The following is a 265,389-nucleotide window of genomic DNA, read 5'->3' as shown; positions in this document are numbered from 1 at the left end:
GGTGCCTGGGTGGGGCCGTGCCTGGTGATAGAGAGAGTGGGGGAGGTGACGTACCGGGTGGAGGTTCCCCCACTGAGCAGGAAGGTGGTGGTCCACCGGGACCGATTGGCGCCCTACAAAGGGAGGAAAACGGTAGGGAATGGAAGTGAGGACTCTGATGTGAGCACACGGGGACAGTCTAGCGAAGAGACTCTAGCGCAACCTGAGCCTGGGACGGGGGCTGCCTCTTCGGAGGGCGCTGGAAATGACATTGGGGCAGATGAGTGTTCTGGGGGTCCACCAGTGAGAGTCAAGGGGAGGCACAAGAGACTGATGCGACCTCCGGGTCGTTTTAAGGATTTTGTTTTGTAACCCTAGGGGCTAGGGTTTAGAAAGGGGGGGCTATGTAACGACCCGGTATTGTGTTCTGTGTTCGTGGGTGTGTTATCGTTCTCATGGGTGCTAGCAGGGGTTAAATATGCCAGGACAGATGGAAAGGTTGGGGGGGTATGATGGGTAATCCCGCGGGGTTTTGGAATGCTTAAATAGGGGTTACGGTCTCATCTCTCTCTCTTCTGTTCGGGACCCTTAACTTGACATGTTATATTTGTGTACGTTCGAGGTTTAGCGGCGTGGGCTGTGGCCTGAACAATAGCCCATTCAGGAATAAACCTGTGTTCTGCCTGTACACCTGGTGCCCGTCTCTCTTTTACTTTATGACCCAGCTGGGTCATTACAATATTATATTATAACGATGCTTAGGGGACGATATGATATGTGTTGCGACTCTCACAATTCTCACGATTCTATATGGATTGTGATTCAAACTGTGATTTTATTCCTATTTTGATGTTCCAAACATATTTCCAGTGGTGGAAAAAGTACCAAATTGTCATACTTGAGTAAAAGTAAAGATAGCTTAATAGAAAATGACTCAAGTAAAAGTCACCCAGTAAAATACTGCTTGAGTAAAAATCTAAAAGTATTTGGTTTAAAATATACTTAAGTATCAAAAGTAAATGTAATTGCAAAAATATAGTTAAGTATCAAAAGTAAAAGTATAAATCATTTCAAATTGCTTATATTAAGCAAACCAGATGCCCACTTTTCTTGTTTTTATTTATTTAAGGATAGCTAGGGGCACACCAACACTCAAGACATAATTTACAAACGAAGCATTTGTATTTCGTGAGTCTGCCAGATCAGAGGCAGTAGGGTAGACCAGGGACGATCTCTTGATAAGTGCTTGAATTAGACAATTTTCCTGTCCTGCTAAGCATTCAAAAAGTACTTTTGGGTGTCAGGGAAAATGTATGGAGTAAAAAGTACATTATTTTCTTTAGGAATTTAGTGAAGTAAAAGTAAAAGTTGTCAAAATTAAGTAGTACTTGAAAGTATTTTTACTTAAGTACTGTACACCACTGCATATTGCTCACTATTTCTGCTGCAGAGTGACAAGAGAGAGCATGAGAGAATTAGTTTTGATCAGTCATGAAAATAAAAGTGCCGGTTTGTGTGGCCGTTTAAGGTCCTCCGGCAGATAATGAGGTATCGTACCGGCTGCTCCTTCCCCCTGACTACTGTGTCTGACCCACTTTTCATGTGTCTCTCCTCAGGCCGGTGGTTCCTGGTCCTCTGGCGGATGCCGTCCCCCGGGGTTCGCCTCCTCCGCCCCTGGACATTGACGGGAGTCCGGCGTATACGGTGAGGGACCTGCTGGACTCCAGGTTCCATGGGGGATGGCTCCGTTACCTGGTGGACTGGGAAGGGTATGGTCCTGAGGAGAGGAGCTGGGTTCCAACTGGGGACGTTCTGGACCCCAACCTAATTCGGGACTTCCACCGTCGCCACCCTGACGCTCCCCTCCGGCGAATCTTCGCCGGTCTACTGAGCCACCGGTCTGAGCGCACCACCTCGGCAACACTGGAATGGAAACCCAACGCACCCTAATCACCTCCAGCGCACCTGCATCTCATCATCTCATCACCACCCCTATTTAGCCCTGGACTGTTCTGTAATATGTTGTGTGTGATTGTTTTTTGCCTCAGGTCATGTACTCTCTCTTTGTTATTTCTCTTTGTCATTGTTTGAGTAAACCTTGATCTTGTTAATACTTACGTCTGTGTCCTGCCTCTTCGTATCCTCAGTACTCGTCACATTAAGGGCTTGTAAGTAAGCATTTCATGGTAAGGTCTACACCTGTTGTATTCGGCGCGTGTGACAAATACAGTTTAATTTGATTTGATCAATTTAGAGCAGGGTGCTCAACTACATTCAACCGTGGGCAATTTTTTTCTTGAGTGGATGGTCGGGGAGCATGAATATAGTTATAAATAATATGTACACTGCAAATTGACTGCAAGAATCCTAAACAGATATAGTATTTGACAAAAACAGAATAATTTCAAACCTTGATTACATTGGGAAACGATCACATATGCCTCTCTTTTAATGCGTGGGAATACTTGGGAACAGATTTCCTAAATTAAAATCACTTGAACTGATTTCCTGGTGATTTTACAGTCTTATGTCCAACAACAAAACTGATAAACTTTAAATAAATAAACTCAAAAGACTTGGGGACCAAATAAAATCGCCTATTGGAGAACCCTATTCAATTATTGCCTATTGGGGAACCCTGGTCTAGAGAGATTAGCAGCTCTTAGAAGACATTGGAAGTTGATGAAAGCGCATAAAATCTCCAATTTTGTTAAGGTTTTACAGATTAAGAAACAAATTAGCCTTTAATATATTTCAGAATGGCCTCCTAGGGCTTCCATTGGTCAGATTTTGTACAACTCATCTACCAATCACATCAGGTTTTGTTTTTTAGGACCCTGAACCCAGGAGGCCATTTTGAACTATATAAAGCCTCATTTGTCAATCAAGCTGTGAAACCCTATCGGGCAGATGGGTCTTCACGGTTAACAATAAAGAAGAAGCACTGGCTTTAAAACTCTCACAGTCCTCCAAGAGTTGCCGAATTTCCTCTTCACTTCAGTTCGCTCATGGTGCTTAGTTGGAGAGCGAGGTCTTGGCAGAGTTCCCTTCCCTTTGCAAAGTTGTCAGAATGAGGCCTATTTGTGACTCGTTTCAGGAAACTAGGTGTATTTGGTGTGTCACTACTTCACAGGAGAGGCATTTGAACGTAAACATTTATTTTTTTATCAAAATGCGTATTTGTTTTTGCAGAAATGCTTCTGGAACATGTGCCTTAATAACAAACGTGTATGCCATCTGTAAAAACAAATAAAAATTTTAAAATTTCGAGCCTAGTTGGGTTAGCCACGGAAAGAGACAGGAACCTTCCAGTTAGACATGATTGGCTGAGATAATGGATGGGCTGGACATGCCTGTCTATAACATGAGCTGCTCAGTATGTGTAGGTAATCCTTTCTAATGCGGCATTTTTGAAAGATATCACGAAGATCTGCAAAAGTGTTTCATTGCAAATATGCGGAGGGAGTTGAAAAGAGAACAGGTATAAAACACCTGTCTCCGGATTACATCTTCAAACTAAGGGCAACCATGGCATCCGTTAAAGAGAGGGAGAAGCATTCATCCATGTATACGGGTAAGAGGGTCCAGCTAGCTACATTTTCAGATAGTATACATGTCTAATTTTGTCAGAAAGTTGTTTTCCTTGCAAGTTAAAGCGTACTGTTAGCTAGCTAGCTAACGTTAGCTGGCTGGCTCGCTAGCTAACATTACGTGTATGATCTGTGTAGTAATATTATTCGTATCTCAGAGCCATTTGCATTGCTAGGTATAGCCCAATGTTAGCTAGCTAGCTAACATTGAACCTAGTTGGTTAGCTTTAGCTACAGATTCATGCAGGGTAGTAACGTTATATGTTGGGATTATGGTTCATTGTTTAGCTAGCTAGCTAGCTTCATGTCTAAGCAATAGACTCCACTATGCAAGTAACCAATTCACTGTACCGTTTACACCTTCTGTATCCTGTGCATGTGTGAAATAAAATTTATTTGATATAGTGTGTGTTTACCAGAGACGGAAATGTTAAGAACAACAGGACCTGCACAAAAGTCAAATTAGGATATAATGTTAGTCCAACGAGACAGTGTCCAAATTCTAAAATTCTCAGGTAGAATGCCCTTCTTTTATTTCGTCACACTCACAACCGTAAGCTATTTTCTGTAATTAGCTCACCATTAACTTGTAAAATCAGGATCTTGTTGTGAGTTTATTCTCCTGTAATAATTCATACAAATTAGCTAAAGTTAAGATGTTGTCAGCTATATGATATGGTCATTATTTGAACTGGCTAGCCAGCTAACTTAACATTAACTAGCTAGCTAACAAGCTAGAAACTAACCAAAACATTGTTTAGAAGGTTGTGTTTAGTTGCCTTGTTTGCTAGATTGACATATACTAAATTCATTTTTTTAAATGGATGGGTTTATTGGTGTTAAAATACACCAGTTATGCTATTTTGGACCACCAGGCTGCTTTCATAACGACAATGACAAGTTTGATGTCGGGCGACAATAGAATGTTCATGATGTCACTGCGACAAATGTCTACTAGCCTTTAGTCTTAAAATCTTTGGTTGTTTAGTACACTACCGTACTCACTCTGTTTAACACAAGGCCTCACATGTGAATCCTTAAAGAGATGGGTGGGGCTAAGGCTTAAGAGGGTGTGAATGATGCTGAATGGGTGTAGACAAAGAAGAGCTCTCCAGTAGGTGTACCAAAACATTCAAGGGCCATTTTCTCAAAAGTGGGGTTACAAGTTCATCAACTTTCAAAGCAGAATTACTTTCCCATTGTTCCTCAACTGTAGCGTGTGATATACAATTTTCTAGCTCTGAGTCTCTACTTTCATTCAATGTAAAAAACATAATTTCAAATGTTGCTACATAAGACCGAATCGAGCCGGTTGGTCACATTTAGACCAATATAATATGGCTTTGCTTATGCCTATTGTACACAGTATGTAGGGAACAGACTAGAAAATCCATGACATTTTACAGGGCTAGTAGGCCGTTTCATCTCTATGGGATCGAAAAGATCCTGAAAGAGATGGAGGAAGAGGTTGAGGTCGGCCAGCACCTCCATCCCGACCGATCCACTGGCCTAAATCAAGATCAAGGTCATGGACGAGAACGATTTCGCATCAGGTAAGAAATATTTAATTTCATCCTTGAAAGTCATGAATGTTTTCAGAACAATGTGGTCTTTTTGGACACTGTCAGACTATTCTTCAGTTTACAACGCACCATGACACAAGCAAACTAGTAGTTTATTTCCCACAACAGTTAGGCTATGTAGCCTAACCTACTAAGGCTGCGTTTAGACAGGAAGCCCAATTCTAATATTTGTTTCACTAACAGGTCTTTTAACCAATCAAATTAGCTCTGATGTGATTGGTATTGATATTTAGTTACAAAATGTAAATGCACAGGCTTTACATACTGTATGCATTCACAAACAACCTGAGAGGGTAGGCCTACAATAAAAGTATCAAAGGGATAATTATTTTAGCCCTCTATGAGGTCTAAAAATAAAGAATGGCACATTTCAAACAGAGCACACAGACACTCTGCATGTATATGGCAATGATTCCAGATAGCTCTGATTTGCCAATTGCTCCTATTCACAGAGGTCAAATCTGTGTGGTCACAAGATTGTAGTGTGTGTGTGTGTATGGGCCATCTGTTTTTCAGACGTGCACACTTCCAGCAGCAAAGCGTCATCAAGGGTTGCCCAGTCAAATATCCAGACACATGGAAAGAAAAACAGAATATATGGCAAAGAGGAGCACTATGAGGTTCCTGGCTTGGGAATTGCAGGTCAGACACCAAATATAGGCATAAAGTAGGATAGATTTAAGGTTGAATGGCGGGAACCCGGATACCGAGTTTTACCGCCCAAAACCACTCCCCTTTCTCGGGATAAATAACTGCGAGAAACCGGTAAATTATAACACATTATTTATATGAACAGCATGGCGTTAAATGGAACTGTTAAATTATATGCTATGTCTAAATCTGGCTTCTCTACGGCCTCTGCATGATGAATCATCAACGCTCAGGGTGGGGACAGACAGCCCATCTCAGTATGGAGCGCAGTTCACAATGCATGTAGACCTATCATCTCATCATGGTAACTGTTTTTCTTGTGACAGGTAGGCCTACATTTCCTGCAGCATAGCATATGCTACAGTAATATGAAGACCGAATGCGCATCTAATTTACCCATCTCCATCTGGCTTTCGAGGGTCACCTTGTTTTTCACTTGTACAGATTTATTAATTTATTGCAGCTACAGAGTTTTAAAACAGCCTTTTACTCAAATATCATTGCTTTAAATCAGTGCACGTGCAAGCACTCACAGTCTTTCTCTCTCTCAATCAACGGCATTCAAATTGCATCCAAAATAGATAATCCTGCCCTGTCACGCCCTGACTCAGGGGACTCTTATATGTTGAGTCAGGGTGTGAATATTCTATGTTGGGTTTTCTATGTTTCAGTCTAGGTGTTGTAGATCTATGTTTGGCCGGGTGTGATTCCCAATCAGAGACAGCTGTCGCTTGTTGTCTCTGATTGGGGATCATACTTAGGCAGCCTGTTGGCATGCGTTAGTTGTGGGATCTTGTTCCGTGTTTAGGCTTGTTTTGTGTTCAGCCTTAGGACTTCACTTTTCGTTTGGTTTGTTGTTTTGTCGTGTGTTTATCAGTGTAATAAACATGTATGCATTTCACGCTGCGCCTTGGTCTGACCCGTCCTTCAACGTACGTGACAGCCCTTTATATACACATTTGATGTCTTAGCCTACCTCTTTCAGGTAATACATTCAATGCAGTGTTAGCCTTATATTTAGCTAATTAAAGATGGGTTATGCATAATAAGCTTCTAACTTATAGCCTCTGGCTCTTGCGCAATACGCACGCACCTGTCCTCCGCTGGCTTCTCCTTAAAAACCGACCCTTAGCTCTTGGAGTCCCATGCAGGAAAAGCTAGACTAGAATAGCTTGCTGGAAATATTTTTTTTTTGCATTTCTTAGACTAATCAAAGAGGGATGCAAGCTCTTTTTTGCAGATTGTTACTCACGGGTAGTTTGAAAGAAGAGTGAATGCGCGATGGCGGTAGGCTATAGCAGTTATTTATTCACACCCATAACCATTCAATCTTCGTGAATAGAAGTGAAAGCCTTCTGCATCTAACTCTAGTCCTATATTATTCAAGGTTGTCATTAGAATGATGAAGATAAGGACAACGAAACGCATTTCATTTAACTGTTGACCGCAAGGAAGGAATGAAGTAACAATAGAGAGAAAGAGGTAGTCTAATAACATTAGGGGGAAAATTATGAAAGGTACACTACATGACCAAAGGCATGTGGACACCTGCTCGTCGAACATCTCATTCCAAAATCATGCGCATTAATATCGAGTTGGTCCCCCCTTTGCTCCTATAACAGCCTCCACTCTTCTGGGAAGGCTTTCCACTAGATGTTGGAACAACTTGCTTCCATTCAGCCACAAGAGCATTAGTGAAGTCGGGCACTGATATTGAGCGATTAGGCCTGGATTGCAGTCGGCATTCCAATTCATCCCAAAGGTGTTTGATGGGGTTGAGGTCAGGGCTCTGTGCAGGCCAGTCAAGTTCTTCCACACTGATCTCGACAAACCATTTCTGTATGAACCTCGCTTTGTGCACGGGGGCATTGTCATGCTGAAACAGGAAAGGGCCTACCCCAAACTGTTGCCACAAAGATGGAAGCACAGAATCGTCTAGAATTTCATTGTATGCTATAAAGTTACGATTTCTCTTCACCGGAACTAAGGGGCCTAGCCCGAACCATGAAAAACAGCCCCACACCATTATTCCTCCTCCACCAAACTTTACAGTTGGCACAATGCATTCGGGTAGGTAGCGTTTTCCTGGCATCCGCCAAACCCAGATTCATCCGTCGGACTGCCAAATGGTGAAGCTTGATTCATCACTCCAGGGAACGTGTTTACACTGCTCCAGATTCCAATGGCGGCAAACTTTACACCACTCCAGCCGACGCTTGGCATTGCATATGGTGATCTTAGGCTTGTGCTGACGCTGCTTCCAGAGGCAGTTTAGAACTCGATAGTGAGTGTTGTAACTGAGGACAGACGCTTTTTACAGGCTACGCGCTTCAGCACTCGGTGGTCCCGTTCTGTGAGCTTGTGTGGCCTACCACTACGCGGCTGAGCAGTTATTGCTCCTAGACGTTTACACTTCACAATAACAGCATACAGTTGACCGTGGCAGCTCTAGCAGGGCAGAAATTTGACGAACTGACTTGTTGGAAAGGTGGCATCTTATGACGGTGCCACGTTGAAAGTGACTGAGCTCTTCAGTAAGGCCATTCTACTGCCAATGTTTGTCTATGGAGATTGCATGGCTGTGTACTCGATTTTATACACCTGTCAGCAACAGGTGTGGCTGAAATAGCCAAATCCACTAATTTGAAGGGGTGTCCACATACTTTTGTATATATATTGTATATACATTTGTTACGTTACAGCCTTATTCAAAAATGTATTAAATAGTTATTTTCCCTCATCAATCTACACACAATACCCCATAATGACAAAGCAAAAACAGGTTTTATAAATCTTTGCAAATCCCCCCCCGAAATATTACATTTACATAAGTGGGGGGGGGGTTCATCAATAATAATAATACCCTTTACTCAGTACTTTGCTTAAACACCTTTGGCAGCAATTACAGCCTTGAGTCTTCTTGGGTATGATGCTACAAGCTTGGCACACCTGTATTTGGGGAGTTTCTCCCATTCTTCTCTTCAGATCCTCTCAAGCTCTGTCAGGTTGGATGGGAAGTGTCGCTGCACAGCTATTTTCAGGTCTCTCCAGAGATGTTCGATCGGGTTCAAGTCCGGGCTCTGACTGGGCCACTCAAGGACATTCAGAGACTTGTCCCGAAGCCACTCCTGTGTTGTCTTGGCTGTGTGCTTAGGGTCGTTGTCCTTTTGGAAGGTGAATGTAGCTCTCTTCACGACAACAGACACAGGTTGGTTCCTTGAAACTGGCATTCATTGCCTTGCACGTCTTTTTCTCCAATGGATCCACGTCACGCCGTGAGAACTATATATTTGAATGAACACAGTAACGTTGATAAATTATACAGTACTGAAACAAAATAATACAAATGGCGCTCGGCGCGACAATAAAAAAATGGCACTTGGCGCCAATATAAACAAAGTTCTACAGGTTGAACAAAATACATTTACCAGACGCTCTTATCCAGAGCGACTTACAGTTAGTGCATACATTATTCTTTTTTATTTTCATACTGGCCCCCCGTGGGAATCTAACCCACAACCCTGGCGTTGCAAACGCCATGCTCTACCAACTGAGCTACCTCCCTGCCGGCCATTCCCTCCCCTACCCTGGACGACTTGTGCGCCGCCCCATTGGTCTCCCGGTTGCGGCCGGCTACAGCAGAGCCTGGATTCGAACCAGGATCTCTAGTGGCACAGCTAGCACTGCGATGCAGTGCCTTAGACCACTGCGCCACTCGGGAGAGTGTTGGCTGCTTGTCCTGAAAAGAGGTTACTGAATCCTTAAAGTCCCTTGAAAGTCCCTTTACTGTCTTTCTTGGCCTCTGCCATCAACAATTATAACTCAGACTAAGATCTGCTTAAGTTAGATTGCACACAGTCAATTAACAAATTCCGTAGCAGTAACACAACAGAGAACGTTAGTTCCGGGATGGAACATAAAAACACAAACAATGGCCTAACGTTAATTTTACCTGTTACATCACATTTAAATTCTTACCTATACATCAATAAATCATTTATTTATTTAATACATCAAATAAACCATGAATTATGTATTAATCATGCATCGTGAACACAGCATCTATGTAACACCACTTACACTCCCACCAAATCACTCATTAACTTAGAATGTGGGATTTTCTTTTAAACAAAAATTATGAAAATAATTAATAAAATGTTTTAAGTCTGAATGAACGTGATGAACGTATGTGATTTAGTTAGCCTCTAGTAAGGTAACTACCTTGTGAATAGGCCTTTCAAGGTGGACTGATCTAGTGTGTGGTTTTCCTTTACCAAGTGTAGTGTCACTGACTAGTAGCTTCAGCTTTCGCACCATGCTGTCTGCACTAGGATGAGCTTCTACAACCCTGGCAAGCTTCCACTCGTTTCTTGGTGAGCTGTCATCTTGTAGAATCACAATATCATCTACTTGTGAGTTGTGTGATTTTCTTTGCCATTTCTGTCGTTGTTGGAGGTTTAGCAGGTATTCTCGTTTCCATCTTCGCCAGAATTCATTAGCTAGGAACTGCACTCTTCTCCACCTTTTGCACAGATAGAGGTCTTCTTTGCAGAATTGTCCAGGAGGGGGCAGAATAATTGTAGATTTCATCGTTAGTATGTGGTTAGGAGTGAGAGGTTCTGGACCGGTGGGATCGTGAAGATGTTCAACACTTAGTGGCCTGCTGTTGGTTATAGCCATTGTTTCGTAAAGGAATGATCTCAGAGTTGTGGTGTCGAGTCTGATTACTGACTTTTCGAGCATGGTAGTCAGAATGCTCTGAATCGTTTGAATTTGGCGCTCCCAGACTCCACCCATGTGAATTGCTGATGGGACGTTCATAACGAATTCACAACCGATTGCTCGTTGACGTTCTTGATCCATTCCCTTGAGCAACTCAAAAAACACTATTTTAGCACCCATGAAATTTGTTCCCTGACAGCATCTCAATTGGCGTACAGGTCCTCTGATAGCTACAAACATTCGAAGTGCATTTATGAATGCGTCTGTTGTCAAGTCGTCTAGTGTTACAATATGCACTGCTCTGGAGCATAGGCAGGTAAACAACAATCCATTTAGTTTAATTCCTTTCTTCCTTCCTTTACGATGAAGGGGCCAAAACAATCAAGACCGCAGTAAGTAAAGGGAGGGGTTGTCTCTGTTCTCTCACCCGGCAGATCCGCCATTTGTTGAACTTCTGTAGTTCTTCTGTATCTCCTACATTGTACGCACTTGTAAATGTGTGAGGAGACCACATTTCCGCATCCCAAGATCGATATTCCGTTTGCAAGCAACTCGTTCATAGTCATGCCTCTTCCTTGGTGGTGTACACGCACATGATGATGTTTGACGAGCAGGGCTGACACATGAGATTTCTTCGGAAGTATTGCGGGATGTTTTACGTCATGGTGCAATGCTGATTGGGATAGCCGTCCTCCCACCCTGAGGACATTGTTCTTGTCCAAGAAGGCATTCAACTGGTGTAACTTGTTGCGCTTGTTCATGGTGTGTTCTTTCTGGAGCTTGATTTTATGGATGTCTTCAGCGAAGGCTTCTTCTTGCACCAGCTTGATAATGAAGATTTCCGCTTTTCTTCTTTCTTCAAGGCTAGTTGCTTCATTCGTTCTTGGTTGAAGTCCTTTGAATTCCCTGACAAATTTCTGGATCCTGGCGATGGCTCTCACTGCTCTGGACCAGTCAGAAAACTTAATGAAGCGATTCGATATTTAATTCACTTCTTTCATCTTGACTGTGTGGACATGGGCCTTGCGAAGCTCAGGGTTGGTTGCCAAAGAAAGTCGGGTCCTTTCAGCCAGTTAGACTCTTTCAGCTGAACTGCACTCAGCCCTCTTGAGGCGTAGTTGGCTGGGTTATTTTCAGAGCTGACATATCGCCATTGTTCAGGGTTTGTGCTTGATCTTATGCGTTGGATCCGGTTTGCTACAAATGTGTGAAACCTCTCGGTGTCGTTGTTCACGTAGCCAAGGACCACCTTTGAGTTCGTCTTGAAAGGAAGTGGGAGTTCATAGTGGCCGTCTTCCTTCTGCCTTATACTTTCTTTCACTTTAAACAAGAAGAGAAGGTCTTCCTGAGAAACTGGGTTGTCATCTGCAGTGTGATCTGTGAAATCAGATTCGAGGACCTTGATTATGTCTGTTGGATTGATCTCTTTGACTTGAGTTTTGCACACAAAGTGTACTCTCTTCAGCTCAACTGATGGCTGTACGGCAGGTGTCACTTGTCGCACTATGATTCTGTGATTGGTTCCTATTGCATCATCGTAGTCACTTGCTTGAGTCGAGCAGCCAACAATGCTCCAGCCGAGATCAGTTCGCTGTGCATATGCATGATTTTCTTCACCGGACAGGATCTCCCTTGGAAGAAGGGCTTGTTGACAGTTATAGCCGATCAGAAGGCCTACTTTGCAATCCAGTGGTGGTGGGATCTTGTCTGCCAATTGTTCCAGATGAGGCCATTTTAGAGCTGTTTCAGCAGTTGGAATGTGCGACCTGTCTGCTGGAATGAATTCTCGTGTGAAAAGTGGTGGCAATGGGATCCTTTTCTCTAAGTTGTACCCTCTCACTTGTAGACTTGTCAGTTTCTGGCAGGGTATGACTGTTGACCTTGTAGACATTGTGGAGAGCCGCAAACTGACATTCCCTTTGTTTGTGTTGAGGTCTTGGGCCACTTCATCTAGGATGAAAGTCATATCGCTTTGCGTGTCTAAGAGCTCGTAGACGAGAACTTCTTGATCTGGCTGTTTTGTGGACGAGACCCAGACTGGTATGATTGAGGACGTTTGTGTGCTTAGGCCTTCTTGTATGACTCTGTTGGTAATTGCTGCTGCAGCTATTTATTTGGTGTCTGCTCTGTGCTTTGAGTAGTAGTCTACCTTTGGAGGTGTTGACCTTTGATGTTCCTTGAACTTGTCATCATGCAAACATGTCGGGTGTCTCTTCTGACATCTTTCACATGTACTCTTGTTATCACACATTCTTGAGTGATGACCAGTCTTCAAACATCCAAAGCAAAGCTTTTCTGCTTGCACAAACTTGACATGATCTTGAACCGTCTGTTCACTGAACTTTCTTCACTTGACGAGGACATGTCCTGTTCTTTTGCAAAAAATGCATGATGGGATGTTGCTCTGTGTTGTGTTTGTGGACAGTGTCTTTGCTTGAATGGTTTGACTTCGTGGATGCTTTGGTTTCTCGCTTTCCACACTCTTGAGCGCTTGTATTGAGGATATAGGATTGCAAGCGAGATCTGCTTCCTTCGATAGAAAGTCTACAAACACTTTGAATGGTGGGAACCCAGCGTTTGCTTGTCTGACTTCCATCGTTTTGCGGTTCCAACTGGATACCAGCCAATCTGGCAACTTCAGCAGAATCTTTTGACTCTCATTGCAGTCATTGAGAACTTCCAATGTCTTAATGTGGGGCATTGCAGCCTCGCAGCTCTTGAGGAAGTCTGCAAAGTCTCTTAGTTCACAACCATCCTTAGAGCTTATCTTTGGCCATCCATGCAGCTTGTCTCTGAAGGACTTCCCAATTATGAATGGGTCTCCGAAACGTTTTTGCAACAGCTGCCAGGCTGAGTCGTATGCTGCTTCAGTGCCTAGTAGGAAAAATCCTTCAACAGCTTTCTTTGCGGCACCATCTAAGTACTTTCTTAGGTAATACAGTTTTTCATTCTTTGGAATGTTTTTCCTGTCTATTAATGTTTTGAAAGATAGCTGCCAGTCTTTGAATTTCAAAGGATCTCCAGTGAATAATGCAGGCTCTGGTGTTGGGAGATGATTGGCACTTATAGCTTCTGCTAGCATGTTTACCAGATCAGCGCTGTTCTGCACTTGATACATGGACACTGAAGTTGGTGGAGCTTGAGGTACCAATTGTGGACTTTGGGGACTAGGAGCTTGACTTGTAACTGGTAGAGGTTGAGGAATGAATGAGGGACTTGAGGCATAGAGGGCTTGCGTTGTGACTGGTAGAGATTGAGGGCGGTCTGGAGGAACTGTGAGGTTAAGAACTTGAAGTTCTCCTGCTGGTTCAACATCATGCAGAAAGTCAGTTGTCTCAAAATTGTCTTCGACTTGATCGTAGACCTTTACTCGAGCTCTTGCAGCGTTCAACTTCTTCACTTCCTCTAGACGTTCAAGCTTTCTACGCTTGTCTTGCATTGCCTGTTGTCTGGCTAGGTTCTCAGATTCAAATTGTGTCAGCCAGGTTTTCATCAAGGATCTCAGTCAGGTTTTCATCAAGCATCTCTCTGTACTTTGCTCCGTTCAACTTTCCTTCGATCCTGACTAGTCTCCAAGTCCCTGCCGCTGAAAAACATCCCCACAGCATGATGCTGCCACCAATATGCTTCACCTTAGGGATGGTGCCAGGTTTCCTCCAGAAGCTTGGCATTCAGGCCAAAGAGTTCAATCTTGGTTTCATCAGACCAGAGAATCTTGTTTCTTTAGGTGCCTTTTGGCAAACTCCAAGCGGGCTGTCATGTTTTTACATCCTTTTACTGAGGAGTGGCTTCCGTCTGGCCACTCTACCGTAAAGGCCTGATTGGTGGAGTGCCGCAGAGATGGCTGTCCTTCTGGAAGGTTCTCCCATCTCCACAGAGGAACCCTGGAGCTCTGTCAGAGTGACCATCGGGTTCTTGGTCACCTCCCTGACCAAGGCCCTTTTCCCTCGATTGCTCAGTTTGGCCGGGCAGCCAGCTCTTAGAAGAGTCTTGGTGGTTCCAAACTTCTTCTATTCAAGAATGATGGAGGCTACTGTGTTCTTGGGGACCTTCAATGCTGCAGACATTTTTGGGTACCCTTCCCCAGATCTGTACCTCAACACAATCCTGTCATGGCCTGGTTTTTGCTCTGACATGCATTGTCAACTGTGGGACCTTATATAGACAGGTGTGTGCCTTTCCAAATCATGTCCAATCAATTGAATTTACCACAGGTGGACTCTAATCAAGTTGTAGAAACATCTCAAGGATTATCAATGGAAACAGGATGCACCTGAGCTCAATTTCGAGTCTCATAGCAAAGGGTCTGAAAACTTTATTTTATTTTATAAATTTGGTAAAATTTCTAAAAACCTGTTTTCACTTCATTATGGGGTATTGTGTGTAGGTTGATGAGGATGGAAAACGTCAAGGGGTCTGAATACTTTCTGAATGTGCTGTATGCGTCAGCCATATAATTATACAAGTAGGCCCTATTATATTTCAAGATTAAAATCAAATTTGCTAGCCTATACTTGTAACTTTGTAGGCCCATGTGCTGCACCAGAATCACATGTTCTTGTGTGCTTTATCATGGTAATTCCAGTCCATAAAATACATTATAATACAGTACAGTCTAATAATACAGTTCACACTCAAAAATATTAGCCTGCTGGAGCTAGATTCACTTATTTACCCAAGAGAGCATATAGCTATGGGCTCTTATGTTTTTCTGTCGTGCTTAATGTGCCTATATCATATAAAGTATGTAGCCTATTGGATAACAGCACAATCATTTGGGCTTTTAAGGGCTTGGGCTCATTAAATGTCGTTAATGTAGGGCTCATAAAATGTATTTAATATATGGCTCATCAGGCTCAGGTAGCATCAGATTTTCATGCTGATCAAAGCTCTAATCAAATCCAGACATTTACAGTATATGTTTTATAATGCTTTTGAATGACACTTCTGGTTTTGGCGGGAAATACCGGGTTACCAGGGAGAAAATTGATTTATTCTTGGGATGGTACATTTGTAAAATACCGGAAAAATATTCAACCCTAGATAGGTTAAATGAGCATTCAGGCACAGTATACTTATCAGAAATGATTATGACTATTGCTGTTAGTCATAGCATGTTGGTGTCAGAAGGTGATGTGTATGCGGCGAGAGAAGTCAGACGCAGGACACAGAGAATCAGGTTGACTACTTTACTAAATGTAAAGCACAAAAACAAACGTCTCCACAACTGGAGGGAAAACACCATATGCGTAATATGGAAAAATAGCCAGGCCGAACATCGACATGACATACAACAATAACACACAAATGCCCAAACGTGAGACAAGGGAAATTATAGGCTAAACAATCAAACATAATAGACAACAGGTGTACTACTCAAGACAAAACAAGACAAACACCGAAACATCGATCGGCAGTAGCTAGTACTCCGGGGACGACGAACGCCGAAGCCTGCCCGAGCAAGGAGGAGGAGCAGCCTCGGCAGAATCCGTGACAGTACCCCCCCCTTGACGCGCGCCACCAGCCGTGCGCCGACCCCGGCCTCGGGGACGGCCAGGAGGACGCGGAGCAGGGCGAGTGGGATGACTCCGGTGGAACTCCGTCAAGAGGGAGGGATCTAAGATGTCCCTCCTAGGCACCCAGCACCGTTCCTCCGGACCGTACCCCTCCCACTCCACGAGATACTGCAGACCCCCCATCCAACGTCTCGAATCCACGATGGACCGGACTGAGTACGCCGGAGCCCCCTCGATGTCCAGTGGGGGCGGAGGAGCCTCTCGTATCTCATTCTCCTGGAGTGGACCAGCTACCACCGGCCTGAGGAGAGACACATGGAACGAGGGGTTAATGCGATAATCATTGGGCAGTTGTAACCTGTAACATACCTCGTTCAATCTCCTCAGGACTTTAAATGGCCCCACAAACCGCCGACCCAGCTTCCGGCAGGGCAGGTGAAGGGGCAGGTCTCGAGTCGAGAGCCAGACTCGATCTCCAGGTGCATAAACTGGACCCTCACTGCAGATGGACATGCGCAGCGTTCCATGTTTCCTCCGAGCGCCGAAACCATTCATCCACCGCAGGAGCCTCGATCTGGCTCTGATGCCAGGGTGCCAGAACCGGCTGATACCCCAACACACACTGAAAAGAAGTCAGATTAGTGGAGGAGTGGCGAAGTGAGTTCTGGGAAATCTCTGCCCAGGGGATATACCCCGACCACTCCTCCTGCCGGTCCTGGCAATAGGACCTCAGAAACCTACCCACATCCTGGTTTACTCTCTCCACCTGCCCATTACTCTCAGGGTGGAAACCCGAGGTAAGGCTAATCGAGACCCCCAAGCTTTCCATAAACGCCCTCCAGACTCTAGAGGTGAACTGGGGACCCCGATCAGACACTATATCCTCAGGTACCCCGTAGTGCCGGAAGACGTGGGTAAACAGGGCCTCAGCAGTTTGTAGGGCAGTAGGGAGACCCGGCATTGGAATGAGACGGGGGGAAGGGGGAAGGTCCGTGACAAAGTCCACGATAGGTGAGACCACGGCCGTTGTGGAACGGGTAGGGGTTGTAACTTCCCCCTGGGCAGGTGTCTAGGTGCCTTACACTGGGCGCACACCAAGCAGGAGGAGACATAAACCCTCACGTCCTTAGCCAAGGTTGGCCACCAGTACTTCTCACTAAGGCAGTGCACTGTCCGGCCAATACCAGAATGACCAGAGGAGGGTGACGTGTGAGCCCAATAAATCAGTCGATCACGGATCTCGAGCGGCACGTACTTCCGCCCCTCCGGACACTCTGGAGGAGTAGGGTCGGTACATAACGCCCGCTCGATCTCCGCATCGACCTCCCACACCACCGGTGCCACCAGACAAGACTCCGGAAGTATGGGAGTGGGCTCAATGGACCTCTCCTCTGTGTCATATCGCCGGGACAGGGCGTCTGCCTTAATGTTCTGTGACCCTGGTATATACGTGAGCTTAAAGACAAACCGGGCCAGAAACATGGCCCACCTAGCCTGACGAGGGTTCAGTCTCCTAGCTGCCCGGATGTACTCCAGGTTAAGATGGTCAGTCAGAATGAGAAAAGGGTGTTTAGCCCCCTCAAGCCAATGCCTCCACACCTTTAGGGCTTGAACCACCGCTAGCAGCTCCCTGTCCCCCACGTCATAATTACGTTCCGCCGGGCTGAGCTTCTTAGAGTAAAAAGCACAGGGACGGAGTTTAGGAGGCGTGCCCGAGCGTTGAGACAGTACAGCCCCAATTCCCGCCTCTGACGCGTCCACCTCCACTTGGAACGCCAAAGAGGGGTCCGGATGTGCCAGCACCGGAACCGAGGTGAACAGGTCCTTCAGATGTCTAAACGCCCTGTCCGCCTCAGCCGACCACTGCAAACGCACCGGGCCCCCCTTTAGCAGGGAGGTGATGGGAACTGCTACCTGTCCAAAACCCCGGATAAACCTCCGGTAGTAGTTGGCAAAACCCAAAAACCACTGCATCTCCTTAACCGTGGTAGGAGTCTGCCAATTACGCATGGCTGAAACGCGGTCAATCTCCATCTCCACCCCTGACGCGGACAACCGATGTCCCAGGAAGGAGATGGACTCCTGGAAAAACAGGCATTTCTCCGCCTTCACATACAAGTCATGCTCCAACAGCCTACCCAACACCCGACGCACCAGGGCCACATGCTCAGCTCGTGTAGCAGAGTATATTAGAATGTCGTCAATATACACCACTACACCCTGCCCATGCAAATCCCGGAAAATCTCGTCCACAAATGATTGGAAGACTGAAGGAGCATTCATTAACCCGTATGGCAAGACGAGATACTCATAGTGACCCGAGGTGGTACTAAATGCTGTTTTCCATTCATCTCCTTCCCTAATGCGCACCAGGTTGTAAGCGCTCCTGAGATCCAATTTTGTGAAGAATCGCGCTCCGTGTAATGACTCCGTCATACTCGCAATCAGAGGGAGAGGATAACTGTATTTAATAGTAATCTGATTGAGACTACAATAATCAATACACGGGCGCAAACCTCCATCTTTCTTCTTCACAAAAAAGAAACTTGAGGACGCAGGAGAAGTGGAGGGCCGTATGTATCCCTGTCCCAGAGATTCGGCGATGTATGTCTCCATAGCCGCCGTCTCCTCTTGAGACAGAGGATACACATGACTACACGGAAGTGCAGCGCCTGCCTGGAGGTCTATCGCACAATCCCCCTGTCTATGAGGTGGTAATTGAGTCGCCCTCTTCTTACTGAAGACGAGTGCCAAATCATTATACTCAGGAGGAATGTGCAGTGCGGGCATTTGGTTCGGACTTTCCACCGTTGTCGCCCCTACGGAAACACCTATATACCGCCCAACACACTGATCAGACCACTCCCTGAGAGCCCTCTGTTGCCACGAAATGTTGGGGTCATGAGATATTAACCAAGAAAGCCCCAACACCACGGGAAACGCAGGAGAGTCGATCAGATACAACTGTATAACTTCCTCATGACCCCCCTGCGTTTTCATCTTAAGTGGCGCCGTGACCTCCCTAATCAATCCTGACCCCAAAGGGCAGCTATCTAGGGCATGGATAGGGAAGGGCACATATACTGGTATGAGGGGAATCCCTAACTTATAACAGAAACTACGATCAATAAAATTCCCAGCTGCGCCTGAATCGACTAGCACCTTATGCTGGGAGTGAGATGCAACCTGGGGAAACTCAACTTGGATACACAAGTGGACAACAGAGAGCTCTGGGTGAGTTGGGCGCTTACTCACCTGGAATGACTCATCAGTGCGTGACCTGCTGCCTCGATCCCTAGGAGACCCTCCCCAGCACCGAACCGCAGTGTGTCCTCTACGGCCACAGTTGGTGCAGGGGACGGCCTCTCTCCGGGTCTCTCTCCTCCTCTCTCTAGCACCAGCACCCCCGAGCTCCATAGGGCTCGGCTCGGAGGTGCTGGGGGATGGAATGGACGGCCCCAGCTCCGGACGTCCGCGGGTAACCAGCAGGGTATCCAGACGGATCGACATGTCCACCAACTGATCGAAGCTTAAGTTGGTGTCCCTGCAGGCCAACTCTCGTCAAACGTCCTCCCGTAGGCTGCACCTATAGTGATCGATGAGGGCCCTCTCATTCCATCCCGCATTGGCCGCCAGAGTCCGGAAATCCAGTGCGAATTCCTGCGCGCTCCTCTTGCCCTGTCTGAGGTGGAACAGACGCTCCCCCGCCACTTTCCCCTCTGGGGGATGATCGAAAACCGCCCTGAAGCGGCGGGAAAACTACGCATAACTGACGGTGGCGGCGTCTATTCCCCTCCATTCGGCATTGGCCCACTCCAATGCCTTGCCGGACAGACAGGAGATGAGGGCGGAAATGCTCTCGTATCCCGAGGGCGCCGGGTGAATGGTTGCCAGGTAGAGTTCTACTTGGAGCAGGAAACCCTGACACCCGGCCGCGGTGCCATCATAAGCCCTCGGGAGCGAGAGCCTAATCCCACTGGACTCCGGAGATGGAACGATGGGTCTGGCCGATGGTGGTGGTATTGTTGGAGGAGGTGTGGGCAAAACTCCTCTTTCCCATCGGCTCAAAGTGTCCATTACATCCTGCATGGCGGTGCCGAGTCTTTGGATCATGGCGTCTTGGCTGCTTACGCGCTCCTCCAATGATGCCGTCGGTACCGCTGATCCTGCTGACTCCATGGTGGTGTGTTATTCTGTCAGAAGGTGATGTGTACGCGGCGAGAGAAGTCAGACGCAGGACACAGAGAATCAGGTTGACTACTTTACTAAATGTAAAGCACAAAAACAAACGTCTCCACAACTGGAGGGAAAACACCATATGCGTAATATGAAAAAATAGCCAGGCCGAACATCGACATGACATACAACAATAACACACAAATGCCCAAACGTGAGACAAGGGAAATTATAGGCTAAACAATCAAACATAATAGACAACAGGTGTACTACTCAAGACAAAACAAGACAAACCCCTTGATGTCTGGGCGGCACTGACTCCATGGTAGGAGCATCCAATATGCAGTGTGCATGGGCACAAAACAGCTGTCCAAAGGGAGACCTTTCCATGCCTTGTCAGACACTATTTTCCACAAACACTGGCACATAATCATTACGTTCTGCAGCACACATTAATGGAAGAGTAAATCAGGTTGCTATCGAGCTCTGAGCATGGACAACTGTGGGCCGTATATCATCCCCTTTAACATATACTGTAGTACACACCTTGCTGTGATCTAACAGAGCTGCTGCTAAACAAACATTGATCATAAAGGATAAATTAACAAACCAGTGCATGTCAAGTGAGGTTTGAATGTTGTTGTTTTTTATGTAGTTGTAGGAACAATGGCATATACACACATTAACACAATTTGTGTACATGTTATTGTGGAACTGTAGTGTTGTAGTATGAAGGAATAGCACTGTGAGGAACAGTATGATATTGTACAGTAGCTCTTAACAAGAACACATTAGAAAACCTGTTAGGAGAGACTGCTGAATGTGTCCCTGGGGGGTATCCTGCCACATATTCCTGGCCACTTCCATTGTGGTTTCTCTCTGTAATAGGCTACTTGTTGATCCAAGTGACGCACTTCATAACACACACTGCTCCTTTGGCTGATGTACACTTAAATTTTTTCCATGTTGTTCTAAATCAAATCAAATTATATTTGCCACATGCGCCGAATACAACAGGTGTAGACCTTACAGTGAAATGCTTACTTACAAGCCCTTAACCAACAATGCAGTTTTAAGAAAAATAAGTTAAGAAAAAAATAGATAAGTAAAAAATAGTCAAAGTAATTGAGGTAATATGTACATGTAGGTAGAGTTAAAGTGACTATGCATACATAATAAACAGAGAGTAGGAGCAGCGTAAAAGAGGGGGTGGGGTGGGGGTACAATGCAAATAGTCCGGGTAACCATGATTAGCTGTTCAGGAGTCTTATGGCTTGGGGGTAGAAGCTGTTAAGAAGCCTTTTGGACCTAGACTTGGCGCTCCGGTACCGCTTGCGGTAGTAGAGAGAACAGTCTATGACTATGGTGGCTGGAGTCTTTGACAATTTTTAGGGCCTTCATCTGACACCACCTTGTATAGAGATCCTGGATGGCAGGAAGCTTGGCCCCAGTGATGTACTGGGCCGTACGCACTACCCTCTTTAGGCCGAGCAGTTGCCATACCAGGCATTGATGCAACCAGTCAGGATGCTCTCGATGGTGCAGCTGTATAACTTTTTGAGGATCTGAGGACCCATGCCAAATCCTTTCAGTCTCCTGAGGGGGAATAGGCATTGTCGTGCCCTCTTCACGACTGTCTTGGTGTGTTTGGACCATGATAGTTTGTTGGTGATGTGGACACCAAGGAACTTGAAGCTCTCAACCTGTTCCAATACAGCCCTGTCAATGTTAATGGGGGCGTGCTCAGTCCTCTTTTTTTTCTTTTTCCTGTAGTCCTCAATCATCTCCTTTGTCTTGATCACGTTGAGGGACAGGTTGTTATCCTGGCACCACATGGCCAGGTCTCTGACCTCCTCCCTGGCCATGCAGTCATGGGTGAACAGGGAGTACAGGAGGGGACTAAGCACGCACCCCTGACGGGCCCCTGTGTTGAGGATCAGCATGGCAGATGTGTTGTTACCTACCCTTACCACCTGGGGGCGGCCCGTCAAGAAGTCCAGGATCTAGTTGCAGAGGGAGGTGTTTAGTCCCAGGGTCCTTAGCTTAATGATGAGCTTAGAGGGCACTATGGTATTGAATGCTGAGCTGTAGTCAATGAACAGCATTCTCACATAGGTGTTCCTCTTGTCCAGGTGTGAAAGGGCAGTGTGGAGTGCAATAGAGATTGCATCATCTGTGGATCTGTTGGGGCGGTATGCAAATTGGAGTGGGTCTAGGTTTTCTGGGATAATGGTGTTGATGTGAGCCATGACCAGCCTTTCAAAACACTTCATGGCTACAGATGTGAGTGCTACGGGTCGGTAGTCATTTAGGCAGGTTCTTAGTGTTCTTGGGCACAGGGACTATGGTGGTCTGCTTGAAACATGTTGGTATTACATACTCAATCAGGGACATGTCAGTGAAGACACTTGCCAGTTGGTCAGTGCATGCTCGGAGTACGTGTCCTGGTAATCCGTCTGGCCCTGCGGCCTTGTGAATGTTGACCTTCTTAAAAGTCTTACTCACATTGGCTACGGAGAGCGTGATCACATAGTAATCCGGAACAGCTGATGCTCTCATGCATGCTTCAGTGTTGCTTGCCTCAAAGCGAGCATATAAGTGATTTAGCTCTTCTGGTACGCTCGTATCACTGGGCAGCTCGCGGCTGTGCTTCCCTTTGTAGTCTGTAATAGTTTGCAAGCCCTGCCACATCCGACGAGCATCGGAGCCGGTGTAGTACGATACAATCTTAGTCTTGTACTGACTCTTTGCCTGTTTGATGGTTCGTCGGAGGGCATTGCGGGATTTCTTATAAGCGTCCGGGTTAGAATCCCGCTCCTTGAAAGCGGCAGCTCTATCCTTTAGCTCAGTGTGGATGTTGCCTGTAATTCATGGCTTCTGGTTGGGGTCTGTACGTACGGTCACTGTGGGGACGACGTCATCGATGCACTTATTGATGAAGCCAGTGACTGATGTGGTGTACTCCTCAATGCCATCGTAAGAATCCTGGAACATATTCCAGTCTGTGCTAGCAAAACAGTCCTGTAGCTTAGCATCTGCGTCATCTTCCTTATTAACCAAGTTAAATAGTCTAAGACCATTTAATAAAAAATGGTCCTCGAATTGGCATGACTGTAATCTGTAATATAAAAAAATAAATACATTGAGGTAAATGATAATTGAGAAATGAATAATTCCACCACCCAGTATGCACTACTGGTCAAAACTTTTAGAACACCTACTCATTCAAGGGTTTTTCTTTATTTTTACTATTTTCTACATTGTAGAATAATAATGAAGACATCAAAACTATGAAATAACACATATGGAATCATGTAGTAACCAAAAAAGGGTTAAACAAATCAAAATATATTTGAGATTCTTCAAATAGCTACCCTTTGCCTTGATGACAGCTTTGCACACTCTTGGCATTATCTCAACCAGCTTCATGAGGTAGTCACCTGGAATGCATTTCAATTAACAGGTGTGCCTTGTTAAAAGTTAATTTGTGGAATTTATTTCCTTCTTAATGCGTTTGAGCCAATCAGTTGTTGTCACGCCCTGGCTCTGGGACTCTGTTATGTTGAGCCAGGGTGTGTAGTTTCTATGTATTTGTGTTCTAGGTTCGTTATCTAGCTCATGTGTTTCTGTGTTGGCCGGGGTGGTTCTCAATCAGAGGCAACGAGTGTCAGCTGTTGCTTGTTGTCTCTGATTGGGAACCATACTTAGGCAACCTGTTTTCCACAGTGTTTTGTGGGATCTTGTTCCGTGTATGGTTTGTGTCTGTTACCTAGGACTTCACGTATCGTTTTGTTGTTTTGTTTCGTGTGGTGAATCAAATTAAAAGTATGTTCACTCATCACGCTGCGCATTGGTCCACTTCCTCCAACGATCGTGACAGAAGATCCCACCATAACTGGACCAAGCAGCGTGTCCAGGAGCCAACGCCAGAGGTGACTCTGATGGATGTCCACCTCGACTGGGTCAAGCAGCATGTCCAGGAGCCAACGCCAGAGAGGACTCTAATGGATATCAACCTCGACTGGGTCAAGCAGGGTGTCCAGGAGCCAACGCCAGAGAGGACTCTAATGGATATCAACCTCGACTGGGTCAAGCCGCGTGAGGAGGAGAGAGGTTGGACTTGGGAGCAGAAGAGGGAGAGTCTGGCGAGAGCCATGGAGGCCATAGCCACGGGGGAGAGACAAACCCAATAAATTTTTAGGGGGGGGCTCACACCATGGACGACGGGGCTGCTGGAGGCAGATAAGGGGCGAGTTAGTGGACGAGGAGAGAAGGCCACCGGGTTACGGGAGCCATTGGCGAGTAGAGGGAAGGAAAATGTAGAGGCACAGCGAGAGGTACTGAGGTGTGTTGCCAGTCCGGTCCGGCCCGTTCCTGATCCCCGGGTAAGGCCAGTGGTGTGTGTTCCCAGTGCGGTCCGGCCTGTTCCTGTCCCTCGCACCAAGCCTGTGATGCGCGTCGCCAGCCCGGCCCGGCCTGTTCCTGCTCCCCGCACCAAGCCAATGGTGTGCGTCGCCAGCCCGGCCCGGCCTGTTCCTGATCCCCGCACCAAGCCAATGGTGCGCGTCGCCAGCCCGGCCCGGCCTGTTCCTGCTCCCCGCACCAAGCCTATGGTGCACGTCGCCAGCCCGGCCCGGCCTGTTCCTGCTCCCCGCACCAAGCCTGTGGTGCGCGTCGTAAGCCTGGTCCGGCCCGTCCCTGCTCCCCGCACCAAGCCTGTGGTGCGCTTCGTCAGCCCGGTTCGGCCCGTCCCTGCTCCCCGCACCAAGCCTGTGGTGCGCGTCGTCAGCCCGGTCCGGCCTGTTCCTGCTCCCCGCACCAAGCCTGTAGTGCGCTTCGTCAGCCCGGTTCGGCCCGTCCCTGCTCCCCGCATCAAGCCTGTGGTGTGCGTCGTCAGCCCGGTCCGGCCCGTTCCTGCTCCCCGCACCAAGCCTGTGGTGCACGTCGTCAGTCCGGCACAGCCCGTGCCTGGGTCACCGGTGCCTGGTCAGGTACCGGTCAGCTGCTCCACATCGGAGCCTAAGCAATCCGCTCCACCGATGTCCAGTCCAGCTCCAGCCAGCGGGGCCAGACCGGACCAGGGGCGCTACGGAGGGTGGTGGTCAAGCCCGGAGCCGGAACCGCCTCCGAGGAGGAATGCCCACCCGGCCCTCCCCTGTTCAGTTTATGTTTGGCGCGGTCGCAGTCCACACCTTTGGGGGGGGGTTACTGTCACGCCCTGGCTCTGGGACTCTGTTATGTTGAGCCAGGGTGTGTTGTTTCTATGTGTTTTGTGTTCTAGGTTGATTATCTAGCTCATGTGTTTCTGTGTTGGCCGGGGTGGTTCTCAATCAGAGGCAACGAGTATCAGCTGTTGCTTGTTGTCTCTGATTGGGAACCATACTTAGGCAGCCTGTTTTCCACAGTGTTTTGTGGGATCTTGTTCCGTGTTGGTTTTGTATTGTAACCAAGGACTTCACGTTATCGTTTTGTTGTTTTGTTCGTGTGGTGAATCTAATTAAAAGTATGTTCACTCATCACGCTGCGCATTGGTCCACTTCCTCCAACGATCGTGACAGTTGTGTTGTGACAAAGTAGTGGGGGTATACAGAAGATAGCCCTATTTGCTAAAAGACCAAATCCATATTATGGCAAGAACAGCTAAAATAAGCAAAGAGAAATGACAGTCCATCATTACTTTAAGACATGAAGGTCAGTCAATTTGGAAAATGTCAAGTTTCTTCAAGTGCAGTCGCAAAAATCATCAAGCGCTATGAGGAAACTGGCTCTCATGAGGACCGCCACAGGAAAGGAAGACCCAGAGTTACCGCTGCTGCAGAGGATAAGTTCATTAGAGTTAACTGCACCTCAGATTACAGCCCAAATAAATGCTTCACAGAGTTCAAGTAACAGACACATCTCAACATCAACTGTTCAGAGGAGACTGTGTGAATCAGGCCTTCATGGTCGAATTGCTGCAAAGAAACCACTACTAAAGGACACCAATAAGAAGAAGACACTTGCTTGGGTCAAGAAACACGAGCAATGGACATTAAACCGGTGGAAATCTGTCCTTTGATCTGATGAGTCCAAATTTGAGAGTTTTGGTTCCAACCGCTGTGTCTTTGTGAGATGCAGAGTAGGTGAACGGATGATCTCTGCATGTGTATTTCCCACCGTAAAGCATGGATGAGGATTTGTGATGGTGTGGGGGTGCTTTGCTGGTGACACTGTCTGTGATTTATTTACAATTCAAGGCACACTTAACCAGCATGGCTACCACAGCATTCTGCAGCGATACTCCATCCCATCTGGTTTGCGCTTAGTGGGACTATAATTTGTTTTTCAACAGGACAATGACCCAACACACCTCCAGTCTGTGGAAGGGCTATTTGAACAAGAAGGAGAGTGATGGAGTGCTGCATCAGATGACCTGGCCTCCACAATCACCCGACCTCAACCCAATTGAGATGGTTTGGGATGAGTTGGACCGCAGAGTGAAGGAAAAGCAGCCAACAAGTGCTCAGCATATGTGGGAACTCCTTCAAGACTGTTGGAAAAGCATTCAAGGTAAAGCTGGTTGAGAGAATGCTAAGAGTATGCAAAGCTATCATCAAGGCAAAGGGTGGCTACTTTGAAGAAAATATACAATATATTTGAGTTGTTTAACACCTCTTTGGTTACTATATGATTCCATAGTTTTGATGTCTTCACTATTATTCTACAATGTAGAAAATAGTCAAAATAAAGAAAAACCTTGAATGAGTAGGTGTGTCCAAACTTTTGACTGGTAATGTATATAAAGCAAAAATCTGTTCTTATGGAGTGGGCACCTTTTGGGGCATCTGTTTCTCTTTTCCACAGTTTTAGTTTTTCTGTACACCCATCATATGGCCAGTATCAAAGCAAACTTTATAGTTGTGTTTGCCCTGCAGAGAGATGGACATTTTCGCACATGTGAATGAAGGGGAAGAGTGGGGTAGAGGAGGACAGCCAGGGCAGATTCCCCGTTTGTACAGAGTATTCTGGGAGGCAGGCAGTAAAGGTCTGAGAAATTAGGAACCAGCTGATCATTCACACAGAGGAGCTGTGATGTCAGGTTGCCAGGCAACAGGCGAGGAGCGAGGATAATCTGCAGCATAACTCCTAATTTAATTGACTCCAATAAGAGCTCCCCAGCCCAGAGCTGCCATCAGGGGGCCTATCTGCTCTTTTTAGTCACAGAACAGATTTAGTAACACAGTAACCCCATGTTGCTATCTCATTGACAGTGGATAATGCAGTTTTAACTAAGGACATACTGTACATGGGTCACAGCAATACATTTGAATTTGAACAATTCCTAAATTATTCATCCTGTCCACTACAGTGACAACATAGCTACAGTAGGTGTTGGGTTGACCCAGGGTTTATTTGGAGAGCATCAATAACATTAAGCGGGGCACAACTTTCACTGAGGACAGGGGGGTCATGCCCCCCCCCCCAGTTTTATCATTGTACTGTGATACAAAAAAATAGGCATCAGTGTGTGTTAGGACCATGCGGACGCCTCAGAGCAGAGCGATCGGGTAGGCTGTTTGGCTGTGTCAGCCGGCTAGATTTAGGACCACAAGGACACCACCACAGAGCGTTCGGACAGTCTGTGGGAAGGCAAGGCTTCTGAAAGGCTGGTTTAGAACTGGCAAGGGAGAGTTGAACAGAGGCAGCTGATGATGGTGTGGATTTGTTGCGCTCTTTCCCTGAGTTGAAAAAGCAAGCAGTGCAGATACTGGCTACTCTTTAGTTGACTGATGTCATCTAATGTTTAATCCCCTCTCAAATGAGGTGAATGAATTTAGCCAGTTCAGCTAAAATAATAGCCACCTCATATTGCTATTTAACAGCTGTTGGGTGTATGGAAATGTTGTTTTGTAACCTTTGTTTTGTTCTGTTTTAACAGAAGTAAATTAATTTGGCTAACTTTCGCTAGCCTAATTCGAGAGAGAGCTAACCAAAAGTATTATTTTTGCCTCAATTACACTAGATCTGAATCAAACAAGATGAAACTAGCAACCAAACAATTGAAGCGCAATATGAGATTTTATTAATCAGTATAGCAATGTAACGTTATTGATCTGTCACATCTAATTCCCTACTTTTCACACTGACACGGTAATAAACAGCTCTACAGGCTTCACTGGCATGGTGCACAGTCAGTTCACAACACTATGCTCATCATGTCAGGATCAGATGGTGACAGGTGTCCCAGCATGGTCAGACAGCCAGGGAAGACCAGTCTACAGAGCTCAGGTGAATTTTGTAGTATATTATAACAACATCAGTGAATAGATAGAAAGTTCCATCTTGAGTTGATGGGTAGGTCTACAGTACCTTCTCTCTGGGATCTGGGAATAATGGGAATTTCAATTATTGAACCATTGATTCTATTTTTGGATAATATAATGTATTCATGTGTACACCAAGGTCATTCTTTGTCATGCCTGCCTCATGTTAGCAGGATCAGAGGGTGACAGGGGTCTGTACATATGTGCCAATGAGAGAGGGTGTGGTAGACATGTTGGTCCTCAATGGCGTGTGGTAAAATACATAACATTAACAATTATGGAAAAGGCAGGGCAAGTATATTACAACTGCAGAAGATGATCTTCTACAGTTGTATGCTTTCCATAATTGTTAATTGTATGTATTTTACCACTAGCCATTGAGGACCAACATGTCTACCACACCCTACCCAACCCATTCACTCTAACTTTTATACAACGGGTTACCAACATTTCAGCAAACTAGGCGTATGTCGCACGTCACTACTTCACAGGAGAGGCATTTGAACGTAAACATGTCTTTTTTTTAATAAAATGTGTTTTTTGGCAGATGCTTTCTGGAACAAGCAAACTTTAATTTGCCTTAATAACAAACTTGTATTCCATCCATAAATACGAATAAAATCGTTAAATTACGAGCCTAGTTGGTTTAGCCACAGAAAAAGACAGGAACCTTCCCACTAGCCATGATTGGCTGAGATAATGGATGGGCTGGACATGCCGGGAGATGAGTTTGGATTGGTCTGCCATGTAGCATGCTTCTGTCTGTAATGTGAGCTGTTTAGTATGTGTTGATAGTCCTTTCTACCGCACAATTTTTGAAAGATATAACGTTAGCCATCGAGAACTACAAAAGTTGTGCTACTTTTCTCAACAACATTGATGCCCTGAATTTAGCAGGCGCTTTCGACAGATCAATTGGAAAAAAGTGATGGGCTACTTTCTGCACAGGTCACGGTCAGTGTGAACTGGAGTGACTTGACACAATGCTGGCTAAACAAGATATAGCTACCAACAAACTGAGTTAAATGGTTCCAGTCTGCTGTAGAGCGTTCATCCATGTATACGGGTAAGAGTCTAGCTAAAATTTCAGAATTTTGTCAGAATGTCGTTTTTTTATTGCAAGTTAAAGTGTACTGTTAGTTAGCTAGCGAACGTTAGCTTGTTGGCTCGCTAGCTAACGTTACGTGTATGATCTGTGTAGTAATATTATTTGAACCAGAAATCCATTTGCATTGCTAGTTATAGCCTAATGTTAGCTAGCTAACATTGAACCTAGTTTATTAGCTTTAGCTACCTGCAGATTCAAACTACAGCTATGACAATGTGTAGCTCAGTTGGTAGAGCATGGCGCTTGCAATGCCAGGGTTGTGGGTTTGATTCCCACGGGGCGCCAGTATAAAAAACTAACAAAACAAAAAAATTTATGCACTAACTGTATGTTGCTCTGGATAAGAGTGTCTGCTAAATGACTAAAATGTAAAAAATGTAGTAGTATGAGTTGGGATTATGCCAGTTCATTATTTAGCTAGCTAGCTACCTAGCTAGCTACATGTCTAAACAAAAGACTCCACTTCGGCCAGATTATTACATGACCCATCAAATTAGCCAGGTGATTACTGCCATCTATTGTATTTAATGAACATGTGTACATGTCTAGACAATAGCTAGATGTGGCTTGGGGGTGGTTATAGCATTTCCTTCGTATGACCCATCAATTTAGACAAGTGTGTCGGGTAAGCGTCATCTAATAATTATAAAATATTTATAAAATATTTTTATCTGGACACTTTCTGTTTTTTATATTGCTACTATGGAAGTAACCATTTACACATTCTGTATCCTGTGCATGTGACAAATAAACTTAGATTTTATTTGATATAGCATGTGTTTACCACATGGCCTCACATGTGAATCCTTAAAGAGATGGGTGGGGCTAAGGCTTAAGTGGGTGTGAACGATACTGAATGGGTGTAGACAAAGAAGAGCTCTCCAGTAGGTATACCAAAACATTCAAGGGCCATTTTCTCAAAAGTGGGGTTACAAGTGTAGTGTCGAGAAAACGATGCTAATTATGCTGTGAGAACAAGGAGTCTGCTTACACGGTACTTTGATTATAAAGGTTTATTATTTCAAAGTATTTCAGCGTAAATTTACAGACATCTGCAGGCATCTGGAGAACAACGGACCCAAAATAATATGTTGTTCTGTCCTCCTTTGTCCCAACCAAGTATTTATAATCTTTAACATGATATGGGTGGTTTCCCCTACAGACCAATCCCATGACTCCACACAACTGACTTCCTCTGTTTTAGGGTGCCCCTATAGAACTGCTCCCCAGATGCTTCCCTAAGCTGAATCAACATCCTCTAAGATACCATTTGCAAACGTTAGCAAAGTCATAAATTGTCCAGATACCACATATTTCCCCCCTTCGAGACTAACTAAGTCTCGAAAACAAAAAGAATAGGATTATGACAAATAACAATTTCTCTCTTATTGAGTAACTTTAACAATAAACCAAATGTTATGGAGAGTAAACACCTTTTTCTATGGAGTGTAAATACATTTCTATGAAATATGAACAAATCTTTATGGAGTGTGAGAGCGAAAAACCTGTCTGGCAGCTTTCTTTCCAAATATCCCTCAATCAATCAAGACAGTAAAATTCTCTCACGGCCCCTCTGCCCCAGGCAACCACTTAAGTACTCCAGATCAATTCATAAATCTTTATCAATGCATTTTAAACTATGATGCAATTTGAATACACAAGAAAGCCTCAGCAAACAAAATACAATAAAAAATGTCCACATTCAGGCTGGTCAACTCATCGGACCCTCCTGTGGATTCTCTCTATCCCTGCCTAGACCCAATATCCCTAAGCATCCACAAAATAAACAAAAACATCTGAGATCCCCACATGTACCCAATAACAGCAAATATAATTCTTCAAAAATTAATACAGAAAGAATATGACAGAAATTATGTATTACACATGCAAATATGTCTATATATCATTGCAGACACTGGAATGTAGTCCACTACACTTCATCTCCTCAGCAGTGTCGACTTCCAATGCAACGTCGATGATGGAATCTGAACATTTCCACACCTTCCTTGTTCCACTTCCTCCAGTCCATTCATATTGTCCCTTCATATTGTCCCTTCTACACATTCCCCCATATGCTTCTGGAAGAAAAGAAAAGACCAAACAGTATCTTTTGCAAAACAACACATTCAAATTAAAACATCAATCTCAACTAAAAATGATATATAAAATGATATATAAAATGAATCACATTCCATTTCCCCCCTTTGATTCATCACAGAATACTAAAATCACCATAATATTTAAAAACATGTTAAAAATTCAAAATTGATATCTATCCATCAATACTCCTTTGAGTCTTGACAGAAGGTTAAACCCTCTTATCGTTTCATTTGCAAAACCCTTCAAATTATAGGTAATATTATCTATGTGATCTTCCCAAAATTTTACACCATACCATGGAAAAATTCCCCACTTCTCTCCTAGACTTATCCTCCAATGGTAGGCTTCCAGACTATTAAACTTATCTCTTTCAGAATCAGATGTATCTCTTTCCCCGTGCTTCCCCTCTTTTAATTTTAAAACCTCATATGGAAGCTTCAACTTCAACATGTAACAACATCCTTTCCATCCATAGGGTAAGAATATATTCTTTCTCACCACAAACCCCAGATGTTTCCATATTATATTATTATTATATGTTTCTCTAAAATTCCCAATAGTCACATTACCATGCAAAAACTTCTCTTTCCTTCAAAGTCCTTCTCTTCTTACTAAATGAAACATCAAAAGTTACATTATATTTCTCATTACTAACCTTATGTTCATGCTTACCCAAGTCATCATATAATCATCACCATCTGATATTCCCCTAAACATCCCCTTTCCATCATATGTTTGATTTTAACAAAAACAGCTTTGAGCCCTCACGGGTTTCACCTCCAATGCTTCATGAAGCGCTGTTAACTGATTTTCCTTCCTATCTAACAAATTCACACAGGTTAATTCATTTAACCAATAACACTTAAACCTAGGCCTAAACAAATGCTTCCACAACTACATTATTTTATCTCTTTTAATGATTGTTGCTGATACAACAGCCCTTATAAAGCATAAGATTTACACATACTTGATAGAGGTTGAGCTACCTTCTCTAAGATTCAACCCCATGTTCCTAGTGCTGGAATTCTCAACAGACATGGACCCTCAAGATTCCTCACTGATCTTACAGAATGAGGTAACTGTTGAACTAAAGATTCCTACCTGCCCATCCATCTTTAATTTCCAAACAGAAGAATCAAATCCATATGCCTTCCATTTAGTTTCTCTCTTCCCTAACGAGCAGTATTGATCAGATATATCTTCTTGTCTTCCATCAAAATCAAAGAACTCATCCTGTACCTCCATGATAGTATTCTCCCTAATCTTTCCCTCTAACATTACTCAAAATAAGTGAGCAATCACTCATAACCCTCTTCCACTTCATATCGTTGTACAAAATATACTTCCTTTCACTAGGTGAAACAGCTTCTACTTCTTGTCCTGATAACAACACTTCTTCTCCATAATTATCTCTCCACATGAGAGGAATGTCACCTTTACACATTCCTTCTCTCACATCTACAAGGAAGATGAGCTGTACCACCCCATCCTAACCCTAATGACAGTCTTTTCCTCTAAAATTGGTACTGGAGCGATTGGCTCCCTTGTAATCAAATGTGATACATTTATAGCTTTAATAACTGTCAATGTTGAAAGAGTTGAATTGCTTCTCACTGTTATTTTAATAGGCTGAAGTGTTGATGTCATTGTTGTTGATTCATCTATTTTCCCTAAAGCTTTGAACTCTTTATTTGTATTTCCATCTATCACCACTAGTGTCACTACATTAACTCTCAGTCCCAACTCTAATCCCTCACTTTCAACCTGTGGATTATAATTTTTTTTTTATTATCACCTTGATCTTCCTGCTGGGAATTGTACACATAGAGACTACAATCACCCTCAATCTTCTCTCATCATTCAGCAACGCATACTTTCTCAATGCAACTGCTCCTAACAGATCTAAACTCCTGCCATATCTATCTTCCCACTGAACTCTAAATTTCCCTTCACCACTGTTCTCTCTCCATTCCTACTAACATTGAAGCTGAGCTGACTGTCCTAGAGTTCCTTCAATTCTAGTTTTCATAACTTTTTTAGTCTGACTTTTCCCCTAATTATTCCCAAAAACCATTTCACTGATTTATCCACAAATTCCTTTCCCTCTAATTTTTTCAAAGACCATTTCACTGATTTATCCACAAATTCCCTTCCTACTAATTTTAGGATATTTGATCGGGAAGTCCCCACCTGCTTATGACTTCTTTACACAAAAACTTGGCAAACGATTGAGCATATTTTAGCTTAGTTTCACATCTTATTCCCCTCTTGGTGTAGGAATGTAACCAAGAATAACAGTCAGCCCCTGTAAACATTATTTTTCAGACAGATTGTCCACCTGCCTATGACATAGTCAACCTATTCAAGCAAATATGATTCCCAAAAACCCTACTCCTTTGTGATCTTTCTCCTAATCTCCCCCCTTGCAACATTAGCTAACCCCTAGCTTCCTAAATCATCAGACCTAATAGGTCTAGAGGCGCTACTATCAACCCCTCATAGTTTCTCCCAAGACAACAATTGATTGCTACTCTAAGGATTTTTTCATTGTCTTCAAAACACCTGCTTTTGAAAGTCCTTCAATTTATGGTTCAATACCTTGGATTGCTTCATCTTTCAATGGATACTGATTCTTCCAAGGAGGTCTGCCTCCTCGTCGAAGTTCAACTTTCACCTTAATTGGGCTGATTTCACAAGTCCAATATCAGTACTACTTTGATATCACAAACATTCTTGAACTTTTTGCAACATCTCCTCTTTAATAAATTCTTAATTCATCTTCACACTGCAAATAGATTCATGTCTCATCCTTACAGCTTATGACTCTCCTTGTCCTTGAGCCAAAATCATCATTTTGAGAAATCGCTGATCTTCACTCCTCCAAATCCCCCAATTCTCTTCCATCTGTACAAAAACAGCTTTCTCTGCTTCTGTCTTCATTTCTCCTATTTACTTCTGCTCATAGCCTTCATAAACCAACTAGGTTACATGTTGCACACTCTTCTCAATCTCCAATTCTTTATCCAGATAATCATCTGTGTTTATCTTCATAATTGCTCCTTGTGGTCCTAAATTATTCAACATAAGCTGAGTTGAACTTTCTTTAGTTGATGACTCAACCATTCCTCTGAGTTCAATTCGGCAGCATTCTTGAAATACTTGAGCTGAATTGAAATAGATATTCCAGAAGCCTCGCATCTGGCCTATTTTCCCCCTTAAATTTCTTCCATATCTTAGCCTGCTTCAAAAAATCTTCACTGAGATTTCCAATCCAGAATACTATAGACTAATCCATCTCTGTCATCATCAACAATTGGTCAACCTTTTCCTTTGGCACTTCTACCAGACAGCCGTCTGGTGTACATCTTATTGTACAGTTCAACTTCCACAATGCATCTCTTCCCAACAATGCAATAGGTATATGTTCTGATACTAGTATGGGTATTGTAATTTTCTAATTTTCATAGCAGAGCTCAATTGGTTCCTTAAGAGTAATCAACTGTTTCACTCCCTCAAATCCCTATCCTAATTAGTTGATTTGACATAGTGAGATGTGTAACCTCTTCAGGCTGAACACAGATAAAAGCAGTTCCGCTATCCATCATCACTTCCAATGGTCAGTTGTTTATTTTCACCTCAATTGTTGGATCTTTTTCCCCTAACTGGTGCTACCAGCTGACACCCCCCTTTCGGATCTTCTGGCACCCCTAGAATCCTTGCTCCTTGTCCCTATAAGGGTTCACCTGTCCTCCAGATGATCTTCACTTGCTCCTGTATCTTCCTCTGAAATTCCCTCTTATGTTTCCTTCTGGCCCATTACACTCACAGCAAAGTCACCAACCTGTCCACAACTATAACACACTTCTCAAGATTGCTGGAAGTATGGCTTAAATCTTCCTCCTCTTCCTAAGCCTTCTCTTCCTCTTCCTCTCCAATTCTGTGTCTGTCCAGAGACTATCTATGGAAATGAAACAACTTGTACCACTAGTTGTGGCTGGTACAATTGCATTTGACCTTGTTCAGTTGAAGCTGTGGAAGTGATTGTTGATTTGGCGCACACTGATTCTTCATAACCAAAGCTTTTCTTCTCCTTCTTATTCTCCCCCCGTTGTATTTCATTGAGTTTTCTGAGAGTTTCTTGGTCCTGTTCTTTCTTGTTGTGTTCCTTTTTCCTGTACAGATCCACTTGATGGGCTATATGATCTCTATAGACACCTTTTGTCATGCTTCCAAGTCCAACCACCTCTGCCAGTTTGCTCCTTACTTGTGAGGGCAGTCCCCTCTGCAGTTTAGCTCTCAAAATTGACTTCTCAATTTGACTCACATCTGGATCATTTCCAGCAATATTTCTCCACACTTGATGAAGTCTTGACACATAGGCTCTCAGATTTTCTTTTTGTCCTAGTGGGTCAATCAGAATGTTGTCAGGATGCACATTTGTTGGAAACGTATCTTTCAGTGCTCTCCACAGCCTATTTCTACTTGCAGCCAACAATTCAGGGTCATTCACTGCAGTCCCCACATATCTATTAAGTCTAGCTCTCTGAAATATTTCTTCCATATCTGGAATCCCAAGGAGATTAGCCAAAAGTCTCTTAATGTCTCCTATGGCAGACTATGTTCCCACCATAATTTCTTCCAATTTTGAAATCCAAGGATATGCTCCATCTTGAAGAGTAGACAGCTTCTCAAGTATATCTGACATATCGGTATTCTTCAAAGGCTTATATTCTAGGTTCTGTCCTCGAAATATCATCTTGCATCATCTTCTTACTTGTGCTCTCTTTCCTTGCCTCAATCTTCTTCTTCTCCAATTCTTGGGATCCTTTTCTCAGCAGTTTTTTCTCATCTGTATCTTCAGCTTCTTGAGTTGTTCTTCCAGTTCTCTTACTTCTTCTAAATTATTCCCTTTACCCAGGCATGATACGCATCGGTCTATATCTCTTTCTATTTCTTCTGTGCTAATCATTGTAGGATAAAATCCTCTTGAAGATAAAGCACCTTTAATCTCCAAATCTTCATCGCTTTCTCCATCTTCACTTTCATCAGAGATCGAATCTCTAGTATCCTTCTTCTTCCTTCAACTTCCATCACCCCTTCTTTCCTCTCTTGCCAACTTCCTTCTGATCACAGAGTCATATCCACCCATGATCTCTTCTCAATCACTCTGATCATCATCATCATCTTCAATTTCCATCCTCCTGAACCTCACTCCACCCTTAGTTTCCAGACATCTCGTTTTCTTCTTACTTCTGGAGTTTTGGATTCATCTTTATGGTCGTTTCTGCTTCTCCTCTCTCTATTATTCAAGCACTTTCATCATGTTGATGACGTCAGGGTTAAGAGTCCCCTCCACTAGCCATGGTTGTTCAATGTCAGGCCAACGTTTATTCCCTTTTCCAGATAGTCTTGCAATACCATTAACTAGAGGATTACTATTTTGTACTACATCAACAGGAGTAATTACTTTCATAGTTTTGATGTCCTTTTTCCCCATTGTAACAACTCTTTTATATTCCTTTATTGTGAATTATTTTATTATTTTAGACTATGTAGCCTATGGTTCCCTCTTTTTTTTTCTCTCTTTTTTTTCTCCTAATTAATTAATAAATTAATCAATCTATTAATTTACTTATTTGTATCAATTTATTTTATTTTATTTTATTTTACCAAATTATTGATTAGTGCCAATCTTACCACATCCGATCAGGAAAAGTAAATGAAAGTAGTCACCTTAGAGCAATCCAAAAAATAAAGACCTCTAATCCTGCAACACTACAGCACTCACAAACCCATTGCTTAATAAGCACCCAATTACCTTAATTTTACAGAATAATGTCAGTGCTCGATTTCCCACTCAACTCTAATCAAACCCACTCAAAAACTCCAAAATGCAATTCTTAATTACATCAATTGATCAGTCTGTTGCCAAGTCCTTGTTAAATTGTCATAACATCAAATATGCTAGGCACCCAAAATATCCTCTATGGGAAGGTAAGTTTTGTGAATAGAACAGTACTAGCCTTGATTTGACTTGATCCGTTGCAGTACACTCTGTCGCATGATGCACTCGTCAGCACCTCCTCTCTCTCTCTGTCTCCTCCTTCTTATCGTCTCTCATATCACAGAAGAACAAAGAACAGACAAGAATTTAGTATTTTATGCACTCACTGGGTATTTCAACCATTCAATATTCCTCTGTTCACATTCGCTCTAAAAAATAAGCAAACAGCTTAACTCAGGAATATTATAAATAGCTCAATAACATGTTTTTTTTATTTTATTTTTTTTTATTTTTTAATCCGTCAACATATCTCTCATTTATCAATTCAATAGATCTCAATCAAATAGTTTCATTGTTAAGCAACAGCCGATTCAACAAACAGAACACTCCATTCGTGTTTAAATCTCCCCCTCCCTCTCTGTCTGCTCTGAGTCTGCGTCTCCCAGCAGCTCAGTGCAGGCAGAGGAGTGGCACATTTGCTCTACGTAACTCTAAACTCATAAAATCACACGCATGCGTAATTCATTCACCAGTGCGATTTCAGAGAGGAAGGAGCTCTCAAGCAGCTCTCTCCCAGCCTAAACAACAGAAAGTAGACAGACCAGCTGTACCTCCGTTCTTTCCCCCCATAGACGAACAGTAACACTTAACAGAACTCACAAACCAACACAAAACATAGAACACAAATCCTACTCTCTTCCACACACACACACATACAGTTTAAGAGGCTTATTTCCGTTCCTACGGACCTCTAAGCATGCTACTACCATCGCGCCATTTTTCCTTTGTTCCTAAATTTTTGCTACCTCGAGTTCGCGGATATCCAATGAGCGGTTACATCAAACATATACTTCGTCAACTATAAGTCGAGCGGTAACTTGCAATCGAATGTATATACCACAACCACCAGTCCCCGGGACTGACCTAAACCCACCTAATGCGCTTTTAGGATTTTCGGCCCATCCTAATGATCGCCTCGTTGGAGGGCTTGCCATAGATTCGCAATGACCTAATTTGTATAAATTTTTCCTTAGTTCCTGGCCTTTCCTTCATTGTATTATTTTTGAATTTTATTCAAGCAAAATATCCCTATAGACACCTGTTTGCGTTGTTACCAGCGCAAACAAATGTTGAAATTTAGAACGGACTCTTATCCCACAGCAAATAACAGCAAAGCACACACACAAGTTCTTAACGGTGCATTCATTCAACGCACACACACACAGACACACGAACTAACCAGTGCCCAAAGTGGTGAGAAAACTCACCCTTATCTGCAGGACTCTGGAGCGAGAGTCAGCTCAGCGCCCATGAATGGAACGCTGAGAAAAGACGCAACACGACCAATACCTCGTCGCCATTATGTAGTGTCGAGAAAACGATGCTAATTATGCTGTGAGAACAAGGAGTCCGCTTACACGGTACTTTGATTATAAAGGTTTATTATTTCAAAGTATTTCAGCGTAAATTTACAGACATCTGCAGGCATCTGGAGAACAACAGACCCAAAATAATATGTTGTACTGTCCTCCTTTGTCCCAACCAAGTATTTATAATCTTTAACATGATATGGGTGGTTTCCCCTACAGACCAATCCCATGACTCCACACAACAGACTTCCTTTGTTTTAGGGTGCCCCTATAGAACTGCTCCCCAGATGCTTCCCTAAGCTGAATCAACATCCTCTAAGATACCATTTGCAAACGTTAGCAAAGTCATAAATTGTCCAGATACCACACAAGTTTATCAACTTTCAAAGCAGGATTACATTTCCATTGTTCCTCAACTGCAGTGTATGATATACCATTTTCTAGTTCTGAGTCTCTACTTTTATCCAATGTAAAAAACTATTTTGAATGTTGCTACAAATAATGATTGACATATTTTCATTCTTTTTGGATGAATTTATTCATACTATGTCATCCTTCCACAACATATAGTCCCGACCAGTGTTGCCAACATAGCGACTTTGTCGCTATATTTAGCGAGTATTCAGACCCCTCTAGCAACAAATTTTTTTTAAAGCGACTAGCGACAAATCTAGCGACTTTTTCTGGTGTTATTGGAGACTTTTGGAGACTCTGACGTAAAAGCACCTATCGTTCTTACTCTTCTCAACGAGCAGCGGGTGCTGCCGTGGGCCCCACCCCTGTCCCAAAGCTCCCAGCTGCAGTCAGAGCAGGAGATGTTCACCCCTCCGCGTCCAGACTGCAAATGAATCGCGCATGCGGGAAGCCGCTGCTGGCTGATCCCGCCCTGGCTCAGGGCGGGATGTAAATGTAAAATGTAAAAAGAAGAAGAAAGTTCATTTGTAGTTCTAAACATATTTAGGGAGTTTTTTTACTCCGTTTTTGTCTCTCCCACTACGTTATTCCTCTCTCCTACAGCGTCCATCACAATTACATGCACATGGCCAATTATGCAAATTATGTGATGACGTCATTTAGCGACTTTTAGGACAGCCAATAGCTACTTTCCTTACTGAGGAGTTGGCAACACTGGTCCCGACACAAATCTTGGGTTGCTACCCAAGCCGACTGGTCGTTCATTCTGTCGGTTCGGTTGCCATACTAGCTGGCAACGTTCTTATCCGTTGCTTGCTAGCCAACTATGGCTAACTTACAGTCACGTCAAACAGTGCAGCCAGAATAACAGCAAAGTAGTTGTGTTTGTTTAAGCTGTTTTCTAGTGACATTTATTTGGATACATCCATAACAATAAGCTAATGATGCGCCATTTCGCCTGGCATAGAAAATGTGCTCTCTCGTCAGGACACTGTTGTTCAGAGGAGCTAGCCAACAACACAGCTAACATGCTACCCAGACCTCATCGTGCGCATGTTGATTTTGTCCCCCCACACCAGACACGATCAGGACACGCAGGTTGAAATATCAAATTAAACTCTGAACCAATTATATTAATTTGGGGACAGGTGTGGGGATCTAGATGTGATGACTAGCTTAGAAAGAATGCATTAATGATTAAACATAAAAGGTTTGTACTGTACTGATATAAATTGTTTCACATAACAAGCTGTGATTCATGTGAGGAACGTTAGGGGGTAGGATGAGATAAGACTTGTATTTCTCACAAACACATACACACTGCCTCTTTGTTAAACCATCATACTCAAGGACATGTGTACTGCAAAAAGTGCTGACTTTCTGGATAAGTTGCAAAACAACTAGAAACCTGGCAACAGTGGAGCGCCAAGGGGCTGGGACCAGCCTGTGCGCCAACGATTGGCTGAGTAAGTCTAAACCACGCTCAGTCTCTACTCTGATAGGCCCAGCAGGGAGCAGGAACTATCTCTGTCAGAGTATTTTAAGAAGAACTCATAACAATGGCTTAGTTCTCTGAATGCCCTGCGTGGTATTTCAGTGGACCCGTATATACGAACATCATATTTACCATTGAAGCGGTTTGCATTAATTAAAATATTAGTCTATTTTAGAAGACATGTATTGACCTCTTTTGTTCCTAATACCAGATTTGAATTGACGCAACTTAACACAGGTCAAAAAGCATTAAACATTTATGGCAATTTAGCTAGCTAGCTTGCTGTTGCTAGCTAATTTGTCCTGGGATATAAACACTGGGTTGTTATTTTACCTGAAATGACAAGGTCCTCTATTCCGACAATTATTCCACAGATAAAACAGTAAAAGTTAGTTTTCTAGTAATCTCTCCTCCTTCAGGCTTCTTCTTCTTCTTTGGACTTTATATGGCGGTTGGCAACCAACTTTATGGTGCATTACCACAACCAAAACGACTGGAGCGTAGACCTCAGTTGATCTTTCAATCACCCACATGAGTAGATGCTCCTAAAAACCAATGAGGAGATGGGAGAGGCATGACTTGAAATGTGTTGAGCTACACAAATAGAACAGAGTTCTATATTAGCGCCTGGCCACGCAGACGCGTGCGAGCAGTGTGGGTGCAATGATTGAGTAACATGTATGTGTACATTTATTTTGACAGAGTTTATTGCCAAGATCAAAATCCAGACCATTCAGATGCCCCACATCCGTAATCCACCAAAGCACTTCACTGGAAATGCTGCTTCATACTCACCCACATCCCCAGAGGATTTCTATAGGGCTGAGTTCTTCAATGTGCTCGACACAGTTGACGTGCAGCAAACAGAGAGGTTCAAACAGGGTGGCCTGGAAACTCTGGCTAAGCTGGAGAAAGTTATTCTCTCTGCAGTGGTGGACCAGTATCCAGAGTTGAACAGGAGATCACTTAAGGTGCAGCTGGCCATGTTCAAGATTCAATACCAGTACAAAACAAGTACAGAAGCTGCATCTGTTCTCAGGAATCAGCTGCTTGAGGTCCACGGTCTCTTTGACCAGGTAGAAGCCCTCATTTGCATACTAATGGTTGTCCCTGCATCTTCTGCTGAAGCCGAGAGGAGTTTCAGCGGTCTAAGAAGGCTAGAGACCTGGCTCAGAAGCGGATTGGTGCAAAGCCGCTTGAACCATGTGGCAGTCTATCACATTCATCGAGACAGACTGGATGAAATAGACATGAAAAAAGTCTGCCAGCTGTTTCTCTCGTAAATGACCACAGGAAACATGTGTTTGGAGCTTTTGATTAGGTTTGGAAAGACAGAAGTAAGAAAAACACGTTTTTTTTCATTTGTATTATCTTTTACCAGATCTAATGTGTTATATTCTCCTACATTCATTTCACATTTCCACAAACTTCAAAGTGTTTCCTTTCAAATGGTATCAAGAATATGCATATCCTTGCTATCCTGAGCTACAGGTAGTTAGATTTGGGTATGTCATTTTAGGCGAAAATTGAAAAAAAGGGTCAGATCCTTAAGAGGTTAATGGAGGAAGGAAAATAGATATGGTGTGTTGGCTATGACTATGTGTGCTGATTTAGAAATGTTATATAAAGGATCTTAATAAAGACAATCAAAAGTTGTCTTTGTACTTAATTTTTTTAAGAGTTGTTAATTTGTTAGGCTATTGGTTAAAGGTGCAACACAATATTGATTATTGAATTACCTTTGATCTAGTTCAGTCTTATCAATCACTTAAAGATATTTAATGATGATCTCTTACCTAGCTTGATGACTGTGCATGAGAATTTCTGCTTACTTTTTGTTGTTCTAAAAAAAAAGACAGCTAGAAGGGCCATGAGTCATATTAAATTGTGTAGAAATGCAGAAAATGTGCTTTAGATGCCACAAAAATGCCCCAGACCCCCAGCCAGGTTATGTCCCCCCCACTTCTAAAACCATAGTTGCGCCCCTGACATTAAACAACAGAATGCCACCTGATAGAAATGCAAGCATCATTTTTGCTTTTATGACAAAGCTGGTCAGAGAAATACAACACAGCACAATCACTTGGATTGGGTGTGGTGCAATAATTTAAATGTGAAAAGGATTGATAGTACTAATCAGCCCAGTGCCATCTTCCTCCTCCTGTTCATTGTGCTCCAGACAGAGTAGCACAAAAGTTGCCCCAGGTAAAAGCCATGCAGTGTTTGGGCTATGATGAATTAAGTACCAAATATTTTACCCACTCAAGATGTTTATGCCCTCCAACAGCAGCCACTGCTGAACCACTCAGAAACAACATTACTTCATCTTGACAAACATCAGTTTGTGTATCCATTGTTAGTTTACACAAGACTACAATATCAGTTATATTTGTTTGTTTTGTTACCATAGACCCCCTCGATAACCCTTTCAGGCTCAGACGTTATAATTCTGTGTCAATTCATGACAATTTACTATGTAAGCCTGTGGAAGGCACTGAGTGCCAAAACGTTGGTTGTACATACATTATTGGGAGCATTTTTAGTGTCTTTCTTTATTTTTATACAGTTAACCTTCTGTTATTCAGCACCGTCCTCTACAAAAAATGTTGGGTGTGCGTCAGCTCATGGTTTTTACTAAATTCATGATGACCAAACATCTCTCAAATAATCCAATATGCAAAGTCTTTGATCACATACTGTACCATTAGGTGTTTGTAGTTAAGGCACATTTTGTGGAGAGAAGAGACATTTGTCTGCGACACTTCCTCACTGTAACCAAAAGAGAAAACGAGTGAGTTTTCTCCTATCAAACAAAGATAATTCACCGTAAAGTGCTCATTACAATTTGGCACATGATAAATCAACCCTTTAAGATCCTGTCTGGATCTGATTGCGGTTTTGGTGCAATAATGGGGGTCAAAGTCTTAAATTGGGTGACTGGAAAATCTTTATGTCTAATGCATTTGTAATTATGTGGTGAGTTACTTGAGACAGGTCCGGTCCAATTAGTGGTCCTCTCTTACCAAGAGAAAATTATATTGTTTAGGAGGATGAACACAATGCTTAAATGTGTGTCTACAATATCCTGCTACATTTCCTGTTCAAAACAGTAATACAATAAAACACACAATGCAGGAACTTCTCACAAATGATAGTGTGCTAATGTCAGTCTGTCTTTATGAGACATAATTGAAAAATGTAGCTACTGTGACAAGGATTTGGGCACACTGACGAATCCCCAGTAACTTGATCAGGATTCAGACACAGATTCAACCTTAAAATGGCACAGAGAGGAATACTTGTTGTAGCAACAGATCGTTCCCTTGTAGATTGAAGTCACTATGGTACACGTTATATAGTATAGCTGAACTGTTGAGCATCTATCGTCATTCAGTTGTAACACTGCAGGTAGCTTAGTGGTTAAGAGCGTTGTGCCAGTAACCGAAAGGTTGCTGGTTCTAATCCCCGAGCCGACTAGGTGAAAAATCTGTCGATGTGCCCTTGAGCAAGGCACTTAACCCTAATTGCTCCTGTAAGTCGCTCTGTATAAGAGCGTCTGCTAAATGACATAAAATAAAATATGTTGTAATGATAGTCACCAGACAATACCACCTGAAAACAGTCATGTTTTGTAAAATAGTGGCCAGTGTTAATGTTAATTGAAAACACAGACTGAGTCACATCTCTGGAATTGAGAGTGAATATTGCATCATAGAAATTAATGTTAATTTGTCCACATTTCCAACCATTCTAGAATGTAGATGATGCAGGTTTCACTCTGCCCTGTCATTAGCTAGTAGCTACAGTATATACACCCAGTAGGGCCATGCAAAGCAGTGACTAAGGCTGAGCTGAGTAGAAAACATGAGCTGGCATTGACTGTCTCTAGAGACAGAAGCTCAGCTGCCACTCCTAGTCCGGTTCCTGCATGGACCACCATTAATTCACCCAGAAGCCTCAAGTTAATTAACAGGACCAGGCAGCCCTGACCTCTCAGCATAGACGTCAGCTGCTACTGCATCTCTGATGAACTGTGTCAAACACACAGGCGTTGACATATAGCTCTGATTTAAGTAGAAGAGTTGGTATAGGCCTAAAACAATTCCCCCTGTCTTGAAACACGTGTGCATACCAATTCATATCCAGCATTGCACAAAGACAGGTACAAGGTATTGACACATCAGCAAATAGTTAAACATGAAAATGTATTGCAGGCAGCTGAATATTGTTGTGTTCATATTTTGTTTGGAATAGATTTGAAATGAAAAGGTATGTTGTAAAGCAGGGGTGTCAAACGTATGGCCCGCGGGCCGGATCAGGCCCGCAAACGGGTTTAATCCGGCCCGCGAGATGATTTTGAAAAAATAAAAAAATAAAACGTTTTTTTTTTTTTTTTTTAAATATAAAAATGCGCTGCAATTTTTCAATAAAATAAACTGCTGTTCCAATTGCGTCCACTGGATGGCGCAATAGCAATTGTGTTAAGCAAGCAAACTGTTTATACCGGGGCAGAGCAAGTAGGTCAAGCACGTGCAGCCAATGAGCTACTTTGTTTTGCCCGCGATATTTATTACGGCTTCTACTTTTAACATTATGTGCTTTGGCACCCTCATTGCCCCAATATGTCTCTGTCAAAAAAGAGAAAAGTGGACGCAGAGTGCAGAGTGTTCCAAGAAAAATTGTCATCCTATTTAATCACGGAATTGAATGGGAAAGCTGTATGTTTGGTGTGTTCAGAGCATGTTGCAGTGCTGAAAGAATATAACCTTCGTCGCCACTATGTGAGTCTTCATGCCGACAAATATGACAACTTTCAAGGACAGCGGAGATGAGAGAAGGTGAATGAACTGTTGGCGGGTCTGAAGAAACAGCAGTCTGTGTTTACTCACAGCCGAAACATCAGTGACGCTGCAGTGAAAGCTAGCTACCTCATTGCTAATGAAATCGCAGTGGCTTCAAAACCATTTAGTGAGGGTGAATTTGTAAAAACATGCATGATGAAGGCAGCGGAGATTGTGTGCCCTGAAAAGCGGCAGGCTTTTGCAAATATCAGCCTGACAAGAAACACAGTTGCAGACAGGATTTCCAATCTTTCAGTGGATTTGGACAGCCAGTTGAAGCAAAAAGTAAAGTCATTTATTGCGTTTTCGGTTGCAATTGATGAAAGCACGGACATTACAGATGTTGCAAAACTGGCCATTTTTTAATCCGCGGAGTTGATGACACATTGACCGTCACCGAGGAGTTCGTGGAGTTGGTGCCGATGACAGATACAACGACAGCAGCTGATATTTTTACCGCACTGGTCGGCGCGCTGGACAGGGTCGGAGTGGACTGGTCCCGCGCTGTCAGCCTGGCTACAGATGGTGCGCCCTCAATGATCAGGAAAAAAGCAGGCGTTGTGACAAAGTTCAGAGAGAAAGTGCAATCTGCAAATGGAGGACGTGATTTTTTGACTTTTCACTGTATTTTGCACCAGGAGGCTTTGTGTTGCAAGTCATTAAAGATGGATAACGTCATGAAGGTGGTCATCCAAACTGTTAATTTCATCCGATCCAGAAGCCTGAATCACCGTCAGTTTGACAGCCTTCTCAGAGAGAAAGACCACATCTATGGCCTGCCATACCACACTGAGGTAAGATGGTTAAGCCGAGGTGCTGTGCTGAGGCGTTTCTTTGATTTACGAGAAGAAATTGAACAGTTCATGGAAGAAAAGGGCAAACCAGTGTTAGAATTTCATTCCGCAGAATGGATGCCGGACCTTGCATTTATGGTGGATGTTACAGAGCACCTGAATAACTTGAACAAACAGCTGCAAGGGCGCAACAAAGTTGTCACGCAGTATTATGACAGCATACGTTCTTTCAAGTTGAAGCTGTCATTGTGGGAGACGCAACTTGCCGGTGGTGATGCAGCTCACTTCCCCTGTCTGAAAAATGTGTGCGCGACCCAACATGTGGCAGACATGAAGCGGTTCAAAGATAAAATAACTGGACTGTTACGGGAGTTTGAGCAACGCTTTCAGATTTATGTTTATATGTTTTTATGTTGATGTGCTATTGTTTTTAATTGATTTTATTTTATTTGTATATTTAACCTATTCTTGACTCTGTGGTTCTTGCACTTGTTTGGGGAACAGGATTTCATTATTTGTATCTACATTTCTGCCTGAGAAATGACACCCTGATATAGTTCTGTGATCTGTGATATACTTCTGTGAATCACTGAGGCATTGTGTGTTTGTGTGTTCTTTGTCCTCAGAACTTTCAAATAACTTGAGGTGTTTTATGATTAATAGTGATGTTGTGCTTTGGGACACTGTCCTCAGGCTCCAGCTTTATGTTTATATGTTTTTATGTTGATGTGCTATTGTTTTTAATTGATTTTATTTTATTTGTATATTTAACCTATTCTTGACTCTGTGGTTCTTGCACTTGTTTGGGGAACAGGATTTCATTATTTGTATCTACATTTCTGCCTGAGAAATGACACCCTGATATAGTTCTGTGATCTGTGATATACTTCTGTGAATCACTGAGGCATTGTGTGTTTGTGTGTTCTTTGTCCTCAGAACTTTCAAATAACTTGAGGTGTTTTATGATTAATAGTGATGTTGTGCTTTGGGACACTGTCCTCAGGCTCCAGCTTTATGTTTATATGTTTTTATGTTGATGTGCTATTGTTTTTAATTGATTTTATTTTATTTGTATATTTAACCTATTCTTGACTCTGTGGTTCTTGCACTTGTTTGGGGAACAGGATTTCATTATTTTTATCTACATTTCTGCCTGAGAAATGACACCCTGATATAGTTCTGTGATCTGTGAAACAGTTCTGTTAATCACTGAGGCATTGTGTGTTTGTGTGTTCTTTTTCTTTAGAATTTTCAAATAAACTTGACGTGTTTTATAATTAATAGTGATGTTGTGCTTGTACTATTTTGGACACACTGTCCTCAGGCTCCAGCTTTATGTTGTATGTTGATCGTATTAAAACAAAGAAAACAATCTGAAGTTGTTGTTTTTAAGTTATATATACCATGATTTTTCCGGTCCGGCCCACTTAGGAATAGATTTTCCTCCATGTGGCCCCTGAGCTAAAATGAGTTTGACACCCCTGTTGTAAAGCATATTAAGAGGCACATCAAAGTACTATCCTGTGTAAATACAGCAAAGTGGAATGTTAATACTTTTTTAAGGTAGCTGAAACACTGCAGATGGAAGATAACAACCAAAAACAAACACATTTCTCCTCCGAAATACAGAGGGGGGAAATATGCAGACCAGAGACAGTACAGAAAAATTATAAAATCATGAAATAAAGGTGACCTACGTATATTAATGTTTGTTCTTACTCTTATAGATAATTCAAAGCTTTGGGATTTAGGTTCAGCTCTCAATCGCCATACTAACATACTGTACAATACAGCAGTACCATTTTTTATGCATACTGTAATACTGTACACACATTTAACTTTCTTGGGTTATTCATGTCAGGTGTAGAGTCAGTAATCATGTGCCTTTGGTGACGTTCATGGGAAGAGGTAACAGCCCATGGTGCAGCAACACTCACAACAATGCATGCAGATGGAGGATGATTGTGAGAGATGGTTGCTGTTTGTTGTAGTTCTCGTTCCATATAAAAAATAGATGGCTGGATTGGTACTGTGCAACTGTCTATAGTCCACATACTGTTATTTATTCCAATGCACATGTTATGTCCAGTGAAATCAAGCCATGATTAAAGTTGCACTCCAGTCTCCTTTTCACTTCATTTATCACCTGACTTACTTAACAAAAGGCACATCTCAATAGGTGGTCCAGGTAAGTCATGACATGGCACAAGTGGGGGGGCTTTCCTCTTTTGTTCTCTATTGCTCCTCTGTTGTTCCCACAAGCAAGGGGGGAGGTCGATGACATCACATCAGACCAACTCCTCCAATGGCCTACTTCATGAAGTTTGCAGTTATGTCTAAGAAACACTATTTTGCTCAAAACATATTTTTTTACGCTTAAGTGTGTGTACATTACTGTACTTACACTTGGGGTATTCTTTCTCAACAGGAAAAATAGCTGGAGTGCGTCTTTAATATATTCTGAAGTATTTAGTGGTGTGAAATGCAGTGTAATGATCTGGATTTACAGTATACAGTACATATCTCCAAACAAATGCTTATAAATCATGTTAGACTTCTGTTCAGCAACATGTGAGGCTATACTTCTGGAACTCCATGGGCCACTACATTGTAACATTATTGTTTTATAGTGTTTTATGTATTAAATTAATAACCCACATTTATCCCATTAAAACATTTTATAATTGGGGCCACAGGTTTTTACTGGTCAGGTCACATGATCAAGAAAAAAGTGTTTCCTGAGCATGTTACCTGACACAGAAAAAACTCCAGGACCTTAGAAGAATCCATTTAACTCACTGGCCACTGCTTTGCAAACATTGGTTAAGCATGCAAAACCACAACAGTAACTTGGATAACAATGTATTTATAGAGTATGTTGATGTCCTATATGGATTGCAAAGTCATAAATGAATAGTCATAAATACGTGCGATGGAATAAATGACCTGAGGTACATGTTTTCTTTATTCTTTTGGCTTTTCAATGAGATGGGTTATAGCAACATCTTGCATTCAGTTTACTCATACACTGCAAGCAAAATGCATATAAAAGATGGGATCTATTAAATGTTATGTAATCAAAACATTCATTGTGTATGTATGTATAGTATATACATATTAGTGTTTTTATTACATGCAACATATAGTCATATAAATGTATACTTTATAACATTTTAATTACAGATACCTGTGACACTTTATACAAAGGGAACAGCTGACAAAAGTAACATCCTGAAGAATTGGATAACTATAAAAATGTAAACAAATCTAGGAAACAATCGAAGACTTGGGCTGTCACACTAGCCTTAAGACAATCATATTCAGAATTCTCTGAACCATATTAGATATTTATTATAATAAAGCATGTGAGGTAAACTGTGACCACAGTTTACAAATGACACAAAATAAAAGATGCAAGAATCAAAAGTCCACTTCCCCTTCACTAGCTCACATGAGGAGTTTCCGAATGAAAAAGTGCAGTTAAGCTTAAATAACTAAAGTGGCTATAGTGCAGACAGTGCGGCCATTTTGTATAGCAAACCATTTACAAAAGGGTTGTACAGTACAAAGAAAAATGATTATATTACAATATTTACATAGACATTGAGTGCAATCTAACCATAAAATCTTCCCACAGCCTCAACTGAATGCTTCACACTCTGGTCTGTCTGCCATATAGAGCAGAGAATGCAGAATATCATAGATATATGTATTACATAACATTAACAACTTCATATATTCCATTATATATGAAATATCACATAATATATCAAATATATTTGTATATTTTATATATTATAGAATATGTACATACAGATACATCAACAACAATGGAACATTATTTGGGAAGTGAGTAGGAAAGGTGCACTCAAAGCAATTTAGATTTGGTAAATGACAAGGAAGTTTTATCGCACTGACTAATGATGTTGCAGTACCAAAACGGCAGAGTACACAAGATAAATGCTGTTAGAATGCCTGTTAAGTGAGCATATATGACACAGAATACAGTGTTTCACCTGTCAGAGTAGGCTTGGAGATTATTTAAGGTGATTTACACCTGATGGTCACAACCATACTGTGCAGAAGACATTGGCTCGTTTTAACATTCACCACTGTGAAGAGAATAGACAGTCTTTGATGCCATTGAGGTACAAGCTGGACAGAGGAGCTGGACTACGAATACTATGTGTATCAACACTGTGAACCAGCACTAAAGATGAATGTATTCTGTATTTTACTGTAGTTTCTGATGAATGAAAGCAGGAAAACTATGTCATTGTAGCCCATGTTATTGTTCTGAAACTGATTATAGACAACAGTTGTTGGTAATGGTATTTGGACTGTATGCTCAGGATAAATGCTCTCTGTTGATTTGTAATAGTGTGAGTAAACATTTAATAACGTTACAGATTCATAAAAGTATGAGCACCTCAGACATCAAGGAGAAATCAAGCTCATTTTGGTGATGGTGCGTAATGCGACACTGTAATCATGGGTAAGCATTCAAGCAAGTCTACATTTCGATTGAACTGCAGCAATCTCCCTAACTGCACTGCAGCAATAATGGTTGTCATGAGTAGTCAAGTCTTATGGTAGAAATAAAGCATGTACCTTTATTAAAAAATGTTTTATGAGTGTGCGGGCACTATTTCTTTTATACCAACTTTCTTCGGTCCTGCACCCCATAAGGATGTGTGTTTGATCACACTTGACTAGTCAAGTTGTATGAATATTTAAAGTGAACAAGACTACCTTTAAAGCAATACATGAAACCCCTATTTTTACAGAAAAAAAATATGTTTACAAAAATAGTCACACAATCAACCTATGAGTTTTAAAAACAAGATTCTGTAAGAAAAAAAAGTTAGTAAATAAAAATAAGTTAGTTATAATGCAAGACACTGGATGCAGCCCTGGAAGTACTAGCTGCAAGATAAGTTACTGTATAACTAAATGTTTCTGATTGTAACATCACATATCAAAATGTTTTACCTGTCCCTATAAAGCGGGCAAACATTTGTTTTTGTCCCCACAGAAATTATCATCCGAACAACTGGTCTCCCTACAGCCTAAGAATGTGAATCACTACCTAATTTTAGGCACCAACCTTACATTTAGACTCAAGTAAGCATAGTCAGTTTGGCATAGATATCCACACCAATGAAGGGGTTAACTTGACACATTGGTCACCTTCAAAGGCTGTAAACAATTTGTCGCAGAATGAAACATCTACGTTACATCTTCCCAACATCCATTTACTTTTTTTTCTCCTTCACCTCCTTCTTTCTCTTGTCTTTTTCATATTTGTTTTTTTCTGGTTTTGTAACACTGTCATATGATGGGGGAGAGGCTGTGGAAGGAGTCATGTCAGTTCTGTCTGAAGTAGAGATCTCGTTAAATTTGTCTATGACGAGAACCTCTTTATCAAGGAGCATGCCTCCACTTTGCATCTTCTCCTTGTACATGGCAGATGCCCGCTTAACAATACGCCTGAGAAGATACCGTCTGAAAGCTCTCTGGATGACCAGGGCAGACATGTCCTCTAGCTTGCGGCGCAGTGTGGTGGTGATTGGTTCGTAGGACACCTTGGAGGGGTTGGAGGCCATAAAGCGTTCCTCCATTTGACCCCGGAGGATGTCCAAGCCTTCGCCCTCGCCCAGGACACGTTTGGTGAAGGCAAACAGGATGTCCAGGCAGTGGATACGCTCCCCACTCACCATGGGTAAATCCATGGAGATCAACTGGATCTTGTTGGGCTTAGAGATGCGTAGCGGGGGGTCTAGGGCATCAGCAAAGTCCGACAGCTTGTCATACTCCATGAACTGGGTGGCCCGTGCATCAAACTTCTCCCAGACCTCGTAGAACATCTCAAAGTCATCCTCGCTCAGGGGCTCAGCGCTCTCCTCAGTGGCCACACTGAAGTTCTCTAGGATGACAGCAATGTACATGTTGACCACAATGAGGAAACAGATGATGATGTAGCTCACAAAGAAGATAATGGCCACAGGGGGGTTCCCACAGTCTCCCCCCTTGTACTTGCTTCCTGGGTGCTCTTTCTGGCTGTCGCAGTCTGGATCTCCCTTGTTGAGGATGGGGGCCAGCAGGAGGTCCCAGCCCCCTGATGTGGTGATCTGGAACAGGCAGATCATGCTGTTGCCGAACGTCTCAAAGTTGAACATGTCGTCAATCCCAGACTCCTTCTTGACGTATGCAAAGTTTGACATGCCAAAGATGGCATAGATAAACATCACTAAGAAGAGCAGAAGACCAATGTTGAACAATGCAGGAAGAGACATCATCAACGCAAACAAGAGTGTACGGATTCCCTTGGCACTCTTGATGAGGCGAAGGATACGGCCAATTCGGGCCAGTCGAATGACTCGGAATAAGGTTGGTGAAACAATGTACTTCCCTATCAGTTCCGAGAGAAACATACCTGAAAGGACAGAGAAGAATTACACATAATAATCTCCAAAGCATAATGTCACATTGCAGTATTACAATTATGAAAATAGGTGAAAAATCGTACCAATTATCGACAGGATAACAACGATAAAGTCAAATACATTCCAACCAATGGTAAAGTAGTATTGTCGGAGTGAGATCATCTTCAGAATACATTCTCCAGTGAACATGACAATAAACACCAGGTTGATCTTGTAGAGAATGTTAGCCATGTCTTTTGTCTGGTCATCCGTCTCCACCATCATGGTGACCATATTAAGGCATATAAGAATCATGATGACAATGTCGAAGGCTTGCTTTGTAATGAAATCAAAGACATATCCTTGAAACTTGTTCTGGAGGAAACATAAGAAAGAAGCATTTTGAGACAATAAGATGTAGAAATAGAGGTTCATGAATTGAGGAGTTATTTGTTGAGAAACAGAGTGGTACAGTATGACCTTACCGCTGGCCTAGGGATAGGCTTTTGGGGTTTCTTTGAGCCAAGCTTCTTCATAGCATTGTAGTATTTCTTCTGTTCCTCTGTCATGAAGATGTCTTGACCTCCAAAGTAAAGAGGCAAGACAAGCCTAGTTAAATTCCTGCAGCTCTTACACATATTTAGTTGGCCATTATTGGAGGGAAAGATCCTCATTACGTTAAATCAGAGAAAATTGATGCATGCAAAATTGATGCATGATTACCACAACATGAAATACTTATCTTTTTCTTTTGCTGATTGAAGTTGTCTATAATGACACCAATGAAGAGGTTGAGTGTAAAGAAGGATCCAAATATGATGAATACCACAAAGTACAGATACATGTACAGATTCACTTCATAGTCGGGTTGATCATCCATCTGTAATAGAATAGCATAGTATTACCATACATTAACATCATAAAACCAAAACATTATCATATATAAATAGACAATGTGCCAACACAATCAACCATTAGTCTAAAATACCTTGTGAAAGGTATTACTGAAAATACTTACATTGCGAGAGTCCACAGCTGCATACATGATGTCCATCCAGCCTTTGAATGTAGCCTTAGAGAGAAAGTAAGGAACATTTTACTACCTAATAGTTAAGATACTAGTTCAGAAGGACATCGCCCTCACACAATTCGTCTGCCCACACGGAATTGATACAAAACTTTTGACATGTGTCCACTCTCTTTAGAAAATGTCAATAAAATATTTCTGGTGAATGGAGAGAGCCGCTCACCACTTGTAACAGTGCCAGATAGCCTGCTCCCACGTTATCAAAGTTGATCTTGACATTTTTCCAGTGGGCACCTTTCAAAGCCAAACATTCTGTCATGTTAGCCACATCTCTGACTTCGAAGCGCTCACTCGTGGTCATGTTGATACAATGGTAGTATTTTCCTGCAAACAGGTTGACGCCCATGATGCTGAAGATGAGCCAGAAGATGAGGCACACCAGCAGCACATTGAAGATGGAGGGGATGGCTCCGAGCAGAGCGTTGACGACCACCTGCAAGGATTCACACAGACAGCCTCAGTCTCAGATATAGGACCATAGGCAATATTGCATTGGATAATGATGATCATTTTCAGCACTGACAATATATACAGATGTAGGATCTTAATTTGATCACCCTGTTGCAGGAGAACTTTCCTGCATCGCAGGAAATGTACAATTTGTAGTATATTTAAGGTTTAAAAAGGCTTCTGAAGTTTGTAATTTCCACTTTGAAATTTCAGACCTGATTTTCCCTTCAAAAGTGTCCATTCATTATAATCAGAATAATAATTCCCATTTCCTGTTGATGCATGATTATTTTCCAGCCGTAGCAAACTGGCTCAAATTAAGATCCTACATCTGTACTGTAGGCTACATGTTGACTTTGATTGGTGATGGTGAAAATCGAAAAACACAAGAGTAAAGTGTTTAAATGCCAGTGTAAAGCTCAACACAAGTATCACTAACACCACAGCTTATTAACGACAATGACAACAACAAGGAAATAAGTAAAGGAAAGGACAAGGGGGGAAATGTATTTGTAAAGGAGAGACTGTGATGCTATGTTTACTTGTTATAGTGAATTACAATTAGGCTACAGTGTGAAAAAACGAAACAGAAAAAACCTTGTAGATGCAGGATGAAGTCACATAATTTGTTTACTGTAAATGAAAAGCACAAACACATAAATTAAGAAAGTGTTCACGTTAAAGGCAGTACCCAGCAGCAAGCAACATCCAAACACAGTACAGTTTCAGAGAGCATAACCACGTGAGGAGAGACCTTCGTCACAGCACTGGCATCTGATCGATAAGAGCTACATTGGTTATACCAGTCGACACCCATCCCCCACAAATTACATAAGCACCCAAAACCCTGGCTAGAGCATGTTGCTGTGAGAGTACCGTAAAAGTTATGATGGTTAAGTGCAGTAGCCTCCAAGACTTAAGATGGTTTACATGTAGTTTAATTAACTGAAGTCAAGTTAATGCAATTTCCACATCTCTTATTGATTCGTGTATATGACCTGCCGGTGGGACTGACGGAAACTCTTGTGTTATAACATCCTGAAAACAGGTGGAAAAGGAGGAATAGAAGAGGAAAGGTATCTCTAAATATACACTGAACAAAAATATAAACGCAACATGTAAAGTGTTCGTCCCATGTTTCATGAGCTGAAATAAAAGATCCCAGAAATGTTCCATATGCACAAAAAGCTTATTTCTCACACATTTGTTTACATTCCTGTTAGTGAGCATTTCTCCTTTGTCAAGATAATCCATCCACCTGACAGGTGTGGCATATCAAGAAGCTGATTAAACAGCATGATCATTATACAGGTGCACCTTGTGCTGGGGACAATAAAAGGCCACCCTAAAATGTGCAGATTTGTCACACACACAATGCCACAGATGTCTTAAGTTTTGAGGGAGTGTGGAATTGGCATGCTGACTGCAGGAATGTCCACCAGAGCTTTTGCCAGATAATTTAATGTTCATTTCTCTACCATAAACTGCCTCCAACGTCGTTTTAAAGAATTTGGCAGTATGTCCAACCGGCCTCACAACAGCAGATCATGTGTAACCACGCTGGCCCAAGACCTCCACATCCGGTTTCTTCACCGGCTCGATCGTCTGAGACCAGCCACCCGGACAGCCTGATGAAACTGTGGGTTTGCACAACCGAAGGATTTTTGCACAAACTGTCAGAAACCGTCTCAGGGAAGCTCATCTGCATGCTCGTCGTCCTCACCAGGGTCTTGACCTGACTGCAGTTCGGCATTGTAACCGACTTCAGTGGGCAAATGCTCACCTTCAATGGCCACTGACACGTTGGAGAAGTGTTTTCTTCACGGATGGCAGACAGTGTGTATAGCGTTGCATGGGCGAGCAGTTTGCTGACATTGTGAACAGAGTTCCCCTTGGTGGCGGTGGGGTTATGGTATGGGCAGGCATAAGCTACTGACAACGAACACAATTGCATTTTTCCGGGAAGCTGAAAATGTCCCAGTTCTTCCATGACCTGCATACTCACCAGACATGTCACACATTGAGCACGTTTGGGATGCTCTGGATTGACGTGTACGACGGCGTGTTCCAGTTCCCACCAATATCGAACAACTTCGTACAGTCATTAAAGAGGAGTGGGACAACATTCCACAGACCACAATCAACAGCCTGATCAATACTATGCGAAGGAGATGTGTCGCGCTGCATGAGGCAAATGGTGGTCACACTAGATACTGACTGGTTTTCTGATCCACGTCCCTATATATATATATATAAAAAATGTTATCTGTGACCAACAGATGCATACTGTATCTGTATTTCCAGTCATGTGAAATCCATAGTTTAGGGCCTAATGAATGTATTTCAATAGTCTGACTTCCTTATATAAACTGTAACTCAGTAAAATCTTTGACAATTTTGCATGTTGTGTTTATATTTTTGTTCAGCAATTATGTTACTGTGGGCCTTAGTTTGACTACAGAGCTTTGTATCCGCGCAGGGAGCTTATGTGACGTTGATAAGAGGCTGTGATCAGAAACATGTAGAGTATTTAGAGAGTTGTGCCAATGTGGGCCAATGCTACAAAAAGTCAATTCTGACAAAAGCTGTATCCCATCTAGCCAAAACCTGTTAGTTACCCATTAATGTTTCATGGGGATATTTAAACAATGCTATATAACTGAATGTCTAGAATTAGAAGAAAAAAATCTAAATTCTAAAAGTTGGCTCTTTAAATATGTGATGATATGCACTATGAGGCAACAGCACTGTAAAAATAATCTAGTTGTTTCAACTACAGTGCCTTGCAAAAGTATTCAGCCCCCTTGGCGTTTTTCCTATTTTGTTGCATTACAGCCTGTAATTTAACCCTCCCGTTGTCCTAGGGTCAAAATGACCCGCCACTGTGTTGAACCAACTTTATTTAATTTGTATATTTGTGGGATCATTTGTGAGAAGGAGGCAGTGAGACTTTAAAGAAAGTATCACTGCCTCCTTCTCACAAATTATCCAAAAAATATAAAAATTAAATAAAGTTGGTTCAACACAGTGGCGGGTCATTTTGACCCTAGGACAACGGGAGGGTTAAATTGATTTTTATTTGGATTTCATGTAATGGACATACACAAAATAGTCCAAATTGGTGAAGTGAAATGCAAAAAATAACTTGTTTCAAAACATTCTAAAAAATAAATAACGGAAAAGAGGTGCGTGCATATGTATTTACCCCCTTTGCTATGAAGCCCCTAAATAAGATTGGGAGCAACCAATTACCTTCAGAAGTCACATAATTCGTTAAATAAAGTCCACCTGTGTGCAATCTAAGTGTCACATGATCTCAGTATATATACACCTGTTCTGAAAGGCCTCAGAGTCTGCAACACCACTAAGCAAGTGGCAACACCAAGCAAGTGGCACCATGAAGACCAATGAGCTCTCCAAACAGGTCAGGGACAACGTTGTGGAGAAGTACAGATCAGGGTTGGGTTATAAAAGAATATCCGAAACTTTGTACATCCCACGAAGCACCATTAAATCCATTATTAACAAATGGAAAGAATATGGCACCACAACAAACCTGCCAAGAGAGGGCCGCCCACCAAAACTCACGGACCAGGCAAGGAGGGCATTAATCAGAGAGGCAACAAAGAGACCAAAGCTAACCTTGAAGGAGCTGCAAAGCTCCACAGCGGAGATTGGAGTACACTCAACAGAGCTGGGCTTTATGGAAGAGTGGCCAAAAAAAAGCCATTGCTTAAAGAAAAAAATAAGCAAACACGTTTTGTGTTCACCAAAAGACATATGGGAGACTCCCCAAACATATGGAATAAGGTATTCTGGTCAGATGAGAATAAAATTGAGCTTTTTGGCCATCAAGGAAAACGTTATGTCTGGTGCAAACCCAACACCTCTCATCACCCGAGAACACCATCCCCACAGTGAAGCATGGTGGCGGCAGCATCATGCCGTGGGGATGTTTTTCATCAGGGACTGGGAAACTGGTCAGAATTGAAGGAATGATGGATGGCGCTAAATACAGGGACATTTTTGAGGGAAACCTGTTTCAGTCTTCCAGAGATTTGAGACTGGGACGGAGGTTCACCTTCTAGCAGGACAATGACACTTAGCATACTGCTAAAGCAACACTTGAGTGGTTTAAGTGGAAACATTTAAATATCTTGGAATGGCCTAGTCAAAGCCCAGACCTCAATCCAATTGAGAATCTGTGGTATGACTTAAGGATTGCTGTACACCAGCGGAACCTGTCAGGGGTGCTGAAGGTGGGTGTGGTGCAGGAATCAAGCGCAGGACGCAGAAGCTAAGTCCAAAAGACTTTAGTGAATTATTCACGTAGTACACGAGAACAATAAGCCCGGAGGCGAAATAAAGGCGCACACAGGCGTCAAACAAAAGGCGCACTAACATGTGCGAAAACCTCTCCAAACAACGGAGGGAAGATACGTAGCTCAGAACATCAAACAGAGGAGCAATCACACACAACACCATACACACACAACGAGAACTAAATAGGACACTAATGAGGACTAACTAGACACAGGTGTACAACATCAAGACAAAACCAAACGAACATGAAACATAGATCGGTGGCAGCTAGTACTCCGGGGACGACGACCGCCGAAACCTGCCCGAACAAGGAGGAGGAGCAGCCTCGGCCGAAACCGTGACAGAACCCATCCAACTTGAAGGAGCTGGAGCAGTTTTGCCTTGAAGAATGGGCAAAAATCCCAGTGGCTAGATGTGCCAAACTTATAGAGACATAGCCCAAGAGACTTGCAGCTGTAATTGCTGCAAAAGGTGGCTCTACAAAGTATTGACTTTGGGGGGGTGAATAGTTATGCACGCTCAAGTTCTGTTTTTTTTGTCTTATTTCTTGTTTGTTTCACAAAAAATCTTCAAAGTGGTAGGCATGTTGTGTAAATCAAATGATACAACCCCCCCCAAAATCAATTTTAATTCCAGGTTGTAAGGCAACAAAAGAGGAAAAATGCCAAGGGGGGGTGAATACTTTTGCAAGCCACTGTAATTATTATTAAGTAACTGGTTCTACAGCCTTTTTTTGGTCAAAGTGTTACCTGAATTTAACATTTTTAGTTGGCCCAAACTTAGCTCCAACATGAGAAAATGTGTTTGATCAATTTGTCTCATATGTTAATTCAAACAGAAATTATTATTTTACCACACAAAAAAAATGCTGTGGAACTAGTCACACTAGTTACACACACACACACACACACACACACACACACACACGCACACACGCACACACGCACACACGCACACACGCACACACACACACACACACACACACACACACACACACACACACACACACACACACACTGCCCACTTGGCCAGATCTTCAGACAGCACAGTGTCCAATTCCACTGCTACGCAGACGACACACAAATGTTCATTAAAACCAAGCCTGACACAACATCTGCTCTGTCAACCTTGTCCAACTGTCTGGAAGAGGTTAAGTCTTGAATGCAGAACAACTTCCTCCAACTCAACAGCAGCAAGATAAAGGCAATGCTGATAGGCCAGCAGATCCACCGCAAATCACCAACTCATGCAGCATCTGCTCTGCCATAGATGGCCACATCATCCCCCATCTCCTCAGTCATCACCAACCTGTGTGTGAAATTCTACCCTGCACTCTCCTTCAATGCAAACATTAGTCACGTCTGTAAATCATCATTCTTTCACCTGAAGAACATCTCCCGCCTAAGACCCTCTCTCAACACTTCTGATACAGAAAAGCTTACCATGCATTCGTTTTCTCCAGAATTGATTATGGGAATGTAGTACTTGCCTCCAAACTCGATTAATAAATTACAGCTAATTCAAAACAGTGCTGCAAAGGATTACGACACTTCACAAAATAGATGGCATCATGAGGAAGGAAAATTATGTGAATATAATGTGGTCCTCTGTAGCTCAATTGGTAGAGCATGGCGCTTGTAATGCCAGGGTAGTGGGTTTGATCCCCGGGACCACCCATACGTAAAAATTTATGCACACATGACTGTAAGTCGCTTTGGATAAAAGCGTCTGCTAAATGGCATATTATTATTTTATATTATTGAAGCAACATCTCAAGACATCAGTCAGGAAGTTAAAGCTTGGTCGCAAATGGGTCTTCCAAATGGACAATGACCCAAGCATACTTCCAGTGCGATAAAAACAACACCAACACAGAGTTACACATGGAATAAACAAAAAGTACAGTCAATAACACAATAGAAAATCTATATACAGTTTGTGCAAATGTAGTAAGTTATGGAGGTAAGGCAATAAATAGGCCATAGTGCAAAATAATTAAAATGTAGTATTAACACTGGTGTGATAGATGTGATAGTGTAGAAGATGATGTGCAAATAGAGATACTGGGGTGCAAATGAGCAAAATAAATAACAATATGGGGATGAGGTAGTTGGGTGGGCTAATTACAGATGGGCTGTGTACAGGTGCAGTGATCGGTAAGTTGCTCTGACAACTGATGCTTAAAGTTAGTGAGGGAGATAAGTGTCTCCAGCTTCAGAGATTTTTGCAGTTCGTTCCAGTCATTTGCAGCAGAGAACTGGAAGGAATGGCGGCCAAAGGAGGTGTTGGCTTTGGGGATGACCAGTGAGATATACCTGCTGGAACGCATACTACGGGTGGGTGTTGCTATGGTGACCAATGAGCTAAGATAAGGCGGGGATTTGCCTAGAAGTGATTTAGAGATGACCTGGAGCCAGTGGGTTTGGCGACGAATATGCACTGAGGGCCAGCCAACGAGAGCGTACAGGTCACAATGGTGGGTAGTATATGGGGCTTTGGTGACAAAACAGATGGCACTGTGATAGACTACATCCAATTTGCTGAGTAGAGTGTTGGAAGCTATTTTGTAAATGACATCGCAGAAGTCAAGGATCTGTAGGATAGTCAGTTTTACGAGGGCATGTTTAGCAGCATGAGTGAAGGAGGCTTTGTTGCGAAATAGGAAGCCGATTCTAGATTAAACTTTGGATTGGAGATGCTTAATGTGAGTCTGCAAGGAGAGTTTACGGTCTAACCAGACACCTAGGTATTTGTAGTTGTCCACATATTCTAATTCAGACCCGCCGAGAGTAGTGATTCTAGTCGGGCGGGCGGGTGCAAGTAGCGTTCGATTGAAGAGCATGCATTTAGTTTTACTAGTGTTTAAGAGCAGTTGGAGGCCACGGAAGGAGTTTTGTATGGCATTGAAGCTTGTTTGGAGGTTTCTTAACACAGTGTCCAATGAAGGGCCAAATGTATACAAAATGGTGTCGTCTGCATAGAGGTGGATCAGAGAGTCACCAGCAGCAAGAGCGACATCATTGATATACACAGAGAATAGAGTCAGCCCGAGAATTGAACCCTGTGGCACCCCCATTGAGACTGCCAGAGGTACAGACAACAGGCCCTCCGATTTGCATGGGCAAGTTGCAGCGGAGGGTGCAGAGTTGGTGGCCGGGGTAGGGGTAGCCAGGTGTAAAGCATGGCCAGCCGTAGCAAAATGCTTATTGAAATTCTCGATTATCGTCGATTTATCAGTTGTGACAGTGTTTCCTAGCCTCAGTGCCGTGGGTAGCTGGGAGGAGGTGTTCTTATTCTCCATGGACTTTACAGTGTCCCAAATCCTTTTGGAGTTAGTGCTACAGGATGCAAATATCTGTTTGAAAAAGCTAGCCTTTGCTTTCCTAACTGATTGTGTATGTTGGTTCCTGACTTCCCTGAAAAGCTGCATATGGCGGGGGCTGTTCGGTGCTAAAGCAGTACGCCACAGGATGTTTTTGTGCTGGTCAAGGGCAGTTAAGTCTGGGGTGAACCAGGGGCTATATCTGTTCTTAGTTCTGATTTTTTTGAATGGGGCATGCTTATTTAAGATGGAGAGGAAAGCACTTTGAAGAACATCCAGGCATCCTCTACTGACGGAATGAGGTCAATATCCATCCAGGATACCCGGGCCAGGTCAATTAGAAAAGCCTGCTCGCTGAAGTGTTTTAGGGAGCGTTTGACAGTGATGAGGGGTGGTCGTTTGACTGCGGACCCATTACGGACACAGGCAATGAGGCAGTGATCGCTGAGATCCTGGTTGAAGACAGCAGAGGTGTATTTAGAGGGTAAATTAGTCAGGATGATATCTATGAGGGTGCCCTTGTTTACGGATTTAGGGTTGTACCTGGTAGGTTCCTTGATAATTTGTGTGAGATTGAGGGCATCTAGTTTAGATTGTAGGACGGCCGGGGTGTTAAGCATATCCCAGTTTAGGTCACCAAGCAGTATGAACTCTGAGGATAGATGGGGGGCAAGCAATTCACATATGGTGTCCAGGGCACAGCTCGGGGCTGAGGGGGGTCTGTAGCAAGCGGCAACTACTTTTTAGAAGTAGAAGTTCAAACTGTTTGGGCACAGACCTGGATAGTATGATAGAGCTCTGCAGGCTATCTCTACAGTAGATTGCAACTCTGCCCCCTTTGGCAGTTCTATCTAGACGGAAAATGGTGTAGTTCGGGATGGACATTTCTGAATTTTTGGTGGCCTTCCTATGCCAGGATTCAGACACTGCTAGAACATCAGGGTTGGCAGAGTGTGCTAACACAGTGAATAACTCAACCTTGGGGAGGAGGCTTCTGATTTTAACATGCAAGAAACCAAGGCTTTTATGGTTACAGAAGTCAACAAATGATAGCGCCTGGGGAGTAGGAGTGATACTGGGGGCTACAGGGCCTGGGTTGTCGACAGTAGGAGGACCCGTCCGGTTGACAGAGAGGTAGATACCTGGGAGATGGGCCTGGCTCGAGGCTAGCTCAAGGCTAACTGGTGCGTCGGGACAGTGGTGATTAGCTAACAACAGCCATTCGGTTGCAGCTAGCTAGTTGCGTTGATCCGGTGTTAAGGTCCAGTGATTCAGTGATTCCGGCAGAAAATTCAATATGCTCTGGGTCGATAGCACGCTGTGCAGACTGGCCGATAATTGTCCAGGCTAGAGCTGACTGGAAGGTAGTGCAGGCCACGGACAGTGGTGAAGACCGCTAACGGTGGCTAATAGCAAGTAGCTAGTTAGCTGGTTAGCTGGCTAGTTTCAGCCGTAGGTTCTTGATAAAAATAAAGAAATAATAGAATCTGTTCCACATTGGTGTCACAGTTTCGGCCGAGGCTGCTCCTCCTCCTGGTTCGGGCAGGCTTCGGCGGTCGTCGTCTCCGGAGTACTAGCTGCCACCGATCTATGTTTCATGTTCGTTTGGTTTGATCTTGATGTTGTACACCTGTGTCTAGTTAGTCCTCGTTAGTGTTCTATTTAGTTCTCGTTGTGTGTGTCTGTGTTTGTGTGTTATTGTTTCGCTGTCGTGTTTTGTGCGCTACTGTTTGCCTTGTGCATTTCATATTTTCCTCCTCTGTGTTCGGAGGTTATTTACGCACTGTTTTGTGCGCCATTTGGTTTTCGCCTGTGTGCGGACTTTCTCGCCTCCGGGCGTTTGAATCGTGAATTTGAGTGTGCTGTTCACTAAAGTCTATTGGACTTATTTTTCTGCGTCCTGCATCTGATTCCTGCACCACACCCACCTACAGCACCCACTGACAGAATAACACACCATTATGGAATCAGCAGGATCGGCTGTGACACCTGTGTCGCTCGAGGAGCATATCCATTGGCAGGAGGGCCAGATAAGACAACTGGAGACCGCTCTACAGGACGTGATCAACACCCTGCACCGATGGGAAGCCAGCAGGGTACCCACACCTCCACCTACCCTGTCCACCCCATCGGCCGGTCCACCAGCCCCAGGTCCGGAACCCAGGAGGATTCGGCTCTCGCTCCCGAGGGCGTATGACGGAACAGCTGCCGGGTGTCAGGGGTTCCTCCTGCAGGTGGAGCTCTACCTGGCCACTGTACACCCGGTGCCCTCTGGACACGAGAGCGTTTCCGCCCTCATCTCCTGTCTCTCGGGAAAGGCGTTGGAGTGGGCTAACGCTGAGTGGAGGAAGATGGACGCCAACACCATCTCCTACGCCGAGTTCTCCCGCCGCTTCAAGGCCGTGTTTGACCATCCACCTGAGGGCAAAGCGGCGGGGGAGCGGCTAGTCCACTTGAGACAGGGGAGGAGGAGCGCACAGGCGTTTGCTTTGGAGTACCGGACTCTAGCGGCGGATGCAGGGTGGAATGAACGGGCTCTCATTGACCATTTTCGGTGTAGCCTCCGGGAGGACGTTCAACGAGAGTTGGCCTGCAGGGATACCCATCTGACTTTCGACCAGTTGGTTGATATGTCCATCCGTTTAGACACCCTGCTGGCCACCCGTGGACGTCCCCGAGGGGGGTCCGTCCATTCCGCCCTCCGGCACCTCCGAGCCGAGCCCTATGGAGCTCGGGGGTGCCGGCGCTAGAGAACGGAGTAGGAGGAGCCCGAGGGGGCCTGTCTCCTGCACCAAGTGCGGTCGTGGAGGGCACACTGCGGCCAGGTGCTGGGGAGGGTTCTCCGGGGAGAAGACAACAGGCCACGCACTGGGGGGCCTCCCAGGTGAGTAGACGCCCCACCTACCCAGAGCTTTCTGTTGCGCACTTTTGTATACCTGTTGGTTTTCCACAGGTTGCACCTCATTCCCAGCATAAGGCGCTAGTAGATTCAGACGCAGCTGGGAATTTTGTTGATCGAAAGTTTTGTTTAGAGTTAGGGATCCCTCTCCTACCCGTTGACAAACCATTCCCGTTCATGCCTTAGATAGCCGTCCGTTGGGGTCGGGGTTGATCAGGGAAGTCACAGCGCCACTTAGGATGTGTGCGCAGGGGGGTCATGAAGAGACTATACAGCTGTATCTGATCGACTCTCCTGCGTACCCAGAGGGGCTGGGGATTCCCTGGTTAAGCACCCATAACCCTGCTATTTCGTGGCAACAGAGGGCTCTCGATGGGTGGTCTGTTCAGTGTGAGGGGCGATGTCTGGGTGTTTCCGTGGGGGCGACTTCGGTGGAAAGTCCAAACCAAGTGCCCGCACTGCACATTCCGCCTGAATATGGGGATTTAGCTCTTGTGTTTAGCAAAACTAGGGCGACGCAGTTGCCTCCCCCATAGACAGGGGGATTGTGCGATTGATCTCCAGGCAGGAGCAGCGCTCCCACGGAGCCATGTGTATCCTTTGTCTCAAGAGTAGAGAAAAGCTATGGAGACCTACATAGCCGAATCTTTGAGACAGGGATACATTCGGCCTTCCACTTCCCCCGCCTCTTCGAGTTTCTTTTTTTGTGAAAAAGAAAGATGGAGGGTTGCGCCCATGCATTGATTACCGTGGTCTCAATCAGATTACTGTGAAATACAGTTATCCACTCCCTCTGATTGCGACCATGACAGAGTCATTGCATGGGGCGCGGTTTTTCACAAAATTGGATCTCAGGAGCGCGTATAACTTGGTGCGCATTAGGGAGGGCGATGAATGGAAAACAGCGTTTAGTACCACGTCAGGTCATTTCGAATATCTTGTCATGCCATATGGGTTGATGAATGCTCCATCAGTCTTTCAATCCTTCGTAGATGACATTTTCCGGGATATGCAGGGACAAGGGGTGGTCGTGTACATTGATGATATTCTGGTATACTCGTCTACCCGAGCCGAGCATGTAACCCTGGTGCGACGTGTATTGAGGAGGCTGTTGGAGCACGACCTATATGTCAAGGCAGAGAAATGTCTGTTTTTCCAGGAGTCGGTCTCCTTTTTGGGTTATCGGTTGTCCGCGTCAGGGGTGAGTATGGAGGTGGATCGTGTGTCCGCTGTGCGTAATTGGCAAACTCCAACCACTGTAAAAGAGGTGCAGCAGTTCTTGGGCTTTGCGAATTACTACCGGAGGTTTATCCGGGGGTTTTGGACAGGTGGCAGCTCCCATCACGTCCCTTCTGAAGGGGGGTCCGGTGCGCCTGCAGTGGTCAGCTGATGCGGACAGGGCCTTTGGGAGACTGAAGGACCTGTTTACGTCGGCTCCGGTACTGGCGCATCCGGATCCCACGATTCCCTTTCAGGTTGAGGTGGACGCGTCTGAGGCTGGTATAGGGGCCGTGCTCTCTCAACGGTCCGGCTCGCCACCTAAACTCCGCCCCTGTGCTTTTTACTCCAAAAAGCTCAGCCCGGCGGAGCGTAACTATGACGTTGGGGACAGGGAGCTGTTAGCTGTAGTTCAGGCCCTTAAGGTGTGGAGGCATTGGCTTGAGGGGGCTCAACACCCTTTCCTCATTTTGACTGACCATCGGAACCTGGAGTACATCAGGGCAGCGAGGAGACTGAACCCTCGCCAGGCTCGATGGAGTATGTTTCTCGCCCACGTCCACCTGCAGCGGGCCGTCCTTCGTCACAAGGCGAGCGCCGATCTCCACCGCAGTGAGGGGCCGGTGTACGCACCCGGAGATCGAGTCTGGCTCTCTACCAGAAACCTGCCCCTCCGCCTGCCCTGCCGGAAGCTGGGTCGGCGGTTTGTGGGGCCCTTTAAAGTCCTGAGAAGATTGAACGAGGTGTGTTATAGGTTACATCTACCTGTTGAATATAAGAATATTAACCCCTCGTTCCATGTGTCTCTTCTCAGGCCGGTGGTAGCTGGTCCACTCCAGGACAATGAGATAGGAGAGACTCCTCCGCCCCCATTGGACATCGAGGGGGCTCCGGCGTACACCGTTCGGTCCATCTTGGACTCCAGACGCCGGATGGGGGTCTCCAGTATCTCGTGGAGTGGGAGGGGTACGGCCCGGAGGAGCGGTGCTGGGTGCCGCGGAGGGACATCCTAGACCCATCTCTCCTGTCGGAGTTCCACCGGGACCATCCCGCGCGCCCTGCTCCGCGTCCTCCTGGTCGTCCCCGAGGCCGGGGTCGGCGCACGGCTGGAGCCGCGCGTCAAGGGGGGGGTACTGTCACGGTTACGGCCGAGGCTGCTCCTCCTCCTGGTTCGGGCAGGCTTCGGCGGTCGTCGTCTCCGGAGTACTAGCTGCCACCGATCTATGTTTCATGTTCGTTTGGTTTGGTCTTGATGTTGTACACCTGTGTCTAGTTAGTCCTCGTTAGTGTTCTATTTAGTTCTCGTTGTGTGTGTCTGTGTTTGTGTGTTATTGTTTCGCTGTCGTGTTTTGTGCGCTACTGTTTGCCTTGTGCATTTCATATTTTCCTCCTCTGTGTTCGGAGGTTATTTACGCACTGTTTTGTGCGCCGTTTGGTTTTCGCCTGTGTGCGGACTTTCTCGCCTCCGGGCGTTTGAATCGTGAATTTGAGTGTGCTGTTCACTAAAGTCTATTGGACTTATTTTTCTGCGTCCTGCATCTGATTCCTGCACCACACCCACCTACAGCACCCACTGACAATTGGGTGAGGCGGGTTGCAGGAAAGTATATTTAGTTAAAGGATGGAAAGTGAGATAGAGAAATATATACGAAAAAATACACACAAAAAAAAATAATGGCTATTTACACGAGGACACAACAGAATACACGACCGCACCGCTACGCCATCTTGGTTATGCACAATGTAATCATGTCTGTCAAATATGTAAGTTGAATACATTGTTGGTTAAAAGCCCTGTGTGTAACTAGTTCCACAGCCTTTTTTTAGTTAAGATACCAAAAATAATAATTTCTAGTTGAATGAACATACTGTATGAGACAAATTGAGCAAACACATCATTTTAAGCTGACTGAATTTTTGCCTATGTTTTTTATCACGTTGGAGCTAAGTTTGGGCCAACTAAAAATGTTAAGTCCAGGTAACAAATTGACCAAAAAGTTTACTAAACAAAAAAAAAGATTTATGGGTGTTTTTTTTACAGTGAGGACTCTGGGGCCTAGTAGTAGCCTTGTGCAGGAATATATGATGAAACACTTATTCATAACTGGTATCTAAACATAATAACAAGAGGCAATCATTTCTTGTTATTGAGAAGAGCGAAAATCTATTTACAGTGGGGAAAAAAGGATTTAGTCAGCCACCAATTGTGCAAGTTCTCCCACTTAAAAATACGAGAGAGGCCTGTAATTTTCATCATAGGTACACATCAACTATGACAGACAAATTGAGAAAAAATTATCCAGAAAATCACATTGTAGAATTTTTAATGAATTTATTTGCAAATTATGTTGGAAAATAAGTATTTGGTCACCTACAAACAAGCAAGATGTCTGGCTCTCACAGACCTGTAATTTCTTCTTTAAGAGGCTCCTCTGTCCTCCACTCGTTACCAGTATTAATGGCACCTGTTTTAACTTGTTATCAGTATAAAAGACACCTGTCCACAACCTCAAACAGTCACACTCCAAACTCCACTATGGCCAAGACCAAAGAGCTGTCAAAGGACACCAGAAACAAAATTGTAGACCTGCACCAGGCTGGGAAGACTGCATCTGCAATAGGTAAGCAGCTTGGTTTGAATAAATCAACTGTGGGAGCATTTATTAGGAAATGGAAGACATACAAGACCACTGATAATCTCCCTCGATCTGGGGCTCCACGCAAGATCTCACCCCGTGGGGTCAAAATGATCACAAGAACGGTGAGCAAAAATCCCAGAACCACACGGGGGGACCTAGTGAATGACCTGCAGAGAGCTGGGACCAAAGTAACAAAGCCTACCATCAGTAACACACTACGCCGCCAGGGACTCAAATCCTGCAGTGCCAGACGTGTCCCCCCTGCTTAAGCCAGTACATGTCCAGGCCCGTCTGAAGTTTGCTAGAGTGCATTTGGATGATCCAGAAGAGGATTGGGAGAATGTCATATGGTCAGATGAAACCAAAATAGAACTTTTTGGTAAAAACTCAACTCGTCGTGTTTGGAGGACAAAGAATGCTGAGTTGCATCCAAAGAACACCATACCTACTGTGAAGCATGGGGGGTGGAAACATCATGCTTTGGGGCTGTTTTTTCTGCAAAGGGACCAGGACGACTGATCCGTGTAAAGGAAAGAATGAATGGGGCCATGTATCGTGAGATTTTGAGTGAAAACCTCCTTCCATCAGCAAGGGCATTGAAGATGAAACGTGGCTGGGTCTTTCAGCATGACAATGATCCCAAACACACCGCCCAGGCAACGAAGGAGTGGCTTCGTAAGAAGCATTTCAAGGTCCTGGAGTGGCCTAGCCAGTCTCCAGATCTCAACCCCATAGAAAATCTTTGGAGGGACTTGAAAGTCCGTGTTGCCCAGTGACAGCCCCAAAACATCACTGCTCTAGAGGAGATCTGCATGGAGGAATGGGCCAAAATACCAGCAACAGTGTGTGAAAACCTTGTGAAGACTTACAGAAAACGTTTGACCTGTGTCATTGCCAACAAAGGGTATATAACAAAGTATTGAGAAACTTTTGTTATTGACCAAATACTTATTTTCCACCTTAATTTGCAAATAAATTCATAAAAAATCCTACAATGTGATTTTCTGGATTTCTTTTTCTCATTTTGTCTGTCATAGTTGACGTGTACCTATGATGAAAATTACAGGCCTCTCTCATCTTTTTAAGTGGGAGAACTTGCACAATTGGTGGCTGACTAAATACTTTTTTTCCCCACTGTATTTGATTGTTGCTTTCTAAAATAATTAGAAATAGGCATCTATTTCCTATTATTTATATAATTTCAATGATCATTGCAGAAAAAAATCATCACCTTTTCTGACTGTGATGGTTTCATATTCGTGAAATAGCCTATAGGCCTACAACAAGTTAGGATAGGCTACCATTTGTCCCATCTCTCATTTAATTGGACCCACTTCACAATAGTAAATAAAGGCATCCCTCAACGAGACCAAGACAAAGGAGATGATTGTGGACTACAGGAAAAAAAAGAGGACTGAGCACGCCCCCATTCTCATCGACGGGGCTGTAGTGGAACAGGTTGAGAGCTTCAAGTTCCTTGGTGTCCACATCACCAACGAACTATCATGGTCCAAACACACCAAGACAGTCATGAAGAGGGCACGACAAAGCCTATTCCCCCTAAGGAGACTGAAAAGATTCGGCATGGGTCCTCAGATCCTCAAAAAATTCTATAGCTGCACCATCGAGAGCATCCTGACTGGTTGCATCACCGCCTGGTATGCAACTGCTTGGCCTCCGACCGCAAGGCACTACAGAGGGTAGTGCGTACGGCCCAGTACATCACTGGGGCCAAGCTTCCTGCCATCCAGGACCTCTATACCAGGCGGTGTCAGAGGAAGGCCCTCAAAATTGTCAAAGACTCCAGCCATCCTAGTCATAGACTGTTCTCTCTGCTACCGCACGGCAAGCGGTACCGGAGTGCCAAGTCTAGGTCCAAAAGACTTCTCAACAGCTTCTACCCCCAAGCCATAAGACTCCTGAACAGCTAATCATGGCTACCCAGACTATTTGCACTGCCCCCCCACCCCATCTTTTTACACTGCTGCTACTCTGTTAATTATTAATGCATAGTCACTTTAACTCTACCCATATGTACATATTACTTCAACTACCTCAACTAGCCGGTGCCCCCGCACATTGACTCTGCACCGGTACCCCCCTGTATATACAGTATAGCCTCCCTACTGTTATTTTATTTTACTTCTGCTCTTTTTTTCTCAACACTTTTCTGTTGTTGTTTTATTTTACTTTTTTATTTAAAATAAATGCACTGTTGGTTAAGGGCTGTAAGCAAGCATTTCACTGTAATGTCTGCACCTGTTGTATTCGGCGCATGTGGCCAATAACATTTGATTTGATTTGATTTGATAAATAAGCTATTTCAAGTATTTTGCTCTATTTGATCCGATCCGAAGCGCAGTTTAATGGTAGAACAGACGGTTCACCTTTTCCATTGATGTTTGTAGGCTATTACATCTGAATACTGTAATATCAAATTTCTCGAGTAGACAATATTTAATGTATTAACATAATACATAATACATGTATCATATACATTGCAGAATAAATTCCTCACCTTTTCTGGCCATGATGAGTTCATATTCCCAAAGTAGCCATGCAACAAATTATCATTGTGCCTATTAGATAGCCTATTATAATTTCAAGTTTTTGCATCTGAAAGGGAGCGCGGTTTATAACATACAGTAAAAAGTGAACAGACAGTTGATATTTTGCATTGAAGTGTGCAGGCTACCACTGTAAGTAGGCCTCCTGTAGTTTTAATTTTTTCCCAAGTACACAATGTTTCAGAATTCGCGAGCAGTACAGCATAGCCTATTTAGGTTCGGGAAAAAGTACATCCAAAACATTCTTGAATTCAAACGATCTGTTTGCAGGTCCACAACATTGTGCAATTGTTTTTGTCTTTCAGACACGTTTAGATACAGCAAATGTCACTGCAAAAAATAACATTCTGCTAACCCCTCCAAAAACATTGGTCAAGTACGCCATGCATTGCTATTTCGTTAGATATTGTCTTGGCCAAATTCCAATACTTCCAAAGTATACAGCAAATAGAAAAAAAATTGGCACCATAAAAAGTGAATTATGGGCATTTTTTCAGGTGGAGTTATAATGTTCGTTCACGCGCTCACAATTTCACGACATGTCTGATTTATAGCGTGCCCCAAGTTTATACAGTGAGGGAAAAAAGTATTTGATCCCCTGCTGATTTTGTACGTTTGCCCACTGATAAAGACATGATCAGTCTATCATTTTAATGGTAGGTTTATTTGAACAGTGAGAGACAGAATAACAACAAAAAAATCCAGAAAAATGCATGTGAAAAATTTTAGAAATTGATTTGCATTTTAATGAGGGAAATAAGTATTTGACCCCTCTGCAAAACATGACTTAGTACTTGGTGGCAAAACCCTTGTTGGCAATCACAGAGGTCAGACGTTTCTTGTAGTTGGCCACCAGGTTTGCACACATCTCAGGAGGGATTTTGTCCCACTCCTCTTTGCAGATCTTCTCCAAGTCATTAAGGTTTCGAGGCTGACGTTTGGCAACTCGAACCTTCAGCTCCCTCCACAGATTTTCTATGGGATTAAGGTCTGGAGACTGGCTAGGCCACTCCACGACCTTAATGTGCCTCTTCTTGAGCCACTCCTTTGTTGCCTTGGCCGTGTGTTTTGGGTCATTGTCATGCTGGAATACCCATCCACGACCCATTTTCAATGCCCTGGCTGAGGGTAGGTGGTTCTCACCCAAGATTTGACGGTACATGACCCCGTCCATCGTCCCTTTGATGCGGTGAAGTTGTACTGTCCCCTTAGCAGAAAAACACCCCCAAAGCATAATGTTTCCACCTCCATGTTTGACGGTGGGGATGGTGTTCTTGGGGTCATAGGCAGCATTCCTCCTCCTCCAAACACGGCGAGTTGAGTTGATGCCAAAGAGCTCAATTTTGGTCTCATCTGACCACAACACTTTCACCCAGTTCTCCTCTGAATCATTCAGATGTTCATTGGCAAACTTCAGACGGCCCTGTATATGTGCTTTCTTGAGCAGGGGGACCTTGCGGGTGCTGCAGGATTTCAGTCCTTCACGGCGTAATGTGTTACCAATTGTTTTCTTGGTGACTATGGTCCCAGCTGCCTTGAGATCATTGAAAAGGTCCTCCCCTGTAGTTCTGGGCTGATTCCTTACCGTTCTCATTATCAACTCCACGAGGTGAGATCTTGCATGGAGCCCCAGGCCGAGTGAGATTGACAGTTATTTTGTGTTTCTTCCATTTGCGAATGATCACACCAACTGTTGTCACCTTCTCACCAAGCTGCTTGGTGATGGTCTTGTAGCCCATTCCAGCCTTGTGTAGGTCTACAATCTTGCCCCTGACATCCTTAGAGAGCTCTTTGGTCTTGGCCATGGTGGAGAGTTTGGAATCTGATTGATTGATTGCTTCTGTGGACAGGTGTTTTTTATACAGGTAACAAGCTGAGATTAGGAGCACTCCCTTTAAGAGTGTGCTCCTAATCTCAGCTCGTTACCTGTATAAAAGACACCTGAGAGCCAGAAATCTTTCTGATTGAGAGGGGGTCAAATACTTATTTCCCTCATTAAAATGCAAATCAATTTATAACATTTTTGACATGCGTTTTTCTGTATTTTTGTTGTTGTTATTCTGTCTCTCACTGTTCAAATAAACCTACCATTAAAATTATAGACTGATCATGTCCTTGTCAGTGGGCAAACGTACAAAATCAGCAGGGGATCAAATACTTTTTTCCCTCACTGTAAATCTCAATATCTTTTCAGAAATGGCACACACATATATTTAGTGTTAAATTTACACAATGGTTATAAATGAGGCCCCAGGTCTGCTGACTCTTACCCTCATGCCCTCGAAGCGGGACAGCGCTCTCAGGGGCCTCAGCGCTCGCAGAGTCCTCAGGGACTTGATGGCACTCAGCTCAGCGTAGCCCAGGGCGTTGGCCACAAGACTGACCAAAGAGACCTGTAAACACAATGATGTCATCATGAGACACGCGACTACCTGATTGACACTCAGTGGAGGCTAGCCTCTGTCTCAAAGATATGTTTTAAACCAGGCAATGGTTCACTGTCTCGCCTTAACTACATTACATTATCATTTCAGCAATGAAACGACATTACAATGATTTTGCAATTACAAGGTGATTTTGACTTTACTCTGGCTATATATATACACACTACTGGTCAAAGGTTTTAGAACACCTACTCATTCAACAATTTTTCTTTATTTTTACTATTTTCTACATTGTAGAATAATAGTGAAGACATCAAAACTATGAAATAACACATATGGAATCATGTAGTAACCAGAAAAGTGTTAAACAAATCCAAATATATTTTATATTTGATATTCTTCAAATAGCCCCCCTTTGCCTTGATGACAGCTTTGCACACTATTGGTATTCTCTCAACCAGCTTCACCTGGAATGCTTTTCCAACAGTCTTGAAGGAGTTCCCACATATGCTGAGCACTTGTTGGCTGCTTTTCCTTGACTCTGCCGTCAGACTCATCCCAAACCATCTCAATTTGGTTGAGGTCGGGGGATTGTGGAGGCCAGGTCATCTGATGCAGCACTCCATCACTCTCCTTCTTGGTCAAATAGCCCTTACACAGCCTGGAGGTGTGTTGGGTCATTGTCCTGTTGAACAACAAATTATAGTCCCACTAAGCCCAAACCAGATGGGATGGCGTATCGCTGCAGAATGCTGTGGTAGCCATGCTGGTTAAGTTGAATTCTAAATAAATCACAGACAGTGTCACCAGCAAAGCACCCCCACACCATAACACCTCCTCCATGCTTTACGGTGGGAAATACACATGCGGAGATCATCCGTTCACCCACACATAGTCTCACAAAAACACGGCGGTTGGAACAAAAAATCTCAAATTTGGACTCATCAGACCAAAGGACAAATTTCCACCAGTCTAATGTCCATTGCTCATGTTTCTTGGCCCAAGTAAGTCTCTTCTTCTTATTGGTGTCCTTTAGTAGTGATTTCTTTGCAGCAATTCGACCATGAAGGCCTGATTAACACAGTCTCCTCTGAACATGTTGAGATGTGTCTGTTACTGGAACTCTGTGAAGCATTTATTTGGGCTGCAATTTCTGAGGCTGGTAACTCTAATGAACTGCTGGTTGAAAGAATGCCAAGAGTGTGCAAAGCTGTTATCAAGGCAAAGGGTGGCTATTTGAAGAATCTCAAACATTAAATATATTTTGATCTGTTAAATACTTTTTTGGTTACTACATGATTCCATATGTGTTATTTCATAGTTTTGATGTCTTCACTATTATTCTACAATGTAGAAAATAGTACAAATAAAGAAAAGCCCTTGAAGGAGTAGGTGTTCTAAAACTTTTGACCGGTAGTGTATATATATATACACACAGTTGAAGTCGGAAGTTTACATGCACCTTAGCCAAATACATTTAAACTCAGTTTTTCACAATTCCTGACATATAATCCTAGTAAAAATTCCTTGTCTTAGGTCAGTTAGGATCACCACTTTATTTTAAGAATATGAAAGGTCAGAATAATAGTAGAGAGAATTATTTATTTCATATTTTATTTCTTTCATCACATTCCCAGTGGGTCAGAAGTTTACATACACTCAATTAGTATTTGGTAGCATTGCCTTTAAATTGTTTAACTTGGGTCAAACGTTTTGTGTAGCCTTCCAAAAGCAACTAAGTGTAACTGAGTCAGGTTTGTAGGCCTCCTTGCTCGCACACACTTGTTCAGTTCTGCCCACAAATGTTCTATAGGATTGAGGTCAGGGCTTTGTGATGGCCACTCCAATACGTTGACTTTGTTGTCCTTAAGACATTTTGCCAGACATTTGGGGTCATTGTCCATTTGGAAGACCCATTTGCGACCAAGCTTTAACTTCCTGACTGATGTCTTGAGATGTTGCTACAATATATTCACATAATTTTCCTTCCTCATGATGCCATCTATTTGGTGAAGTGCACCAGTCCATCCTGCAGCAAAGCACCCCCACAGCATGATGCTGCCACCCCGTGCTTCATGGTTGGGATGGTGTTCTTCGGCTTGCAAGCTACCACCTTTTTCCTCCAAACATAACGATGGTCATTATGGCCAAACAATTATATTTTTGTTTCATCAGACCAGAGGACATTTCTCCAAAAAGTACAATCTTTGTCCCCATGTGCAGTTGCAAACTGTAGTCTGGCTTTTTTTGGCGGTTTTGGAGCAGTGGCTTCGTCGTTGCTGAGCGGCCTTTCAGGTTATGTGGATATAGGACTCGTTTTACTGTGGACATAGATACTTTTGTACCTGTTTCCTCTAGCGATGTCCTTTGCTGTTGTTCTGGGATTGATTGACACTTTTCGCACCAAAGTACGTCCATCTCTAGGAGACAGAACGCGTCTCCTTCCTGAGCGGTATGACGGCTGCGTGGTCCCATGGTGTTTATACTTGCGTACTATTGTTTGTACAGATGAACGTGGTACCTTCAGGCGTTTGGAAATTGCTCCCAAGGAAGAACCAGACTTGTGGAGGTCTAAAAAAAGAAATTGGGAGGTTTTGGCTGATTTCTTTTGATTTTCCCATGATGTCAAGCAAAGAGGCACTGAGTTTGAAGGTAGGCCTTGAAATACATCCCCAGTTACACCTCCAATTTACTCAAATTATGTCAATTAGCCTATCAGAAGCTTCTAAAGCAATGACATCATTTTCTGGAATTTTCCAAGCTGTTTAAAAGCACAGTCAACTTAGTGTATGTAAACTTCTGAGTCACTTGAATTGTGATACAGTGAATTATAAGTGAAATAATTTGTCTGTAAACAATTGTTGGAAAAATTACTTGTGTCATGCACACAGTAGACTGACTTGCCAAAACTATAGTTTGTTAACAAGAAATTTGTGGAGTGGTTGAAAAATGAGTTTTAATGACTCCAACCTAAGTGTATGTAAACTTCCGACTTCAACTGTATATATTTATTGTGCAAGTGAAGACATAGTTTTAAAAAAGACCTACGTCAACAATAAGGAAGTCCAACCAGCACCAGGTGTTGGTGAAGTATTTGGCGAATCCATAGGCCACCCACTTCAGCAACATCTCCAGGATAAAGATGTAGGTGAAGACTTTGTCTGCAAACTCCAACACAGTCTTAATGGTCTTCCTCTGTTCGATGTAGATGTCCTCAAATGCCTTGGTGTAAACACAACCAAATCACTTCCTATAACCCACACTAATCTCATACACCAGAGCAGCTGCTGCTGCCTCATCAGATCTGTTACCAGTTAATTCTGTGTCAAGGATCACAGAATGGTCAATTACACAGTACTAAGCACAGAACAACCCTCACAGCATTTCTACTCCATTGTTTCTCATAAGGGTACTACTGTAAGTCAGACAATGGAGGATAATCTGCCTGCCCTCTCTCTCATAGCCTCAGATCCTTCCCCAAATCATTACTTCCCCACTCACCAGCGCTCCACTGCTGAGCAGGATCATGAAGATGATAAAGCTCTCGAACCAGTTGTGCTCCACTATCCTGAAGCAGGTCTTCCTCAATGTCCACCACATCTTCCACTTGCCCTCATCGACGTTCACTTGGCAGCATTGGAATCTACGGACACAGTCTGAAAGCAGACAACATTGGTTAACAGATAATACTTCTGTTATATTTGTGTCTTATGATTCTATTATAAAGATCACCTCATTCCTAGAGAAATGCCCATGACGAATGTCTAACTATTTTCTGATCAGACCCATTCTATTTCTGGGTTCCAGCTTGTTATGCCTGAAGCCATTCACAAAAAAACAATACCCACATCCTGAGATGTAGCCTATTGTATCTCTCACCATCAGTGAAGCATCCTTCAGCTTCCATGGACTCCTCAGGCTCCATGTCCACCAAGCCCTCTCTCTCTCCTGGGGGCCTGATGTCCACTGTACTGCCCTCTGATGAGCTCAGTGGACGGTCTTTAGCTAGCTGCTGCAAGGGGAGCGAAGCCAGAGCAACATTAGCATAACACACCCGTGACAGGGCCTGGGAATCCAGCATTTGCCCGGGAGCTGACATACTGAGCCTCATTACAATGGGTCACCCAGTGATGCAAGGGTGCTTGCCATATGTAAGCTCACAGGGTCTTTGTCTTTGTTTAGAGTTGTAACATTTCATGCAGAATCAATCAAAGTACCTACAGACTTAGGAGATGAGACACGTATAGTTTGGAAAGTCAAATTGTAGGCTAACAGATGCTGGTATACTGTTGGAAAATATATTTGTATCTCGATAAAGGCTGTAGGTAAAAATGATTTCACTTTAGTCATATGGCATGCTTTCTCTAAAAGTGTGTGTTTGAACCAAGCCTGTGTGCGCCAGTATTTTCATGTCCAGGACTTTTTGACCCAAACAAACTGTTTTTTCCCCCTTTACATTTCCCTCATTGACATGAAAACACATATGTCCAGTTGCTAAGCAGTAGACAAGCCTCATTCATTTAAAAAGAGGGTAGCCTGCATTAGCTTAACAGCAGATATAACAGTGTTGTGCACTTTAACCAAGACAGGCATTAAGGAGTCTGCATTCCAGGCTGGCTAGTGTCAGATTAGGACCGCCTAATCACTCAAACCTTCCCTGGAGACAGGGCATTAAACACCTGAGACAAGATAAGTTGAGAGAGTAATGTGGTTTTATTGGGGAAACAATGTAGTTATAGATCCTATATGGTTTTACAAAGGCCTTTGTGATTTTTGGACCAATGTGGATCACACAATAAACCAGCAGCATACCACCCTGCATCCCACTGCTGGCTTGCCTCTAAAAGTGCTGGCTTGCCTCTAAAAGCTAAGCAGGGTTGGTACTGGTCGGTCCCTGGATGGGAGACCAGATGCTGCTGGAAGTGGTTTTGGGCCAGTAGGAGGCACTCTTTCCTCTGCCCCCCCACTCTTTCCAATGTCTGACAATAGAAAATAGTGCTTAGAAAATGTCCTAAATACAGTGCAATAACTAGAGGAAAGCTGCTTTTAGAAGAGGTTTGCTGGATTACAAAATATATCAACTTCACCATGCAATGATGTCAAACATCTAATACACTTGACAATATTCAAACATGGGCCAATTGTATGAGGTTTGTCAATAATTAGCTTATTCACCGTGTCTCCTCAAGCACTTGGTGTCTTTCTACTGGGTGTGTCTTCCAACAGCCTTGAACTGAGAGCAGCCTTAATGCCTTTCTGGAGAGTGCAACAGCACTGAGCTGTCATGGGACCTAGCTAATGCAGAATGGGGAATGATGTGCATGCTACAATGATATATGCGCTGAATACTCAATTTGACTATGCTACTGCAATCATAGAGATGTTTGACCTTCAATTTAGGTACTATTGTAGGCACTACGATGTCTTCTCATTTCCATATGCTGTACAATATACTCTACTATCTGTTATTAGTAGTAACCAAAGAAGTTGCACCTCTTTTGGACTTGAGCTTATTCAGCTACCTAAGTAAATTATAATTAGTCATTACTATATAAAAGTAGTATTTATGCTCTGTATTCTTACCTGCACTATCATTAATAACGGTATGCCTACTAGCAACAACATTTATTTTGGAAACCCAGCTGATTGAAATAATTATGTTCTTCTTAAAAACAAGCATTTGTAATCATCTGCTTTCATCATTCCATTATGGATAATATTTGTCCTCCAATGAATTTTGATCTTCAAAATCCATTACTCTACAGCATTTCAGTCAGATTTGTTAAGCTCCAGGTGCTCTCTGGCTGCTGAGCAATCCAGTCCCCAAGACAAAACCAAACCAAAGGAACAAAACAAAAGAATAACCATGGGCTGAACTGTTGATGGAAACAGTGGTGTTGATCATTCATTAAAAAAGGAAGTATTGCAAAGAAGCCTTATATCAAAAATGGAAGAAAAAAACATCAGGGTTGGCAGCATCAGAACGGCTGCTGAATGAATATAAATGAAGTAGGGAGTAAAGTATGATCAAGCAGAAACAAACATAGATGAGCAATCCAATAAAAAGGTTGTTCCTTTTTGGTAAATGGAATAGGCAACCTCCATGGTTAGTGTTATGTACAATAAAGTGGTCTTACAAGTCTCCTCTCATTGAAAACCTTGAGAGCGTCTGTGAAACAGCTGCAATAACAAATGGGGTTAAGTGTGGTAAGTTACTGTCCCACATGCTACCTGGTCTGGAAGCAAAGCATGTTAGTCACATATTAACCTCTCAGAAAGTACACTTACAAGTGAAGGAAATACAATCTCACCAAATTTACAACAGTCATTATTGTTAAATAATAAATAGTAATTACAGTATCATAACAACATGAACAGCACCGTAAAACAACATCAGCTAAATTACACTGTAACAGTGACATTTTATGATTGTCTGACTGCAATGTTACCATAGATACTAATTCACAGTAGGCCCTCAGTTTATACCATATTCTGAGAGAGAGAGCGAGAGCGAGAGCGAGAGCGAGAGCGAGAGAGAGAGAGAGAGGGGGGGGGGGGCTGGCTATCTACAACACAAGGCATTAAAGCTCCCTAAAGAGGAGGATGTCGCTGCATAGCACTCAGACTTAAATGGCACATAATGTAATTTGAAGAAAAGTATTTTCCTGTCTCTCAGGCTTCTCCTCGTTAAAGGGTCATGGTATACAGGGACTCCAGGGGATCCATAATGTCACATGCTCATACTTTGCTTGCCATGCACCATAGGTTAAGTGCACCAGCATGACCACTGCAATGGAAGTTCCTACTTATCTGAAACAACAAATGCATCCGCAGAGGACCACACAACAGCCAATATCTGAATCGGTCTTCATCCATCGTTCATATTCTATTTGCCTCTCGCTCTATTTTGTCAGCCTAGGCCATAAAATTAGGAGCCATTGATAGATGAGACATCGGAAGTTATACAGAAACGTAGTGATCACTAACGGCCCAAGCCTAACATGAGATCTGAGAAATTACCCCGACTTGCATATCTCTCATTGACATCAATACTGTACATGATCTAAAACTGTGATAAGGGAACTGGAGTGACTAAATGTTATTGTTCCCTGGATAAAATATAATGACAGTATTTTCATAATTGTGCATAATTTTGGGGAATTCTTTGAGTGTGGTCATTACATGTTGGCAACCTTGTACATATGCAGCTGTTCTACGTCCATAACTTACAACTGATTAACACCCGAATGAACAGCGAGTGAAAGGCCAGCAATTCCCTCTTTCTAAGCTCTAATGTGCCAAACACGCACAATATTACATTATAATATTTGAGCATCACCTGGCTCTGGCTGTCACAATTTGCAGATACTGCATCACTTGGAAAAAGTGCAATCATCTCTAATGAGTCATTCCAATGTAATTATGTTAGATAATGTGGACAAACAAGAGCAAACAAGCAGATATTTGCATAATATCACTGTCTTTTTGAAGCTCATAACGTCACTGTCTTTTTTTTCAAATCGTAAACCTAGATCAACAGTTGATTTCAAACTATGTACAAGAATTTCAGACTGTGTACTACTTCCACATAGAATCATGCCAGACCAAACCAAGTGAACATGCTCACCTCTTTGCTTCCCTCTATGTCCGAGGAATCGCTGCTGAAGTCCTCAGTGTTGAGGTTCTCAAAGTCCGACTCCCCCACAGCGATGGGCACTGTGACAGTCAGACTGGGGTTGTGGATGAACTGCATGTAGTCAGTGTTGTCGTTGACTATGTACTTCCCTGCTGCATTGCTGCCCACTCCAACCCCACCGGTGGTGCCGTTGTCATCCTTCACGTATTCAGGGTCTTTCATGATCTCCACAGTGGTGTGGTTGGAGTTGTAGTTGGTTTTATGGAGGTCATCCAGGGGCTTGTCCTCATTCAGGCTCCCCTTCTTTTTCCTCAGACATATGCTGTGGAAGGAGCGGCGCACCAAGGCCTTGACGAAGGCGATACCCTGGTGGATGCGGCCTATGGCCACCGTCAGATTGTTCATCTCGCTGTCATCATCCGTGGCCGCCAGGTTATCAGCACTGAACGAGCTCAGCAGCAAGGCCAGGAACAGATTCAGGACCTGTCACACACACACACAAACACACACACATTATGTTTCAAAGTTACTGTAATTGATAAAAACTTACAGTGGATTAACAGTAATACAGATACAGCATAGAGCTGAAAACTTACCACCAGGTTCCCAATGACCATGACCATCATAAAGACGATGAGACACATGCTCTGGCCAGCCACCTCCATGCAGTCCCACATGGTCTCGATCCACTCCCCGCACAGCACCCGAAACACAATCAGGAAGGAGTGGAAGAAGTCATGCATGTGCCAGCGGGGCAGTGTACAGTCTGTAGAGATCTTACACACACAGTCTCTGTAGCTCTTCCCAAACAGCTGCATGCCCACCACGGCGAAGATGAAGACGATGATGGCCAGGACCAGGGTGAGGTTACCCAGAGCCCCCACTGAGTTACCAATGATCTTGATCAGCATGTTCAGTGTGGGCCAAGACTTGGCCAGTTTGAATACTCTCAGCTGCATACAAAAATGAGAATAGGATTAATATTCATTGCTATTCCAATATGTTCACAGTCTACTTTTTACCAGTGATTATTGACTGAACATGCAGCATATTGGATGCTGTGCTGGAGTGTCAATGCTCTGCTCTTACCAATCGGAATGATCTGAGGACAGACATTCCAGGCACGTTGGCCAAGCCAAGCTCCATCAAGCTCAAACTGACAATGATACCATCAAATATATTCCAGCCTTCCTTAAAATAACAGTACGGATCCAAAGCAATAATCTTGAAACACATCTCAGCTGTGAAGATACCCGTGAACACCTGAGTAAAACAACACACAAAACAGTGACAACAGTAATTAACATGTCATGGTGGGTCTAAAATGGCCGATTCAAAGTGATATGGCAAAAAAGAATGACGTACCAGGTTTCCCATAGAAAGCATTTTGTTGAAATCCCCAGACATTGGGTGGTGCTCCATAGCCATGAACACTGTGTTCATAACAATGCAAATGGTGATAGTCAGGTCTACAAACGGGTCCATCACGATCATCTTGACTATCTTCTTGATCCTCAGCCACGCTGGACAACAGTCCCAGATGAGGAAGGTGTTGGAGAACTTGTACCAGCAAGGAGGGCACTTCTGTCTCGACTCTTCAAGTTCTGATACATATAGAGGAGAAATAACAGAAAAACATTTGTTTTATGAATGTGTCCTCATTTTGTCTATTCATGCTATTTGTTTTAGGGGGTGTCTAGGGTATGGCATAGTCGTACACACCTTCCATAGTGTTAGTTAGAACACTAGCTACACTGAAGGCCCTCTGCCTGGCCCCTGGGTCCTCCAGGAAGTCCATAGAGGCCTGGTACGATCCACTTTGGGCCTTCCTGTACTCTGTCTCCGTGGTGTTGCCCTGGACGTACATAGATTCATCTGTTACATAAAGTTACATCATTTGGAAGCATCTTCAATGGATTGATAAGTCATCACAAACCAATTGCATCAGCAGTTAGCACAAAGTTACCGACAAAAGATGGCTATGTTTAAGAGGCTTAATAATCGCTTAACCAGGATGTTATCTGTTAAACCCAAAAAATACTGTATTTGCAATCACATCAATAGAAATATTGAAATAGGTTCGTACAAATATGGAATATTACACAATCTATATGAAAACTAGATATGTTTATACTGCCTTCTATTACATTTTTTAAAACAAATGTTATTTTTTTGTGTGTACATGTCGTGTATACAGTATAAGACCAAGGAAAACACATCTAGTCAGAAAGAGAGAAGGGAAACCAACAAGAGACACACTACAACACCACAGCAGAACTACAGTAGAGGCTCGGTAGGTGGAGACAGCACAGAGCTGGTCTAGGCCATCCAGGCTAAACCACACTTCCTTACGTTGTCATCGGTAGAGGCCTTATCTACCGTCACCTCTGGCAGAAGGAGTCCCTCAGGTGATGTGGGAAGTGAAGCCCTGCCCACCAGGGACACCACCCCGTTGCAGTCCACGGAGCTGTGCTTCTTCCCATTGGCCGGCAGCAGGACGTGTGACGACATGCTGTTCTGGCTCAGGTTGCTGGAGCGCCGGTCACTCCGCCGGGGGACAAACAGAGAGCCCCGGCGACTGTCGTTGTCCTCGAAAGTGCTGTTCTCGTCGTCGGCAAAGTCATTCTCCGAGCCCATGTCTTGCGCTCGGTCCCGGAAGCTGAAGAGGCTAGCCTGGCTGTTCCGTCTGGATGACAACAGGGGTCCACGGATACTCAGGAAGGACTGGGAGAGAAAGATATTCCTCAGTGCCTATCACTGGTATAAGCATGGGTTAAGAAGTGGAGTAATTTAAGATGGAAGAGTGGGTCCTGTAGATGATGATGATTTTGATGAAGATGATGCAATGATGTTGATTATCTAGAGGATGACCTCATGGATAATATAAAAGGAAATGTGCAAGAGCATGATGAAGAGGATAATGATGATTATGATGATAAGCACAATGCTGCTGCTTCTGCTGCTTCTGCTGCTGCTGCTGATGATAGTGATTACGATGATAAGGAAATTGTGGAATTGAAAGATGATGGTGCTGCTGAAAATGGAGATGATAGCGTAGCGATGATATTGATAATGAAGACGATATTGATGACGAAAATAATGATGATGATGATGATGAGGACAAAATTAATCAAAAAGAAAATAAATAATGTTGATGATGATGCAAGTAATCCTTACACCAATCAGGGGTAGATTCACTATGGAGTGTGTAGCATGCACAACAATACAGCAATACAGGGAACACACAGAGTTTTAATAGCGAAAGGTAAAGATAGGGGAAAGAAGCAGGTAAAACCAATAAGAGTAGCCTGACCTGGTGTGGTGTGGAACATCTCACGTCGTAGCTGAGCAGGTTGGAGGCATCCATGGAGAAGCGGAAATGACTCTTTTGCATACTGCCCTCAGACTCAGACCTGTGAAACTTGTCATTTTCCCCTCTCTCCTCCTCCTCCTCTCTCTGCTTCCTCTTCTTGCGCCTGTTGCGTCTCTCTTTGGCGCTCTTGGAGCTGAGTTTGGAGGCCTCTGAGGAGGTCTCAGAGAGCCCCCCTCTCTCACTGAACTCCCCGCTCTCAGCTGCTATCACCGCTGCTGCCGCCTGTAAGCCAATCAACACACAGAAACCACTGTCGTCAAGGGCAACACAAGACTCAGCAGCAGCAGCACATCAGAAATAGACACAATAAGCTATTAAATGTCCGTTAAATTTAGATTGCCACCTTTGTGCCTTTAAATACCTTTGAACCTTTGAATACATACACTACCGTTCAAAAGTTTGGGGTCACTTAGAAATGTCCTTGTTTTCGAAAGAAAGCGGTGACTCCGGGATGCTGACCTTCTAGGCAGAGTTGCAAAGAAAAAGCCATAACTCAGACTGCCCATCTTAATCTTTTATTTTTATTGGCCAGTCTGAGATATGGCTTTTTCTTTGCAACTCTGCCTAGAAGGTCAGCATCCGAGAGTCGCCTCTTCACTGTTGACATTGAGACTGGTGTTTTGAGAGTACTATTTAATGAAGCTGCCAGTTGAGGACCTGTGAGGCGTCTGTTTCTCAAACTAGACATTCTAATGTATTTGTCCTCTTGCTCAGTTGTGCACCTGGGCCTCCCACTCCTCTTTCTATTCTGGTTAGAGCCAGTTTGCGCTGTTCTGTGAAGGGAGTTGTACACAGCGTTGTACAAGATCTTCAGTTTCTTGGCAATTTCTCGCATGGAATAGCCTTCATTTCTCAGAACAAGAATAGACTGACAAGTTTCAGAAGAAAGTTAAGTTATTTGTTTCTGGCCATTTTAAGCCTGTAATCGGATCCACAATTGCTGATGCTCCAGATACTCAACTAGTCTCAAGATGGCCAGTTTCATTGCTTCTTTAATCAGCACAACAGTTTTCAGCTGTGCTAACATAATTGCAAAAGGGTTTTCTAATGATCAATTAGCCTTTTAAAATGATAAACTTGGATTAGCAAACAAAACGTGTCATTGGAACACAGGACATGGTTGCTGATAATGGGCCTCTGTACGCCTACAGTGGGGAAAAAAAGTATTTAGTCAGCCACCAATTGTGCAAGTTCTCCCACTTAAAAATATGAGAGAGGCCTGTAATTTTCATCATAGGTACACGTCAACTATGACAGACAAAATGAGAAAAAGAAATCCAGAAAATCACATTGTAGGATTTTTAATGAATTTATTTGCAAATTATGGTGGAAAATAAGTATTTGGTCAATAACAAAAGTTTCTCAATACTTTGTTATATACCCTTTGTTGGCAATGACACAGGTCAAAAGTTTTCTGTAAGTCTTCACAAGGTTTTCACACACTGTTGCTGGTATTTTGGCCCATTCCTCCATGCAGATCTCCTCTAGAGCAGTGATGTTTTGGGGCTGTCGCTGGGCAACACGGACTTTCAACTCCCTCCAAAGATTTTCTATGGGGTTGAGATCTGGAGACTGGCTAGGCCACTCCAGGACCTTGAAATGCTTCTTACGAAGCCACTCCTTCGTTGCCGGGGCGGTGTGTTTGGGATCATTGTCATGCTGAAAGACCCAGCCACGTTTCATCTTCAATGCCCTTGCTGATGGAAGGAGGTTTTCACTCAAAATCTCACAATACATGGCCCCATTCATTCTTTCCTTTACACGGATCAGTTGTCCTGGTCCCTTTGCAGAAAAAACAGCCCCAAAGCATGATGTTTCCACCCCCCATGCTTCACAGTAGGTATGGTGTTCTTTGGATGCAACTCAGCATTCTTTGTCCTCCAAACACGACAAGTTGAGTTTTTACCAAAAGGTTCTATTTTGGTTTCATCTGACCATATGACATTCTCCCAATCCTCTTCTGGATCATCCAAATGCACTCTAGCAAACTTCAGACGGGCCTGGACATGTACTGGCTTAAGCAGGGGGACACGTCTTGCACTGCAGGATTTGAGTCCCTGGCGGCATAGTGTGTTACTGATGGTAGGCTTTGTTACTTTGGTCCCAGCTCTCTGCAGGTCATTCACTAGGTCCCCCCGTGTGGTTCTGGGATTTTTGCTCACCGTTCTTGTGATCATTTTGACCCCACAGGGTGAGATCTTGTGTGGAGCCCCAGATCGAGGGAGATTATCAGTGGTCTTGTATGTCTTCCATTTCCTAATAATTGCTCCCACAGTTGATTTCTTCAAACCAAGCTGCTTACCTATTGCAGATTCAGTCTTCCCAGCCTGGTGCAGGTCTACAATTTTGTTTCTGGTGTCCTTTGACAGCTCTTTGGTCTTGGCCATAGTGGAGTTTGGAGTGTGACTGTTTGAGGTTGTGGACAGGTGTCTTTTATACTGATAACAAGTTCAAACAGGTGCCATTAATACAGGTAACGAGTGGAGGACAGAGGAGCCTCTTAAAGAAGAAGTTACAGGTCTGTGAGAGCCAGAAATCTTGCTTGTTTGTAGGTGACCAAATACTTATTTTCCACCATAATTTGCAAATAAATTCATAAAAAATCCTACAATGTGATTTTCTGGAAATAAAATGCTCAATTTGTCTGTCATAGTTGACGTGTACCTATGATGAAAATTACAGGCCTCTCTCATCTTTTTAAGTGGGAGAACTTGCACAATTGGTGGCTGACTAAATACTTTTTTTCCCCACTGTATGTATGTATCCATTTACAACATGAACAATGTCTACACTGTATTTCTGATCAATTTGATGTTATTTTAATGGACAAAAAAATTGCTTTTCTTTCGAAAACAAGGAAATGTCTAAGTGACCCCAAACTTTTGAACAGTAGTGTATACAAATATTGGAAGCTTATGCAGGGCATTTTCATTTCATGGTAAAAATCAGATAACACTAACAGTATCAATGACTGAACATTTTTTACTGTTAACGGCATTCCAAGGTTGTTGAAATGGGTGTGCTATAATTAAGCAATAAGGCCCGAGGGGGTGTGGTATATGGCCAATATACTATGGCTAAGGGCAGTTCTTATGCAAGACGCATCGCGGAGTGCCTTGATATAGCCCTTAGCCGTGGTATATTGGCCATATACGACAAACCCGAGGTGCCTTATTGCTATTATTACCAACGTAATTAGAAGAGTCAAAATAAATGTTTGGTCATACCTGTGGTATACGATCTGATATACCATAGCTTTCAGCCAATCAGCATTCAGGGCTCAAACCACCTAATTTATGATGGGATTTAGATGGGTGACATCTTGTACCTGTGCGTCCTCCTGCTGTCTCTTCAGCTGCTGAAACTCCTCCTCCTTCTGCTGAGCCTCCTCAATGGTGGCCTGGTTCTGCTCGTCGTAGGCCATGGCAACCACAGCCAGGATCAGGTTGATCAGGTAGAAGGAGCCCAGGAAGATGACCAACACAAAGAAGATCATGTATGGCTTCCCAGCAGCCCTCAGGGTCTGGAAGAGAGACAGTATGTAACAACACCTCTTATAACAGTCCCGTGTAGCTCAGTTGGTAGAGCATGGCGTTTGCAACGCCAGAGTTGTGGGTTCGTTTCCCACGGGGGACCAGTATGAAAAAAAAATGTATGCACTCACTACCTGTAAGTCGCTCTGGATAAGAGCGTCTGCTAAATGACTGCAAAATGACTAAAATGTAAATAACACATCTCTATTTCTAACAAGTCACTCAGTGATACCCAAGAGCTTCACTGCATATACTCTCAGAGCACAGAAGCTGTCACAAATAGGTCTGTCCAATGACAACACAAGGAGTTCCTTCCACAATAAAAAGCCTCCAGTATCACATGGCATGAAGCAGACAAACCATAGAGTTGGATAGAGGGCCCAAAGCCTGTTTTAGCCAGGGCAGCGCCATTGAGGTAACCTTGTGGAACCAGCCTGATCGCTGTGTTCACCATTCTGTAAATAGAATGGCAATCAGGCTGGTTCCACCAGGCTACCATTGAGGGCTTTCACGGATTTTGAAGTTGTCAATTCGGTGGCAAACATTCCATAACTGCAAGTGGCAGTTAATGACCAACCTTGGCTTTATACTGTTCCTGATTAGATTATAAACTCCAGCAAAGTGGGGGGTGGTATGCACATTTTCAGTCTATTTAAGAACTGCCAGTACACTCAAATAAGTAAAATGGACTACTTTAAAATTGAGATATTCCTCATGGTGCTGCGCATGCTGTCACAAAAGGGGCCATTGCAAAGACAGGAGATGAGCTCTCTAGTACCTGCTGGTACAGGTTCTCCCAGTAGTCCTGAGTCATCAGTCTAAACAGAGACAGGAAGGCCCAACTGAACGTGTCAAAGCTGGTGTAGCCGTAGTCTGGGTTCCGGCCCGCTTTGACGCACGAGAATCCCTCTGGGCACAGCCTACAACAAACGACAAGCCAATCATAATCACTATCTCTACATTCACAATATCCTGTTTTCACAATACGTTTATTTTGATGTTAAAGCACAAAGACATGCACGAGAACAAGCACGTACACACCCGCATGCATACACACAAACAAGAACAATTAATAGTGCATCCTGATGATCAGACACAAAGACAGTAATGTGGGCTCGATCTTACCCAGCACCACTGTTATTTCCACAAAGCAAAGCATCCCTTTTACCTGGGAGGTAGTAATAGTTTTCTACAGGAAAAAGAGACAAAGTCAATCTTTCACCAACTGCAAAAAGGATAAATGATTTCCGTCCTCAATACCATCACAGCATTGTAACAAGAGAACAGTTCAAAGCTTTAATCACAAGAAGCACTTTCTCTGGTCATTAGAAATGCTCTATCAATTTTCTCCCCTCTTATCCCATGGCTGCCCAGGCCTTAGTGTCATGGCCATCAGGGTGCCACTGCCATTTTCCCCACTTGGGTGGTGACTCAATACCCTCCGTGTTGACAAGTTAAACATTCCACTAGTATCATCCACCAACAGCCAGTCTTATGATTAACCGCCACACTACTTCCCACCAGAAGCTCTTACAAACCCCTCTCAGCCATTCCTGTCATTTTACATTACGCTCTTCAGCCGGGGTCTGCTTGTTTGGCTATTAGCAATGAGCTGTGACTCACACACTGTAGTCCGAGGCTACTAGCAGGGCCTTCACTAACCCTCCAATGACCGTCTGAATCCAAAGAAACATGCTTACTGGGATCATTCATGTAATAGGTCCAGTTGAACGAGCTGGTCTTGTTGAAGTCCGTCCCATTAAAGTCGAATGTATCATTCAAGAGGTTGGTTGAGTTAAGAGGGATCCTTAAACATTTGTTTCTTAAATTGCCCATAAACAGCTGCAGCCCTACTAGGGCAAATACACTTAGGCAGAATACAGTGAGGATCATCACGTCTGACAGTTTCTTCACTGACTGGATCAGCGCTCCCACAATGGTCTTCAGGCCTGCAGTACACGACAGAACCTCACTGTTATTCGCATAGGAGTATTATACAGTGTATGGAAAGAAGACGCCGTCATTTGTATACAATGCAAACATCACAGCATGTCTGTTGCTTCATATGTTTAAAAGAAAACAGTGTGAATGTATCCAAAAGAAGCTGCTCATATAATTCTCAGAGATTTAAATGCTGGCAGTGCAGTGTCACATTCTATTGTCTCAGTGTCACATTCTACATTCTATTGTTATAATGTCCAGGTAGTTCTGGCCACAAATCGACATATGTCATAGTAGATTATTATACCTGTGTGTAATAAACCCTACTAAAAGCTTGGATCCGAAAAGATGACTTAGAGTACTATAACAAAAACATGCATGTCTGTGAGGGTGGGCCTGTGTCACAATCAGCTCTGACATATGACACACCCTTACATGTCTGTTGCTTCATATGTTTAAAAGAAAACAGTGTGAATGTGTCCAAAAGAAGCTGCTCATATAACTGTCAAAGATTGGTTTGCTGGCAGTGCAGTGGCACATTCTACTGTCTCAATGGGTCGTACACCATGAGAATGTTTCATCTGTTACTCCTAGGGTTGCAAAGTGAGGGTATATTACTGGAAACGTTAGAAGTTTACCAGTAAACTACCAGGATTTTGGTATTTTTCAAGAATTTAATGTAATCTATTACAAGACATCTGGTCAGCCCTTTTGGGTACTTCAGATTAACAAAGGTGTCTGTAATTATCTCTGACCCTCTGTGTGGCCTTATCACATGTAAAATATATGACATAATTAAATAAGATTATTTAAAAATAAAACATATAATGACAAAGCTGTAAAACATTATCCTAAATATAAATCATCAACTTAGTGAATACCATTGGTGTTTAATATGAGCGTTTCAGCATAATATCCTTTATATTTTTTTTTACAAACGTTATATTTATTTTACTATGTCAGTATTTGTTTGTTGTCAATGTTTTGGTGTCAAATTGGTGGCAGTTGTGAAGAAAAGTCCTCCTGTAGCTCAGTTGGTAGAGCATGGCGCTTGCAACGCCAGGGTTGTGGGTTTGATTCCCACGGGGGGCCAGTTTGAAAAATGTATGCACTCACTAACTGTAAGTCGCTCTGGATAAGAGCGTCTGTTAAATGACTATTAAAACAAATTTTAAAAAGTCAATAGTTGGAGTTATTTGAAAATAATGCCATTGTTGATTAGATGTTTTTTTCATTAATTAGGCTACTTTCTCTTGAACCATATGGTCTATTTACTAGAAACTCATAGACAATACGGACACAGATATACAAAATTAATACTATATATATTCAATTATGAATTACCAAATTTACGATAGATTGCAATAGATTTTCTGTTAATTACCCCAATTACTGAAGATTCCGGTAACTTTGGTAAATTACCAATATCTTTGCAACCCTAGTTATACCATGTTATTTTCTCCACTAGAATTATATGAGCCATGATAAGCACATTATCTTTTATGACTAATCCAAATCCCAGTAATATGTTTATAGCACACATTCATACATGACAATGTAGCTTAAAATTAATTCCCTTATTGCTCTAAGGGTGATTATAAAAAAACAATAAGCTAAGGAAGTCCTACTCATAGTTCTTATAATGTCCAGGCAGTTCTGGCCAAAATTGACATACAGTGCATTCGGAAAGTATTCAGACCCTACCCTTTTTCCACGTGTTGTTACGTTACAGTCTTATTCTAAAATGGATTAAATAAATAAAAATACTCATCAATCTACGCACAATACCCCATAATGACAAATCGATTTTAGCAAATGTATCAACAAAAAAAAACGGAAATATCACATTTACTTAAGTATTCAGACCCTTTGCTTTGAGACTCGAAATTGTGCACAGGTGCATCCTATTTCCATTGATCATCCTTGAGATGTTTCTACAACTTGATTGGAATCCACCTGTGGTAAACTCAATTGATTGGACATGATTTGGAAAGGCACACACCTGTCTATATAAGGTCCCACAATTGACAGTGCAGATCAGAGCAAAAACCAAGCCATGAGGTCGAAAGAATTGTCCGTAGAGCTCCGAGACAGGATTGTGTCAAGGCACAGATCTGGGGAAGGGTACCAAAAAATTTCTGCAGCATTGAAGGTCTCCAAGAACACAGTGGCCTCCATCATTCTTAAATGAAAGAAGTTTGGAACCACCAAGACTCTTCCTAGAGCTGGCCGCCCAGCCAAACTGAGCAATCGGGGGAGAAGGGCCTTGGTCAGGGAGGTGACCAAGAACCCGATGGTCAATCTGACAGAGCTCCAGAGTTCCTCTGTGGAGATGGGAGAACCTTCCAGAAGGACAACCATCTCTGCAGCACTCCACCAATCAGGCCTTTATGATAGAGTGGCCAGATGGAAGCCACTCTTCAGTAAAAGGCACATGACAGCCCGCTTGGAGTTTGCCAAAAGGCACCTAAACGACTCTCAGACCATGAGAAACAAGATTCTCTAGTCTGATGAAACCAAGATTGAACTCTTTGGCCTGAAAGCCAAGCATCACGTCTGGAGGAAACCTGGCACCATCCTTATGGTGAAGCATAGTGGTGGCAGCATCATGCTGTGGGGATGTTTTTCAGTGGCAGGGACTGGGAGACTAGTCAGGATCGAGGGAAAGATGAACAGAGCAAAGTACAGAGAGATCCTTGATGAAAACCTGCTCCAGAGCGCTCAGGACCTCAGACTGGGGTGAAGGTTCACCTTCCAACAGGACAATGACCCTAAGCACACAGCCAAGACAACGCAGGAGTGTCTTCGGGACAAGTCTCTGAATGTCCTTGAGTGGCCTAGCCAGAGCCTGGACTTGAACCCGATCAAACATCTCTGGAGAGACCAGAAAATATCTGTGCAGCGACACTCCCCATCCAAACTGACAGAGCTTGAGAGGATCTGCAGAGAAGAATGGGAGAAATTCCCCAAACAGGTGTGCCAAGCTTGTCGCATCATACCAAAGAAGACTCGAAGCTGTAATCACTGCCAAAGGTGCTTCAATAAAGTACTGAGTAAAGGGTCTGAATACTTACGTAAATTTGATATTTGAAATTTGAATTTGCAAAAAAAAACTGTTTTTGCTTTGTCATTATGGGGTATTGTGTGTAGATTGATGAGGGAAAAAAACAATTGAATCCATTTTAGAATAAGGCTGTAACGTAACAACATGAGGAAAAAGTCAAGGGGTCTGAATACTTTCCAAATGCACTGCATGTATGTTGTACTGTAGATATACCAGTGTGTTATAAACCTTACTAAGAGCTTGGATCAGAAAATATGTCTTAGAGTACAATAACAAAAGCATGCATGTCTGTGAGCATGTCTGTGAGGGTGGACATGCATCACGATCAGCTCTGACATATGACACACCTTTACTAGACCAACAGCACAGTCAGGAGCAGTTGAACGAAGGCAGACACCCCAGTCAGGGAGGACACTGACAAGCAACCATCTCAAACAGCAAAGGAAGGAGAGGAGAGCTGGACAGCACCACACACGTAATTACACAAGCTGGATTTAAACAGAGTCTCATGCAAACAAAATCGACTAGCCCCCCAAGGCTGTTCTGGAGAAATAAACAAATCAAGAAATAAAATAGTATGTCTAAAAGCAAGGAATCCTTTCCATTTCAATGAACTGCTTCAGATTCCTGCTTTTACTGGCCATATTGCAGCATGAGAGGCAAACCATCAGACCTAAAGAAAAGCGTAAAGGTGAAGTGACCCTTAACTTTGATGGAGGGAGTAGTACAGTACCACCCTTTGGCCCCTAAACCTTAACCCTTAACCTTGCTCTCACCTGGGATGACCGATATAGTTTTCAAAGCTCGGAGAACCCTGAACGTTCTCAGTGCTGAGACATTGCCCAGGTCCACAAACTCTGTGACATATCTGTAATAAGGGGTAGGTCACAAACAGACGCCATGACAGGACAACAAAGAGCAGTCGGAGGAAACATGACACAAGGAAGGGGCTGGCTGACACCTGGCAGCAGGCACTTCTTACCTGGGATAACTGAAATAGTTTTCAAAGCTCTTAGTACTCTGAAAGTGCGAAGAGCTGAAACATTGCCTAGGTTTACAAACTCTGTTACATACCTGCAGGAAAATTCACAATTACAATAGAGCTTGTGTAGTTCAGGAGAAAATACATTAATGTAACATGGCAAGGGACCTAAACCCCTCAAACAGTATTACATGGTGGGATAGACAATAGGTGTGAGGAGTCTGAGGACATTAAACAAGGAATAACACTATCAAAGTTCAGGTTAGACTGAGGAGTGTGAGTGCCTCAATATTCATCATGTCTACATAGTATTGTAATTACAAGGACTTGCAACCATCCTAATGCAGTATTGCAATACGACTGTTCTCTTGTGTAAGCCACCAACAATTAATGCACTAACAACACAAAGAATAAACCAAGGTGGCATGTTTGCCCCTGAACAACAAACAGAATCAATGTACTAATCTAAATCGACATTTACCCTATACTTGTTGTAACTCATCTGCCTCATGCAGCAAAAACAAATGTTAGTGAAGTCTGGTAGGTGTTAGTAGAAATATGTAAGTGAAATTACTAGTAGTGTAGAAGTGGGTTTGTCGTGAGAATTTTTAAGCGTGAACATTAGTGAGTGTACAGTAGGGGTCCCCAATCACATTCAGCCGTGGGCCAAGTTTTCCTTGAGCGGATGGTCGGGGGGCCAGGACATAGTTATAAATAATTTGTGAACTGCAAATTGACCGCAAGAATTCCAAACAGACTTACTATTTGACAAAAACAGAATCATTTCAAACCTTGATTACATTGGGATACGATCACTGAATTTGGACCGCAGGCTGCCTATTGGGGAACCCCGGTGTACAGTGTTGCCAATAGTTATGTCATATACAGTTGAAGTCGGAAGTTTACATACACCTTAGCAAAATACATTTAAACTCAGTTTTTCACAATTCCTGACATTTAATCCTAGTAAAAATTCCCTGTCTTAGATCAGTTAGGATCACCACTTTATTTTAAGAATGTGAAATGTCAGAATATTAGTAGAGAGAATGATTTATTTCAGCTTTTATTTATTTCATCACATTCCCAGTGGGTCAGAAGTTTACATACACTCAATTAGTATTTGGTAGCATTGCCTTTAAATTGTTTAACTTGGGTCAAACGTTTTGGGTAGCCTTCCACAAGCTTCCCACAATAAGTTGGGTGAATTTTGACCCATTCCTCCTGACAGAGCTGGTGTAACTGAGTCAGGTTTGTAGGCCTCCTTGCTCGCACACACTTTTTCAGTTCTGCCCACACATGTTCTATAGGATTGAGGTCAGGTCTTTGTGATGGCCACTCCAATACCTTGACTTTGTTGTCCTTAAGACATTTTGCCACAACTTTGGAAGTACGCTTGGGGTCATTGTCCATTTGGAAGACCCATTTGCGACCAAGCTTTAACTTCCTGACTGATGTCTTGAGATGTTGCTTCAATATATCCACATAATTTTCCTTCCTCATGATGCCATCTATTTTGTGAAGTGCACCAGTCCCTCCTGCAGCAAAGCACCCCCACAAGCATGATGCTGCCACCCGTGCTTCATGGTAAGGATGGTGTTCTTCGGCTTGCAAGCACCCACTTTTTCCTCCAAACATAACGATGGTCATTATGGCCAAACAATTCTATTTTTGTTTCATCAGACCAGAGGACATTTCTCCAAAAAGTAAGATCTTTGTCCCCATGTGCAGTTGCAACCCGTAGTCTGGCTTTTTAATGGCGGTTTTGGAGCAGTGGCTTCTTCCTTGCTGAGCGGCCTTTCAGGTTATGTCGATATAGGACTTGTTTTACTGTGGATATAGATAATTTTGTACTTGTTTCCTCCAGCATCTTCACAAGGTCCTTTGCTGTTGTTCTGGGATTGATTTGCACTTTTCACACCAAAGTACGTTCATCTCTAGGAGACAGAACGCGTCTCCTTCCTGAGCGGTATGACGGCTGCGTGGTCCCATGGTGTTTATGCTTACATTTACATTTTAGTCATTTAGCAGACGCTCTTATCCAGAGTGACTTACAGTTAGTGAGTGCATACATTTAATTTTTTTCATACTGGCCCCCCGTGGGAATCGAACCCACAACCCAGGCGTTGCAAGCGCCATGCTCTACCAACTGAGCTCCACGGGACTAGTACTTGCGTACTATTGTTTGTACAGATGAACGTGGTACCTTCAGGCATTTGGAAATTGCTCCCAAGGATGAACCAGACTTGTGGAGGTCAAAAAAAATGATCTGAGGTCTTGGCTGATTTCTTTTGACTTTCCCATGATGTCAAGCAAAGAGGCACTGAGTTTGAAGGTAGGCCTTGAAATACATCCACATGTACACCTCCAATTGACTCAAATTATGTCAATTAGCCTATCAGAAGCTTCTAAAGCCATGACATCATTTTCTGGAATTTTCCAAGCTGTTTAAAGGCACAGTCAACTTAGTGTATGTAAACTTGTGATACAGTGAATTATAAGTGAAATAATCTGTCTGTAAACAATTGTTGGAAAAATGACTTGTGTCATGCACAAAGTAGATGTCCTAACCGACTTGCCAAACTATAGTTTGTTAACAAGAAATGTGTGGAGTGGTTGAAAAACAAGTTTTAATGACTCCAACCTAAGTGTATGTAAACTTCCGACTTCAACTGTAGGTAAGTCATAATATCAGAAGCTAATATTAGTCCTTAATAAAGCTACAGTATCCTTTTACTGATCATAACAGGAAAATGAGAGAATACTTACGCCATGACAATAACACAGAAATCCAACCAGTTCCATGGGTCTCGTAGAAAGGTAAACTTCCCTACACAGAAGCCCCTTGCCAGAATTTTTATAAGAGATTCAAATGTATAGATTCCAGTGAATGTGTACCTGTTGGAAACAAAGGGGACTGGTTAGTCTACATAGATTACTGTGTGTGTGTATTGTGGAAGTATGTAGATTTTGGGGTAAGAGGATGACTTACTCTACATTCTTTGCCCAGTCGGGGGGCTGACTCAGGGTCATAAACGCACAGTTGGTAAGGATAGTGAACATGATTACCATGCTAAACAATGTGGAGGCAGTTGTCAAGGAAACTGAACTGTCCAGACCTATTGATTCAAAATTCATTACACAAGACATACAATACAACACCTGACTCAGGTATAGAACGTATCATGTGACCATATGTTTAGTACACTTGGCCAGTGTGTTACAACTCACAACTTGGTGATAATGCCTGAGAAGCCGGTGTTTGGAGGATATATTGGCACGGGTGCAAACCGTGCCAATATATCCTCCAAACACCGTCATCGAGGGCATTATCACTTTTATACAATGGGTTACCAACATATTCATATAATGATTGACATATTTTCATAAAAAACGTTATTTGATGAATTTATTCATACTATTTAATCATTCCACAAGATATAGTCCCGACACAAATCTAGCGTTGCTACCCAAGCCGGCTGGTCGTTCTGTCTATCGGTTCGGTTGCCAGAGACGCGACCTAGTCGTTCAATCTTTTTGTTCTGTATCTAGGGACGCGACCCAGTCGTTCGTTCTAAATGTTCCATTGCCATACTGGCTGGCAACGTTCTTATCCCTTGCTTGCTAGCTAGCCAACTACGGCTAACTGTCACGGATTCAGCCGAGGCTGCTCCTCCTCCTTGCCCGGGCAGGCTTCGGCGTTCGTCGTCCCCGGAGTACTAGCTGCTGCCGATCGATGTTTCGGTGTTTGTCTTGATTGGTCTTTATTGTTTACACCTGTTTCCCATTATGTTGGATTGTATTCCCTATATTACCCCGTCTCTCATTGGTTATTTTGTGTGTGATTGTTCATTGTCATTTCGGCAGTTGCTTTGTGTTACGGGTCTTTGTGTTTTCCTCCCTGTTTGGAGGTTTGTTGTTTTGTACGTTTTACTGTGTTCAGTAAAGTACGTTGCCAGCCGCTCTGTGTCCTGCGTTTGACTTCGCTGACCGCATACACGTCGCGTGACACTAACTTACAGTCACGTCAAAAAGTGCAGCCAGAATAACAGCAAAGTAGCTGCATTTGCATTTGTTTAAGTTGTTTTCTGGAGAGATTTATTTGGATACATCCATAACAATGAGCTAATGAGGCGCGATTTCGCCTGGCATAGAAAATGTGCTCACTTGTCAGGACACTGTTGTTCAGATGACCTAACCAACAACACAGCTAACACAATCACTTCAAACTGAAGCTGGAAAGACAGCAAACTAGCTGCACTTCGTTTCGTTGTACCTTTTTTCAATTGACATTTCTTTGTATATATCCACAAAAATGATGCCAGCTGATCCATGATTTCGACTGGTTGAGAAACGCTGCCTGCCTGTCTGTCTCGCCCCGACTCCCGACACGTTCATTACTATGGGACAGCTGGAGATGGAATTTGAATATTGAAACAATGTTGGAAATGTTGAAGAGATAGACAGCAAGGTTAATACAAATCTCTGCTGTTGAAAACAAAATGTTAGTCTAAAAGAAATGTGAGATAATGTCTAGATGCTTTTAATAGTGGAGATCAAGTTTATACATTACTTGGCTGGGTTGAAGAGACAGTGGATTGCGCAGTCAAATGGAACAGAGTAAAACAGCCATTTTAACATCATAGATTTAGCCGATGGTAACTTGTGGAATAGACACCGGCTGGAATGCGGTTTTAACCAATCAGCATTCAGGATTAGACCCACCCATTGTATAAAGTGCAATAATTATCTGTACAATACAGACATAGGATATAGGACACATATTTAATTTGACCTCAAAAACATTCAATGCGGTTAATCTTTTTTTTATCAAAGGATATGAGTGTACCAAAACCTTAATTGATATTCTTCTAAGAGGGTTGAAGGGGCTTAAGACATACAAGGCAGGAGTGGCATTGAAGCGGAAGATGGCCTTCCCTCGGTTCAATACTATAAAGGTCTGTGAGAGAGAGAGAGAGAGGGAGAGAGAGAGAGAGAGAGAGAGAGAGAGAGAGAGAGAGAGAGAGAGAGAGAGAGAGAGAGAGACTGTCAACACATATTCCTGGTCACTTAGGAGTGATGGAAATGATTCACTAAACAAAGGACAACAACACAACACCAACTTCTGTTGTTGCTATAGCACACATTGTAGAGCTCAGTGATACTCTGTGGTGTCGTGATATGTCTCCCCTAAAATGGTCAGACGGGAGCCCTATCAATCATAGCTTTTCTGTCACCTTGGATACAAAGGCTCTGGATGGATGACAGCGTGCTTCATCACTTGTCCTACACAATAACAACTGAACTTGGATCTGACAACAGAGAAAGCCGGTGCTACTGCAACTCTGGGTAATCACAGTGCCTGACACATAGAGATCTCTCACTGCACAGCATACACATGACTGGATAGACACTACTAGTATGCATAAACATAAACTCTCTGCTCAAAATAGGACATGGATCCAGAATTGAGGGCTACTGTATCCAAACATAATACTGTATCTATTATGCAACGCAACAGACAACTATGTGTTATGCATTAATGCAAGCCTTTGCTTTACAAGACTGCCTTAACCTTTCACAACTCATCCAAACATCTATGCTTGGTTTCAAAGCCCAGCTCTTTGGGATGACCAATCCAACTCACTTTCTGGTTGCTGTAGAAGGTGTCCAGGTCTTCCAGTGGTGTGGACACCAATCCTTTGGGAATGTCCCCGTATATGAGTGGCAATGATTTGCCCGCCTCCAGGTCACTGCTGGGCTTGGGCCCGTCGTCGTCATCGTCGTTGCGCTTTGCCTTGGGCTTCTTGGCGTTCTCGTCAGCGATCCGTCTCTCGATGGCATCGAGGGACTCACGACAAAACGGGCGGAAGCTGTCTGGTCCTGGCGGTACAAGCAGCTGGGCCATCCTGCACTTTCAGAGTGAACAGCTAGCCTCCTGCATTAGAAAGGGATGAAGAAACAAGGGGGAGAAGCTCCAGTTAGAGGCAAGTGTAGTGACTGAGCATCGACTACTGAGGCATTGATATCCTAAAAACTACATTAAACCTGCAAAATATTTATATTGAAGGAAATGTGCAACCAGTATAACACACTGACTGACTTGGACAATATTATTCCATTATAATCTTACACTTACAATCATCCAATTTCACACAGGTACCAGTGAGAAGGAAAACAAAAATGCTTTCCATGCCACACTTTGGCGGCCAAATCATCAATATGAGGTAGTCACAGTCTATTTTTCACATCTATCACTTCACTTTTTCTAAATAAAACAACCCAATGAGTGGAGGGGAGATCTGGCTGTGGACAGATCCCACAGAGGACAAGTAGCAGGTCCTAAAGAGTCTAGAAAGACATGGCCATGCTCCTAAATCCACAGCAAATACCTGGGAATAATTAAATCAGATTTGCCATATAATACAGGGGCAGGGACGGCCTGTTCAATAGGGCGATATGGGCGACGCACTGCCAAACGGGAAAAGGAAGGGATTTTTTTTCTAATCAATTATATCACGGCAACAGTAGTTATCAGTGTTGTAATCTATACGTCTGATCTGCCACAGTGCCACACTGCCACTAAATGTCGAATCAGGCTAAAGTCGTGCTTCAAATGGCTCCACCCCCTTTTGGGGCGATTTCAGTCAGATTGAAAATCGCCCAGAACTTCTGTCATAGACTCCCATGTAAAATCTATTTTTTTCAAATTTCAGAGCCTTCAATACAATCTCAATGGGTGTCTGTGGGCTTGCACTTACGACGCTTTCGTCACATGAACGTAACTAAGAAAAGAGAGGGTAGCAGCGTCAATCAATTCACTACTACTATCAACATGGCTAGGCTTCAGTGCAACTCGATTGTGTCTTTGAAAGAATTTCCTTTTTGTCGGCGAACAAATGAAGATAAATTGGCAACGAAACAATTAGGACCTCCCAGACCAAATTTAATAATTCAACAGGTTTCTACTAAAGGGGGGAAGTCCTACACCCGAGGATTTTCCAAAAAATGGTACGAACGAAAAAAATAACATTGCCACTCAACTGGATGAGGGATACAGGCTAGCTGTCCGCCGCCACAACGATGAGGTTAGTGTTGATAATCACAAGTTTACTGGAGAACTGAGACCAAGTAGAGACTTTGGACAGGGTGGATATGGTTATATTGCGATATTGTCAATACAGTATATCGTAAAGTATCACTATGTAACTCGATTTCTTTCACCCCAATCCCTCAAATTAACGGTAAATAACTGAATTGTTTGCCCCACATTTAGCTAAGATGATTAGCTAGCCAGCTAAAATGTTTTATTTAGTTAGCAGTCGCATCTACAATAGTTTACTGTCAATAACATGTCTCCAAAAATGACGTGGTGTCTCCAATTGTGTTGACATTTTACAATTGCGATGCGCATCCATGAGTATCCACTTTCTGTAGCTCAGCTGGTAGAGCACGGCGCTTTGTAACGCCAAGGTAGTGGGTTCGATCCCCGGGACCACCCATACACAAAAATGTATGCACGCATGACTGTAAGTCGCTTTGGATAAAAGCGTCTGCTAAATGGCATATTATTATTATTATTATTCCAGCCTTGTGTAGGTCTCCAATTTTGTCCCTGACATCCTTGGAGAGCTCTTTGGTCTTGGCCATGGTGGAGAGTTTGGAATCTGATTGATTGATTGCTTCTGTGGACAGGTGTCTTTTATACAGGTAACAAGCTGAGATTAGGAGCACTCCCTGAGATCAGTCAATAAATGATTCTGGTATTGACTTATATGCTGCCCCTGTCTTCATGTTGTTGCTGGACATATCTTTTTAAAAATGTGTGTAGGTCACCTAAATCATCAGAAAAATTGCCCCTCCTGAGAATTTTTTCAGGAGCCGCCACTGTACAGGGGATTCAATGGAGGGACTTCGCATCACATGAGACTTCTATTTTAACCCATTACTCTTTGTTCCAGAGCCAGTCATATAGACAACAGCTAGGAGGCATGATCTCGTTCAGAGCCCAAAGTTTCCACTTTCAAATGGCTCAGAGTAAAGAGTAGGGATGAGACAGAGGGAGAGGCTGATTTTCCAAATAGGCTCAGAGAGTAGTAGCATAATGCACAGAGACACTGCAATGGCAATATCAAGTATCCCTTTACTACAGCTGCCTCTGCATCTGTCACATTGTGGAGAGGCCTCAGCTTTATCTCTATGTCATTGGCTTTATAGTGCAATAAAATACATTGTTTGACTTGTCGGATCCAAGAAATCAATCACTAACACACTGGTCAATGCTGGACTAGATTTAACATAAATCACATCAATATGTCAACATAGTAAAACCCATTGAGGAATTTAGTGAAACAAAAGTAGTTGTAACCTCTGTTTGAGGTGTCTTTGTGCTCGGCTATGGCAGATTATCATATCTCCCCATATTCTTCATGTGAGTGGTGTTGTTGTGGGTTGTGAATATTAATGATTTGTTCAAACAGAAAAGCAAATAAATACATTAAATACATTATACTAGAAATATCTTTATTATCACAGCTGTGATGGACTAGTTTGACTCTTTAGCCAGCTGCGCACAAATTGACCCTGAATTTGGAATGAACTCATAAGTGCCTATGATCGGCATTAGTACTGTATACTACCCACACATCCTCTAATCAATTTATTGGCTAGTAGCCGCATATAATTTTCAGTTTCAGTTACAAATTCAGTTACAGTAGCTTATTTAAAATGAATCCTATAGTTTCCCTTACTGCATATGACACGTTGACCTCAAAGCCAACCTTTATACTATAGTTACCAAAAGGGCAAAAATACATTTGGAAAACATTCAGACTACTCTATTCTATACAGTACATCTTCAAAATGGTTTAGGAATTATATATATTCACAAAAAGTTGAATATACAGTTTCATAACAGTTTCATTAGGACATAGTCATGGCATGCATATTGCTTGTGGTCACACGTCTGAGTGCATGCACTGAAGGAGCAGAGTACATGCACAAGTAGCAGCAGTTATGAAAAGAGTGCAATGAACAGCTGACACCTGCATTCTGAATAATATAATCAATTATTGTCAGCTTCCTGCCTCCTGTTTGTCTCCGGGCCTCTAGAGGTCATCTGTGTTCCCCTCTGCCTTAGTTCTTCCTCGTGTGTGTCAGCTTCCTGCCTCCTGTTTGTCTCCGGGCCTCTAGAGGTCATCTGTGTTCCCCTCTGCCTTAGTTCTTCCTCATGTGTCCTAATTAGCTTGATCCAGGTCACCTGTGCCTTGTTTCCCCTTGTGTATTTTAGCTGTGTGTTTTCCCCTTGTTTCTCACTTGGTTATTGCGTCCTGACTATGTGTCTCCTGCTTTGTCCCACCGTGTCTGTCCTAGTAAGTTGTTCAAAGTTATCTTTAGTTTGTTTTTCTCCCCTCGTGGAGTTGTTTTGTTTTGCCTCCTGTTTTGGAACATTAAATCTACTTGCCTGGAGTATTGCCTTGGGTGTTTCATTTGGGTCCTACAACACCTCCTCTGTGGCTAAGGGGTAGTACCCCCAGCTCTCCACATCTGAGACCGGAGTTTCTAGCCCGGTTTGTGACAGAATAACCAAGTCAATCATGGACCCAGAAACACTCAGTTCCCCGGACCTGTTGGCGGTGATCACTCGACATGAGGCTTCTTTCCAGCGCCATGAAGCCGTTCTCAGCCGACAAGAGGAGCTGATGGCTAGTCATTCTCAACTCCTGGCCGAAATGATGAGTTCCCTCCGCCAGCTCTTTGAACGCCTCCCTGGTCCTCTCCCTTCCCCCAGGTCACCCCCCAGTGACGACAGGTCGTCTCGGTTGGCGGAGCCCCGACTACCACCTCCCAAGCCCTTTTCTGGGGATCCAAGCTCTTGCCAGGGTTTCCTCACCCAATGCTCCCTCACCTTCGAGCTCCAACCCTCAAGTTTTCCCACAGACCGTTCCAAGATTGCCTACATCATTACCCTTCTTTCAGACAAGGCGCTCGCCTGGGCTTCTGCGGTGTGGCAGTCCCAGGAGGCCTGTTGTGACTCCCACGCTGCATTTGTAGAAGAGTTCAAGCGGGTGTTCGATCATCCTGTCAGTGGGCGGGAGGCTTCCAGCGCCTACTGTCTCTCCGTCAGGGGCCCCGAAGCACGGCAGATTTTGCCATTGATTTCCGGACCATAGCAGCAAGGAGCGGATGGAATGATGAAGCGCTGAGGGTCTGCTTTCAGGGAGGGTTATCTGAGCCCCTTCAAGATGAGTTAGCCACCCGAGAACCAGCTGGTGATCTCGAGTCCCTCATAGCCTTGGCCATCCGCCTGGACAATCGTCTAAGAGAGCGGAGAACGGCTCGCCGTCAGGTGTCTCATTCCCAAGTTCCTCTGAGCAGCTCTGTTTCTCCTGTTTGGACTCCGTCATTCAGAGCTGCCCCGGCTCCTGAACTGCTCCAGGATTCCCCGGAGAGCATGCAGTTAGGCCGTTCCAGGCTTTCTCCCAACGAAAGGGACGTCGCATGAGGGAACGTCGGTGCCTCTACTGCGGGGTTGCCGGCCACTTCCGCTCCACTTGCCCCGAGCTTTCGGGAAACGCCTGTCCCCGCCCAGCTACAGGAGGGCTGTGATGGGGAGAGTTAGAGCGCCTCCTACTAACGCTGTCCTGGCTATTCCAGCCACTCTGTCCTGGGGGGGCCACCAGCATCGGGTCCAGGCTATGATCGATTCCGGTGCCGCAGGTGATTTCCTGGATGTAACCTTGGCTAAGGAACTTAAGATCCCTACCCAACTACTTCCTCAACCCCAGGCAGTTACAGCCTTAGATGGCAGACCTCTGGAACCAGGAAAGGTTACCGAGGCGACTCAGTCCCTGCGACTTACCATCTCTCAACACCAGCAGGAGGAGACCTTCTATCTCATTGACTCTCCCGAGTATCCTATTATCCTGGGTCACCCTTGGCTATGCAGACATAATCCCCAGATCGACTGGCCTACGGGCACCATTCTAAGCTGGGGTCCCGCCTGCCAACTCACCTGCATGCTTCAGAGTCCCTCAGCCCCTAGTACCCAGTTTCAAGAGTCTGTTGACGTCTCCCGAGTCCCCAGTGTTTACCATCGGTTCAAGGCAGTGTTCAGCAAGGCCCGGGCTACTTCCTTACCGCCTCATCGCACGTATGACTGTGCCATTGATCTACTCCCTGGGTGCTGCCCTCCTAGAGGTCGGATCTTTTCCTTGTCCTCCCCGAGCACGCAGCTATGGACACCTACATTAAGGAGTCCTTGGCAGCCGGCCTCATCTATGCCTCTACTTCCCCGGCTGGGGCGGGCTTCTTTTTGTTGAAAAGAAAGACGGGGTCTTAGGCCTTGTATTGATTACCGGGGACTCAACAAGATCACGGTTCGGAATCGATACCCCTTCCTCTCATGGCCACTGCTTTTGAGCTGCTTCAAGGGGCTTCCATTTTTACTAAGCTGGATCTCCGCAATGCTTACCATCTCGTGCGGATCCGGCAAGGAGACGAATGGAAGACGGCGTTCAACACGCCCACGGGGCACTATGAATATCGGGTGATGCCGTTCGGGCTCACCAATGCCCCCGCAGTATTCCAAGCCCTGATTAATGATGTTCTCCGGGATATGCTTAATCTGTTCGTCTTCGTGTACCTGGACGATATCCTCATCTTCTCGAGGTCACTGAAGGAGCATGAGGGGCATGTTAGCAGGGTTCTCCAGAGGCTCCTTGACAATCACCTCTACGTTAAGCCTGAGAAGTGTGAATTTCATGTTTCTCAGACTCAGTTTCTCGGGTTTATTGTCACTCCCGGGCACCTAGAGATGGATCCCAAGAAGGTCAAGGCGGTCCACGATTGGCCCACACCTGCCACGGTGAAGGAGGTTCAACGGTTCATTGGCTTTTCTAACTTCTATCGGAAGTTCATTAAGAATTTCAGCTCGGTGGTAGCCCCTTGGCGACGCTTACCAAGGGAGGAGGGACCAAGATTCACTGGGGTCCGGAAGCAGCAGGGGCCTTCGAGGATCTCAAGCGCCGCTTCACGTCTGCTCCGATTCTGGTGACCCCTGACCCAGAGAGACCTTTCGTGGTGGAGGTGGACGCCTCAGAGGTGGGGGTGGGAGCCGTCCTGTCACAGAGGGGTGCGGATGGGAGATTACACCCTTGTGCCTTCATGTCTCGCCGCCTGTCTGAGGCCGAGCGCAACTACCACGTGGGGGATCTAGAGTTGCTTGCGGTAAAACTGGCATTGGAAGAGTGGCGCCATTGGCTTGAGGGGGCTCAGCACCCTTTCCAGGTTCTCACAGACCACAAGAACCTGGAATATCTCCAACAGGCTAAGCGGATGAACCCTCGGCAAGCACGATGGTCCCTTTTCTTTAATCGATTCCAGTTCCTCCTGACTTACCGACCTGGCACCAAGAACGTCAAGCCGGATGCTCTGTCTCGAGTCTATTCTCCCGAGTTACAAGAGAAGCCCTTGGCATCGATTATTCCGAGGTCTAGGATCGTCGCACCTCTTCAGTGGGAACTAGAAAGAGGGGTACGAGAAGCTCTTGTCCAGGAGCCCGATCCAGGCGGTGGTCCTGCCGGTCGCCTGTACGTTCCTCTCTCTGTTCGGGGCCGCGTCTTGCAGTGGGGTCATGAGTCGCCCTTGACATGCCATCCAGGCAGTGCTCGCACACTGGAGTTCCTCCGACGGGCGGTTTTGGTGGCCGTCCATCAAGAAGGACGTGCAGGTCTATGTTGAGGCCTGCCCTGTGTGCAACCAGGGGAAAGTCGACACGCCAGCGACCCCCAGGGACTGCTCCATCCCTTACCTGTTCCTCGAAGGCCATGGTCACACCTTTCTCTGGACTTTGTTACGGGACTTCCTCTATCCCAGGGCAACACCGTCATCCTAGTGGTGGTAGACCGGTTCTCTAAGGCTGCCCGGTTTATTCCCCTGCCCAAGCTGCCCTCGGCTAAGGAGACTGCTGAGCTCCTCATGAACCATGTCTTCCGGATATTTGGTATTCCCCTGGACGTGGTCTCTGACCGAGGTCCCCAATTCTCGTCCCGGTTTTGGGGGCCTTCTGCAGGCTTGTTGGGGCCACAGCCAGCCTATCGTCGGGGTTCCATCCAGAGTCTAATGGCCAAACGGAACGGATTAATCAGGATCTGGAGACCACCCTGCGGTGTATGGCGGCCAGTAATCCCACGTCTTGGGCCACCTATATCATTTGGGCTGAATATGCCCACAACACCCTCCAGTCCTCAGCCACCGGATTGTCCCCTTCGAATGCCAGTTCGGTTACAACCTTCCATTGTTTCCAGAGGAGGAGGCGCAAGTTGGTGTTCCCTCGGCCCAGCGCTTTGTCCAACGCTGTAGGCGGACCTGGAAGAAGGCCAGGCGTGCCCTCCTTCGGACCTCCCAGAGATACCAAAGTCAGGCTAATCGCCACCGCCGGACGGCCCCTAGTTTCCGAGCTGGTCAGAGAGTTTGGTTGGCCACAAAGAACCTGCCCCTCCGGGTCGAATCCAGGAAGCTTTCCCAGAGATACATCGGGCCTTTCCGCATTGCTAGAAAGGTTAACCCTGTGTCGTATCGTTTGGTTCTCCCTCGCTCCCTTAGAGATTAACCCCACTTTCCATGTTTCACTCCTTAAACCTGTCTTGTCTTCTCCCTTTGCCCCCCCACGCAGACCCCCGCCACCTCCCAGGATCATTGACGGCCAGCCAGCCTACACAGTCCGCCGGACACTGGACTCCCGGAGGGTCCAGAACTCTCTGCAGTATCTGGTGGACTGGGAGGGCTACGGGCCGGAGGAGCGCTCCTGGGTTCCAGCCAGGGACATCCTGGACCCAGGTTTGATCCGAGATTTTCGCACCCTGGGGCCAGGGTGTTCTGGAAGGAACGTCAGGAGTCGTTCCTAGAGGAGGGGGTCCTGTCAGCTTCCTGCCTCCTGTTTGTCTCCGGGCCTCTAGAGGTCATCTGTGTTCCCCTCTGCCTTAGTTCTTCCTCGTGTGTGTCAGCTTCCTGCCTCCTGTTTGTCTCCGGGCCTCTAGAGGTCATCTGTGTTCCCCTCTGCCTTAGTTCTTCCTCATGTGTCCTAATTAGCTTGATCCAGGTCACCTGTGCCTTGTTTCCCCTTGTGTATTTTAGCTGTGTGTTTTCCCCTTGTTTCTCACTTGGTTATTGCGTCCTGACTATGTGTCTCCTGCTTTGTCCCACCGTGTCTGTCCTAGTAAGTTGTTCAAAGTTATCTTTAGTTTGTTTTTCTCCCCTCGTGGAGTTGTTTTGTTTTGCCTCCTGTTTTGGAACATTAAATCTACTTGCCTGGAGTATTGCCTTGGGTGTTTCATTTGGGTCCTACAACACCTCCTCTGTGGCTAAGGGGTAGTACCCCCAGCTCTCCACATCTGAGACCGGAGTTTCTAGCCCGGTTTGTGACAATTATTCAGAATGAAATATTTTATATTGTCGGCTATTAAAAAATAAATGTCATATTCAAACCTTGATGGGTGACAAGTCTGGATAAGAGCGTCTGCTAAATGACTAAATTTGTATTTATTTTTTAAAATATATATATAGCCAAAATGTTCATTCCTATGACCGAAAACAGCTTCTGGACATAAGAACAGCGATCATTAACCTTGATTAGGATGACGATTTCTACTTCAACGAGTCAGCAGCTGTGGATGTACTGCTCATTCCGGACCAGGCCCTAATTGTCACGCCCTGGCTCTGGGGACTCTCGTATGTTGAGCCAGGGTGTTAGTTTCTATGTTTTGTGTTGTGGGTCTAGTTTTTGCATTTCTATGTTGGCCAGGGTGGCTCCCAATCAGAGACGGCTGTAGCTCGTTGTCTCTGATTGGGAGCCATACTTAGGTAGCCGTTAGGCATTCGTTTGGTGTGGTTTCTTGTTCCGTATTGGTTTTGTGTAGTGTAACCAAGGACGTCACGTTATCGTTTGTTGTTTTGTTCGTGTGATCATTCAAATAAATAAGTATGTTCACATTCCACGCTGCACATTGGTCCTCTCTTCCCGACAGCCGTGACAGAAGAAACCACCATATCTGGACCAAGCAGCGTGTCCAGGAGCCAACGCCAGAGGTGAATCTAAAGGATATCAACCTCGACTGGGTCAAGCCGCGGGAGGAGGAGAGAGGCTGGACTTTGAAGCAGTGGAGTGAGAGTTGGGCGAGAACCATGGAGGCCTGGTCCACGGGGGAGAGACAAGCCCAAAATATTTTTAGGGGGGGGCTCACGCCGTGGACGACGGGGCAGCAGGAGTACGGGATAGAGTGGTTCAGCGGGTTAGCAGAGGAGGCCGCCAGGTTACGGGGGCCACTGGTCACCAAGGGGAAGGAGAGTGTAGAGGCACGGCGAGAGGTACTGGAGTGTGTTACCAGTCCGGTCCAGCCCGTTCCTGATCCCCGCGTAGGGCCAGTGGTGTGTGTCCCCAGTACGGTCCGGCCTGTTCCTGCTCCCCGCACCAAGCCAATGGTGCGCGTCGCCAGCCCGGTTCGGCCCGTCCCTGCTCCCCGCACCAAGCCAATGGTGTGCGTCGCCAGCCCGGCCCGGCCTGTTCCTGCTCCCCGCACCAAGCCTATGGTGCGCGTCGCCAGCCTGGCCCGGCCTGTTCCTGCTCCCCGCACAAAGCAAATGGTGCGCGTCGCCAGCCCGGCCCGGCCTGTTCCTGCTCCCCGCACCAGGCCAGTGGTGCGCGTCGTCAGCCCGGTCCGGCCCGTCCCTGCTCCCCGCACCAAGCCTGTGGTGCGCGTCGTCAGTCCGGCACAGTCCGTGCCTGTTCCACCGGTGCCTGGTCCGGCACCGGTCAGCTGCTCCACTCCGGAGCTAGAGCAATCCGCTCCACCAGTGTTCAGTCCAGCTCCGGCCAGCGGGACCGGACCAGGGGCGCTTTGGGGGGTTAGAGAGGGAGTGGGGGTCATGCTCGGATCCGGATCCGCCGCCGAGGCGGAGTGCCCACCCGGTCCCTCCCCTGTTGTGTTTGGTTGGCGCGGTCGGAGTCCGCGCCTTTGGGGGGGTACTGTCACGCCCTGGCTCTGGGGACTCTCGTATGTTGAGCCAGGGTGTTAGTTTCTATGTTTTGTGTTGTGGGTCTAGTTTTTGCATTTCTATGTTGGCCAGGGTGGCTCCCAATCAGAGACGGCTGTAGCTCGTTGTCTCTGATTGGGAGCCATACTTAGGTAGCCATTAGGCATTCGTTTGGTGTGGTTTCTTGTTCCGTATTGGTTTTGTGTAGTGTAACCAAGAACATCACGTTATCGTTTGTTGTTTTGTTCGTGTGATCATTCAAATAAATAAGTATGTTCACATTCCACGCTGCGCATTGGTCCTCTCTTCCCGACGACCGTGACACTAATCCCCGGGACTCGGAAGAGGAAGAGAGGCAAACGAGTGGGCTCCCTGATGACACTACGCCGGTGAGTAAATAAACCTTCTCTACCCTCTGTTCTATTGGTGAACGTACAATCACTATCCTATCAACAGGACCTGAAGAACAAGTACATGGATAATAATATACATCTAGCTTTTTTATGCATTGTCAAGAGCGAACGGCAGCTTCGGGTAAGGTTAAGGGGGGAGGTGTGTGTCTCTTTGTTAACAACAGCTGGTGCGCGATGTCTAATGTTAAGGAAGTCTCAAGGTTTTGCACACCTGAGTTAGAATACCTCATGATAAGCTGCAGACCATACTATTTACCAAGAGAGTTTTCATTTACACTACCAGTCAAAAGTTTGGACAAACCTACTCATTCAAGGGTTTTTCTTTATGTTTTTACTGTTTTTTACATTGTAGAATAATAGTGAAGACACCGAAACTATGAAATAACACCTATGCAATCATGCAGTAACCAATAAAGTGTTAAACAAATCAAAATATATTTTATATTTGAGATTCTTCAAATAGCCACCCTTTGCCTTGATGACAGCTTCTGTTCTACTAATGCTGTGTTTTTATGGTCTCCACTCTGGCTCCCTGCAGCTAATCTGGGCGTATGGTCACTAGAGATAGCTTGCGCTGACAATTGATCTACAGCATGCATTCCATAGACAAGATGTGGTGGGTGTAACCGAGATAAAGATAACCTGGAGGAGTAGAACAAAACCCTAATTGTTTCTGTTCATCCTTGTATTTGGGAAACTAAGCCGGGCTGGGGGTTAAAACAACACCAGGTGCAGATAACCATAGGATGAACCCAAGGTGGCTTATGATGGCACCCGATCTGCATGGGAGGGGTGGAACCAGCCATGACTAAGCATTTTTAGTGTCAGCTATATAAGAACCAGCATTTTCTGTAAAGTTTCTCGGCCCAACAGTCAAGAGTGTTGGGTCGACCAGTCTCATTATTGCAATAATTAAATCGATATTGAATAAAGATGATTGTTGAAAAAATGACAAAGTCTCTCTCATTTGATTAGAATATTCCACGACACGCACTCAATACGGAAGTGGTCCGATGTAGCGGATGCTAAGCTACAGGACTGTTTCGCTAACACAGACTGGAATATGTTCCGGGATTCATCCGATAACATTGAGGAGTTTACCACATCAGTCAATGGCTTCATTAATACAGTGCCTTCGGAAAGTATTCAGACCCTTTGACTTTTTCCACATTTTGTTAGGTTACAGCCTTATTCTAAAATTGATTTTTTTAAATGGTTCTCATCAATCTACACACAATACCTCATAATAATAAAGCAAAAACACGTTTAAAAAAATAAAAAACGGAAATATCACATTTACATAAGTATTCAGACCCTTTACTCAGTACTTTGTTGAAGCACCTTTGGCAGCGATTAGAGCCTCGAGTCTTCATGGGTATTACGCAACAAGCTTGGCATACCTGTATTTGGGGAGTTTCTCCCATTCTCTTCAGATTCTCTCAGGCTCTGTCAAGTTGGATGGGGAGCGTTGCTGCACAGCTATTTTCAGGTCTCTCCAGAGATGTTAGATCGCGTTCAAGTCCGGGCTCTGGCTGGGCCACTCAAGGACATTCAGAGACTTGTCCCGAAGCCACTCCTGCGTTGTCTTGGCTGTGTGCTTAGGGTCGTTGTCCTGTTGGAAGGGGAACCTTCACCCCAGTCTGAGGTCCTGAGTGCTCTGGAGCAGGTTTCCATCAAGGATCTCTCTGTACTTTGCTCCGTTCATCTTTGCCTTGATCCTGACTAGTCTCCAAGTCCCTGCCGCTGAAATATATCCCCACAGCATGATGCTGCCACCACCATTCTTCACCGTAGGGATGGTGCCAGGTTTCCTCCAGACGTGACGCTTGGAATTCAGGCCAAAGAGTTCAATCTTGGTTTTATCAGACTAGAGAATCTTGTTTCTTTAGGTGCCTTTTGACAAACTCCAAACGGGCTGTCATGTGCCTTTTACTGAGGAGTGGCTTCCGTCTGGTCACTCTACCATAAAGGCCTGATTGGTGGAGTGCTGCAGAGATGGTTGTCCTTCTGGAAGGTTCTCCCATCTCCACAGAGGAACTCTAGAGCTCTGTCAGAGTGACAGGGTCTTGGTCACTTTCCTGGCCAATACCCTTCTCCCACAATTGCTCAGTTTGGCCGGGCGGCCAGCTCTAGGAAGAGTCTTGGTGGTTCCAAACTTCTTCCATTTAAGAATTATGGAGGCCACTGTGTTCTTGGGGACCTTGAATGCTGCAGACATTTTTTTGTACCCTTCCTCAGATCTGTGCCTCGACACAATCCTGTCTTGGAGCTCTACGAACAATTCCTTCAACCTCATGGCTTGGTTTTTGTTCTGACATGCACTGTCAACTGTGGTACCTTATTTGACAGGTGTGTGCCTTTCCAAATCATGTCCAATCAATTTAATTTACCACAGGTGGACTCCAATCAAGTTGTAGAAACATCTCAAGGATGATCAATGGAAATAGGATGCACCTGAGCTCAATTTCGAGTCTCGTAACAAAGGGTCTGAATACTTATGTAAATAAGGTATTTCTGTTTTTTATTTTTAATAAATGTGAAATAAATAAATAAATCTGTTTTCTCTTTGTCATTATGGGGTATTGTGTGTAGATTGCTGAGGATTATTATTTTTAAAATCCATTTTAGAATAAGGCTATAACATCACAAAATGCGGAAAAAGTCTAGGGGTCTGAATACTTTTCGAAGGCACTGTAAGTGCATCATAGCGACATCCCCACAGTGACCGTACGTACATATCCCAACCAGAATCCATGGATAATAGGCAACATCCGCACTGAGCTAAAGGCTAGAGTTGCCGCTTTTAAGGACTGGGACACTAATCTGGACGCTTATAAGAAATCCCGCTACAACCTCCGACAAGCCATCAAACAGGCAAAGCGTCAATACAGGACTAAGATCAAATCCCACTACACCAGCTCTGACACTCATTGGATGTGGCAGCTCTATCACGGATTACAAAGGGAAACCTAGCCGCAAGCTGCATAGTGACGCGAGCCTACCAGACGAGCCAAATTCATTCTATGCTGTCTTTCGAGGCAAGCAACACTGAACCATACATGAGAGCACCAGCTGTTCCGAATGACTGTGTGATCTCGCTCTCCATAGCTGATGTGAGCAAGACCTTTGAACAGGTTAACATTCACAAGGTCGCAGGCCAGACGGATTACCAGGAGGTGTACTCAGAGCATTCGCTGACCAGCTGGCAAGTGTCTTTACTGATATTTTCAACCTCTCCCTGACCCAGTCTGTAATACCAAAAATGTTCAAGCAGACCACCATAGTCCCTGTGCCCAAGAACACCAAGATAACCTGTCTAAATGACTATCGCCCTGTAGCATTCACTTCTGTAGCCATGAAATGCTTTGAAAGGCTGGTCATGACTCACATCAACACTATCATCTCAGACACTCTGTACCCACTCTAATTCACACACCACCCCAACACATCCACAGATGACGCAATCACTATTGCACTCCACACTGCCCTCGCTCACATGGACAAGAGGAACATTTGCGTGAGAATGCTGTTCATTGACGATAGCTGACCGTTCAACAGCATAGTGCCCTTCAAGCTCATCACTATGCTCAGGACCCTAGGACTGAACACCTCCCTCTGAAACTGGACCCTGGACATCCTGATGGGCCTCCCCCAGGTGGTGAGGGTAGGCAACAACACATCCGCCACGCTGACCCTCAGCACAGGGGCCCCTCAGATGTGCGTGCTTAGTTCCCTCCTGTACTCCCTGTTCACCCAAGACTGCGTGGCTGCGCACGACTCCAACACCATCATTACATTTGCTGAAGACACAACGGGGGTTGGCCTGATCACCATCTGGTTAGACAGCCTATAGGGAGGAGGTCAGTGACCAGGCTGTGTGGTACCAGGACAACAACCTCTCCCTTAACGTCAGCAAGACAAAGGAGCTGATCGTGGACTACAGGAAACGGAGGGCCGAGCACGGCCCCATTCACATTGATGGGGCTGTAGTGGAGCGGGTCGAGAGCTTCAAGTTCCTTGGTGTCCACATCACTAAGGAATGATCATGGTCCACACACACCAACACAGTCGTGAAGAAGGCACGACAATGCCTCTTCCCCCTCAGGAGGCTGAAAAGATTTGTCATGGGCCCTCAGATCCTCAAACAGTCCTACAGATGCACCATTGAGAGCATATTCACTGGCTGCATCACTGCTTGGTATGGCAACTGCTTGGCATCTGACCACAAGTGTATAAAAGCCTGTTAGATATGAATTTAGAATCCTCTAAATGTTATTAGATCTACAAGGACATTTTATTGCTCTGCCAGTATTTTCATTTAGAGACTCAGGTAAACTCTTTGATGTTTCCTTTCATGTGTCCTACCAATTATTATTGCATTATTCACCATGGCAACCAATTGTAAGTATAAACACAGAACTGAGAGTTGGCTTTCGTGGAGATCATAGGCTTTCGTTTTTGACCAAATGTAAGTCAGAACAAAAACTTATTTCACTTTTATAATATTCCTGTTGCTATTGTTATGTAAATACAAGAAATGTGTGTGTAGAGGGGTAACTTCCTTCATCAGTTCTCTTTCCATTTTGTACAATTATGTGATTAGCCTACCAGTTGTAACTGTAATGTTAATTCTCCTGAGAGGAATGATGGTGTGTTATTTTTCTCTTATTGTAAATTGTGCATAGCGATTGCTGACATTAATGTTTAATGTAAAATGGTTTATTGGATTTACATTGTAGTAATTTTCTCTTTCTTTTAACCTGTTTCCCTCTGTACACAGACCACATGTATACTCTGTTTCATCATTACTCCTGGACTAGGCTTCTGTGTCTGTGATCACTCTTTGACCAGAGTGCAGTCCGGTATCCGTTTACTCCCAGTGGCCTATCCACACATTAGAGAGTACAAAACTCTGTTTTAGCAAGGCACTACAGAGGGTAGTGCATACGGCCCAGTACATTACTGGGGCTGAGCTCCCTGCCATCCAGGACCTCTATACCAGGGGCTTTCAGACGAAAATGGTCAAAGACTCTAGCCACCCAAGTCATAGACTGTTCTCTCTGCTACTGCACGGCAAGCGGTACGGATGTACAGTGGGGGAAAAAAGTATTTATTCAGCCACCAATTGTGCAAGTTCTCCCACTTAAAAAGATGAGAGAGGCCTGTAATTTTCATCATAGGTACACGTCAACTATGACAGACAAATTGAGAAAATAAAATCCAGAAAATCACATTGTAGGATATTTAATGAATTTATTTGCAAATTATGGTGGAAAATAAGTATTTGGTCACCTACAAACAAGCAAGATATCTGGCTCTCACAGACCTGTAACTTCTTCTTTAAGAGGCTCCTCTGTCCTCCACTCGTTACCTGTATTAATGTCACCTGTTTGAACTTGTTATCAGTATAAAAGACACCTGTCCACAACCTCAAACAGTCACACTCCAAACTCCACTATGGCCAAGACCAAAGAGCTGTCAAAGGACACCAGAAACAAAATTGTAGACCTGCACCAGGCTGGGAAGACTGAATCTGCAATAGGTAAGCAGCTTGGTTTGAAGAAATCAACTGTGGGAGCAATTATTAGGAAATGGAAGACATACAAGACCACTGATAATCTCCCTCGATCTGGGGCTCCACGCAAGATCTCACCCCGTGGGGTCAAAATGATCACAAGAATGGTGAGCAAAAATGCCAGAACCACACGGGGGGACCTAGTGAATGACCTGCAGAGAGCTGGGACCAAAGTAACAAAGCCTACCATCAGTAACACACTATGCCGCCAGGGACTCAAATCCTGCAGTGCCAGACGTGTCCCCCTTTTTAAGCCAGTACATGCCCAGGCCCGTCTGAAGTTTGCTAGAGTGCATTTGGATGATCCAGAAGAGGATTGGGAGAATGTCATATGGTCAGATGAAACCAAAATAGAACTTTTTGGTAAAAACTCAACTCGTCGTGTTTGGAGGACAAAGAATGCTGAGTTGCATCCAAAGAACACCATACCTACTGTGAAGCATGGGGGTGGAAACATCATGCTTTGGGGCTGTTTTTCTGCAAAGGGACCAGGACGACTGATCCGTGTAAAGGAAAGAATGAATGGGGCCATGTATCGTGAGATTTTGAGTGAAAACCTCCTTCCATCAGCAAGGGCATTGAAGATGAAACGTGGCTAGGTCTTTCAGCATGACAATGATCCCAAACACACCGCCCGGGCAACGAAGGAGTGGCTTCGTAAGAAGCATTTCAAGGTCCTGGAGTGGCCTAGCCAGTCTCCAGATCTCAACCCCATAGAAAATCTTTGGAGGGAGTTGAAAGTCCGTGTTGCCCAGCGACAGCCCCAAAACATCACTGCTCTAGAGGAGATCTGCATGGAGGAATGGGCCAAAATACCAGCAACAGTGTGTGAAAACCTTGTGAAGACTTACAGAAAACGTTTGACCTGTGTCATTGCCAACAAAGGGTATACAACAAAGTATTGAGAAACTTTTGTTATTGACCAAATACTTATTTTCCACCATAATTTGCAAATAAATTCATTAAAAATCCTACAATGTGATTTTCTGGATTTTTTTTTCTCATTTTGTCTGTCATAGTTGACGTGTACCTATGATGAAAATTACAGGCCTCTCTTATCTTTTTAAGTGGGAGAACTTGCACAATTGGTGGCTGACTAAATACTTTTTTTCCCCACTGTACCAAGTCTGGAACCAACAGGACCCTGAACAGCTTCTACCCCCAAGCCATAAGACTGCTAAATAGTTAGTCCGGGTAGCTATTGGTTAACTATTTAACTATCTGCATTGACCCTTTTTGCATTAACTCTTTTGACATCACATACGCTGCTGCTTCTGTTTATTATCTATCCTGTTGCCTAGTAAATTCATCCCTACCTATATGTACATACAGTTGAAGTCGGAAGTTTACATACACTTAGGTTGGAGTCATTAAAACTCATTTTTCAACCACTTCACAATTTCTTGTTAACAAACTATAGTTTTGGCAAGTCGGTTAGGACACCTACTTTGTGCATGACACAAGTAATTTTTCCAACAATTGTTTACAGACAGATTATTTCACTTATAATTCACTGTATCACAATTCCAGTGGGTCAGAAGTTTACATATACTAAGTTGACTGTGCCTTTTAACAGCTTGGAAAATTCCAGAAAATGATGTCATGGCTTTAGAAGCTTCTGATAGGCTAATTGACATCATTTGAGTCAATTGGAGGTGTACCTGTGGATGTATTTCAAGGCCTACCTTCAAACTCAGTGCCTCTTTGCTTGGCATCATGGGAAAATCAAAAGAAATCAGCCAAGACCTCAGAAAAAAAATGGTAGACCTCCAAAAGTCTGGTTCATCCTTGGGAGCAATTTCCAAATGCCTGAAGGTACCACGTTCATCTGTACAAACAATAGTACGCAAGTATAAACACCATGGGACCACGCAGCCATCATACCGCTCAGGAAGGAGACGCGTTCTGTCTCCTAAAGATGAACGTACTTTGGTGCGAAAAGTGCAAATCAATCCCAGAACAACAGCAAAGGACCTTGTGAAGATGCTGGAGGAAACAGGTACAAAAGTATCTATATCCACAGTAAAACGAGTCCTATATCGACAAAACCTGAAAGGCTGCTCAGCAAGGAAGAAGCCACTGCTCCAAAACCGCCATAAAAAAGCCAGACTACGGTTTGCAACTGCACATGGGGACAAAGATCGTACTTTTTTGAGAAATGTCCTCTGGTCTGATGAAACAAAAATAGAACTGTTTGGCCATAATGACCATCGTTATGTTTGGAGGAAAAAGGGAAATACTTGCAAGCCGAAGAACACCATCCCAACCGTGAAGCACGGGGGTGGCAGCATCATGCTGTTGAGGTGCTTTGCTGCAGGAGGGACTGGTGCACTTCACAAAATAGATGGCATCATGAGGAAGGAAATGTATGTGGATATATTGAAGCAACATCTCAAGACATCAGTCAGGAAGTTAAAGCTTGGTCGCAAATGGGTCTTCCAAATGGACAATGACCCCAAGCATACTTCCAAAGTTGTGGCAAAATGGCTTAAGGACAACAAAGTCAAGGTATTGGAGTGGCCATCACAAAGCCCTGACCTCAGTCCTATAGAAAATGTGTGGGCAGAACTGAAAAAGCGTGTGCGAGCAAGGAGGCCTACAAACCTGACTCAGTTACACCAGCTCTGTCGGGAGGATAGGCCAAAATTCACCCAACTTATTGTGGGAAGCTTGTGGAAGGCTAACCAAAACGTTTGACCCAAGTTAAACAATTTAAAGGCAATGCTATCAAATACTAATTGAGTGTATGTAAACTTCTGACCCACTGGGAACGTGATAAAATAAAAAAAGCTGAAATAAATAATTCTCTCTACTATTATTCTGACATTTCACATTCTTAAAATAAAGTGGTGATCCTAACTAAAACAGGGAATTTTTACTAGGATTAAATGTCAGGAATTGTGAAAAACAGAGTTTAAATGTATTTGGCTAAGGTGTATGTAAACTTCCGACTTCAACTGTATCTACCTCAATTACCTTGTACACCTGCACATCGACTTGGTACTGGTACCCCTTGTATATACAGTAGCCATGTTATCGTTACTCATTGTGTATTTCTTCTTTGTGCTATTTTTTTTTTTTTTCTTTTTTTTTTTCTCTCTGCATTGTTGGGAAGGGCCCGTAAGTAAGTATTTCACTGTTAGTCTATACCTGTTGTTTACGAAGCATTTGACAAATACAATTTGATTTGATTTCAGATCAACAAAAATGTTAACCATGTCATTGGATTTAGGCTAAAGGTAAAAAGGTGAAAGACAAACATTCCAGAAATTCCTTTACGTTGATGACTTTTTGCAAATCCAATCAGTTTTCCACGTTGATTCAAAATCATCACATTGAATTGTGTTGATTCAACCAGCTTGGGCCCAGTGGGTACCTTGCTCTACAATCAAAAACATAATAACATGGATATAATGGTAAATGTCTGTAGAAATCATTCTATCTTTTATTCGTGTACCACATTTCAACAGGTATAGTGAGAATGCGTCATGATGTACAAAATACTTCCTTTAAGCTTTATCAAAACTTAATCAAGGCAATTCCCAGTTTCCAATGTTATCGATGATGAGACGCCAGGTTGGAATCCTCGTACCAACAAGTCTCTCCATTGGACATATTACAAGCTTTTGTGTCTTTATTTTGCACATGTGACAAATAACCTCTCAAGCTCTGTCAGGTTGGATAGGGAGCGTCACTGCACAGCTATTGTCAGGTCTCTCCAGAGATGTTCGATCAGGTTCATGTCGGGGCTCTGGCTGGGCAATTCAAGGACATTTAGAGACTTGTCCCGAAGCCACTCCTGCGTTGTCTTGGCTGTGTGCTTAGGGTCATTGTCCTGTTCGAAGGTGAACCTTCGGCCCAGTCTGAGGTCCTGAGCGCTCTAGAGCAGGTTTTCATCAAGGATCTCTCTGTGGCTTCCGTCTGACCACTCTACTATAAAGGCCTGATTGGTGGAGTGCTGCAGAGATGTTTGTCCATCTAGAAGGTTTTCCCCTCTCCACAGAGGTACTCTGGAGATCTGTCAGAGTGACCATTGGGTTCTTGGTCACCTCCCTGACCAAGGCCCTTCTCCCACAATTGCTCAGTTTGGCAGGGTGGCCACCTCTAGGAAGAGTCTTGGAGGTTCCAAACTTCTTCCATTTAAAAATGATGGAGGACACTGTGTTCTTGGGGACCTTCAATGCAGCAGAATTTTTTTGGAACCCTTCCCCAGATCTGTGCCTCGACACAATCCTGTCTCGGAGCTCTACGGACAATTCTTTCGACTTCATGGCTTGGTTTTTGCGCTGACATGCACTGTCAACTGAGGGACCTTATATACACAGATGTGTGCCTTTCCAAATCATGTCCAATCAATTGAATTTACCACAGGTGGACTCCAATCAAGTTGTAGACGCATCTCAAGGATGATCAATGGAAACAGGATGCACCTGAGCTCAATTCTAGAGTCTCATAGCAAAGGGTCTGAATACTTGTGTAAATAAGGTATTTCTGTACTTTATTTGTAATAAATATGTAAACATTTCTAAAAACCTGTTTTCGCTTTGTCATTATGGGGTATTGTGTGTGGATCTGAATACTTTCTGAATGCACTGTAATTGCCATGCATCAGCAGACGTTTTAGCAGCTTGTTATTTGTGCAAAAGCATTTAGTCATTTAAGTGTCATATTGCCTACTGTAGACAACCATAAACCACATTGAAATCCAACACCACTGGGTACAGACGTCAATTCAACGTCTATTCCACTTTGGTTCAATGTAATTTTATTGAAATTATGTGAAAAAAACGTTGATTCAATCAGTGTGTGCCCAGTGGGACGTGAGTTGTTTAGTCTGTTATTTAAATAAATAAAAATCACTTCGTCAATAAAGTAACTACTAGGCTACTTGCTCTCCCTCTCTCTCGTGGACGGGAGCTGTTGATTGAGGGATTTGAGCGGGTTATTTTCGCGCATGTGCTGCTGTCCATTGTGCTGCAAATTTAACAGCACTGGGCTAAGCGCAGAAATGCCGGTAGGTCTAGCAGAAATGCCTGATATCCCCCCTAAAGAGTGGAATGGCAATGATTTATCCTCCATTATTTCACAAGAGATATGCCCAAGAGGGAGAGATGAAAATGTCATGGCATTACTCACATAAAATTATAGAATTATGTAACGATTAAAAATATACTAGTCTTAGGGCGCATATCACTATTTGTATATTATGTTACATTTCATGACTAAATATTCGTGTTGATTTAGTTTACTCATGCATGCAAACATATGATATGATTATGGAAAGTTGAGATAGGAATTTAAATTAATATTAGCACTAGGAATTGCTGTTTTTTCTACTGCTTCAGCAAAATGGTACAAAATCAACGTTTTAAGCTGTCAACAGCAAGCAATAGCAAGTTATTGAGGTGAAATACATAGCCCATAGATATGTTATCAAATAACAGATGAAAATGTATGATATCATATTCAACCAATTATCAGCAGCCTATGGGCAACACATTGATGACATCTGATTGACTGTTACCATAACCTGCTAAATCAAAGTTGACATGCAGCCTGACACACTACTTCTGTATGGTAGGCTATAGCCTATGTCTCATCTAGAAGGTGCTCCCTGGTAGGCGTGCCGAGGGAAGGTAAATATGGGCTAAATATGTGGACACAACAACAGAAAAGGAAAAATGTGCGCGTACACATCAGAAAATGAATGCCTTGATTTCGGCTAATCTCAGATTTTTTTATATGACCGCATGAGATGTTACATGAGGGAATCAAACAGGTTATTTTATCAATGGCATATTTTCAATACGAAGGGGGGTCAGCTGCTGTCGACATACTGGAGGCTTCAGTTCCCTAGAGAAGCCTCCAACGCCTTTCTCATAGCAAAATCTCAGCCCTACCCATTTAGTCTGGTAGAACCAACACCCTCAAGCCGCCCTTCCCATTCACATACACGATAGTAGGCTATAGCCAAGCGCCCACAAACACAGCTTGCATCACGCCTCGACTTTTAAGAAAAAGATGGGCTACTTTTTGTCGAGTGATTGGAGAAGTATGATACATTTAGGTCGTCGGCGAAACTATAAATAATGTAGGTCTATACATTATGATGAGTTCGAACAGACTGATTATGATTTATAGCCTATAAATATATGTATATTGATGTGTTATGACAGGCCTATGTCGCAGATTAATGAATAAAAACATGTTTTGCCAGTGGGATAAAGTCGAAATAATTTATTGACTGATATGTTCTGTTCTCATAGTCTTTCTTTGGCAATAACCATATTATGGCCTATCTAGTCACAGGGGCCGAAGTGTAGGCTACAGTAGGCTATAGTTGTCTGGCTGTTCCAACGTCGGTAGCCTTTTTGCCACTCTGTTGATATGAATCTAACAGGTTGGAATACCACCCAATTAGAGCCACTCGAGGTGGGTCAGCTGTAACAATCTGTTTTATGAACCTGATACAGAAACAGCAGCAGAGGGGAAAATATTATGATCACAGTGATCGACAACATTCGATTGATATCCACTCTGACAAGGTTAAACTAGGCTACAGTAGGGCACAAGGATAATTTGTGGTGAACTATATTATTCTATGGGAGATCGAAAATGCCGAAAGAACAATGTTGTCAAAAACTATACATCACGCCTGATCCAGTGTTTGATCCATTGACGACATTATAAGAATGAGATTTGATCACAAATCTGTCATAACTAGCAGGATCATAGTAGTATCTTCTAAAGAGACACATTTCCTTTAAAACCTACGCCACAGTTGTTCTTTTAAATGAATAAAATATCTGTAAACTCTGGTAATCACCTGTCAAAATGGCAAGATGCCCATAATAAAGATGACCCTAAACTCAATTATTTGAGTAGATATAGGAAGGTCTATCATAATTATTTGAATAGGACAGATATAGGTTAGGCCTACACATCATGGAATATTATGTCACAAATAATTTATCTTTATTGTTTAAGGGCCTTCCAGACATCTTCTTTACCCCTATTTTTCCATCAGCTTTGACGTATCACTTTTGGAAAACAGGGACAGCTCCCTCTTTGTTTTCTACTGAGAAATGTAATTATTGTAGAAATAAAATATTTTTGAGATAATTATCTAAATTACACAGCCATAAATTCCCACCTTTGTGCAGCCCCATGGCATCGATTCCCATCCCCTGCACCCACCATTAGTTTCTCATCCAAGAAGGTGAAGAATCCGACAATAATCGCCAGGCACGCCTTGATGTTGCTTTCTCTCGAGTAAAAAGGTGATTGGAGGACACATGTGGATACTTGATTTAGTCAAAAGGTTTTCCTCTCTATAATGTAGTATTTCCCAGAGTTGGACCAAAAAAAATCACACAGGAGAGCGTTATGAAATTGCTGCCAACACAGTCGCCCTGTTCAGAGCATTCTGTTGCGCTTCCGGTTGTTACCGGGCACAAATGACCGGAGAGATGCAGGGTTGTGCGCGTGATCATAAATAATATCTGCTGAGGACTGGGAAGTCGGGAAGAGATAATAGAGAGCCAGCCTACAGTTTGGTATCACTGAACTGGAGATGACGTGTACCTGTAACACCTTAAAGAACATAAAAAAAAGTGTCAGATCATCATCTAGTGGTGGGTGAAGTAGGGGGTGTTTTTTCTCATTATGATACAACTAAAGGCTTCGCTACAGCTGTCACTACCATGTGTGCATTGTCACTACCATGTGTGAATCCATTTCGTTTTTCTACACTGACTGTAGTAGCCTACTCTTGTTGTCATCATTTAGCATAGCCTAATCTAAGAAGACATAAAATACCAACTTTGATGCATCTATTACTCTTCTTTTAGATGTTTGTTAAGAGACTGTGATAAATAAGAAGGCAGTTATAAAAAAGTGTGAATATTGCCTTCTGTCATTCTACCTCTAAAATACTCCCAGACCTCCACGTTTTCTGATGACACCTAGGGGCTGCAGGCAGCACTGTTCAGGGATCAAACAGAATGAAATCCAATGGGCTGCTTTGTGTACCTCATTCTTCCATGTACTGAAGTACAGCAACCATCAACTCTGTATTTTCAGAGAAAACAGTGTTATTGAACGTCTTGGTAGTTCTCCCTTCAACATCAGAGGATTGGTTAAGTCTGATCCTGACTGGAGATGTGTGACTGTGAGGGAAATAGTTAAAGAAGGGAGCACATATAGATTGGTGTTACCAATTGGGTAAAATGTGTTGGTTAAACTCAAATTTGGGTAAATTACAGTAACACTACTTTTTAATTATATTCAATTATATGAATTACATCATGAATCTCTAAAGGTTTTGTTTTCTGGGTAAATTCCTTTTGTTGCCAAAGGGGCCCACGCTGATGGATGACTAACAAACCACTCTGTGACATTTACAAACTTCCCTGTTAAATGTTTTTTCCCAGGAGCCTTTTTTCATTCAGGGCACATTGCTGGGTTCATGTTGCTATAGCACGGTTGGCCAGTGTGTGAGTTTCCACCATTACCCACTTCTCTGAATCATCAGCAACTACACTGACACGTTCAGTCATTTCTAGGACATCAATGCTCAGAGACAGTGACACTGATGGATGGTGCTCTAAAGAGCAAGTGTTTGTCTGAGTGCCAGCCAGATAATGTGGCCCGGACTTAGCTAATGCAATCCTGGGCAACACACCATGCATTATAGGAAAGCAAGAGTGTGATGGGAAACTTTGAAATGTACAGTAATGAGTGTGATCTCAACTGCTTTAAATGTTTCAAATACTTTAACTGATTGAGGCTTTAATGTTTTCCTGTACCAACATTGGATGGTGGTGTCATGTTATACACTCTTATAAACTGAATAACAGCTTATCTCACATACAGTAGTGAAGCCTAACAACACATAGTACTGCTTTTGATATTATTTCAAGTCTTCATACATAACACATTTGTATTGTTGATACCACAGACTGACCAGATTTTATTTCAGAAGTCAAATCATTTTTGTTGAGTTTAATTTTGTGTTTCTGCTTTGTTTTTCTACATGTGACTTTCTTTCTGAGAAAAAGCTAAACATGTCTGACCTAAATTGACTCCAGCCTTTTAGGCCTTCTCATGTCAGCTGACTTGATCACACTGGGGTAAGTACAGTGGGCTACATTTCTTTCAGAATGGAACAATTGATATCAACACATGACCAAACCTTTATGAACTCTTTAAAACCATCAGAAATGTTGAATAGGACCCAACATACAATTTTAGGTAATTACTTCCATTGTCCCTAATTGCACTCTTTGAATTTCTGTGATAGTCTTGCCCAAAGGAGGTATATGCCTATTTGTATTATATTATCCATTTGGTGTAGGATTTGTTCGTTTTTGTATTTTCACTCCTTCAGTTGAACAAAGAAATACTTTGGATACTAATCTTTTAAAACTCACTTCACTCGACGGGGTATGTGTGTCGAATGCGGCTTATAGTTTGGACGCGTTCCAGATACACAATTTAACGCAGGTCTATATTTCATGTCTCATGAACCACATGAGTATTATAATAATGTTGTAATCAGCGCAACCAGCGCAGAAATTGTCTAGACATATCTGGAACGCACCCAGTGTTTTACTAAGCCATTTAGGGGCGCTGTTGACAACGTTTTTCATGGGCGGACTTCACCGACTCCGATCAGGAAAGTTTAGAACATTCTGCCAAGTTAATACATTTCATGGCAGAGATGCGGATAGAAAATATATTGACGGAAACACTTAGATCATTTTGGTGGATTAAAAATGAATACATCAATACAGGAAAGTGGAGACAGGGATGCTCAACAGGTAGGCTGCTGACTTGCTATGATACTAATAGCTTTACTTTTATTGATACTCACGTTTACCACCATTCTACAACATGATGTGTTAATTGTGTTAAAATGTGTTAATTTGACTCTAGATTGAGAATGGCGACGGGAAACCGTTGCTTGCTTCACAAAAGGTGGTTGGAGGAGAAGCCAAAAGTTCGATGATGTCAGCCTCTTTTAATTTCATCAATTCGATAATAGGATCTGGAATAATAGGTAAATTAGTGTTTATATATTGAACTGTGGGAACATCATGTTTGTATTTCAGTGGCACAGCAGAATAGACCTACTGGTGGCAATAGTTGCAATTGACACCCATCTAGAGAGGGGAGCACCTGTTGCAAGTTACTGTATAATAAGTTGATCAATCATTTTACCCAATAAGATAAGCAAGTTATATATGTTCGGAACATGCAGGATCACATGATCTCCTGGGAATAGAAAACATCATAGGAGCTTCCTCAGCCACAGTGATCAGCCCCTGGGTGGTTGGCCTCTGCATCATATGACCACTGACATCATAAGACTTCTTTTGCACTTCCAAAATTATTTCTAAATTGTATGACTCAACTATTTCTGTCAGTTCAATGAAAACTAATAATATGTATGTTCTGAAAATAACAAAATTGCATGATCTGTCATTTAATTTGTTTTTCAGGTTTGCCATACTCCATGAACCAGGCTGGCCTTCCCCTTGGCATTTTTCTCCTGGTTTTGGTAGCATTTATTACAGGTAGGTTCTGTAATGGTGACAATTGTGATGAACTCCCTTTTATGATAAAATTAACAGCTAACATTGTGGTGTTGTTCTGTTTCTTCCCTGCAGACTACTCTATCATCTTGTTGATAAAAGGAGGGAATCTTTCAGGGACAAATAGTTACCAGTCACTTGTACGTAGCACTTTTGGTATGACTGGATTTCTGGTTCTGTCTTTATTGCAGTTCCTATACCCTTTCATAGGTAAGTCTTCAATGGAGATTTGAAAGTAAATCAGAACTACTTACAACCAAGATTTTATGAGATTGAGCAGTCTCATACAAACTGATATACAGGTACATGGGACTTGGAATGTAACATAACCACAGTATGTGTCTTCCCCAGCTATGATCAGCTACAACATTATAACTGGTGACACATTGACCAAAGTATTTCAGAGACTACCTGGAGGTACTGTATGGCACATTGTACTTTAATGTAATATATCTGAACATATAATCCAGTGACAGTAAAAGATAGGTCACAGTTTTGCTGAATTTAGTGCAAACACCAAGGCCACATTTATTATTGTATGTTGCTCATTCATATTTTTCATACATGCTATTTGCAGTTGGACCAGGCCACATACTTGCAGAGAGACATTTTGTCATCGCAGTATCCACTATTCTATTCACATTACCCTTGTCTCTTTTCCGGAATATATCAAAGCTGGGAAAGGTAAGACTTAATCACATATTGTCACATTTATTTAAGGAGTCATTGACTCATTCTGTAATTTGTGAGCTAAAGCATCTATCTATGTGATTCCAGGTGTCCTTACTGTCCATGGTGTTGACTGTTTTCATCCTCATCACTGTTATCATCAGAGCATCTACCCTAGGACCACAAATGTACATATATATATATATTTTGTTGTTTTGTTATTTATATATATATATATATATTTTGTTTTTTTGTTTTTGTTGTTTTGTTATTTATATATATATATATATATATATATATATATATATATATATTGTGACGTCACGAGAGGCTACACAGCTTTCAGCGGGATTGCTCAAGTAGTGCAAGGAGACAAGGTTCAAACAAAACAAGGATTTTATTATAGGTCTTGGGAAATTAACGAAAATATAACAAAATTCTGTTCTCTTGTGGCTCTTTAAGGGTTAACAGTTCAGGGATGTCTCTTCCACATCCAAAATCATAATTCTCACTCGCTCAGATAACTTTTCCCCAGCCTTACTGTAGTCCACGTTGCAGCTAGTGGCCAACCCAGCAAAAAGTCCTTCCAAATGTCTCTCACGTATTTCCACAGGTGCATATATCCAAAGGTGAGTATTTCCCAAAGGTAAGTATCTCCAAATCCTTATATTCCTCATGGAAGTGGACGTGCAGCACTCTTGTCCTCCAGAGAGCCCAGGTTGGAGACTGTGTCTCTTCACCCCCCACACACTCCCTCAGTGTGTCTCTTCCCTTCCCAAACCTTCAGCTCATCAGCTCCTCATTTGTTTCAGCTGCGTGGGAAGATTGGCCATAGAGGGGTGGAGTTCCCGACCATACCAGCAGATGGAGCCATAGCTGTCTGGGTTTGCAGCCACCTCAGGGGGATGTACCGTCCCTCCAGGACACAGCCTCTCGTGACATCACAATATATATATATATATGTATATGTATGTATTTAACCTTTATTTATACAGGTTTTTCTCATTGCGATAAAATCTATTTTTCAAGAGAGACCTGGTCCAACAGCAGCAGGGGGAACAAAGTTTCAGACAAAACAACTTACATACACTAACACAACATTGAACAAAACTATAGACACACATACAGTACAACAATTACATATTACGTAAAGAAACACGAATGTCATAACTAAAAAACAGCTGTCCTAAAGACAATTACATTCTTCTATGATATTTACATCGACCAAGTGTTTAAACTGCACCAACGTGACTAGATCATCAAATTTTAAAATGTTCAGGAGAGAATTCCAGGACCACGGAGCTGAGTAACTAAAACTATTTTTTACCATGACCTGTTCTAATTCTTGGTACTGTTAAAAGCGAATGAGAATGGGACCGTAATTGATATTTATTTACTGACCTGATTAAAAAAGAACAGGGATAAAGTGCCATTTTACCCAGTATGGCCTTATAAATCAGTGTATTCCAGTGTTTAAGCCTACGCAAGGTCAATGACGACCAGCCAACGGCGCTGTAGAGATCACAATGATGTGTTAGACGTTTTTGATTGGTAATGAACCTGAGGGCCGCATGATATACTGAATCAAGTGCTCTCAGGGTAGTGTTTGAGGCCTGCATATATATAACATCACTAAAATCTAAAACCACCAGTAATGTACATTGTACCAGCTCCTCCCTGGCCTCCAGAGAAAAACAAGCCTTATGCCGGTAATAAAAACCTATTCTCAGCTTGAGCTTCCTTATCAAGTTCTCCACATGAACAGTGAAGCTCAGCTTGTCATCCACCAACACTCCCAAATATGTGTACACTTTCACTTGCTCTATAGTATGTCCATCCAATGTAGCAACGACATGATTAGTAACATGCCTGGCATTTGAAAATACCATTGCATTTTTTAAAACCCGAATTCAGAACCAGCTTCAAATCACAAAGATTCTGTTGTATGATATTAAATGCTCTTTGGGCATTTTCAAAAGCCAAAGATAAACTACTACCACTTGAAACAGTATCATCTGAATAAAAATGAACATCCGCTGTTTCAATATGATCCCCAATGTTGTTGATATCCAAAATGAACAACAGTGGGCCCAAAATAGAACCTTGCGGAACACCTAAGCACAACTCTATGGACTCAGATTTACAACCATTACACATTGTGTACCATTTGATAGGTAATTTATAAACCAATCTAGAGCATGACCAGTAATACCACAACATTTTAAACTTTGCACCAACACAGCATGGTCCACGGTGTCAAACGCCTTCGACAAATCAATAAAGGCAGACACACAATGTAACATCTTGTCAAGAGCACAGTGGATGTCATTATATTACTTAACACTGTCATAATCTATTCACTCATATGCTATATCATACTCTAATCCAATCTGAAACACATTCTGTTTTTATTTTACATTTCAGTCAACTAAACGACTATTGAAGCAACTTACTCTAGAATTATAAAATGTTAAAATGGCTAACAAAATGTTTATCCAATGACTTTGTGTCCTTAGTCCCCCTACAGAAAATGCGTGGGTGTTTGCAAGGTGGAATGCGATTCAGGCCGTTGGTGTTATGTCTTTTGGTGAGTTCTCGACTACATCTACTATATATGTGTAAAGTACAATAAATACTTGTCCGAGACAAAACGGCCCATACATGTGTACGCTGTCATATTGTATGATAATGGATATCAGGTTTCATAATAGAGGAACTCCACACAAAACAATCACACAAAAATGTAATTTGGACTATCAATAGGTTGTAATACTTTGCCATATCCCTTTGTTCCATAGCCTTTATCTGCCATCACAACAGCTTTATGATCTACGGGTCTCTGAAGGAACAGAGTCTAAGTAACTGGTCTTGTGTCACCCACATGTCTGTTGGTTCGGCTATGATTGTCAGTATTCTGTTTGCTGTGACTGGCTATGCTACCTTCACTGGGTACACACAAGGTAAAACACAACACATAGAATCATAGAACAATCTTGTGGTGTTAGACCCAAGTGCATCCCTATACACACTGCCTAAGGAGTACATTTTTCTGATCGCCTCCTATATTTTCAGGTGATATCTTTGAAAACTACTGCGGGAACGATGACCTAGCTACTTTTGGTCGCTTCTGTTTTGGCATCAGTATAATAACAACTTTTCCTCTAGAGTGTTTTGTGACTCGAGAGGTATGACGTTATTTATGCACATGCCACTTCATATGGCACAGGACAGTTTGTTGTGTTCAATGTTCATTGATTTTAGTGCACATCACCTGCAAAAATCAAGTCCTTATTCTCTCTTTTATGTTTGTAGGTGGTATCCAATGTTTTTTTTAAAGGGTCTCTCAACAACCATGCCCATGTGGCGGTCACCTTGCTCATAGTTGCAGTGTGCACAGCATTATCCTTGGCCTATGACTGTCTGGGTATTGTTCTGGTGTTGAATGTAAGCTGGATGTCCTTTGATTTGTTGTAACTTATTTCTCTACTAAAATTGCATTGGTAATCTTTTAAACAGTGTTTTTTGTCTTCCAGGGTGTTGTAAGTGCCACACCTTTAATTTTCATCATTCCATCAGCTTGCTACCTCAAGCTTTCAACAGAGCACTGGTTCCAAGGTGAAAACCGCATCCCCTGTCTCATCCTCATAGCTGGTGTCTTTGTCATGACAACTGGTTTGATAATGGCGGTCATGTTCCCCGAAGACTGCTCCCATGGTGCCGAGATGTTTTACTGCGCAACTTCCAACCTCTCCATAACCCCCACACCACCCACTGAGCTACTCTTTCAGAATTCAACTCAGAATTCTAGATGAAACATTGTTGTTACACACTGGATATGACTTTGTATGCTCATTGTATTTATTACCTCTGCAATGAATGTGTGTGTCATAATTTAGGCTACTATTTGACTTTGATGTGTGAATGATAAAGTGCCAATATGCAATACATTTATCAATTTGTATGTCAGACTGTGAGACAAAGTTCCACCTTGAATTTTGCAAGTATTTACTTTAGAGAAACATACCACATGATGTCGCTATAACATAATCAAACTAAATAAAACTATTATAGAAAGGTTCAATTCTAAACTGAAAACAAAGCCACCTAATGCCCTCTTGCCTTGATGTCATGCCCTTCGAAGATTAATGTAGTTATATAAGTTTGTCCAATGGTAGTGCATTTTCAACTGATGGGTAGAGGGAATATGTATACATACTATTTGGGCAATTTCATGATTATAATATTTAGGCTATTTCAATATTATAAATGTAAACCCGAATTGTTCACTTCAGATGTAAAACAAAATAATAATACAAATAATATGAATTGACTCCTGCAATAAAAAATTTACATACATTTACATTGTTCAATTTATTTCAAAAACAGGGAAGTATGTGTATTCCCTCTGGGATGGATAGATTAAATCACTGCTGGGAGGAAAAACTAGAGAAGAGTCGAGGTATTCGACGCCCCATGAATGGTTATTTGAATCTCTAACCATACGTTTCGGCGTCGATTTTTGGAGTTGGTATGCATTTGGCAGAGAAAATTTAGCAGGGCTGGTAGCAGGCATCGTGTCACAACTTTGAAATGTAGACTGCTGGCTAAACGATGGAAAGACTGTGTTGTACTGGCGGCATATTGGAACAGAGGACCGACTGTTGTGTGGATCAAGAGTTGGAGATAGAAGTGGGAGTTCCAGAATTCATTTTGAACGCACAGTAGCGTAATGCATCGCTGAACGAATCAACGCCACGGTATATTTTGTACGGTATAATTTATTTTCTTCTCCCAAATAAATACTGATGAAAGTTGACAGCAGCGTGGAGGGCCAGGGGCATTCATGGTAAGAGATGACGAGTAACATAATGAGCTTAATTAAATCCTAATTGTCCTGTGTCCCACTTTGCATGCCGGGCAACAAAGAACAAAGTTACCCTGCGAAACTATGACCTGATTGTCAGTAGGTGTTCGATCAACCACAGCAAGCATTCGGATGGGACAGCTCTAGATGTAAACCTGTGCAATTTTAGTTATTAAATATGAATAATTGTGTGTTTTGCTTGTCTTTCGGTAGTCCGAGGGATTTTGTTAAACCTGTGCAGCTAGACATGGATGATAATGTGTCCCAACGAACTCCCGGACGACCGCTCTCTGGCTCAAGGTATGTGGATTAATTCTACGTGTATTTACTCGTTTAGAGGGTTCTGTGTGAGAACTGTCAGCCAACAGCTTTTCTTCTCAACTGTAGTCTAGCCTACTATACATTATTGTTCACGTCATGTTTAGAAGTAGTCATTATTATTTGGAGGTGTGCTGAAATGCTTCTAAAGATTGTTGAGGATATGACAAAAAACGTGTATATTAGATCATTATTGTGGAATTTTTAAACATGTGAGATCGTCTTGAGATTAAATAAATTGGAAAATATGGGACTTTTGTAACCCATGGAGTCTTATGTCATTCCAATCCCTTTTTCAGTTCAAACCTTTTCCCAGTCTTAACTGGGATTCCTTAAATTCATTCAATTATTCTATGCCATTCTATACCCCCAAAAATATAGTGTTGCAACACATTTTTGGACACATGTTGCAATCAAATTGCAATTTGGTGACATAATTGCATGTCTAAGGCAAAGGGTTTGACTAATTTAATAGTCCACAACCAGAGGGTCTTGTGCATCTCTTTCAATCAACTCTAACCTACATTCTTCCATCTCATATTGAGCACATGTAGTAACTAAAGTAACAGTAGTTGCAGACATTTCAGTAACCTTTGAACTCCACTCATTTCCTGCCTTCAGAGTTGTTCTGAGAAATTGCCTTGACCACATGTTGAGGAGATGGGAAGCATTTTGGAGGCAAACCAGTGTGCATCTCATGTGCATTATAATCAACGTCTGGCTATTTAATTTTTCTCAATACAGGTCAAAATAATTGTTTGTATGGATGATCCAAAATGATCCTTCAGAAGGTGTCTGTGTCTTTCCTAATGTTGAATATCAAATAAGAGTCAAAGATGACTGTGACATCTTGTAATGTCCCATTTAATTGGTTCAGGAACGGTTGCTTGGAGATAATGTCAGCTGACAGTATTCCAGTTGGTTGGAGGCATTTGCTCTTAAACTGGGAAGTGAGTTTCCAAAGTTCTTTGCAAGCTTTTACAGAGTCACTGCTCACTCCCTTGGCATGCAAGGGAGGGCTACATACTTAATGTGATATTAATTAGAAGTGAAATGGAGAATTTGAAGGCTTGATAGCAATTAATGTGAAGATTCCATTTCTCCACAGTTACTGACTTTCCCATATTGAGGCTGAAATACATTCATGCATCCATGTCATCAATTCAATTTATTGAAGGAAATAAATATAGTTTCAGAGTGACCCTTTGATATTTCATAATAGCATTTTGGAGATCGGCAGCAGAACCCCTCTCAGGCATTCTAGAGTAGCAGACTACAGAATTCAGTCTGCAATTTGGAAATGAAAACCACTCTCTCCATGAGCTGTTGTGTTGGGGGGAAATGCACGTGTCCAAGTTTTATTTGTGGCTTCTCATACTTGGAGCCATTAGATAACTGCTTCTGAAAATGAATCCTGCTTTTCAAGTGCAATGACTTGTGGAGACATGTGGCCCTCCACGCCATGCTACATTTGTTATCCTACTACTGACACTGCCAAAACACAGGCCCTCATCCAAGAGTGGCAGTTTGTAGTACACACAAACATACACTACATGCCCAAAAGGCTGGAGGCGTTACAAAATCATGGGCATTAATATGGAGTTGGTCCCCCCTTAGCTGCTATAACAGCCTCCACTCTTCTGGGAAGGCTTTCCACTAGATGTTGGAACATTGCTGCGGGGACTTGCATGCTGAAACAGGAAAGGGCCTTCCCCAACTGTTGCCACAAAGTTGGATACACAGAATTGTCTAGAATGTCATTGTATGCTGTAGCACTAAGATTTCCCTTCACTGGAACTAAGGGGCCTAGCCCGAACCATGAAAAATAGCCCCAGACCATTATACCTCCTCCACCAAACTTTACAGTTGGCGCTATGCATTCGGGGAGGTAGCGTTCTCCTGGCATCCACCAAACCCAGAATCGTCTGTCGGACTGCCAGATGGTGAAGCGTGATTCATCACTCCAGAGAAAGCGTTTCCACTGCTCCAGAGTCTAATGGCCATGAGCTTTACACCACTCCAGCCGACCATTGGCATTGTGCATGGTGATCTTAGGCTTGTGTGCGGCTGTTCGGCCATGGAAACCCATTTCATGAAGCTCCCGACGAGCAGTTCTTGTGCTGACGTTGCTTCTAGAGGCAGTTTGGAACTCGGTAGTGAGTGTTGCAAGCGAGGACAGAAGATTTTTACGCGCTACAGCACTCGGTGGTCCCGTTCTGTGAGCTTGTGGGCCTACCACGTCGAGGCTGAGCCGTTGTTGCTCCTAGACATTTCCACTTCACAATAACAGCACTTACAGTTGACCGGGGCAGCTCTAGCAGGGCAGAAATTTGACGAACTGACTTGTTGGAATGGTGGCATCCTACGACGGTGCCACGTTGAAAGTCACTGAGCTCTTCAGTAAGGCCATTCTACTGCCAATGTTTGTCTATGGAGATTGCATGGCTGTGTGCTTGATTTTATACACCTGTCAGTAATGGGTATGGCTGAAATAGCCGAATCCACTAATTTGAAGGGGTGTCCACATACTTTTGTATATATAGTGTACATAGCTCTATGAACACAGTGAAATTCACTTGAGGATTTGCTGAGTTAGCCAAGGCCTAGACTAAATAATTGTATGTCTAGTTCTGCTTGGCCATTGGAAAAGTCACTTAAAGGGACATTTCACAGCTGCTCTTTCACTGTATATGTTCATTAATATGTTATTAACATATACAGTTAATTCTGAAAGTATTCAGACCCCTTGACTTTTTCCACATTTTTTCCCTCATCAGTTTACACACAATACCCCATAATGAATAAAAATTACTGAAATATTACATTTACATAAGTATTCAGACCCTTTACTCAGTACTTTGTTGAAGCACCTTTGGCAGTGATTACAGCCTCGAGTCTTCTTGGGGATGACGCTACAAGCTTGGCACACCTGTATTTGGGGAGTTTCTGCCATTCTTCTCTGCAGATCCTCTCAAGCTCTGTCAGGTTGGATGGGGAGCATCGCGGCACAGCTATTTTCAGGTCTCTCCAGAGATGTTCGATCGGGTTCATGTCCGGGCTCTGTCTGGGCCGCTCAAGGACATTCAGAGACTTGTCCCGAAGCCACTCCTGCATTGTCTTGGCTGTGTGCTTAGGGTCATGGTCCTGTTGGCAGGTGAACCTTTACCCCAGTCTGAGGTCCTGAGCGCTCTGGAGCAGGTTTTCATCAAGGATCTCTCTGTACTTTGCTCCATTCATCTTTACCCTCGATCCTGACTAGTCTCCCTGCCACTGAAAAACATCCCCACAGCATGATGCTGCAACCACCATGCTTCACCGTAGGGATGGTGCCAGGTTTCCTCCAGATGTGACGCTTGGCATTTAGGTCAAATAGTTCAATCTTGGTTTCATCAGACCAAACAATCTTGTTTCTCATGGTCTGAGAGCCCATTAGGTGCCTTTTGGCAAACTCAAAGCGGGCTGTCATCTGCATTTTACTGAGGAGTGGCTTCCGTCTGGCCACTCTACCATGAAGACCTGATTGGTGGAGTGCTGCAGAGATGGTTGTCCTTCTGGAAGGTTCTCCCATCTCCACAGAGGAACTCTGGAGCTCTCTGGATTGCTCAGTTTGGCAGGGCAGCCAGCTCTAGGAAGAGTCTTGGTGGTTCCAAACTTCTTCCATTTAAGAATGATGGAGGCCACTGTGTTCTTGGGGACCTTCAATGCTACAGATATTTTTTGGTACCCTTCCCCAGATCTGTGCCTCGACACAATCCTGTCTCGGAGCTCTACGGACAATTCCTTCGACCTCATGGCTTGGTTTTTGCGCTGACATGCACTGTCAACTGTGGGACCTTATATGGACAGGTGTGTGCCTTTCCAAATCATGTCCAATCAATGTAAATTACCACAGATGGACTCCAATCAAGTTATAGAAACATCTCAATGATGATCAATGGAAACAGGATGCACCTGAGCTCAATTTCGAGTCTCATAGCAAAGGGTCTGAATACTTATGTAAATAAGGTATTTCTGTGTTTTATTTTGAATACATTTGCAAAAATGTCTAAACATGTTTTTGCTCTTTCATTATGGGGTATTGTCTGTAGATTGAGGGATTTGTTTTTATTTATTATATTTTAGAATAAGGCTGTAACAAAATGTGGAAAAAGTCAAGGGGTCTGAATACTTTCCGAATGTACTGTATGTGTCATCATTTCCTCACTACACACAAATACGAGCGTTTCTGCATCTCATCGGTATAAACAGGCCATCTACATTTCCTGGTTGTACGCAAACCACAATATCTAGAATTCATAGCGATTTTAGGACGTAGTACCGCCCCTGTCGAGGTGGATCCAGTTGAGAATGGGTGTCAACAGGTAGCTAACGTTACTCACTGGACCAGCCACTGATTCACAGAACGTCAGCTGGCAAATAACGTTTTATTTTTTATTTTTGAATCGACAACTGTAAAGTTTAGTCATGGTGTGGTGCTCATTACCTGATGTGCAAACTGCAAGCAAGCACAGGCTGCTGGTGTAACATTTCACCGGTTATCTTACTAAGAAGTTGAGCAGAGGTAACGTAGGTAACTTATCTAGCTAACGTAACTAGCTAGCGAACTACATTAGTTTATCGAAACTAAAATCTAGCTAGCTAGCTTTCATAATACGCTAGCGAGACATTCCAAAGCAAATCAATGTAAATAGCCAGCTGCTATCTGACAATGTGATGTGTAACTTTGCAAGCTACATTAGGTTACGTTAGCTACAGCCTACCGGACCATATCTAACCGTTAGCTAACTAGCTACCGCAGAGGGTAACGTGACTGGCCTATGTGTTCTATTTACAGAGTCCGATCCCATCAACATCTGCACTGGCATCAACATCAAGCTCAGCACCAGGAACTAGTGTAAGTCACCTTGACTCCATGAGCAAATAAATGTACTGGAGCTAGGCATAAACATGGTCTGTGTCTTGTTGTCATAGTTGGTGTATTTAAAAGTAGGCTACAACTTCAACTAATCAACTGACTGGTGTCTGTTTGGGGTGTGTATTGTGTGTGTGAAGGTTAGTATGCATTATCTATTGACATGAGGGGGATGGGTGGATATAGTACTGTACCTTGTTTGAGTGTGTATTGATGGAGACAAAGTAGTAAAATGTTGGCTAATCACTGACTAGTGTGTGTTGTACAAACTAGTCCTGCTGCTGCTGATGATGACTTTGACACTAGCTTTAGTAGTACAGATCCTGTAGACCCATTGGATGAAAGCTTTCAGCCGAGAACAAGCTCAAGCTCAATATCATCTGATGCGGAAGAGGAAAAGACTGCATGGGGCTAGCAAGAGCCTAAGTGTGTAGTCTGTGAGTCCAATTTCATGGAGCTCATGAAGTTCTGCCAGACCAGCTGCCATTGCCCAGCACAAGACGAGGTTCACCAGCAGCTGCCATTGCCCAACACAAGACGAGGTTCACCAGCTGAAGAACATTCAGGACCTTGCCTGGAACATTCAACCAACACAACATCCATATTCAGTTAGACTGATGTTGTAGTATAATATAGAATGCCTAGTATGTGCACAACTGCATTGTGGAATAGATAATGCTAGCTCTTGTACAAATGTACAGTATGTAATGGAGTTTGATAAAATTACAAGTGTACTGACAAGTGACTAAATGATTTCATCTGCATCAGAAACCAATAAAATGTTTACAACTTCTGGATCAATTCATTGTGATATTCATGAAACGTATTTGGAAGTAACTAGCTACACTCTTACTGCTAAAACAAATGATGGTGTATAATTTCAACTTTCATTTGTTGGTAAATAAACATGTTTCAATAAAACAGTAGATGAGTCTGTCCAATGTAGCAAATAAGTAGACATTGCTTGTATTCAAGACAGTGTTTATTTGCGCTGGAGACTGAGGTGAGATTACACAGCAGTTTACACAGCAGTATGCAGGAACAGTTTTGGCAATGTATGATATATATATATATATATATATATATAGTAGATATACTACTAACACCTATAATAAATACTACAGTTCTACAAAGGGAATACTTGCATATGGTGTTTTTGGGGTTAGCAGTGAGTTCACTTTGACACAAAGAGAGTTTGTTGTTATGGGACATTTCACATCTCTTGAGTCATAAACTTTTTTGTATCCATCATTGTGTGAGGGATAAATTGCTTGAATGGCTCCAACAGCACAAACAGGCAAGGGGATTCGATGTCCTCTGCCTAGCTTCTCCCCACGTAGAACAAACTCCAAAAATAATTTGTAGGTCATCAAGCAGTTTTGTCTGTAAGAGAATGACAAAAATGCTATTAGACTTTGATGGGTAATCGTTGTGTACTGTCTATTTCTAATGTAGCAGCATGATGCAGAATATTGCACATCTCACAGACACAAGTTCGCTAGCTAGCTAGCTACAACACACATATAGTTACTCAAAGACTAATATGAGTCATAGAGCCAAAGTCATTCCTTTACTCTTCGTCATCATCATCAAATAATTATCCAGTTTTTCTGCGGCTAGCTAGCTATAACGTTAGGCTACAGTACATTTTGGGTATAGCAAACAAAGCTAGCTAGCTCAACTTGGCTAGGTTGGCTTGTTGTGCTATTAGCAAGCCCCGTTATGGCCGACTCGATCACAAAATTGTACTGTACTGAACAACACTGCCTCGTGGAAAAATAGAGCTGATATTGCTAGCTAGCTACTGACAGCAAAACAATTTACTCGTTTGTCATTTGCCCTCCTAGTCCAGCTGGTCTAGGCTGCTGCCACCAGTTGATCTTGGAGGTTCTGAAGAACATATCCAGCACCCCTTTATCCATATGTGCGCCGGAACTTCGATGGTCTGTCAAACACATGATCCAGTAAGAACTGTGGGCGATCTAATTCGTTGCAGCACAGACGTTCCTCTTCGGCATGGCTGGACAACAGCCGCATAGGCACCACCAGTCGGAGTCTGACCATGGCTCCCCATCACTGTTGGCTGGTCTTGCAATTCTTGTTCTCGCTGTCTCCTCCTCAGTGAATTCTGGCTCAAATGAATAGGGCTGTATATCCCTATGTACATGTAAAAGAACATAAAAAAATGTTTAGTCATCCAGCTCTTCTTGGACAGAGGAATCATCAGAAGAAGCCATTGTAATTATTTACCAATCTCAGATAGACCGTGCACGGTAACAGCTCCCGTGAATCTGTAGAAACTAGTACCGCCCCCAGTTGTGAAAAGTCCGCCTTTGATGGTGGGAATACAATTGGACAAGGAAGTACGGCTCCTGTCAGGCTGAAGTCTTTACAAAGCCAGGGAAAATGAGTCAACCTAGATATCCTGCAATGACGTGGCAGATAGGAACATCGTTGAGACAAGTCCAATGGCTCTATTGAACAAGGACAAGCATATCTACTCGCTGCTAGCATGATCGTGCAATCGGCGAAACACAAAGCCCACAATAATTGCTACAAAACAAGACTCCATTCATTTTTAGATCAGATAGCAGGCTCACGTCATTGGTTGAACTCTCCCGGCGCAAAAATTAAAAAATACCACTGTGGTGCATAATTATGTCTGAAACACCTCTCATCACTCATAATTATGTAGGGAGACTGGAAAAACACCCCAAATAGTGTCTAGCGGTGACGTTTCCCTTTTAATATCTGCTGAAAGAGTATCATTTTGTCACAGCAGCATCTGTTTGAAATGACATCTGGTCTCATTTTGAAATTCTTCACTTGGCAACTTTGCATTTATATGAATAGAGCTGCACATACAGGCCTACAGTATACAGTAAAGGAGTGTAGGAGGAGGATGTGTAGATTTTCTGACAGTTTTTTGTGTTTTATAGGTGACATTCCTCGCTCAATACCAGCGTTTCCCAAACTCGGTCCTCGAGACCCCAAGGGTTGTACATTTGGTTTTTTGCCCTAGCACTACACAGCTGATCAAAGCTTGATGATTAGTTGATTATTTGAATCAGCTGTGTAGTGCTAGGGCAAAAAACTAAATGTACAACCCTTGGGGTCCCGAGGACCGCGTTTGGGAAACCCTGATCTATGCTAACAGCTATGTGAAGCCTGTGCTGATAATGGGACACACCTTTAACCATGATCTCACATGGCAGGCTTCCCTTGGGGTGGAGCCAAGCGTGGAATTGGTTAAGGTATTGTGACTGCCCACAGCTGTTTCCAGACACTTTGGCAGTCCAAGGGCACAGCTGCACTTTTGAATTTAGTGATGAAAGTTATGGCGAGAGGGATGGGCCAAATTCTTCAACAGATAGAAATGAGGAAAATATAGCCGCAAGCTGAAATCATTGGGGTCCAAGTCAAAACACTGCCCTATAACCTTATTTTAATTGTTTAGTGCCACATTGTAGCATACTGCCAGCAGTACACCCCTAATATGAGCTGCTGAACACCCATTTTTTCCATGGTAGAAGTTATAGGTCTTTGAGGCAAACTTGTTCCTTGTGAGGAGAGGAACTTGTGAAACTAATACCGCAATTTAAAATCCAAGTTTGCCATTTCAACTACTTGGAATTGTGCTACTGTGATGTTAATTAATTGTCCAAATATTATCTGAGACCTAATCCTTTTATACTCCTGCAAAGTTTCAACTCAGAACAGAAGACCTATTATGGAAACTTGCAAATAGTCGGGCCTCTACAATGTGTGACGGAGTGTTTTCATTTGTCAGGGTCTAGGTTTATGATTTCCTCACTGGATGCAGTTAAAGGGGAATAAAGCTACTATGTAAGGTATGGTGATGATTCAGCATAGCGAAAACCTGCAGAGTTCTAGTATTCTTTCCCCTTGAAACTTTCCTGAGGGATAAAAGACTCTCTGTTCAGCCAGGAAAATACTTCCCAATTGGGCCAGGAACTAGGTTACACCTTAAACACCAAACACTTCACTAAACTCTGAAAGCCAATAGAATGTGATGAACTAATATGAAAAATAACACATTTCTTAATACATTTTCAATGCAGAACTTTTCAATATTTAATGATACAGCATTTGTGCAATAATGATTATACATTTGTGCAATGTCGCATTACCTACAATGCTGTTTGATAGATTCAATACAGTAGATAAAGATATCACACAGTGTTGAGTGACTTGTCACTGACATCTCAGGCCTTGTAGTTTCTGTGAAGAGGTCAGTGGCATTCCAACAGGGACCCACACCACTCATAGCAACCATAGCAAATGTAATGGAGAGGTGGAATCATTGAATTTGGTCAGTATGAAAATGAAAACTTGAAAAGAAATGTAATTGAGACCTTAAGACAAGCTTGTATTTGCTGAGCTCGTAATTTCTTGGGAATACAAAGGCTTTTATGTCTCGTGGATGGTATGCTTTATGCCTCAGAGGGCTAAAACAGACAGTGGCCATCATCCAGAGAACGGGGAATAACGGTTTGTCTTTGTTGTGCAGTTGAAGCCAACACACTGACCGTAAATACCACTGAATGCTTATTACTGGGGTTGTACTGGGTTTGTACACAAAACCAGTCAACATTACGCTCAAATTGCCCAAAATTAATTGGTAGACCATTGCAGGATTTTATGTGCTCAGTTTTAATGTCAGATAGAGCCCTTATTCGACACAGATTCCTCACAATAGCTCTGTGCAAATGGGTTATAGTGTCGCTAGAATGTATGTACATTGCTAGAATGCAAATAGTCAAGACTGTGTATGAAGTCTTGGCCCATGCTTTGTTTCTGTTGTGCACTCTTCTGACACATAACAGTTGGAAGCCACCTACCTTCCACCCCCATAACAGAGCCTTTTCTGTTAAAAAGGTCTGAGAAAAATGAAAGGGCTGAAAATAAAGTATGTGAAGCAAATCTCTAGATGATCATTTCCCAGTTTTCCATTCCATATATTGAATATGACACAGCAGCCAGACAGCCTAGTAGATACACACATTTAAGAATATGTATCCTTCATAAGGAATAGCCTATTCATACATTATCTTATCGCACTGTGGCAAATTTATATTTTTTTCATATTTCATCTGTCTTTTACTTGGAAAACTGTAATCACAAAGCAAGATCATAGTTATGTTTCCATATAAAGTACGAAGCTCTTGGTCCTTTGATGACTTTTTGGAAGCGCCAGTGCATGTGATGAGCATCAGGGGAGACAGCAGAGCAACAGGCTGGTGCTTCTTTGATAAACACTCCAGTGTAGACAATGCAGCATTGTCTCAAAATAATGAATGCAGTGTGATAGATATAATTATGACTCAACAGGAAATACTTTCTTCTCCAGTACTGCTCATCCCGGAATAGGGTTGAATGGCGGGAACCCAGTTACCGGGATTTACCACTCCCTTTTCCAGAGATAAATAACAAAGAAAACCGGCAAATTATAATAAATTATTTATATGAACAGCATGGCGTGAAATGGAACTGTTAAATTATATGCGATGTCTAAATCTGCCTTGTCTACGGCCTCTGCTCCGCTGGCCTCTCTCCTTAAAAAAATGCTCCTTAGCTCTTGGAGTCCCATGCAGGAAAAGCTAGACTAGAATAGGTTGAAGGACATTATTTTATTTTAGCATTTCTTATAGCCATAGACTATTTGAAGAGGGACGCAAGCTCTTGTTTGCTGAATGTTAAATACAGCAGCCAATAGAACTCACTGGTAGTTTGAAAGAAGAGCGAACGCGCGATGTCGGTAGGCTATAGTAGTTATTTATTCAGAACCATAACCATTCAATCTTAGTGAAGAGAAGTGAAAGCCTTCTGCATCTAATTATAGTTCTATATTATTCAAGGATGTCATTAGAATGATGAAGATAAGGACAACAAAACGTATTTCATGTAACTATTGAAAGCAAGGAAGGAATGAAGCAACAATAGAGAGAGAAAGAAGAGGTAGGCTAATAATATTAGGATAAATATTATGAAAGGTATATACGCGTCAGCCTACTAATTATACAAATAGGCCCTATTATATTTTAAAATCAAATTCGCTAGCCTATACGCATGTGCTGCACCAGAATCGCATGTTCTCTCCCTGCTTTTAAATTGTTTGAATGATGTGTGTAATTCCAGTCCATATAATACAGTATAATACAGTAGTCTAATAATACAGTTCACACCCAAAAAGATTAGCCTACTGGAGCTAGATTAATATATTTACCCAAGAGAGCATATAGCTAGCTACATCTATTGGCTTTTATGTTTTTCTGTTGTGCATAATGTGCAGTAGCCTACATCATATACACTATATATACAAAAGTATATGGACACCCTTCAAATTAGTGGATTCGGATACATCAGCCACACCCATTGCTGACGGGTGTATAAAATCGAGCACACAGCCATGCAATCTCTATAGACAAACATTGGCAGTAGAATGACCCGTACTGAAGACCTCAGTTACTTTCAACATGGCACCGTCATAGGATGCCACCTTTCCAACAACTCAGTTCATCAAATGTCTGCCCTGCTAGAGCTGCCCCGGTCAACTGTAAGTGCTGTTATTGTGAAGTGGAAACGTCTAGGAGCAACAACGGCTCAGCCACGAAGTGGTAGGCTACACAAGAGCACAGAAGGGGACTGCCGAGTGCTGAAGCGTGTAGTGCGTAAAAATCGTCTGTCCTTGGTTGCAACGCTCATTACTGAGTTCCAAACTGCCTCTGGAAGCAACGTCAGCACAATAACTGTTTGTCGCAGGAGTTTCTTGAAATGGGTTGCCTTGGCTGAGAAACCCACACAAGCCCAAGATCACCATGCGCAATGCCAAGCATCGGCTGGAGTGGTGTAAAGCTTGCCGCCATTGGACTCTGGAGCAGTAGAAACGCGTTCCCTGGAGTGATGAATCACGCTTCACCATCTGGCAGTCCGACGGCCAAATCTGGGTTTGGCGGATGCCAGGAGAACGCTACCTGTCCAAATGCATAGTGCCAACTAAAGTTTGGTGGAGCAGGAATAATGGTCTGGGGCTGTTTTTCATGGTTCGGGCTAGGCCCCTTAGTTCCAGTGAATGGAAATCTTAATGTTACAGCATATAATGATATTCTAGATGATTCTGTGCTTCCAACTTTGTGGCAACAGCATGGGGAAGGCCCTTTCCTGTTTCAGCATGACAATGCCCCCATGCACAAAGCGAGGTCAATACAGAAATAGTTTGTTGAGATTGTTGTGGAAGAACTTGACTGGCCTGCACAAAGCCCTGACCTCAACTCCAACGAACACCTATGGGATGAATTGGAACGCCGACTGCGAGCCAGGCCTAATCGGCCAACATCAGTGCCCGACCTCACTGATGCTCTTGTGGCTGAATGGAAGAAAGTCCCCGCAGCAATGTTCCAACATCTAGTGGAAAGCCTTCTCAGAAGAGTGTAGGATGTCATAGCAGCAAATGGGGGATCAACTCCATATTAATGCCCATGATTTTGGATTGAGATGTTCGATGAGCAGGTGTCCGTATACTTTTGGTCATGTAGTGTATGTTTGTGTGTTCTACAAACTGCCACCCTTTTGGCCGTGTAGTTAGTCTGGGTAGCTATTTCTTAACTATTTAACTATCTGCATTGACCCTTTCTGCACTAACTCTTGACTCATCACATACGCTGCTGCTGTTTATTATCCATCCTGTTGCCGGGAAACTTTATCCCTACCTACAGTGCATTCGGAAAGTATTCAGATCCCTTGACTTTTTCCACATTTTGTTACGTTACAGCCTTATTCTAAAATGGATTAAATTGTTTTTTCCTCCCGTCATCAATCTACACACAATACCCCATAATGACAAAGCAAAAACAGGTTTTTATAAATTTTTGCTCATGTATAAAAAATAAATAACTGAAATATGACATTTACATACGTATTCAGACACTTTACACAGTACTTTGTTGAAGCACCTTTGGCAGCAATTACAGCCTTGAGTCTTCTTGGGTATGACGCTACAAGCTTGGCACACCTGAATTTGGGGAGTTTCTCCAATTCTTCTCTGGAGATCCTCTCAAGCTCTGTCAAGTTTGATGGGGAGCATCGCTGCACAGCTATTTTCAGTTCTCTCCAGAGATGTTCGATCGGGTTCATGTCTGGGCTCTGGCTGGGCCATTCAAGGACATTCAGAGACTTGTCCCAAAGCCACTTCTTGTGCCTTTTACTGAGGTCTGGCTTCCATCTAGCCACTCTACCATAAAGGCCTGATTGGTGGAGTACTGCGGAGATGGTTGTCCTTCTGGAAGGTTCTCCCATCTACACAGAGGAGCTGTGGAGCTCTGTCAGAGTGAACATCGGGTTCTTGGTCACCTCCCTGACCAAGGCCCTTCTCCCCCGATTGCTCAGTTTGGTCGGGCGGCCAGCTGTAGGAAGAGTCTTGGTGGTTCCAAACTTCTTCCATTTAAGAATGAAGGAGGCCACTGTGTTCTTGGGGACCTTAAATGCTGCAGAAATGTTTTGGTACCCTTCCCCAGATCTGTGCCTCGACACAATCCTGTCTCGGAGTTCTACGGACAATTCCTTCGACCTCATTGCTTTGTTTTTGCTCTGACATGGGCTGTCAACTGTGGGACCTTATATAGACAGGTTTGTGCCTTTCCAAATCATGTCCAATCAGTGGAATTCACCACAGGTGGACTCCAATCAAGTTGTAGAAACATCTCAAGGATGATCAGTGGAAACAGGATGCACTTGAGCTCAATTTCGAGTCTCATAGCAAAGAGGCTGAATTATTATGTAAATAAGGTATTTCCATTTTTCTTTTCAAATACATTTGCAAAAAAATCTTAAAACCTGTTTTGAATTTTTTTTATCTAATCAATTTTAGAATAAGGCTGTAATGTAACAAAATGTGGAAAAAGTCAATGGGTCTGAATACTTTCCGAATGCACTGTACATGTACATATCTAAAGTGCCTTGCAAAAGTATTAATCCCCCTTGGCGTTTTTCCTATTTTGTTGCATTACAACCTGTAATTTAAATTGATTTTTATTTGGATTTCATGTAATGGACATACACAAAATAGTCCAAATTGGTGAAGTGAAATGAAAAAAATTACTTGTTTCAAAAAATGCTAAAAAGTAAATAACGGAAAAGTTGTGCGTGCATATGTATTCACCCCCTTTGCTATGAAGCCCCTAAATAAGATCTGGTGCAACCAATTACCTTCAGAAGTCACATAATTAGTTAAATAAAGTCCACCTGTGTGCAATCTAAGTGCCACATGATCTCAGTGTGTATATATACACCTGTTCTGAAAGGCCCCAGAGTCTGCAACACCACTAAGCAAGGGTCACCACCAAGCAAGCGGCACCATGAAGACCAAGGAACTATCCAAACAGATTAGGGACAAAGTTGTGGAGAAGTACAGATCAGGGTTGGGTTATTAAAAAAATATCCGAAACTTTGAACATCCCACGGAGCACCATTTTAAATCCATTATTAAAACATGGAAAGAATATGGCACCACAACAAACCTGCCAAGAGAGGACCGCGCACCAAAACTCACGGACCAGGCAAGGAGGGCATTAATCAGAGAAGCAACAAAGAGACCAAAGATAACCCTGAAGGAGCTGCAAAGCTCCACAGCGGAGATTGGAGTATCTGTCCATAGGACCACTTTAAGCCATACACTCCACAGAGCTGGGCTTTACGGAAGAGTGGCCAGAAAAAAGCCATTGCTTAAAGAAAAAAATAAGCAAACACATTTAGTGTTCGCCAAAAGGCATGTGGGAGACTCCCCAAACATATGGAAGAAGGTACTCTGGTCAGATGAGACTAAAATGTAGCTTTTTGTCCATCAAGGAAAACGCTATGTCTGGCGCAAACCCAACACCTCTCATCACCCCGAGAACACCATCCGCACAGTGAAGCATGGTGGTGGCAGCATCATGCTGTGGGGATGTTTTTCATCGGCAGGGACTGAGAAACTGGTCAGAATTGAAGGAATGATGGATGGCGCTAAATACAGGGAAATTCTTCTAGAGATTAGTCTTCCAGAGATTTGAGACTGGGACGGAGGTTCACCTTCCAGCAGGACAATGACCCTAGCATACTGCTAAAGCAACACTCAAGTAGTTTAAGGGGAAATGTCTTGGAATGGCCTAGTCAAAGCCCAGACCTCAATCCAATTGAGAATCTGTGGTATGACTTAAAGATTGCTGTACACCAGCGGAACCCATCCAACTTGAAGGAGCTGGAGCAGTTTTGCCTTGAAGAATGGGCAAAAATCCCATTGGCTAGATGTGCCAAGCTTATAGAGACATACCCCAAGAGACTTGCAGCTTTAATTGCTGCAGAAGGTGGCTCTACAAAGTATTGACTTTGGGTGGTGAATAGTTATGCACGCTCAGGTTTTCAGTTTTTTTTTCTTATTTCTTGTTTGTTTCACAAAAAAAAATATTTTGCATCTTAAAAGTGATAGGCAACAAAATAGGAAAAATGCCAAGGGGGGTGAATACTTTCGCAAGCCACTGTACCTCAATTACCTCGTACCTCTGCACATCGACTCTGTACTGGTACCCCGTGTATATAGCCGAGTTATCGTTACTCATTGTATATTTATTCCTTGTGTTATTACTTTTCTATTATTTCTCTAAGTAAGCATTTCACTGTTAGTCTACACCTGTTGTTTATGAAGCATGTGACAAATACTATTTGATTTGATTTTTCTGTGAATGTTGCCCTCACAGAAAGGACAAACTTGTTCCTCTCTTTCAGTGCTGTACAAATTATTACATAAGCAGCTGATGCTTATGTTGTGTATCTGATGATTTAAATACCCTTAAATAGCTCCTAATTTTCCCTCTTATCAAGCCAAAAGCAATGGATTTAAACATACACTTGGACTGGAACACATTACTTGTTGTTCTCTTAATGCTTGGCAGATGTTTACCCTGTCTTGACTGTGCCAAGGTCAAATTAAATCAAATCAAATTCTATTTGTCACATGTGCTGAATGCAACAGGTGTAGACCTTACCGTGAAATGCTTACTTACAAGCACTTAACCAACAATGCAGTTTTAAGAAAATAAGAGTTAAGAAAATATTTACTTAATCAACTAAAGTAAAAAAAGTAACACAAGAAAAGAACAGTAACGAGGCTATATACAGGGGGTACGGTTACAGAGTCAATGTGCAGGGGTACAGGTTAGTCGAGATACTTGAGGTAATATGTACATGTAGGTAGGGGTAAAGTTACTATGCATAGATATTAAACAGCAAGTAGCAGCAGTGTAAAAAGTGCAAATAGTCCGGGTAGCCATTTCATTTGGACCTAGACTTGGCGCTCCGGTACCGCTTGCTGTGCGGTAGCAGAGAGAACAGTCTATGATTTGGGTGGCTGGAGTCTTTGACAATTTTTGGGCCTTCCTCTTACACTGCCTAGTATAGAGGTCCTGGATGGCAGGAAGCTTGGCCCCAGTGATGTACTGGGCCTTATGCACTACCCTCTGTAGTGCCTTACGGTCAGATGCCGAGCAGTTGCCATATCAGGCGGTGATGCAACCGGTCAGGATGCTCTCGATGGTGCAGCTGTATAACTTTTTGAGGATCTTGCCTGTACTGAGGTACTTGCCTGTACTAAAAAAGTTCTGCAGAAGCAAATTTGACCTCTGAAATTAGGTGTGGGGGGAAAAGTGGGGAGAGAACCGGTCAGACTAGGTTGATCTCTTCTGTGACCTGCGCTGGGTGATCTCATGTACATGGAATTCAAGGATCACCCAGAATTATTTCAAATTATATTGATTGACTGGCTGACTAACTTACTATCAGCTGGAGTCTCAGTGGTAGTAAGAAGGAAAGAAAGTACTATAATGAATGTGTGCATCTCAAATGGCACCTACAGTTGAAGTCGGAAGTTTACATACACCTTAGCCAAATACATTAAAACTCTGTTTTTCCCCAATTCCTGACATTTAATCCTAGTCTTAGGTCAGTTAGGATCATCACTTTATTTAAAAAAATTGAAATGTCAGAATAATAGTAGAGAGAGATTTATTTAAGCTTTTATTTATTTCCTCACATTCCCAGTGGGTCAGACGTTTACATACACTCAATTAGTATTTGGTAGCATTGCCTTTAAATTGTTTAACTTGGGTCAAACGTTTCGGGTAGCCTTCCACAAGCTTACGACAATAAGTTGGGTGAATTTTGGCCCATTCCTCCTGACAGAGCTGGTGTAACTGAGTCAGGTTTGTAGGCCTCCTTGCTCGCACACGCTTTTTCAGTTCTGCCCACACATTTTCTATAGGATTGAGGTCAGGGCTTTGTGATGGCCACTCCAATACCTTGACTTTGTTGTCCTTAAGCCATTTTGCCACAACTTTGGAAGTATGCTTGGGGTCATTGTCCATTTGGAAGACCCATTTGCGACCAAGCTTTAACTTCCTGACTGATGTCTTGAGATGCATCCACATAATTTTCCTTCCTCATGATGCCATCCATTTTGTGAATTGCACCAGTCCCTCCTACAGCAAAGCACCCCCACAGCATGATGCTGCCACCCCTGTGCTACACGGTTGGGATGGTGTTCTTCGGCTTGCAAGCAACCCCCTTTTTCCTCCAAACATAACGATGGTCATAATGGCCAAACAGTTCTATTTTTGTTTCATCAGACCAGAGGATATTTCTCCAAAAAGTACGATCTTTGTCCCCATGTGCAGTTGCAAACCGTAGTCTGGCTTTTTTATGTTGGTTTTGGAGCAGTGGCGTCTTCCTTGCTGAGCGGCCTTTCAGGTTATGTCGCTATAGGACTCGTTTTACTGTGGATATAGATACTTTTGTACTTGTTTCCTCCAGCATCTTCACAAGGTCCTTTGCTGTTGTTCTGGGATTGATTTGTACTTTTCGCACCAAAGTACGTTCATCTCTAGGAGACAGAACGCGTCACCTTCCTGAGCGGTATGACGGCTGCGTGGTCCCATGGTGTTTATACTTGCGTACTATTGTTTGTACAGATGAACGTGGTACCTTCAGGCATTTGGAAATTGCTCCCAAGGATGAACCAGACTTGTGGAGGTCAACACATTTTTCTTTTCATTTTCCCATGATGTCAAGCAAAGAGGCACTGAGTTTGAAGGTAGGCCTTGAAATACATCCACAGGTACACCTCCAATTGACTAAGAAAATGTAAATTAGCCTATCAGAAGCTTCTAAAGCCATGACATCATTTTCTGGAATTTTCCAAGCTGTTTAAAGGCACAGTCAACTTAGTGTATGTAAACTTCTGACCCACTGGAATTGTGATACAGTGGATTATAAGTGAAATAATCTGTCATCTGTCTGTAAACAATTGTTGGAAAAATTACTTGTGTCATGCACAAAGTAGATGTCCTAACCGACTTGCCAAAACTATAGTTTGTTAACAAGAAATGTGTGGAGTGGTTGAAAAACAAGTTTAATGACTCCAACATAAGTGTATGTAAACTTCCGACTTCAACTGTAGCTATTCCCGTTATAGTGCACTACTTTTGACCAGGGCTATGGTCAAAAGTAGTGTACTAAAGGGAATAAGTTGCCATTTGGGACTGCCCAATGTTACTGAAGTGAAATAAGGTGATTCATAAGAGAGGGTTATTACAGTGGCTTGCGAAATTGTTCACCTCCCTTGGCATTTTTCCTATTTTGTTGCCTTACAACCTGGAATTAAAATGGATTTTTGGTGGGGTTTGTGTCTGAATCCTGGCTTAGGAAAGCCACCAAAAATTCTGAAATGTCCTTCCCCAACTACAACATTTTCCGTCTAGATAGAACTGCCAAAGGGGGTGGAGTTCTATCATACTATCCAGGTCTGTGCCCAAACAGTTTGAGCTTCTACTTTTAAAAATCCACCTTTCCAGAAATAAGTCTCTCACTGTTGCCGCTTGCTACAGACCCCCTCAGCCCCCAGCTGTGCCCTGGACACAATATGTGAATTGATTGCCCCCCATTTATCCTCAGAGTTCGTACTGCTTGGTGACCTTAATTGGGATATGCTTAACACCCCGGCCATCCTACAATCCAAACTAGATGCCCTCAATCTCACACAAATGATCAACGAACCTACCAGGTACAACCCTAAATCCGTAAACATGGGTACCCTCATAGATATCATCCTGACTAACTTACCCTCTAAATACACCTCTGCTGTCTTCAACCAGGATCTCAGCGATCACTGCCTTATTGCCTGCGTCCGTAACGGGTCCGCGGTCAAACGACCACCCCTCATCACTGTCAAACGCTCCCTAAAACACTTTAGCGAGCAGGCCTTCCTAGTTGACCTGGCCCAGGTATCCTGGATGGATATAGATCTCATTCCGTCAGTAGAGGATGCCTGGTTGTTCTTTAAAAGTACATTCCTCTCAATCTTAAATAAACATGCCCCATTCAAAAAATACAGAACTAAGAACAGATATAGCCCCTGGTTCTCCTCAGACTTGACTGCCCTTGACCAGCACAAAAACATCCTGTGGCGTACTGCATTAGCATCAAATAGCCCCTGCGATATGCAACTTTTCAGGGAAGTTAGGAACCAATATACACAAGCAGTTAGGAAAGCAAAGGCTGCCCACTGCACTGAGGCTAGGAAACACTATCACCACCGATAAATCTACAATAATCGAGAATTTCAACAAGCATTTTGCTACGGCTGGCCATGCTTTCCACCTGGCTACCAGTACCCCGGCCACCAGCTCTGCACCCTCCGCTGCAACTTGCCCATGCCCTTCTCCTTCACACAAATTCAGACAGCTGATGTTCTGAAAGAGCTGCAAAATCTGGACCCCTACAAATCATCTGGGCTAGACAATCTGGACCCTTTCTTTCTAAAACTAGCCGCCGAAATTGTCGCAACCCCTATTACTAGCCTGTTCAACCTCTCTTTCGTAACGTCTGAGATCCCCAGAGATTGGAAAGCTGCCGCGGTCATCCCCCTCTTCAAAGGGGGTGACACTCTAGATCCAAACTGTTACAGACCTATATCCATCCTGCCCTGCCTTTCGAAAGTTTTTGAAAGCCAAGTTAACAAACAGATCACCGACCATTTCGAATCCCATTGTACCTTCTCCGCTATGCAATCTGGTTTCCGAGCTGGTCATGGGTGCACCTCAGCCACGCTCAAGGTCCTAAACGATATTATAACCGCGATCGATAATAGACAGTACTGTGCAGCCGTCTTCATCGACCTGGCCAAGGCTTTCGACTCTGTCAACCACCGCATTCTTATTGGCAGACTAAATAGCCTTGGTTTCTCAAATGACTGCCTCGCCTGGCTCACCAACTACTTCTCAGATAGAGTTCAATGTGTCAAATCGGAGGGCCTGTTGTCTGGACCTATGGCAGTCTCTATGGGGGTGCCACAGGGTTTAAATCTTGGGCCGACTCTTTTCTCAGTGTATATCAATGATGTCGCTCTTGCTGCTGGTGACTCTCAGATCCACCTCTACGCAGACGACACCATTTTGTATACATCTGGCCTTTCATTGGACACTGTGTTAACAAACCTCCAAACGAGCTTCAATGCCATACAACACTCCTTCAGTAGCCTCCCAACTGCTCTTAAACACTAGTTAAACTAAATGCATGCTCTTCAATCGAACGCTGCTGGCACCCGCCCACCAGACTACAATCACTACTCTTGACGGGTCTGACCTAGAGTATGTGGACAACTACAAATACCTAGGTGTCTGGTTAGACCGTAAACTCTCCTTCCAGACTCACATTAAGAATCTCCAATCCAAAGTTAAATCTAGAATCGGCTTCCTATTTCGCAACAAAGCCTCCTTCACTCATGCTGCCAAACATGCCCTCGTAAAACTGACTATCCTACCGATCCTTGACTTCGGTGATGTCATTTACAAAATAGCCTCCAACACTCTACTCAGCAAATTGGATGTAGTCTATCACAGTGCCATTCGTTTTGTCACCAAAGCCCCATATACTACCCACCACTGTGACCTGTACGCTCTTGTTGGCTGGTCCTCACTACATATTCGTCGCCAAACCCACTGGCTCCAGGCCATCTATAAATCACTGCTAGGCAAATCCCCGCCTTATCTTACCTCATTGGTAACCATAGCAACACCCACCCGTAGTATGCGCTCCAGCAGGTATATCTCACTGGTCATTCCCAAAGCTAACACCTCCTTTGGCCGCCATTCCTTCCAGTTCTCTGCTGCCAATGACTGGAACGAATTGCAAAAATCTCTGAAGCTGGAGACGCTTATCTCCGTCACTAACTTTAAGCATCAGTTGTCAGAGCACCTTACCGATCACTGCACCTGTACACAGCCCATCTGAAATTAGCCCACCCAACTATCTCATCCCCATATTGTTATTTATTTTGCTCATTTGCACCCCAGTATCTCTATTTGCACATCATCTCTTGCACATCTATCATTCCAGGGTTAATACTAATTGTAATTATTTTGCACTATAGCCTATTTATTGCCTTACCTCCATAACTTGCTACATTTGCACACACTGTATATATATTTTCTGTTGTATTTTTGACTTTATGTTTTGTTTTACCCCATATGTAACTCTGTGTTGTTGTTTTTATCGCACTGCTTTGCTTTATCTAGGCCAGGTCACAGTTGTAAATGAAAACTTGTTCTCAACTGGCTTACCTGGTTAAATAAAGGTGAAATAAAAATTAATATAAAAAATGATTTACACAACATGCCTACCAACATGCCCCCCCAGAGTCAATACTTTGTAGAGAAACCTTTTGCAGCAATTACAGCTGCATGTCTCTTGGGCTATGTCTCTATAAGCTTGGCACATCTAGCCACTGGGATTTTTGCCCATTCCTCAAGGCAAAACTGCTCCAGCTCCTTCAAGTTGGATGGGTTCCGCTGCTTTACAGCAATCTTTAAGTCATACTACAGATTCTCAATTGGATTGAGGTCTGGGCTTTGACTAGGCCTTTCCAAGACATTTAAATGTTTCCCTTTGCTTTAGCAGTATGCTTAGGGTCATTGTCCTGCTGGGAGGTGAACCTCCGTCCCAGTCTCAAATCTCTGGAAGACTGAAACAGGTTTCCCTCAAGAATTTCCCTGTATTTAGCGCCATCCATCATTCCTTCAATTCTGACCAGTTTCCCAGTCCCTGCTGATGAAAAACATCTCCACAGCATGATGCTGCCACCACCATGCTTCACTGTGGGGATGGTGTTCTCGGGGTGATGAGAGGTGTTGGGTTTGCGGCAGACATTTTCCTTGATGGCCAAAAAGCTCAATTTTAGTCTCATCTGACCAGAGTACCTTCTTCCATATGTTTGGGGAGTCTCCCACATGCCTTTTGGCGAACACGAAATGTGTTTGCTCATTTTCTTCTTTAAGCAATGGCTTTTTTCTGGCCACTGTACCGTAAAGCCCAGCTCTGTGGAGTGTACGGCTTAAAGTGGTCCTATGGACAGATACTCCAATCTCCGCTGTGGAGCTTTGCAGCTCCTTCAGGGTTTTCTTTGGTCTATTTGTTGCCTCTCTGATTAATGCCCTCCTTGCCTGGTCCATGAGTTTTGGTGGGCGGCCCTCTCTTGGCAGGTTTGTTGTGGTGCCATATTCTTTCCATTTTTTAATAATGGATTTAAATGGTGCTCTGTGGGATGTTCAAAGTTTCGGATATTTTTTTATAACCCAACCCTGATCTGTACTTCTCCACAAGTTTGTCCCTGACCTGTTTGGAGAGCTCCTTGGTCTTCATGGTGCCACTTGCTTGGTGGTGCCCCTTGCTTAGTGGTGTTGCAGACTCTGGGGCCTTTCAGAACAGGTGTGTGTGTGTGTGTGTGTGTGTGTGTATGTGTGTATATATATATATATATATATATATATATATATATACTGAAATCATGTAACAGATCATGTGACACTTAGATTGCACACAGGTGGACTTTATTTAACTAATTATGTGACTTCTGAAAGTAATTGGTTGCACCAGATCTTATTTAGGGGCTTCATAGCAAAGGGGGGTAATAGAGTGAGGGAAAAAAGTATTTGATCCCCTGCTGATTTTGTACGTTTGCCCACTGACAAAGACATGATCAGTCTATCATTTAAATGGTAGGTTTATTTGAACAGTGAGACAGAATCACAACAAAACAATCCAGAAAAACGCATGTCAAAAATGTTATAAATTGATTTGCATTTTAATGAGGGAAATAAGTATTTGACCCCTCTGCAAAACATGACTTAGTACTTGGTGGCAAAACCCTTGTTGGCAATCACAGAGGTCAGACGTTTCTTGTAGTTGGCCACCAGGTTTGCACACATCTCAGGAGGGATTTTGTCCCACTCCTCTTTGCAGATCTTCTCCAAGTCATTAAGGTTTGGAGGCTGACGTTTGGCAACTCGAACCTTCAGCTCCCTCCACAGATTTTCTATGGGATTACGGTCTGGAGACTGGCTAGGCCACTCCAGGACCTTAATGTGCTTATTCTTGAGCCACTCTTTTGTGGCCTTGGCCGTGTAATTTGGGTCATTGTCATGCTGGAATACCCATCCACGACCCATTTTCAATGCCCTGGCTGAGGAAAGGAGGTTCTCACCCAAGATTTGACGGTACATGGCCCAGTCCATCGTCCCTTTGATGCGGTGAAGTTGTCCTGTCCCCTTAGCAGAAAAACACCCCCAAAGCATAATGTTTCCACTTCCATGTTTGACGGTGGGGATGGTGTTCTTGGGGTCATAGGCAGCATTCCTCCTCCTCCAAACATGGCGAGTTGAGTTGATGCCAAAGAGCTCGATTTTGGTCTCATCTGACCACAACACTTTCACCCAGTTCTCCTCTGAATCATTCAGATGTTCATTGGCAAACTTCAGACGGGCCTGTATATGTGCTTTCTTGAGCAGGGGGACCTACTTTTGCAAGGCACTGTACATACTGTATATTAATGCTTAGCAACTCTGAAGTTACTAATGCCCCCTAGATACTTATCAGTTGTCTAAATAAGGGTGTGCATTTTGCCAAGCAAGTTTGAAGCCTGTATAGGACCATGTTATGGGAAAATGGTTTTGTTTTGCCTAAAATAATAAAGGATACACATAGGAAGTGGGGAGTTTTCATAGAGTTGCTATTTTTTTCTAATCTCTTTCCATCCGTCCCACACAGCTCCTGGGGTAATGGCCTTTCCAGACCTTCTCTAAACAGCTTGTGTTTACTGTGAGTGACCTCTTACCAAATTACCAGCTGTGTCCCTGGCCCTGTGTTTTGTCTTTCCACAGGGATTTACCTCCTTCTCTGCAACCCCACCCCCATCCCGTCACTCCGATTCCCACCCACTACTACCTCCAACCACAAGTTGTCCCCTTATCATCTGATATGGCTTTTCTGTTCAATGAAGGACAAACTCAAAAGACAAAATACTATTTACAGAGGAAGTATACTAAGACAATCTATTTGAGTAGACAACCACCTGTTTGTTTCCCTTACACTTGGAGCATGAACTGAGTGGCACTTGATCATTGTACTGTATCAAGCACTTAGTTCTGTTATTTTAAGTGAAAGAGAACCTGTGAAAGTGACATGTACCATACATAGTAGGGCAGAGGGTGCAAGAAAATTCCTGCTGTTGTTAAACCTCTGTTGATCTGGCGCTCTCATTGTAAGATGTAGGAAATTTACACAAGCCATTGTACGCTTACTACCCAAGGTCAAACTGTAGCTTCCTGCTTTTTGTCACAAATATATTTAATAGGCAGAGGGTGACCTCTTGCATAGATTTTTCCATTCCAACAATGATGATTTAGACAACAAAATACAACACTGGACAGTTCAAGTACTCTGTAATAGACCGTAAAAGGCAGCATTTGTGCCCTGCTTTTCAGTCAGACTTTCAGGTCATGTTTCAACCTGTATGCCATTCCTGACATTATCAAGTAGTATGGGAAGTGAAAAAAGTTGATACAGATAGATGTCACTCTGTTTTGTGAAATCTGACACCAACATACTGTAGATATTGGTGCTTTAAATATGAATATATTGTTCTGAGTTTAGCTTGCCTATTATGACCTTTTCTCATATGCAAGCTGCTGAGGAGAGTAATAAGTGCTGACAGGCTCCATAGTTTACACTCACTATTACATCACCGGCCTGTACAGCAGTGTTCATTTTGACACTCTTTTTTAGATTTAGTCTAGTCTTAGTCATTTTGACCAAAATGTCATTAAATCTTAGTCACATTTTTTCAGTTTGAATAATGATTAGTCTAGTTATACCAAAACAGTGGGCCATTTCAGTCAATTAAATGCTCTTTCATTTTAGTCACATTTTAGTCACATCACATTTGTATTGCCTCATTAACCTATAGTAAATATAAATCACTGACTTCCATGTGCACAAACATACATAGCCTTGTCCTACCAACATATTTTTCTTCATAAGATCCTATTCTCTCCCCAACAGCAGAAATATGACAAACATGTATAAGAATATCTAAGAATTATCTGGCCATGTAAATTGTTTACTTAGGCTACTGGTAATGTTACCAGGGCCACATTTTGTTGCAAAATGTTCTTGAACGTTCCAGATAGAAATACCCTTAATAGAGCCAACATTATTCCTTATTCAACATGTCAGAGAGGCATGTTTGTTCTACATAGCATATTTCTATCTGAACGTTCCAAAACGTTGCGTCCTGCTGAATGCGCCCCAGGTTGTTAGCTATAGCTAGCTAATGAGTTAACATGACTGAACAAGGTGTAGCCTAAACACATGGTTTTAGAATGGCCAATGGACGATATAAATAAATACAAATGAAGTGCTGGTATTATGGGTCATATCCTTTGAACGGTAAGGGCTAGATTCAAGCCATTTTCTCTGAGGAAAAGAGGGAGACTTGGCTACTTTGGCTGCATAACCTGGCTATGAAATGCAGTGTGTAAAGTGGGAGGGTTAAGCGAGACTACAAATTCAAAGACAGTCTACTTTTCTATACTCAAGGGAGAGAAAAACATAGCTCACCAGCTGATGTGTCTTTCCCACTGCTGAACAGGACTGCGCTGCGCATCTGGGCTGCTAATATTAATCACTGAAAAGCTCTCAATCTCTCCAAAAACGATTGTTCAGTCCAATTAATAATTTCATCTCGTCTTGTTTTAGTGAACTGAAATAATAAACATTTGCCTTTTGTTATAGTTTTTTTCTGGGTCTATTCAGTCAGTTATAGTCTCGTCAATTGCCACAGAAAAATAGGTGTTTGACTAATATTTTAGTCACTATTTTTGTGGATGAAATTAACACTGCTGTACACTAGACCTAATCAGACTGAATGCTCAGTTAGCTAGTAACTGCTACTGTAACTAACAACATCACTTAGATCACATCATTAAAACTTACCCATGCACACTGCATGTACCTAATCATTTCTGTTTTCCCATTGAGTTTTCTAATACTGTTCTACTATTTCACATTTGACCGATTAACCAAAACCAGACATAGGTTTGATTAAATACAAATGTGGGTCAGATGTTGAAAACAAAAGAAAGTGTATTAGAATTGAGACTTGTGGATCCATCAGATCAATAATGCTAAGGTAATTCCACTAGTTACATGATTAAATCGGCCTAATCTCAACAACCCTATGCAAGTGAATACAAGTCAGATGCTTTAGGCTTAAGGCTTACGTCTTGTCAGAAAGCAATCATCTAGACATGATTACAAGATTAGCCTACAAGGAATCCATTCCAAACTCTTGTCTCAGCAATTACAGCACCCTAGGTGAAACATATCTCAGCAAGTGTGCATGTGATCTCATTCGTTGGAAGGCTTGTATATGGGAGTTAGATCCACACAAACTTGCTGATGTGACTTCAGAGTGAATCACTTCGAAGAAGCAGGGCATGGTGGTGAGTGGTCTGTGTCTTTCGGATAATGAAAAGCAAACACATACAAAGTAACACCTGATTAAGCATTTGGAAAGCGTCCCAGGCATGCTGTTGGACATGCTCAATAAGGCGGACAGACAGCTAGCGTACACAGTGGTGTGAACTGGAGGATATGAGAGGAAGTTGATAAACATGCTGTGAATGTGATGGATAGCAGGGCTGTGTTGTTTCACCGCCTTGCCCACAGGTTCACGGCTGCAACGCAGTGCGCAGGGAGGTAAAGTAAAGCTGATTAGCCCTCTGCTTATTACTAGCTGCGGGGGAGCTCTCTCTCTCTCTCTCTCTGTCTAAACGGAACTGAATCTCCACCGACACACCATGCTTAAGAGCTTTCTGCGACTGACTAACTGAGGGGGGCCACTGTGAAGGGATTTAAAGTACAGGAGACTACAGATTTTCTGATATCATGGCCTGGGCGGGGCATTAAGGTAGGCCCAGTCTGCTCTGCTCCAACTGTTCTTATTATACCTCAGTGGCTCCAACAGGCATATCGTAGCAGAGTCTGTCTTTGAACCCAGGGGAGATGGCAGGTATTTAAGAGGGGATAACTCAACACTGATGCGAAGAGGTAAGAAGGCTTTACTCAATAATGATTGGTGGAGATGATCTGTTTAGGGTGAATGTGTCATGTTCAAACCTGTATCCAGCATTGGAAAAGAGAGTACAGGTTCACTTGAGGCACTCTAGTTCTGTCTAAATCTTCCTATAGCACCCTGTCTAACTTTTGTTGCATTGTTTCTTAACTAATACACTGTTGAAGAGGAACATAATGGGTATATGTGCCTTCAGTCTTAGGGTATTACTACTACGATTCTTGAAAGTATGTCAACCTGGGTAATAATTTATTTAAGACACATTAATGTGGGCCATGTTATTTGTACTGTCATACAAGATTGTTGTAAGACATTGGTTTGAGTCGATAGTTACTGGTTGTAGTTTGCCTTGATTCAATAGTTTTGAAGTGGGAGTGTACAGTAGAGTTTCTGTTAACCCTTCAGTGGCATGTGTGAGCCCGTACAGTAGAGTCAATAACGAAAGTTGTTGGTGGTATGCATTGTTGCACTCTCGCGTCTTAAAATACACAGGTGTTGTCCGGAAGAGGGCAGGAAAGCCTGTTTGCATAGCCACTTTGTTTGGCGCTTTGTACATGAACCCACCTTTCCCAAGGGACCTTTAGGCTACACACCAACTGTTAACAGACTACAAGAGCGGAAAGGCTTGCTAATCTTTATGCATCAACCCTGAGTTAAGTAATTAAATGTATTTACTGACCGTAACTTCAGCTGGGCAAGACTGACTCCACAGACTCTTGTCGGTCACAAGCATAAACAATCTGTTGTTTTCCCCCTCAAGTATTAACTTTTTTCCCTCAGGGTTTCCCAGTGATTATGAAAACATTTAATGAAAGAGGCTAAAAATGTATTTCACGTGAACATTCCTATGTTCCAGCTACAATAATGCGTGTTGGAATTGAGCGAATTTAGACAGCTCTTATGGTGATGTTATTGTGGCTTCTTTATTGCTTCAAAACAAATATAAGAATGGCATATCAGGATATTACTTGTTAACAATTCCAGGAGAATGTATTAAATGCAGGCCAGTAATCATACTGTACTTCACTGTGTGAGTAGACATGAGTCGGTTGCCTGCTGCTCAGCCCCTTCAGTTGATCCATTTAGAGGATTGAGTAGCAGCCAGTTAATAATGGTTCCTCTGTTTGTAAAATGATGCCCAAACAAAGACTAGGAAGTAGCCTAATCATCAACGGTACAACACTATAACATCAACTTCTGTGGAATGATTTGGAGTCACATAGTCATTACTGTTGAATTTCTATGGACTGTGGTCTCTCTCTCTCTCACACACACATGCACACACACGAAGGCGTCTCAGGTATTTGAAAATCGGTAGTAGTACCTGGATATTATGCCTTTGAACTGGCGTCCTATGTGTGCATTGTCTCAGACAATAATGTAAGGAACATGCACGGGCAACAAATGCCTTTTTTGATAGAATTTCCCTTGATGCTAATCTAGCAGCAGGATAATGAAAATACAATATGCCTTCTTGTGTGTTGTCTGGTTATGTATAGTTCCTACCTTCTTTGGGTAGACTGTATGCGGACCTTCCTGCAGTTGCGTTAAACATTTGTACAGTACCAGGTGTGAGCAGAGCGAGATTCCACTCCACATCTGTTTTCATTTTTCGCACCACTGTAGATCAGTTGTTGGCCCCAGACAGACAGTAACTGATGGTTGGCAATGGTACCCTGTGAGTTCATGCCACTACTGTGTGTTATCTGATACACTGTCTGGCAACTGGCAAGTACTTAAGTATAGTAGAAGTACTTGTCTACCAAGGTAACTTAGCGGTAATGGATCAATCTATTGGCTGTATGTAACTCTGTATACATACACAGGATTACATATCAGCTTTGTCAAGCCTGTGACCAATAAAAGTCACAGAGAACAGAGGCACCAGACCTGTCTTTTCCTTCCGTCTGTTGAGTAATGAGCATGTTCCCTAGTTGTCAATGGGTTTGTTTATGCACGTCAGACCTCTGAGGGATGAATAAGGGATGAATGACCGGTTAGACGGGTCAAGCTGCAACATGTCTCTGTCTGTCATCATTCGCCAGACACCTCACTGTAGGGCAGCGGCTGCTGCTGAACAACATGGGCTTGGATGAGGAAAACAAACCTTTTGTCTCTGCCTCCGTCACATGTTCTCAGCAGTGTCTAGATATGGCTATTGAGAAAAGCAGTGCTGTTTCACGAACTGAACAATATTATGTTTGTCTTTTAGGACTTTTGACTATTAATTAATTAATGCTATATTGGCACCTGTTTTAGTTTTCAGAGCCTATAACAGTAACACTGTTGTAACTTGTAGTTAAAATGTCACTTAAATGTTGTTTCCTATGTGTGGAAAGAACATTTAGGTGAGGAGAATGTGAAGTAATGTCTGTGTCTCTGTTTTAGCTGGGGGCATCTGTTGACACATTTACAGACACTAAGCTATTCATAGACATTTCTAGTTGTTCCAGACCAGTTTTGTGTCTGTGTGTTGAATATAACTGTTGATTTAACACATTTACTTCCCTGTCTAATGTGTCTGTTTCTGAGGCTCTAGGCTTCTGGACGCATGGAGTTCAACACTTTGTTAAAATCTAAAGCTGTTAAATTACTTGAAATTGCATAATTGTGCAACTATTGTGAGTGAAGGTGTGTGCTTATTGGTGTGATTACATTATTGGAACCATCGAATATTTAAGCAATAAGGCACGAGGGGGTGTGGTATATGGTCAATATATGATTCAATGTTGAAATTCGATCTCCAGCTGTCCCATAGTAATGAACGTGTCAAAGAAATGTCAATAGAAAACAGGTAAAATGAAACGAAATTCAGCTAATTTGCAGTCTTTCCAGATTCAGTTTGAAGTGATTGTGTTAGCTGTTTTGTTCGCTGGCTCCTCTGAACAGTGTCCTGACAAGAGAGCACATTTTCTGTGCCAAGCGAAATCGCACATCATTAGCTCATTGTTATGGATGTATCCAAATAAATGTCACTAGAAAACAGCTTAAACAAACGCAAATGCAGCTACTTTGCTGTTATTCTGGCTTCACTGTTTGACGTGACTGTAAGTTAGCCGTAGTTGGCTAGCAAGCAAGGGATAAGGACGTTGCCAGCCAGTATGGCAATGGAACATTTAGAAGAACGACTGGGTCGCGTCCATAGATACAGCAACCGAACCGATAGAATAAATTCATCAAAATAATTATTTTTAATGAAAATACACCACCAGTCAAAAGTTTGGACACACCTACTCATTCAAGGGTTTTTCTTTATTTTTACTATTTTTTACATTGTAGAATAATAGTGAAGATATCAAAACTATGATAATAATAATAATAATAATAATAATAATAATAATGATATGGAATCATGTAGTAATCAACAACGTGTTAAACAAATCAAAATATATTTTATATTTGAGATTCTTCAAATAGCCACCCTTTGCCTTGATGACAGCTTTGCACACTCTTGACATTCTCTCAACCAGTTTCATGAAGTAGTCACCTGGAATGGATTTCAATTAACAGGTGTGCCTTCTTAAAAGTTAATTTGTGGAATTTCTTTCCTCCTTAATGCGTTTGAGCCAATCAATTGTGTTGTGACAAGGTAGGGGGGTATACAGAAGATAGCCCTATTTGGAAAAAGACCAAGTCCATATTATGGCAAGAACAGCTCAAATAAGCAAAGAGAATTGACAGTCCATCTTTACTTTAAGACATGAAGGTCAGTCAATACGGAAAATTTCAAGAACTTTTAAAGTTTCTTCAAGTGCAGTCGCAAAAACCATCAAGCGCTATGATGAAACTGGCTCTCATGAGGACCGCCACAGGAATGGAAGACCCATAGTTACCTCTGCTGCAGAGGATAAGTTATTTCGAGTTACCAGCCTCGGAAATTGCAGCCCAAATAAATGCTTCACAGAGTTCAAGTCACAGACACATCTCAACATCAACTGTTCAGAGGGGACTGTGTGAATCAGGCCTTCATGGTCGAATTGCTGCAAAGAAACCACTACTAAAGGACACCAATAAGAAGAAGAGACCTGCTTGGGCCAAGAAACACGAGCAATGGACATTAGACTGGTGGAAATCTGTCCTTTGGTCTGATTAATCCAAATTTGAGATTTTTGGTTCCAACTGCTGTGTCTTTGTGAGATGCGGTGTGGGTGAACGGATGATCTCTGCATGTGTAGTTCCCACCGTAAAGCATGGAGGAGGTGTTATGGTGTGGGGGTGCTTTGCTGGTGACACTGTCTGTGATTTATTTAGAATTCAAGGCACACTTAACCAGCATGGCTACCACAGCATTCTGCATTGATACGCCATCCCATCTGGTTTGGGCTTAGTGGGACTATCATTTGTTTTTTAACAGGACAATGACCCAACACATATCCAGGCTGTGCAAGGGCCATTTTACCAAGAATGAGAGTGATGGAGTGCTGCATCAGATGACATGGCCTCCACAATCCCCCGACCTCAACCCAATTGAGATGGTTTGGGATGAGTCAGATGGCAGAGTGAAGGAAAAGCAGCCAACAAGTGCTCAGCATATGTGGGAACTCCTTTAAGACTGTTGGAAAAGCATTCCAGGTGAAGTTGGTTGAGAGAATGCCAAGAGTGTGCAAAGCTGTCATCAAGGCAAAGGGTGGCTATTTGAACAATCTCAAATATACAATATACTTTGATTTGTTTAACACTTTGTTGGTTACTACATGATTCCATATGTGTTATTTCATAGTTTTGATGTCTTCACTTTTATTCTACAATGTAGAAAATAGTAAAAATAAAGAAAAACCCTTGAATAATTAGGTGTGTCCAAACCTCAGACTGGTACTGTATGTCAATCATTATTTGAATATGTTGGTAGCCCGTTGCATAAAATAGATAATGCCCTTGAAGTCGGTGTTTGGAGGATATATTGGCATGGTTTGCCAGCCCGGGACGAACACCCGTGCCAATATATCCTCCAAACACCGGCTTCTCGGGCATTATCACTTAAATAGAACTCCCCCAAAGAAACTAATCAAGTCAGGGCTTAGTGGGCCTGGGCACATCAAGTTAAGACATTGCTAAAATTACTATTTTCAGAGTAAGTGCTGCCCTCTGAAGAAATTCCATAGGCCACAGGTCATGCATCTTAGTCGACTATGTTACTCCCCACTGAACAATCCCTTGAATTATTAATGAGAAATAACTTAAATGTATAGATTATTTTAGTGAAGCATTATTTGCATTTCTCATACTGTAGTGTACAGTATCCCTCTTTGAAGGACAAAGTGTGTGACCTTTTATCAAAAGATTTGTCTTTTTAAAATGCATGCATGTTTGCTTTGGTTGAGATTAGATTAGATTTAATCTGTCTGTACAGTGATACACATTTCCAATCCAACCTAAGGGAAAAATGGTTTAGACCAAAATGGTTTACACTCTCCCCAGGGAGCCCAGTCAATTTAATGATGATTATGTCATTCTGATCAATTAAGGATTGGCCACACATTTCTGGTGACAGATGGTCAGAATTTTCTCCCCACAAAATCTTAAAGGTCCAATGCAGCCTTTTTTTAAATCTCAGTATCAAATCCTTTCTGGGTAACAATTAAGTACCTTTCTGTGATTGTTTTCAATGAAAATTGTCAAAAAGAAACAAAAATGGTTTCTTAGCAAAGAGCAATTTCTCAAGCAAGAATTTTGCTAGGACTGTCTGGGAGTGGTCTGAGTGGGGAGGGGAAAACTGAAAATTTGCTGTTATTGGCAGAGAAGTTTGGAACTCTCTTTCTCATTGGTCGATTAACTAATTTACCATATATAAAACACAGGAAAATCACGTTTTGGACTGCACTGGGCCTTTAATAGAAATTCTCTACAGTTGTACACACTACACAACAGATGCCACATATCCTAATAATAATAGCTGATTCAGTGATTAGAGGGGAGATTGTGTTGGTTTTAAAAGACTCCAGTAGAGAGATATCTACAGAACAGTTCACAGGAACAGAGACATGGGCTGTGTTTACACAGGCATCCCAGTTCTGATTATTTTTCCACTAATTGTTCATTTGACCAATCAGATCAGCTCTTTGTGTAAATGCAGCCTTAGATCACAATGCTCCACCTTATTTTTCTGTTTCACATGGGTTATCCTTCCCTACACTGCACTGTCCTCAAGCCCAATTGATACATCACTGCACTTGAGTGTCTTGTGACTTGTTTGCAAAGGGAACCCAAGCTTTTTCATCTAATAGCTGCTTATTTTAAGTTGGGAAGAAATGATTCCTTTCATGCTATTGCATGCAGTGTTATGTGTCATCAGATTGGTTTATGCCATAACAGAATCATGTCTCATGAAATTTTGTTTTTAGATCTATTGCGAATGGTTATACATTTTTTCCTGACAAAGATTACCAAGAGCCCCTGCATCATCTTTTTCTACCAGTTAAATGTTTCCTATATATGGGTGCCATCAGGGAAATATGTGTTTTTGCGCCATATTGTTTCTGACTGCAACAGGCTGTTAATATAATATTAAGTGTTAATATGATTGTGTGAGGCTCATCTTGTCCCTTTGCTTTTCCTACCGGCAGAGTGTCAACCAAAAGCAAGGCCCCGTCTCCCCCAGTATCAGTGAAGGGCCTGGATGGTGCAGGCCTCCCCCAGAGACACTCTGTATCAGCATTTCCTCTGATGACAATGGACCAGAAGGAGAACCTACTTGAACAGGACCTGACTCTGGTCGTGGTTCTGCCAGGCGGAGTGGAGAAGACGGCCACTGTCCATGGCAGGTGATACTAGGTCTTCATTCCCAAATGACACCCTATTCCCTACTTAGTGCCTGGGTCATTCCACCAATTAGTTGCCTTTTGAGTAGTGTAACTTTGATTTCACGTAATGTTTACATTCTGTCACATGTTCAACTTCATAAAAACATGTTTACCCATCTCAAGAGGTAAAAAAAAAAGACTATAGTAATTGCCTATTAAGTGCCAAATAAAGTAACAGGGTTGATGACTTCATAGTTTAAATCAGCTATAAATCCCCTCTTGACAGGGGGAATGGAAGCTTGTTGTGTGCAACAGGGAGGGGCAATTGAATGCAAGCTTCACAACAAAAAGAGTAGAACCAGCTCACCTTCTTTTACACTATGATTTGACTATTAAAATAATCATCTTCAGAAATTACTTTGTCAAAGCAACAAAAATAACTGTGGCTTTACAATGATGGTGAAAACTTGGAGACATGTTGGGGTTAAGTGGGTTAAAATCTTAATTGAAGTCACAGAGGATGCTTAGAGGGACATGTCAAAATGCTGAATTTTGGCACTTTAGCAAGTCTTTATTCATTCCATGTGGTCTATATTAAAGGGCACTTCATTTAATATGACAGGCTTTTATAGTTCTATATTTGTGCACAATTTCTACTTAAAATTTCAAAAGTCACTAATTTCGTGGCATGACCTGCCTATGGGCCCTGGTCAAAAGAAGTGCAGTAAATAAATAAAGGAAGTGTCCCACTGTGACTAAACACCAACAAACTGCTCCCAACTTTCCTTCCTTGGGAAGACCTCCAAGACATCCCATGATTCCAAGATGAAGCATGTTCTAAATGCATTTTGACCAATTCTTATGTGAGTGTAATATCTTCAAAAACAAATATTTCATTAATATTTTTGGTATATGATTACTGCAAATCCTTCTACCATAACGTGATCTTTCCAAGGCTCTAATTTAATGTAGCATTTCTCTGAGTCATATATTGTAGGTGGTGCAGTAAAAGCTTTGGTTTTGGTTAACAGTTTTATAATGTTGCTGATTCCTTTTCACTTGCTAATGTGGAATAATGTTATTTGTGTTTTAGGCACAGTTATTATGGTTGGATTTAGATTAATAAATGTAGGCTGTGCCATTTTGATGCAAGCCCACTGCACATACATTTCATGAAATGTAGTCTTATGAAGTCTGGACTGTGGAGCTCTCATCCACACCAATTCAGCCGAGACCAAAACGCCTAATCAGACAAACATGAGATGAATATCATATAGTCAAAGGGCTTAGTTGTTTTTCGGAACAAGGACTTTGTGTCCTGATATGAAACTACAGACCCACACTGTTCACTCTCTATCACCAAAGTTTACTCAAGATATTATGATTCTATTTTTGCAAGACGCAAACGCACTCCGTTGCTATATTGTGCCCTTTGCCCTCTCAAGCTATAATCGAGACCAACTTTAATATAAAAGGATTAAGCACCAAATTCTTCAACCTCTTTTCTTTTACAGAGTACAGTGAACTAATTATGATAAGGATGAAACTTTTGGCATTATATTTCCAGAAACCCTCACAAGGCCTGGAATATGGAAACTGCTGGATAGCTTTGTGTGGATGCTGTTGCTCTCCAGACCACCAACAGTTGTGTATGAAGCACAAACTGATGGCTCGTTATGCTACATTTTATCACTGTGAAAAAGTTGTGTGATAATGCATTACTATAACATCAAGTGTAAAAAGTATTCTGTGATCTACTTTCGTGATAGTAGTTTCTCCTTGGCATTTGCAATTTCCACACACCAAAAGTTATGTGTTTTCTTTGTGGATATAAAACACACAACCTTTTGTCCTTAGCTAGGTTGATTATTGCTTCTAACCTGTGTTTTTCAGCAAGCCCATGATGGATTTGTTAGTGATGCTTTGTGCCAAGTACCACCTGAACCCATCAGGCTACATTATAGAGCTCGTCACCACCAACAGAAACCCCATCAAGTTCAAGCCCAATACTCTGATCGGGGCCCTGGAGGCAGAGAAGGTTCTGCTCAAGCCCAAAGGAATGGAGGACAAGATTAAGAAGCCAATTCCTCAGATGCCAGAGGTACACTTGAGAAATCTCAGTGGTAGAAATGTACTAGTTATAAAAGTTTATCTGAGAGTTGTTCCCTCAACTTGGGTATTTACTGTAATTAATAATGGGTGTATCTTGTAATGTATTTTTTCTGTGAGTATAGATCAAATAATATATATATATATACACTACCAGTTAAAAGTTTGGACACACCTACTCATTCAAGGGTTTTTCTTTATTTTTACTATTTTTTACATTGTAGAATAATAGTGAAGACATCAAAACTATGAAATAACACATATGGAATCATGTAGTAACCAAAAAAGTGTTAAACAAATCAAAATATATTTTATATTTGAGATTCTTCAAATAGCCACCCTTTGCCTTGATGACAGTTTTGCAAACTCTTGGCATTCTCTCAACCAGCTTCATGAGGTAGTCACCTGGAATGCATTTCAATTAACAGGTGTGCCTTCTTAAAAGTTAATTTGTGGAATTTCTTTCCTTCTTAGTGCATTTGAGCCAATCAGTTGTGTTGTGACAGAAAATAGCCCTATTTGGTAAAAGACCAAGTCCATATTATGGCAAGAACAGCTCAAATAAGAAAAGAGAAATGACAGTCTTTCATTACTTTAAAAACGTTGAAAGTTTCTTCAAGTGCAGTCGCAAAAACCATCAAGCGCTATGATGAAACGGGCTCTCATGAGGACTGCCAAGTTCTCTCATGTCACCCCATTCCTCCGCACACTCTACTGGATTCCAGTTGAAGCTCGCATCTACTACAAAACCATGGTGCTTGCCTACGGAGCTGTGAGGGGAACGGCACCTCCTTACCTTCAGGCTCTGATCAGACCCTACACCCAAACGAGGGCACTACGTTCATCCACCTCTGGCCTGCTAGCCCCCCTACCTCTACGGAAGCACAGTTCCCGCTCAGCCCAGTCAAAGCTATTCGCTGCTCTGGCACCCCAATGGTGGAACAAGCTCCCCCACGACGCCCCATAAAAATAGCCAATCAATTGTGTTGTGACAAGGTAGGGGGGTATACAGAAGATAGCCCTATTTGGAAAAAGACCAAGTCCATATTATGGCAAGAACAGCTCAAATAAGCAAAGAGAATCGACAGTCCATCTTTACTTTAAGACATGAAGGTCAGTCAATACGGAAAATTTCAAGAACTTTTAAAGTTTCTTCAAGTGCAGTCGCAAAAACCATCAAGCGCTATGATGAAACTGGCTCTCATGAGGACCGCCACAGGAATGGAAGACCCATAGTTACCTCTGCTGCAGAGGATAAGTTATTTCGAGTTACCAGCCTCGGAAATTGCAGCCCAAATAAATGCTTCACAGAGTTCAAGTCACAGACACATCTCAACATCAACTGTTCAGAGGGGACTGTGTGAATCAGGCCTTCATGGTCGAATTGCTCCAAGTTGGAGATTTTTGGTTCCAACCACTGTGTCTTTGTGAGACGCGTTGTGGGTGAACGGATGATCTCTGCATGTGTAGTTCCCACCGTAAAGCATGGAGGAGGAGGTGTTAGGGTGTAGGGGTGCTTTGCTGGTGACACTGTCAGTCATTTATTTAGAATTCAAGGCACACTTAACCAGCATGGCTACCACAGCATTCTGCATTGATACGCCATCCCATCTGGTTTGGGCTTAGTGGGACTATCATTTGTTTTTTAACAGGACAATGACCCAACACACCTCCAGGCTGTGCAAGGGCCATTTTAACAAGAATGAGAGTGATGGAGTGCTGCATCAGATGACATGGCCTCCACAATCCTCCGACCTCAACCCAATTGAGATGGTTTGGGATGAGTCAGATGGCAGAGTGAAGGAAAAGCAGCCAACAAGTGCTCAGCATATGTGGGAACTCCTTTAAGACTGTTGGAAAAGCATTCCAGGTGAAGCTGGTTGAGAGAATGCCAAGAGTGTGCAAAGCTGTCATCAAGGCAAAGGGTGGCTATTTGAAGAAACTCAAATATACAATATACTTTGATTTGTTTAACAATTTGTTGGTTACTACATGATTCCATATGTGTTATTTCATAGTTTTGATGTCTTCACTATTATTCTCCAATGTAGAAAATAGTAAAAATAAAGAAAAACCCTTGAATGAGTAGGTGTGTCCAAACCTTTGACTGGTACTGTATATTATAACTTTTTCTAATATTTTTTAATGAGGATAGTCATGAGGTCTGATAATCTAATTTATTTGATTCTCCAGGCAACCGTCCGTCTGGTAATAAACTATAAAAAGACCCAGAAGACTATACTAAGAGTCAGCCCTCGAGTCCCCCTTGAAGACCTCTTACCAGCTATTTGTGAGAAATGTGAATTTGACCGACAGAGCACACTTTTATTGAGAGATGCCCAATCTAAGGATCCTTTGGATTTGACATGTTCTCTCAATGATTTTGCAATAAGGGAGGTTTATGCAAGGGACACAAAAGGTAAGGGCTTCTCTGATAAAAACAACAGCCTTCATTAATCTGAATAATTACCATTCATTTTGAACCAATCTCGGCACACAGAACCAAATATTGTGTTGTCTGTCAACAAGATACTTATTCTGTATGAACACTATTCACCATTCATTCATTTTACAACTACGCAGGTGTGCTCATGTAAATGCTGCATTTACTACTGCATATCATTTCCATCTTCTCTTTCACAGCTATGCACTCAGAAGACGTACCTGCCTCTCCTACCACCCCTACTACACCAACTCATCTAGGTCATCTAGGTAATGAACACAATTGTATTATGTTTTTACATTAGTTTTATTACCTTATTTTAATTTACTACTGATATTATGCATTTGAAGTCAAGTTCATCAATCCTTTGTCAGGAATTTCAGAAACGTCTTCAATAAGATCTATATATTCCTAACAGATACCATTCCACCCAGTAAAGATAAAACCCAGAAGGAGAAAGAAAACAAGGGCTTGTTCAGTCTATTCAGGAGGAGTAAGAAGAAACCTGAGCAGGTGTGTTCTATATCTATTCACATGCAATCACCAATATTTCTCATCTCAGTAATTTACAGGTCAATTTTGGCTGATGAGGAGGATTTGAAAGGGTGTGTGTTGAAGCGGGGAGGGGGGGATATTGTCACAGTCATGTGATTGACTAGTTTTCTCTTTGCTTACTGCAGAGAACAGGCCCCTGATCAGGATCTGATTGGATGTTTGTTTGCTCTTTTAAAGGGAATGACTGCCAGTGCCCCGGCATCCCCTGTCTTCCCCAGCAAGCCTCGACCTCTTAGCATGAGCTCGCTCAGTGCCCACTCCTCCACATTCAACTGCAGCTCCATGGCTTCTGACATGCCAAAGAAGAGACGGGCTCCCCTGCCCCCAATGCTGGTGTCCCAGAGCTTCCCCTCTAACCTCAGCCATCGCCAGAGGTCCATCTCCGCCTCAGAGCCCGAAGCCCAAAAGGACAGTGACCAGGTGAGTGGGTCTAACCTGACTAGATCTGTGTTCTCTGTCTTTACCAGGTCTGTCTGTAAAATACGGTTATTAGTGTCCGCGGTCTAAATGCTGAGTCTGAATTTCCCAAAAATTTCCCAGACTTTATATCCAGAGCTCTTGATGAATTGTAATGATTATTTTGTCTCTTCTGTTGTGGAGATGGCTGGTCTGAGTCGCAGCACAGAGTCTTCCCTGAAGAGGACGAAGCGCAAGGCTCCACCACCCCCCGCATCTCCCAGTGTGGTTGTCCAAGATGAAGCTTCGCTAGATGGAGGTATGAAAGGTTTTAAATGGATTTAATCCTACTGTATTGAATTGTCTTGTGCTCAACTTCCTGTATATAGGTTTCAATGTTTTCAGATACTATTTTTTACATGAGGGGGTCACTTGAGTCTATAGCAACTAGATTCAGCCGCAGGCTGATTCTTTTCTTGAGCGGATGGTCAGGAAGCTGGAACATAATTACAAATAATTTGTGGACTACAAATTGACTGCAAGAAGCCCAAACAGATATAATATTTGACTAAAACATTGTCATTTCAAAACTTGCTTGCATTTGTATACAATCACATATATCTCTCTATTATGCATGGGAATACTTTGGAAATTAAAATCACTTGGAACTAATTTGCTGTTGTTCTTACGGTCCTTTATGTCCAATTTCTTTCTTTTTTTTTTTTTTTTTACACATTTTGGCCAATTGGGGAACCCTGGCTATCTTTCAACTGTAATTTAGTTTACATTTTTCTCCTGGTTTGAGAGACATTGCTATTATTGCATTTCTGGACTATATGGCAGAGATTTTGACAATTGTACTTTGGTCTCTAAAGTCAACAATTGATAATAGTAAATATGACCAATGACTAAATTTGGTCCGCTGTAGCTCAATTGGTAGAGCATGGCGATTGTAACGCCAGGGTAGTGGGTTCGATCCCCGGGACCATCCATACGTAAAAATGTATGCGCACATGACTGTAAGTCGCATTGGATAAAAGCGTCTGCTAAATGGCATATTATTATTATGATTGGTCAGTGGGAGTTGCACTCATTTTATTTGGCTCTGATGCCTCCTAGTGGTCATTGAGACACATTGAGTTAGTTACAGCTTCTATTCTCGTGATTGAATTTCATTCACAAAGAACACCTAGCTACAGTTGTTGTGACTACAGTACTTCTTTACAATTTTATTAGATCTTAATAATAAATATTATGGTCAAATTAGTTGTGTTTTTAGTGCCATATCTTTGTTTGCTTATTCTGAAGTTTAATTTAATTTACAATGCTTGGTAGATACAAGTCTGAGGGATAAGGTCAACATAGTTGTGATCCAATGGGACATGTACTGTGATATAGTCATTGCATTCTTATGTTTTTCTTCATATTAAGGGTAAATGTTCTATAAGTAGTTCCTCTCTCTAAACTTGCAGCCTGTGAGTCACCAGAGGAGGGTGTCTGAGAGAGAGTCTGTGCTGCTGCAGCTTCCTGCTGTTTCTACCCACTCTGCACTCTGCTGCCTCTTTCAGCTCCTCCTCAAGCATGTCCACTTCTTCCTGCACTGACCTGCTGCTTTTCCTCCTCACGCTTTCTGTTTGTTAGATGAACATGTTCTATTCTGTTTGTTTTCTTGCTGCATGTTTACACCTTCCTGCGTGAGTTTTCATAGACTTCTCTTTCAATACACTTCAATATAATCAAATAAATAAAGACTATCTGCTATTGATTGAAAACCGGCCTTTGGTTATATCTGTTATTTGTGACTGACTTGGCTTAGATTCGATTGTATGTTTTCTGTGAGAGAGGAGTGATCTTGAATGATCTATCATGACAGTAAGTACAGTGGCTTGCGAAAGTATTCACCCCCCCCTTGGCATTTTTCCTATTTTGTTGCCTTACAACCTGGAATTAAAATGGATTTTTTGTGGGTTTGTTTCATTTGATTTACACAACATGCCTACCACTTTGAAGATGCAATATATTTTTTATTGTGAAACAAACAAGAATTGAAATGCTTCTTACGAAGCCACTCCTTCGTTGCCCGGGCGGTGTGTTTGGGATCATTGTCATGCTGAAAGACCCAGCCACGTTTCATCTTCAATGCCCTTGCTGATGGAAGGAGGTTTTCACTCAAAATCTCACGATACATGGCCCCATTCATTCTTTCCTTTACACGGATCAGTCGTCCTGGTCCCTTTGCAGAAAAACAGCCCCAAAGCATGATGTTTCCACCCCCATGCTTCACAGTAGGTATGGTGTTCTTTGGATGCAACTCAGCATTCTTTGTACTCCAAACACGACGAGTTGAGTTTTTACCAAAACGTTATATTTTGGTTTCATCTGACCATATGACATTCTCCCAATCCTCTTCTGGATCATCCAAATGCACTCTAGCAAACTTCAGACGGGCCTGGACATGTACTGGCTTAAGCAGGGGGACACAGCAGGATTTGAGTCCCTGGCGGCGTAGTGTGTTACTGATGGTAGGCTTTGTTACTTTGGTCCCAGCTCTCTGCAGGTCATTCACTAGGTCCCCCCCGTGTGGTTCTGGGATTTTTGCTCACCGTTCTTGTGATCATTTTGACCCCACGGGGTGAGATCTTGCGTGGAGCCCCAGATCGAGGGAGATTATCAGTGGTGTTGTATGTCTTCCATTTCCTAATAATTGCTCCCACAGTTGATTTCTTCAAACCAAGCTGCTTACCTATTGCAGATTCAGTCTTCCCAGCCTGGTGCAGGTCTACAATTTTGTTTCTGGTGTCCTTTGACAGCTCTTTGGTCTTGGCCATAGTGGAGTTTGGAGTGTGACTGTTTGAGGTTGTGGACAGGTGTATTTTATACTGATAACAAGTTCAAACGGGTGCCATTAATACAGGAAACGAGGGGAGGACAGAGGAGCCTCTTAAAGAAGAAGTTACAGGTCTGTGAGAGCCAGAAATCTTGCTTGTTTGTAGGTGACCAAATACTTATTTTCCACCATAATTTGCAAATAAATTCATTAAAAATCCTACAATGTGATTTTCTGGATTTTCTTTCCTCAATTTGTCTGTCATAGTTGACGTGTACCTATGATGATAATTACAGGCATCTCTAATATTTTTAAGTGGGAGAACTTGCACAATTGGTGGCTGACTAAATACTTTTTTTCCCCACTGTACATTCTTCCATATGTTTGGGGAGTCTCCCACATTCCTTTTGGCGAACACCAAACGTTATGTGACTTCTGAAGGTAATTGGTTGCACTAGATCTTATTTAGGGGCTTCATAGCAAAGGGAGTGAATACATATGCACGCACCACTTTTCCGTTATTTATTTTGTATAATTTTATGAAACAAATTATTTTTTAAATTTCACTTCACCAATTTGGACTATTTTGTGTGTGTCCATTAAATGAAATCCAAATAAAAATCCATTTAAATTACAGGTTGTAATGCAACAAAATAGGAAAGACGCCAAGGGGGATGAATACTTTTGCAAGGCACTATACATTCTAATCTGATAATTCAATCTACAGACATACACTCCCAGTCGTTCACCTACAGTAGTATATAGGTCCTATACAGACAGTCCTGAGAGACTTAATTCCATCTAGGCATAATCCTCTTTTTCTTTTTCTGAATCGTGTTTTTTTTCAAACTGCTTTTTTGCTACTTGTTTCCATTCTGTTCCTGTCTTCTGTAACATATTTCATGTTGTTGTCAGACCTAAGTGAGTGTATTTCATAGAAACTTCATTTGTAAGTTCAGTATTTGAATACCACACTAGCCATTTCTCCCAGATCGTATGAATTAAAAAGTGTCCTCATAAAGATTTGACTCCTCCATGCTTGTATTGCTCCATTTTCCATCTGCCCTCCCTCCCTCGCTGACTTCACATAATCAACTTCACAGAGAAAGATCAGGCCCAGATTCTGGATGTCTCTCTCAGTACCCCTCCCTGTTCACTTTAGTTAGACATCACAGGCTGCACAGTGAGGAGTCTCAGTTTTGTATAACCAGCCTGCTGAATATTCCTTCTGCTCTCTATTCCTCTGTGGCGGCCTTGAAGTGCAGAGTGGAGAACTAGAGGGGAATATGAGATGCTAGATGTCTTCATTAAGCCCAATTCACTTGTCTGAAATATCCCTAAGACACAAATGTTATGTTTGTTGTTGTGTGACTGTGAAAGTGATGTTATTAATACTACATCATCTTTCTATCAGTTTTTATAACATGCTGCTTCGTTCTGAAGTAAAGGAGTACTCATTTTCTTATTTGCAGAATTAACTTATTCTCTAAATGAGTCTCTTTTAAATTGAAAGTCTGTTGACATAATGGCTAGAGACAACATTCTCCTCCCCATCACAACACTGTTACTCATCATCACACTGCAGTTCTACTGCAGTTCTTCATCCCAACTTAGATGAGACATTGCTGATTTTGTTACCTCAATTTGTTACCTCTGTCATCTTCTCCATCCTGTTGTGCTGCAGGTGGTCAACTTCCTAATACACTGGAAGAGATCGTGGAGCAGGAGGAGACAACTGCCTCCGTGGTCCTAGACTCTATGAGTGATGTCCAGGAGGATGACAGCAGCCTCAACCTGTCAACAGCAGACATCTCCGTGGACTCTGAGAGAACAGAGGCCCTCTCTCCACCCCTGGAGGCCCCCGACACCCCGTACGCTGAGACTGAGACCTCTTCACCGCCCGAGAGCGAGGGCCCAGCAGGGGAAGATCAGGCTTGTGATCTGTCCTCAGATGGCAAGTACGAACTCTAGCAGAGAGTCATACACTTTCCAAAAGGGTTCTTCTGCTGTCCCCATAGGATAACCCTTTTTGGTTCCAGGTAGAACCCTTTTTGGTTCCAGGTAGAACCTTTTTGGGTTCTATGTAGAGTTCTACCTGGAACCAAAAAGTTTTCTTCAAAAGGTTATATGGGGACAGCCAAAGAACCCTTTTAGGTTCTAGATATCACCTTTTTTTCTAAGAGTGTACAGTATGAATGAAGTAGTGCCTCTTTGACTTGGGTTTTTGCATTGCTTTTCATAACTCCTGTTTTTGACAGACTAGTGCACAGTATGGTGAACAACACTGATTGTACGGAGCCCATGCTGATTGCTGCAGATGGTAGGTTTGCAAGTAGCGATTAATTCAAATATACTGAACATAAATATAAATGCAATGTGCAACAATTTCAAAGATTTTACTGAGTTACAGTTCATATAAGGAAATCAGTCAATTTAAATAAGTTCATTAGGCCCTAATCTATGGATTTCACATGACAGGGCAGGGGTGCAGCCATGGGTGGGCCTGGGAGCGCATAGGCCCACCCACTGGGGAGCCAGGCCCAGCCAATCAGCCCCCCCCCCATGACGTACTGCCAAATTCTCTAAAACCATATTGGTGGTAGCTTATGGTAGAGAAATGAACATTCAATTATCTGGCAACAGCTCTGGTGGACATTCCTGCAGTCAGCATGCCAATTGCATGTTCCCTCAAAACTTGAAGCATCTGTGGCATTGTGTTGTGTGACAAACTGCACATTTTAGAGTGGCATTTTATTGTCCCCAGCACAAGGTGCACCTGTGTAATGATCATGCTGTTTAATCAGCTTCTTGATATGCCACACCTGTCAGGTGGATGGATTATCTTGGCAAAGGAGAAATGCTCACTAACAGGGATGTAAACAAATGTATGCACAACATTTGAGAGAAATAAGCTTTTTGTGCGTATGGAACATTTCGGGGATTCTTTTCTTTCAGCTCATGAAACATGGGACCAACACTTTACATGTTGCGTTTATATTTTTGTTAAATATACATCAAGTTCCTAATGCGTTAACTATGGATGCAATGCTATAGCTTTAGTAGCAATGTTGGCAAGATTGTCTACTTTGTACTAAATCATATATGTTTTTTAGGATCTCCAGAAAGCCCTCCATGCCAAGCTGAGGAAATAAGTGGTCAGACAGACTTGCCATGTAAAGATTACACAACACAAGATGGGGTCAAAGGTGAATGTAGTACTGAGAGCTCTCCTACTATCAGCCCACCCGCAGCCAAGCCTGTGAAACAGAGCACAGGAACACAGGCCTCAGATCAGCTGGACACTGACCCCTCCTATAATGAACGGCCAGTGGCCACAAGCACCCCCTGTCCCCCTGCTGAGGATGCCCAGGTCCAGACCGATCTCACACCACCATGTCCTGTGTCACCACCCCAACAACAGGAAGTGCCTCCCCCTGCTAAAGCCTCTACCTCTGGAGCGGTGGGGCTGAAGAAGGACATGGCCACATCCACAGAGGAGCTGCTGATCCCTGCTGACCCCATCACACCTGCCTTATCTCCTGCCTCAGCAGTCCCTCAGTGCCAAACGTCCGCTCAAAGTGCCCCGGCCCCTCTGAAGCCATCCAATGAGCTGACCAGGGACTACATCCCCAAGGTGGGGATGACTACGTACACTATCATGCCTCACAAGTGTTTGGAGAAACGGAGATACTTTGAGGTGGAGCTGATGTTGGAATCCCCCGACGTGGCTCTCGAGAAGGAAGTAGGTTCACTTGAACTCAAAGACTGCACTACACAGGCTGAGCAGTTAAAGGTCACAGCAGAACAGACAGAGCTGCAGTCAATTGTACCTAAGGAAAACTCTCAATCTCAGCAAGTCGGCAGCACTACTACTACTACTACTACTACTACTACTACTAGTAGTAGTAAGAGCACTGTAAATGGCAATGTGGTTGGGCCTATTCACTCCCCCTCAACACCAACAACAATACTTCCTGCAGGAGATGACAAGATTCCATCCCCCTCTAGTGGGGGAGACAAAGCAGGCTCAATAGCAGAGGTCAAGGAGATGAAAATTCCACCCGTAACTAAACCCAAGCCTGGCTCTTTCCGCTTGCCACAGCACAAAAGAACACCTGGGTATTATGTAACCTCGGCGGCAGTGAAAAGTTTGAGTGCCAATCCTGGCGCTGGCCAGAGGGAGGCTCCAGGCAGTCTAGTGGCAGCAGTAGCAGCAGCGCAGGCCCTGCAGCCAGTGGAGGAGGGCAGCTTCCCCCCTCCTCCTCCTCCGGTTCAGTGGGACGAGGAGACATCAGAGGTCGCTGATGTAGTTGACGTGGAGCCGAGTGTGCCATCTCCACGGCCCAGTCCCGCCAGGGCGCCCCCATCCCCAGTGCTGAACCTGGAGAAACGGAGGAGTTTTGCTGCTCCCAAACCCTACTCTCCTACGACCCCGTCCCGTTTTGCCCAGGCTGTAACCTCGGCGGTCAAAAGGTCCCAGTCCTTATCCACTGGCTCCACCTCACCCTCTCCTCGCTCGCCACCATTCTACCCAATCACAAGCCGCTTTTTAGTCAATGATCCTAAAGGACCATGTAGGGTTATGGTGAGTTGTTGCAGATGTTTTTTGTTATGTGCTTTCTCTATATGAGACTCTGTATTTTCTATATTAGAACATACAGTAGGAATCTGGACATTTATATTCACAGTTCTCTACACTCTGAAATTACATTAAACCCAAAGAGTTGCTTTTTCCTTAAAATGTGATGCTTAAATTATAATTTATTTGATACTTGTGTTAAAGTTCAAAGCATATGCCTACTTAAAAAAATTATTTGCAGTAGAATCTCATTGTTTCTAGTATATTTAAAAGTGATGCATGTTTCACCGTCAGTGCTATCTCTTTAACCATTAGACTACCCTCAGATGAACTCTCCAGTCTGCTGTTTTCCCATGTCCTTTAGGATCAGCTTTGAGACTGTTGAATAACACAGGAAATGGGAGATGTACTCCTCTCTGAGAATGTACGGTTGAAGTCGGAAGTTTACATACACTTAGGTTGGAGTCATTAAAACTCGTTTTTCAACCACTCCACAAATTTCTTGTTAACAAACTATAGTTTTGGCAAGTCGGTTAGGACATCTACTTTGTGCATGACACAAGTAATTTTTCCAACAATTGTTTACAGACAGATAATTTCACTTATAATTCACTGTATCACAATTCCAGTGGGTCAGAAGTTTACATACACTAAGTTGACTGTGCCTTTAAACAATTCCACAAAATGATGTCATGGCTTTAGAAGCTTCTGATAGGCTAATTGACATAATTTGAGTCAATTGGAGGTGTATTTCAAGGCCTACCTTCAAACTCAGTGCCTCTTTGCTTGACATCATGGGAAAATCAAATGAAATCAGCCAAGACCTCAAAAACAAACAAATGTAGACCTCTTCAAGTCTGGTTCATCCTTGGGAGCAATTTCCAAACGCCTGAAGGTACCACGTTCACCTGTACAAACAATAGTATGCAAGTATAAACACCATGAGACCACGCAGCCGTCATACCACTCCTAGAGATGAACGTACTTTGGTGTGAAAAGTGCAAATCAATCCCAGAACAACAGCAAAGGACCTTGTGAAGATGCTGGAGAAAACAGGTACAAAAGTATCTATATCCACAGTAAAACAAGTCCTATATCGACATAACCTGAAAGGCCGCTCAGCAAGGAAGAAGCCACTGCTCCAAAACCACCATAAAAAAGCCAGACTACGGTTTGCAACTGCACATGGGGACAAAAATCGTACTTTTTGGAGAAATGTCCTCTGGTCTGATGAAACAAAAATAGAACTGTTTGGCCATAATGACCATTGTTATGTTTGGAGGAAAAAGGGGGCCCTTGCAAGCCGAAGAACACCATCCCAATCGTGAAGCACGAGGGTGGCAGCATCATGCTGTGGGGGTGCTTTGCTGCAGGAGGGACTGGTGCACTTCACAAAATAGATGGCATCATGAGGAAGGAAAATTATGTGGATATATTGAAGCAACATCTCAAGACATCAGTCAGGAGGTTAAAGCTTGGTCGCAAATGGGTCTTCCAAATGGACAATGACCCCAAGCATACTTCCAAAGTTGTGGCAAAATGGCTTAAGGACAACAAAGTCAAGGTATTGGAGTGGCCATCACAAAGCCCTGACCTCAATCCTATAGAAAAGTTGTGGGCAGAACTGAAAAAGCGTTTGTGAGCAAGGAGGCCTACAAAACTGACTCAGTTACAGTGAGGGAAAAAAAGTATTTGATCCCCTGCTGATTTTGTACGTTTGCCCACTGACAAAGACATGATCAGTCTATAATTGTAATGGTAGGTTTATTTGAACAGTGAGAGACAGAATAACAACAAAAAAATCCTAAAAAATGTTTTATAAATTGATTAGCATTTTAATGAGGGAAATAAGTATTTGACCCCTCTGCAAAACATGATTTAGTACTTGGTGGCAAAACCCTTGTTGGCAATCACAGAGGTCAGACGTTTCTTGTAGTTGGCCACCAGGTTTGCACACATCTCAGGAGGGATCCTGTTCCACTCCTCTTTGCAGATCTTCTCCAAGTCATTACGATTTTGAGCCTGACGTTTGGCAACTCGAACCTTCAGCTCCCTCCACAGATGTTCTATGGGATTAAGGTCTGGAGACTGGCTAGGCCACTCCAGGACCTTAATGTGCTTCTTCTTGAGCCACTCCTTTGTTGCCTTGGCCGTGTGTTTTGGGTCATTGTCATGCTGGAATACCCATCCACAACCCATTTTCAATGCCCTGGCTGAGGGAAGGAGGTTCTCACCCAAGATTCTATGGTACATGGCCCCGTCCATCGTCCCTTTGATGCGGTGAAGTTGTCCTATCCCCTTAGCAGAAAAACACCCCCAAAGCATAATGTTTCCACCTCCATGTTTGACGGTGGGGATGGTGTTCTTGGGGTTCTTTCCTCCTCCTCCAAACACGGCGAGTTGAGTTGATGCCAAAGAGCTCGATTTTGGTCTGATCTGACCACAATACTTTCACCCAGTTCTCCTCTGAATCATTCAGATGTTCATTGGCAAACTTCAGACGGGCCTGTATATGTGCTTTGCTTTCTTAAGCAGGGGGACCTTGCGAGCGCTGCAGGATTTCAGTCCTTCACGGCGTAGTGTGTTACCAATTGTTTTCTTGGTGACTATGGTCCCAGCTGCCTTGAGATCATTGACAAGATCCTCCCGTGTAGTTCTGGGCTGATTCCTCACCGTTCTCATGATCATTGCAACTCCATGAGGTGAGATCTTGCATGGAGCCCCAGGCCGAGGGAGATTGACAGTTATTTTGTGTTTCTTCCATTTGCGAATAATCGCACCAACTGTTGTCACCTTCTCACCAAGCTGCTTTTCGATGGTCTTGTAGCCCATTACAGCCTTGTGTAGGTCTACAATCTTGTCCCTGACATCCTTGGAGAGCTCTTTGGTCTTGGCCATGGTGGAGAGTTTGGAATCTGATTGATTGATTTGCTTCTGTGGACAGGTGTCTTTCATACAGGTAACAAACTGAGATTAGGAGCACTCCCTTTAAGAGTGTGCTCCTAATCTCAGCTCGTTACCTGTATAAAAGACACCTGGGAGCCAGAAATCTTTCTGATTGAGAGGGGGTCAAATACTTATTTCCCTCTTTAAAATGCAAATCAATTTATAACATTTATGACATGCGTTTTTCTGGATTTTTTTGTTGTTATTCTGTCTCTCACTGTTCAAATAAACATACCATTAAAATTATAGACTGATAATTTATTTGTTAGTGGGCAAACGTACAAAATCAGCAGGGGATCAAATACTTTTTTCCCTCAGTGTACACCAGCTCTGTCAGGAGGAATGGGCCAAAATTCACCCAACTTATTGTGGGAAGCTTGTGGAAGGCTACCCGAAACAATTTAAAGGCAATGCTACCAAATACTAATTGAGTGTATGTAAACTTCTGACCCACTGGGAATGTAATGAAAGAAATAAAAGCTGAAATAAATAATTCTCTCTACTATTATTCTGACATTTCACATTCTTAAAATAAAGTGCTGATCCTAACTGACCTAAGACAGGGACTTTTTACTAGGATTAAATGTCAGGAATTGTGAAAAATGTAGTTTAAATGTATTTGGCGAAAGTGTATGTAAACTTCCGACTTCAACTGTATATACAATTTTCTCACAATGGTAATGGAACAGTCAACAATAAACTTTTGTTCCGAGTGTGTGGTTTGTGGCCTGGTAAACAATCCTAGCTGCTTATCCCACCTCTTAGACACCTTGACCTGTGACACCGTCCCCTCCCTGAGAGACTGGGCCGGTGTGCCTGCGTGTCATTGATGTGCTGGTCCCTGTGATCCAGTGGGGAACACTTTTTATCTCCTTGTTAATAGCCTGAGCACACGTGTTTTACCATAGTTATTCCTAAAGGACTCTCTGTAGTAGGCCTACACTCGTGTTGTACAGGTAGTTGGCGTATATAAAGCAGGTACAACAGTGTCTTCTTTCCAGTTTCCTCAAAGTGTTGAATGGCACTCTCAGTCCTGTGTCTTGAATGATGGTGTGCATTGTGTCTTCTCTGCTGAGCACAGGGAAGTGACAATGGAGAGGGGGAGGAGAACAAAGGCTTGGAGCTCCAGGGAGGGGGGGACCTGAGCGGTGGCCCAGTCAGTGACAACATGACAGTTCAGATGGCAGGCCAGAGTGACCCTGAGCAGCGCCTCAGTGTGTGTGGAGAGGAGCTGAGCAGTAACGGATCAACAGAGACATCTACAGTAAGCACTAGACTATACAATAACATGGTGTTACAACATGATGTTAAGTGGGGCTGCGACAGTGTTACATTCACGTACTCTGAGTGTCTATATAATGTATGTATAATTGCATTGTTAAGTTTCAAGTTCCCTCTTTTGTCTTTTTAGGAGCCTGATGGCCTGCCCTGGAGTCTGTTCGAGCATGAGCCCAGGAAAGAGGAATAGAAACTTTATTTGATAGTCTTACGACCTCTGTTGCTAGTTTTAACAACAACCTACAAACTGTAGAAGAGACTACTTTTCTGTTTTGTTATGACAGAAATTACTGTAAGTAGATGTTCTCCACATATCATTTGGATGTTATGAAATAATTGTATATGTATTATTATTCACGATTTGTATTTCAAATTTGATGCATATTGTACTTTTCACATCATATTTTGTCCAAAAAAAGTATATTATTAGTTTCAATATTGAGTTGTAATTGTCATCGAGAAAATACAGTAGCCTATTTAGTACGGTATATAATTTTGAAGAGGTCAATTTGACTGACCTGAAAGTGGTACACATAAATCCCTCAGTCCATTTTGTATTTTGTGTTACTCATTTGATTTTGATAAAGCTGTGCCCAGACATACACTGGTATGTAGAGTATTTCTCTGAACATATAATGCTGTTATGAATAAAGGTTACTGTTTCCTACATTCACAGTATATTAAAGTATTATATTGACAATCCAAGAGTGTTTCTCACTGAACATTTTGAATATAATGTAATGACCCGGGCTGGTTCATAAAGGAAAAGGAGACGGACACCAGGTGTGCAGGGCAGAACACAGGTTTATTCCTAAACTGGGCTATTGTTCAGGCCACAGCCCACGCCGCTAAATTCCGAACGTACACAAATACACAATGTAAAGTTAAGTGGCAGACTCATAGGAGCAGATCAAGATCCCGAATCGAAAAAGGAGAGCGAGATGAGACAGTAGCCCCTATTTATGCATTTCAAAACTCTGCGGGATTACCCATCATACCCCCCAACCTTTCCGTCTGTCCTGGCATATTTAACCCCTGCTAGCACCCATGAACACAGAACACAATACCGGGTCGTTCCAATAAATTAAACACTGAATTGCAACACAATCAGATACAGTAGACAATGTTATTTGCAGTAAAAATGTCCAGTAATTGAAGTGCAGTTCATAACATACAACTCACAATCCCATCACAATTAAACAGGACAAAACAACATATAACGTAACATATATCATACTAAATGGAGTGACGCAAAGAAACGTTCCAGATTATACGAATTGCCTTGCAGGCCAGGTTGCACAAAAAGTAAGCAAGTGTAACTTGATACTTCTCTACAAGCTTGAAACCTTTTCAGGCAGGATCTCAGAGTCCTCTTTCAGGTAAAACGTGAGGGTTGTGTATGACGTAATGCATGAGTAAATATAAACACCTGTCTAGGGAGAGCGCGTGGACTAGATGAGCACACCACACACACCTAAAGGACAGCGATGAAGACGAGCGAGGAAGCAATATGCAGTAACGGTACCATTTCAGTGAGCAGCAGGTAGGATATGTTACAATAAACAATTTTTAGGGAACACTTCCGTATGCTAATTGTAGGATTTGGACAGATAAAGACTATAGCTAGCCTACTGTGTAAATATGTTCATGTCGAGATGGTTACTTTGTGTCCTCGACCTATACATAGCGTTTTTTTGGCCTTATGGAATGTCCTTCTATTATGTTGACTGAATCTTCAGACAGTCGATATCTGTGCCAGCAAAGGTAAAACACGTGCAGCCTACCTGTCTTGTCTATGTCGTTGAGGTTGAAGTGAAATAATGTAGCCGACCCTGTTGCATCTTCAAATATGAATTGGAAAGTTATGCAAAACGATAACTAAAGCATGTAGGTCTGTAACCCTCCATTATACATTCATAATTCAACATATTTCCCTTTGTAACCCTTTTCATCTAATTTAGTTTAGTTTACTTTGTGGCATTATGGACATAACAAATAGGCTACTATAGCTCTTTATTTCACACTGACGTCTGTAAAATGTCAGTAGGCCTACTGTTCTGTAAAATGCGTAGAAAAACCGTCACTTCAACACTTCTGCTACTGCCATCTGGCGTCAGTCGTGGGAAGTGACTGAGTCATGGTTTGACATTGAAATCCATATTGGCTACCGCACGTCAGCGTTTTTAGTCATGAATCTTGTTCTGGAGGCAGCTATGCAAAGTGGTCTAGCTGGCACAGACACGAAGTCATAAAATCAGATTTTAAACCTAACCATAACCTCAACCACATTGCTAACCCTAATGCCTAACCCTAACCTTAAATGATGACAAAAAAGCTACATTTTGTTTTCATACTTTTTTCCAATATAGCCAATTTTGAAAGTTTGAAAGAAGCATGATAAACGTGGTGCATAGCCAGTAGGAATTAAATCATTTGGAGAGAAAAAAATAATTTTGCTTCCAAACCCAGAGTAGGTTAGAAATTCATTGCTGGTTATTGCCTCATGTAAAATTCAGCAAGAAAGGGTGTGTATTTTTAGTAGTTGATAAGGAGACCTCTAAAATATCCACTTATCTCCTCCTGCAATACACTCAGAGGCTAAAACCTCTTTAGTCCTAGAGCTTTTAGTACATACTCTGGGAGCAGGCTATGCTGTACAGATATAGCTCCTTTTGTCTACACGGTTCAATAATTTTCTCCTAGAGTTGTGAAGTGTGTTTGCTCGTCGGGTGCATGCTAATGTTACATTATGCGATATCTCTATCTTTTGTATGCCTGAGTTCATGCAGTGTAATATGAGGGCATGTGAACCTGGTATTAACTGAGAACTTTACAGATGCTAGTTTGCTTAACTGATGGATTTTGTAAAATAAAATAATACTAATTTAACAGAAACTATCGCTAAATATACTGTTTATGTATCATTACTTTAACAGACAGTATTTGTACTTTTTGAAGAAAACACCATTGACATGCTATTCAAGTAAATTCTACATGGATTATTAAAGTAGGATTACTGTTTAAAGAAAGAATAGTCTACATTGGTTAGAATTTATTTTGCCTCATTTGGCAAATCTGTTATCAATGTTCGTCAGTAAATCTGGAATCACAGAAGCTAGCAGCCTTTTTCATGCTTTGAGAAGGGATTTGTAAAGCAATTAAGTTGCTTATACACATTAGGCCTATTAGCTGCTAGACTTAGGAATATATCATTATCAGTTATTATTGTGTATTCTTCACTTTTAAGTTTCACTTTTTCAGGTAATAATAATCATATACTAAGAAAATACTTTCAGGCCTTTCATCTACTAATTTGGATGTATTTTCAGAATTTCCTGTGAAACTATATCTGGGAAAAATAAAATGTAACTGACTTATTCAGTAATAATGGTCAACATTGACAAATCACCAATGAGATCTAACTGATCACAGAGGTCCAGTATTTAGATTATACCCAGGAGGCATGACAATACTCATGACATCATTGGTACTGAATGTCTTCTGACAGATTAATTTTTTCATTCTTCATCTGCCATGACTTGGGACAGAATTCAACAGAGGTAGACACAAGTGGTGGAAAATCCATCAAAAGTCTTCGTTATAAATAATAATACATTGAATTTATGAAGCGTGTTTCGTTTAAAAACAATCTCAAAGTGCTACAGTGAGTGGTGGTATGTGATATGTAAATTGCAGACAATAATGTGTAGGGATTCTGATGATCTCTCTGCCCCCTCTCTCTCTCACTCTCTCTCGCTCCCTCCCCCTCTCTCTCTTTGTGTCTCCCATCCCACCCTTCCACCCCAGTAGTTACTTTACTTTAATGCGGCCTACCTAGACATGACTGATTTGGAAGTAGGTAACATTATATCACATAATATTATATTATATTTCACATGAAATGAGACCTAACTGTAATCTGCCTGTTGGACCTAGCATTGGATTCTTCTGCTTTTAGCTTCGGCACTTTTTGAGTTGGAGCAAAACAACCAAGTTACATAAAACTGTTTTGTCACAGGGTTTTGTCTATTGTTAATCCAGCAGCATGAGGTGTTTTGGCTGCTCAGTCATGCACATAATGGCTCATACAACAGTTCTCTCCAATCAACTAAATTGTCTTGGTTTTTGTGAATCAGAGCATTTTGTTCAAACCAGGACTCCATGAAATGATAGATTGCAGTATTATAGCTTTCCTCTTATCTGCGTCAACAGAAGATGAAGCAATAGAAAAGAAAGGCAGTTTGCTATTTCCATTCTGGGATGTCCCCCATTAGAGCAGCTGATGTAGTAAGTTGTGCTGTAAAGGTCAAATGAGTGAGTTGGTGTGTGACGTGTGCTGTGTTTCTAATGCGCAATTATGTTTCTACGTGACCGTCTAAGAATAACTGTTTCTGCACTTTCCATAAGCGCAGAGCCCCTTGCATGTGTGGCTGGAAATAGATGTGGGGAGTATGCTGCTCTGAAGACAAATAATTCATGATGATGATGAGGATAATGTTTTCTCAATTACTTCATATCCTAGCTATAACATTGTCTAGGGGCTAGATCATATATTGATGTCAGTCACACTCTATGAGCCCAGACCTGTTCCTGTTTTTTCAGCTACAACAATAACCACACAACCTTGACGAAAGACACCTAAGCTTTGTTTGTCTTTGCGAGCGTGTGTCATAAGTTCTCTTTTCCTTACGAAACCAGCTGTGACACTGTAAACACCATGTTGCTGTACCTGCCCAACTCATCTCCGTACGAGCAGCTAACCTACTGTCACATGGGTTGGAGCTCACCTGTACTCCCCATGACACTCATGAACGTCAGGTGAGGTGAGTGGGACTAGGATATTCAGTAAGAACAATGAAATAGGAAATTAGTAGCATATACTACAGGTTTGTGATGACAGTACATAACAGTGTTGAGCTAGCTATGCTAAACTCCTTAGCTCCAAATACATAATAATATGCCATTTAGCAGACGCTTTTATCCAAAGCGACTTACAGTCATGCGTGCATACATTTTTGTGTATGGGTGGTCCCGGGGATCGAACCCACTACCTTGGCGTTACAAGCGCTGTGCTCTACCAGCTGAGCTACAGAGGACCACAAGGACTACATACTGATGAGACTAAACTGTTATTCTTAACCTGGGATGTAGGCTAGACAAGGCAGACTGTTCCAACAAGGTCAGTCCAGTGCTGTGGACTGTCTTCGTGTTGGATCGAGAACTGAGAGGGGATCACTTTCAGTGGGGCTGCTGAAGGCATGAGAATGCAATATGACCTCTGGGAGACAGAGCACTAATGGCTTTGTTTCAGTGCATGTATGTGCAATGAGAGGAACGACTTAGGTCATAGTTAAGGAATGAAACGGGTGCCACAGCTGATTGGCCTGTTCGCTTTACATTAACTCATAAGTGCTCAACATCTCTTACTCAACCATTACTCCTCATACATAATGCACACAGAGAGAATTTACCTAGGATTTCACCAGCTATTGTCTTGTTTTGGGACTGACTCATGGTGGCAAGACTGGGAGAGGTGGCACTGACTACTAAAATAGCATTGTCTCTCATCTTCTACTAATGTAATTAGAAAGCATTTGCATTGACTGATAGAAGAAGAATGTGTTTCAGACCAGGGTTATTTTTGGACAGCTCATGCTGCTCGGCCTAAGTGTCCTTGTCTCAGACTTTGCCACTGAAGGACCCCAGTTCGATTGTTTGACTAGTCTCTCTCTTACTCTGTCGTTCTGTCTTTCTTTCTCTCTCTGTATGTGTCATATCTCTCTCTCTCTCTCTCTCTCTCTCTCTCTCTCTCTCTCTCTCTCTCTCTGTCTCTCTCTCTTGCACACACACACATATACACTACGCTAAATCACTATAGTGCTGCTTAATGCATCGGTTGAATAAGCATGGGACTATTCACATTCACCTTTACAGAGACTTTAGCAGTAGCATGTCACTTCTGTCTTTTATTTGATGGTTTCCTGTTTTGTTTGTGTCATGCTTTGTCAGTGGTGCTCTCCAGAGAGGGGGCCTTTCATATGATGGTGTGTCTAAGTGAAAATGTAACCCAAGCCAGGTGGAGCTGTGTTTTTGTGACAGTGCTCTTAGCTCAGGCTCCTTTACACTGGGAGTGCATTACTGGAGGCACACAGCTCCCGTTCATACAGAGCTGTCTGATTTCCATTTAATTGCTAGCGGCTGCTTAAACAACTGAGTCTGTGTCCCAAATGGTACCCTAGTTCTTTTATAGTGCACTAATTTTTACCAGGGGCCATAGGGCTCTGGTCAAAAGTAGTGCACTATATAGGAAATAGGGTGCCATTTGGAATGCAGCCTGAGACACAGAAGCCTCTTCAGTGTGAGACTGAAGCCATGTTCTGGGAATAGATGCTCAGTGTCCTTCTCAAGTAAACCCTTTAGAGCCTGTTTTGTTGTACACCGTGAAAAGACACAATGATGATCAAATCAAATCAAATGTTATTTGTCACATGCACCGAATACAACAGGTGTAGACCTTACAGTGAAATGCTTACTTACAAGCCCTTAACCAACAATGCAGTTTTAAGAAAAATAAGTGTAAGTAGGAAATAGATGTGACTAAACATAGATCGTACCATTTTCACTATTTTCAGAGTTTTATCTGATGGCTCTCGCGTTGACTTAAGAATCCAATAATTGAGTAATAAGAACTCAGAACATACTCCATATTTACTCAGAACAAGTGATATTCAGGTAGAGTGGGACTTTTAATGGCATTTGCCATTTACATTTTTTTGCAATTTAAGTAGCACTTTGAAAAGTTGCTCCTGTACAGATAAAGGCCACTTTTCCGATTTGAAGCACATAACATTAATTATCACCCACAACAGCCATTAACAAATTAATTTTCAATGTCTACTTCTAATAAAGTAGAAATAGTCATCATTGGAGTTGGGCAATTCCACGGAAGCAGAATGGATGCCAAACAAAAAGATGTCTGCAGAAAGAATGGGGTATCAAGCTATGATATTACACATTGAATTTGAAAAAGCTATTTTGATTATTGAACTACAGTAAGTGAAGTGGATTAACACCCGATAACTAAATGACATCATTTGTCCTTGATCTGTATTATACAGAAATGCATACTAATGAATGGTTATGTATCCTGAATAGGTAAACAAAGGTAGAAAAATGTAATATCATCATTCGCATGATTCTGTATTATTATTCTAATGAGCTCCGCCCCCAAACAAGAAATCCGGACCAAATCTGTACCAATCATAGAAATCTATGTTTCATAAGTTTGGACATCACAGTACAGCACAGTAGGGCACATCACAGTAGAGTAGAGTACAGTAAAGTGCAGTACAATACAGTAAATTATACTTTACTCTATGTGCTCTACTATACTGTACTAAACTCTACTGTACAGTACTGTATTGTACTGACCTCTACTTTTCTTTACTGTACCGTACTGTGCTGTCTAAACTTGTGAAACAGACGTCTATGATTGGTTCAGATTTGGACTGACCAAATTTCAACTACTTTTTAACGTCCATGGACGTCCAGTGTCGCAGTGCTCAGTGGGTGAGAGGGCTGGTTACAGTAAATGGAAAGAGAGGGGTCTCATGGGTAGGTGTCAGTAAGAGCCAGGAGAGGTGACATTAACTGGAGGGTGAGAGAAGATAGACAGGGAGAGAGAGAGGGAGGGGTTGTCCAGACTGTTTTTACACTCTTGCTTTGACCACCACGTTACAGAAAGAGAAAAAACATTAAGCTGAACATAACAGAATACCAGTGGAAGGGAGGACCTTAGCAGGTTACCCAACTGTGGTTTGTGACTACTATGAATTCCCATTGTAGCCAATTCCGTTGCAGTCATTCTGTTACAGATCATTTGGTCATTCTGTTACCGATTTGGTAACAGAATTACACGTTTTAATAACTTAATAATCATACACCAAATTGTTATCATTAAAAAAACTAACTAATTGGTAGGTCTACCTTTACTTGTTACTTCTGTGGAATTTCATTATCCTCCCTCATGAGGGAGAGAAATGTGAAAATATATTAAAGATATGTGGGTTTTTGGTAACAGAATGACAAGACACTAGGCAATATTTCTTAAACTTACAGAAGGCAAATCATTTCTGCAAAACTAAATATAAATTTTGATATTAGTTGGCAGGGGACTTTACTTAAACATTATTGTGTTTTGATGTATTTACAGTGCATTCGGAAGGTATTCAGACCCCTTGACTTTTCCACATTTTGTTACGTTACAGCCTTATTTTAAAATTGATGAAATTCTTTTTATCCCTCATCAATCTACACACAATACCCCATAATGACAAAGCGAAAAGAGGTTTTTAGAAATATTTGCGAATCCCCCCCCCCAAAAAAAAATTTTAAGTGGATAAAATGTACATAAGTATTCAGACCCTTTGCTATGAGACTCGAAATTGAGCTCAGGTGCATCCTGTTTCCATTGATCATCCTATCCTTGAGATGTTTCTGCAAATTGATTGGAATCCAGCTGTGGTAAATTCAATTGATTGGACATGATTTGGAAAGGCACACACCTGTCTATATAAGGTTCCACAGTTGAGGTCGAGCCATGAGGTCGAAGGAATTGTCCGTAGAGCTCCGAGACAGGATTGTGTCAAGGCACAGATCTGGGGAAGGGTACCAAAACATTTCTGCAGCATTGAAGGTCCCGAAGAACACAGTGGCCTCCATCATTCTTCAATGGAAGAAGTTTGGAACCACCAAGACTCTTCCTAGAGCTGGCCGCCCGGCCAAACTGAGCAATCGGGGAAGAAGGGCCTTGGTCAGGGAGGTGACCAAGAACCCGATGGTCACTCTGACAGAGCTCCAGAGTTCCTCTATGGAGATGGGAGAACCTTCTAGAAGGACAACCATCTCTGCAGCACTCCACCAATCAGGCCTTATGGTAGAGTGGTCAGACGGAAGCCACTCCTCAGTAAAAGGCACATGACAGCCCGATTGGAGTTTGCCAAAAGGCACCTAAAGGACTCTCAGACCATGAGAAACAAGATTCTCTGGTCTGATAAAACCAAGATTGAACTCTTTGGCCTGAATGCCAAGTGTCACGTCTGGAGGAAACCTGGCACAATCCCTATGGTGAAGCATGGTGGTGGCAGCATCATGTTGTGGCGATGTTTTTCAGCAGCAGGGACTGGGAGACTAGACAGGATCGAGGGAAAGATGAATGGAGCAAAGTGCAGAGAGGTCCTTCATGAAAACCTGCTCCAGAGCACTCAGGACCTCAGACTGGGGCGAAGGTTCACCTTCCAACAGGACAACGACCCTAAGAACACAGCCAAGACAATGCTGGAGTGGCTTTGGGACAAGTCTCTGAATGTCCTTGAGTGGTCCAGCCAGAGCCCAGACTTGAACCCGAACTAACATCTCTGGAGAGACCTGAAAATAGCTGTGCAGCGATGCTCCCCATCCAACCTAACAGAGCTTGAGAGGATCTGCAGAGAAGAATGGGAGAAACTCTCCAAATACAGGTGTGCCAAGCTTGTAGCGTCATACCCAAGAATACTCAAGGCTGTAATTGCTGCCAAAGGTGCTTCAACAAAGTACTGAGTAAAGGGTCTGAATACTTATGTAAATGTGATATTTCATTTTTTAATTTTTTTATAAATTTGCACACACAAAAGCAGTTTTTGCTTTGTCATTATGGAGTATTGTGTGTAGATTGAAGAGGGTGAAAAAACCTTTCAATTCATTTTAGAATAAGGCTGTAACGTAACAAAATGTAGAAAAAGTCAAGGGGTCTGAATACTTTCTGAATGCACTGTATAATACCTTTTTAATACTTATTTTGCTAAATGTTTTCTAAGACCCGTTTTCCATCTGTTTGACCAGCAATCAAGCCTTTGCTTATTCCACATTTTTAGGATGGATAATGGTAGAAAAATGTATGCATGCCTTAATTTCCCCAAAATATAGACTCAACTTTCATTTGACACCCAATTTGATGTGCTCCTATGAACTTCACTTTAGTGCTCATGGGGCTTTTTACATGGGAATGCCCAGTTAGAAACATTTGCTAAGTTTAGTGTTGACCGAAGTTCTGTCATCTAGATTTCAGCAAGCTAAGTAAACTGGTACTGCGACCAGATGTTACCTTAATCACATGCAGGCAGTCATTATCTACAGTAGCCTCTCAGCCCTAGCCCAGTCTCTGTTACACATTACCTTTCAGATAGATGTTATCACGTCAACCATCCCCCACATATTGCCTGGCTGGCTGTCACAGAATGACATAGCCTACCACACCACAGCCCACCACACCACAACTGAGTCACTGTCTGGGATACTCTCCACTTCGACATGCATCCAGTCCAGCACAGGGCTCAGTTTAAAGTGCAGTCGGGACCTCAGTGTGAAGTCTGTGACAAAGGAACGGTTGGTCTTACAGTCTGGCAGACCTCCAGGACTCATTACAGAGATAAGTTGCATACCAACAACGAACAACCCTTTGTGTAAGTGTGCTTTGTGTGCAGGTCTGTTTTCCAGGTAGTGGGAGAGAATAAAAAATAAAAAATAAAAAACATGGAAAATTAACATCTAAACCCAGACCAGAAAAAAAAGCCCAGACGACAGGGAGAGAGACAAATTTGTGGATTTTAATACGCCACTGTGTCAAAGTTAAGAGGGCTCATTTGGGAGTCATTGCGTTAAAAATAACTTTATTGTGGTGGATCATGTTTTGGTAGGAGGGTTCATTTTGCCCCACTGGGCCAGCCTCATGGGCAGCAGATGAGCCTTGCGGCGAAGTTTGTGTCTGCTGTGTGCTGTGATCAGACAGAGCCCAGCCAGCTCTCGCTCCCTCTCTCACTTTGCTCTGCTCTGCTACTGCCCTGCACACTCTACACTCCAGTCCAACAGCTCGTCTCTTTTCTCTGCTCCAGATGATGCCTTGGATATAGCCGGCCCCCATGAGTGATATGAATAACACACTGGAAGACATACACACCTCTGGCTGCCTCGGAGAGAAAGCAGAGATTTTTGGGAGTAGGAAGGGTAATGTGAGTGGCTTTTCCAGCCCATCCCTCATCCCTTTGCATGCTCCTTTACAACCACCAAATGCCCAGCTCTCCAAGACTGCTGTCTGCAAAGGAAATAGGTATGGTTTATTTCTCCTTTGGAATGGCTGGTGTGAATGAGTGTGATTTAATGTATTTATTTTTTTGTCATTATATTTTTCAATTAACTGTCTAAAACACAAACCTCATAAATGTGTTAGGAATATAAATCCCAGCATTTTATCCAAGGGCCTCAGCATATCTATCTTAGTTTATACTGTAAGTCACTACTTGAAGTTAATCTTTAACATATGTGATTAGTTAGCTCATACAATGTGCTCTCCTACAGAGGAATAGTACAGCCTTTGTGTTCGCAGCAGCAGGGCACAGAGGTCCCATTTAAAACAAGCTGTAGACTTTGTACCTGTAAACACTTGTGGTGAACACACAACTGTCAACGAGAGGATAGTTTTACCCAATTTTGATAGTACACTGAAAGAACTGGACTCGAATCAAGCACCTGTTACTTTGCTGCTTGTAATTAGTAACTTAGTAACTGCTGTGTGTTTACAGAGCAGTAAGGAAATGTCAATGTGAGCCACCTTTTACCATTCAAGGCCTTCACACATAAACTGTGTTAAATCTCAATTTCATATCTTCTCATGCTACTACTGGAGAATGTGTTGACGCTTTTGTCAGCCCGGTCATTCCCACACGGACAGGGTTGTTTTTTTCTGCTTGATTTTGATGTGAACGGATTAAACGGACACGCTTGCTGCGCTTTGAGAAGTAAACAACATAACAGCCATCATGGCCCCTCTCTCATACAGACACTATCAGAAATCCATGTCAGATTAACATAAGGATTATACACTGTATTTCAGTTGTGGATTCACTATGCAATGCATGAATGGGGAAACACGGGTATACAGATTGTAGCCTATACAGAATGTATAGATGGTGTATCGCCAAACACTGTCTTGATTAATGTCACGTTTAATGGGCTTAATGCAAACTTGGAGAGAGCTAGGCTCCAAAGTGCTATTTCTAAGCGGCCTCCTATGAAGTGAAGGGTGCATTGTTATCTATTGTTTTATCAAATATCTGTTTGTCCCTCTGCTGGGTGTGTCGTCTGACTGGCTGAGGGGGCGCAACATAGTCGCAGGCATGGCCAGTGTCACTGTCTGTCAGCCATGTCTGTCTGTCTGAGAGTATCACCTGTTCAGTCATACTGATCCCCTCGAATGTACAGAAGACACATTGTCCTTAACAAAGACCCTAACAATAGAGAGGAGGTATAGAACACAAGCTGGCCATACTCAAGCTTCAGTTTGGGTATAGACTGTAAAATCTGATATCTCAGGTAGAGGCTAAGGAGATCCCATGACTCTCTCGGTAGGCTCCAGTCAGACAGCCCTCCAGCAATCTAATATACAATCCCAATGACATTAGCATGGCTGCCTCTGTTTTATATACTTCTTCTTTCCCTTTCTCCAGGAAGAGTAAAGAGGGAGAGGAGTCTCTGCTGGCTGCCCCAGTTCCAAACCCTTTCCCAGAACTCATTCCCTCAACCGTCTCATCCCTCGTCTCTGATTGTTTATTACCCTGGACCAAAAGCGGCCCAACTCAAGTGAGCAGATATTTTATTACAGTCTATGTTCTCTATATATTATATTATAGAGAACATAATTTCCCCGTTATGTTTTCCAGTTGAAAATCTCAGGCATTACATGTAATTCTAAATAGTATGACACTGCCAGAAAGAAAAACAAGCCGCAAGACACGTGTAAATTAAAATTCACCCTTAGCTCGATCATGTTTGGCGTGCACTAAGCGTCTGATACTGCAGGGCGTGAGGACGCAGAACCAGTTGTGCAAGTATGAAAATGAGGATAAATGAGGGGATGAGAATGCCTTGTCAGCACACTCTACAGGGAATCCACACAACGTGTGATTGTGAGATCCTGACTTTACATAGATTCTGCATCAGCACTAGTGTTACAATGAACGGCACACCTGGTCTAATGGCTAATGTCAAAATTAATGCACTACATTCGGAATAGGGTGACATTTGGGACGAAGCCATAGAAAGTTGGAGAGAGTGGTGTCTGAATGTGGGGGAGAGGAGAGCTGGCTCTGGATCAGCGTTCACTCCTTACTGGATCCCTGGCTCTGTTCGGTTCTGCTTCATCTGATCACATGGAATTCCTGTGCTTAAATGAATAACTCTTCAGTACCTTAACTTGTCCCTATACCTATGTAACTACACAGTAATAACTGTAGTAACAACATTGTAGTTACATATATAGAAACTGCGATGCAATTACATAGTAAGAGTTTATCATTTTCGGTTGGTTATCGGTATAGGTTATTTGTGGCTGTCTCCCACCTAGAGCAGAGAAGAGAGAATTAACGTTTAGGTTTTGGGATTAGGTTTATTATTTCACCTTACAGCAGATGAATTGTATACACTAGTTATTGTACAGGATATTACCTTAACTAACTTAAAGTAAGTTTAAAAAAAAGTAATACTTTTTTGGGAGGGGATTCGATTCAGCCTGCACTGCGGAAAACCATACAACATGGTCACACAACTGCTGTTGCTGTTCCTGATCTACAGACTAATTGTAATTAGTGAAGTAAAAACAAAACTAATCTCATTTTGATTTGAATGAAAACATTTACATTTTATCATTGTAGGTCAGGAGCAATGTTATTTTTATACTGCACGGATTTGATTCGATTTGTGCCAATGTTGAATCTGTACTGTATGATATATGAGCTTTTACAGAACCCATGCTCGGTGCCATTTACTAAACTGGGAGCACATTCATTATGTTCCAAGCTAGCAATTATGGTTATGCTTTAAGAAATGACTGAACGTCAAAACGGAAAGCCTGCTATACATTATCCCCAAGACTGTCAAGTCAGGCTGGCTGTGGCTCGTTCGATGACCACACCACCCATTCCCTGGAGGCGATTGGTTCCCTGCAGGTGTTAATTACACTCACTGGGTATCTCTGGCTGGGGGAGGGGAGGGGATGAGGCAAGGGGGGGTTAGCCCAACTCAGACCTCTGACTCATTGTAAAGCCTGAAATTACAGAGCTCAGTGCTAACCAAAGAATATCAGCAGCATTAGACTTCGCTCCTCAGCTTTAAATAATGAGTTGCTTTCAGAATGTATTTGTCATTCTCCAGTTGTCTCCGGCGCCAGTGCGATTTAGAATATTTTGTGATTTGCTAAAGGGAGGTAATCAGATTGTTGTTTGTTCTTCTGTATATAGTCTGATAAGATGATTGTAGAGCTTGATTATCTTCCCCAAAGAAACTAAAGTGTCAGTCTTCACTTGATACGGCAGTCTCAAATGAGCCCTTTATACCCGATCCCCTTTCCACTTGACCCAGGATTCACATTGGAAAATTAGAGAGTGATTGCATTTCTCTAATGATCCCCTCACTCTATTGTTTGAAAAAGTCCAGGGGATTAGCATGGATTTGGCATTCTCTTTTGATTGTCGAAAGTGAAATAGTTCGATTTCTCAGCAGTGAAGAAGTATGTAGAATGACACCTTGGTGACCGCGGGCTGGAACAGTGTGGCTCCTTGTTAGCCTGTCTCAATGTCCTCCTTATGTAACACAATGATGAGAGCTGCATTCTCACCTGATTAGGCTGACAGGCTTTCACTCAGCCTTTTGAGCTGTGCCATTGTCGAGACAAAGGGAATATGTCAAACTGGCCAGCTGTTTATGTGTCACAATCCCCCAGTCGCAGGGTCATGACCCATCTTCAACAGCACTTGAGAAACCAGTGAAATCACTGCCCTATCTCCCCCCCACCCCCCAACCCCCATAAATGGGTGTGACAAGTCTGTCTATTGAATCCCCCAGTCTGTCTTTGAGGGTAGTCTGTCTCTAGGCAAAATGGCTTACTCTCAACATTTAAAGTGGGGCTGAACTTCCTGATTTAGCCTCGGTTTCAATTCTCCTCATTAGGTAATGCGACTGTGAACGAGATTTGGGTCTTGGAGGCTTTGATGTGGGTGTCTGTTGTGTGTGTGTTCGAATGGGGGAACTTTCACTCGGCCAAAACAGTGCACAGTTACAGTCAACCTTCTAGATAATTTGAAACAGTCTAATCAGAGGGGTATACTACGATTGATGCTAGATCTAGTCAGGGTTTTCTAAAGCTAGCCAGCTTCAGTTACCTTCACATTCCAGCTCAGGCTTCATCCGTACTACGATGGTGGATATTGCTCGTCCGCTTTCCGCTAACTCTAGCGGTCTTGTAACTGCGCGTGTACATGTCACACGTTGCTAGTCAAATGCCAAACTCTTAATTGAGACAATGCTAAAACATCAATCCATTAGGGTCATTCCATGTCATTTCAGCAAGCCATGACACCCACCATCTGATATAGAGAACCTATATTATATACTCGTTATTGGGGTGTGATTGACGTGGGGTGTGGGGGGTCCGTGGGTGGCTTTTGACAATTTCTTTGGATTCTTCATGTCTAACTCATTGTTAGAAAAAAGTTTGGTCCAAATCGGATGTTATGTACTATATTTATTGAATATTATTTTAATCCTATAAATTCAAACGGCCAATTTGGGTGCAATAAACTAGCTTAATTTCTCAGAGATCAAATTATATTTCATCAAAATAATGTTGCAGGAATGCTAATCTTATCTGTTTCTAACAGAAACAATTTCAGAACAATCTGAGATGGTTGGTGTTTCTTGTGCTTTTTGAGGTGGAATGACCCATGGGCGAGTCAGTGCAAATTCTTGCAAACTCAGCAGGCTATGGTGTAAAATATGCTTGTTATTACTTATTGTTAATGCCGTCTTTGGTGTGCTTTGGTGTGCTTATCAATGCACAAGCACCTTTTTTCTCACTCCTATCGATAAAATAATTGTATTTAGTCATACACACGTTTTACTGTGCGTGAAGTTTCAAATGCATTCTGTCATTACTAAATGTGTAATGTGATAGGTTTTTTAACATTATAATTTTTTAACACAAAAAAAAACATGTGATGTAGCCCTTTCCTGCAGTCAAATGACCTAGTGGCCTCATGGGTGGAATGTTATTAATATCTTTCATAATTTCATAATTATTATTTTCTTTTTTTACAGAAAATACTGTGTTTCTATTTCAAACTGTTGTGTTATATATTTCAGTCTTCTGTTATGTATATAAAGTGTAATATTGGGATGCAAACCCAAAATGTAATACATTTCAACTCTGTATCTGACATGGTACAGGTGTCTTATTTTTTTAAAGCCCATAACCATGTGTGTGAGGTGTATACTTTTGTTTCAAAGTAGATTTGTTTAAGACTACCAAGAAACACTCTGTGTGACCCTGATTTAGCCCACTGCAGTAAAAGGTTAATAGAATATTGAATCAGTCGTCTTCCTCAAATGAAAGGGATGATGACACAATCTTTGCGTGAGGGAGGGTATCTGATTTCATTGGTCCTCACCTCTGAGTTAGCCAGCCCTGAGTTAGTCTGCCCAGGAGCAGGTTAGTTCTAAAGGATTCATTGCCATAGAGATTTACGTGGCTAAAAGGTGAGCCACTACCGTGGTACTGGTTATCCGGAGTTGAACTCAGAGTTGACCAAAGTTACCTCGCTAACTCCGCAAACCACATATGTACAGTGCCTTCAGAAAGTATTTACACCCTTTGACTTTTTCAAAATGTTGTTGTTACAGCCTGAATTTAAAATGAATTAAAATGAGATTTTGTCTCACTGGCCTACACACAATATTCCATAATGTGAAAGTGGAATTATGTTTTTAGAATTGTATTGAAATTAATTAAAAATGAAAAGCTGAAATAGCTTTAGTCAATAAATATTCAACCCCTTTGTTATGGCTAGCCTAAACAAGTCACATAATAAGTTGCATGGACTCATTCTGTGTGCAATAATAGTGTTTAACATTATTTTTGAATGACTACCTCATCTCTGTACCCCACACATACAATTATCTGTAAGGTCCCTCAGTCGAGCAGTGAATTTCCAACACAGATTCAACCACAAAGACCAGGGATGTTTTCCAATGCCTTGCAAAGAAGGGCACCTATAGGTAGATGGGTAAAAAAATAAAAATACAGACATGGAATATCCGTTTGAGCATGATGAAGTTATTAATTACACTTTGGATGGTGTATCAATACACCCAGTCACTACAAAGATACAGGCGTCCTTCCTAACTCAGTTGCTGGAGAGGGTGGAAACCGCTCAGGGATTTCACCTTGAGGCCAATGGTGTCTAAAACAGTTACAGAGTTTAATGGCTGTGATAGGAGAAAACTGAGGATGGATGCACAACATTGTAGTTAGTCCACAATACTAACCTAAATGACAGAGTGAAAAGAAGAAGCCTGTACAGAATAACAATATTCCAAAACATGCATCCTGTTTGCAACAAGGCACTAAAGTAATACTGCAAAAAATGTGGCAAAGCAATACACTTTTTGTCCTGAATACAAAGTGTTATGTTTGGGGCAAATCCAATACAACACATTACTGAGTCCACTCTCCATATTTTCAAGCATAGTGGTGGCTGCATCATGTTACGGGTATGCTTGTAATCGTTAAGGACTGGGGAGTTTTTCAGGATAAAAAATAAATGGAATGGAGCTAAGCACAGGCAAAATCCTGGAGGAAAACCTGGTTCAGTCTGCTTTCCACCAGACACTGGGAGATTAATTCAACTTTCAGCAGGACAATAACTGAAAACACAATGCTAAATATACACAGGAGTTGCTTACCAAGACGACATTGAATGTTCCTGAGTGGCCTAGTTACAGTTTTGACTTAAATCGGCTTGTAAATCTATGGCAAGACTTTCTTGACAGAAATTGAATAATTAAAACAATAATGTACAAAATAGTGTACAATCTAGGTGTGCAAAGCTCTTAGAGATTTACCCAGAAATACTCACAGCTGTAATTGCTGCCAAAGGTGATTATAATGTGTTAACTCAGGGATGTGAAAATCAAATCAAATCAAATCAAATTTTATTGGTCACATGCGCCGAATACAACAAGTGCAGACATTACAGTGAAATGCTTACTTACAGCCCTTAACCAACAGTGCGTTTATTTTAAACAAAAAAAGTAAGAATAAAACAACAAAAAAAAAAAAAAAAAAAGTGTTGAGAAAAACAAAGAGCAGAAGTAAAATAAAGTGACAGTAGGGAGGCTATATATACAGGGGGTAACGGTGCAGAGTCAATGTGCGGGGGCACCGGCTAGTTGAGGTAGTTGAGGTAATATGTACATGTGGGTAGAGTTAAAGTGACTATGCATAAATACTTAACAGAGTAGCAGCAGCGTAAAAGGATGGGGTGGGGGCAGTGCAAATAGTCCGGGTAGCCATGATTAGCTGTTCAGGAGTCTTATGGCTTGTGGGTAGAAGCTGTTGAGAAGTCTTTTGGACCTAGACTTGGCACTCCGGTACCGCTTGCCGTGCGGTAGCAGAGAGAACAGTCTATGACTAGGGTGGCTGGAGTCTTTGACAATTTTGAGGGCCTTCCTCTGACACCGCCTGGTATAGAGGTCTTGGATGGCAGGGAGCTTTGCCCCAGTGATGTACTGGGCCGTACGCACTACCCTCTGTAGTGCCTTGCGGTCAGAGGCCAAGCAGTTGCCATACCAGGCGGTGATGCAACCAGTCAGGATGCTCTCGATGGTGCAGCTGTAGAATTTTTTGAGGATCTGAGGACCCATGCCAAATCTTTTTAGTCTCCTGAGGGGGAATAGGCTTTGTCGTGCCCTCTTCACGACTGTCTTGGTGTGCTTGGACCATGATAGTTCGTTGGTGATGTGGACACCAAGGAACTTGAAGCTCTCAACCTGTTCCACTACAGCCCCGTCGATGAGAATGGGGGCGTGCTCAGTCCTCTTTTTTTTCCTGTAGTCCACAATCATCTCCTTTGTCTTGGTCACGTTGAGGGAGAGGTTGTTGTCCTGGCACCACACGGCCAGATCTCTGACCTCCTCCCTATAGGCTGTCTCATCGTTGTCGGGTGATCAGGCCTACCACTGTTGTGTCGTCGGCAAACTTAATGATGGTGTTGGAGTCGTGCCTGGCCATGCAGTCATGGGTGAACAGAGAGTACAGGAGGGGACTGAGCACGCACCCCTGAGGGGCCCCGTGTTGAGGATCAGTGTGGCAGATGTGTTGTTACCTACCCTTACCACCTGGGGCGGCCCGTCAGGAAGTCCAGGATCCAGTTGCAGAGGGAGGTGTTTAGTCCCAGGATCCTTAGCTTAGTGATGAGCTTAGAGGGCACTATGGTGTTGAATGCTGAGCTGTAGTCAATGAATAGCATTCTCACGTAGGTGTTCCTCTTGTCCAGGTGGGAAAGGGCAGTGTGGAGTGCGATAGAGATTGCATCATCTGTGGATCTGTTGGGGCGGTATGCAAATTGGAGTGGGTCTAGGGTTTCTGGGATTATGCTGTTGATGTGAGCCATGACCAGTCTTTCAAAGCACTTCATGGCTACAGACGTCAGTGCCACGGGTCGGTAGTCATTTAGGCAGGTTATCTTAGAGTTCTTGGGCACGGGGACTATGGTGGTCTGCTTGAAACATGTTGGTATTACAGACTCGGTCAGGGACATGTTGAAAATGTCAGTGAAGACACTTGCCAGTTGGTCAGCACATGCTCGGAGTACACGCCCTGGTAATCCGTCTGGCCCAGCGGCCTTGTGAATGTTGACTTGCTTAAAAGTCTTACTCACATCGGCTACGGAGAGCGTGATCACATAGTCGTCCGGAACAGCTGGTGCTCTCATGCATGCTTCAGTGTTGCTTGCCTCGAGCGAGCATAGAAGTGGTTTAGCTCGTCTGGTAGGCTTGTGTCACTGGGCAGCTCGCGGCTGTGCTTCCCTTTGTAGTCTGTAATAGTTTTCAAGCCCTGCCACATCCGACGAGCGTCAGAGCCAGTGTAGTATGATTCAATCTTAGACCTGTATTGACTCTTTGCCTGTTTGATGGTTCGTCGGAGGTCATAGCGGGATTTCTTATAAGCTTCCGGGTTAGAGTCCCGTTCCTTGAAAGCGGCAGCTCTACCCTTTAGCTCAGTGCGGATGTTGCCTGTAATCCATGGCTTCTGGTTGGGGTATGTACGTACGGTCACTGTGGGGACGACATCATCGATGCACTTGTTGATGAAGCCAGTGACTGATGTGGTGTACTCCTCAATGCTGTCTGAAGAATCCCGGAACATGTTCCAGTCTGTGCTAGCAAAACAGTCCTGTAGCTTGGCATCTGCGTCATCTGACCACTTTTTTATTAACCGAATCACTGGTGCTTCCTGCTTCAGTTTTTGCTTATAAGCAGGAATCAGGAGGATAGAGTTATGGTCAGATTTGCCAAATGGAGGGCGAGGGAGAGCTTTGTATGCGTCTCTGTGTGTGGAGTAAAGGTGGTCTAGAGTTTTTTTCCCTCTGGTTGCACATTTGACATGCTGGTAGAAATTAGGTAGAACGGATTTAAGTTTCCCTGCATTAAAGTCCCCGGCCACTAGGAGCGCTGCATCTGGATGAGCGTTTTCCTGTTGATTAATGGCCTTGTACAACTCATTCAGTGCAATCTTAATGCCAGCATTGGTTTGTGGTGGTAAATAGACAGCTATGAAAAATATAGCTGAAAACTCTCTTGGTAAATAGTGTGGTCTACAGCTTATCATAAGATACTCTACCTCAGGCGAGCAAAACCTCGAGACTTCCTTAGTATTTGATTTTGTACACCAGCTGTTGTTTACAAATATACAGAGACCGCCACCCTTTGTCTTACCGGAGCCAGCCGTTCTGTCCTGCCGATGTAGCGTGTAGCCTGCTAGCTGAATGGTATCATTGTTGTCGTTCAGCCACGACTCCGTGAAACATAAGATATTACAGTTTTTAATGTCCCGTTGGTAGGATAACCGTGATCTTAAATCGTCAATACTTATGCAAACTTATGTAAATTAGATACTATACTACTGTATTACATTTTCTATAAATGTTCTACAATTTCTAAACCATATTTTCACTTTGTCATGATGGGGTATTGTGTGTAAATGGGTGAGAAAAAAAACGATTTAATCTATTTTGAATTCAGGCTGTAACAAAACTGGCTAGATGTGGGTGGCAACCTATACATCAAACATAGCTACGAAGCACTACTTTGTAACCTGCTATGTTTTTTTAGTGTCTCTGTCAACATTTGAATGACAGAACTTGATTTTGCAGGCTTCACTAAAGGGCTGTAACGTTAACGTTACCACAGAGTTGAACTTTATTAGCACAGCACTTGCTTTACATTTGGGCATATCATCCATTGTTTGTTACAACACCCACCCACCACCCTACCATGACACTTCATGTAACAGCATATGGCCAGTGTGCATTTTTAGCACTTTATTGTGCTGGCAAGATTATATCTACTCAGCACTCACCGTAGAAGCAGTAACAGTAGTTCACTCTCCTCTCCGACTGGTGTAGTTGCGTTGGGTGATACTGTCCAGTCTTGCTGTAGGGCGCTAAGGAAGGATAGACTTATATAATACGCCATTTAGCAGACACTTTTATCCAAAGCGACTTACAGTCATGCATGCATACATTTTTACGTATGGGTGGTCCCGGGGATCGAACCCACTACCTTGGCGTTACAAGCGCCATGCTCTACCAGCTGAGCTACAGAGGACCACATGTAAACTTCCGACTTCAACTGTAGCTAATCAAATGGCTACCCACTGATGCTACTACTATCTATCCTGTTGCCTAGTCACTTTAACCCTACCTACAGTGGGTAGAACAAGTATTTGATACACTGCCGATTTTGCAGGTTTTCCTACTTACAAAGCATGTAGAGGTCTGTAATTTTTATCATAGTACACTTCAACTGTGAGAGACGGAATCTAAAAAAAAATCCAGAAAATCACATTGTATGATTTTAAAGTAATTAATTTGCATTTTATTGCATGACATAAGTATTTGATACATCAGAAAAGCAGAACTTAATATTTGGTACAGAAACCTTTGTTTGCAATTACAGCGATCATACGATTCCTGTAGGTCTTGACCAGGTTTGCACACACTGCAGCAGGGATTTTGGCCCACTCCTCCATACAGACCTTCTCCAGATCCTTCAGGTTTCGGGGCTGTCGCTGGGCAATACGGACTTTCAGCTCCCTCCAAAAATGTTCTATTGGGTTCAGGTCTGGAGACTGGCTAGGCCACTCCAGGCCCTTGAGATGCTTCTTACGGAGCCACTCCTTAGTTGCCCTGGCTGTGTGTTTCAGGTCGTTGTCATGCTGGAAGACCCAGCCACGACCCATCTTCAATGCTCTTACTGAGGGAAGGAGGTTGTTGACCAAGATCTCGCGATACATGGCCCCATCCATCCTCCCCTCAATACGGTGCAGTCGTCCTGTCCCCTTTGCAGAAAAGCATCCCCAAAGTATGATGTTTCCACCTCCCGGTTGGGATGGTGTTCTTGGGGTTGTACTCATCCTTCTTCTTCCTCCAAACACGGCGAGTGGAGTTTAGACCAAAAAGCTCTATTTTTGTCTCATCAGACCACATGACCTTCTCCCATTCCTCCTCTGGATCATCCAGATGGTCATTGGCAAACTTCAGACGGGCCTGGACATGCACTGGCTTGAGCAGGGGGACCTTGCATGCGCTGCAGGATTTTAATCCATGACGGCGTAGTGTGTTACTAATGGTTTTCTCTGAGACTGTGGTCCCAGCTCTCTTCAGGTCATTGACCAGGTCCTGCCGTGTAGTTCTGGGCTGATCCCTCACCTTCCTCATGATCATTGATGCCCCACGAGGTGAGATCTTGCATGGAGCCCCAGCCCGAGGGTGATTGACCGTCATCTTGAACTTCTTCCATTTTCTAATAATTGCGCCAACAGTTGTTGCCTTCTCACCAAGCTGCTTGCCTATTGTCCTGTAGCCCATCCCAGCCTTGTGCAGGTCTACAATTTTATCCCTGATGTCCTTACACAGCTCTCTGGTCTTGGCTATTGTGGAGAGGTTGGAGTCTGTTTGATTGAGTGTGTGGACAGGTGTCTTTTATACAGGTAACAAGTTCAAACAGGTGCAGTAAATACAGGGAATGAGTGGAGAACAGGAAGGCTTCTTAAAGAAAAACTAACAGGTCTGTGAGAGCCGGAATTCTTACTGGTTGGTAGGTGATCAAATACTTATGTCATGCAATAAAATGCAAATTAATTACTTAAAAATCATACAATGTGATTTTCTGGATTTTTGTTTTAGATTCCGTCTCTCACAGTTGAAGTGTACCTATGATAAAAATTACAGACCTCTACATGCTTTGTAAGTAGGAAAACCTGCAAAATCGGCAGTGTATCAAATATTTGTTCTCCCCACTGTACTTGTACATAGCAACCTCAATTACCTCGTACCCCTGCACATTGACTCGGTACTGGTATTCCCTGTATATAGCCATGTTATTTGTACTCGTCATTGTTATTCACTGTGTATTTATTCCCTGCGTCACTATTTATATATTTTTAATTAAATGTTTTATCTTTAACTCCACATTGTTAAAAAAGGACCCGTATGTAAGCATTTCACTGTTAGTCTACACTTGGTGTTTACTTGCAAAGCATGAAAAAAATAACATTTGATTAGACTCAATACGTAGTAGGTTGACTGGTGCGCTTAAAGAAAAAAATTCAACTTCATATTCATAATCTCCAGCCCCACCCCAACAGCAACATATGTGAAAATTGTGTGTTTCTATGTTTTGTAGTAAAAAAGGTAGAGGAAGATCAGTGTTTCCAATTACATCAGTGTTCGTGTGCATCGTGTGATTTTGACCAATTGTGAGTAGACATTGCCTACTAATTGGTTGATGGTGTCATTGGAAACACTTATCTTTCTCTATATTTTTTACTACAAAGAAACGTGCCACTTTCACATAGATTTCCCTTTAATGTGGCTCATTTCACACTGGTTTCAAAGTCCTGCAGTAAGAAAACTCTTCACAGTTGTGTTCTGTGGATGTCACTGAGTAGGCTGATACCCCACTCCATGCACCCAAGATCCACAGGCAAGGCAACACACCGCAACATGAACATTCAACACGCACAATAGCCTGTATAGTGAGGCGATTTCCCACAGTTAAAGTTCCCTAATATGAGCTACGACACTACTATTTGTGCAAACTCCACAGAACTGCAATCTGTGGATGTCACAGAGCAGGCCGATACCCCAATTCATGGGCCATGTAAAGGCCGACCTCTTCAGAACAAATAATGAAATGCAAAATAGTCATTCTTCGAAGAACAGCTTTTTTTCAAGCGTTTTCTCCGTATCTTACAGTGCATTCGGAAAGTATTTAGAACCACTCCCTTTTCCACATTTTGTTACATTACAGCCTTATTCTAAAATGGATTACATTAATTTTTTCCTCATCAATCTACACACTGTACTCCATAATGACAAAGCGAAAACAGTAAAAAATTAATAAATAAAAAGTATTTACATAATTATTCAGACCCTTTTCTATGAGACTCAAAATTGAGTTCAGGTGCATCCTGTTTCTATTGATCATCCTTGATGTTTCTAGAACTTGATTGGAGTCCACCTGTGGTAAATTCAATTGATTGGACATGATTTGGAAAGCACACACCTGTCCATATAAGGTCCCACAGTTGACAGTGCATGTCACAGCAAAAACCAAGCCATGCGGTCGAAGGAATTGTCCGTAGAACTCTGAGACAGGATTATGTCGAGGCACAGATCTGGGGAAGGGTAGCAAAATATTTCTGTAGCATTGAAGGTCCCCAAGAACACAGTGGCCTCCATCATTTTTAAATGGAAGAAGTTTGGAACCACCAAGACTGAGCAATCGGGGGTGAAGGGCCTTGGTCAGGGTGGTGACCAAGAACTCGATGGTCACGTTGACAGAGCTCCAGAGTTCCCCTGTGGAGATGGGATAACCTTCTAGAAGGACAACCATCTCTGCAGCACTCCACCAATCAGGCCTTTATGGTAGAGTGGCCCGCTTGGAGTTTACCAAAAGGCACCTAAAGGACTCTCAGACCATGAGAAACAAGATTTCTGGTCTGATAAAACCAAGATTGAACTCTTTGGCCTGAATGCCAAGCATCACGTCTGTAGGAAACCAGGCACCATCCCTACGGTGAAGCATGGTGGTGGCAGCATCATGCTGTGTGGATGTTTTTCAGTGGCAGGGACTGGGAGACTAGTCAGGATCGAGGGAAAGATGAACGGAGCAAAGTACAGAGAGATCCTTGATGAAAACCTGCTCCAGAGTGGTCAGGACCTCAGACTGTGGCGACAGTTCACCTTCCAACAGGACATCAACCCTAAGCACACAGCCAAGACAATGCAGGAGTGGCTTCGGGACATGTCTCTGAATGTCCTTGAGTGGCCCAGCCAGAGCCTGGACTTGAACCCGATCTAACATCTCTGGAGAGACCTGAAAATAGCTGTGCAGCAACGCTCCCCATCCAACCTGACAGAGCTTGAGAGGATCTGCAGAGAAGAATGGGAGAAACTCCCCAAATACAGGTGTGCCAAGCTTGTAGTGTCATACCCAAGAAGACTCGAGGCTGTAATCGCTGCCAAAGGTGCTTCAACAAAGTACTGAGTAAAGGGTCTAAAAACCTGTTTTTGCTTTGTCATTATGGTGTATTGTGTGTAGATTGGGGGTCTGAATACTTTCCGAATTCACTGTATATTGGTCCTTTTTGGTGGATTAAACGCTGATGCAAATACATCCGTAAACGGTCCACCGATAAATCTGTCGGGCTCTACTATTGACGTCTCGTGTACATTGTGTAATTACCTGATTGTCCCTAACTAGCCCCATAGGGATATCGAATGTCAAACCAAATTGACCATGGAATGGGCATTACGATCGGGTCGCGTGTAGCTGCGCTCCGAATGTATGATTACTTGGGTGCTGCCAGCTATGGGCATATGGACAGGATTTAAATCATCCCAACCCAAGGAAAACTGTTATGGTAACTTTCATTCTGTTAAATAAATTCATTCCATGACATACAACTTTATCTCGCAAATCTCCGTTTTGGACGTGACTGACTTTATGACCAAAATGATCCTTTTTACACTTTGTAGTGAATTTTTACACTAGAATAAATGTTTCTGACTAATATCAATGCCACATACTTCGTTTTCTACTAGACAAGTTGTTTATTGCCTTCAGTTGTTCTTAAAAGACGCAGATTATAGTTTCTGTATATCATCATATTTAATGATAAAGTCATGGATAACAAATGGGATTACTTTACTTCCCTATTTTTGAAACACATTGTCCCACAAAAAGGAGACAGTAGTGTGTTAAATTATTAAAGATATAGGGATAGGACTAGACTAGTAGCGGTGGTGTCTGCATTGGTGCTAGTTGCCGTGACAATCGGAGCAGCCAGTGTGCTTGTGCGTGATTGACCAGGTTTTAGTTTACTGTGGTTGGACTGAATGCCCATTCGGAATTGTACCGAGGTCCTTTGCTTGACATGCCTTTGTTTTACATGGGTTTTAAAAGCTATTCCAGTCGTGAGAAAGCAGTTTGCCTGAGCCCCTGTCAGTCGTGCATTTGCAGTGTCATGGTGCATTTGCATAACAAAGCGGCCAAGTCATGACTGCCACAACCTCTATGGGCAAGTAGAATCTCACATCAGCTTCACCAGCACTCTCCAAGAAAAGCACCATGCTCTGTTGTGCATCTCTAACACATGGTTGAGTTAATTTGTTATCCGTTTCTATTGTGTTTATCATTTGCCCTTGTCCATTTTTAGTTCTCTATCATATGTTTTATGGGCAGAACCAGTTTGGCCCCACATTGTTTGAGTGTTCTATCATCATTGTCAACATTCAATATTACATGTTAAACTGTTCAATATTCAAATGGTTTTTCAAGCGAATTCATTAACATTCTATAGAATATTATTCAAATACCGAATGTCTTTGGGGATGTAAAGTTGTTTAAATTATTGCAATTTTACATACAGTTGTGTTATTTTAGGGTAGACACTTTCGTCACTGATTATTACAATCTTAAACACTTTTTGGTGTTTGGGTATGTTACAGACTGTGTAGTGACTGTTTTACACAGTATATAATATTTAATGTTTAATAGCATTTGTTAAATTATTGTTTTCACATTATTTTGGGTTTTAACTCTGTGCATAGAATGTGCAAAATGTTGTCACTAAGAAAGAAAGAGAGGGTACATGGGCTAATGGCAGCCAGTGATTATGAGGGCAGATGTGGTGATAAGGGGAGTAAGTGAATCAGTATCCTATAGTACTCCTGCTCCCTCAGCCACTTATGTGACTACCTTGTGAAATAGAATACTTGTGCACTTTGGAGCATGACCTCAAGTTAGATCCCATTGGCAATGCCAGGGACATAGCTCCTACCATGTCTTTGCAGCACCAAGGGCCCTCAAAAGGCTAGCACAAAGCCCTTCAATCCATACCATGCTTGGCAAGGTATGCAAGGTAGACCCTATGGTTGTTTGTGTGGTAGGGAACGTAGTTGTGAAGAGCCTACTATTGGAAAATAAACATCTTTACGTAAAGCAAATTGTTCCATGACACAGCTACTTGCAGGCCTGTCATATTTTGTGATATTTTGTAATTTGTAACACCTTATTTGTAAGATATTGGTGGTTACATTGCAATCAAATTGTTCATTATTATAATTGCATAACGATTTTAATAACATCCATATCATCATTTAATAGCCATCCATAGTAGAAAGTGCATGATACTGATGTCAATACTTCTCAGAGGCAACATAGATGTCATACAACAAGGGCATATGTCCACATGTATTCTGGTGAGAGACTTTTAGGTGTACCAAACTGGGAGAGTGGAAAGACACTCTGCTTGGCACCTCACCAGACAGACAGACAGGCAGACAGACAGACAGACAGACAGACATACCCCCTGCTTCCAGACAGTGTTGGTGTTCAGTTCTGCCTTCTGACTCAATGGGAATGTCTGCTACCAGTCTGGAGCTATCACTGTGTCATGTCACAAGGAACTTATACCTTGTGTACACATGTCTAGGTGGACGATTTATGCTCTTATGATTTCAGGTCCGGCACAGTCAAGTCAAGCAGGATAGGAGGATAGGACGATATAAGAATGGGCATTGTTTTTGTGTTATAAAATAATATTAAGAGCACATAATAAATACTGCTGTAATATGGATTGAAAATATCAATTTGAATGTACAGTTTACTGAATGTACAGTTGAAAAGAAAGAAGTACAAGGATAGCAGTGTTTCTGTTGCGATACCTCTCAACAAAGGTATTTATGCGTAATTGTAGACCTGCATTTGATAAAGAGTTAGTTTTATTTGCAGGCAGTCATGTGGGGTCAGATACAGTTCCTCCTCCACCTCCAGCCCTGCTGTGTGTACATGTGTGTGTCTGTGCGTGTGTGTGTGTGATCCCTGCAGACTGGCAAGTCTCAGGCCTGCTGCTCAGCTCTGGCAGGGCCTGTGGAGGGGTCTTGTTTGAATCAAGCCCTGGTCAAGGACAGAGTGTCTGGAGCCGGCTTTGTTATGAGAGCTGCGGAGACGCCGTTATCAATCTGGCTCCATTAATTCAAATTCATTTTTGCACTCTAGGATAACTAGCAGCGTCTGCTTGTCTGTGCTCTCAAGACGATGTGCTGTGGTTCCAGATAAACAGTGAGCCTGTGAGCTTGGGAAGGACTCCTCCTCTGTTCTCATGAGGGGAAATGTATGAAATTCACTGCTGTGCTGCCTGCCTGCCAACACCCCACCAACCCCCCCACACCCCTGTCTGGTCTGGGAGGAAGGAAGGAGTGTCAGGAAAGGAGTGTGCAAAGAATCCTCCCACTTCTACAATGTGTCCAGATTTAGTCTAAACTACAGTACATGGTCTAATTCTGACCTGTATACTGTGTTGGTGTACATTTCATGCTCTTTCAATTACCTATTAATGTACATGAAGCCAGATAATGTATCGAAAATGAAACAAAATGTGTTTTCTTGTTGAATTCATGAATGTGTATACCAATGGGGTCCTGTGTGGCTCAGTTGGTAGAGCATGGTGCTTGCAACGCCAGGGTTGTGGGTTCGATTCCTACGGGGGACAAGTACGAAAAATTTATGCACTCACTACTGTAAGAGTGTCTGCTAAAATGGAAAATGATATCCGTTTGCCTATAGAATGTGGTTGATTAAATAATTTATCAGCCCTTTAGGAAAATAATACTAAAATATTTTTTTGTAGTCTCCTTGTTTCTCATAAAATAGTCAGTGTGTTATCTTCTCGCTGAAGTTGCCTTCTCTGCTTGACATTTTATGATTGATAGGAGAGTTTTGGCTCAAACGCTGAGCTTTTCCCTGCAGAAAGAAGTATGTAGCAGAGCCGAACTGGCCTGTGCATGTGTGGTCCGTATCTAACAATGCATTTCTGGGCACTTTTAGGCTGTGACCCATTATAGGTCCTAGCTAAATGCCTTACTGGGTTTTATGAAAAGAGATCTAGCACTCTTGGATGTTTTTAGTCTCCTGTGTTCAAGGACATGTTTCTGCTGTCCTTTAATTTAATAAGACAAAAGAAACGCTTGAACCTTTCCAACAAAACCACAACTAGTATCATCATTATCAAATTCCCCTTTTACCTCATAAACGTTTTAAAAGTTTAAGCTTATCAGCAGGAGCATTTGGCTGAATAGTTAAGGGAGCTAGTATAATTGTTTAGCAAAGAAGGAATTAAAATGGAGGTTTTGTCAGGGCCGAATCCTCTTTTCCCATCGACGACATCATTGAAGACCTCTTTATTTAATGTGTAACCAGGGTTGGGTAGTAACGGATTACATATAGCGGGGATTACGTGATCCGATTACAAATATGAAGTAACTGGATTACAGTTACATTCTTAAATACAGCTGATCACATTTGGGATTACTTCTTGTAATATTAAGTGGAAACATTTATAAAACTTTGTCAGCATTGTTGTCACACAGTGTAACTCATCTTTATCAGACCATTGAGAGTGACTTTTATTATTACATCATTAACTTTAATGCATACTGTAGCAGCCTGCTCTTATTTCATAAAGACTTCTTTGTTCATCCTTACAGTAAAACAGATGTGGATAATGAATTGTGGCAATTGTAGCTGTGGGAACAACTTGGTGCAGATCTATTTTGAACCCCCCAATTCACAGTCTGCCAACCACCTCCTCTCCCCCAATCCTCTCTATCTGCCTACTGAGATTTGTTGGATTCTTCCACAAGGCTGTTTCATGCACATCTTTTCCTTGCTGTATTGTCGTATAGATATTAAATCAGCCATGCACTATTATCCATTCCCTATATCTGCACTTAATTTACAAGCTTTTTACGATACGAAATTAGGATAAATTAAATATGGAAATGTATGTCAAATGTGATTTGATAGATAATATTGTGGACATATTTGCAAATTACATTATTCTAAAGTTGACAACATTTCTACACTTTACCATTTGTAGTACAATGGTATCATTGGATATACAAACATGATCGTATATATTGTTCTGGTAAAGAAAAAATAGTTGTCAATGCTACTAAAGGACTGGCCATTGATTACCGTCAAAATTTTCCTTTTCATCAAAAAATAATAAACCTCATGTTGCATTTGTACCAATGGAAATACAGTCTCTGAGCTGCTAGAAATGGGCAACTACATTACTATAGTTAATACTATATATAATACACCTATTAACTTTTGTGTACCATTTTTAATCTTGATATAAAGTAATTTTAGCTTTCTGTCTTTCTCTGACCTTCTGCATTAGAACTATAGTCCTCCCTGGAACTATTTTGATCAAGACTTGTTTGTGGTTTGATAAAGTGGCTTTCTTTAAGATACATTTTTTATTATTTTTTTCCAAGGACAAAGGAGGAGTTTATTGTTCAGAGATTACTTCTCTGTCTCACACATTCAGTGTGCACGACCTCACTGTAGAGGTACAACATGCATTCTATAGCATACAGTAGAATCCCTGAGTAGAAAGCCTTCTGAATATCTAGATATTAACAGTGTGATATTACGTGTTTGGTTTTTCAAAAATAATTAATAGAATACCAGTATTTACAATTAAGATATATGGATATATTTCACCTTAGTTGTTGTGTACTGAAGAAAGAAGCATGAATTTCCGTACGAGAAGAGTCACCTTGCCTGCCATTACTCCACTTTGTCATCAGAAGCGGGTAGGAAACGTGCCTGTACCTTCCTCTCTTTGCCACCCTGTGCATGACTTCTGCTTTCTTTAACTATCCTAATTGTGTCAGTGTTACATAGTAACAATTGGATTAAACTAAACTGCTCAGAAACATAGAAGTGAAAAACTATTTGTGGGAAATTTGTTTATTCATCGACGTTTCTGAACCAGTTTGACTTGGAGAAAAAAACGTACTTCAAATCCAGAGATAAAGTAGTTTCGATTGATCCTTTGGAAGTGCTTCAGTTTTTATATCACTTTCCTATCAGTCATCACATTTTCTTTACATTAAATTCATGTATTTGTCTGCAGTATATATTCCCCTTTACTGCTGAAGTACAGTATATGGCAGTCATTGGAGGGCCCATGCTTCTTCTGAGGTTAGCTAGCCTCCTCTGTTGTGGGTTTTGTGTGTGACTAGCTGGCCTACATTTTGCACCAGAAGCTTCCATAGAACTAGCATGTGTATAGTAGCAGCAAAATAATGTGATGAAATGTTGCAGTCAGAGCACTTATTCCAAAACAATGGTTGACAATAAAACACAATTGTGTCCACGTATTTCAAAAGACACTGTGAACTCAGACTAAGACATTGTGATGATATCACTCTAACGATGAATGAACTGAGAAGTGATTTGGAATGCAAAACATCTGACAGCTTGAGATATGTGTCTATAATTGTCTATAAACCTGTGTGACAAAAATGACACTAGAGTGAGCCATTTCAAGGTTATATGTGAGCCTGTTGCCTGTTGAACCACTCTTGAGGAGCACCACTGTTAAATGTGTAAAAGGTTTGACCTAGCGTTATTTATGCTCTTTCAACATTTTCTTGGTTTGGTGTCCTCTGAGTACCTGAAGATTTATTTTTAAAATAAGTTTAGCATTAATCAGACCCATGAAATGAAATGTTTGACATTACGTGGCAGAAACGTAGAATATACAGCTGCACAATGTTGAACTAAAATGCCTCAAAGTAAGAGCAGTAGGGAAAATAGACTGCATAGGTCCAGGTGTAGCAGCTAGACCTGCTATGTCCAGACAGGCAGGGAGTTGAAGCATGTGGAGGCGTAGCCTGGCTAACTGAGCTCATCCAGGGCTTTGCCATAGTGAAGGGCACTGTGGATGTACAGTGGATACACACTGAATCGAGCCCAGGGCTGAGGCCACTGCTGTGGCACTCACAGATAGCGCTGCAGCTGTGGGAGTGGAGTTCAAGGTAAAACCAGTACACAATAATTGGTAAACCGGTGTCCGCAATCCTGTCCTTGAGATAAAGAGGACTTCTAGAACCGTCTATGCTTTGCTTAACAACGCTATATTTAGGCCATTGCAAATGTCTGGATTTTCACTCCCTTTCCTTTCTCAATAGAAGACATTGAGACTCAGCACATCATGTTCCTTTCCTCCCGGAGTTCTGTACATTTTGTATGTCCAACAACGTGGCCGTTTGGGTTGCAGTTAGTACTGGTTCATAGCTCGTAGCACTGCTTAGCTCTGTCATCACCATTATCGTTATCACTGTTGCCCAACTCCTATCTTATTACCCTCAGCCCTTTTCCCTGTCAGCCACTGCACAGGGTATGTCATTGTTTTAAGTTTCCTCATTTCCAGAACGGCTGTGATTATCTGAAGTTAATCATGGGCACACTTCACATTTACTTTGGACCGAAATGCACTTTGGTATTTAGTTGCATACTTCCAGAATCACTGTGATTGCACTCGGCACTGCTTTTCACTTGAACTGAGGCATTAAGCAGTCCTTATATATTCAATCCTCTTTGTAATATTTTGGTGTTATCTTTGGATATAATGAAGAGAATATGAAGGACTTAAGTTGTCATAAACTCGGGTAGAAAATAGCAGACTTTATCAATCTTTCTAGGGAAGGTTTTGTAAAGCAACCGCAATGACTACCGGTATATTAGTAGTATGACACTTTAGAAAAGTGAGTTTGGCAGTCGGAGTTGGAGTTGTGGTCTGTTGAAATAAAAACAAGTGTAGGTCTGCACATGGAGCAGCATGGCTACCTGATGAATGCACCTCTTTGTGCTCATTGACACAGAAAGCAGCCGTTCACAGCAGCATTTTATCTGGCCTCGCCATTCATTTGACTCCCTGGACCAAGTGATTTATCATGGATACTGTAGCCAGTCATTTCAACCCTAGTTGAAACATCCAACATGCTATGAACAATGATCAAACCCATATAGGATCAGCCTTAGACTAGTGTCGGCTCAGACTGTTGAAGGATTCATTAGATTGAACTATGCACTTTGTTTTTGCTGTTAGTGAGTTGTGAACTTTTGCTGTCTGTAATCTTGTATCTCCAATTAAGAGAGTAGTTCACCAAAGGACACCAAATGAGGACAGAACCAAAGGATTTGATTGTTGCTGTGTGTTGAATGCCTTTTTAAGTACCTCATCAAATATTTGTCCAAAGCTCTCTAAAGGGTGGTAGACATTGAAATTCATAAAGAGATATGCAGTCTATATCGAGTTCTGCAGATCACCCCAAGTATAGGGACATACAGGCCGTATTGTTTCTCTTGTTAGATATACAGAGACAGAGTGCTACATGCAGTATGCATAACACTACAGTAATTTATAATGCACGTGTAGCATTGTAATAAAACAATAACTTTAAATGAATACAAATGTTCTGTCAGCGCAGTTCATCTGTATTAAAATATCCTCTTGGCACAAAAATGTTAAACCTTGTGTAAAAGCATTCGTTCCAGTGTATTTGTGTTGAGGATAGGGCTGGCACATTTACCGTAAAACCGGGTAACCGACGGTTATGGATGAAGACCGTCGTGAAAGTAAAATAACTGCAATAACCTTAAAAAAATAGAAAAAAAAATCCTGCCATTCATGCGGTTAAGTCAGTTTCTGCAGTATCATGGACTCTTAACAACGTGATGAAACTTTGTTGCTCCTTGCTGAAACAAGCAAGGTGCTGTAGAAAATGAGTCTTCGGTTGCTTAGGCAACGCCCCCCTCCCTACATCAGTGTTATAAATTCTATTTCTATGGCAGCACATGCAGTCAGGAGCAGAGGAGAGGATATTTATTTTATTATTATTATTTAATTTTGATATTCGAATGGTTATAACGGTGACCACGGTCATTTGGCTGACCAATAACCGTCATCCAAAATTGCATGACCATCACAGCCCTAGTTGACGAACTAACGTCAACCTGTCGTCTTCAGGAGAAATGCACTAAAAGCTTCTTCACCCCCTGACAAACCCTTCCCTGTTACTCATGAAACACGATCCTTTGGAGATTTGATTTGGCAAATTCTCAGGAAGTGACTTCCACAGAGGGACACAACTGGAATCCTGCCTAGATGCTATTTCCACAGCCTGATTTAGAGGCTCCTTCACACTCTTTTCATCTCTTTTTCCTGTTGTCATTTCTACCAATGGAAATGCATTTCAAGCATTGTAATGTTCTATACAGTACAGTAAGTGCACTGGGCTTTTAGATTATTACCGTCCTCAGCTTTCTACTCCAATGTGAGTGACCTAAGCGTTGCAATGTACAAGATGTGAGATAACCTCCCAGGCTCTGTTGTAGTCGGCCACGACCGGGAGACCCATGGGGCGGCGCACAATTGGCCCAGCATCGTCCAGGATAGGGGAGGGAATGGCCGGCAGGGATGTAGCTCAGTTGGTAGAGCATGGCGTTTGCAACGCCAGGGTTGTGGGTTCGTTTCCCACGGGGGGCCAGTATGAAAAAGAAAAAAATGAATGTATGCACTCACTAACTGTAAGTTGCTCTGGATAAGAGTGTCTGCTAAATGACTAAAAATCTAAAAATGATTACAGTGTCTCATTAGCTTGTCTGTCTACTGTACAGACAACCCACCAAGGGGACATTGGCTGTTAAAGTAATCCTAGTAATGCAGTCCCTTTTACTTTTGTTAGGTACCTACAAAGGGAAATCCTTTTTTTTTTGGCTTGTAAATCTCGGCACTGACTGATTAAACACTAGATCGTCTACTTCATTGTGGGGTGATGTCATAGCTGGAGGTTGTGATTCGCTGCAGACTCCTTAAGGGCACTAACCCCAGCCCTGCTGGAGCACTGTGACCTCCTTTCTCCACAAAAGAGGGCTGGCGCGTCCTGCCCCACCGATCCGCCTTAAACCAAGACCCAAGCACACAGAGGCAGCCAGCTGATCTTTGCTGTGCCTCTCTCCCTCCCCCTCTCCCCACCCACCCCTGTCAACTTTAGACAGAGTTGACCCAACTAGCATTACATTTAACTAGCACCTTTGTAATTGCTTTTGAGCTCATGCAGGGCATTATGCTAAGAACTCGTCTTGCCATGGCTGTGTGAATAGGGAGGGGGAGCGAGCCTTGTGACTCTTTTCACCTCCTCCTCCTCCTCTTCCTCCTCCTCCTCCTGGGGTTTGTGGAACAGAGCAGGCTGATCCTGGGCTCTTTTACTTGAGGAAAAGGTGGCAGGTGATTGGGCCAGAGCCTACGTGACATATATCTGTGGAGTCAGAGAAACGCTGTGATCAGAGGCAGCTCTTTCTAATTAGATCATTTCAGCTCCACTGCAGTAAAGAGAGCGAAGGGCTCTACTTTTCACTCGCTGTTCTGCTCTGCTTTTTTTGTTCTGCTCAGCCCTGCGCTGTCTGCCTGTCTGGTGCATGTTTCCATGTTCCTCACTAAAAGCCTGGTTTACAATGCTGTGCACTCAGCCATACATAGGCTGCAGAGTTAGCTCAAATTCACAAGTTTGCTTGTCTCCCAACAGAGTGGTAAGTTGTGATGTTAGATGCATTTGTTAGTAGCTTATTTGGTGTTTTGTGTTAATATTGCATGACTGTTGAGTTTCTCTGTGATCTTTTTAATGCAGAACTGTTACATACCTGCTGTGAATGAAAAAAATAAAAGATAATTGGAGCAATATGCTACACAGTACTTTGTTAGGGACACAGTGACACACTTTTGGGCGAATTTGGTGCTGTTGTGTGTGGGTTGAATGATTATGGGGTAGAATTATCTTAGGCTTTGTTGAAGATATGATTTGACGTACCTAATGCTTGGAAAACATTTTAAAATCCCATGTGTTTGAAATTACGCCTCCCTACCCCCATTTCTTGCCTTGTTGGTTATTTGTAATGTTTGATGTACATTTGATATGTGTAAATGTGATGTATGTATGTATATATTTCATGTATATATTTTATATCATACAGATGTTGTTAATGTCAATGTGTTTGTTTCGCTGCAGGTAATCAAAGTGTATAATGAGGACAAAACCAGTCGAGCAGTAGAGGTTCCCACTGACATCACAGCCCGGGACATCTGCCAGTTGTTTGTCATGAAGAATCATTGCATTGACGACCACAGCTGGACTCTGTTTGAGCATCTCTCTCATCTAGGCATAGGTAAGATTTCAATTCAATACAACTTTATTTATCCAATCAGAGGCAATTAAGAAAGTCAAGTCAAATCGACACAAAATCCTCCACATAAAAAATACTGTATACCTAATGTAACATTAGATTACTGTGTGATTACAGTGCCTTGCAAAAGTATTCAGACCCGTTGGATTTCTTCACATTTGATTGTGTTACAAAGTGGGATTCAAATGGATGTAAATCTGCTGGAAAATCTATGCCTGTCTAGCCATAATCCCCAAAAGAATAATGAATAATGGGCAAATATTGCACAATCCAGGTGTGCAAAGCTCTTATAGACTTAACCAAGAAGACTCACAGCTGTAATCGATGCCAAAGGTGTTTCTAACATATGTTGACTCATGGAGCTGTATACTTATGCCATGACTATATTTTAGTTATTTAATTTCTAATAATACAATAAATAAAACAATGCTTCTTCTACTTCGATATTGCAGAGTATTGTGTAGATTGTTGACAAGAAAATGACAGTTAAATACATTTTATTCCCACTTTGTAACACAATAAAATGTGAAGAAATCCAAGGGGTCTGAATACTTTTGCAAGGCACTGTATGTTGACGAGAATGTGCACAAGATCCAATTTAGTGAGAGCATAACCCTGCTTATAAAGTTTTTTAAAACTCTTTATGTGGCACACTGCAGTGTGATTCTGCTCTTTGATACCACAAGTTGGTCAGCAAAGACTGAATTGTACAGCAAAAGTGACTATTGTCTTCTACTGGTGCGTCCTAACCATTTCTCAGCAGCATTCTTCGCACATAGATTGCATAACTTACCCATCTGTTCTGTTCATTATTTCATTGTCTTTAAGCATTGATTTAGCTGGAAATGTGCTGTTCTCATTCAACCAGTTTAGTAAAGTGTGTCTTAAAGTTTGCAGTGTTCCTCTGAGTCTCTTCTCATCTGCATATACAACAATATGTACAATATTGTATGCAGAAATATGTACTATGTACACGAGAATAGCACTTAAAAGTTTGAATTAAAACAACTTTCCAAAGTGGTCCTCAAATTGGCATGAATATAATCTGTTAAATAAATAAAAAAATACATTGAGGTAAATGATAATTGAGAAATGAATAATTCCACTACCCAGTATACACTACTGGTCAAAAGTTTTAGAACACCTACTCATTCAAGGGTTTTTCTTTATTTTTACTATTTTCTACATTGTAGAATAATAGTGAAGACATCAAAACTATGAAATAACACATATGGAATCATGTAGTAACCAAAAAAGTGTTAAACAAATCAAAATATATTTGAGATTCTTTAAATAGCCACCCTTTGCCTTGATGACAGCTTTGCACAATCTTGGCATTCTCTCAACCAGCTTCACCTGGAATGCTTTTCCAACAGTCTTGAAGGAGTTCCCACATATGCTGAGCACTTGTTGGCTGCTTTTCCTTTACTCTGCGGTCCGACTCATCCCAAACTATCTCAGTTTGGTTGAGGTCAGGGGATTGTGGAGGCCAGGTCATCTGATGCAGCACTCCATCACTCTCCTTCTTGGTCAAATAGCCCTTACACAGTCTGGAGGTGTATGGTGTCATTGTCCTGTTGAAAAACAAATGATAGTCCCACTAAGCCCAAACCAGATGGGATGGCGTATCGCTGCAGAATGCTGTGGTAGCCATGCTGGTTAAGTGTGCCTTGAATTCTAAATAAATCACAGACAGTGTCACCAGCAAAGCACCCCCACACCATCACACCTCCTCCTCCATGCTTTACGGTGGGAACTACACAAGTGGAGATCATCCGTTCACCAACACCGCGTCACACTTTAGACACGGCGGTTGGAACCAAAAATCTCAAATTTGGACTCCAGACCAAAGGACAAATTTCCACCGGTCTAATGTCAATTGCTTGTGTTTCTTGGCCCAAGCAAGTCTCTTCTTATTATTGATGTCCTTTAGTAGTGGTTTCTTTGCAGCAATTTGACCATGAAGGCCTGATTCACACAGTCTCCTCTTAACAGTTGATGTTGAGATGTGTCTGTTACTTGAACTCTGTGAAGCATTTATTTGGGCTGCAATTTCTGAGGCTGGTAACTCTAATGAACTTATCCTCTGCAGCAGAGGTAACTCTGGGTCTTCCATTCCTCTGGCGGTCCTCATGAGAGCCAGTTTCATCATAGTGCTTGATGGGTTTTGCGACTGCACTTAAATAAACTTTCAAAGTTCTTAAAATATTCCAAATTGACTGACCTTCATGTCTTAAAGTAATGATGGACTGTGGTTTCTCTTTGCTTATTTGAGCTGTTCTTGCCATAATATGGACTTGGTCTTTTACCAAATAGGGCTATCTTCTGTATACCTTATCACAACACAACTGATTGTCTCAAACGCATTAAGAAGGAAAGAAATTCCACAAATGAACTTTTAAGAAGGCACACCTGTTAATTGAAATTTATTCCAGGTGACTACCTCATGAAGCTGGTTGAGAGAATGCCAAGAGTGTGCAAAGCTGTCATCAAGGCAAAGCGTGGCTATTTGAAGAATCTCAAATATAAAATATACTTTTTTGGTTACTACATGATTCCATATGTGTTATTTCATAGTTTTGATGTCTTCACTATTATTCTACAATGTGAAAAATAGTAAAAATAAAGAAAAACCCTTGAATGAGTAGGTGTGTCCAAACTGTTGACTGGTAGTGTATGTAAATGTGATATTTATGTTGTTGTTTTTTTACCTGTTTTTGCTTTGTCATTATGGGGTATTGGGTGTAGATTGATGAGGAAAAAAACGGTTTAATCCATTTTAGAATAAGGCTGTAACGTCACAAAATGTGGAAAAGGTCAGGGGGTCTGAATACTTTCCGAATGCACTGTATCTGTTGGCATTATAAAGAGACCATAAAAGTCAAACTATAAAGAATTTGGTTGGTGGATTCCTGGATGTCCTGCTTATTCACTCCTGGGAACCAGTATTCTGCAAGCCTCAGCATCTGTTTTGCCATGTTATCATACTGACACAAAATACAGTTTTTCCAGTGCCTCTATGCAGATACATTTTAGTCATTTAGCAGACGCTCTTATCCAGAGCGACTTACAGTAAGTAGTGAGTGCATAAATTGTCATACTTTATTTTCTCCATACTGGTCACCCGTGGGAATCGAACCAACAACCCTGGCGTTGCAAGCACCATGCTCTACCAACGGAGATACACGGGACTTGTACAGAGTGTGTCTCAAATTGCACCATATTCTCTTTATAGTGCACTACTTTTGACTAAGTCCCATAGGGCTCTGGTCAAAGGTAGTGTACTATATAGGGCAGTCATACTCAAATGGCGGACCACGGTCCGTGTCCGGACCCAGCAAAGGGTCAATATGACACAAAACACAGTCATTTTGAGCAAACGTATCCCCAAAACACAGAGGTGAGAACGAGAAAAATATATCAGCTCAAAGCCCAATATGCGAGGTGACAGCCCAAGAAAGTGCAATGGAGCACTCACTGAGAATAGCTTGGCTTTTGGGAAAACGTAAAAAGTCATTTACTGACACAGAGTTGGTTAAAGAATGCATGAGTGAAGTTGCTGAGACCATGCTTGATGGTAAACAAAAAGATGAGCTGAAGGAAAAGATCAAACAAAGAATTGCACTCACACCATTTGTGCCAAAGTTCAAAGTATTGGCAGGAGATAAAAAGTGTAATTTCTCTCATTAGTCATTGATGCAAGGCTCAGAGTGACTTGTGCATGCATGGAACACAGTCTGTGATGCAAGGCTCAGAGTGACTTGTGCATGCATGGAACACAGTCTGTGATGCAAGGCTCAGAGTGACTTGTGCATGCATGGAACACAGTCTGTGATGCAAGGCTCAGAGTGACTTGTGCATGCATGGAACACAGTCTGTGATGCAAGGCCCGGAGTGACTTGTGCATGCATGGAACACAGTCTGTGATGCAAGGCCCAGAGTGACTTGTGCATCCATGGAACACAGTCTGTGTGTGATGCAAGGCCCAGAGTGACTTGTGCATGCATGGAACACAGTCTGTGTGTGATGGAAGGCCCAGAGTGACTTGTGCATGCATGGAACACAGTCTGTGTGTGATGCAAGGCCCAGAGTGACGTGTGCATGCATGGAACACAGTCTGTGATGCAAGGTCCAAAGTGACTTGTGCATGCGTGGGACACAGTCTGTGATGCAAGGCCCAGAGCGACTTGTGCATGCATGGAACACGGGGGGCCAGTACGAAAAATGTATGCACTCACTAATTGTAAGTCGCTCTGGATAAGAGCGTCTGCTAAATGACTAAAATGTCAATTGGATCACTAAACACAGTCTGTGATGCAAGGCCCAGAGTGGCTTGTGAATGCATGGAACACAGTCTGTGATGCAAGGCCCAGAGTGGCTTGTGCATGCGTGGGACACAGTCTGTGATGCAAGGCCCAGAGCGACTTGTGCATGCATGGAACACGGGGGCCAGTACGAAAAAATGTATGCACTCACTAATTGTAAGTCGCTCTGGATAAGAGCGTCTGCTAAATGACTAAAATGTCAATTGGATCACTAAACACAGTCTGTGATGCAAGGCCCAGAGTGGCTTGTGAATGCATGGAACACAGTCTGTGATGCAAGGCCCAGAGTGGCTTGTGCATGCATGGAACACAGTCTGTGATGCAAGGCCCAGAGTGGCTTGTGAATGCATGGAACACAGTCTGTGATGCAAGGCCCAGAGTGGCTTGTGAATGCATGGAACACAGTCTGTGATGCAAGGCCCAGAGTGGCTTGTGAATGCATGGAACACAGTCTGTGATGCAAGGCCCAGAGTGGCTTGTGAATGCATGGAACACAGTCTGTGATGCAAGGCCCAGAGTGGCTTGTGAATGCATGGAACACAGTCTGTGCACTCTGATTTTCTTTTCTATTGGACTCTCCTTTGTTCTCCATAAAATGTGCACTTTAGTTTATTATTATTGTTTATTCAATTAAGAGAAATGCAAGGCCCATGTACATTGGCTAAGTGACTTCTTTTGCATACAGATTACTATGCAACCACTTTTGTTCTTCAGCAATGTTGTCACTTTATTATATTTTTGTAAAAAGAGAAACCATTCATTTTTTAAATACTTTTTGTTGTACTCATTTCTTAAATTTCTTTGAAGCAGCATGACAAATAGTAATAGCCTACTTACTACTACAGTACAGCCTGTACAATGCACATTTTCATAGTCAAAATAAAGAAGGTATTTGTAATTCATTCAAATGTATCTGATTGGTCTTTTAATGTATTTAATAGTAGTCCTGAAAACATTTGATATAAAACCATGTATCCCAAATCATAATATGGACAATGATAAGTTTGTCACTATGCTGTACTAGAGCACCGATAAATGACAATATCAATTCTATCAGGACTTTTCCCACTTAGGAAATGTGTGTGACTGGACCTTCTCAAATTGTATTTGAATACCCCTGATATAGGGAATAGGGTACCATTTAGGACACCCACACACATTAGGTCCTCTTAACCTTTAGAGCCCTTAGAACCTCCTATAACAATATCTGGCCTGATTCACTCATAATCTTGGTCAAGCCAAATAAAGCTTGTGCTCCTCTTGTACAATTAGTTGAAGTACATCTGCTTTCACTGAGTTTATAATGAAGTGCTGCTCAAATTAGATGTAACAGTTTTTGCATTATTCATTCTCATTCTGTAAACCCTCTCAGCACTTAATGCAGAGCTGCTTTTCAGACATGAAATGGGATTCCTGATTCATCTATTTGTAAAAACAGGCCACTAAAGATACTAGATAGACATTGCTGGGCAATTCCACGTTAACAGAATGATGCTGAGACTTAAAATGTATGCCAAACAAAAAAACTATGATTGCAAAGTTAAACCATACAACTCTATGCACAAGGACGACTTTAAACAATTTCCTCCGAAAATTGTACAAAATCCTATTTACTTGAACAGTGCAGATGTCAAGTTTTGAAACGGTACAAACAGTACAAACAGTCCTGACCAGAATGACCAGCAGCCCACCGCCTTGCCTTGACTGTGGTCATACAATGGGAATCACTTGGCCTCAAATGGCTGTGCAGTGTTCCAGAGTCCAGACGACTGCCTCCAAACGACTGCTTTCCATTGGAACAGTTAATATTCATTTGAGGTTCAAGGAATTGAGTAATGTTCAATAATATATTGAAATAATAATAATACCCACAGAGCCAGGACTCGTACTGTAATTCCCACCTTAAGCTATGTATTAATCTATCTCTAAATAAAGGGTTAATCATCAATCTGCAGGGCTTTAGAGGTAGCAAAGCACATGCCCTGCTCTTGACACAGGCCTTATTGTACTGTATGTGGGCCCTGGGCACTAAACAATTTATATTACTGTTATGGTTCTGAACAGCTATAACCACTGTAATATGTACTGTATGATCACGATTATATGTTTGAACTTCTGATAACTTTATTCTAAACCTTGATGTTTGACTATGTGGTATTGTGACAAGGAACATGGTTGGATACTGTAGATTTGACTAACTTTACCTTTCTCACTTTCCTCTCCCTCCCTTTTACTTTTTGAGGTCTCTACGTTGACATTTCTTTCTCCTGTATCCACCAGAAAGAACCATAGAAGACCATGAATCTGTTATGGAGGTGCTGTCCGGCTGGGGCATTGACACAGACAGCCGGCTATATTTCCGGAAAAACTATGCCAAATATGAATTCTTCAATAAACCGCTGGTAAGACGAGGGTGTGATTAGCAAAAACGATTGTGAACTAATTTATACGTTAAACCGCCTGTTTTCTAAATGCACTCAGCTGGACCAGTAATGGATAGCTGATGTGAAGAGCCTGTGTGTTATGACTGATGTTGTTTTCATATTGATAGGATTTTTTCCCAGATCACATGGTGTCCTTATCAAGTGAAACCAACGGGAATATGAACCATTCTCAGCTAATACAGGTATCTATTAAGCTACATTCTACATGTCTTCACTTTAAAGTTACAGAGTTAGGGCCAGTTTCCTGGACACAGATTAAGCAAAGGGTTACAAAGCACTTTCAAAGGAGATTCTCCATCCAGATTCTCTATTCTCCAAGACCAGGCTTAATCTGTGTCCGGGAAACCGCCCCCCACTCAGTGTTGCTGCTACAGGATTTAAGGACTATTTTCTGTCTGACAGACATTTCTCAACTCAAGCACTTGTCCAGAGATCCATGGGCACCTTCATGCCAAAGAACAAGGCAGGAAGTCTTGGAAGAAGTTCTACTTTGTCTTGAGGAGGTCAGGTCTCTACTTCTCAAACAAGGGGACATCAAAGGTCAGTAAATATCATTGATATACAAGTGTGTAGTCTAGAAATGTTTCAATATTAAAGTAACTGTCACGTGTTCCAGATTTCAATGAAACATGGCGTTTAATGAATTGCAATATTAATTACAAAGATTTCCTTCAAAATATTATTATGAATGTTAAAAAGCAGTCTTTTTGCAAAAAGCAAGTAGATTTAAGGAGAGAATTGAACTTGTTTTACCTGCTGCTTTATGGGTTCATTTGAGAAGTCTGTGTCAATTTGCCAGTGGGGTGTGGTGTACAGTAGGGGAGTAGCTAGCTCTATTGTCCCCTGGCTGCTCTGTGGAACTGGTTGAGCTAGCTTTCCCTCAGGTCGGATGGCATGCCACTGCCAGAGACTGAGCCCTCAACACCCACCGCTGACAGGTGAAGCTTAGACCTGCACAGCACTGTGCCAAGCCAACTACTTCCCCCTCTCCCAACTACAGAATAGCTGTTCTTTAGACTAGAGTACAAAAGTTAGATTTTACTTAATTCCTTTAGTTTTATATGATGTGATTTATGATCATGAGTACATTGGTTTTGGCTACAATGTTGGTTTGTGTCATACATATTGCCAGTCAACACAGACAACGATACCTACAGTCAGGTCCATAATTATTATACCCTTGATAAAGATGTGCAAAGAATACTGTATAAAATAAATAATACAAATATTGAGCTATATTGTATGCATTTGTTGTTGTTGAAATTTTGTTTAACAAGTAATTTAAAAAAAAATCTAAAAATATATACGAGTCCAAATTATTGGCACCCCTGTTTTCAATACTCCAGCACCCTCCCCTTTCGAGGATAACGACACAGAGCCTTTTTCTAAAATGTTTAATGAGATTGGAGAACATGTTGGGAGGGATCTTAGACCATTGCTCCATACCAAATATTTCCAGATCCTTGATATCTTTCGTCTGCTCTTATGGACTGCCCTCTTCAATTCAAACCACAGGTTTGATTAGTGCTTGGGGTTATTGTCTTGCTGGAAGATCCACTTGCGGCCAAGTGTCAGCCTCCTGACAGAGGCAACCAGGTTTTTGGCAAAAATGTCCTGGTACTTGGTAAAGTTCATGATGCCTTTGAACTTAACAAGGGCCCCAGGACCAGTGGAAGCTAAATAACCCCATAACATCAAAGATCCACCACCATATTTTACTGTAGGTATGAGGTACTTTTCTGCATATGCTTCTGTTTTTCAATGCCAAACCCACCACTGGTGTGTGTGGCCAAAGAGCTCAATTTTCATGTCATCTGACCATAGCACCGGTTCCAATGCAAGTGCCAATACCGTTTATCTATGGTCAGATGACATGAAAATACAGATGTAGGATCTTCATTTGATCACCCTGTTGCAAGAGAACTTTCATGCAATGCAGGACATTTTTTACTTGTAGGTTTAAAACGGCTTCTGAAGTTGATTTTCCCTTACCAAAAATGTATCAACGACTACAAAAATTTCCATTAATTATAATCCACAAAATAATTCAAATTTCCTGTTGCTGCAGGATTCTTATCTTGCTGTAGCAAACTGGCTCAAATTAAGGTCCTACATCTGTAGAGCTCTTTGGCCACGCCAGAGAGGAAGAGGCGAAGCGAGAGGTTTCACTCTGGCTAAAATCTGTGCAAAATATGCATTTCTATGGGCTTATTTTGGACCTAAGCTCATCGTCTGCCTTTCGAGCAATGACTTCCATTGTTAGGGCGGAGACATGAGCGTCTCGTCATTATTTTACGCTGCTGCTACTCTGTTAATTATTTATGCATAGTCACTTTAACTCTACCCACATGTACATATTATTTCAACTACCTCAACTAGCCGGTCCCCCCGCACATTGACTCTGCACCGGTACCCCCCTGTATATATAGCCTCTCTACTGTTATTTTATTTTACTTCTGCTCTTTTTTTCTCAACACTTTTTTGTTGTTGTTTTATTTAACTTTTTTATTAAAAATAAATGCACTGTTGGTTAAGGGCTGTAATAAGCATTTCACTGTAATGTCTGCACCTGTTGTATTCGGCGCATGTGGCCAATAAAATTTGATTTGATTATATACAGATCTCTGGTCACGCACACCAGTGGTGGGTTTGGCATCGAAAAATGGAAAAGTACAACAAATAAAGGCCAAATCCCGAGTTATCCCTTTAAGGTCAACGGCATCATGACCTTTTCCAAGTACCACGACATTTTAGCCAAAAACCTGATTGCTTCTGCCAGGATGCTGACACTTGGCCGCAAGTGGATCTTCCAGCAAGACAATAACCCCAAGCAAACATCAAAATCCTCAAAGAAATGGTTAATTGACATTTTGCAATGGACATTTCAGTTGCCGGACTTGAATCCCATTGAAAACCTGTGGTTTGAATTGAAGAGGGCAATCCATAAGAGCAGACACAGGATATTAAGGATCTGAAAATATTATGTATGGAGGAATGGTCTAAGATCCCTTCCAACGTGTTCTCCAAAGTCATAAAACATTTTAGGAAAAAAATGGCATTATCCTCGGGAGGGGGATGGTGCTAGAGTATTTAAGATGGGTGCCCATATCTTTTTTATACTTTTTGTATTATTACTTGTTAAACAAAATCTCTTTCTCTTAGCAATTGTATTAGTATAAAATAATTTGAGCATACAATATAGCTCAGTATTTGTATTATTTATTTTATACAGTATTTTTTGCTAATCTTTATCAAGGGTGCCAATAATTATGGACCTGACTGTACCTGTGCTTTACACTGTGCAACAGGGAAGTGAGAATGTTGTGTCGCAGTCCCATAAAGTTTGAACAATGGTTTGCTTTGTGGTCCTTTGCTTGGGAATTTTATTTTGCCTTGGCTCCCTGACAGTGTTCTTATAGTATAAATAAAGCTCCTATCACTTTGTCACATATTTGGTCCTATCTTGAACACTAAATATACATACTAGCCACACCTACAGTGTAATGGATAGGGCAATAAATATTTGCTTGACTATGTTGAAGTGTGCCAACCTCGTCCCACCTCTCAGCTCAAAGGAGTCTGCAGCTAAAACAATGATCGCTTTTATTCTGTGATCTCAATGGACCAGGGCACTTTATTTGCTTAGCATCTGTCCTCACACTGGGCACCCCTGCATTGTTCACATTTCTACCCCGATCCCTCACATAGTTGGATTTGTAATGGAACTTGAGGCTACTCTACAGTGGAATGCAAGAAGAACCCCTCGTTGCAATGGAGCATCATGTGTTGGGGGGTGATGTGACATAAAGGGCACACAATAATGATCACCGAAAGGCATGTGGAGATTTGAGACGTTTCTTGTTTTCTATTCACAGGAACCAAGGCATCTCCAGTTTATTGCTGAGTTCAGTGACAGCGACGTCTACATGTTACTATCGGCGAGAAAGATACACGGAGCGCCTACGGACTATGGCTTCTGTGTCAAGGTAGTTTTGTTTTTTCTATCTATAAACCTATACTTTGATGTTTTACAATGTTGTTATTCAATTCAATAGAACTTTATTTATCCCATCAGGGGCAATTAAGAAAGGCAAGTTAGTTCCGAGTTATGTTTGGTAAACTCATGCTTTCTCTTCATGATGATCCTCCACTTCAGTCTACTAAGTGTGGCTCTCCCCGAGACCTCAAGCTGTTGTGTGCAGATGATGAGCAGACCAGAACCTGCTGGGTCACTGCCATGCGCCTCTTTAAGGTACAGTCACCATGCTGCCCCCTTATCACATCCTCTGTCTGTTTGCATCCCAAATTACACCCTATTCCCTATATAGTACACTACTTTTGATCAGGGCCTATAGGGGTCTGGTCAAAAGTAGTGCACTATGTAGGGAATAGGGTGCCATTTGGGATGCAACCTATGTCAAGTGTCTACAGATCTACAAAGTCAGCACAACACTAGTAGTATGGTCTCTCCTAACACCCAACTGGCTACTTACTGTATGCCATCCATCTATGCCTCATCATGTCTGATCAGTGCATACTGAACAACGTTATCACTTACTGTTTTGTGTTGCAGTATGGGTTGCAGCTGTACCAAAACTTCATTCAACCACACCAGAAACAGAAAGCTTCACCTATGGTAAGTGGTGTGTAAATACCAATGTGCCGATACACTGTTTAACAGCACATTACCCAGGACACACAGTCTAGTATTCATACTGGACTGATTTTCCAGAATAGTCTAAAATGAGAGTATTTCCCCCTCAAATTTAAATTCCAGTATTCTGTATGAGTAAACACATGTTCTATTTTGGGCACTGGAACATGTTCGAGGAGCCTGGCTCCTCTAAAAATAACCAGAGATCAGCTGCTCTCAGACTTAACACCTCGTCACCTCTACTTTGCTGTCAGAGGAACGCACAGTGTCCAGGCATGGGTCTGGGACCCTGATCTCAGCCCTGCAAAGGGAAGGGCTAGGATGCATCTGAAATGGCACCCTATTCCCTATGTAGTGCACTTCTGGTCAAAAGTGGTCAAAAGTAGTGCACTATATAGGGAATAGGGTGCCATTTGGGACGCACACCTAGACTAACCCTGCTTCTGGGAACATGCTTGGGGAGTTAGGTTAGGGTACAGGATATAGAGAGGGGTCATGGCGCTGCTGAATCTCCTTTACCCTGCCATACAGCCGCTACAGCCTAGAGCTATCCAAACTCAACTGGCGGACCGCGGTCCGGGTCTGGACCCAGAAAAGGGTCAATACGGACCGGACAACATCGCATTTTGTTATATAAAAGTAAAGAAATTATTTTTAGACAGCTTCAAAAAAATCTACTGGGCGCAGCGGCCTCTCTAACTCAGCAACCTCTCGTTCTCTCTCTCTCTGGAAGCAAAACCCACCTCAACTAGTGCCCTCCCTGTCTAATCCAATTGTGTGGTTATATGCAAATACAAGAGGCTGCACTTACCCAATCACATCAATCCAAATATCCTCTGCGGAACCTTGGGACAAGCAGGCAGAAAGAAACAGAAAGATTTGACCTCGGTTCAACTGTTAATATCACAGATAGAAGGAGCTTAGTTATCAGTATATTTGTTAATATGGCCTGTAAAAAAAAAAAAAGGAAAAGCTGATGCTGAAAACCTTATATTCAAAGACAAGTGGACGGAACAGTATCTATTCATTCTCCCCGCAACTAGCACAAAACCAATGTGCCTGATATGCAGCGAGTCCGTAGCCCTTGTGAAAAGTGCCAATGTTAAGCATCATTATGACACCAGGCATAGTAATTTCGATCAGACGTATCCCCTGAACACGGAGGTGAGAACAAACAATATTAACCAACTAAAATCCCAATATGAGAGGTCCACCAAAGTCCTTGTCAATTCCCTGACAGCCCAACAACCTGCAATGGAGTGCACTGAGGATAGCTTGGGTTTTGGTAAAACACAAAAAACAAAAACATTTTCAGATGCTGAGATGGTAAAAGCATGCATGTGTGAAGTTGCTGACATCTTGCTTGAAGGTAAACAAAAAGATGAGCTTAGGGAAAAGATCGAACAGATCCCACTGTCGGATTCCACAGCAATGAAGAGAAATTAAATATTAGCTGAAGATTTAACTTCACAACTTGATGAGGCCATTCAGAATGCACCATGCATTTCATTAGCTGTGGATGAATCAACAGATAACACTGCTAATTCCCAGCTTCTGATGTTTGTGAGATTTTATAACGAAAAAAAAAGAAGGAATTCTGTGAGGAGCTGTTGGGCTTAACAAATCTAGAAGCACACACACAGGGAGAGGATATCCTTGCATTTTTGACAGACATTACAGTGGGGGGAAAAAGTATTTAGTCAGCCACCAATTGTGCACGTTCTCCCACTTAAAAAGATGAGAGAGGCCTGTAATCACATTGTAGGATTTTTAATGAATTTATTTGCAAATTATGGTGGAAAATAAGTAATTGGTCAATAACAAAAGTTTCTCAATACTTTGTTATATACCCTTTTTTGGCAATGACACAGGTCAAATGTTTTCTGTAAGTCTTCACAAGGTTTTCACACACTGTTGCTGGTATTTTGGCCCATTCCTCCATGCAGATCTCCTCTAGAGCAGTGATGTTTTGTGGCTGTCGCTGGGCAACACGGACTTTCAACTCCCTCCAAAGATTTTCTATGGGGTTGAGATCTGGAGACTGGCTAGGCCACTCCAGGACCTTGAAATGCTTCTTACGAAGCCACTCCTTCGTTGCCGGGGCGGTGTGTTTGGGATCATTGTCATGCTGAAAGACCCAGCCACGTTTCATTTTCAATGCCCTTGCTGATGGAAGGAGGTTTTCACTCAAAATCTCACGATACATGGCCCCATTCATTCTTTCCTTTACACGGATCAGTCGTCCTGGTCCCTTTGCAGAAAAACAGCCCCAAAGCATGATGTTTCCACCCCCATGCTTCACAGTAGGTATGGTGTTCTTTGGATGCAACTCAGCATTCTTTGTTCTCCAAACACGACGAGTTGAGTTTTTACCAAAAAGTTATATTTTGGTTTCATCTGACCATATGACATTCTCCCAATCCTCTTCTGGATCATCCAAATGCACTCTAGCAAACTTCAGATGGGCCTGGACATGTACTGGCTTAAGCAGGGGGGACACGTCTGGCACTGCAGGATTTGAGTCCCTGGCGGTGTAGTGTGTTACTGATGGTAGGCTTTGTTACTTTGGTCCCAGCTCTCTGCAGGTCATTCACTAGGTCCCCCCGTGTGGTTCTGGGATTTTTGCTCACCGTTCTTGTGATCATTTTGACCCCACGGGGTGAGATCTTGCGTGGAGCCCCAGATCGAGGGAGATTATCAGCAGTCTTGTATGTCTTCCATTTCCTAATAATTGTTCCCACAGTTGATTTCTTCAAACCAAGCTGCTTACCTATTGCAGATTCAGTCTTCCCAGCCTGGTGCAGGTCTACAATTTTGTTTCTGGTGTCCTTTGACAGCTCTTTGGTCTTGGCCATAGTGGAGTTTGGAGTGTGACTGTTTGAGGTTGTGGACAGGTGTCTTTTATACTGATAACATGTTCAAACAGGTGCCATTAATAAAGGTAATGGGTGGAGGACAGAGGAGCCTCTTAAAGAAGAAGTTACAGGTCTGTGAGAGCCAGAAATCTTGCAGGTTTGTAGGTGACCAAATACTTATTTTCCACCATAATTTGCAAATAAATTCATTAAAAATCCTACAACGTGATTTTCTGGAATTATTTTTCTCATTTTGTCTGTCATAGTTGACGTGTACCTATAATGAAAATTACAGGCCTCTCTCATCTTTTTAAGTGGGAGAACATGCACAATTGGTGGCTGACTAAATCCTTTTTTTCTCCACTGTACATTACACCTTAATCAACTGAATATTAAGCTGCAGGGACAGGACAACACAGTGTGTGATATGATAAAAGCAATCTCAATCACACTCCACACTGCCCTTTCCCACCTGGACAATAGGAACACCTACGTGAGAATGCTGTTCATTGACTACAGCTCAGCGTTCAACACCATAGTGCCCACAAAGCTCATCACTAAGCTAAGGACCCTGGGACTAAACACCTCCCTCTGCAACTGGATCCTGGACTTCCTGACGGGCCGCCCCCAGGTGGTAAGGGTAGGCAACAACACATCTGCCATGCTGATCCTCAACACGGGGGCCCCTCCGGAGTGTGTGCTTAGTCCCCTCCTGTACTCCCTGTTCACCCACGACTGCTTGGCCAAGCACAACTCCAACACCATCATTAAGTTTGCTGACGACACAACAGTGGTAGGCCTGATCACCGACAACGATGATACAGCCTATAGGGAGGAGGTCAGAGACCTGGCAATGTGGTGACAGGACAACAACAAGATCTGGCATGGGTCCCCAGATCCTCAGAAAGTTCTACAGCTGCACCATCGAGAGAATCCTGACCGGTTGCATCACCGCTTGCATGGCAACTGCTCGGCATCCGACCGTAAGGCGCTACAGTGGGTAGTGCTTTGGGTACAACATTGGGGCCAAGCTTCATGCCATCCAAGACCTACACTACCAGTCAAAAGTTTGGACACACCTACTCATTCAAGGGTTTTTCTTTATGTGTACTATTTTTTACATTGTAGAATAATAGTGAAGACATCAAAACAATGAAATAACACATATGGAATCATGTAGTAACCAAAAAAGTGTTAAACAAATCAAAATATATTTTATATTTGAGATTCTTCAAATAGCCACCCTTTGCCTTGATGACAGCTTTGCACACTCTTGGCATTCTCACAACCAGCTTCATGACGTAGTCACCTGAAATGCATTTCAATTACCAGGTGTGCCTTCTTTTTTTTTTTTTTTTTTTTTTAGTCATTTAGCAGACGCTCTTATCCAGAGCGACTTACAGGAGCAATTAGGGTTAAGTGCCTTGCTCAAGGGCACATCGACAGATTTTTCACCTAGTTGGCTCGGGGATTAGAACCAGCAACCTTTCGGTTACTGGCACAACGCTCTTACCCACTAAGCTACCTGCTGCCCTAAGCACTTCTTAAAAGTTATTTTGTGGAATTTATTTCCTTAATGCGTTTGAGCCATCAGTTGTGTTGTGACAAGGTAGGGGGGTATACAGAAGATTGCCCTATTTGGTAAAAGACCAAGTCGATATTATGGCAAGAACAGCTCAAATAAGCAAAGAGAAATGACAGTCTGTCATTACTTTAAGACATGAAGGTCAGTCAATATGGAAAATTTCAAGAACTTTGAAAGTTTCTTCAAGTACAGTCACAAAAACCATCAAGCGCTATGATGAAACTGGCTCTCATGAGGGCCGCCACAGGAATGGAAGACCCAGAGTTACCTTTGCTGCAGAGGAGAAGTTCATTAGAGTTACCAGCCTCAGAAATTGCAGCCCAAATAAATGCTTCACAGAGTTCAAGTTACAGACACATCTCAACATCAACTGTTCAGAGGGGACTGTGTGAATCAGGCCTTCATGGTTGAATTGCTGCAAAGAAACCACTACTAAAGGACACCAATAATAAGAAGAGACTTGCTTGAACCAAGAAACACAAGCAATGGACATTAGACCGGTGGAAATTCGTCCTTTGGTCTGGAGTCCAAATTTGAGATTTTTGGTTCCAACCGGCATGTCTTTGTGAGACGCGGTGTGGGTGAACGGATTATCTCCGCATGTGTAGTTTCCACCGTAAAGCATGGAGGAGGAGGTGTTATGGTGTGGGGGTGCTTTGCTGGTGACACTGTCTGTGATTTATATAGAATTCAAGGCACACTTAACCAGCATGGCTACCACAGCATTCTGCAGCGATACGCCATCCCAACTGGTTTGGGCTTAGTGGGACTATCATTTGTTTTTCAACAGGACAATGACCCAACACACCTCCAGGCTGTGTAAGTGCTATTTTACAAGAAGGAGAGTGATGGAGTGCTGTATCAGATGACCTGGCCTCCACAATCCGCCGACCAATTGAGATGGTTTGGGATGAGTCGGACAGCAGAGGGAAGGAAAAGCAGCCAACAAGCACTCAGCATATGTGGGAACTCCTTCAAGACTGTTGGAAAAGCATTCCAGGTGAAGCTTGTTGAGAGAATGCCAAGATTGTGCAAAGCCGTCATCAAGGCAAAGGGTGGCTATTTGATAACATATATTTTGATTTGTTTAACACGTTCTTTGGTTACTACATGATTCCATATGTGTTATTTCATCGTTTTGATGTCTTCACTATTATTCTACAATGTAGAAAATAATAAAAATAAAGAAAAACCCTTGAATGAGTAGGTGTGTCCAAACTTTTGACTGGTACTGTATAAAATTGTCAAAGACTCCAGTCACCCAAGTCATAGACTGTTCTCTCTGCTACCTCACCGCAAGTAGTACCGGAGTGCCAAGTATAGGTCCAAAAGGCTCCTTAACAGCTTCTACCCCAAAGCCATAAGACTGTTGAACATTTAATGAAATGGCCACCCGGACTATTTACATTGACAACCCCCCCCCTTTGTTTTTACACTGCTGCTACTCACTGTTTATTATCTATGCATAGTCACTTTACCCCTACCTACATCTACAAATTACCTCAACTAACCTGTACCCCTGCACATTGACTCAGCACCGGTACCCCTGTATATAGCCTTGTTATTGTTATTTTAGTGTGTTCGTTTTTTTTTTTTTACTTTAGTTTATTTAGTAAATATTTTCTAAACTCTATTTCTTGAACTGCATTGTTGGTTAAGGGCGTGTAAGCATTTCACAGTAAGGTCTACACCTGTTGTTGTATTCGGCGCATGTGACAAATACAATTTGATTTGATTTGATTGTGATCCTGTCACATTCTGTGGGAAAATGGTGCCTGTAGCTGTTGTCCCTGTTCTCAAGAAACTGGCACTAGACATCCTGACCATGTTTGGCTCCACATACAGCTGTGAATCAGCCTTCTCCACAATGAACTTTATTCAAAACAAATACCGCACCAGGCTCACCAATGAACACCTGCACCAATGTAAAGGACGATATCCATCCGGACCTTTGCCACCTAGGAAATGTGTGTCACTGGACCTTCTCAAATAGTAGTGGCCTAAACCACAGCACGCCGCTAGACTAGACCGCTGGACAAAGAATTAGATCTTTGAAACATGTCAAGGAAAGGAGCAATCAGTTTGTTTGTCCGGGAGCCCCAGAATTATATTTACATCGTCTGAATGGACTGGGGAAGAGAGTCTAAGAAGGATTAGAATGTTTCTATCCGAAAGTAAACACTAGTCACTTTGTTACAACTGCCTTTAAGGGTCCTGAGGTTAGGGGTGATAGAGGGTCAAATCATGCCGATTTAAAGGCTTCTCACTCACTAATCCTGATGAGAAATATTTTCTTTTGTGTGTGATTATTTAGAACCAGTGACTATGACAGCTTAAGGGACTACAATCAATGCTATGTGCCCATGTGTCATTCTATTCACAACCGCTCTAATCTCCAGTCACTGGAGCACATTCTGCTTAGAATCATCTAGAAATTATACTCAAGTCACACTTCTCAGACACTAGATGGCAGCACAATACCACACACGGAAAGCATGAATGTGCTTCTCCTATAACCTTTCACTCACTATCCGTACACGTTTTTCAAAAGTTGAAACCCTTTTACACTGTATACTCATAATAATGTATACTACCTCAAACATTATGTATATTTCCAGAGAAGTATCTCAGAGAACTCCTTGGTGGCCATGGACTTCTCAGGACACAAGAGCCGGGTGATCGAGAACCCATCGGAGGCGCTGTCCGTAGCCGTGGAGGAGGGGCTCTCATGGAGGGTAGGCCATTGGTGCTCTCTCTGACATCATTTCTCTCTACTCAGCATGACACACTGATGACACACTGGTCCTGCAATAATGCATAAAGGATTATTTTACCATGACTGAATACCTGACAACAGATGCTTTATCAATGCCCAAAATGTGTATAAGATGTGAAATGATGGTGCACCCATGTGAAAATAGTCCAAGCATGTGACACTTGGAACTCCTCCTCTCCTTCCCTTCAGAGGAAAAGCTGCCACCGTCTGAGCTCCCATGGAAGCCCGTCCACCTCCCAGAGTCCCATGTCAAACATAGGTTAGTAGAAGGCCACTTTTACCATGCAGGCAGCAACTCCCAGGAATGCAGCCACAGACCTCCTGACCAGATACCCTGGGCTTAAAGGTGCTACATGTAGAATGTATCAACCATGTGGAAACTAGGTGAATTGCAACAACACCTAGGCTGTATTCCAAACAACCCCCCTCCCCTGCATCCCATTTTCCTGTAACATGGTGGAGAGGTTAGTGCAATCATGGTTCCTTGGGATGTCCCTATCCTAAACCCTAACCTTAACCCCTAACCCTTACCTAACCCTAATGATTTTAAATGTCAACTTCAATGGAGACAATTTTGGACAGCCCCTCCCTGTTTCTGCACACTTAGAATAAAGGGTTCCAAAAGGGTTCTTCGGCTGTCCCCACAGGATAACCCTTTTTGGGTCCAGGTAGAAACCTTTTGGGTTTCATGAAGAACCCTCTGTGTAAAGGGTTCTACCTGGAACCAAAAAGGGGTCTTCAAAGGGTTCTTCTATGGGGACAGCTGAATAACCCTTTTAGGTTTTAGATAGCACCTTTTTTTCTAAGAGTGTGTATGTTTTCCTCCGTTTGGTGCCTAATGAAAATCACCATGGTCGTCCTGTGTGTTTTGCAGCCCTCCATATGGCCCAGCCCTGGTTCCACAGCAAACTGTCCAGAGATGAGGCACACCGCTTAATCACTCAGCAAGGTCTGATTGATGGGTGAGCAGCATCAGACACTTTTCTGTGTGTTTTGTCGCAAAGAAAGCTAAATATACTGAACAAAAATATAAACGCAACATGCAACAATTTCAAAGATTTTACTGAGTTACAGTTCATGTAAGGAAATCAGTCAATTTAAATAAATTCATTAGGGCCTAATCTATGGATTTCACATGAGTGGGATACAGATATGCATCTGTTAGTCACAGATACATTTTTAAAAAAGTATGGGCGTGGATCAGAAAACCAGTCAGTATCTGGTGTGACCACCATTTGCCTCATGCAGCGTGACACATCTCCTTCGCATAGAGTTGATCAGGCTGTTGATTGTGGCCTGTGGAATGTTGTCCCACTCCTCTTAAATGGCTGTGTGAACTTGCTGGATATTGGCGGGAACTGGAACACGCTGTTGTACATGTCGATCCAGAGCATCCCAAACAAGCTCAATGGGTGACATGTCTGGTGAGTATGCAGGCCATGGATGAACTGGGACATTTTCAGCTTCCAGGAATTGTGTACAGATCCTTGTGACATGGGGCTGTGCATTATCATGCTGAAACATGAGGTGATGGCGGCGGATGAATGCACGACAATGGGCCTCAGGATCTCGTCACGGTATCTCTGTGCATTCAAATTGCCATAGATAAAATACAACTGTGTCCGTAGCCCATACCATAACCCCACCGCAACCATGGGGCATTCTGTTTACAACGTTGACATCAGCAAACTGCTCGCCCACACGACGCCATACACGTGGTCTGCGGTTGTGAGGCCAGTTGGAAGTACCGCCAAATTCTCTAAAACCACATTGGAGGCAGCTTATGGTAGAGAAATGTACATTACATTTTCTGGCAACAGCTCTGGTGGACATTCCTGCAGTCAGCATGCCAATTTCACGCTCCCTCAGAACTTGAGACATCTGTGGCATTGTGTTGTGTGACAAAACTGCACATTTTAGAGTGGCCTTTTGTTGTCCCCAGAATAAGGTGCACCTGTGTAATGATCATGCTGTTTAATCAGCTTCTTGATATGACACACCTGTCAGGTGGATGGATTGTCTTGGCAAAGGAGAAATGCTCACTGACAGGAATGTAAACAAATTTGTTCATAACATTTGAGAGAAATAAGCTTTTTGTGCGTATGGAACATTTCAGGGATCTTTTATTTCAGCTCATGAAACATGGGACCAACACTTTACATTTTTCGTTTATTTATTTTTTCCGTGTATTTTTTGTATTTTCCTCCCTATACTTTTTTCTTCAAACGGACAGAAGAAACTGATATATTTTTATTTGTTTTCAGAGTATTTCTTCTAAGGGACAGCCAAAGCAACCCCAAGACATTTGTACTGTCACTCTGCCACACACAGAGAATCAAACACTTTCAGATCTTACCGGTGAGTATAACCCCTTGTTTTGGTATATGCACTTCTCTTATCTTTTAGACAACATGCTCAAGCTTGTGTGCGTGTGGGTGCGTGTGTGTGTGTTAGGTGGATGACGAGGGGGATCTGTTCTACAGTCTGGACGACGGTCACACCCGCTTCACTGATCTGATCCAGCTAGTGGAGTTCTACCAGCTCAACCGGGGGGTGCTGCCCTTCAAGCTCAAACACCACTGTGCCAAGATCACCCTTTGAGGGGCCAGGGGTCTCCCAGGGCCCCATACATACAGAGGCACCTTAATTACAGCCAGGGCCTCTCAGGAAAACCAACCACCCATGCATCTCTCCCTCCCTCCCTACCGTGCCTTGGACAGGAGACACAGAGATCACCGCCAGACATAAGCCAACTGAAACCACTGTTATAATCACCCACTAGAACCCATTCTCTTGGAGAAAAACGTGGTAATCGGTCTTTGTAATGACTTTGTTTTTCAATAAAATATGAAATAGAGGTGTTACGATGTGAAATAGATGAAGATACTGTGTCACAACCCACTGGGCAAAAACTCGTTTGGAAACATTGTTTCCACGTCATTTCAACAACAAAAAAATCTGTGTGATGACGTTGAATCAACGTGGAAAATTGATTGGATTTGCAAAAAGACATTAACATAAAATAATTTCGTCATTTTTTTTCACCTAATGTTTAACCTAAATCCATTGATGTGAGTTTTTTTAGTTGAATTCCCGTTAGTTGACATTCAACGAAATGTAAATCAAAACAGAACGTTAAAATGACTTCAGTGCCCAGTGGGAAGTGACCACAGGTGTTGAGAAATCTGGTGTTGGATAAGGTGCATCTACTGTAGACTTGATATGACAGAGAGGGCTCTACTGCGAGCCCATTGGTTGGCCCTGTATGTTAGCCCGGGTGTGGAGATGAATCACAAACACCGCTGTGACTTGTGTGGAGTCCAAACTTCAGTTAATGTACTGTATATAATGTGGAGCTGATCATGTTTGCATTGTGTATCAGCTTACTTGCTCGTTACAACTTTCCATGGGATGAACATCTTCTACTGTAGCCAACTGTTGAAACTTTAGAGCGAGAGCGGATATTTGACTGTGTGTTCACAACATGTGAATAGAATGACCAGTGTGGTATAGCCATGATATTTGTGCATTATCGGCACAGTTAAGCTGAACCTGGTCATTTGTCAGTAGGAGGGGATCACTATTATCAGGCTGGAGACAATGTAGTATGTAGGCTACAGTGGTCTCCTGGGGAAACTAAGCTGTTGCTCATTGTTTTTATCACATCTCAAGGAATTCAGGTATTTTTCTAAAACAAATTATGATTAAAATATATATATATATATATATATTAGAGGTGTGAGTAGCAGAGGAGAATGCAAAGTGGTTGCATGTTTTTTTTGCTGGACTGTGACCTCTGTAGGGAGAGAGCATGCACAACAATGTGCTTTGCTAGCCTGCACTGTACATTACTTTGAAATGTATTGATTGCATTTGAATCAATAAATGTAAAACTGCTCTCTGTTGTTACAGCAAGAGCCGCAGAAGATATATTTGACTAAGGGCCGGATTCAATCCTTATTGCCGAAGTTCCCCTTTGTTGCCCGATTGACATTTAAAGGCAATGTTCCCGCGTTTGTGGAGACTGCATTCACGGCAAACGCTACATATGTCAACTCAATCGAAAATTACCTTTAAATTTCAAGCACACTGCAGCTCTGAACTTCGGCGCTACGGATTGAATCCAGACCTAATTTTAGATTCAAACCACAAAGTGTAAGATAGAAATAAAGTATAATATTGTGATTTTATTGATCAAAATCTGAATTGTTGTACATTGAAATTAATGTTTTATAGTATTTTTTTTAAAGATTCAGGTAAACCATGTGCAGCACCTGAAATGGTTGAATATTGATGTAAAGAACAAAACTATGACTTACATCATGTACTGTTTGTTTCTTCATTTTGGAAATGGTACTGTAATCATGCAGCAATTTGTACAGACAGGTTTCACCAGTACGATATAATGAAACAAGATGTACTGTGCTTTGAAACAAGTGAAATAACCAAGACATGTTAACAATGCATTTCATAAAATGTTTATTTTAAGATAGAAGGAGAACAGTGCATTTAAATAGTAATGCATGTCATGGACTGTAATGTTTTATAAAGGTAGCTAAATAAAGGAAGCAAAAAAATATGTATATTTGCACTGTATGATTTCAGTTATATAATTGATACGTATTGAGAACAAGCCACAAGATAAACACAAATGTATATACATTCATGAAAAGATTGCATTTATATTGTTGTAGATGACATGCTAGTTGCACTGTAGTTGAAACACTGGTAACACTAATTTATGATACGAGTGACCTAAAGAGACTTTGAGCGTGGTATGATCATCGGTGCCAGTATCTCAGAAACGTCCGGCCTCCTGGGCTTTTCACCCATTTACAGAGAATGGTGCAACAATCAAAAAACATCCAATCAGTGGCAGTCCTGTGGGTGAAATCAGCTTGTTGATGAGAGATCGTGCAAGCTAACAGGCGGGCCACAAACAGGCAAATAATGGCGCAGTACAACAGTGGTGTGCAGAACGGCATCTTGGAATGCACAACTCGTCTGTTCTTGTCACAGATGGGCTATTGCAGCAGATGACCACATCGGGTTCCACTCCTATCAGCTAACACTCCTATCATCTAAAAACATGAAGAAGCGCATCCAGTGGGCATGCGATCACCAACACTGGACAATTGAGGAGTGGAAAAACATCGCCTGGTCCGACGAATCCCGGTTCCTGGTGCGTCATGCTGATGGCAGAGTCAGGATTTGTCATAAGCAGCATGAGTCCATGGCCCGGTCCTGCCTGGTGTCAACAGTGCAGGCTGGTGGTGGTGGTGTAATGGTGTGGGGAATGTTTTCCTGGCACACGTTAGGTCCCTTGATACCAATTGAGCAACGTTTCCATTCCCCGAAGAATTCAGGCTGTTCTGGAGGCAAAAGGGCGTATGAGTGTATAATTCACCAGAAGAAAACGGAGAGAGAGAAGGAGAGAGAGAGACTGCAAGTTCCTTAATGTTTTAGCTGTAGCCAATGGCTACATTAAGGAACTGGCAGTCTCTCCCTCTCTGTTTTCTTCTATTGAATTCAATATACAACCTTCTGTGTTTGTCAAAGAGCGATGCCGGGATTAGTTTATGTGGATGCGGATAGATTTCCAGCGTTGTGCTTCGTTTGACAGGGCCGCGCGTGTATGCGTATCTTTCTGCCAAGAAGTGATGAACCTTCCATCTAATGAAATAAGCGAGAGATAGGCAGGACTTTCCAGCCTTCAGTGCAGTGGCTATGTAATGTAATCCAACACCTTATAAACTCACTTGCTGGGCTGAAGAGACTGTGATTCAGAAGCTAATAAACATTGTTAAAACAATTAAAATACACAGACAGTCCCCGAATTGACCTTTAATGATATACATGGTGACTTGTGTTTAGTAAAAAGCATTGTATAAATGTCTAGTAGATGACTATTGCCTTACCTATGTGTTATAAAAGCCAATCTGACTTGTTAGGCTATATTGCAAGTAGCCTAGTGTTTAAATGGTCCCCCGAATCCTCCTTCCCTAATTAGCCTACTATAGTAGGTATGAAATATACAGCCAAAATATTAGGCCTAACTGGCTACATGATCTGTGTCAGTGTGCGTGAGTGTGCCTTTCTCTGTTTTCTTCCTACCTCGACTGCACCACTGCAGATGATGATCTGTAATTTCTTACAGACACAGACAGAGCACTCGGACCAGCAGAACCAGAACTTTTAGCAAATAAGTTGGTTAATTTCAAACATTTAGCAGCGTCGACCTCAAGAGACCTTTTTTGGTCTCTTACTTTTTTGGCACCACCCTTCCTTTTTTGACAGAGTGACCGACAGCGTCAGAGCGGGTCTCACTCTCTTTGATGATGCGTGTTTGACTTGAATGTGAATTTGTGCCACCTCAGCTCAGCCAATCAGAAAATCAGCCAAATGCTCAGTATAGACGATTATGACAACAGAGACATAGCGCGCAAAAAACAGGCTCATGGGCCGCCGGCCATGTCCATTATTATTATTATTATTATTATTTTATTTTTTGTCAATTTCGCCCAGCCCACCCTTATATAAGATTTGCCAGTATTGCCAGATGGCCAATCCGCCCATGCTCGAAGTCTATGGTAACAGTATGCTAGTAGATACCATAGACTTCCAGTCATTGCTCTAACGCTAGTTAGCATTGGCTCGCAAAACTACCTATAACTTCCTTCATACTGGATGCAGACATAAAAATGAGTCATCTGACTTTGGGGAAGAAGATAAAGGGCTTCATTGCCACAATCCCGAAGTATCCCTTTAAGGACTGTTATTAATGTGAAGTTTCTAGTGCATGCATTTTGTTTTCCAGCTCATAACAAGCTCTGCGTCCATTTTATACTGACCTAAATAGCCCTAGTGTATCTGAAATGACCATATACAGATGTAGGATCTTAATTTGAGCCAGTTTGCAAGAGCAGGAAAATAATTCTGCTGCAAGAGGAAATTTGAATTATTATGTGGATTATAATTAATCAATTTTTTTTAGGGGTTGATACATTATTCGTAAGGGAAAATCAAGTCTGATATTTCAATGTGGAAATTACAAACTTCAAGGCACTGCATCTCAGTGCTTGAGGCATCACTACAGACCCCCTGGTTCGATTCCAGGCTGTATCACAACCGGCCGTGATTGGGAGTCCCATAGGGCGGCGGACAATTGGCCCAGCGTCGTCCGGGTTTGGCCGGTGTAGGCCGTCATTGTAAATAAGAATTTGTTCTTAACTGACTTGCCTAGTTAAATAAAGGTAAAATAAAAAATACATAAAAAAACTTCAGAAGCCTTTTTGAACCTCGAATACACTACAAGTTTTAAATTTCCTGCAAAAAGTGATCCTGCAACAGGGTGATCAAATTAATATCCTACATCTGTACATATCCTTTGTATTCTATAAAGCTTTGTCTGTGTACACCATTCACCCATTGTCGTCCTTTGTCAAATTTAAGATGGCCTTCCTACCCCTGGCAGAGACATTGGAGCCGCTACGGTTGTACATGTATTAGCCACTAGATGGCAATAGATGGCTTCTCTGACTCTACTGGTGGGAGTGATTAAATCTCCATTTAAATCTATGGATCGCTCAGCGTCTGTTGCGTAGACCTATAATTGCCATGGTTTGAATAGAGCAATCAGTCATTTAATTTCACAACATTTTACTGGACCTATTAGACCTACTAATAATCCACTGGACTGTCGTTACTAAACATAGCTAGTCACATTAGAATGTGGAGATGAGGTGATGACGACCATACAGTACAGTATATCCCTAATATATAGGTCTTACAATTATTTATCTAGTAACATTTTATTTTATTAAATTATTTAGTTTATAAAGAGTCATAGTGGTCTCTTTTACCATATGCTTGCAGTTCACATTGGAATTAGTACATGTTTGTCAACAATGAGAAATACAATCCATATTTCTCTATTGATTTGAAAAGCAATATTACAGGAAGCAATGAATGAATATGACCAAGTTAAACTTGTTTTCATTTAACATCTGCTCCTCCAGTGTTACCTGAACCGTTATCAGACTGTTGTATGTATGAATAGATTATGAATAACCTTGATAAATGGATTAGCATTCTGTACATTGCAGTCAGATGGCTGAGCGTTTTGACTTGAGGCGTTTCTTGCACATAACACGAGTAAAACAACACAGTCTCTGTAGTGAGATAAACGAATCACCCCACCACTTCATGGCCACGGCTATTTCAATGTCTCACTTTGAAACTGTGCTCAAATCCAGGGGAGATGTGCACACTGAAGTCTTAAACGCAGCCCTGCTTCTGAGGTCTTCAGCTAAATGCTCCTCTTGGATTTATTCCTGCCATTGATCCATGTCTGGCTGCAGGGCCAGGGATAAGGGAGAGATGGCAGCTGGGAGAGACTCTGCTTCCCTTAATGAATTCATCCAGCTAGACAACAGCCCAAACAGCCTGTGGATAACTTCTCCTCCCAGGCAGACTGGGGCTCACTGTCTGGGCCCACATGAGAACAAGAACAACTCCTCTTCTCTCCTCTTCTCTACTTTACCCGACCAGAAGGAGCAGAAGGTACTGAAGGTCTGTGAGGGTAGGTTTGGACTGGGACGGAGTGGATGTGCTGTACTTTAGCTGTACTGTACATGACCCAAGAGTGTGTCAGCAGGAGGCTGGCTCCCCCATCAAGTCAGGCCACTCCCAGCAACCTGGTCTCAGAGCATTTAGTTGTATTCTGTACGTAAATCTGAGATACTCCATTTACATTTACATTTTAGTCATTTAGCAGACGCTCTTATCCAGAGCGACTTACAGTTAGTGAGTGCATACATTTTTCATTTAGTATAATATGTTACGTTTCGTATGGTATGTATTAATTTGTGGATGTCCATCACCCATTTCGTATGATATGTTATGAATGACAATTCATACTATATGTTACAAATTTGCAAACGTATGATATGTTATGAATTCTAACTAGGTGGCTAACGTTAGCTAGCTGGCTAACGTTAGCTAGGCTTGGGGTTAGGGTTAGGGGTTAGGGTTATGGTTAGGGTTAAGTTTAGGAGTTATGATAAAGGTTTAATGTTAGGGTTAGGGGAAGGGTTAGCTAAAAGGGTTAAGGTTAGGGTTAGGGGAAGGGTTAGCTAAAAGGGTTAAGGTTAGGGGAAGGGATAAAAAGTAGCTAAAAAGTAGTAAGTAGTTGAAAAGTTGCTAATTAGCTAAAATTCTAAGTTGTCCGTGATGAGATTCAAACTTAGGGTTGCTAGACGTTCGCATTGTACACCCACCCATCCACCCAGACCAACCACCCTACTTTTGTTTTTGCCTTAAGCAACCAAATGTAAAATATTATACTAATTTGAGTGTCACAGATATACATTTACTATGTTACATCTAGTCTATGAGACTAGGCTGTTCTTAGAGGCCAGGGCAGCTCTATTGCTGATGCAACTGTAGCTCCAATGGAACAGCACTGTCACTAAGGTAAACAGGCAAACATCTAAAGATCACTGTCCTCCTTTTTTTTTCACTCTGTTTTGCCTTTTGTCATTGTACTTTCTAAACAGCAAAACATATGTGTTTTTATAATATATACGTGTGTAAGAAATAATATTTCATTCAAAATAAACTAGATAGAGGTAAGGTGTATGCCTATATATTGTTTGTGTCAGGATGTATTGTAATTGAATTCATTACCACAATAATGCCATTCCTCAGAACATATAATTATCAAAAGTGTATATCACTTTCTTTTCAAATGCCTCTACCCACTAAACACGCCCATTTCCTCAGCACAACACGTTTTTGCAGAGTGTTTCCATCCACACTGGGATACACACGGATACAGAGTGACATGGATAATGAGTTATACATTATTAATGAGCATCCTGATTGAGCAGCTGATTTATTCTGTCAAAGGCCAATCATATCTGTCAATTTATTTAGAGATTGAATTGCTATAATACATTGAGTTGAACAACAGGTGTAGAACACAAATATCATTAGCTCAACAAATAAATATATGAAAAGGCAGTGGCTTGCAGGATGCAACGTTAAAACACATTGGGAATGAGAGTATGTGGTATTTTTGTAACAGCTTGAGTCAACCAGAGCAAATACAGTACTGAGGTAAAGGTTGGGTTTTGTGTTTGTGTCTACCTTTTTTTAGATAATAGATTGCACTTCCAGACAAAGTAAGAAGAACATAACTGAATAAAGATAATTTTCTTAATGTATTTGAAAGGCTATTTTGGTGGTAATTCTAACGTTAATAATGGACAGCTATATTTGCATGTGTTTTATGTTTAAATTAACTAATTTTAATAGACATTTTCTAAAGGTGGTTTTCACCTCGTAATTTTCTAATATATTGTGTCGCAGCTAATTGCACAGTTTCAATGTTGGCTTCCTAGTCTGCCTGCTAACCCCACATATATTTTTCCAGAACGCTAAGTATCCAGCTTTGTTAATTACAAGGACAACACATTCACTCATGAAATAATGGATATGGTTTGCAATTTCAAATTGTAATAATCAATTACTGGGAGTAATTATCTGTGGAGTCACAAGTGAGTCATTAAATCTCAAAAGGCAAGACAGGTAATGTAGCTTTTTCTAAAGCCCTATTTTTAAATACATAAGGGAACAGGTTATAGTCTACTTCAATTCTAGGCATTTCCTTCCCTTATTACAATGTAAAGTAGCTCAATTAGACCTGGACTGTTAAAATTGAACACTACAGTACAAGGCAATGACACATCCCCTGATTAAATACTGTCTCCATGTAGGTAATAACTGCTAAAGACTAATATAAAGTAAGAAGTTAAACACAATTGGTTAATGTTATTGTACATCAAATGTATTGTTCTAGGCAATAAATGAGAAATAATATTCATAATAAAATGAGCTTTAGGTCCAGGCTGATGTCATTAGTTGTTAAGCTTAGTATAGCTTTCCCAGACCAGTGGTAGGATCTTTCTCATAACAAACCAGTGCTGTTTTCCCCACCAGCAGGATAGTTGTTATTGTCTTCTCAGAAACACCTTCAAAACAACAACATTACAGAGGCATTTCTGACCTTAGAAAGAGTGGCTCTGCACTGAGGGAGGCTGGCGAGAGGTAGCTTCCCCCCCTAATCCCAGGTTGAAAGGCATACCTTTATATTGCTCAAAGGAGATAGAGAAATCACAGCAAGATAAGTGTTTGCGTGATACAAACTGGCATGTGTAAATAATGACTGTGTGTATACAGCAAAGAAGAGAATCATGTAAATATGTATAAGGCTCTTAGTAAGATCACACAATGAATCGATGATAACAGAGCAGATATTTTTGAGAGTTATTGGCTATCCTCGAACCCCTGCCTGTTGTCTGAGCTGGGCTGGACAGGTGCACTGTGATGGAGAGAGCGAGAGAGCGAGAGAGAGAGAGAGAGAGAGAGAGAGAGAGAGAGAGAGAGAGAGAGAGAGAGAGAGAGAGAGAGAGAGAGAGAGAGAGAGAGAGAGAGAGAGAGAGAGAGAGAGAGAGAGAGAGAGAGAGAGAGAGAGAGAAAGAGAGCAAGGATTCAGCATCTCCAGCAGCTTGAGCCTGGGTTGACCAACAGTGTTTCAGAAGTGCAGGAGCTCTTTGTGTGGCTCAGTGGCTGGCTGCCTGACTGGCTGACCACCGACTGAGCAACATTAAGGCAGTACTGCATGTAAAACCTGCTCACTCCTCACAGTAACACGTGACTTTGCAAGCAGGGAGGTGGGCACACTGGGAGGCAGAGAGGGCTGTGGACTGACAGCAGGGAGATTTAACTGACAGCTTATAGAGGAGATGGACTGATGTTTTAGGTGATCATAAGGATGGATAAGAAATGGAAAATGACAGGGGGAAAAACAGAAGGGGGTCTTGCAGAGAAAACATTTGTATTTTTACAGGCATAAAAGAGCATAAAACATTTTGAGATTTTACAGCAGCATTGCCCTGCTGATTAACATCACATAGTTCGTATTCAACTGCAAATGCAATTTTCAGTTGGTTGGTATTCAAAGTCATAAATGAGACATGCCCTAAAATGAATACATCATGACATTAAACAAGTACAGCAATCACATTTTATCCATAATACTCTTGAAATATTCCATTAACTCAAATGTGGAATGTTTCAGTGTGAAGAACAAAAATTGTTCACATATGATATTATGCAATATGCACTTTCAAAATAATTACTTTGAAATACTTCAAGAAGCATCATGCACTCTAACCAAAACATATTTGTAGTATCACTGAAAATAGGGCATACTGTAAGTAGTGCTCACATACACACAAACACACACACACATGCACGCAAAATCTTGGGGTTTATAGACAGTAGAGCGGCCCACACACCACATTGAATCTATTTAAATGTCTACCTACTTTTTTCTCTCATTTACATGATGTGCGAGTGACTCCTGAGCTAGATAGGAAGCCTTGTGGAAGAGCTAGGAAATGGATCATTTCTCAGAGCTCTGAGGAGTGGAAGCAGAGCAGCATATGTTGGGATTTGAATAGTCAATCGATGAATAACCCAAAGCAGTGTTTTTCTGGACGGATTGGTTAGAACAGTGCTCTGCATTGTTGGGGGAGGGGAAACTGGGGGTCATCCTTCCACAAAGTTCCAGGCAGTAGTCAAAAATATTTGCAACGCCAGGAGGTATTTAAAAAAATCGATACAGAGCTGACCTTTCACTGGGCATTTGCCGAACGCTCACTCTCCCCATCTCCCCTGTTTCTGAGGCAGAGGAAATCATAGCACCATTTACACTGATTCTCTCCTAATCATATTCACATGATCTTTCTGGTGTTTCAGTTAACTTGTATTCATGACTTTCACAACACATCTCATCAAATGGTGTGATTTTCTAAATGTTTTGAACTGAATCCAGAATCCAGGTTTACTGTGTTCTAATATTGAGTTTATTTATCTCAATTACAGTGTCTTGTTACATACAGTATTGTACTTACATTTAAAAAATATATGTTTTATTGACACATAATGATAAATTATTATTTCATCTTTGGGGAGTATCTAAAGGTTTGTCAGTGAAGTTTTCATATCTGATATTAGGTTGCAGACACAACATAATATTATTATTATTATATTATTATATTATTAACATGCATAACCATGACTTTTTCTGCTCTTTCCTGCTAGTCTATTATTTTATAAAATCATATAAAAACATTTGTCGCCCAATTCTATCCTGGTGAACATACTGTACAGTTTGACAGCTCAATATCAAAGACTCTCCTGCCCATCCGTCCATCTGTCTGCCCGTCCGTCTGTCTGTCTGTCTTTCTGTCTCTGTTTCGCAAGGTTAGAGCACCACTAGAGGGCAGGAAGTGCCCAACAAGCAGTCACATCAGAACAATCTCCAACTCCTTACACTTTGTATCACTAAACACAAAATCTGGTAATTACAGATTTTATTGTACCCTGAACTACAGTATATTATACTTCTATACTACAACATACATGGTATATTATACTTTTTATTTTTGTCTATAATGTTCAAAACCTATTTAGAACCATGTAATAAAACTGAGAGTGATTAAATACATGTACAACATATACAATACAGATGTTGGATCTTAATTGTATCACCCTGTTGCAGGAGAATGTTCCAGGAAATGTAAAACTTGTAGTGTATTTGAGGTTTAAAAAAGCTTCTGAAGTTTGTAATTTCCACTTTGAAATGTATGACCTTACAAAAAATGTATCTACCCCACAAAAATGTCCATTCATTATAATCCACATAATAATTTACATTTCCTGTTGCTGCAGGATTATTTTCCTACTGTAGGAAACTGGCTCAAATTAAGATCCTACATCTGTACATTTTGTCTTGTGAAGAAACAAAGAACACTGGTATCACCAAAAACCTACTGTATAATATTCCTTTGGAAAGATCCGAAAACAATTGACCCTTTATATGATAAATGACTTTGTGACCCCAACTTGCCATGCTGCTTGGCGGTTGCAGCCTATTTGAAGAGGTTTTTCCCTGGAACAGATTGCTAGAGAGGAACAGATGTCAAGTTCACGGGCTCACAACGTTTAATTGTTCTTAAGGGGATGGAGAGACTTTTGTTTCACAGGTTGTTGTCAACTGATCCTACATGTGAACAAACAGCTGTATACAGAAGACATTACCAATCACCCCAATAAAAGTGTGATAGCGGTACATTATTTAGGTATACCATTACTCCAACGCAGGGAGAATGCATGTAAATACCTGCTGTGGAAGTGTGGAGTGAAATGTGTAATGAATGGATGCGATTTAAAAAATATATTATTTCTATACGTTTGATAATCGAACATTGGAGGATTTGTGAATTTTTCCTAATCCGTATCTCATTCAAAGGGCTTCATGAATTTAGTAGGACATATAAACATTTCCCAATGTCATACAATTAGTTGAATCAAAAATACAAATTGGAAATTATAGTGAGTTAGTTTACTCAACATAGGAAACTGGTGTTAACTAAGTATAGAGGCAGCACTACATTCCTCTACTGTTGGGCCATCCAGCCTCAGTACAGTTCCTGCCAGCAGAGCTCATCTCTGACAGAGCCTGACTGAGGGCTGACTGATCACCCCCAATAATGATCAATGCCCACCGGGGTGGATACTGTCCCACAGGTGCTGGAGGAAAATGGGAGGATGAAAGCAATACACACATACATTACACTGGCCAATTGATTAGATGTTATTTTTCCTCCCAATGACATGGTCTTGGACAACGGCCATCCACTAGCTGATCCATTGACTGGCTGTTAAGGGTGTTTTTGCTTGTTGCTACTTTTCTCAGTTGATTGTGCGCTGGTGGAGAGGTATTTTGTTACTGTGATTGGCTAACGTGGTGGGCAATGAAGGCATGTTTTATATAATGGACCAAATGGTTAAACAATGTCATCTATGTAACATGAACACAGCTAATATGCATGATTGATATACTGTGATATCTAGAACAATAAAGGAAAAATCTTACCCTCAACTTTAAATATATGTTTTTCCATATTGGTTACTGTTATCATTCTGCATTTTACAGTACTTCTACATCTTCAAAACATGACAAGTGGCAGAACAACAAGTCTACAGTAATGTATTCTGTAGCTGCCTAGGGAAGGGGAAGGATTGTGAAATGTGCACTGAAGTGAAACATGAAAGGTTCCAGACAGCATCTGACACTGTGTCATTCAGCAACACACAGATAAAAACCAATTCGTCACTAAACCCCCTGCAACTTCTTTTAGTCCAAGATGTACCACTAACAAATGTCCAACAATAGAGAGTATACCAAACATCATCAAAGATCATTTTTATGTTTATTTAAAAAAACACGAAAAAAGGCACTGACTTAAACAAAGTCCAAAATATTATACTGTATTTGATTGACAATACCCCTTCAGACTTTCTCTACTAACACATTTCCTGTTAGATTTTCTCCCCCATCAGGTCCTGCGATGCAAGCTCAGGTTTGTCCTTCATCCAGGAGATTTACTGAATTATTCAATTCTTCAGCCGGCCACAATATATGCCCATCTCAGTGCTGATCCTTTGGACACTACTTCATAATTGTTGCCTTTGTACATTATTTCGCAATACCAGAACATGTGGGGATTGATTCCACGAGAAAATGTATTGGACTTGTGCCATTACTTGGACAGGGAATATTTCGAGAGTATTCTATTTGTTTACTTAGCTCTTCCTTTCATGCTGGGTTGAATCGAGACTAACGTCAATCATACCTTTGGACCTCAGACTTGTATAGCTAACTCCCTCAATTTGCCCCTTATTATCAGACAAGTTAATTGAATCTGAGTCCAATACATCCCTCCAGATGCTCCTCTGTAAGGAGGCACAAAAATGCTGGAGCAGGTGTAGCTGTGTTAACACGTATTTCCATTGAAGATTCGTTTGCTCTGGTGATGAGAGATGGGTTTATTTGGCTTTGTTTAAATACCTTTCATTTTTATCACACTGGGAAGTATTCCTATCATCCTCCATTCAAAAGCTTCCACTTTGACCCACATATAGCAATCTATTGATATAACTGAGAGAGTCTCAGTCTCCATGTACAGTCTAAGCACAGTGGGATACGGACACAAACATTATCTGCTAATGGGGATACGGGCAAAATGACCATGACCTCAGAATCCACTGCATTTTAGGAGGAAAGAAATGTGTCTTGGTCCATAGCAGAGTGCTAAACAGAGATCACAACAGATTTGTTTGCAGTGTCTTGCAGGGGTGGGAATTTCACAACATGGCAGTAATTGTCACATTCCTGATCACTAAAGAATAGGACAATGTAATACAGTCCTCTGCAAAGGCATTTGTAAATCATGGTATCTTTATTTGACATGGAGGTACACAAGCCATTCTTTTGGGAGACCCTGCATGCTTATTATAAAACAACTTGTATTAAATGCCTACTGTTGACGAGACATTCAGCGGATCAGAATTGGTTACATACCCAGCCATCTTATGACATTTTATGATCAATGTGTCCCCAAGACATAGCATTATTTCAATGAGTGTCTTGAGACATACCATGAAATGTCTTCAAAGTATATCTCAAGACCTACACCATTCACTCTTAGAAAAAAGGTGCTATCTAGAACCTAAAAGGGTTCTTCGGCTGTCCCCATAAGGGAACCCTTTGAAGAACACTTTTTGGTTCCAGGTAGAACCCTATTGGGTTCCATGTAGAAACCTTTCCCCAGAGGGTTCTACATGGAACCCAAAAGAGTTCTACCTGGAACCAAAAAGGGTTTTACCTGGAACCAAAAAAGGGTTATCCTATGGGGACAGCCGCAGAACCCTATTGGAACCCTTTTTTCTACTAGTTTTGTTTCACCTCGATTCCCAATAACCTATAGTAATTTCAAGTTCCCTTATACAGTGGGGAGAACAAGTATTTGATACACTGCCGATTTTGCAGGTTTTCCTACTTACAAAGCATGTAGAGGTCTGTAATTTCTATCATAGGTACACTTCAACTGTGAGAGACAGAATCTAAAACAAAAATCTAGAAAATCACATTGTATGATTTTTAAGTAATTAATTTGCATTTTATTGCATGACATAAGTATTTGATCACCTACCAACCAGTAAGAATTCCGGCTCTCACAGACCTGTTCTTTTTTTCTTTAAGAAGCCCTCCTGTTCTCCACTCATTACCTGTATTAACTGCACCTGTTTGAACTCATTACCTGTATAAAAGACACCTGTCCACACACTCAATCAAACAGACTCCAACCTCTCCACAATGGCCAAGACCAGAGAGCTGTGTTAGGACATCAGGGATACAATTGTAGACCTGCACAAGGCTGGGATGGGCTACAGGACAATAGGCAAGCAGCTTGGTGAGAAGGCAACAACTGTTGGCGCAATTATTAGAAAATGGAAGAAGTTCAAGATGACGGTCAATCACCCTCGGTCTGGGGCTCCATGCAAGATCTCACCTCGTGGGGCATCAATGATCATGAGGAAGGTGAGGGATCAGCCCAGAACTACACGGCAGGACCTGGTCAATGACCTGAAGAGAGCTGGGACCACAGTCTCAAAGAAAACCATTAGTAACACACTACGCCGTCATGGATTAAAATCATGCAGCGCACGCAAGGTCCCCCCTGCTCAAGCCAGCGCATGTCCAGGCCCATCTGAAGTTTGCCAATGACCATCTGGATGATCCAGAGGAGGAATGGGAGAAGGTCATGTGGTCTGATGAGACAAAAATATAGCTTTTTGGTCTAAACTCCACTCGCCGTGTTTGGAGGAAGAAGAAGGTTGAGTTCAACCCCAAGAACACCATCCCAACCGTGAAGCATGGAGGTGGAAACATAATTCTTTGGGGATGCTTTTCTGCAAAGGGGAGAGGACGACTGCACCGTATTGAGGGGAGGATGGATGGGGCCATGTATCGTGAGATCTTGGCCAACAACCTCCTTCCCTCAGTAAGAGCATTGAAGAGGGGTCGTGGCTGGGTCTTCCAGCATGACAACGACCCGAAACACACAGCCAGGGCAACTAAGGAGTGGCGCCGTAAGAAGCATATCAAGGTCCTGGAGTGGCCTAGCCAGTCTCCAGACCTGAACCCAATAGAGATCTGGAGAAGGTCTGTATGGAGGAGTGGGCCAAAATCCCTGCTGCAGTGTGTGCAAACCTGGTCAAGACCTACAGGAAATGTATGATCTCTGTAATTGCAAACAAAGGTTTCTGTACCAAATATTAAGTTCTGCTTTTCTGATGTATCAAATACTTATGTCATGCAATAAAATGCAAATTAATTACTTAAAAATCATACAATGTGATTTTCTGGATTTTTGTTTTAGATTCCGTCTCTCACAGTTGAAGTGTACCTATGATAAAAATTACAGACCTCTACATGCTTTGTAAGTAGGAAAACCTGCAAAATCGGCAGTGTATCAAATACTTGTTCTCCCCACTGTATAGTAGAATATGATAATAAATTCAAGGTGAGGTTTAACCTCAATTCTAATAATGCCGGAATAATGACCCGCTAAAACGATATTCATTCAGTACCATTGGTTGCTTAATAGTCATTTTTGTTTATGGATGAACTCCGTTCCCAAGCTGCAGCCCGCTGACATGAATTGAGCACTGTGAATGATCCATAGCCACATAGCCAAAAGGTTATGCTGCTACTTCGTACAAAACACAGCGGTGCAGATAAGGACTTTTGTCCAACGGCCTCACATTGGGTTTGACTTCCTGAAAATGTACTTTCATGAACATCATGGTACATGGGCTATTTTCACACAGGCAACCTTTGGCTTGAAGTGGAATCATTCAGTTCGGAGATACTTCATCCGTCGAGCATGAATTGTAAGAGGCCTGTAGACTATGTGCTTTATTCTTGAACATTTCAGACATATGAGAGATGTTGGGATTAAGGAATGCACTCTACCATATTGATCCCAGTGTAATGAGAGGTCAGCTACTGTTTTTACATAACTGTTTTGTTCTGCTTTGCTCTGACCACCATTTATCAGAGGTATATTCAAATACATTGTATGGGTCTTGGAGCTCTATCAAATTACATAAAAACCCTACATTCTTGATTTGCTTGATTTACCAGTACCTAGATTTCAAACCAGCTTCCTTGGATATTCTACAAAACAATAGCTACCTTGAAAGTTTATAAAACCAACATTTATCAATAAATGAATTGAATCCGATTTTTTTTCATAAAAGCTGATTAGGATTTAAATGGGTTTAGTCCATGGGATAGATATGTTGTGTCCCAATTAGTGCTAAACCAGAATGGGCTTTTCCCCTTCACACCAAATGCTAAGATTATTTTTATTGACCAATCTTTGATCCAGAAGATTAAAGACAACACTGCATTAGCGCTACAATGGAGAATCCTGAGGGTCAATAGACTTACTGTGGCCAGGGAATGAAAGAGAACTACCTCAAACTACCTCGTATGCACGGTTGCTTGAAGGACAAGACGATAGAAATGAATGGACTTATATGTATTCATAATTAAAGAGAGGGAGCGAGAGAGAGCGAGAGAGAGAGAGAGAGAGAGAGAGAGAGAGAGAGAGAGAGAGAGAGAGAGAGAGAGAGAGAGAGAGAGAGAGAGAGAGAGAGAGAGAGAGAGAGAGAGAGGGGGAGAGAGAGAAAGAAAGAGAGAGAAAATGCACACATTTGCATCATTTACAAAAGCATGCACACATTTGTAGCATGTTTCTGTCTCAGAGTTTACCGTAAAACCAGGAATAAAGCAGACAACATCTGAATACCATAACACTCCATCTTCCAACTGTGAGAGTGAGTGCTAGCTTTAATCACATTTGTAGCTAAATGACTCCATACCCCTATTTTCACAACCAATCTGTATGGTCTATCAAAGACCTTGTTTCAGAATTTTTAACAGATATGGGCTTGCATTAACTCTTATCCCCCTCCTGTAAGTATGGAACACTTTACCAAGAGCACCCTGTTTTCCAAGGACTGAAGAGCCTTGATATTAGAAATGAAATTACAAAACATTGATATCATTCCCACTGAAAAGGACACTCCTCCGAGATGTGAAGCAGTACTTGAGACAAGGATAGCATTCCAGCACAATTGACAGAAAACCATTTACTCCCCAATTGCAAGCACATACTTCATCCCTCACCAGCGTCCTAAACTCTATGGAGAATTGATTCATGGCACTTCACTGGCTTTTTGCTTTGTTGATTTGTTTAAAGATTCTTCATCAAGTCCTGGCACTCAAAGAGAAATTGAGGGGGAAAACCCAGTGATAGCGGAGACTCAAACGTAATGCAGACACTTTATAGAGATACAGAGGCTCTAAGGTCTCCAGAGAGTACTCTGTATGTGCGTGCGCACGTGTGTGTGTGTGTGTGTGTGTACGTGTGTGTGTGTACGTGTGTACGTGTGTGTGTGTGTGTGTACGTGTGTGTGTGTGTGTGTGTGTACGTGTGTGTACGTGTGTGTACGTGTGTGTGTGTGTGTGTGTGTGTGTGTGTGTGTGTGTGTGTGTGTACGTGTGTGTGTGTGTGTGTGTGTGTGTGTGTGTGTGTGTGTGTGTGTGTGTGTGTGTATGTGTGTGTGTGTACGTGTGTGTGTGTGTGTGTGTGTACGTGTGTGTGTGTACGTGTGTGTGTGTGCATGCATGTGCCTGTTGATGTGTTATCTTCCCAAATAAAAACAATCACTTTTTATGGGCATGTTTTATAGTACAGAAAACAAGTCCCTTCAAATTAAGATATTGCATTATCCATATTATTCAATGGTGTGGTCTCTTCCTTTCTGATATCCTTCATACTGTACCCATTTCACAATGCAGGGTCACTGGTGTACACCGGGCCAGATACCTGATGTTGAGAGAATTTAAATACTACACATCAAAATGCATGAGGCATCCATGATATAAATTCAGCACCATTCAGATGACTGAATAATAACATTAATTACATTTTTACATTGACTAAAAGTCAGAGTTCCCCCTTCATTAAATTTACAGTCACTCTCTTGGACTTGGAAATGCATAGCCATAGCACAAGTTTCTTCAGTCTCATGTGCTTCAACTTTAGCCTTGCCACATCCATTGGAATTGTGAACTTGTAATTGCATACCTTTCAAAGGAAGGTTGAGTTTTCTCTTTCTTTCTCACATTGTGCATACATAGGAGACATTCTTCTAATTCAATCTCAAAGGAATAGGATGTGATATGCTATCTATTCAATCTACTATCATATCAGTTCTCTATGTGTGGGAGTAGAGTAAATCGGAATGCTTTACCGTTTCAGTGTTATATGCATAGCTAGGTACAACACTGAAACGGCAAAGCATTCCGATGAACAATTTCTTTATCACAAAGTTTATGTTTGCACAATTGAAATACTCTACATTTAAATTGAAATTCTTTTAAAGAATGGCCTACAGAAACCTACTGCAGACCCCTGATATAGAGAAAATAAGTTGATTGTTCACATATTGATTGTCAAGTGTGTCGACACAACATACAGGGGATTATGATGTGTTGATATAGTCAAATGGTAATCCTTTTAAAGCTGAACATTGGATTTTGATATCCAGCAAAAGACTGGCGAATAACCTGAACCTATTTCCTTTTCTGTTTTATTTTGTTGACAGATGGAAGATATATACATCTTCATGTGCTGGGTTTAGTTCTAAAGGTCTGGGTTGATGAGAGCATTACAATTGGAAACACATTTCTTCTTGGTGTTGAATAAATATCGACTTCATCTGCCTGGAAGAGGAATAGAGTGTTAGTTACATAGCCAGAGTTGATAGGATTTCTTCTCTTTCTATCATGCTACATTGATGTACAGTAATCGGAGGTGTGTGATACAACCAACAGAAGATATTTGAAAAGAAAGTTGACATACACAAAAGGTTAATCACTGCTATCAAACAATTACAATGTTCTGCATGAAAAAAAATCAATCCCCCATTCTCCACTATGTTTATAACTGAAGAAATATGTGAATAGAAATTCTATAAGATATTTCTCTAAAAGAACCCCAAGGATTCTTTACTTGTCCATGTAGGACACTGGGTTACCGTTCAGACTAAATGCTCCTTGTATGACCATAAGAACTGGTATGCCTCTAAAGCCTCCAAACGTTATTCTACGGAGTGGTCTTATCCCCCCTCACTCACTCACAATGCATTTACATAGGTGACACTCACTCAGTCACTCATTCACTCACTCACTCGCTACCTTTGAAGTCAATAAAATACTAACTAGAATAGAATGAGGCGATGGGAGAATCAATCTACTGGACGCCTCCCCACAGTTTTCTCATACTTTTACTTGTCATATGCCATCTCGGATTGTGACACGAAAAGCATAACTCAGTATGTGGGATGGTTTCTGTGCCATTTAATGTTAGGAAAAGCTAGAGCGTGAAAGGGATTTTGATTTAGTAGAAGAATGGTTGTGTTTCACTGAAGGAGTTAAGCGGTGTGTTTGTGTAGCTACTGATGTACTGTCTATTCCCCAATCAAATGAAAAGCCCCAAAAACTTCCAAGGACTCCAGCCAGCCGAGACATGGACTGTTCTCTCTGCTCCCGTCCGGCAGGCGGTACCAGAGCATCGGGTCGCGGACCAATAGGCTCCGAAAGAGCTTCTTTCCCCAGGCCATAAGGCTGTTGAATAGCATAAAACTGTTGAATAGCTGACTACCTGTGCCCTCCCTCTCTCACACAGACTATACACACTGACTACCCACACAGACTACACGCCCATCCTCAGGTCTCTACCACTCAGCCACACCTACACTGACACTTCATATTCACGCATACTCACATACACACACACACTCATGCACCCATGCTCACACACTCACTACTGACACCTCACATACACTCACTCATTACCATGCACGCACCACATACACTGCTGCCATAATTGATTGATTGATTATAGGGATTAATATTACCATTCGTTGCTGCTATATTGTTTATACAATCATTATTACCATTAGTATTTATCCTGCTACCGTTTACATGTACATTCCTTCCTCAATCACTCCAGTACCCCTGCACATTGGAATAACGGTACTGGTACTGCACTGACCTATATATAAGACCTGTATATATCTGCATTCTCGTGTTTGTTTTATTTGATTTGTTTCTTGTCTCTCACGTCACTTGTTTTATTTCTTATCTATATTACTACCCCTATTGTGCATTGGGAAAGCGCTTGCAAGTTAAGCACTTCACTGCACAGTTTTACACCTGCTGTATCCTGTGCAGGTGACAATAAAACTTGAAACGTTGTAAAATCATCATAAGAAGGATGATATTCAGATGGACATGTCTTTTGTGGTACAATGTCATGAGGTTTGCAGAGTGTGCCAGTGAGTGTACACATTTGTTGTGTCGTGTTTCTTCATTGAGAATCTGCTGATGGGCAGATTGGACTGTGGGGACCACAACCCACTCAGCACTATCGTATTGTAATCAATAGTTACGTTTAGTGCTGACACTCCAAAGAGTTCTATAGTTCAACAGTCAAATTCCATACAACTATTGCAGCCTATTAACCCCTGTCACATCGCACACGGCACTGAAACGTTCAAACAGGTTGTTTCCATATTGTTTTCATATCCAAATTAACATCTCCATGACTACCCTTTCAACTTCAGGAAGAATCCCATTCCAGTTGCAGAAGAAAACATGTCACAACATTTTGTCAATAATTTTTTACTTAACCAAAGGAATTTTATGTACGTGACTGAATGAGAATATATGGTTACGTGAGTTCCGTAAGATGACTCAAGAACTGGAAATGTTGACCTATCATTTTAATGTCTGTTAATACATAAAATCTGTGTATACAATATTGTCACTTCCATCACATACACAGTGTGTTCTTATAAACTCAGTAAATAAACAATATTTTCATTAACTCAGAGGTGAATACAAAATTCTTATTCTACATACCAAAAAATCCATGTCCTTGGAGCATCCTTTTCATAATGTTCAAGTGTGTTTCAATGGACACCTCCACGTCTATCTTTGTGTTTTCATATACGCATGCTAATGAGAGTTCATCTTTCACCCCACTCAAGCTCCTTTTAAATGTTTTCCCCTTTCCCCTACCAAGTATTATTTGGTATTGAGAGACCATGTCAGAGGGAAAATAATGAGATTTCTAACTGACAAATACGAAACGTTCCTATTATGCATTTTCCCATTAATTGGTTAATTTATGGATGACTTTCACAAAAAGGTAACAACTCAAGATTGTTATTACTAATATGGCCAGAAAGTTACAAGACATAACATATGCACTTCTTAAATCGGACTTTGGCTGTCCCTCCAGTCTATTTCTTCCTTAAGCCCCCAGGCTTTGAAAAAGTGGATGATAAAGTCTGGAATGAAATGATTACAACAGACAGCTTTCAGGGTAAAATGAAGTCCCACAGTATTATTTTCATCTGCTGGAGATTCTTTTGAAGTTCATATTCATAGCACCATGGCCATAAGATGGAGTTTAAAAGTAAATGTGCAGCATGAAAAGATGAAAGTTTACAGACTGGTCACTCATAAAAATAAATGTCTCGGTCTCTTAGATTTTCCCTTCTTACTCTAGACACTTTCTTTAGTTTTCAAAATAAATAGATATTTTGCCTTCACTTTATCGTTATGACTCCATGACACTTTTGGATTATACTCTTTAAGATTGTAATTTAAATGTGAACAAAAATGAATAAAGTATTCTTTCAGAGCGAAATGTCATTAAAGACCCTCTAATCCTTTTCCATATGTGAATGCTCTGTGGCTATTGTAGAGCAGTTGGTGTGCTTGGTTCTAATGTAGGACTATTCTATATCAGGGGATGAAGCTGTCTGTTCGGGTGATTGACACAAGCCCACATTAAGAGGTGGTTTTGGAAATTAGTCCGTGGAGACCCTCTGGATCCGAGCAGGAGAAGGAGAGCCGTCTCCAAGAGGAGCCGTGCCTTTTTAACCTCACTCATTGGTATTCCAATGTGCAAGTGGCAAGCTGCTCTCTAAATAGCTGAGGCATCCAGCCTGGTACCCCCTCGACACGCTCCTGCGCAGACAGACCCCGTGGAGAGCTGCCAACAATATGCAGCCCAGAATCCTCAAATTAAAATGGGCCCAATTAATAATCACATAGTTAGTTCATATTTTATACCTTACACTGAGCTCAATGGAACAAAGTTTGCATCGGAAATTATGGAGAGTCCATTTTTTCTTAGAATGCCCAAGCTTTACCTTAACATTTTGAACTTTTGTGTTTTCCTCTCCTCTGCATGCTGGAATAGTGGGTTTGTTGTGGTAGGCAGGCCCTTCTCTCCTTCTCCTTTTCATTCTTTAACATGGACACTAAGGGATAGTCATCAAATTTGAATGATCCCATCTTTGTGAACGAATGCACTGCAAAAAATAAGATATATCTATATAGATCGGTTAGCTGACAACGTCACGGAAACAATGTGCACGCTTCCATGGGGCAGAAGTCTGTGAGTTGTTTTGATTCTGGATGGCCAGATGGCTAGCAACAATGACAAGAAACTGCCATGTGGGGAATCGTAAGTGACTTGTTTCAGCTAGTTTCATCTTGTTTTTGATACCATGTCTTGTTTTGAGGTGTTTTGCCTGATTTCATGTCAATGCTAATTTGGCAAAACATTTGCTGGCTAGATAACCAACAACTGTAAAGATGCATTTGAGAGACAACAAGTGC

General features: G+C 42.4%; 4 protein-coding genes across 10 annotated transcripts; 3 read left to right on the top strand and 1 right to left on the bottom strand.

Moving 5' to 3' along the window:
- Positions 1 to 49,577: 49,577 nt before the first annotated feature.
- LOC121536814 (sodium channel protein type 2 subunit alpha) lies at positions 49,578 to 123,965 on the bottom strand. Its single transcript, XM_041844385.2, has 27 exons — positions 123,704 to 123,965; positions 100,134 to 100,424; positions 99,328 to 99,446; positions 97,479 to 97,568; positions 97,256 to 97,384; positions 94,284 to 94,375; positions 90,203 to 90,451; positions 89,628 to 89,691; positions 89,281 to 89,422; positions 88,298 to 88,492; positions 84,910 to 85,191; positions 83,949 to 84,320; positions 83,319 to 83,451; positions 82,962 to 83,200; positions 82,686 to 82,859; positions 82,193 to 82,549; positions 81,588 to 82,079; positions 77,840 to 77,972; positions 77,462 to 77,616; positions 77,009 to 77,182; positions 73,847 to 73,969; positions 54,322 to 54,591; positions 54,090 to 54,143; positions 53,814 to 53,951; positions 53,557 to 53,661; positions 53,176 to 53,446; positions 49,578 to 53,082 (listed from the first exon to the last, which is right to left on the bottom strand). The coding sequence occupies exons 2-27, from the start codon at positions 100,392 to 100,394 to the stop codon at positions 51,902 to 51,904; spliced, it is 5,994 nt and encodes a 1,997-aa protein (XP_041700319.1). The 5' UTR covers positions 100,395 to 100,424; positions 123,704 to 123,965; the 3' UTR covers positions 49,578 to 51,901.
- Positions 123,966 to 126,174: 2,209 nt separating this feature from the next.
- Positions 126,175 to 132,105, top strand: LOC121536815 (putative sodium-coupled neutral amino acid transporter 11). 2 transcript variants are annotated; one of them, XM_041844386.1, is made up of 12 exons: positions 126,175 to 126,327; positions 126,443 to 126,566; positions 127,009 to 127,083; positions 127,177 to 127,311; positions 127,453 to 127,518; positions 127,679 to 127,785; positions 127,879 to 127,958; positions 130,287 to 130,357; positions 130,569 to 130,730; positions 130,843 to 130,955; positions 131,083 to 131,214; positions 131,304 to 132,105. In XM_041844386.1, the coding sequence occupies exons 1-12, from the start codon at positions 126,283 to 126,285 to the stop codon at positions 131,580 to 131,582; spliced, it is 1,389 nt and encodes a 462-aa protein (XP_041700320.1). In that variant the 5' UTR covers positions 126,175 to 126,282; the 3' UTR covers positions 131,583 to 132,105. The 2 variants fall into 2 exon arrangements, with proteins under 2 accessions (XP_041700320.1, XP_041700321.1); XM_041844387.1 differs by having other exon boundaries at positions 131,287 to 131,396.
- Positions 132,106 to 132,212: 107 nt separating this feature from the next.
- On the top strand, positions 132,213 to 184,947 carry LOC121536816 (cordon-bleu protein-like 1). Of its 3 annotated transcripts, XM_041844388.2 has the most exons (15): positions 132,213 to 132,616; positions 132,848 to 132,934; positions 137,787 to 137,846; positions 166,941 to 167,138; positions 169,011 to 169,218; positions 171,420 to 171,645; positions 171,870 to 171,938; positions 172,088 to 172,182; positions 172,402 to 172,644; positions 172,825 to 172,939; positions 177,132 to 177,405; positions 177,706 to 177,767; positions 178,561 to 180,032; positions 184,054 to 184,236; positions 184,384 to 184,947. In XM_041844388.2, exons 1-15 carry the CDS (start codon positions 132,576 to 132,578, stop codon positions 184,438 to 184,440), a joined length of 3,390 nt encoding a protein of 1,129 aa, XP_041700322.1. In that variant the 5' UTR covers positions 132,213 to 132,575; the 3' UTR covers positions 184,441 to 184,947. The 3 variants fall into 3 exon arrangements, with proteins under 3 accessions (XP_041700322.1, XP_041700323.1, XP_041700324.1); XM_041844389.2 differs by lacking the exon at positions 137,787 to 137,846; XM_041844390.2 differs by lacking the exons at positions 132,213 to 132,616; positions 132,848 to 132,934; positions 137,787 to 137,846 and adding an exon at positions 160,037 to 160,352.
- Positions 184,948 to 194,553: 9,606 nt separating this feature from the next.
- On the top strand, positions 194,554 to 244,220 carry LOC121536817 (growth factor receptor-bound protein 14). 4 transcript variants are annotated; one of them, XM_041844391.2, is made up of 15 exons: positions 194,554 to 194,749; positions 195,179 to 195,393; positions 196,790 to 196,922; positions 220,826 to 220,982; positions 227,606 to 227,727; positions 227,877 to 227,951; positions 228,172 to 228,309; positions 231,645 to 231,755; positions 231,926 to 232,021; positions 232,343 to 232,405; positions 239,482 to 239,598; positions 239,829 to 239,898; positions 240,514 to 240,601; positions 241,904 to 241,997; positions 242,094 to 244,220. In XM_041844391.2, the coding sequence occupies exons 2-15, from the start codon at positions 195,206 to 195,208 to the stop codon at positions 242,238 to 242,240; spliced, it is 1,599 nt and encodes a 532-aa protein (XP_041700325.1). In that variant the 5' UTR covers positions 194,554 to 194,749; positions 195,179 to 195,205; the 3' UTR covers positions 242,241 to 244,220. The 4 variants fall into 4 exon arrangements, with proteins under 4 accessions (XP_041700325.1, XP_045062506.1, XP_041700327.1 ...); XM_041844393.2 differs by lacking the exons at positions 194,554 to 194,749; positions 195,179 to 195,393; positions 196,790 to 196,922 and adding an exon at positions 215,307 to 215,563; XM_041844392.2 differs by lacking the exons at positions 194,554 to 194,749; positions 195,179 to 195,393; positions 196,790 to 196,922 and adding an exon at positions 220,048 to 220,349.
- Positions 244,221 to 265,389: the final 21,169 nt, after the last annotated feature.

Source organism: Coregonus clupeaformis, chromosome 23, assembly GCF_020615455.1.
Source record: "Coregonus clupeaformis isolate EN_2021a chromosome 23, ASM2061545v1, whole genome shotgun sequence".
Taxonomy (NCBI): Eukaryota; Metazoa; Chordata; class Actinopteri; order Salmoniformes; family Salmonidae; genus Coregonus; species Coregonus clupeaformis.
This window is presented reverse-complemented; position numbering and strand designations above follow the sequence as displayed.

Excerpts from the sequence above, each read along its gene's own strand:
- LOC121536817 (XM_041844391.2), top strand. The coding sequence starts at position 195,206 with ATGAGTGATATGAATAACACACTGGAAGACATACACACCTCTGGCTGC. Across the intron at positions 232,022-232,342 it reads CTGCCATGCGCCTCTTTAAG|TATGGGTTGCAGCTGTACCA; the intron begins GTACAGTCACCA and ends TTTGTGTTGCAG. Across the intron at positions 240,602-241,903 it reads CAGCAAGGTCTGATTGATGG|AGTATTTCTTCTAAGGGACA; the intron begins GTGAGCAGCATC and ends ATTTGTTTTCAG.
- LOC121536815 (XM_041844386.1), top strand. The coding sequence starts at position 126,283 with ATGAATACATCAATACAGGAAAGTGGAGACAGGGATGCTCAACAG. Across the intron at positions 127,519-127,678 it reads ATTTCAGAGACTACCTGGAG|TTGGACCAGGCCACATACTT; the intron begins GTACTGTATGGC and ends TGCTATTTGCAG. Across the intron at positions 127,959-130,286 it reads TCTACCCTAGGACCACAAAT|TCCCCCTACAGAAAATGCGT; the intron begins GTACATATATAT and ends TTGTGTCCTTAG.
- LOC121536816 (XM_041844388.2), top strand. The coding sequence starts at position 132,576 with ATGAAAGTTGACAGCAGCGTGGAGGGCCAGGGGCATTCATG. Across the intron at positions 137,847-166,940 it reads GCTCAGCACCAGGAACTAGT|AGTGTCAACCAAAAGCAAGG; the intron begins GTAAGTCACCTT and ends TCCTACCGGCAG. Across the intron at positions 169,219-171,419 it reads CAATTCCTCAGATGCCAGAG|GCAACCGTCCGTCTGGTAAT; the intron begins GTACACTTGAGA and ends TTGATTCTCCAG.
- LOC121536814 (XM_041844385.2), bottom strand. The coding sequence starts at position 100,394 with ATGGCCCAGCTGCTTGTACCGCCAGGACCAGACAGCTTCCGCCCGTTT. Across the intron at positions 89,692-90,202 it reads CTATTACATGAATGATCCCA|AAAACTATTACTACCTCCCA; the intron begins GTAAGCATGTTT and ends TTTTTCCTGTAG. Across the intron at positions 89,423-89,627 it reads GGAAATAACAGTGGTGCTGG|GCTGTGCCCAGAGGGATTCT; the intron begins GTAAGATCGAGC and ends CGTTTGTTGTAG.